This window comes from Ostrea edulis, chromosome 8 (assembly GCF_947568905.1).
Source record: "Ostrea edulis chromosome 8, xbOstEdul1.1, whole genome shotgun sequence".
NCBI classification, from domain to species: domain Eukaryota; kingdom Metazoa; phylum Mollusca; class Bivalvia; order Ostreida; family Ostreidae; genus Ostrea; species Ostrea edulis.
In genome coordinates this window covers 48,821,250-49,050,189 of record NC_079171.1, presented here as the reverse complement: position 1 = coordinate 49,050,189, position 228,940 = coordinate 48,821,250, and the positions used below count along the sequence as shown (strand labels likewise).

The 228,940-nt window shown below is 35.2% G+C and overlaps 8 protein-coding genes, 2 long non-coding RNA genes and 1 other non-coding gene across 27 annotated transcripts; 7 read left to right on the top strand and 4 right to left on the bottom strand.

Moving 5' to 3' along the window:
* The first annotated feature begins 2,252 nt into the window (after window positions 1-2,252).
* Window positions 2,253-5,319, top strand: LOC130049158 (uncharacterized). Its single transcript, XR_008797662.1, has 3 exons — window positions 2,253-2,484; window positions 3,955-4,103; window positions 4,989-5,319. It is a non-coding gene; the product is annotated as an uncharacterized LOC130049158 (long non-coding RNA).
* A 1,675-nt stretch (window positions 5,320-6,994) lies between these two features.
* Window positions 6,995-40,747, top strand: LOC130049154 (uncharacterized). 4 transcript variants are annotated; one of them, XM_056146365.1, is made up of 6 exons: window positions 6,995-7,075; window positions 12,599-12,687; window positions 16,081-16,339; window positions 17,081-17,332; window positions 17,443-17,580; window positions 40,638-40,747. In XM_056146365.1, exons 3-6 carry the CDS (start codon window positions 16,117-16,119, stop codon window positions 40,661-40,663), a joined length of 639 nt encoding a protein of 212 aa, XP_056002340.1. In that variant the 5' UTR covers window positions 6,995-7,075; window positions 12,599-12,687; window positions 16,081-16,116; the 3' UTR covers window positions 40,664-40,747. The 4 variants fall into 4 exon arrangements, 2 of the variants coding, with proteins under 2 accessions (XP_056002340.1, XP_056002341.1); XM_056146366.1 differs by lacking the exon at window positions 6,995-7,075 and adding an exon at window positions 10,084-12,458; XR_008797659.1 differs by lacking the exons at window positions 16,081-16,339; window positions 17,081-17,332; window positions 17,443-17,580; window positions 40,638-40,747 and adding an exon at window positions 13,695-14,124.
* Window positions 14,625-66,610, bottom strand: LOC130049150 (uncharacterized). 4 transcript variants are annotated; one of them, XM_056146358.1, is made up of 24 exons: window positions 66,395-66,573; window positions 64,508-64,574; window positions 54,691-54,853; window positions 50,643-50,896; window positions 45,992-46,028; window positions 45,088-45,235; window positions 41,021-41,132; window positions 40,619-40,730; window positions 37,158-37,423; window positions 36,808-36,915; window positions 36,383-36,448; window positions 35,566-35,791; window positions 35,001-35,330; window positions 34,815-34,914; window positions 33,424-33,655; window positions 33,280-33,342; window positions 32,695-32,847; window positions 31,785-32,051; window positions 31,313-31,505; window positions 29,253-29,418; window positions 24,423-24,595; window positions 21,792-21,886; window positions 16,649-16,771; window positions 14,625-15,069 (listed from the first exon to the last, which is right to left on the bottom strand). In XM_056146358.1, exons 3-23 carry the CDS (start codon window positions 54,851-54,853, stop codon window positions 16,730-16,732), a joined length of 3,306 nt encoding a protein of 1,101 aa, XP_056002333.1. In that variant the 5' UTR covers window positions 64,508-64,574; window positions 66,395-66,573; the 3' UTR covers window positions 14,625-15,069; window positions 16,649-16,729. The 4 variants fall into 4 exon arrangements, with proteins under 4 accessions (XP_056002333.1, XP_056002330.1, XP_056002331.1 ...); XM_056146355.1 differs by having other exon boundaries at window positions 14,626-15,069; window positions 45,902-46,028; window positions 66,395-66,610; XM_056146356.1 differs by lacking the exon at window positions 14,625-15,069 and having other exon boundaries at window positions 16,556-16,771; window positions 45,902-46,028; window positions 66,395-66,572.
* Trnaa-cgc (transfer RNA alanine (anticodon CGC)) lies at window positions 38,819-38,891 on the top strand. The gene has a single exon. It is a non-coding gene; the product is annotated as a tRNA-Ala (tRNA).
* Window positions 57,310-88,919, top strand: LOC130049153 (multiple epidermal growth factor-like domains protein 10). Of its 6 annotated transcripts, XM_056146362.1 has the most exons (15): window positions 70,450-70,466; window positions 72,582-72,828; window positions 73,875-73,967; window positions 77,248-77,478; window positions 78,081-78,332; window positions 78,460-78,597; window positions 78,714-78,851; window positions 79,676-79,816; window positions 83,106-83,243; window positions 84,061-84,204; window positions 85,782-85,910; window positions 86,236-86,254; window positions 86,355-86,401; window positions 87,310-87,331; window positions 87,490-88,919. In XM_056146362.1, exons 3-15 carry the CDS (start codon window positions 73,913-73,915, stop codon window positions 87,584-87,586), a joined length of 1,551 nt encoding a protein of 516 aa, XP_056002337.1. In that variant the 5' UTR covers window positions 70,450-70,466; window positions 72,582-72,828; window positions 73,875-73,912; the 3' UTR covers window positions 87,587-88,919. The 6 variants fall into 6 exon arrangements, 5 of the variants coding, with proteins under 5 accessions (XP_056002339.1, XP_056002335.1, XP_056002337.1 ...); XM_056146364.1 differs by lacking the exons at window positions 70,450-70,466; window positions 72,582-72,828 and adding an exon at window positions 57,310-57,528; XM_056146360.1 differs by lacking the exon at window positions 72,582-72,828 and having other exon boundaries at window positions 70,384-70,466.
* Window positions 88,920-90,362: 1,443 nt separating this feature from the next.
* On the top strand, window positions 90,363-119,402 carry LOC130049156 (coadhesin-like). Its single transcript, XM_056146367.1, has 12 exons — window positions 90,363-90,640; window positions 94,895-95,125; window positions 100,242-100,493; window positions 103,656-103,793; window positions 104,080-104,217; window positions 107,599-107,739; window positions 110,203-110,343; window positions 115,038-115,187; window positions 115,990-116,160; window positions 118,706-118,876; window positions 119,000-119,170; window positions 119,269-119,402. Exons 1-12 carry the CDS (start codon window positions 90,586-90,588, stop codon window positions 119,310-119,312), a joined length of 1,803 nt encoding a protein of 600 aa, XP_056002342.1. The 5' UTR covers window positions 90,363-90,585; the 3' UTR covers window positions 119,313-119,402.
* LOC130049157 (uncharacterized) lies at window positions 109,382-110,330 on the bottom strand. The gene is made up of 3 exons (XR_008797661.1): window positions 110,197-110,330; window positions 109,740-109,850; window positions 109,382-109,534 (listed from the first exon to the last, which is right to left on the bottom strand). It is a non-coding gene; the product is annotated as an uncharacterized LOC130049157 (long non-coding RNA).
* Window positions 119,403-133,141: 13,739 nt separating the features above from the next.
* On the top strand, window positions 133,142-152,571 carry LOC130049152 (multiple epidermal growth factor-like domains protein 11). The gene is made up of 13 exons (XM_056146359.1): window positions 133,142-133,301; window positions 134,732-134,822; window positions 135,729-135,959; window positions 139,334-139,585; window positions 141,596-141,733; window positions 143,202-143,339; window positions 145,284-145,424; window positions 146,188-146,328; window positions 147,826-147,975; window positions 149,011-149,181; window positions 151,721-151,891; window positions 152,018-152,188; window positions 152,275-152,571. Exons 2-13 carry the CDS (start codon window positions 134,768-134,770, stop codon window positions 152,316-152,318), a joined length of 1,803 nt encoding a protein of 600 aa, XP_056002334.1. The 5' UTR covers window positions 133,142-133,301; window positions 134,732-134,767; the 3' UTR covers window positions 152,319-152,571.
* A 1,681-nt stretch (window positions 152,572-154,252) lies between these two features.
* On the bottom strand, window positions 154,253-175,018 carry LOC130049149 (uncharacterized). Of its 4 annotated transcripts, none has more exons than XM_056146351.1 (13): window positions 174,245-175,018; window positions 173,244-173,311; window positions 172,612-172,880; window positions 168,910-169,035; window positions 166,869-167,081; window positions 166,689-166,759; window positions 166,374-166,561; window positions 165,170-165,459; window positions 163,425-163,565; window positions 162,690-162,938; window positions 162,273-162,370; window positions 159,799-159,925; window positions 154,253-155,391 (listed from the first exon to the last, which is right to left on the bottom strand). In XM_056146351.1, exons 1-13 carry the CDS (start codon window positions 174,271-174,273, stop codon window positions 154,669-154,671), a joined length of 2,592 nt encoding a protein of 863 aa, XP_056002326.1. In that variant the 5' UTR covers window positions 174,274-175,018; the 3' UTR covers window positions 154,253-154,668. The 4 variants fall into 4 exon arrangements, with proteins under 4 accessions (XP_056002326.1, XP_056002327.1, XP_056002328.1 ...); XM_056146352.1 differs by having other exon boundaries at window positions 162,705-162,938; window positions 174,245-174,662; XM_056146353.1 differs by lacking the exon at window positions 174,245-175,018 and adding an exon at window positions 173,505-174,124 and having other exon boundaries at window positions 154,254-155,391.
* Window positions 175,019-177,685: 2,667 nt separating this feature from the next.
* Window positions 177,686-193,109, top strand: LOC130049148 (transmembrane GTPase Marf-like). Of its 2 annotated transcripts, XM_056146349.1 has the most exons (8): window positions 177,686-177,824; window positions 179,896-180,087; window positions 180,286-180,548; window positions 181,626-181,766; window positions 183,672-183,881; window positions 186,542-186,657; window positions 188,123-188,249; window positions 191,175-193,109. In XM_056146349.1, exons 2-8 carry the CDS (start codon window positions 179,907-179,909, stop codon window positions 191,886-191,888), a joined length of 1,752 nt encoding a protein of 583 aa, XP_056002324.1. In that variant the 5' UTR covers window positions 177,686-177,824; window positions 179,896-179,906; the 3' UTR covers window positions 191,889-193,109. The 2 variants fall into 2 exon arrangements, with proteins under 2 accessions (XP_056002324.1, XP_056002325.1); XM_056146350.1 differs by lacking the exon at window positions 180,286-180,548 and having other exon boundaries at window positions 191,175-193,105.
* A 5,475-nt stretch (window positions 193,110-198,584) lies between these two features.
* On the bottom strand, window positions 198,585-218,485 carry LOC125662339 (tudor and KH domain-containing protein homolog). 2 transcript variants are annotated; one of them, XM_056146347.1, is made up of 11 exons: window positions 218,432-218,485; window positions 216,267-216,392; window positions 215,196-215,323; window positions 214,352-214,556; window positions 214,002-214,141; window positions 212,291-212,438; window positions 209,211-209,398; window positions 207,360-207,541; window positions 205,433-205,497; window positions 203,508-203,665; window positions 198,585-201,462 (listed from the first exon to the last, which is right to left on the bottom strand). In XM_056146347.1, exons 2-11 carry the CDS (start codon window positions 216,358-216,360, stop codon window positions 201,388-201,390), a joined length of 1,383 nt encoding a protein of 460 aa, XP_056002322.1. In that variant the 5' UTR covers window positions 216,361-216,392; window positions 218,432-218,485; the 3' UTR covers window positions 198,585-201,387. The 2 variants fall into 2 exon arrangements, with proteins under 2 accessions (XP_056002322.1, XP_056002323.1); XM_056146348.1 differs by having other exon boundaries at window positions 215,196-215,320.
* Between the last annotated feature and the right edge of the window lie 10,455 nt (window positions 218,486-228,940).

Sequence of the window (228,940 nt, the reverse complement as noted above, 5' to 3'; positions counted from 1 at the left end):
AATGAATACTTGTTTGCAAATATTAGAGGCATAAGAAAATTAACATCTTGTTAAAGAAAATTTCAGTAACTCAACTTTAAAATTACCGTCCTGCCTGTCAAAATCTTCTCCTATTTGAACAGGAAAATTTACACCTTCGGAATAAATTGCTGCGTGCCCATGTTGGGAGAAATAACTTTTTGTGGACAATATGTTATTCTCTGCTGGGCTTTAGGTTTTCTTTAGTCCCAATGTATAATCAGACAAGACATATTGATGAATTTTAATTGCTTTTATCTTACAATCAGCTATGTATTAAATTACTTATTTTTTTGTTTTCCGTTATTTAAATCTCCACAATACATTGTTTTGATAATACACCACAGATTCACTGGGGGAAAAAACCCAGTCCGGGTTGTAACATGCTCTTACAAATACATCTGACTAGGGGGTACAGGGTATTTGATCTACCATTTATGCACACACTCACTGGAATATGCACTCATTCAAAAATAGAAATAAGAGTGACAGGGTCAAAAAAAAAAAGAATGAAATACTCTGGCTTATTATATTTTAAACATTATGTCTACACTAAAAAATAATATATCAAATGCATGAAAGGTGAAGATCATCAACAATGTTCACCTCATAACTCCCGCAGGGAATACCAAACAAAGAGTTGGCAAACATTCTAATTGTACGGATGTGATATAGATAATGAATTGAAGGATATATATTACTATTGTAATAATAAATCAATACATTATATTATGAAATTGTTCAATTGTAAATGTATTGTAGATTATTTAAGACAATACATCTTTGGATTTGCGAAACACATTCCATTTCTTCTCAAAACATTAACATAATTGATTTTAACTGTCTTTGTACCGTGTGCATAAATGTTCAGATGGTAATACAGTTATTCAACGAAAGCGAATTACCCCTGTATTTACAACAATATGCAGATACTTTAAATAATAATTGAATTCAATATATCATTTTCTGAACAACCATGATAAATGTTTTATCATCAACAATGCCAATAGATTAATATTTTTTTCATAACCATACAGGAGATGCAGTACTGATTCCTTTTCTTTCATGCGAAATATACATACTGGTAGAAAGTTGGTCAAAGACGGACCCCTGGACATACCAGAGTTGGGATCCAGGTACCCAGGAGGAGTAAGCGCACCCCCTGTCGAAAGGTCACACCTGCCGTGAGTCCTATATCTTGATCAGGCAAACAGGGGTATGTAAAGGAATAGTAGGTTCTTGAACTTTTATGAACTGGTTTATTCCATTAATTCACACTGGGTATTTTAAATACCTGTCTTACTAAAAAAAAATAGAGAGAGAGATAGATAGATATTTCATCCATACACTTCCATGAATTGATAATAACTCATATTACCATTCTCATATGATAATGAGTTTGTCACTCACATGTATATATTCATATATATCGTAATTTACGATATATATGAATATTCGTAATGTTGGAATTGGGTAGAATTTCAACCTCGAAGTGAGCTTGTAGATTGCAGTGATTAGCAGACTCTTATGCTACCGAATGCAAGGTATTGTGTGATATTCTTAGATTGCAGGGCAAATGGGTATGGAGTTGAACTCTAATCCCCGACAATTTTCCCCATAATTTTGTTATAGAACGTCCACAAATCAAAACGTACAAGATAAAAATATCCGGTAAATCCGAAATTTTCTGCATTGATCTAGCTAAGTGAAACCATGATGTATGCACCGGTGTTTAACAGACGGGTATATCAAGAGAAAAAACATAACAATATTGAAATTAATGATCTACATGTATTGTACATGAGAGAACCATTGATAGAAGTTAAGGCGTTATAGTATGAAAAGAAACCTCTAATGTTTTCTGTATTACTTGCATCCACGTATGTGTGTTTTAAACAATTCGTAAGTATATTTGATGTCAATAAGGACTTCTAAATTAATTTTTGTTAACTAACATCGCCACAATAAACATTTGTTGAGTGACCAAACAATTAAATTTAAGCCAGGAATATAGTTCTTTTAAACACACAAATATACATTACTATCAATCTGAGTCCTTGTTATACGTCAGCAATTAAAGATGCAGCACATCACCAAAAAACTTGTTATGTAATCTTGTAAAACTGTAAATGTTTTATAATAGCTGTGTTTCGAGTTCCTCCGGAACACGGTTTTTATTCTGGGTTTAGTCACGCCGCTTCAAAAATGTTCAGCAGGGTTACTTCCGGTTTCTCGTTGTTTACCAACACTTCGTGTATTACTGTATTAGTTTGGAATGTATGGGGGTATTGGTCAAATTCAACGGAAAACTTAGACAAGACGACGATGTTGCAGTGCAGTGTAACTTGCAGATCTATGCAAGAGGTCTAGCTGTCTAGGAACCCTAGGCTCTATCTGCTTAGTACAGTAGTAGCCATAGTGGGACATGAAAAGAACGTATTAGACTCGGCGAAACCTACCAAATAGGTAAATCAAAATAGTTACTACTTTTTTGTTGAACGTTGTATATGATTAAACAAAACACAGTGTCTTCAAGTGATTCATAAAGCCGACATCGTGCCCAGTACTGCCTTATGTGGAAGAGAGGGGGTTAGGCTATTCATACAATGTATTCGTTCATTCCTTAGTAGTGCGGGTGTGAAGTCTCACAAATATTTCGGTGCATTTTTCTGAGTGCAAAACTAGACCTGGACAGCTTTTTGTTTTGTTTTTTTCTATAAACAAATTTAACAATGTCATAATTTGTGGAAAGCCTTTTGAATTTTTACTGATTTTGATTTTCTGTAACAATTTTATAAAAAATAATTTGTTTTCATATATGATATAAAAGAAACCAAATATAAATAACCCCCCTCGTTTCACAGATATTAGACTATGTAAAATCAGATTGCCTAATATCCATTATTTTGTTGATCGTCATTCATAATTAAATCATTGCATGCTGATTTGAGAAACTCTTTCTAAGGTGTAGTGAGGCATTTTTGAAAAGTAACATTTGTGAATCCAAATTATCTTTCTGAGAAATGTAGTTTACAATATATTATTTGTTAAAAACATTTTGTATGTACAACATGTACATGGGTGGAATTTTATCATTCACTGAAATTTGATTTTTATACACTTTTCAAAGTTAATTTCATAAAAGATTTGAAATAGCTAAATCAAGCTCTATAGCTTAAGATAGAGATCGTACTGGACCTGTTCATGTACCTAAAGATTTCACAAGATAAGTGAAGCAATTTTGAACTTAAATTTTTTTGTTCGATACATGCATGCTTGTAAAACCAGATATCTTGTAGGTGATGTGATGGTATACATATATATTTATATTGCAAATCGCATTTTCCTCTATGAACCAACCAATTTCAGTGCTCGACACAATCCGTTCACATTGACTATCAACGGATTATGAACTAGCTTAAAGCACGCGACTGAGAGAGCGTAATGGTTTGAATAAATACAACGTCTTACAAAGGTCTCGCAAGTCACACCTTTGGATTAAGATTGTAAACTTACGTGGATTATCACCCCAATCTTGTGGTATCCTACCTCCAAAATACAGTGCACCTTGCAATGTCGATAAAAGACAGGGTGAGACGAAATGTGACGTCATGTCTATGTGTTGACGTACGTCACAATGACTACTGTGACAGAGGCTAGGAGTTCGTTTTATGCAACAAAATAGAAGCAATGTAAACAAACGGTGTTTTAGTAAATGAATATAAATATAAGACATGAACATCACTTTTGAGCTGTTCATGGTCAATATGAACGGATTTGGATTTGAAGCAAATTCTCTGTGAATCGCTAGCGCGATTCACAGAATTTGCCTCAAATCCAAATCCGTTTATACTGACCATGAGCAGCTCAAAAGTGATGTTCATTTCTTAAATGACCTGCTTTGGTCTGAATCGTTTGCTATTAAACTATGAACAGGACAGTGATATCATCTGTGAATGACTGACCATGCTGATTATGTCAAAGCTGTGGAATATTTCTATATGATCATCGTACTCATCAAAGACAGAACAGAATGCAATATATGCGACCAAAAATGACCAAGACAAAAGAAAAATGTTATATAGGTGAGAATAATTTAATCATATCTACTAAGTTATAAATGATATCCTCCCTAATTTAAACATTGATATTTGAAAATAATTATTTATCAACTAATACTTGCGTCACAAGTCTTTCATTTATAAGTGACTCATTTAATAAGAAGAATTTTTAGTATGAAGGTGACTCTAGTAGATACATGCATTCCAATGACTTTTCATAATTCCAATGTCATGAGTATTTGTGATAATTGCTCAAATTGTTATCATTGAACAGAATATATCTGCTCATGATTAAGGTATATTCCTGTTAGTGACATCATTTTCCTTCTTTGTAGCAGTACAGAGAAAGTACATTATATGCATCAAAAGTTTGGGAAAAGTCAATTGACTTGTATATATTAACAAAATTGAAAAAAAAAAGAATTAATGCTGTTTAATGCCATATATTGCAGAGAAAAAAAGAGAGTATCTAAGACCGTTTGTGTTCATTCAAATATTATGATGCTAGATGTTGTTTGAGTGTGCTTTATACATGTATATACATATATATATTGAGTGTGCTTTAGTGCCCAGGTGGACTCTTGTGATGAAATATGCACATTTTCGGATTCATGTCAGAACATTGAATGTAAGCAAACTCACATGAGTACAATGTATTTGGGAAATTAGATACATGTAAAATAAATATAGTAAACTTTATTGATAAAAGTTCTGAAAATTCATAGATTCAGTTTTAATATGAATGACTACATCTGATGTATTCCTGAATAAGTTCAAGAAATATATATGCAGTTAATGCTATTTTTCTAACAAATATATTAATTATTATTTTTTGCATTTTCACAACTTTGCTTCTTGAATTGACAATAATTTGTCGTCAATATCGTGGTATCCTTCCTCTTTTTACAGGGATTTAGGAAGTGGATCATCCATTTTCCTTGCCTTTCCCTCGAGGTCTTCAGACAGTGTCTCTATACATCATTAACCATGTTGATTAGCTCTCATGATGTCATGCCATTACTGCAAGGGTACCTATAATACTGCCAGACTACCTACAATGATACCAAAATATCAGAATTAAAATTTCAAATACACAAAATGTGAAGCAGCAAAAGAAAAGAATTGCAGATGTATAATACACAAAAGGATATTGATTCTTACTGGGCTGAAATGAATTAATAGTTCAACTTTCATTCAACTGTTTTACTGCATACCAGTCAATAATTCCAGTCAACATAAGGAGTACAGTCATTGTTATCAACCTGTATATATATATATGTTGAATAGATTATGAAGAAAGAAAATCGTGCTCATTTTTCTTACTAAATGAAAGAAGTGGGAGAGCACATAAATATGAGTGGAAGTGTACATACATGTAATTCCTGATGTATACAAAGCACGCTGCTTGGTCAAGTTGGAGCAAAGATAAATGAGAGTTCTTTGATATGAATTGAAATTTATTTGGAAGTAAATGAACTATCTGTATGGAGCTTGAATGAATGATTATTGCAAATCCTAATTTATATCTGTAAGAATAGATCCCCCAATATTATAATTATATGCCCCCCCCCCCCCCCCCCGAAATTGCTTATGAGCCTAAACCATGAGTTCGAAGTGTAAATTCTCTGATATATGATAATCTGCTATCAATTTAGTGCCATATGATCACCATTGTAAAATACATACATTGCTCAGATCTATGTGGATGAGGGTATCAACTAGGCCTATTTCAATATGTCGCGCAGTATCTATTTGTAAAGGGTAGTACAAACCTCTTGGCTTTCTTAAAACTTGATCACTGTTTGTTATCTTCGCCTTTCATATGGTGAAATGGCTAGAACAGGGATTCTTCTGTGTTGGTTCAGCTTTTACGGAATGTAGTATTATCGCTCTAATTTTCTGCACTGTCCTGCTGCTCGTGGTTTTCTAAACAAATGACGCCATCGTTTCCTCTGCGTGGACATTTTTTCCAGGGTTGGGAAAGGGTGAACTTTAACATCATCCAAAGTAGATATACACCCCTTTCTTTCCATTATCTGAATTGCGACCTTTCGTGCCACAAAATGCATATTTTGTTAAAGACAGTTTTGTTACCAGAGTAAACAACATTAACCGGAAATACCCCTGCTGAACATTTTGTTCATGTCACGTGATCGGTGTGGCTAAATGCGAAAAATCCCGGGTGTTCCATATGAACTCGAAACGTGCCTATTTTGAAAAGAAATGATATTTACCACCAAATTATCTTAAGCCCTATCCCAATCTGAAATTCTAGAAAAAAAAATTTTTGAATTCTTACGTGTATTTTTTTTCCCATTGATACTTAAAAGATTTGCGAATAATGCATAACAGGTTTCATTTGAAAATGTGGTAGATATGGGATTTTAACAGTAATAAAACAATGACAAATATTTTACAATATCTTTGAGGGAGTGCACTATGCCCTTAATATTGAGTAGCGGGAACCCTATCTTCTATATATAATGGTAATCATGGTTTTGCAATCTGCAAAATGTACGAAGACATGAAATGATTGTAGAAACGATACGAAGTACTCGTATGAAAGGCGACAAATCTCATAACTCCTGAAAGCAATACAAAATAGAGAGTTGGACAAACACGGACCCCTGGGTATACCAGAGATGGGATTGGGTGCCTAGGAGGACTGCCGACCAGTCACACCCACCGTGAGTCCTATATCTTGATCTTGTAAACGGAGTTATCCGTAGTCAAAATTAGTGTGCCAAGAACGGTGTAACAATCAGTATGAAACATCAGACAGCAGAAGTACTCGTATAATGCATTCATTTATAATCCTCAGAACATCTCACGTCACAAAATATAATAAGCATTGAAATTTCTACAGGTGTATTGCTAAAGTATATTGAGCCCAGTGAAGCGAAAATAAACTTCCTGGTATAAGATGTACCCAAGACAGCCCACTCCGTGCTATACATTGAGATAATGCATCTTGTGTACTCATTCACCGTCTTAAGGTAAGAATAAAAAAAAACGTATACATGTAAGATAAACTTAATTTTGGTCTGAGAGTATTTGAAGTCAATAGTACAAAGTATATACATGTGTATTATTATTTTGCTGTGTATGATACTTGAGTTTCAACCAAGGAAGTAAATCGGTTGTGGACTATTGAATCAAATATCGTATTTGTAAACAAAATACCCTTCATATTATCTTCTCCCCCAGAAAAGAACACCCACAATTTATATAAATTAGTGGAGGGTTTTGTTACTCATTCCATGGTGAAACCATACTTCATATGTGTGTTAACGAGCCAAAAAGTGGTGTAATGAGCTAGCTTTAAAAAGGTTAAGAAATAATTACCTCACAATTTACCGACAATGTCTGCGTCTTTGGCATTTAAATAACGACAATATCAAATGGTATCGACCTTGATCACTGTTCGTTATATTCGCCTTTCATAGGCCTTACTCGTAAAATACGCAGACCTTCAAAGCCCGTGTAATTGAACACGAAACATAAACAATCAACATGCTTTCATTCGTCCTTTGTTTTAATTAAGAAGAAATACATGCATACAGGAAACAACGGATGTCGGAGAATATGTAAGGGATACAAGACGAAGATGGTCTATTATGTCAGATACGGAACTGGCACGAGCCGCGTAGCGGCGAGTGATCAGTCCCGTATCTGACACAATTGACCATCGGAGTTTTGTATCTTACTTAAAACATTGTTCTATCTAAAAACAAATGCATTTAAATGCAAAAAACCCACGTACAAATATACATTGGTATAGACAGATATATTTACACCTTTCGTTTCTGATTTGTTTTTAATATTTTTTAAATATATTAGGAATTCATAAACTTTAATGGCACATAAGGTCAACTTTTGTCTTAAATTCACAAAAAACTGTTACCTCATCATTTCAATTGTCATAATACGATACTCCTCAAAACAGGGTTTTGTTCTTCATGGAAAGCGATTCGAATGCTTCTATTGTCTGAAGACTGTACTCAACAAAACTGGTTTTCTTTTTTGGGTGAATGAGGCTACGTAAAGGGTGTTCGGAAAGATTCTTTTAGAAAAAACAAAACATTGGTTTCCCACATTCCTTTCTGGGAACCCTGATATGATACTGATACGTAGGTCTATAACTGGTATAAAAACAGAAGCCGCAGCCTTCTTTTAGCATTTAGTCCGGGTGCCTTGAAGAAATGGATTCAAATGATTGAAAAGTACATGAGTTTGCGGTAAGATTATTCATTATTTCTAAAGATTCTCCTAAATATATTTACAACTTTTTTGCACATTATTTATTTTGCTTGTTTCATTTTTGTTGTATACAAATTTCTTTTTAATCATTTGTAGCCTCAGAAGTGGAAAATGCAATGCATTTTATCTCAGATCAAAAATCGCTCCTAAGGGGAATGTATGGTACGACGTCCCAGTCGGGGTACATCAACTGCAATAGATTGTGGCCAAAATGTTAAAGAGGCAGGATTACAAATCTCTCTTCGGGCTACTGCCGCTACACGCCTATATGCTGCGAGTGTTGACGAGCAACTTATAGCGGAAAAAAAGTGGTTACAGGTCATCTGTGATTCGCAACTACAAACGCACCTCCGAGGAACAATTACAGAGTGTAAGTGATTTGATTCAGAAACCGTCCAGTGTCCCCACCGGAGCCGAAGAAAGAAATAAACATCACTGCCGGGGATGTAACAGTGAATTTGCGATTTTAATGTGCATGTGTTTAAATGAATGATTGTGACATGGATTTATAACTGTGGTGCCTAAGCGATTTCATATACGGGGAAATTGGATTATACATGAAACACTCATTTCGTATAATTTACTGGAATATTTCACGCCTTGAATATTGTATTTGATGTATAATAAATATGTTTTCTCGCAGAACGAAGAGTGGTCTTTTTTCCTGGTTTTTACTGTCAGTCCAGTAATTCTCATAATATTGGCCTGCTCTTAATAATACTGGACTATGTTCAGTACAGTATGAAAAATAAAGCACTGTCATGACAAAGAACTGACGTCACAACAATGTTTTAAACATGAAGACAGTCACTGCCGTTACAATGTTCTAATTGTGTAGTACTTTTTTATGACACTTAGCGGTTAAGTCGTTTGCTCTTTAACGGGGTGCTCCCTGGTTCTATTGTCAAATCCGGCGTCGGGCCGTACATGTTCTTCGGACGCTCATTATAAAGCACCAGCTTGGAGTGTTATGAATAGCTAGAAGTTTGTGAAACTTCATGTACAACTAGTATTTTCTCAATTATATATCAGTATAAAACAGCCTTGTAACGACCGTGAAAGCCAACACCACATAATGTACGTAATAATACGCTATAGATGAAAGATTGAAACATTGACATATATTTCTCTATAATACAAAAATATACATTACGTCATGTACCCGTCATTTATTTTTGTATTATAGGGAAATATATAAGTATATAATGTAATATGAGATAACTTATATCTTTTGATAAGCTGACAGCTCATTCTAATTGAAGCAACACAGCTCAACTTTAGAGTCATCAGATCTCGGTTTTTCTTTTCAAGAGTGGCACAGGAGAAGGACATTCTTATCTTATATTCAATACATATATTTACATATGTGGGACACAAGGAGACTTGTGAATTTCTATCCTTTTGACGAAAACGTTTTGTGGACATAAATGCATGAGTGCAACATGAAACCCCCTGGTTCGATATATGTCCTAGGTCAATGAAATTTGAAGACATAATTTATAGGATCTATACTACAGCTGCACTACAGAGAATGTTAGTGTTACACATGCCCCCCCCCCCTTCCGGTTTTCATCACCCATACCATTATATAGTAAATGTATATTTCTTTTCTTACCTTGATTCAATTAGTTCAAATTAAACTATTTTCATAAGAAACAATAGTTTTCTATTCCCCCCCCCACCCATTTTTCTTTTTTACAAAGGTCTTATATAGACTACATTCATTAACATGTGGAAGTTGTACTTTTGGGTGCATTGGAATACAATGGAATACATTGATATGTACAAATTCATAACCGGTGGGCAGGGGATGCTTACTCCTCTTAGGCACTTAATCCTACCCGTGGTGTGTCCAACTCTCCATTTTATATTGCTTATAAGAGTTATGAGATTAATCACCGTTCGTTAACTTCGCCTTTCATAATGCACTTAAAGCCGTGTGTTTGAGCTTATAGATGATATCATAATTCGAGTTGTGAAATAGACGAGGAAATATGAGTTGAATACATATTCGATTTATGACTTTTTTCACATACCAAACAAAATTATGATTTCATTATCCAAGTTCACTGCATCCACCGAGTCCCTCTTCTCAGAAGAAGTTTGGTTCAAACTTTCAATGACTATTTAAACCGTATTTAATCACGCAGTACTCTGATTTTATGATGTATTGGTATCTTTGTTTTCGTAGCGCAACTATGTATGGTATGGTGGAGGTTTACATTTCGATTGGTAAAAAGTACCACACTGACGAAACATCTGATCTACTATTACTTCTATATTGACGTATACTATTCCTGATGTAAATTAATCTTCTCTAACTACCGTTGCGTCAATCTCAACACTTTCGGAGACCCTTTTTGTTTTTCCATTATTCTACGACAATGTAAGGAATTCCGAGAAATAAATTCACATGCAAATGCACAATTATACTAATTGCGTAGCTGCTATCCGTATCTACCTTAAATATGTACGCGCTGTTAAAATGAAGAAAATAATATTGCCGTTATACAGCCAATAACAAGTATTGCTCCGTGTAAGAATTTCTGATTCCGATATGGTCATGCCAATTTGTAATCTAGTTCGTCGGATTCGCCGCTTCTATTTGTAATAAATCCAAATTATAATATTATCTAAAAATAATATCCGCCCGCGTGTTAAAAAATATCCATAAAATATTTTCGACTTTTTACAACAAGCGCACAAATGACCTTGATGCATGTGCTGACAAATAACAGAAGCGCGGGCTCTCGAGAAATTTCCTAACAGTGCAATACGGTTAAATTATTCAGGATGTCTATCTTTGATATGTACGATACTTCATAACACTGGATTGGAAGTTCTTCATTATGCTGTAATCGAACTGGAAGCCGATGAAACGTTTGAAGTGCTATTCGATGCTACTATTTAGAGAACATCGACAGGGTACGATTGATTGATTGATTATATATTGTATAAAGTCTCTCTTGAGAATATTTCACTCACATGAAGATGTTATCATTGCTGGTGAAGGGCTGCAAAATTTAGGCCTATGCTCAGCGCTTATGGCAGGGGGGATCTTTATCGGTCCACACCTGTTGTGACACGGATCTGAGTTTTTGCAGTCCTGTCTGAAGGACCGCCCCATTTTTTCGCCTCTTACGACAAGCAAGGGGTACTGAGGACTACTTTAAACCGGACCGAGAGTTAGCGACAAATTCACAAAAGGTTTGGTGATGTTCTATCAAAATGCAAGAAAATGTTCAAAGTGATGCAATGGAGATTTAAAATCTGGACATTTCCCTAGCAATATGCATATCTCTGAATCGAAAGTTTGTAGAAATGTTAAATAAAATTCATCAGTTAGTGTTGCAAAGTACATGTATTAGGTACAAAGAAAATAAGTCTTTGAAACCTGAAATACTTATTATTTATTGTAAACTATATCAACAAAGTTGAAAAAATATTAAGTTTATGTGGAGTAAACAAATGATATCTGATGATTTTAAATCTTTATTTTTAAGCGCCCCCTTTTCAAAATCACACTGAATTCAATTAAAAATATTTTTATTTCTTGTATTCGCTCGCATCATAATTTTTATCTCCAAAATTAAAAATAATATTTGTAAAATAATTTCGCCCTCTCGCCTCACCTTTTTTGTTTGAAAATCCGAAGAACTATTTTACAAATTGATGTAGCCTATGTTGATAATTTCTTTTTTCTCAACTTGTATAGCTTTGTTTTACTGCTAGTTTGCTTATCTTTAAAATTCATTTTCTTTTTAGATGCCTTTCTTTTATGTAAATATCATATCGTCCTGAAAAAGAGACCGACCGTTCCTAAAATTTGATTGATTGATTTATTGATTGATTGTTTCCGCCACACTCAACAATTTTTCAGTTATATGGTGGCGCCCAGTTTTTATTGGTGGAAGAGAGAACCCAGATACAATGTACCTGGGAAGAGACCACCGATATTCCGAAAGTAAACTGGGAAACTTTCTCACTTACCGGCGCGAGCGGGATTCGAACCCGCGCCGACAGAAGTGATAAGCCGTGTGATTTTGAGCGCGAAGCTCTAACCACTCGGCCACGGAGGCATTGTTAGTGCCATTGGTCATATTTATTGAAGTCTTGGTGGTAAATATTGGCAGCTATGAGGGAGATTTTTGAGTGTTTGTCAATATTTCACAATGTTTATCTAACATTCTTATGAAATTTATCAGTGTTTGTTATTTTCATCTTTCTTATAATATACTATGTATGCACTATACTTCCAGGAGAAAACATTTTCCCGATTGTCGAAATGTCACAGTGATACCCACCGTGTCCCTCTGTATGTTATTTGTGATACACACGGAAACTTATGGTAAGATACTCTCTCTCTCTCTCTCTCTCTCTCTCTCTCTCTCTCTCTCTCTCTCTCTCACTGTCATGATCGTGTGCAGGATTGGACAAAACAAGATGGCAGACGGCATTCCCAAATAAAGGTAGGTTCTTAAAACTTTTCATTTTACCGACTTATTAGACGACGAATTTATGAATTTAAAACACTTCCTGGCCAGAGAGGCATCATTAAGTTGATTGGTTGTTGGAATTCTTACTCATGTACACGTACAACTCTAAATTCATTGATCGAAGTTGACGATGTTGCCTCGATATAATTCGAAGCGGGCGAAGACGTTTCAAGTTATATTTTCATGCATTTTAAGAAAGATACTTTAGGTAAAATAGACTCTGCACATATCTTTTGATGAAAACTTGAACCAGTGTATGCGATTTGTCCCATAAATTGCCTTGGTTAGATAGATATCTTGACTTGAACATTTGCTAATGTGCAGGATTGGACTATGGTCGTTTCCACGATAAACGTGCCGGATTGGACCTCGATTTTGGTTCAGGATTGTACCCTCTTTTTATCTTTATTTTCAAAATCCTTTATATTTTCGAATCTCGACATCACTTTATCATATTTTAGTTTGATTAACATAGCTTATTACATTTTCAGACATTTCCAACATGATCATGGTGTATTTTGAATTATATTATTTTTACTGTTTTCAAATTACATCGTCGTTTAAGTTCCCAACGACGACAATTGCTACTGTAAAAATATCCATTCGCTATCTCCTTGAAATTGAACCAATATAGCAGATTTATACATGAATCATCAATCTTTGCTTACGACAGATGTAACGTTGACTGTTCGTATCCAGGATATATAAGGCCATTTTGACCTATAAAACACGCGAGAAATTGTCATCATTTTATAATCCTCTGTAACAATATAAATTCGACGTTTCCTAAATTCAATTAACCCGCTTACATATTCCCTAATTCCAAACTTTGTTATTTAGATTCTCTCCTTTGTTTCAGGTATCAAGCCCTAGAACTTCATTCCATGAGATTGGTACACTTCGAATGTGCGAAATTTGTGGTGAGGAATTCAAGACCAATTCTGAATTGCGTAGGCATGTAAAAAGGAAACATCAATCAGAGAAATTGTCTTCGTTTGTGACCAGTGTAACACACGCGTTTGCACATTATATAAGAAACACGAAGTAAAAAAAAATTACATTGTTTTCTGAATAAACGAGGTGCATACATATACCATGGCAGCCGTTTTATATATCCGTTTGTTCTATATGTACATTATGAAACGATTATTTTTACGGTATTATGTTTTGTTTTACAGAGATACTACTAATCTTTTACATTGCATTTTACACATGCTGATTTGTTATTTCATTGAACCAGAAGTGTTCTTAAGTTTTACTTAATTGTTATTAAATATATTTCAATGTTATTGCGTTTGTATTGAACTAATAACAACTGGTGAAAGAATTGTATTGAAGAGTAACCTCTCATCTGAGCAGCAAATATTGAAGAAGAAGAAACACCATGGACAAAACTGCTTTTCATTTAGGTTCATGTTTCAGCTACAGAAGTGATATTGCGAATTTCTGAGAAAATATCCTTTTTATTTTCTTCATCAGTATATGCACTCTAAGGTTGAATTCAATGTAATTACAAGAAACGAAGGGTTTTAAAATACAAAAATGCTGATATTTACTACATTCCAACAAACGCTTTTGCCGTAAGTAATTATTCTTGTAAGTGAGTTGGCCTCGATATCTTGCACGACATATGCACTCAATATTATTAGAATTAAAATGATAGGGAAATTTTTTAAAAGATAATAAATCCCGCTTTAACAATCAAAACTGGTTCCAGCAGAAGCATACATATGAAAGGCACAAGTGCATGTGGACATATGATTAAGTATTGAAAACATGAAGACCTCAACATCTTATTGTCTTTATTGCCATTGAATAGCTTTGTGAAATGTAAACCATCATGCCTGAAGAGATTATTATACGTCAAACCATGCTCAGTTTTAATAATTCCATGCAGATATCACAAATGTTAAGTGGTTGGGAATCGAACATGGTCTACATGTGTATATACAATATAAATGTATTTGCTTCTGCAAAATGAAGACTTTTCAACATGTTGATCTTCGAGAACAAGGCTCCTTCTAACGTGTGGCAGAAGTTTAGATTCATGTGCGCGGTGAAATTCTCAAACACTTAAAGATTTTCGAGCTGGCTCTTCCGGCTTACTGATGGTTCCTTGCTCCACGTGCTCTTTTAGGTTTGTCAAAATCATGGTTTTAGTAGGAGACATAAAATAGAACACACGTCATTCACTTGCAACTTTTAAGCTTAAGGAAGTCCGCTCCTGACTGGATCTGCAAGAAAAAAATGCATGTATTTAAGAAAGGGTCCAATCCTGAACCAAAATCGAGGTCCAATCCGGCACGTTTATCGTGGAAACGACCACAGTCCAATCCTGCACATTAGCAAATGTTCAAGTCAAGATATCTATCTAACCAAGGCAATTTAAGGGACAAATCACATACACTGGTTTAAGTTTTCATCAAAAGATATGTGCAGAGTCTATTTTACCTAAAGTATCTTTCTTAAAATGCATCAAAACATGACTAGAAACATCTTCGCCCGCTTCGAATTCTATCGAGGCAACATCGTTAACTTCGATCAATGAATTTAGAGTTGTACGTGTACATGAGTAAGAATTTCAACAACCAATCAACTTAATGATGCGTCCCTGGCCAGGAAGTGTTTTAAATTCATAAATTCGTCGTCTAATAAGTCGGTAAAATGAATAGTTTTAAGAGCCTACTTTTATTTGGAAATGCTGTTTACCATCTTGTTTTGTCCAATCCTGCACACGATTATGACAGTCTCTCTCTCTCTCTCTCTCTCTCTCTCTCTCTCTCTCTCTCTCATCCATTCTCAACGTTAGTTATTTCCCTAAAATCTATACCAATATACCTTATTTTTCACTCTGATATATATCTATTTAAACATAGTACTATCGACTGAAGCATTTTATATCCACTGCATATTTACTGTCAAATATTTTGTAAATCTAACAGAATGGTGTCCAAGAAAATAATGTAAGTGATCGGGGTTTTTTCAACAAAAAACAAACTACGTAGCTACTGTGTGAAAGGTATTACAGTGTGTATAATGAAATTGTCGTCATAATTTTGATATTTTTCAAATATTAATAACACGATATTAATTTATAATATAAAAACGTACATCTACAGTGTATATATTTGTTTGTCTGCTCATTTTTGCTATTTGCTATATATGAATTTTATAAATTTTATTAAGACAACCTTAACGAATTGATCGTATGTTGAATTATGTTGGTCAAAGTGGATCCATTGTAGAAAACCTGACATTCAGAAAACCAGCATGGTAGCAACATGAATGGCCTGAAGAACCTTTCACTGTTCGTTATCTTCACCTTGCATGTGAACTGGTGCACAGCGAAGGTTGTGGACGGAAAATATACTGACCGTTCAGAATCAGGAAACCAATGTGCTATATCAGATCCAGGTCAAATAACAGCGACGTGGAGAGTGGACATGGAGAGTGTGATCAGCATCAGTCATATTGACATCTACTATAGGACGGATAATCTTCCGAGTGAGTGTTTAATATTTAAACCATGTTTTTTTCTGAAATTTCAAAGTTCTTTTTTTTTTTTTTTTACAAATTAGGATTAATAATGGCCAGTAAGAAACAGTACACAAGTCAAATTGAAAATACCATCAGACTCATGAATGATAACATATATACTACCTATGCTCTCTCTCTCTCTCTCTCTCTCTCTCTCTCTCTCTCTCTCTCTCTCTCTCTCTCTCTCTCTCTCTCTTGAAAATTCTCGCTCCTGAAAATTCAATTATAAGTATATTCTATTTACATGAATAGCGTCCAACTACAAAAAGCTGTCACCTGACTCTGTGTTCATCTTATTTTAAACTTTAATGGATACTGTTATCCGTCGTAACTCTCCATTTTCCGCGCTATCGTTCATTATAACGCTTGCTTGAGAAAGGATGGATGGCTTGTTATCACCTTTGAAAAAATGTAAAAATGGTATTGTAATAATAATTCAAAAATCCAATACAGCTATATGTCTGCTATGTGTATGCATCTCTCTCTCTCTCTCTCTCTCTCTCTCTCTCTCTCTCTCTCTCTCTTGAAAATTCTCGTATGTATGTATATATGTATGTATATATATATATATATATATATATATATATATATATATATGTATGTATATATGCATCTATCTATCTATCTATCTATTCATCCAACCATCCATCCATCCAACTATCTATTTATCCGTCTGACTTCTCCAATTTCAAGAGTATGTTTTACAAGGTCCTTGGCGGTACTTCAGTCGATTTGCTGGATTCTTCTTTTACGTTTCCACCACCACGTCAAAGGATGAAGTCCATCTTTGTTTCCATGAAATACAGAATGTGAACGGTATACCAGTAGAGAACCAGACACTAAGATGTTCTGTTCACGGACGATATGTGATATACTACAACGAACGGAGACCGGATGTCACCCATCCTAGCTATTACTGGCATGAAGCATACAATGAACTGTGTGAAGTGGAAGTTTATGGTGAGTTTGAAACATCCAGAAGTTTGATTGAATTGCATTATCATGATTTATGTTTTTGAATTTATGTGAAAATAAATGTCTTGGTTTAGAGAGATAGTTTTAATAAATAGGATGCCCTGACCCGAAATATTATGGAGATAATTGTGATCAACCGTGTTTTGACAAATGTCAAGGGAAAGCATGTGACGTCAGTATGGGATACTGCCTGGACTGTATACCGGGATATCAAGGTCTCCGCTGTAGTCAGGGTATGTGGATATTTGTTTTTAGCAATCTCCTATTGATGTTGTCTCGAGTAGTTTATATCTTCGGGTTTAAGCTCTCAAAGACATTGACATACCAAACTCACATTGAGTTTTCTCGGGGCATATCACTGTGTTGTGTTGTTACAACCACGTACTTGAACTGAGTGACGTTTTAACTATCTTAGCAATTGGAAGATCTGCACCATTATTTAAAACTTTCGAATATCTTTCATATAGATACGGATCAACCAATTCATCGCTTTTATGTCGTTTTCAGTAATGTCTCGAGGTCAAAAGGTTATTAAGAATGAGGATGGTCAACTCCAAAATACATATGCATTGTCTTCAAGAATATGACGGATGCAATTTATTTTTTTCACTCAACCCCAAAAATGGTAAATGAGATATACAAATCATATCTACATATCAATTTTCATACAGGAGATAAATGCAAATAAAAAGAGATAATTTATTGAGGGCAACAAGCACACTGATTATTATAACAAGTTAATGCTTATAAAGGCCCGATTAATCAAAACGTATCAAGACTATCTTTAATGCACGAAAGCCAAGAATTATCATATTTAATACAAAAGTGCTCTTAAAAATATTAAACACAAACAATCTTTGTGTTTCAGAATTAACAAGTATGGTTCCCAAATGGGATATCATTCTTGGAACACTGAGTTATATAAAGGGATTACCCAAGAGTAGCCATTTTCAAATGTTTTTATATATATCTGAAATTCCAATTGCGTACATTCAATGATGTTAGTATTCCAAACACCCAATCTTACAACCATTGTAGTTTATACACTATATTTAGATGTACAACCTTGCCAAATAAATCAATGCGACATTCTATCGCCAATTTAAATTGCCAATTTTTTATATTGCCCAAGAAATTAATTTAAACGTGGCTTAGTGATTAGCGCGTATACTTCGAGACCGAGAGGGGAGGTGGGTCATGAATTCAAAACATGGTTTTGATTTCTCGAAAAAAATCGCAAGCTGAAGTTAGTGTTTTCTGCTATTTGAGCTGTCTAAAATTTAGCACAAAATCCTAATCCAGTAGAAGTTTCAGTTCTTTCCACGTGACCCAAGCACCATAAGAAGGTGTGTGAGACTTCACCTATAACCTGTGATGTTTCGATGTCAGCAAAAGTTTTCGGATTTTTTTTTTCTTCTGGATTCCACGCTGCTACGAGTTGTTGATTTAATGCACAAGTACCCTACTCTAATGTGTATCTGGTTAAATTTCCGGGGTCATAATGGAAGTTTAAACTTGGGATTGTGTGTGTTATATGTGTATTTATTTTCGCCAATCTAATTAAAGTCAAACTTCTCAGATCCGCAACATATACTCTCTTTCTGATTTTTTACATCAGAACATCTGTATAGATAGATATGTAGATAAACAGATAAATACATAGCAAGAAATATAGCTAGATAGATAGATACATGTATATATATATATATATATATATATATAGAGTGAGATAAGATCCTTTAACCCTTTAACTACCAGAAATTTTCGAGTTTTCCTTCAAAACTGATACAAATATTTCAAATTGAAATTAAAGCACTTTCTAGTCACATTTTTGTAATATAACCTTTACATATTCTGAAAGGAAAAATCTTGAAGATTTTAATTATGCACTAAAATGTGGTGTAACTGTTGGCATGACAACAAAAATACCCCACAAATCCCCAAAAATGTGTTTTTCACCATTTTCGTCACCTAAAACATACAAATTAAATGTCTATCAGCCATCATTTAAATAAATTTTAGGAATAGTTGTATTCATATACATGTATTACATGCATTCATGAAATTGAGTGTCATTTATTGTAAATATAATTATACATGTACATTAACATTGAAGTACAAGATGCACATAAGTTACAGTAGACTACCTGTAATTATTGTAAAATGTTCCTTAAAACTTGAAGACAATTTTTAATGGAAATTAAAACTATTTCTACGCATAATTTTAGAATATAATTCATAAAAATTTCAAAATGTAAAAAAATAAGTTTCTAATTATGCAGTGTCACAAATTTTTATAGTTACCATGGCAACTAAATGAGTCCATGAATCACAAAAATATGTTGTTGGGTTTTTTTCCGGTACATTTTTGTTGTTGAGTTTTCATTCATTCCTTCACATGAAAATACAAATTGACCAGTAAACTGCTACACTAAGTTTTGAATTATGTAGTATGATCTGATGTTATGGTTGCCATGGCAACACAATAACCCATAACTCGCTAAAATGAGTTTTTCATCCTTTTATTCCCTTGAAATAGAAAAATTGTTCAATAAACTATCACAATATTTACGTCATGTACGTAATGATATCATGAAAACTAGCAGTACAAGTTCAAATATACATGTAAGGTTTATAAACCTACAATACATACAACCATATGCCTATAGAAATTAAATACCTTTACTCTCCAAATTCTAATATAATATTGTTCAGTAGATCATAAATGCGTCAATAGCTTAGTTCGTTTATAATACAATAAGCCAAACACATGTACATTGCATCCGCGCTAGTCACGCTTACTAAGTCCTGGAGTACCGTACGTATGTACATTAGGCGGGGTACCTGTAAAGTGCGAAACGAAATCGAACCGAAACGAAACGAAATCTACCGAAACGAAACGAAATATACTGAAACGAAACGAACCCTACCGAAACGAAACCTACCGAAACGAAACGAAACAGATTGTATAATCGCAATCTTTTAATTATAATAATTAAAAATGGTATCTTAGGCCCTTGTTAAAGTTTACACATATAAATAAAATTCGCCTCCCCTTTGATGTAGGCTTTCGGCTTGACTGATACAAAGTTTTAAAGGTTGGAAGGGGGGGGGGGTAAGCACAAAGCACATAAATATCACGTGCAATTAGCTTCGGATCCATCAATTTCAAAACCGTTTGTTTGCATTGTTTTTGTTTTGTTGCATTTTAAAAACGAACTCTAACCCCTGTCACAGTCGTATTGTGACGTACGTCAACACATATACATGACGTTACACATCGTCTAAATCTGCCTTTTATCAACATTGCACAATGTACTGTATTTTGGAGGTAGGAGGCCGTGGTATTGGGATGATAATCCACATAAGTTCACAATCTTAATCGAGGTGTGACCTGCGAGATCTTTGTAACACTTGTATTTTTTTCCAAATCATAGTACGCTCTCTCAGTCGCGTGCTTTAAACTATTTCATAATCCGTTCATAGTCAATATGAACAGATTGTTTTACACGCTGAAATTGGTTGGTCCATAGAGGAAAATATGATTTGGAATACAAATATAATCGTATATTTTTACCGGTTAATCGATTATGTTCAACATTCACCATATTTAGTTTTAAGGGGGGGGGATGAAAATTATGCGAAGTTAGTTTTTTGTCAGACATTGAATTTTTGATCTCGCCTTTTAGTACGTTGATCCACGTTCCCTATCCTATAAACTGTAATGGAAATACAAAACTATAAAACTACAGCGCAAACTTATATAATCTAATGAATGAAATATAATTAACTAGTTACACGCACATTGTTGTTAGAATTGTCCGTTATGAAAACAAAGAAAACTTTAGAACGTTACCGTAACACGCTGAAATGTATTTAAATGTTTGATAATAATTTTTTTCTAAAAGCGGTAAAATTCTAGCGGCACTTTTGGTGAACTGTGGGTATCTTGCCGTTATTATCGTCAGCTAGGTTAACGTTAATTTACAGTACATGTATAATCTATCAATAAAACTCATGTAATGACGTTATACCGATTGATTGATTGAATATTGTTTAACGTCCCTCTCGAGAATATTTCACTCATACAGAGACGTTGTACCAAAGCGGATATTCATCATGGTATCATGGTACAAACTATTCTAATGTGAACATTCAAAATAGTTTTAAAAATTCAGTATCTCCTCCCGATGGCGTAGTACATATGTAAAAGACTGCAACGTAGGTTCCTCAATGGAGTGTATTTTTGTCTTAACATACCCGCGTATTGTTTCCTGAATGTAATGGAATTTACGCTCGAAATATGTCATATTTTGCATACCCCCCCCCCCCCCCCTAAATCGTCAAAGGTAAAGGTTTCAAATTTCCGAAGCTTAGTTTGTCTCTGATATTCCATGATAACTTCCCACAATTATTCGGTTCCTCATTACAATTTATTGCGTACTACGAATGCTGTTATCCGTTGGAAATCTCTACGGAATTCCTTGGCTTCTTTGTTTTTCTTTTTTCTCTTCTTGACTTTGCCGGGACGGCAACACTCTATAAAGATATTGAAAAAGAAATCGTATACATCCACTCTATTTAACAATTCAGATTTCACTAAAGACTAACATGTACGACGCATTAATAATTTCCATCCATATACCGATTCGATATATCTCGGCGAACTCGAAATAAAAGACACAGAGTCGTATACTTCTGCTTCATACTTAGCTATTTTAGTGAAAGTAGACATTAACGGCAAACTGACAACTCAACTGTATGACAAACGGGATGATTTAAACTTCTCCATCCTCAACTTCCCATATTTATGTAGCAATATTCCATTATCACCTGCATATAGTATCTATATCTCTCAACCTATTCGATGCGCAAGAGCTTATTATGCATATGGCCAGTTGTTAAGTGGAGACATGCTACTGACAAACAAGTTGATGGTACAGAGGTTTCAACGGTCCCGTTTAAAGTCAGAATTTTGCAAATTCTATGGTTGTTATAACGATCTAGTTTGCCAATACAACGTATCATTGGGTTAAATGCTGCCTGACGTGTTTGATACCCATTGTTATGCCGTTTGTGGGACACTGATTTTGACTACGGATAACTCTGTTTACCTGATCAAGATATAGGGTTCACAGCGGGTGTGACCGGTCGACAGGGGATGCCTATTCATCATAGGGACCTGGTTCCACCTATTGTGTGCCCAGGAGTTCGCGTTTGTCCAACTCTCCATTTTGTATTGCTTATAGGAGCTATGATATGTATCACTGTTCGTTATCGTCACCTTTCATGTACAGTAATGTTAGAAGTACAATGATAGGTCAGAGACCTATACAGATGAACGACGTCCAGGTATGAATCAAGTAATGCTTTTTTCATAAAGCTGATTTTATCTTTTCGTCAGTAGACATACACGTATTGGATGATAAGCAATTGTCTTTAGATTATATGAATTTAATAACTTGATTGTTTTTCTACCATATTAAAAGCAATTTTGTAAATTATTGGGGTTTGATCTAAAATAAACGTAAGCATTTTGATGTGTTTACTGAACAGTTAATGTATTTCTATCTATGCTCAGAGAAATATATTTCCGCATGTTATTGATAACAGTATCGTACCTAAACCGCGGAGAGAAATATCGAATAATTAATGCTTTAGGATATTATATCCCATCGAACCATGCGAGAGAAGAACAATGTGAATGAATATATTGCTGATTTTAGACCTTTTTAATATAATATTTCAAAAGTATTTTGTTCGTTCTATCATATTGTGTGGCAAAATCGATGAGTATTTCTCGAAATCACAAATAATGGGTCTATCTATACTTAGCAAACTATTCATGATGGGATATCTTCAGTTAATCGTTAAAATCCTAAATACAGAATAACCACATACTCCGATAGCCTTTGAGGACAGTATATTTGAATTAGTGAACATAACCTTTACGTTCATTCTCCAGATTTATTAGGGCATTGCGCACCATTTTGACGTTATGAAATATGACTATCGTCGCCATTATTCTCACTAATGAATGAAAAATGTGTTTGTATTCAAATACCCATGTTAGGTTTAACATGAACAGGTGAAGATAACGAACATTGATCAATCTCATAACTCCCATAAGAAATAGAAAGTAGAGAGTTGGGCAAACACGGATCCCTGGATATACCAGAGGTGGGAACAGATGCCTAGGAGGAGTAAGTATCCCCTGTCGACTGGTCACACATACCTTCTTTATAATCATACATTTAATGTATGATTAAATCTAGAAATAACTTTTTGATAGGATAAGGTTGATTGTTGTCTGGTGTGTTTCATATCAATTGTTAGGTCATTCTCAACGGATTAACCTTCTTATCTGATTAATGTATATGATTCAAGACGGACATAGCCGGTCAACATGAGATGCTTAGTCCTCCTAGGTACTAATTTCACTCCTGCTGTGTCCTTGTGTACATTAGTGTCCTATGTTTAATACTGAATTCGTTATGAGAAATATGAGATTGATCATTGCTTATTTTCTTCATCTTTTCATCTTTCTCTAGTCGAACATCAACATATATGTGAATTATAATATACGTAGGGCTGCATATATTTGGGATTGTGGTGTTGTATTGGATGTAAAACTTATACGGTACCAATTTTGATGCACCAGATGCGCATTTCGACAAATAATGTCTCTTCAGTGATGCTCAACCGAAATGTTTGAAATCCGAAATAACTATGAAGTTTTAGAGCTAAATATAGCCAAAAAAGCGTGCCAAAAACGTGGAGCCAAATTCGTACAAGGATAAGAGCTATGCATGAGGGATATAATCCTTAATTTTGAAATGAATTTCTAAATTTTATAACAGCAATTAAATATACATCCGTATTTTCAAGCTAGTAACGAAGTACTTAGCTACTGGGCTGTAGAGACCCTCGGGGACTAACAGTCCACCAGCAGAGGCCTCGACCCAGTAGTCATAATGTAAATCTTATCTAAGTTCACAGTTTACAACGTTACTTATGTCAACATGTGGCTGATGAATATATGTAGCTGGCATTTTAATTCACAATCAGATCTTACTTTCGCACTTGTCGAGGCAGCATCCTTTCCGGCCTGGACAGCAACAAAAGCGATACGGAAGGAATATAATGTTGATAGGAGAAGGAATTCTCCATTCGTAGTCATTGATGACGGTGTACCTCTCAAATCTCCATAATTTTTCAGAGTTTTCTTGCACCCTTTCAAATGTGTAGCTGCAAAAACATTTAAAATCCCAAAATAAAGGGCATTGAAAGAAATGAAAAAAGGATATAGTTGTTCGTATGTATATTGTTTTGTGCTCAATTCGTGAATTTCATTCTCGTATCAGGACCTCACTATATTTAAGTAAAGTGTCAAAAATGTTAACCTTTGAGTAAAGCACAATGCCATCACAATGAAGGTTCTTTACCGTTACCACTTTAAGCATTACAGTCGTATCCGCAAGACCTATGACTTTCACTGCTAATGACGAATGCTTGATGACAAAACTGTATCCACTTACATTAAATTTTTATAGCTTGACGTGACACCGGGATTGAGAATCGAACTCGAGCCAACCGGTTGCAAAGCGGGTGTTCAACGCACTAGAATATCAAATCTGAGAGAAAGTCTGTACATCTATACATGTATAGATATGACAGATTTAGATATTCAGACACTTTTGAACCTACTTCCAAATGGAAAACAATTCTTATCCCACAAAAAAACCATTTTAGTAAGTGGTCGATAGGGATGCTTACTCCTGATCCTACTTCTGAGTTATGAGATTGATCACTGTTCCTTATATCCGTCTTTTCATGGTAATGATACTGCTTGACAACGTGCATACTTTAAGTTTGAAATAAATGGCAAAATGTAAACATTTTGCCTCATTGAGAAGTGCGGGTATGTTAAGGCATACTCCATTTATCCATATACATTGAGCAACCTTCAAAATATATCCTTTGCAAAATGGGGGAACTAACATTTTAAAACAATTTTGGGTATTTAGATTGGAATGTTTATAGGATAACAACATAACGAAATCGCTCCTTGGGATAAGGTAATCAAATGGCCTATATGAATAAATAAAAAATGTTCTTTAATAGAAAATGAACGTGTATCATACTACGATAAGCGATAATAACGGTAAAACACTGAACGTTTAATATAAGCGCTGCTAAAATCACCTCGTTTTCAATAAGAAATGATTATCAAACATATAAGCACGAAATCATCTATGTTTTACATTTTTCACCAATGTTCTACAGTTTTCCATTTCTTGCTGCAGTTGCCGTGTACTTTAGTGTAAAACTTCACACAGTGCATATAAGGCTATAAAATTATAGGGGGTTGTGTGACACTGATGCGGCTTTTTTCAATAGACCTATATCTATAAACCACCACGGTGGTCGAGAAGTTAAAACGTTCGCCTCTCATGCGAAAGGTCGGGATTCAAATCCCGGCCGCGACAAACCTAAGTCGTTAAAAACAGGTAAAGAAAGTTCCATCGCCAAACGATCGGCATAAGGTGTGAATACCACGGTCCTCGAAGATAACCTTAACAAAATTACCGTAAACGGTACATAATACGCCCGTGAAATGCTTACATATAGTGTTTTTCTTGTGCTATAATTTGTATAACTTTGCTTCAGGTATTATCAGCCATCATGAGGCTGTGAAAAACTTTCATAAGACCAAAGGGTCTTAGCTTAAAATTCTAGATTTCCTCAAAATGGATGAAGTTCAACAACCTGTATTTTTTTCAAAAATGGAAGAAAATCAAAATCCTTCCCAGATGCACATCTTCAATACCCATTCAAACACTCCACAAAATAAGATGGTCCTCACTGGAAAACTGTGGGAGGGTTTGGGCGGACAAATTATGTACCCTCCATAGAATATTAATTTCCAAATAGACTAAGTTCAACAACCTGTAATTTTCTCAAAAATTGTAGAAAATCAAAATCCATCCCGCATGCACATCTTCAGTACCTATACAAACACTCCACAAAAAAGGTCCTCACTTGAAAACTATTGGAGGAGTTGGGCGGACAAATTATGTACCCTCCATAGAATATTAATTTCCAAATAGACTAAGTTCAACAACTTGCAATTTTCTCAAAAATTGTAGAAAATCAAAATCCATCCCACATGCACAACTTCAATACCCATACAAACACTCCACAAAACACATATACCCCCATGGTGCAAAACTGAAAAGGGTTATACAAACACATCATTTAATTGATAGTAGTATCATCAATTCAAAATATTGAGCAGATTCCTATGTCAAGAGTGAATTAACCATGTGACCTAAAAATCAATAGGGGTCATCTACTCCTTATGCTGTACCAGTGTACGAAGTTTGGTGTCAATTAAGAAAATAATTCTTAGAATATAGGAGACAATATATTACTCTGTCCAGTTCAACAATTGACTTTTGACCTCAAAATCAATATAGGTCATCATCTCCTGAAGATGTACCAGTGTACTAAGTTTGATTTCTGTCAAGCAAAGAAGGGTTATCAATATATTGAGTGGACAGTATATTACTATGTTAAGTTTGATCTTTGACCATGTGACCTCAAAATCAATAGGAGTCATCTCCTCCTGAATATACACCACTATACCAAGTTTGATGTCTGTCAAGCAAAGGGTTCTCAAGATATTGAGCAGATAGTAGATTCCAATGTCCAGTTTGAAAATGTGACCTCAAAATGAATAGGGCTTATCTTCTCCTGAAGATGTACCAGTGTACCAAGTTTGATATCTGTCAAGCAAAGGGTTCTCAAGATATTGAGCAGACAGTATATTCCAATGTCCAGTTTGACCCTTGACCTTTAACAATGCGACATCAAAATCAATAGGGGTCATTTTCTCCTGAAGATGTACCAGTGTACCAAGTTTGATGTCTGTTAAACAAAGAGTTCTCAAGATATTGAACGGACAGTAAATTCCTATGTCCAGTTTGACCCTTGACCTTTGACCATGTGATCTCAAAATCAATAGTGGTCATCTTCTCCTGAAGACGTAACAGTGTACAAAGATTGATGTCTGTCAAGAAAAGGGTTCTCATGATACTGAGCAGATAGTATATTTCCATGTCTAGTTTGACCCTTGATCATGTGACCTCAAAATCAATAGGAGTCATCTCCTGAAGATATACCCATGTACTAAGTTTTAATGTCTGTCAAGCAAAGGGTTCTCAAGATATTGAACGGTCATTATATTGCTATGTCAAGTTTGACCCTTAACCTTTGACAATGTGACCTCAAAATCAATAAGGGTATTTTTCTTCTGAAGACGTACCAGTGTATCAAGTTTGATGTCTGTCAAGGAAAGGATTCTCAAGATATTGAGCAGACAGTATATTCCAATGTTCAGGTTGACCCTTGACATTTAAATACGTGACCTCAAAATCAACAGGGATCATCTTCTTCTCAAGATATACCAGTGTACCAAGTTTGATGTCTGTCAAGCAAAGGGTTCTAAAGATATTGAGCGGACATTATATTCTTATATCCAGTTTGACCCTTGACCTTGTGACCTCAAAATCAATAGGGGTCATCTTCTTCTGAAGATGTACCAGTGTATTATGTTTGATGTCTGTCAAGCAAGGGGTTTTCAAGATATTGAGTGGACGGTATATTCTAATGTCCTGTTTGACCGTTGACCTTTGGCCATATGACCTCAAAATCAATAGGGGTCATCTTCTCCTGAAGACGTGCCAGTGTACCAAGTTTGATGTCTGTCAAGCTAAAGGTTCTCAAGGTATTGAACGGACAGTACATTCCTATGTCTAGTTTAACCCTTGACCATGTTATCTGAAAATCAATGGGGGTCATCTTCTTCTGAAGATGTACTGGTGTACAAGGTTTGATGTCTGTCAAGCAAAGGGTTCTCTAGACATTGAATAGTTAGTATATTGCCATGCCCAGTTTGACACTTGACCTTTGATCATATGACCTAAAAATCAATAGGGGTCTTTACTTTTTAGGACGTACCATTGTGCTAAGTTTCATGTTTTTCAAGCAAATGGTTCTCAAGATATTGAGCGGACATTATATTCCTATGTCCAGAGTAGATTGACCCTTGACCTTTTGACTTGAAAAACAATAGGTGTTCTCTTTCGGTCGATCTTGGTAGTTGCATGGCTTATTTTATGCATGGAAACAAATGTACGTAAAATAGAATCTGAAGTATAAACTAATACTTAAAAATGTAGTGATATATTTATTAAATTATGTTATACCTGTTTTTGCTATATAAATGTTAGGTGAATAAATTTGCTATTTCTTCTGGATAACGCTGGTCGTAAAGTAGCTTCTGAACTATCTGCCCTAGGGGAATAATGTCGAAACTATTTACCGGATGTTATATTTTTCTTTTTTGTGACGTCAAAATCTGATAACTCTAATTAGTTTGCCACTCTAATCACCTTGGTCGATTCTATCTAGGCTAATGCCGAATGTTAGTTTACTTCACTTTGGCATATCTGACACAAGTAAAGTCTACTTTTATATAATAAAACACCTTTTTTCTGACTATTCGGACAAGTAAAAATAGCAAACACAATAACAAGCTCGGCTGCACCTCGCGAAATAGTTGCTGTCTTGGGAGACAATAAACCTCGCTATTGTCATCATAGTCAGTAAATAGGTGTATAATATAACATTGTTTTGTGGATTTCAATACAGCAATGATTTTGGACCTGTTTTAAAGTACTCGCTTGGTGCAATGTTATTGTCATCATAGCTAGTAAATAGGTGTATGCTATCACATTGTTTCGTGGATTTCAATACAGCAATGATTTTGGACCTGTTTTAAAGTACTCGCTTGGTGCAAATGATAAGATTAACTGACATTTTTATACAAAATATGACATACCTAAACATGGCAATGACCAGGTTGACCAACAGAAGATTAGAAAATAACATGTACAATGCTGAAATAGCCAACACTGTCCAGTCTTCTTGAGGACAGCGCTCAATGGAAGGGTCGGACTGCCACACCGAAGTGATGTTAGAACAGTCTAATAGGTCGATGTCTTTACCTATAATTGTCAAGTACATGTATAGTTATTGAATATGACACAATTCACAAGATATTTCTTATTCTGGAACGTGATAAAACAAAACAAAGGGGATACGAATTTAATTTATCTCATGAAATTTGATTATATACAAGCGGGGGAAAAAAAAGAAACTACATTATACAATTCAATATAAGTTTTCTATATTTATTATTTATATTTATTAAATCTAAACAATCGATAAAGGTGATGATTTTGAACAATATCGGATAGTACCCGACTCAGATGCACGAACGTTTTCATGGTTAGTGAAAAAATGTTGTTTATTGAAGTGTTCGTATGCGCGAGTTTTACAGGTCAATACTGTTTGGAGTAAGAAGTGTAAAAGGTTTGTTTGGACACTATCCGTTAAGGGAAGCACTTTAGTTTTGACAAAATCGACCCTTCTGTCATGCCACGACTCAGCGAAAACCAACGTAATCGTGGGATGCTTCAAGCTGGAATGCACAAAATATTGTAGCAAGACACTTTGGAGTTCATCGAAACACCATCCAATCATTATGGATACGTTTCCAACAATCTGGTAACACCCGGGATCGACCACGTTTTGGGCGTCCTCGTGTGACGTCGCGTCGACAGGACAACCACATTAGACTTGTGCACCTGAGAAATCGTTTCCAGACAGCAAGTATGACTGCTCGTAGCATTCCTGGACTTCGACCAATCAGTCCAAGAACTGCACAATCGTCTGCGCGAGCACAACATCTAACCAAGACGTCCAGCGGTGCGCCCAATACTGCTTCAACGTCATCATATCGCTAGACTAGCGTGGTGCAGACGACATCTGCGATTCAGAATACATGACTGGGCCAACATTTTGTTCACTGATGAATCCATATTTCATTTGGATAGCAGTGACGTCCTTTGTAGGGTGTATCGTCGCGTTGGGAAGCGGTACCAGGACGCTTGTGTTGTGCAACGTCGACGATTCGGTGGAGGTAGCGTTATGATGTGTGGTGGAATAACAACACGTGAAAGGACCTCTCTACAAATTGTCAATGGAAATCTCACCGGCGTACGCTATCGAGACGAAACTAGTCAGCGCCATGTGATACCCTTCACACAGAGACAGCAAAATCACATCACTCTGCAGCAAGACAACGAAAGGCCACATGTTGCAAGTGTAGTCAGGGATTTCTTTGTTCGACAGAATGTCAATGTCTTGCCTTGGCCAGCTGTTTCCCCCGGTTTATCAACGATCGAGCGCGTCTGGGATAAAATGGAACGGCGTCTACGTCGTTTACCAAATCAGCCACTGATATTGGCTGATTTAGGCCAGGCTTTAACCAATATTTGGAACAATATCCCTCAAGCATTTCTGAACACTTTAGTGGCATCAATGAGGCGCCGTTGTCAAGCATGCGTGAATGCGAATGGGGGTCACATGCGTTATTAACTTTGTTAATTCAAGTTCGAATACCAGTGTTTCTCGAGTGTGCTGAAATTGACGTTATTCAACGTTAACATTAATGGATTATGAAATGTTCTAACAAATACATTTGTCAACAGAATTATAAAAAAAAAAATGTTCATTGTGATTTTCTATTATTTTTTCATATATTAGATAATGCAGTTTCTTTGCTCCGCTAGTATAGATTTAACAAAAAATGATTCTATTGATTTAATTGAATGCATAAACCCGTTGAGTTTTATACAATCAAGCACGGCACTAGATCCCCACATACACGGCATTCAAAACGTATAAAAACAAAACCCTACAAAAATTACGCTTCCGTAGTTCTGGTTTAAATTGCTTCTTGAAAAAAGAATGAAAAAAAAAACCATGAATTTAACATCTTATCAATCATCACTACTGCATCAATTAATTGCGCTTTGGAAAATGACAGTTTGTTACCTTCCAAAAAGTCATTGAATAACTCTCCATAAAGTTGAAAATAGGGGTAATATATGATTTTCCAAATTCTCCACTGCGTCCAGTTACCGTCCCAGATGCCCTGATGATCCGGCCAGAGGTTTGTGTGGTAGTAAATCCCAACTGCTATCACAATGAAGAACGCCACGAACAGGAAACCAAACAAATCCTTCAACTATGTAAAGGAAGATTTATTACGAAGTAAATTTGAATGAGAATAAGCCATGTTTCTAAATACATGTAACAATTTTCTAAGAAAAGAGTATTCTGTTGGTTCATTCTTGAATCCCAATCCGTGATGTTTGAAACTTATGATTGGTGGTTTACAAAAAGAAGTATTGTAAACTAGTTAAGAGAAATGGGGTTTATATATTACATTCATTGCAACTTAAATAAACAGAGTTAATTTCAAACAAAACATGTATGTTTAATTGCATGTTTGGTATTGACGTACCATTTCCTTGATCATAATCAGAGTGGGTCCTAATCGTCTATGGATGAGAAATACTTCCAGAAATCTGAGATACATAACCAGCAGTGATAAGGAAAACATTCTTCTGGCGATGGTAAAGTTTTCGGAGGGGTGCATGTGACGCACAAACAAGGCGGTAATCAGCAAGGCGTACGACAAAAGATCCACCACATTCCAGAAGTCATACAGGTATCTCTTCATCCGGGAGTAGTATCCACGATGTGAACGACCCTTTGATTCTAAGCATCCCTAGATGATGTTCAAATATTTCATAGTCTTGTTTCAAGAAAGTCGAATTGAAGCAGAGAATCAGATCGTAGATTTGAGAATAAGTAATTTTGTTTAAGAATTGAGACTATTAATAATCTTTAGATCTATGGAATGATAATATCATGACGGTCATAAATTTTGTAACACCCTCACTTTTAATTGCCGAATAATTGACAATGGGTTATTCAATGTTTATTTTATGCCCTATGCTTTACGTAGTCATGACACATAAGGAGTTTTTCACCAATACTTCAATCAGAAATGGAATACTTTAATTAAAAAGCTATCTATTGATAAACCACGACAGCTTAACTCCCCAAATTTAAATAATACCGCAATATGTGTTTGTTCATAAAACTAGAGATTTACTCTTTAAAATGTGTGTAATGTGTTTGTCTAATGCAAGATGATGTTTACAAAATAGCATCAAATGAATCGCAAGTTTGAGTGAGGGTCGAACTTGTTACCTCCTATTTACGACACAGACGCTCTACCCATCGCGACAGTTTAAATATCGTCAGTCCACAAGCATTTGACTCACGGATTCTAATATTCATTTGTTCGTAATATTTATTTTCTTTCACACTTGTATGGTGTATCTTCATTGTTAAATAATACTTACAAAACAGCTGATGAGTTCTTCAATGCAGTCACCCGCACCCCAGATATACACATAGTATTCAAATATTCTTGCAATGTCTTGAACGTAATACTCAGTACTTATGCTGGTTAGCACAAACGCACTGTACATCACCAACATAGAAAAGAACATCATCTGCCAAACAGAAACAAAATGTTTGACTGTATATTATTTCACGTCCCGCTTGATAATTGTTCATTCATATAGAGACGTCACCACTGCCAGCAAAGGCCTACACAACGTAGACCTATGCTTTGTGTTGACAACCTTTTAGCTGGGAATATTTTTATCGTGCCACACCTGTTGTGACACGGACCTCGGTTTTTGCAGTCTCATCCGAAGAACCGCATCAGTAAGTCGCCTCTTACGACAACCAAGGGATGCCAAGGTTCTATTCTAACCTGAACCCCCATGCGATAAACAAAATGAGCATGCATTTGATTGTCATAGTACACGAAATACATTGTATGAACATTATAGAATTGCCATTGTATATAATTAGGAATAATACTATCTTGGTATATTCAGTAATTCGAATATAAGTACTCTATTTGATTTAATACGTACGTAGTTGTAAATGTATTTTGTCAGTGGTGCTGTAAAGAACTTCGTAGGTTTTCGAAACGCAGACTAAAAATAGAATTATAGCTGTTGTAATATAGTTCGCTTTGACAAAAAAAATTCATGAAGAAGTTTCGCTCATATTTTTACTTTTAAGAATGGCACTAAGTCCGGGGCTAGATTGTTGTACCACTGTTTATTCATATTCTTCTGAGAACACGTGTGCGCCACTACGTCATACATGAAGTTTTCATACGCAAAGGTCAAAGGACTGGATCTTATCCCCCATATTATGACATCGTCGTCCATGAGCTCAATGGCGTGCATTGTGTTTTCTTCGTACATGCGGTCCATGATTGCAATGCAACGTTGTTCAAAAAGTCTGTGAAGAGAATTGAAATACAAAGAAACATTGCATATGAGGGGTATGTTTTCATTGAGTGAAAAGGCGAAAAAAAAATACAAAACAGGGATCTCATAATTTTTTTAAAGAATGCAAAATAAGTACAGGGCAATCACAGACTCCTGCACATACCAGACGTGAGATCAGGTGCCTAGGAGGAGCAATCATTACTTATCGACCGAACATACCGACTTCAGTTTTGTATGAGTTATATGAAATAATTCGTTCCAAAAATAGGAACGGTGTAACAAATGTAAAACGTATACGGTACCAACTTTGATGCACCAGATGCACATTTCGACAATTAATGTCTCTTCAGTGGTGCTCAACCGAAATGTTTGAAATCGGAAATAACAATAAAGTGTTAGAGCTATTATAGCCAAAATCAGCGAGCCAAAAAAAAAGGGGGGGTGGAGTCAAATGTTATGAAGTACTTGATCACTGTGCGTTATATTCACTTTTTCAAACAGTATTTCACCCAATGACAGGTTATATTGGTAAATTAGAACGTTATATGGAGCATAAAGATTTGAAAGGCTGACTATTGAAACCCATATAAGATAGACTTATTTGTCAGTAGCTTGCCTCGATTTAAAATGAAACGTAGGTTTTTTTAAAAACTGGCCATACGCAACACATGCTGTTGCATATCGAAATTTTTGAGCAACATAAATACCACATACAGGTGAGTACACTAGTCCTTGGGGAAACCTGTTTACATTTCTTAATTAAAATAATTTATAGATATATGTCATAGATGAATATATTTTCAGTTTCCTGTTATCCCAAATTGTCTTATAAAGAAAATATACTACATTTCTGTATTTTCATGTTGAACTGTACCAATATAAAGCAGTACTCTATTTGATAAAAGGCAATTCTTACGTATTCATGATTTGCTTTGGCATGGTAAAACCATGCATTATATACAATTTTGTACAATGTATAAATAACGAAATATGAACTATCATTATGATAATGCAAATTGATAATACAAGTATCTTTATTCATATTTATATATTTCTTTTTCATTTCTCCAACTGAACATTTGGTTTAACAAAGAAGAAGTGTTGAATCATCTAAATATATATACACAAGACAATATTCCAGTTTTCAGTTATTGTATTTAAATATTCACTTTGAATGTTCCTCCAATTCGCTTGACAGGATCTGTTCTTTCACATTGTTTGCCTTGTTAGCTAACTTCTGTAGCAGAGCTGAGCATACTAAACCTGTCACTGAATCAAGAAATATATGAATACATTTATTTATGATATCAAATGCCTTAAAAAGATATTGATTGGGTAAATGGACATAAACTCACATAGATGATCTGCGCTTCGAAGCCAACAAATTTCAGCTAGTTCCCTTCTGTTGGCAAATACCGCCCAGAGTAAGAGATCATGAATGTTAGCATCTTCCACTCCCTGTTGATTGCTTTCTGAGTCGTTCTTTTGTTTGTTTTCTGGGTCGTTTGAGTGTTTGATTTCTGAGTCGTTCTTTTGTTTGTTTTCTGGGTCGTTTGAGTGTTTGATTTCTGAGTGGTTTGTTTGTTTGTTTTCTGGGGCGTTTGAGTGTTTGATTTCTGAGTGGTTGGCTTTGTCGGTCTCGTCGTCTGTTTTTTCTTCGTCTGAATCTGATTCATCTTCCGCCTCTAAAATGAATAATGAAAATGAAAAACAATTTTTGTCAGATTATGACTCGATGTTGTTAATCATCCCGTTAAACTGTCACTAGGCAAACCCTCTGGTACTCAAAGACTTGCACCCCATCATGTACTATTTTTATACACAGACTGATGTCAAAAATATCTTATCAATATGTAAATACCACACACGAACCCAGAATTTGTAAGTTTTTGTCGACAGCCTTCTACGAAAGAATTTTACCTTTATATCTTAAAATTTTGCGGCATAAATCTTTAGCTGCTTCTGCGACGGAATTGTTTAGTTCTAATTTCTTTTGCTCATAATCTTCCGCACTTTTCTTTGGCTTCTTGCGTTTATTATCCTTTTCTTTTTTGTCATCATTGCTCTTTTCCTTTGCCTTTTTTAGTTTCTTCATAAGTGATCTGTATTTATAACACAATTTCTTAGCGTCTTTTTCTTGGATTTGCTGCAAAAAGAGAAATGCACAACTTTAACTACAATAATGTTCATGATTATATGACGGTAAGAAATGACGAATTAAACTAGATTTTTTATATCATGTGGACTACTAGGCATATGTCAGTCATACTTTATCTACAATAAAGGTGCCTAATATTTGGAGGGTTTTATTGGGGGAGGGGGTTAGAAACTGAAGTCCGAAATGTAAGCACGCATTTCTTGAAATTACAAGGTATACATACTTGATAGATATGAATACCTTAGCAGTAAAGTTTCAAAAGTTATAGCCACCAATATTGTGTTCGAAAGTAGATCAAACCCTTAAGTCAAAGTCACTAGGTCGAAAGTCTTGCTTGTTACAAGAAATACAACTGTGAAATATGATAGTCCTATTACTTACAATTTAAACGCTATTATGAAGGTTAACATTTATCTGGACAGACAGAGAGACGGAACAAAATATATTTGCCCTCATGCAAATATGCGAATACTAGGATTTTAACAAAAATTAAATGTTATTTGAAAATTTTCATTTTGAATATCAATATACATGTATATTGATTATCGCTTTTCTCTGGAAAAGTCAACTTTAATTCACCTTCAATATCCACTGCATGTGGAGGCAGTCATCTTTTTTGAATTTACAGTCCTTACAAGAGACAGTCTACAATATGAAAGGTGAATATAACGAACAGTGATTATTCTGGTATATGTAACTCCTATAAGCAATACAAATTCGAGAGTTGGGCAGACATGAAACCATGGACACACCAGCGGTGAAAATGGGATTTAAAAGTTAGAATATTGTCTAAAAACCAAATCTAACCCCTGTCCATTCAAAATCACATTATTTATACTGCATTTGATTTAATCGTTAGAAACGGAATACGCAATGCTGCGTATCATTCTTTTGGAAATATGTCCTGGGTACCCAATTTTTGCTTTTAATAAGGAAACTTTACAATCAATTCAGAGTATAACGTACTCTATTTTTTTCATACAATGTGAATATTCGTACATTACCTGTTCATACAATTCTGGCAAGTCCTCGTGTTTCAATTGTACACCTTGATCCAATAAAACCCTCACATAATCACAACGATTGGCTTTCATTGCTTCAAGAAGAAGTATCTATAACAATGTAAGAGGATATGCTAATCTACAAAATAAGGTTATGTACCCTACTAAATTACATATCATTAGCAATCGATAACTCCTGATAAAATGGTGTTTAGATAAGGAATTCAGATTCTGAATCACAAAAGCATTACTTTTCTGCTGTAAAATGGTTAATTGCCTTTGATAAGCATCTTAAGATATCCATTAGGAAATGAACAATATGAATAAAAAGGGTATTACTTTCATTTACTTACACGACCGTTGTCCATTAATGTTCTAGATTCCTGAAGAAGCTGATATCCAAAATAGAAATAAAGTGGAAGTGACGTAGGAGAAGCGTACTTCGGATTTAGTACATAAGCTCTAGATTCCATCTTGTAGTCCTTCAACAGTTGTTCCATCGTATTCCCCTCAGGGCTCACCGAATTTCTCTTCACTAGTTTCTGGGCCACAGAGGAGCACGTCATTGCAAGATCATTAATTTTATGATGTGAAGATCCAGTCTTTGATGTGTCTTCATCTGAAATTTTTTCAAGATCCCAAGTTGATTTTAAAGATGAAACAGTGATAGCGAACACAGAAACTGGCATAAAGTGACTTGTGTTTACCAATATCTTATTGATGGGTAATGGAAACATGAATAGTAAAAACCGTTCTTTGCTCACCGTATGCATATACGTGAACAAGAAATTATTGAAACGAGCAGTGATAGGTGAAAATAACGAACAGTAATCAATCTCATAATACAAAATAGACAGTTGGACAAAAATGGACCCCTTGGTATATCAGAGGTGGGATCAGGTGCCTAAGAAGAGTTAGTATCCCTTGTCGACTGGTCACACCCGCCATGAGTCCTATATCTTGTTCAGGTAGACGGAGTTATCCGTAGTCAAAACCAGTGAACCAAGAACGGTTTAACAGTCGGTATGAAACATGTCAGACAGTATTTGATCTAATGATAAGTTGTATTAGATCGTTATAACGTACATTGAATTTGCGAAATGATGAGTTTAAAAGAGACTGTTGGAATCCCTGCATCATCAACTTGTTTGTCATTAGTCTGCTTCGATTTAACAAGCTCTTGCGAATCTAATCAGTTGAGAAATATAAACAACATATACAGGTGATAAATGAAATATTGCTACATGTAGTGCCAACCTGACAGAAAGCAGTCCCGGAGACTGTTTTCTGGGACTGTCCCAGTAAAAACACACCGAAAAGCAGTTCCAGTAGGCGGGGTTAAAAGAACTAGTGGGAGGAGCTAAGCATACAGTGATATTATCAATAAGCATTGTCGATGATCGCTGGAGCGCATCAATACGGTAATCGATATCGAAGATAAATAACTTACGACATTTTTTCATGAATTTATAGAAAAATGATAGTTTATGAATACGAGTGGAAAAAAAGATACATACAGAATTTATAAGTCTGATAACCACAATTGCACAACGTAAAATCAATTGACGTCCATGTCCAGTCAGACAATTTCGCTGTTGTTATTCATTATTTACTTTTTTAAATATTTTATACATGTACAGTGTATCTTGGTTCTGAAATTATGTAGCATACTCATATTTATTTCTTGACTGGGTTATTGAAATAAATATGTTTAAAGTGGCCTAAATTCACTTATGGTCTATATTAAACTTGCAAAAACTGTTTTATGCATACATGAAAACGTATTCTTAATTTGTAAATGATTTGTAAGATATGGGTTACTTATTGTCAACATTGTAAAATTGTTTAGATTCACTACAACATTTAGACAGATTTAAATGCTTACGATGATTCCAATCAAAGTGTATATGTACATTGTTTAAACCTAAATTCGAAGGTAAAGTGTTTGTAAAGTGCATGTTCCGAATAGAAGTGTTCAAAGCGTCACTAATAGAAGTGTTCAAAGCGTCACGCCGCCGCGGTGGCCGAGAGGTTAGAGCGTTCGCCCCGCATGCGGAAGGCCCGGGGTTCGAATCCCGGCCGCGACACACCTAACTCGTTAAAACAGTGACAGTTCCATCGTCAAACGCTCGGCATCAGGTGTGAATGTCACGGGTCTTCGGAGATGACCTCAACATCGGATGACCAGTGTCACAGTGGGTGTGGCACGTTAAAGAACCCTCACTGCTCAATGGCCGTAAGCGCCGAGCATAGGCCTAAATTTGAAGTCCTTCACCGGTCTTGGTGACGTCTCCATATGAGTGAAAAACTCTCGAGTGAGACGTTAAGCAAGAATCAATCAATCAATCAAAGTGTCACCATTTAACAATAATTGCTCTTTTGCTACTCATGATAGCCCTGTTTTGACACCTGTAAACACACGAGACGGCATTCCGTGTCTCCCGTCTCCATGGACACAGTAAACCTAAGTAGCTTTCCCCTCGATCGAAGCTGCCGACCCCATCTCCCTTCAAGAATCATCTATAAACTCGTCTGTCTAATAAATGGTCCAATGAGTTTCATTTTTCAAATGTAATTGACGATAAAATTAACAAAGAAAATTCTAACTGAATCCGAAAAGAGTGATTTTTCTTTATGGGTTAGAAAAGACCGAGAATGTCACAAAGACCAAAGTGGGCGCTGACTGATAATTTTTTGGGGTTTATTTTTGCATGACAATGTCACAAAAGTACACATGCTTTAGTGGAAAAAGAACAAGGAGTAAATTGTTCACATTCATGTAAAATCTGCTTCTTTAAAAAATATATAAAAAATTGTACATATATGTGCGTACACATGTACAGTAAACATGAAGGAAATCATTCTGGTTAAGACACTAAGACTAAGTTACACAGTAGAAAAAGTATAGAGGCACAGTGTACTTTCTTGTCAACCATAACATCACGTGATCCATTCACACGTGACTGAACAAAGAAGTCCCGGGGACTGCTTTCTCGAGCAGTCCCAGGGCAATCCCACTTTTTGAGAGAGCAGTTCCAGAGCGTTCCCCGAGACTATTTTCTGGGACTGCTTGGGTGTCAGGTTGGGTCTGGTTGGTACTGTAGATATGGAAAGTTCACGGTGGAGAAGCTGAAATCATCCCGTTTGTCTTAAATTTGACATTTTAGTTTGCCGTTAATATCTACATTCAATGAAATATTTAGGTATGAAGCAGAAGTGGACGACTCTGTGGTGGGGCGGTCCTTCGGATGAGACCGCAAACACCGAGTTCCCGTGTCACAGCAGGTGTGGCACGATAAAGATTCCTCCCTGCTCAAAGGACATAAGCGTCGAGCATAGGCCTCAATTTTGCAGCCCTTCACCGGCAGTGGTGACGTCTCAATATGAGTGAAATATTATCGAGAGGGACGTTAAACAGTATTTAATAAATCAATCAATTTCGAGTTCTTGGTGATATATCGGTTCCACATATGAATGAAACGCATCTTTGGTAGTAGATAATGCGTTTTCGATATATTTAAATGTCGAATTAAATGTCACAGCAAGTAGCTTTTCTTTCAGGTTTTTGAATAAATTCTGCTTCATGGGAATATAAATCCCACAAGGAATACAACATAGGCAGTTGGGCAAACACGGACCCCTGAATATGGTGGGGTCAATGTCCAAATACTAGGTTATGCAATACCATAATACTTTTAAATCCCTCCCTGAGCATGGAAATATATTTTCTCCAGCCATAAGCTGCTCGTTCTCATATGCCATAATTTAGATGTATAAAATACAGAAGGATGACTTAAGTTGGTCGACATTATACTTTTGGTTTTTCTCGGCAGAATTTTCTCCATGGCCCAGCAGCTGACGACAGCTTCCCCAACAATGTTTGACAGCATCAAGGGATCATCACTGTCCACATCGAAAACACCAACCTTAAACGATATTGAAGTCATTATTATATTGGATGATGATATCAATATTGACATTTCCACTACACCATTCATGTAAATTGTATATAATTCATGTTAAATCTATCAGTATGCAATGTTAGAGTAATTGACCTGTAGGGCTTCGCTACAATAATATTTCACAAAATAATTATATCGTACGGTAAAGGATAGAAGGAAGTTCATGTACATTAGTCAGTTGTACAAGGTGACCAAACAGTATTTGAGTGTGCACTTATAGTTTAAAACATATCTAATACGAATAACAAACTAACCAAATTTTCTTTGTTTTTTATTTGTATCAGATACCCTTCCAGTGCTTCGTAGCTGTTGTCATCAAAACGTATCCCAAACAACAGACTGGCTTTCTTCATCAAGATGTCTTTGCTATACAAGAAAAGAAATATCTTGTTCTGTATACTTAAATTACATTGCGTCGTATATCTCTACGCATTTAACCCATGAAAAGTGAATATAACGAACAGTGATAAATCTTAAACCTCATTGAAACTGATACAAAGGACATAGTTTAGCAAATACGGATCTCTGCATATACCAGATGTGGGTAAGGTGCCTAGGAGACGTAAAAACGCTCTGTAAACCGGCCACATACGCCAAAAGTCGTATATGGTGACCACTTAAACAAAGCAGTTTATAATTAACATCAGTGTACCAAGAATGACTTAACATGTCGTATGCCATGTCCGGCATCATTTGAACCCAGGACAGCTTGTATTAGTACACTAGATCAGCATAACGGCCATATAGTCTACGAAATGCACCATGTAAAACCAGCTTGTTTGTATGTAACCTGTCTCGATTAAAAAAAAATACATTAAAAAGGCTATAGTGTTTCGAATCAGTTGAGATATTTTAACACCATATATAGCTGATAATGGAATCATTTTGAACAACGATGCTAATAGGATAAAACAAATTGCTTGATTTCTGTCTCCAAAATAATCGTCCGGAGTTCATCTGCTTTAAACACGCGGGACTACTTTTCTCTGGAATGCGTCTTCCCCGTTAACTGCTATTTTAATTTTAGCGGGAATTTCCACACATGCATCGTAAACGAAATGTATTCTTTTGATGTTACCAAAAATAAACACAACCAAAGATGTGAATAAAATACAAATTATTTTAAAGAAAAAAAAACCACATAAATGACATAGGCCTAGCGATGGCGTGACAGAATAGTCAACTTGAAGACGTAGTATTGACTGGTATAAGTAGAGAGATTACGGTAGACCTATGTATCATCTGCTTCTACAAGTGCGATAACATAACGGAACAAGCAGCGAATTTTGATCTGGTAAATATTGATTAAATTGAACTGCGTTATATTGGGCTCAGTCAATGAGAGTAATTTAGATGAAGAGGTGTTGAACTTTTTACTTCCTACTGAAATGGAGCCGTGTCGCATTCCACCGTTCCTACGATACAATCAGTGCTCAACAGTTCGAATGCAATGCAGCATACATCCAGTCACAACTTGTTCTCTTCCTTTATATCTATTTCATCTTTTAACCATTGCACTTTTAATTTGGCGTATAATCCATTTAATTCTACACAGTAACTTTACCTCACCCGAACGCACAGCCAGTTTTCTTGGGTTTTTTTTCTTCCATTGTTACGTATAGGTATTCCTACGCGCCATTTCAGAAACGTTTATTCAAGCTTTTTGATGAGAGGAACTAATTGTTTTTCTATTTCAAAAATATAATGAATAGATAAGAAATAAAACTTATAATTCTTTATTGGATGCATGTGTGAAACGACAAATTGGTCGGACAACTTTTTGTATGAAGTTTTCTGGCCAATGTTTCGTTTGATACATGCATCAAATAAAGAATTATCAGTTTGATTTCTTAAATATTGATACATAAATATGCGAAACCTAACGATTGAGAAGATGAAAACATCGCGTTTGTTATAAAGTTTAGGCTTTAGTTTGTCGTTTATATTTATTTTAAATAAAATGGCTAAACACGGTACAGGTATGGAGGAATATGTGGTGTCTTATTTCGAGGTAACAGGGATATCAAATCGACATATGAATGATAGATAGTACGTACTTTTGTTTTCATGTCAGGTGAGGATAACGAACAGATAACGAATACATTTCATCCCAACACTTTTCATGTAAAGTTTTTTTTTCTTTTTGAGTATATCAATACAAATTCACCTGCTTACCGACATGAAGCTGATTTTTTTTCACAAGTAGGACCTCTTGCTGTTTTCCAAAAATAAAGTGTTACGTGATATTCAACTGACGTCGTGGGAATTTACCATGGGGAGAATTTACGGTATCTCAGTCACAGTCAACATATAGGTAATATCATTTCGGTGTTTAGCCGTAACAAGTGTAATGATATCTGTGTAATTTCACCCAATAATTACAGTGCATTTTACTATGGAAGCTCTTAACCTAGTTGCGATGAGTTGGAAGGAATATCATTTAATACTCGCGATGGTTTAAAGGTATGATAAAACATGTACTTCAAATGTTATTCTTCATTTATAACACATTTTTAATGAAAAATCTTAGAAACAAAATAGTACTTCATTCATTAAAGAAGAGTAACACTTTTTTTTTTTCTATATAGGAATTCTGAAATTTCCTGAACTTGTATTTAATGATTAATTGATTGTATCAAAGGTGACGATAACGAACAGTGATCAATCTCATTACTCCCACAAGCAAGACACAATGAATAGTTGGGCAAACACGAACCCCTGGATATACCAGAGATGGAATCAGGTGCCCAGGAGGAGTAAGCATTCCCTGTCGACCGGCCACCCCCGTCGTGAGCCCTATATTCTGTTCAGGTAAACGAAGTTATCTGTATATTGTTTAACGTCTCTCTCGAAAATGTTTCACTCATATGGAGACATCACCACTGCCGGTGAATGGCTGCAAAATTTAACCCTATGCTAGGCGCTTATGGCCACTGAGTAGGGATTAATCTTTATAGTGTCACTCCTGTTGTGACACGGGACCTCAGTTTTTGCGGTCTCATCCGAAGGATCACCCCATTTATTTGCCTCTTATGACAAGGGAGGGGTAATGAGGACCTATTCTAAACCGTATCATCATGGCATTGTATTGAATGTACATGTAAATGAATATACATGTATATGTAAATGAATATACATGTTTAGGTAATACGGGGTACATGTGTATTCACTCTGAGACATGAGTAATAAAGAATTATCATTCCTCAGTGTATTTTCTCTATATCAAAATATGACGATGAACCGACTATTTTCGCCAAAATATATGCACCTCTGCCGTGTGATATATTCTGTGCTAGAATATGTAGGGAAAATATTCTTCAAACTATTCAACGATAGCATCGGTTTCCCGCTTAATTTGGCATTTTGACGTCAAATACAATATTCAGCGGCGTATTCAACGTACCAAGTATGTCCTTTTTCCAAGAAACATTAACTCTTGTTTTCATTACTTCAATGATTGTGTTATTGATTTGAATAATAAAAAATACACAATATCCTGAAATTTTTTTTGGCGTCAATGCATGTTCAAAGATTATAATTGGAACTCTCATATGTCCGGTAATCCCTCATTTAAATGAAGACCGATTTATAGAAAACTAAATAATTTAATTATACCCCCGCATCCCGAACAACTCATACATGAGGCAAACACTTTTTGGAAATTATTATTCTATTACCTGAATCTTGATATCTGAAAATATATAGATTGACATTTCATCCATAAAGACCGTGAAAAGTAGGTCGATAGACTTTTCGTTGCACAATATCTAGTTTGTGACTATGAATGGCATAGCTATGAAAGGCTAGATAGTAAATTTCTTAAAATTGAGCCATTGCTAACGAATAATGGTCAAAACTGTCGAGAATTTTACAATTTTAAATTTCCCCTACCTTTGACCCAACATCGGTCCTGCACCCCTTGCTCATGGGTAAACCCTTTAACAATTTCGAATCTATTTCATATAAGCAGCCGATTTTGCAAGTGTTTCTTGAAATTTGTTAGCAACTGCTTTCTAATGAGCTTATCTTCTTTAGTAATAACACCCATGACATTAAAAGAGAAATACCACGGTGCAAAATTGACCAAAGAAATTGGGCAAAGCATTTTGTGATAGAGGATACAGTCTAAACTGTTTACATACACAACATGCTAATCATGATTCATATAATAAGCTCACTTAAACTTTGAGCTTCAGTGACCTAAAAGGAAATAAAAATAAGTCACCTGGTTGACTAAAATGGTATAGAATTGAAATAAAAATATTTCCTATTTCAAACAGAAGAAATGAGCTTTTAAAGGATTAAGACAAAGTGTTCGTACTTTTCCAGGTAGTCCAATATCAAATCTGCAGCTTTTCCCGAGCCTTTGATTATAATAACCGGGAGTTTCATTTCCAGTGCATCGGATATGTGCGCTATGGTTTCGATATCACCCTCACATACAATGATTGCTATTGGAACCGGCATTCCTGGAATACATATTATAAATTACTACGTTCAATGTCAGACAACTCGTTACATCAATCAAACATCCAAAAAACTTAACACATTAAGGAAATTCCACATTTCTCTGACGTCACAAGATTTTGCGAAATCAATTATTAATTTAGATTTAATATTCGATGTTGCCAGATGTTTTCTTGGAGTATCTCCCCAGTGCTTATTGGAAGAATAATCTTGTTAAACATAAAATATTTCAAAAGTTTAAGTCATGCATAGATTATGAATTATATGCTTCATATTATAAAATCCAAGCAAATAACTCCGTTTTCATTGAATCCTTTCAAGTTCACTACGGGATATATTTCTTCTTCAACGGCAATTTTCAATAGTTTGGTAAAGAAATACTTTCATGAAATGAATCTGAGCAATAGTTTATCGTTTTAACGAGCTTTTGTGAATTTTTTATAATGATGTTGCAATTTTCTGACTATGATTTTGTATGTGCTTGTCTTGAATCTTACAAATTGTAATGGAGTATATATTTTATTTTATAATTTATTAGTTTTAAATCTAGTGAATTAAAATACACATTTTAAACTTTTATCAGATAAAAATTTGAGTATGGCGTTTCCTTAAACCTGACATGTTTAAAGCTTATAGTCCTTGTATGTGCTATGTAAAACGATACTCACTGAAATCCATTTTTTGACTGAAGAAAGAGACTTCTTGCTCAGAAATAAACTTTTCGAATTTTAACAAAAAACCATCTCCAGCGTCTGTACCTTCTCTGTATTCCGGTGGCGATTTCTTCTTGATCGTCTAAAATGTTATATGAAGTTTTAAAAGTACATCTGTAATAAGGGTAACGAACAGTGATCAATCTCACAACTCCTAAATGCAATACAGAATACAAAGTTGGGCAAATACTACACCACTACACCAGACGTGGGATCAGGTGCCTAAGAGGAGTAAGCATTCCCTGCCCATCAGTCACATCCACCGCAAACCCTATATCTTGATCAGTTAAACATTACACGTGGTCAAAATCAGTGTGTTAAGAGCGGCATAACAATCGATGTGAAAGAAGTCAGACAGCATTTGATCTAATACCCAGTTGTATTAGCAAACTAGATTGTTATAACAATAACATAATTTGAAAATGTCGACTTTAAACGAGACTGTTGAAACCCATGCACTATCAACTTGTTTGACAGTAGTGGTTGGCTCTGTGGTCTGTTTTATTTCGAGTTCACGGGGATATATCGAATAGATATATGAATGAAAGTTAGTATTGTTAATCGATAAAACGTCAATATATCTAAATGTCGAATTGAATGCGACAGCAAGATATTTGTTTTCTCACTTATAAGTTTTTTAATAAATTATGATTCATATGAATATAGAAACAGGTCAGCTAACAAAGGAGCACAGTTCGTGTCGATGGAAATTCCAAGAGACTGTTGGAAATCTGGTCACCAATGACGATCAACATTTTGTCAATGTGGGACTCCAACATATTTTTTAATTTCAGCTGTAGAGTAATTGTGCGTGGAATCAGAATGATGTTTAGCAATGTAATTTTTGGATGACTGATCACTAGATATGAATGTTTACATTTTCCATTTTGTCGATGAAGCAACGGTATATGATGTCAAAACATCTAGCCTTTAATTTATTGTGATAAATGGTCGTTTTTGCACACCGAACTCGTTCGCTTTGAAATTTTATGTGATACATAAATGTATATTGTACCAGGTGTAGACCTAAATTCATATTCAAATTCAGTTATCTGAAAATCTCTAGTTCGATTAAAAGCACTTTCAACTCAAAAAGGTTATGTTTGGGGAAAATTGTTCAAAAATTATTTTATCTTTTGCAATGTTGTTTTCAGGGGGTGGAGGTGGATGTTACCTTTAATTTATTGGATAGGCTCATAAAATATTTTCTTAAGGTAGCAGCCAGAATAAAGTAATACAATTGGAAAGGGGTTTAATTATAGTTCATGTCTTTTTCGGGATATCTGATTTTTCTTCTTCATTTGTGAAACAACACAGTTACAATTGGGGGGGGAGGTATGACAATGCCGGGGAAACGGATGGTACCAACAGGCGCTTGCATAATATTTTTATCAAAACTTACTATGCAAAATATTAAGCAAGCACCTGTTGGTACATTCATCCACAACATCCACCGTTTTAAAATACATGATGATGCATTAGTATGAGGTATTGATATGAAATGATGGATTCCGAGGATGACATCCTGTTGTCTCTGTAATTTCTGCTTCCCTTGTTCATAATAGGCCTTTTGATTTTACAAAATGCGGGCATCCTCATAACATTATTGCATAAAATATGTTCCGTTTACCATTCCTTTTCGTTCCGCGTTTTAGCAACACACAGGAAAGTAGACATCCCCTGGAGACCGGTCATATTGGACGTGAAACATATCTTGATGAGGAAAACGGAACCAAATTAGTACAAACCTTGAAGCGTACTACTACACGATGGAAAGGTCAATGAACTCAGACCTACAGTCATTTGATATAAATATTCGTAACGGACGTTAGAATGTTTCAGTTGTTGAAATTTTGTTGCTGCTATTCCCCACGGTGCTATTCATAGAAAACGTGTCGGGCTCGGAAATTTCATATCAGAAAAAAAAGTCACAAAATTCCAATGACGCCAAGATTTCACAATTACATGTATATACTGCTGTCATTATAATTTCATAAATAAAGCTCAGAAACACGCCCCCTAGCAACTCAGGGGAAATTCCAGTTGCCGTAAAAAATAAAAAGAAGCCATAGACGCTTACCAAACGCAGAAAATAAATCAGAATTTGGGAGGTTATTGGGAATACTTATGAAAACTACTGTCAGTATAATTTACTTATGTAAGACAGTTGTTTATGTACCAATACAGTAAATAAAAACACTTAAACAATTTTCTCTTTTACTGTATTTTTTAAAAAAATTTTTTTTACAATTGCACCTATTATTTTACACAAATATTTTACATCTTGATGCGAACTCTTTAGAATTAAATGATGTAATGAATAAATTCAATATCCATACAACCTGTCTTGACAGATAGTAAATTAATAGTAAATAAAATTGGACGCATATCTATTGGAGAACACTTGTTTCTCATTGAAAAACAAACCAACAAATATAGGTCTAACAGAAATATCGAAATCATTCTACACTATAGTATCAATGCTGACGTCACACTTTGACCTCATGTTGCGTCATACTCAACATGCATTGTGAGACAGTTTTTGTGTAGACCTATTTCCACTGAAATAAGTTATAGTCTACCAAATTGTCAATGTAATTTCTATCATAATGCAATTTGTATTTTGAAATATTGTATACATAGCGATGTGGATTGTTGTCTGATGAGAGAAAAGGGTGGTAAAGTTTTTTTGTGTACTGTATATTTTCTAGGTAGATCCTCTAACAAGTATCCAATTTCTATATAATCAGGCTATGAGTGTGGCACACACGTTTTTAAATTACAAATCAAAATAAAGAAATACTTGGGCATATATATCCAAACATACATGTATGATACCACCCCCACCCCCGAATAGTAAACTTAACGATTTGGTGATTTTAATTATGTTCTATAATCTTCATATGTTTATTTTTACATAGTCGGGATATGTATGGAGTCATACATCAATATGTAATATTTTTAGATACACAGGTTAGTTAGTAGATTAAGATATATGCATGTCAACTTTAGTATGTGTTAACTGATTAAATATGAAGGTCACAAGTTAATGTGTGTGACCTTGACATTGTAGGACAAGGACATTTACAAGTTTCAATCCCCTTGCTTGTCGTAAGAGGCGACTAAATGGGGCGGTTCTTCGGATGAGACCGCAAAAACCGAGGTCCCGTGTCACAGCAGGTGTGGCACGATAAAGACCCCTCCCTGCTAAATTACCATAAGCGCCAAGCATAGGCCTAAATTCTGCAGTCTTTCACCGGGAATGGTAACGTCTCCATATGAGTGGAATATTCTCGAGAGGACAATATACAATCAATAAAAATGAAATGAAAAGGAACTTGTTAAAGAATTTATTATGTTCTATTGCTCACACATTTAGTAACTGACAATTTTGGCCTCACCGTAGTAACAAAACCCCTACCCCTGCAATCATCAACTTTGTGATTTTAGTAAGGAACTACCTGTTCTTTCTAATTATTCATTTTGTTTCAATTTACATTTTTGATTGAAACTCTTCTGCTCTACACTACTATGCATTTAGTTTATTTCATATAAATTAATAATGTATGTCCCCTTAGCTCCAAAGATGCTTCATATCAAATTTGAAAAGAATTGAAATGGTAGTTATCAAAAAAGTTTACACTGAGTTTACTAAGGTAACCTAAGTAGAGGTCAGCTTCTACATGCATTCGTTTATTTGTTGGGAATTCGATCGTGGTTGGCTTGTGTACGATATATACTATGTTAAACCATTTTAAAGTTTTATTTATCGGCCTTAAATTATACAGGTATATTTCTTGAAATAAAAATCTTCGGTACTCGCAATGTTACACCTATCGAATGAATCGTGTAAGTCGAGTGGAAGCGAATGAAACGATCGATATCTTAAATTATTTCGTGCGTGTTGTGGTCAGAAAATTTTCGCTTTGCTCTATGAATATTAGATTTAAAGGATGTTCTAAACATCTTTGATATGAAATGTTTCTAGTAAATAATATAATATGCGATTACGATATAAGGCTCAACACGGTTGTGACCGGTTGACAGGCGATGTTTACTTCTTCCTAGCACCTGCTCCCATTTGCCAAACCCTTTATTTTGTATTCATTGTGGGATTTATGAGATTGATCATTGTTCGTTATCTTCACCTTTCACACAAGATGTACTTATAACATGGATTACGGTACAAAGCAATGTATTCAAGCTGATTTGAAATACAGAGAAATTTGTATTTTTCAATGGACAACTTCTAAACGACAGGATTAGGGTGCGAATCGCCGCTTCAATCTAGAATTGCGACATTTGTAGACAATTTTTAAATCACTGATTCAAACCCCACAACGAGACTATAATGGAAAAACAGATGTACATCAGCTCATCAAGTCAGCGAACTTGGATCCCCCAAATGTTAATGCTCAGTTAAAGGTCAGAACAAGCTCTTTTTTTCAGGTAAAACCTTTCTTGGTTACGGTTTGTCTTATATCCAACAAAAGCAGCATTTCAATTTAAAGCATTTACAGCGCTTTTGGTAACGTTAAAAGCGATCTCCTAAATCCGATGCCATTTCTTACATCAGTGACATTTTTAATGGGACATGAAATAGAGAATATAGAACCAAACACAAATTTACAGTTCTCGCATAAAATGACAAACATGTTGCCCCCATCCACTTTCAGTTTCTCATTTCGTAGATTACCTGATCTCCCGAAATACTGACGAGTTTCACATGTCGTTCAACACTGCTGATGTTTTCTCTTTTTTCCTTGTTTTTATCACCACTCTCCTCATTGTTCTTTTTTCCATGAGAAATCTTTCCTTTATCACCCTTCTTCTTAGTCTTCTTTTTGTCATCAGCAGCTACACTGAATTCCATGCACCCATAATTTCTATAAGCATCCCGTACTATATCGGAAACTCCATTGGCATGACCTCGGTACAATATCCAAGACTCTGTAACATATACCTTATATATATATAAGAATGAGAGAGAGAGAGAGAGAGAGATAGAGAGAGAGAGAATTATTACATTCTTTCCATATTAAGACATCTCACATTATTTTTTTATATTGTACAGATACTCATTTAGACTACTATTATGATATAGTGCAAGGAGTTATACAACTTTTGTGAAGGTATTATCAATCATCATCAAACTCTGTCATACTTTCATACTTCGGAATTTAAAACATGAATTTTGTAATCGGCTTGTGCACAAGGAATTAGAGGAGCGAATCTTAAACGGGAGAAACTATATCAAACAACGTATGTTCACATTATAGTGGGTTCAAAGTAAGAAATAGAAATTGATCTCATTTTCTGAGGCATATAATTGTAAAATTTGCTAACGCTTACGGACGGTTTTTAATATCAGACACTTCTGACGATGATAATACGTGATTACTTTTTAACAAGTTTTGGAGCGATGATTATCAGGTCTGGGAGTTTTAAAACTTTCCGGAGCACGTTTTCATAATCAAACTCAAACTCAATGTTCTAAATCGTACTCATACTCAACAGTGAAGGTTAGAACATTTCCTAAAATTATTCATACTAAAATGGAGTACATGCTCAACATTTTTTAACATGATCCGAGCTTGCTCAGAGTTGCACTAAAAGCAAATATGGCTGAGTTTGAGTATGAGTGTGGTAGACGTTTTATAACCTCTAGATCTAGGACAGATCTACCCTGTTCAGATAGGAGGGGGTATTTTTTTGTAAACTTAAGCAAACGATCTATAAATGCAGTCGATATCATATTTTTACGAAAATATTCATTCTATTAAAGTTGAACACATCAAATCTTAATATCAAAGGATAGCTAATTAAAACATAAACTAAACTAAACATTGATTCGTCATGTTTAACGCCTTATACAGTACACAGCAATTGGAATCACCATATAGTTAACAATACCATCTTCTACATTTATTCAAATAAGGCATTACACTCCGATGTCTAAGTTTTATTTCCAAATTCACAATAATTTTCTTACGAAGGATATTTGAAAAAAGGTATGAATATTGCTGTACCATTAAAAGTGTAACGTCTGTACGTACATTTACATCAATCCGAAACCTTGAATACTTTTTTCTGATTATTATATCAATGTAGAAAAACAGATATGTGTTCCTCTTAAGGTATACCCTTTGGACCCTAGAAAATAGTACTTCCGACAACATAACGACTTTCAAATCGCCGACTGCGTATGAATTTGTTAAGTTAACATTGCATGGAGCTAAGTGAAGACTATAGGGTGGGTGTGGCGAAACACCACTTCCATTGTCCTTCAAATAGCTTGTTACGATGAATGATTTGTGCGCCGTTGCATTGCCATGCATCTCCATCGACTAAAATTTAAAACCAAAAGAAATTCACACAGCAAGAAGTTTTTCTTTTCAAGCATTTTCAGATATTTTCTTCTTCAGTAAGTTGATATCAGTTCACAATCTTGATGAACGTAAATTTATTTTTTTTACCCCAAAACAAAAATGCAGACTCTGTCGTGTCATGGTCATCTGGTTAAACTTTTACGGATTTAAACTGCAGAACACTTTACTCTTGTACAAACTTAACATCATAAAAACTCAATACTGTCGGATCTCTCTACGGTTTAACGGTCAGAGAAAATTATTTAAAGCGAAGCTTTGTACCAATCGATCAGGCAAATATAAACTGTGTATAGCCTGCTATTAACATTTGTATCGATAATTCAGTTATAATCTAGCTGCATCATTAGTCTTGTCTTGTATTATTGTCAGTCTTGACAAACTGACAACTCAACTGTATGACAAACGGGGTGATTTCAGCTTCTCCATCGTCAACTTCCCATATTTGTGTAGCAATATTCCATTATCACCTGTATATGGTGTTTATATATCTTAAAGGGACTGGTTCACGAGTGTTGATAAAAACATTTTTCATTTTTGATGTTAAACATTAGAAATATAGCTCATTTAATGTTGACAGCCAAAATTTTGACCTTCTGAATGCAAGAATAAAAGTAATATTTTAACCTTAAATATGTATTATGTAAACAAAGACTCGAGTCTTTTTATGTAAACAAACAAACAAGTGAAATATTGATTTTGCAATATAATGCATCTTAATTTTGCATAGTAACAAATTTTAACTTTTAGATGACACATTTCACCCCCAAAATGCTTGAAATGTGAAAGATATAATAATACTTAGATCGATATCCATTTCTTTTGAAAATTTCGTAAACAATAGCATACCGCAACTTTGTTTACAGAACAAATAATAAACTCTCTAAATTGAGCTTCTGTGATGATGTATAACCTTAATTTTCATGTAAAATCTTTCAAACACATGAGACAGTAGATTTTGATCATTAATAGTGAAAAACAAAATTTTGGGTAAAATCGTGAGTCAGTCCCTTTAACTGATTCGATATGCAAAAGCTTTTTTCTGCGTATAGTAAGTTTTTAAATCGAGGTAAGCTACTGACAAACAAGTTGATGGTACAGGGGCTTCAACAGTCTTGATTGAAGGCAGCATTTCGCAAATTATATGGTCGTTATAACGATCTAGTTCGTCAATACAACCTCGCATTGGGTCAAATGCTGTCTGACGTGTTTCATACCGATTGTTAAGCCGTTCTTGGCACATTGATTTTGACTGCGGATAACTCCGTTTATCTGATCAGGATATAGGACTCATGGCGGGTGTGACAGGTCAACAGGGGGTGCTTACTCCTCCTAGGCATCTGATCCGACCTCTGGTGGGTCCAGGGCTCCGTGTTTGCCCAGATATCTATTTTGTATTGCTTATAGGAGTTATGACATTAATCACTGTTCGTTATCTTCACCTTACATTGCTCGACAGCACAGGGATAAACGATTTATTGCATTCAGTTCGTTCAGCTCTGCATTCGATCGAAATTTCTCTAAATTCCACAATAATTCGCATTGCCTGGTTCCCAAGGCCTTTCGATTAGAAAATGAGAATGTTCGTGAAGATACATTGTGGAAAACATATATATATAGTATGTACCAACCCACCCCATGCGAATTAAAAATGGACCAAAGCGTTTGACCCGAATTCAAATACTTTGGAAGATTTATAGTTGAGCAATAACCGAGTATTTCACAGAGTACTTCGGAGATGTTCAGGAATTTCACAAGACTGCTTTATAAAACGTTGCTGACTTCTTTTGCAAGTGGGGGGTTAGATTTCTTTCTAAAATTATTAAAGCATATCTCGATATATTATGTTATTTTAACATTGGTTGTATGCGATTTCAATGTTCAGAATAGTAGTATGTCTCTGGTCGACAGGGGATGCTCACTACTTCTCGACATCTGATACCACATCTGGTATGTCCCGGGATCTGTGTTTACCCGACTCTTTATTTTATCTTCCTTATACATGTAGGAGTTATGAGATTGACCAGTGGTCTTTATCTTCAAATTTCATCTCAATATGTTTGGAAAATTCTAGAACGGACTCTAATTACCGCTCCCCCAAAAATGCAGAACATAGTATCGTCCTATACACAACTGTACATAATACTTCCTTATTATGATTTCACAGGCTCTAGTAATTTGAAATATACATGACAGTGGAAAGAAGCATTACAGTGCGACGAAACGTATACTTGATATAGCTGTATTATTCGGGAGGCATGGGAATATTGTCAGAAGTGGACCAAATTTTTAATTTCCCTCAGTCCTTGTTTATCAATGATCCGATTATAATTTTTTACCTAAAATTGTTTTACCTACCCCCTCCACTTTTAGCCGCCTCAATCAATGCGGTCTTGAATACCGTTTTGGCCCAGGGTCTGGGGACAAAACTGTTTGAATCACCAATGACGGAGAACACCATGGTAGGGGTACTGTTGACATTTTCCTTAATCCTCTCCCAGGATATTTCCACGTCCGTCATCTACAATGTAACGATAGTTGACAGTACATCGTTTATCAAGGTACTCTGTCCCTGAGGTGACAAAAAAGCGTGTCCCCTATATTGTGAAGTTTTTCATTATCATATTTGATCATGACAAAAATCAACTTTATACATCATTGTATTCAGGTTATATTATGAAATAATTGACTCATTACCTAAGATGTGAATAATACGAAGGAAAATGAAGTTTCATGTATTTAGATCACATACTCCATCAACTTTCCATATTTATATAGCGAAATTCCATTATCACCTGAATAACGTGTTTATGTCATTCAAAAAGAAAATCGATATGCCAAAGTATGTTCTACGTGTGATCAGTTTCTAAATCCAGGTAAGCTACTGACAAATACGTTGGTCTTCAAAGGGCGTTTCACAAATTTTATTATGATAGTCTTTCTAACAGTATACATGTAGTTTGCCAATACAACCTGTCGTTGGGTCATATGTTGTCTGGTGTGTCTTTTTAATAACTGTTAGATCGATCTTTGCACTCTGATTTTGACTACAGATTACTCAGTTCACCTGTTTTAGATAAAGGGCTTCTCGCGGATGTTACCAATCTACGAGGGGTTGTTTACTTGTTTTAGACACCCTGTCTCATCTCTAGTATGCCAAGGGGTCCCTGTTTATCCTACACTTAATATTGTATTCGTTATAGGAATTATGATATTGATCACTGTTCGTTATATCCACCTTTCCATACAGGGTTGTTTACCTATTTACAATAAACCAAAGTGTTCATATGGTTCAAATTATTATCCAGAAATACATGCAAGGTGAAGATAATGAACAGTGATCAATCTCATAACTCCTACAAGCAATAGAAAATAGATAGTTGGGCAAACACGGACCCCTGGATACACCAGAGGTGGGATCAGGTGCCTAGGAGGAGTAAGCATCCCATGTTGACCGGTCACACCCGCCGTGAGCCCCATATCCTGATCAGGTAAACATCTAAGATGATGAACGGGTTTTTTAAAATATAAATTTCAATATTATGAGTTATCGTTCTTCAAAAAAAAATGGAAACAACAGCAGTTAATTATGTTTGCCTTATAACCCATGTACATGTATCGTCTTGAAAAATCTCAATAAAAAAGTCATATTGTTGTATGTGTAAACAATATGACTTTGTTTCAAATACAAACAAGTGATACATCGTAAAAGGGGAACTGATGGTATTTATGACTTTTTATTGAGATTTCGTGTAAGCATTCTCTGCCGACCATTCGGTATGAAACACGTCTGACAGCATGTCAGTGAGAATTTAACCCAATGGTAGGTTGCACTGACAAACTACATTGTTATACCAACCATGCAATTTGCGAAATGATGATTTTAATCGAGACATTTAATACCCCTGTAACATTAACTTGTTGTTAGCGCCCTCGGGCGATATCATATACGTTAGTGTTTCTGCATGTTTGTGTTTCATAGTGCAGCATGTCGGGAGTTGTATAGAACAGTAGTCTCGAATTTTATGTTACATTTAAATCCCTGTTAATGAAACTTTTACACAAGTGATATAAATGTTCTAAAACAAGAATTTACAGGTACACATCTCATTTTTACTTTGCTGGCTAATTTGTAAACGTGTTTAACGTAGTGGTATTTTTACAAGTAACATAAAATACCTTTATGTGTTTTAGATGAGGATATCATTGATAAAGGTAGTACTCGTATTATCTAAAATGCAAGATTAGCAATAGTTAATGTAACTAGTCTTCAAAATCTAAAGTCATTAGCAGAACAACCAGAGGAATAAACACAATTCATGTTTGTCCGAGCAATCGATATAGCCTCGGCTAAAATAAATACAGCAGGCTATATACAATATACATGTGTTAGCCTCGACTAATGATAGCTTGTATTCCAAGACGATAAGCAAGAAAGGTTGTTATCAGCAGTTTCCTTAAAGTCACGAGGTAGAAATTCTTCTAAGTATTTTAAAGTACTATGACATAATTTGTTTAATTGATTAAATATTGCCGATAACCTTTACTTACAGAGTAAATAATAGATATAGCGCTAGCACTGTCATTTTTTTTAAAAGATAAGTTTTGTTGTCAGTAGCCTGCCACGATTTAAAAACTGATCATACGCAGATCAAATTCCTGCGTATTAAATCAGTTGAGAGATTAAAACGCCATATACAGGTGATGATGAAATGCGACTGTATAAATAAGAAACATTCTGGAAGTGTTGCATGATCAATAATTGTTCTCCACCGGTGTCCCCATTAATTGAAGAGGAAATGTACATTTCATGCTGTTTGACCTTGAACTGTGATTCGATCTATTGGTACCAAGTCACTATGTTTACCAGTGTCGAATGGATTTCATGTTTTGGTGTTCCTATAGTTGACACACAAAGTTTGCACAAACATATTTGCGCGATTAACAGATTTGATATGCGAGGGCTGTTCGATGTAAAACTTATACGGTACCAATTTTGATGCACCAGATGCGCATTTCGACAAATAATGTCTCTTCAGTGATGCTATCGCGGGTGCATTTCATTTTGAAGCGTATTGTGAATGAACGAAAGATTTCTGCCAGAGGAATACCGCAGATATTGACAGATGACCAAAAACGGATATGAGTACAAACCGCTAAGCTATTGCTCAGTATGTTTCCCAAATTCAATCAAAGGTAATTTGCAAACATAGTTACTGGTGACGAAACATGGATTCACTATTTCGAACCAGTAAGAAAAACTAGAAACAAAATGTGGTAGAAGGTCTGTAGTTGCCAAAAAAGAAAAAAAAGAACCATAATCACAAAGAAGGTTCTTTATTGCATATTCTTCTCATGTGATGATATATTAGTAAAAAATCCCCGGCGCCGAAGGGCAAAAGTGTTATAGGTCGGTATTTACCGATATGATATACTAAAAACACTCAAGAAATATTATCATAAACAACGCCCTGTGTCAGGATTTAGGCATGTTCATCTACTTCATGATATTGCCCCATCTGATTTTGTGCAGCAATTTTAAAGTCAGAGAAGGTGACCGTCTTCCCACAACCTCTCCAGGGCCCGTATTTACTAAAGTTCGTAGACGTAAATGTAGCGTAAATCTAGACGCAGTGTACGTTTACGTGTGGGACGGTATTCACTAACAGTCGTAGATGTAGATTTACGTCAGAAATAAGCGTAACTCTACGTGTGCTATACTAGTACACGTAAGCTGATCGCAACCTTAAGAATAGACAAAGCAAATGGTGACTTGTCATTTTTATCGATAATATCTAGCGTAAAGACCTTACAAACCCTCTAGATGCATATAAGCTGGTTAGTAATACACAAATTAATTGTATTTATTCAAATTATCGTTTTCTTTGAGATCATCTGCAATTGTGTGACAATTTTCAAAATTTTGAGCCCGATCTAATTTACCTTGTGGCGGATCTCCGCCTGATTTAAAATCAAACCTCTCACTTTGCGAAATTTGATTGTAATCAGACTGGGTAGATCTAACCTTGCCTTTAGAAATAATTGAGAAGCTTTTTATCTTAGTCATGCAGGTTATTTAAAAAAAAAAGAATATTTGCCATTTATCTTATTATATAGGGTAGGTCTAGCATCTTTCAGGGAAATTCATTTTTTTTAATTTTCCAAACATGGTGGAATTAATGTATATATATATATGCAATCAAACACGCAATGTTTTAGATTTGAAAAGAAGAGAGTCACTGTGTGTACAAGAATACATGGTGATCGACATATATAGAAAAAACTATTTCTACTTATAGATATGTGATCTTTACTTTGTGGTTATTAGCAAATATTGGTAGTCCAATAACTATTTGTTACATTGTAACTTACACAACAGGGAAATGAGCCTCTAAATAAATATTTCTTTAAAACAAAAAAGATATGCATTTCATTCCAAGAATACAATTTTGTGTAATTTGTTTCAGAAAGCAATTGTGATGCCTACTAGTGTAGTCATGTGTAGACTTTCAATCTTTCAGAGTGCCATTTCCTTTAACTATAATCCTACAGGAGTCAAACCTTCATTGATAATGCATATATATGAATCTTTCTACCATGATTTGTATGTAATTGACCTCTATATGTGATCAGCTGGGTAAAAGTCTTTGCAGTGCATATTACTAAACTCCAAGGATGATGCCTTCAACATACATATTATTTTGTTGAAGCCCACCCCCCCCCCCCAATTTACAAAAAATATCACTGATAAAAGTTCATTCTGAAGGCTTCTCACATTAAACCGACATGTACTAATGCTCCTCTTTACAAATTTTAACCCACCAGACACCTTTGTTGACAAATATTTAAGATTTATTTATTATGTCATCTTTTTAATATCAAGATGTTAAAATCATTCTAGAAATGGAAGTAATACATGTACATGTTAATATCAATAACAACATGAAAATTCATCTAAAAATTTATCTATTAATAAATATAATTACATGTACATAATTGTATGCATAACAATGCATGTACATGCACTTAATTTCTTAAACATGTATTGTAACAAATTCTATTTTGCTGAATATCAATTTTTTTTATTTTACTGTCAATTTTTAATTGTCCATATGATATAAATGAATAAATAAATATATAAGATGACATCAATGTAGCAGATGAACCATCAGCATGGATCGATCAATGGGTAGAGTACCAGACTACGGGTCATGAGTTAGATTCTCAATCCTGCCATATATTTTTTAATCATTCCTCTGCTCGTCCTTTTACACAATCATGGCAATGGAAGATGAACATTTCTCGGTTTCGCAAAAGATTTTTCAGGCCATTACAGCAATGTACCCATAGACCTAGAAAATAATAGTATTACATTGATTTAAATAAACAGCTGTCATTACACTGCAATAAAATGTCACAAGGCTTGAAAAATACATGCAACATAATTGTTAGTTAAATAAACTGTAAAATTGTGATAATACTGATTTTATTTACAGATATTCATCTACCGTACACCATATCTGGGAAGATATCATTAAGTATCACCTACAATATCTAGTTTTAATGATTTATAACCCAAGAGCCCATATTAAGAAAAAAATTTCAAATGACCCCAAGGTCAACTTTAGTATTTTTTCATTAACCATTCCCCTTGTAATGAAATTGGCTTCTTTCCAAACCAGAAAAAATACTTTTTAACCAAGAATGGTAAGCTTCAGTTAAGGTCATTCACGTTTATAAATAAAAAAATAATTTTTGGTGACATTTCAGGTACAATTCACTTGCATTCTATTTTCTTTCTACAAAATTCCCAGGTTTAATTAGTCTAGAGTTAACATATTTTGATAGTTCCTGGTTGTGGCAAGTAAAGATGTAAAATCAGCTGATATGTACTGCAGTAAGGTATATGAATGGGATTTCACTGTAGTAAAAAAGGTGAGAAAAATCTTTAGCACAATTGAGTATTGAGCCTGGTACCTTTGCACTGAGCTACTCAGGCTGACATATAATAGGCCTACATGGTAGTAAAACATTATAAATTTAAATGGGCATATTTGCTGTGAAAGTGATGACAACCATTTTTAACTCTGAAAATCTCCCAATACCAAAGGAATATGTATTACTGACTAATAAAAATATGTCTCTAGTAAAAAAAACAACAACAACAAAACCAGAAACCTAACAAGAGGCCCACAGGCCTTATTGGTCACCTGAATACTAGTGGAAAAGTATCATTACTTCCATGGACTATGAAATCTAGAAAAAAAATTCTGTTCTAAATATCTAAGCTAATTATATTCTAATGTTCAGCAAAAATATAAAACAAGATGTGTTCTTAAAACTTCACATCCCTCAAAGTGCATACACTGATGAAAGGCTTTAAATAGGTGTATTCACATGAAAACATCAAAAGATATGACTAATTTGTACTCATCTTAAAGTCATAACCCTGGGTTGTGAAATTCACCATTTTTTGTACATCCTTTTCTGTATTTATATTTTATACAGTATCAGCAAACTTATACATAAATACGATATACTAAGTTTGGCCCCACCCTGGGGTCAAAACCCTTACTCTGGGGGAAATCAAATTTACAATTTTGGTAAAAGACTACCTGCTCTATTTATTTAGTTTCAATTTAGTATCAATAGCATTAAAGAAGATATAATTTAAGTGTTTTATACACAAACACTATATAACAAGATTTGCCCCACCCTAGGGTCAAAACCCCTACCCCGGGGATCATGAAATTTACAATTTTGGTAGAGGCCTGTCTGCTCTACATCACTATGCATTTAGTTTTTCTTATATGTGTGTGTTTCTTGATAAGAATATATTTGAAAATTGGTCCCCCCTTGTCCCAATGATGCTTCATACCAAATTTGAAAAGAATTGGACTGATAGTTATTAAGAAGTTAAAAATGTTCAATTGTTAACTCACGACGAATGAAAACTAATTGCAATAGGTTACTGAGTAAACCCAGGTGACCTAATAAAAGTACATTTGATAACCACTTTTAGTGTAAAGAAATATATACAGAAGAATTATTGGCTTGCAAGATAATAATTATTTAATCACCAAAATTACATATATTCATTTGCTTGCTTTGAGATTAAAAGGTGTTTTAAATAACTGAATACATGTGTTATTACTGATCAGAAATATATAATATAGAGCAATTGTTATTGAGTGTTGATTTCAAATTTTGGTGACAAAATTACAGATATTATTTTGGAAATCATGCAAGAATTTTTAATATCGAGGAGATAAAAAATAATTTCAAAGAAACACAGTGTATGTCCTTAGATTGGTTAAATTTCTATTTGTCAAAAAGGTGAAGCTATGCTTAGACAGACAGGTACAAAACATGCAAAATGGACAAACTTTGATCATAAAAACTCATAAATTTATGTTCTTAAATCTTTTCTTAAGGATTTAATCACCAATGCATTGCAAAAATCATTACATCATGTACCATAATTTGTTTTGGATTTTTAAAACTTTGTAAGTACATAATTGATTAAATGTGTACAAACAGTGGATATACTTACATCATATATATGTACTGTACATCTTGCATCCCAATCCTAACCCTGAGGCATCATGGAAAATCTTTCAGGAGAGGGCATGAAGAGAAATGCATCTAAATCAAGGAATGCTACTGTCTGTTGGCAATTTATTTCTTGACCACCTTTATGACCCTTAGAAAAATAACAGAGGTCAGCTAACTTGATATATATCTAGTGCATGTTACATGTATATCACACCTAATATCTCCAATTAATATATAGTCAATGTTATTCTACATTAAATAAAATAACACTGACTTCACACAGTTGTACAACTGTATTTGAATGCGATATTTTCTGAAAGTTTTGCACATGGATGTGCACAAGCAATAATTGAAATGATGCTAAAAGAGACTGTAACTGTTCTCATCTGGTACAGAGTCCATTCACCCTATCTACCTGTTCGCCCAGAGTATATATTGTTAAAGCAATAATAGTTTTCATATTTTATAACCATGCAATAGAGGGGCACGTACAAATCACACATTTTAGAATTAGTGCCTGTATATATAATGTATATTTTAGATTCATTTTTCACCAATATTCTTGTTTTTCTTTTTGCGAAATGATGTGAAAGCATGTGCTTTGATGTTGTCCCAGTCATGAAATAAAAAAAAAATGGGATAAATAATTTTGAATTTCAATTGTGGTATTGTCAAAAGTTTGAGGTTACCATGTACACAAATGAGCTTGTGTCTTAATGTGTTAATAGTGGGCACATATAAAATTGTAAATAACTAACACATATGTATATGTGCTCACTATTTAGAAATTAAGATCCAGGCATTATAGCAGCTACATAGGTTGATAACAAAATGAATAAGGGACTGTGATTTTGCGATGTGTGTCATGTACTGAATCCCCTTGAAGTCAATTTAACATTATGTAGAGGCCTAGTGACGAGTAGTCAATGGTAAAACATTTAAGGTTATTACTACACAAACAACTTAACTTACTTGTCAGTCCATGCCGACTTCTTTTTGAACACCTACAGCATCGCAGATCCATGCACAAGTCAAATGCGTTAAATTTGATATAGCCTCCATTTGGATTTGTAAACAATACTGAATAACGGTACAGCTGATCGACATGCCGTTGGCAGGCATACGTATACGTTGAAATTCGTTGTTTTCTCACAAAGATCTGTGTTCTTTTTCGTCGTCATAATGCGGCGGTAGCGCAGGGAATTCAAAGTAAATGAGCAAATTCACACTTTTACACTTCGAATTGAAAATAGCCATTGCGCACGCGTAAGTGCAATAGTACATCGTAAGTTACGTTTGCGACTACGAAGGGTTTTGTGAATACCATTTTATGAGTACGTAACTCTAATCTTAAGTCAGGCGTAAATCCCACGTTTACGTTTACGTCTACAAACTTTAGTAAATATGGGTCCAGATCTAGCCCCATGCGACGTTTTCCTATTTCCAAAACTTGAAAATTTCTGATCTGGTCATCGTTACAAGTCCCGACAACACCTTGGTTCAGCCATTAGTCAGTGTCTCAGAGGTCTACCTAAATTAGCGTACCGTAACGCATTTCAGAAATGGATTCAGAGATTGAAATTATGTATTTTCAACGGCGAAGAATACATTGAAGGGATGCAATGTTCATTTCACAATTTGAATCGAATGCTTTTGAGATATCGTACAATACACATTACATATCGAACAACCATCGTATATTTTCATTGATATATTTTTTTTGTGATTAATGAACTTTAAATCTCTAATTTATGAAGCTTTTTTTCAAAATTATTGACTGCCTCTATTCAGACGTTCTACTTTTACCGCATTTCCATCGGAACACAATTTCAGTCCCGAGAATAAATAACGTAAAGTATCAAAATTAATTGCTTTAAAACTTGTCCATTTAGAACTTGATCTGTAGGTTACCATTCTCAAAGTAAGCTGCAAGTTTCAAATGAATACACGCAAGCCTAACGAAAAAAAAAAACGTTTGGAAAACCAAAACAGGACAGACTGAGAGTCGGACAGACGGATAGACATAGAATAAAGCTATACTTTCCTCCGGTTTTACAAACAAGTATGGGACTTAAAACTGTAAATGCAATATTCTTCAACTACTTAGAAAAATGTGAGAACAATTTTTTATTATAATTGTCATAATATATATTTGAAAATATTAGAAATTAATTTAATATATTTTTTTGCAAGAACAAAATCATTAATTTCCTTTAACCCTAGACGACACTTTGGAGTGGCGTACGTGTACGTTTTGATTAATACATTGTTGGATAACCTTTATGGAATAACTCATTTACAGCCACAATAGCTCGCACAGTAACTTTATAGTTATAGGATGGCATGTCGTTGCATTAGACAGGAGACAATAAACACCGAAGATTGACTACAGATATTGTTTAAAGGTATCGAGTCAAAAATTAAGTCGCCAAGTGTATATCTAACACTACCCTGCTCTCTAAAAACATGATTATCATTGATAATACAAATCAAACATGTTTTTAAGGCTACATTAATTGACAAACGCCCTGTTTTGCTTTATTGTACATATTTCTTTCATAGTTTGTTAGCAATTACAATTGAAAATATTTAAATTTAGATATTGACAATGTTCACCTACCTTTTGGGAGAGGGGGGGGGGGTCTTTTCCCTTCACTATTTACTTCATGGATTCCTTGCGTCGTGTCCTAGTGCAAAAAAAAAAGCCAAAAGTCTGAAATTCACCCATTTATAAAATCAAAATTCCTCAGCGTATACATAATATGGATTGTATATATATGTCAATTGCATCTCTTTTTGCCTTGTATTTAGTTCATGGACAGAAGTTTCAAATTCTCTATCCATATCCCAGATTTTATAAACAGCGTATGTCTACTAAATAATTGAAAATTCAACATAATTCCTGCAATATACCAAAGTGAAATATATAATCTTAAAAATATTGCCTCTCTCTTGATATCCAGCATTTGAAGTTCCTTGGGGTCCGTGTTTGTTCCGTTTTCAATTTATTTTGTTTGTTTCACGCTGTCTCGGATTATTCACTCATACTCAGTCTTCATTGTTTAAGGTCATATCCGAGAATGTTCTAAATGCCTAGGGCCATACGACAAATCACAATCTATGTTTTACGCCTAAGGTTTTGCGAGGCCGTGACATGAGCTGGGTTCGAACTCATGGTTTTCAGATCATGAAGGGAACGGGAAAACCCTAATTACATACATAAATATTGCATTATAGATACGTGTTTGCAGCAATACTTAACACGCTTTTTTTCCATATGGACAAGGTACAAAAATATAAACACCTAGCTCATCGAACCCACAGATAAACATACACAATATTTCATTTTATAACGTAATCTACACTGTAGTCCTACTTGCAACGGAATCGAAAGTCATGCTTTTGTTAAAAAATTAAGTATATCTAAATATATGTTGAACACAAAGTTATTTTATAGAACATATTTTCCACAAAAAAAAATGATTGCAAAGAATATACGCCGATCCTAAAAAAAAAGAAATATAATTAAAAAGAATAAAATAAGAACAGTAAAAAAGACCTGAATTGGTACAAATGAATGCTGTAATATATATTTTTTAAAATTAGTTTTGAAAGCATTACACGAACTCGTGCTTCCTTTCTTTATATTGGGCTTGTATTCCGTGATGGACACATGGACAGGAAAAAGGACAAGTAAAAAAAGAATATAAATTACTGTAAATAACTACATGTATAAAATCATTTTGTATAATATGAAGTTTAGATAACTTGCTTTATCATATCCGTCATCCTAGTAATATTTGGAACGAGAACATATAGGTTTTGAATAGAAGATAGTTTTATACTAGAGTGGTACAGGCAAGATTGATTGATTGTCTGTTTTACATCCCATCGAAATCTTATGTTCTCGCATACTGAAACATCACCAATCTCACAGGTTTAAACCTATGCTTAGCGCTTAAGGTCGTATAAGTCAGGTTTAAACGTGAATCATGTGTTCTGCAATTTGCACATAGTATGATAGCAGTGTAAACTATTCCTGCATATTTTATGCATGCATTATTTCGTGTTTTCAAATTTCCTTTCTGCAATGTATTCAGTATATATCGGTTCGATATCCGCATAAGATATTTCCATGAAAAAACGATTAATCTAAAAAGTAAAGACAATCAAGCTCATTTGAGAGTCTATTACCCCGACATATTCTACTGGAAAACATTGACCATGAATGACCCGCGGGAACGCCGAATATAACTAGCTGATGATAATAGTTTATATTATAAGAGGGTCAAATAAGTCAATATTATTCTATATATTGTAGTGAATTTCATAGCAATTAAGTAAGGCAATATTTCTGGATCATAATCAGCACCGAAAAATGTTTTGAATTAGCAAAGTTTATATCCCTACTATTATTTATGCTAGCCTATTATACAGATATTGTATGTATACGAAATTAAATATCTTTTCAAGGAAATCTGAAGTAAATCGCAACTCAGAATCTTACCTGTCCACAAAGTTCTCTTGTCAAAACAGGCAAATCTACACCTCCGAGGTAAATTGCTGCGTGCCCTTGTGGGGAAGAAATAGCTTGTCTGGACAAAACGCTTTATCCTGTGCACTGTATTTGGCGTTAAGTATAAAATTACTATTTTCTGCGATTTAAATCTCCTTAAGTGGAATATTTTGAATTACCAGATCAATTGACTCGAGAAACTGTATTGATTATGTTTATGCTTCGTGTCATAAGTGATTTAAACGATTTTCGGAAAATGCTGTTTTGAATAAATGGTATGCAAGGCTATTGATGAGAAGTTTCGTATCAAACTAAGGAGGTTCAAGGACAAACGAAGGTTACGTTGAGGATCAGTACTTTGAATAATTCATGGACATGCTGTGTAGATATAAGATAGGAATACGGATGCTACCTTCTGTATTATTAGAAGGAGTGGTTATAATAAATGTAAATCAGCATAAAACATGTATTTAAGACTTTCTCATTTTGCTTTGATATCCGAGTCCTTATCAATTCCTTAAAAGTAATGGAGGTGAAACTGGGAGGTCCATTGGTACATGGATATTGCCTAGTTTTAATTTAGATATAATGTAGTGATATTGTGATTCAATCGCTCTTTTATCCTAAAATGTATTATCCAGTAGTAAAAAAATGGTAATAACTGATATCTACCTAGACCTAAGTATTATTTTGAGCGATACAAATTATGTGACAAGATTAGTTTCAAATTCATTAACTGACACATTCATATAGATATCAATGAAAGTACTGATAGTACTAAAAGACAGTGGTCTGGGTTGAGGAAAGCTTAACTAAGGTGAACTTCAAACAGTAAAAATATAGTAATTGCCTGAATGAGGAATTAATAATGGAATTTCATTGTGTCAGAATGATATTTAATGATGGTAAAAGAGTTCCAAGATAGTGTATTCAATCCAAAAGAAGAAACTTGTACACATAGCTTAAAATTAAATGAAAATAATGCCTTGTATATGCTCAAAAGACATGTAATTCATATTCAGTCACCGTTTTTCTTGACATTATAAAGGATATTTCATAATTTTGAGAATGATCACCTTGTAAAATGGAGAATAGCATTTTGAAATGCCCATATAATTTTAGCATGCTGTGGCAATCAAAATTTAAATAATTATGTAACCCAGAAGAGGCATAGACAGGTTAAAGGAATACACTTTTGTTTCATGATCTAATTACCTGTTTAGTAGCATGGAATGGACAAATGTATCATTCATCACGTGTGAAAATATTCTTACAAAGATTTTTAATCTGCAGATTGTTCTCGCCCTCTGTCATGTTATTCCAAACTGAATTATAATAAATTCGTGAAGTTCTCAAACTATATCTCAAATATACCTCATATGTTTGAAATAGTTCTCAAAGTTTGATTAATGCCATACACTATAATATTTCTCGTATATTATAATTGCATTACTCACAAGAATATTGGACATATTGCAAATATATATGGAGTAAACTCAATCAGAATATAGGCTCCCGTGGGGTAAGAATAGGTCCTCCGTACCCCTTGCGTGTCGTTAGAGGCGACTAAATGGGGCGGTCCTTCGGATGAAACCACAAAAACCGAGATCCCATGTCATAGCAGGAGGGGCATTATCTTCTGACAAATTGATTCATCGATTTATCAAAAGTCCTAACCAAGCTTGCCAAATCCTGCACAATCAATCACTTTATCCATTTTGTAGGTTTTACAAGGACTGTTGGTGACATTAATGAATTCATACACAAACTATTGTCCGCAATGTCAATGCCTATGTAAATAGACACCATTTTTATAACATTAATATTCAAGTTCTGTAAATCACTATTTTAGGATTTCACTTCCGCTCTTACTCGGAGTTGAACTCAGGACCCGCGGAACTAAATATCCTTGTGACGTGTGACCATCCCGCAAGGTAACCTCGCAGCTTTCAATGGCGATATAATTCTCACCTCGCTGTCACACGGTACACGGTCATTAAGGATGGAAATGTGTTACAGTTATTTGACATAAATTTAATTTTGATGCACCAGATGCGCATTTCGACAAATAATGTCTCTTCAGTGATGGTCAACCGAAATGTTTGAAATCCGAAATAACAATGAAATTTTAGATCATTTCGGTTGAGCATCACTGAAGCGACATTATTTGTGGAAATGCACATGCAAGGTGAAGATAACGGACAGTGACCAATCTCACAACTCCTACAAGCAATACAAAATAGATAGCCGGGCAAACACGGACCCCTGGACACACCAAAGGTGGGATCAGGTGCCTAGGAGGAGTAAGCATCTCCTGTTGACCGGTCACACCCGCTGTGAGCCCCATATCCTGATCAGGTAAACGGAGTTATCCACAGTCATCTGGTGGATCAAAATTGGCACCGTATAAGTTTTACATAGTAGACATACCCCCGTTAATTCTGCCTGTATCTTCCAAGTAGTCTACGAACAGCTTCACCCTTCGTCTACATATCCTGAAAAAAAACAACAACAACAACATAGAAATATATTGTACAGTTGTGAATTAACATATTTTAGAATGCATTTTTCAAAGTATTTTTTTTTTGTTCCTGTCATTTAAATTGTATGGCACTGTATTGTAATTATTTTTGTGGACGTTTGTGGAACCCCATCCACCCCAATAAAAACCGCATACACATTTTGTGTAGCAGTTATGATTCTATAACGCGGGTATGGTAAGGCAGGTTATGCTCCATTTGTGCACGTGAATTGCATAATTTTTCAAATCTGTCCTACACAGAGAAAGGGAACTACTAACTTTTAAAAACTATTCTGGTTGTTCAACAACATGACAAAAATGTGCTTCTGTATGATTCATTGAATGACTGTTATTTATAAATAGATCAAGGGTGTATCTCAATAGAAAATGTAAAAGTAGCACACAACCCAATGATTTAAATATTGGTCTAACAGGCGATAATGACGGTAAAACACCCACAGTATATCCGAATTACTGATGGAGTCCTACCACTTTCAGTAGGTAGTGATTGTTACACATTTCAACACGAAACCATCGAGGTCGTGTTTTACATTTTGCACTGATACTATGCAGTTTTCTTAACAGAAAATTATATCAGTAATTGCCGTGTACATTAGTCAATGTCCTTTCACACGGTGTATCTAAAGTCTCTAAAAGTATGAGGTGTAGTGTGCTACTTTTGTAGTTTTATTTCAGTGTGTGATAGTGGGAAATCGGAACGAATACTAAATGAAATGTTTCCCCTTGAAACGAATTTGTTAATCAATAAGAGCGACATCCTTTCATAACATCAATAAATTCTCAGCGTTTCACATATACATTTATGTATCCCATGTCATATATTTCAAATGTTCCCCATTTTGTCAATAATTGCATGACACACATTCACAAATTTCTTGCATGTGTCAACGTCACTCGATGTATAGTCATGACGTCATCAGTCTTCTTTCATCCTGATCAGACAGCAGTATAACATTCCATATTTCTTTGGATCTCATTAGCTGCATGGTTTATTTCATGCATAGATCAAACTTGCATAAAAATAAAATCAGAATTTAATATATACTTAGTGATATACTTATTTCAAGTGTGGCCTCACATTGTTTCGTGGATTTCATCCCAGTAAAACTTTTCATAATCTGCCTTAACGTACCCCCAAATCTACTTATTTCAATTCTGACGTCACATTGTTTCGCAGATTTTATCCCAGTAAAGATTTCCGTAACCTGATTTAAGGTACCCGCTAATCTGACAAATGTACCCTGGATAGTCATTGTGGATATGAAATCAAGTATTCGTATAATGCATTTATAGAAATTTACATAGCATCCCACTTTGCAAAATCTAGACTGAGTATGTGTTCATGAATAGAATATTTCTAGAATAATAAGCTGTAGAAAATATCCCATAACATCAGGACACTTCAAACGGTATATTGATAGAAGGAAATAAAACCGGTTTTCAATTCAGTCAACCACAAAAAAACTTCCCGGCTGTTCTGACAACAATGCATCATTTGTGTTTAAATCTGACTGCCTTAAGGTAAGAATACAAAATGGCATACATGCTAGAAAACATAATTTCAATTTGAGATACAAAGTATTCAATACGATTTGTATATATCACTGTTCTTGCTGGATATGATTCTGAAGTTCGAAACACGAAAGTCAACCACCCACACTTATGTTGCTATCTGCCTCATAGATGTATGCCTTGTCAATCGTCTAATCACCATTATTTATTAATTCGTACGTCTCATCAAATAAAGAAAGAAACGATTGCCTCACAATTATTGATATAATCTTAACAAATACCATTTAGCATATGTTTGACCTCATATACCAGTTGAAATGTTCATAAAATACATCTTTCGGAAACTGTGAGTTGTATATTGTTTAATATCTTGTTCGATTATTTTTCACTCATATGGAGACGTTGTAAATACCCATGAGAGGCTGGAAAACGTTGGCTTATGCTTGTCGCTTATGAACTTTAAGCAGGCGGGTGTCTTTATCGTGCCACACCTGCTGCGGCACACGACCTCATTTAGTGCGGTTTTATCCGAAGGATCGACCCCCATTTAGTCACCTCTTACGATAAACAAGGGGTACTGAGGAGCTATTCTAATTCTATTCCCAATCTGTTACATACCTGACTAATTCAAAATCAAAAGCAAATTCAAATTGTCTCGTAAAATCAAAGGGAAATACATAGCCACAACAAACAAGGAACAATAAAGAATATAGATTGCTGTGTTCATTGTTCCATTAGTTTCGTGTCACTTTTAGTGGCAAACCGCAGATATTTTATACCAGTTGATGATTACGAAACAAGGGTTGTATACATCTAACCCCTCATCTAATAATATATAAATAATTCCTCAGTGTACCCCTTGCAATGACTTGTGAAATGACGTATAGTTTAAGATCAAGGATTCGACATTACCCGTACGATCGATATTACCGTGGTGCTTAATCTCGGTTGAGATTCCGCTCGTCAGGGTATCTGGACTGACGATTTCATCGAAACTCAAAACAGTCCAACATAATTCATATCTGAATTTTTACATTCATATTCGGTCGATTCTAGTTCGGAGACGAGCACTGTAGAATACAGCTAAAAAAAAAACACTGAAGAGTGACAATCAGAGTAAAATAGACTGTATGAAAAAATATGACGGTATAAGATGACAAATATGCATGCATTTCAGAATGCATGTAAACATTAATCGACACGTTATTTATCAGTTACCGACTGGGAAATCGAGAAGTGTCATTCGTACTTACACAATCAATACCTTATCAGATATAAAACGTGCGCACTAATTAATGAAGCGGAAAAGCGAACACAAATGCAAATAACATAAGGAAATGTTATTTAAACTGAAATATAAAAAAACATGCACGGATCAGCGTATCCTAATGAATACCCAATTTGCCATTTAAAATCCACTCCCATAACAAAGCACACAAAAACATGGAACACTGGTAGAAACAGACGGAAATTATGCTGAACAGCGAAAAGAAGGAAAACTCGACCTCGCTCGGAAACTCAGCTTCATATCATAACAAGATAATACTCAGCTTAATATACAGAATAAATACAGCAATGACCTACATGGAAAGTTCAAGGAATGAAATCGGTACAGAGTCTACAGGGAATGCGGACGGCTGTATTCAGATGAAATCGCTATTAGCTAAAACATTTTGCTGATGCAGGATGGGAATATATTTGATGTCCTCGCCCTGACAACCAGAAAACAAAAAATCTGCTATTCCTGCAAAAATAAAAAAAACAACAACCCCAAAACCAGACAATAAAAATGGAAATACACCGACGGTCGCTGGCAGCAAACGTGCACTGAAAAGATCAATTAACAAGTTAAAAAGGAACCAAATTGTGGAAACCATTGGTGGTTTTTTATTTATTTATTTTTTTCATTTTTTTTAGACAACAGTAAGATAATCCAATATTTACAGCTTACCCAATTATGGCCAAAGCGAGGTGTTAAATAGAACACGATGTAGACATTATGTTTCTTTCTCATGTACCCCCAAAATTATTTCGTTTGATATCATTACCATGTGACGTATGGTGTCAATTGACTCCTCTTCTGTGCATTCGTCGTTTCAGTACATTTTGTATTTTACATTCCAGTGAGGATCCGGGTTACAATTATTTTAGTTCCTTAGTAAACCTTGTTTGACGTAAAAGGCGACTAAATGGAGCGGTTCGTCACACGATACTGCAAAAAACCGAGGTCCCGATAAAGATTTCCACAACTCGTCCCTGGATTTATTAACATGCCAGACTCCTGCTTCCCTGAATGGGATACCAATAGTCAGCCACCCTTACGTAGACGAGTATAACTTTGGAGAAGCATTTCTGAGTTTATTGGCACAATGTATTGATAATTTATAAGTATTAGATATCTTCTAAAATGCTGTTGTATCTGTATGTTCGACTAATAGTGATGCAGATTATATCGTGGTAGGCTACTAACAAACAAGTTAATGTTAAGCGTTGTCAACAGTCTCGATTAAAGTTAGCATTTCCATAAATTATATGGTAATTATAACGATCTAGTTCGTCAATACAACCTATCATTGGGTAAAATGCTGTCTGACGTGTTTTATACTGATTGTTAGGCCATTCTTAGCACACTGATTTTAACTACGGATATCTCCGTTTACCTGTTCCAGATATATGGCCCACTATGGGTGTGACTGGTCCACAGCAGATGCTTACTCCTCCTAAACACCCGATTCCACCTCTGATATATCCAGGGATGATTGTATACCCAATTCTCTATATTACATACCGATTTTGGCCGTTCTTGGCGCATGGATTTGACTGCGGATAATTTCGTTTACCTGACCAAGACATTAAGCCCATGGCGAGTGTGACCGGTCAACAGTGGATGCCAGTGTGCATGCGTTTTTAGATTGAGTGTTGATTTAGTGTTAGTTTTTGGTCTTCTAATCATCTTATGTAAATAATTTCGTTTGTCTCGATGAAAGGATGGGTTCTCTCGAAAACATTATCAATCTAATCGTTCTCGTTATTGTTAATGTTAGTGGGTTTTTTTTTAATTCTTATGTATCACGTACCTTGTATCCAGGTTGTGAATTCGTCACGGACAGGTATCAGGTGTTGGTGGGGATGTGCAGATTTGCAAGTGCACTTTATGTTCATAGCCAGTGATTGTCAATAATTAACAACGGTTATAGATTTCAAAACCCCTTTATCAGATGGGCGAAGCACATTTCGGCTTTTAATAAATGATTTATTATTCCCATCGTCAAGTTTGCAAATTGAACGTCACTGCTATGAATCCATGTTAATTGACAGTTTCATATTTTTGCAATTACTTCGAGGATGCTACACATCAATTGTATCGTTAATACTTTAAATATTTCTAAATTATCTATGTATGCACTGTATTTTCAGAATAAAGGAATTAATTTTTCCGGCTGAAAAATACTGCGATGATGCTTCTCATTTTCCAGTGTATTTTGTTTGTAATACAAACAGCAGCATATGGTAAAATATTTATCTCCAGCATTTCATCTCACATCTTCTCTATCTCTCTAACACACACATACTCTCTCTCTCTCTCTCTCTCTCTCTCTCTCTCTCTCTCTCTCTCTCTCTGTGTGTGTGTCTCTCATTCTGTCGGTCTTTCTCTCTCTTTCTCTCTCTCTTTCTCTCTCTCTCTCTCTCTCTCTCTCTCTCTCTCTCTCTCTCTCTCTCTCTCTCTCTCATCCCTTCCCAAAAATAGTTATTGTCCAAAAGACATTTGATTTAAAATATAGTATCACCAATTCGACAAAACAGGATTGGGATCCGTTTCAAAACTGAGATAATCTTCTACTTTAAATGATATACAATGTATGGCACATTTACCGGTCAACAGGGGATGCTTACTCCTCCTAGGCACCTGATCCAACCTCTGGTGTGTCCAGAGGTCCGTGTTTGCCCAACTATCTATTTTGTATTGATTATAGGAGTTATGAGATTGATCACTGTTCCTTATGTTCACCTTCCATGACATACAATGTATAAGTGATTATTTAAATTGTCATAAGTGTGAGGAGAGACAGGAAGCTTGATAACGCTTGATTGCATGTTAGTATTAGGCAAATTGAAAACGACGAGTATCACGTGTATACTTCTGAACAGTGGCATAAAAGCTGAAAATATCTCTCTCCACAGATGCATCACCTTACAATAACAAATGAACATACTTAAAGTTTGCATCATGAAATATATTGTATTTATTACCAACAAAAATAAATGCTAGGTGTTTTTGAAGACCACATTCTCAATTTGGACAATGAATGATATTGCATCTATACTAGTCATGATTCAAAATACAAAAATTCCCTAATTTCGTATGAATTATAGTTGGAAGTCCCCCCCCCCCCCCGCACCAAAATAATGGGTACCTTCTTGTTGCAATGAAAAGTTATTTTTCAAACTACTAATTGATGCTGTTTCCCTCATTGGGCTACTTATAGAATTCCATCAACAGGCAGATAAGGTATATGCATCGATAATTAAACTAATATTTCTAATATCAAATGTGACATTTTTATCGTTTGGAACTCTATTTTACTGATAAACTGAATAATTTTGAATCATATAAAAGGTTACGAGAATACCCCTATCACGTCTTTTGTTGAGTGCATGGTTGATACCCTGTTTCTGTGTACACATAATTTCTTGGAGCTATTATAGGAAGATCCGGAATAATTATTGATGATGTTATTTGCACTTGTTTTAATTTGTCAGCATATTTCACAGTACAATCAGGCCTGTGTTGAAGTGAATATTTTAGTTGTTGTCTTATAAAAGCTATATATAATGTAGAAAAGTGGTTTCGTGTTATAGAAAACTTATAGGATATATCATATATTTCCAAAGTATACAAAATTATATATAGCAATTCTAATACATTGTTCGCCGATAATTAGTTATGGAGTTAAATATAAATCCCGATTGTCAAAGATTTCGTTCATTAGCCAGGTAGTGTCGTGGTACATTGACGTCACATACCATCTTCTTGGATTAGCTGATTGTTAATACGTGTTAAATATATTCTTTTATAAAACTAACCTTCTATCACCATGGACAGCATGTATTTCGATGATGACTTGTCAAACCGTGTATGTGCATAAAAACGTTGCAAATATCCCAAAATATAGCCAGGAAAGCGGGAATAAAATCAGCAACTGTGAGTAAACGTTTACATTTATCGCTGTCTAGACAATAATTGGTACGGTTATTCTATTAAACATCGGTAATTTTGGCGTTGTTAATATGAGAAGCTGTGCAATTATTGTTTATGTTTTGATAAGAAAAATTGCAATGAATGTCGTTGACAACTATGTCTACTAGCATGGATGAATTTCGAAAGGAAAGACCGTTGAAATCTCAGTAGCAATAGTAAATCTGTCAGTATTTTGCTTCCATATAAAAACTGATCATACGCAGAACAGGATCTTGCATATCGAATCAACGAAGGGACACAAACATCATTTCCTGGTAATGATGGAATATTGTTGAATAATTATCAGAAGTTGACGATAGAGAAGCTGAAAGCACTCTGTCTTACAAATCAGTTTGTAGTTTTCTGTCCACACCAATGTTTCATAAAAAGAATATGAGAAGGTATGACGCAGATGTTGAAGACTTTGTGGTGTATTTTACATCGAGTTCACTGGGATATATCGAATCGACATGTGGATGAAAATGGTTATCGTTAAGATATAAAACGGCATCGATATATGTATAAATATGGGTTAAAAATTTTTTTTTACATTATTTTTAACATTTTGTGACAGGAAAAATCTTTTAATAATGCTTTATTAACTGCGGATACTGAAAAGCTATTCAGAAGTTAATTTTCCTTAATGACTAATTCAGTGAAAAGTGAAGAGAACGAACAGTGATCAATCTCATGAATCCTATAAGCAATACAAAATAGAGTTGGGCAAGCACGTACCCTTGGATATATCAGAGGTGGGAGCAGGTGCCTAGGAGGAGTGAGCATCCATTGTGAGGTTTTTAACCAATTAACATAAGGAATATAAGATTGGTGTTCTCTATATTCATACCAATGTATAATAAACCTGATATCTTACACTCCGTGTTTCTCCTGCTATGAATTTTGCATTCTTTATAAGAGTTAGTGTATAACATATATTGTCTGCGACTGGAAATTTTTGCGATATGATCCGTAAATTATAGCAAATTATGTTCTGCATTTAAGATTTCTGCAGTTGCAATATACATATAAGTTTTTGTATCTATATTCATATATATATATATATATATATATATATATATATATATATATATATATATATATTTCTAACTACAAACCCCCAGGAAATATCCTTTATACAGTGTGAGATTAATGCGGTTGATTATTTTCACATCTCCATGTCACTCAGATATATGCAATACATTGCAGAACATTTAACTTGATCTATTTCTATACGCACTGCTTATTAACAGTCAATTAATCTGTTATGTAAGACAATATCTTAAGTATATGTAACAATTATTTCAAGGGGAAAGAAACCCTGCCTACATGTTGTATGTATACCAAAATTATATTCGTAATATATAATATGATGTCATCTATTAGCCACACATTGTTTACAATACATATCTTATATGTACAATATGTATACTGCTTTTAGTATTGGTAACATTTAAATTCCGCAAATAGTGCCAGAGTAAATCAAACATTTGTCAAATCATATTGAAAAAGCCTTTAAAATGTTTCTTTGTTGTTTTGTTTTTTTTTTGGTAGAAAACTTGGCAATCAGGAAACCAGCATGGCAGCAACATGACTGGCCTTATACACCCAATGACTGGGGAGCAGCGAAAGCGGTGGATGGACGGTACACTAACCGTTCAGCATCGGCAAACCAATGTACTATTTCATCCCTGGGACAAACAACAGCGACGTGGAGAGTGGACCTTGGGAGTGCGCTCAGCATCAGTCACATTGACATCTACTATAGGACGGATAGTATTCCGAGTACGTGTTCAGTATACAAAGCTTGTTCACTTGAGGTTTTAACTGCAAGTATTTGTAAGCTATAAACAGCGGGATTTCAAAGATAAAGGTTAAAATGAATGTCACGTGATTCTGTGTTAATCTATTAAACACCCACTATGCTTCTTTGGATAATCGCTTTCCTGCTGTCGATCCACATAGTGTATGCTTGTATGTTTTCATTGCATCACGCTATGTCATATTTTGATACAGGATAGAGAGTTTATGATCGCTCCTTTATGTCGTACTTTTGTAATTACAATTTGAAAATCAGTCACATTGAAATAACCCTTCTATCTATTATTATCGTAATTACTCGCTCCCCACCTACGTGTTTATTTAACATTTGGAAAGTTGTAATTATAGTTTCTGGACAGATCGACAGCTAATATGCAGAAGAGTTACGTTGTTGTAAATATCTAGGTTCCGTAGAACATCCACATATAAACTGGGATATCAAATCCACGTATGAATGAAAATTCATATTCTAAATAAATACAAATTCATCAATGTACATGTATATAATAATTTCAATGCAAAATCATTGATTATTTGAACTTAATAACTGTATTATATCTATGTAGGCCCTGGTGCGTTTTATGGTCGATTTGCTGGATTTTTCCTCTATGTATCCAACACCACGTCAAAGGATGACGGCCATCTTTGTTTCCATGAAATACAGAATGTGAACGGTACACCAGTAGAGAACCAGACAATAAGCTGTTCTGTTCATGGACGTTATGTGATATACTACAACGAGCGAAGGCTGGGTGTTACCTATCCTGATTATTACTGGCACGAAGCATACAATGAACTGTGTGAAGTGGAAGTTTATGGTGAGTTTCAAACATTCTATAGATGTGGCATTCGTGAGTTTCATTATGATTTGTGTTGAAGAAGAATTGATTTTAGAATATATTTCCTGAACTAGAGCGGTTTTTTTTTTTTTTTTTTGATACGAAGGATGTGCTGACTCAAAGTATTATGGAGAGAATTGTGATAAATTATGCCCTGACAAATGTCAAGGAAAACGATGTGACGTCATCACCGGTCGCTGTCTAGGATGTACACCGGGATATCAAGGTCCTGACTGTAATCAAGGTGTGTGTGTATATCTGTTTTTTGGTGTGTTTTTTTTTTTTTTGTTGCATTGGGTTATATTTCTTAATACACTTTTTACCATAATCTGGTTACAAATACCATGGGTATTTGTTCAGAATGTGATGTACAGACATATGGATCCGAGTGTTCTCTGCCATGTGGTAACTGTAGTGATGGAGGGGTTTGTCACCATGTCAGCGGCACGTGTCCTAGGGGATGTGATGAAGGAGTATACGGGGAAAAATGCCAGACACGTGAGTTTCCATAGATTCTTCTAGCAAAACATATTATTGTATAGAGGAGTAGTTCGTGAATGCGTCATGCTGTAGTTGATTTATATGCAAGGTGAAGATAACGAACAGTGATCAATCTCATAACTCCTACAAGCAATACAAAATAGATAGTTGGGCAATTACGGACCCCTGGACACACCAGAGGTGGGATCAGGTGCCTAGGAGGAGTAAGCATCCCCTGTTGTATTTAATCTGTGAAGTAATCATGAGCATTGCTGTTTCGAAAAACAAATATACAAATTATTCAAATCTACTTTCATAGTAGAGACATCAATAGCTCAAGTAAGACTTGTCGTGGATACTTTGGAGCAATGTGGATTACCCTCGTTTAATTGTCCAAGTTACAGGTTTCACGGTGGGTATGAACGGTCAACAGGGGATGCTAACTCCCTTTAAACACCTGATACAACCTAACGTCTGGGATATACCCACGTTAATACTGTGGTATTGTCCAGCACAGTTGTCTGCATCGCGTCTTCTCAACATAGAATACTCAATGAACACAATAACACTGTCTGGATTCAACCTGAATTAAATGTTAACAGAAAGGGAATCAAAGAGTTGTGTTTTGCAGCTCCAAAATAAAACGGCTGAAATAAAAAAAAAGTGTTTTCCTGGTCATGGATGATCTCGCATATATTTAGAATGAATGTATTCGCAAATTCCCATGTTTCAAGAAATATCTCCATATTCAAACAACTGTCAACTCTATAGAAATCTGCTAAAGTTTAAGATGTTTAATTGACAAACTCATTGTTGTACAATTTATCTTTTACATGAAATAGAATGTCAGCCTGGCTTTTATGGGAAAAATTGTGGACACAGATGCAGTGAGAACTGTAACGTGACAAACCGCTGTAACAGATTTACAGGGGAGTGTGGCGGGGGCTGTGAACCGGGATGGACGTTGCCAACATGTCAGCACGGTAACTAGGAAATCTAGTTTTAAAACGATAGTTCTAGTTAGTGTTTGTACAATATCCTTCATTGGGAAAAAGTGAAACATATACAGTTGAACGATTGCTTGGCTTTTAAGTAGCGGATATGTCTCTAATACAGAAAAAAATTTATTCTGAAGGCTTGATTTAGTCCTGCAGTTACGTTTGTAAACTTTTAAATAACCTCCAAAGTCATCCAACCTTCAGCCAACCTTAAGATAGAAAGTTCGTAGACGGAGATTATGTTTTTGACAGAGTTTCCCTGCAGAAAAGCATGGAAGTTGTATTATTTTTGTTTTCATTCTGTCTAAAGGAAGGGGTCACATGGGTAATTGAAAATGATTTTTTTTAAACGTTTACATTGGCTGTAATTGATAGTAATTGAAACATTAAGAAAGTAGCACATACGGTTCCCCACAGTAATTATTATGCTACTGTTGTCATAAAAATATTATCAAACTTTCGTAATAATTGGTATAGATGTTTCTGATTGTGTTTAGAATTGATACAAAGAATGAGTGCTATTAATTTTACATCTAATGCAATCTAAGACATTACATAATATGGTTTACATCACGATCTCCATTTGAACTAGTAGCACGACTGCTTGTGAGCAGTTTAGCTCTTTTCAGAAGCCAATTATTCACCACAGCAGGCATACGTTCGGCCCCTTGCAAATAAATGGCCAATTATTCTTTTAGATTTATATATGTTAGTAGCAATGTTTCTTGAAAATACCTATATTGGATTTGCAGGATTACTATCATCAATGGAGATATGAGCAATGTAGTTAATATCCTTCAATAGAATAATCATTTTTAAACTCACCATTAAAACTGTAGATCATGAAGGGATGATCAATAATGAATTTATTCCACTTAGAATAACAACAATGTTGCTTTAAATATGTATTTAGTATTTTTCTGTTTGAAATTAACTATATTCATGCTCCTGTAAATGTATGCCAAATACAATATTTTCATTTCTGAAAGATGAACTTCTATGACATTAATGTATAATATCGTTGCATATAATGAATGACTCTCTGCATATGATAAAACCATTAACAGATGTAATGTTACATGAAAAGGGAATGTAATGACACAGTATATTTGACAGAATAGCAAAGCGGCAAAGATGAATCGGGTAGTGAAACTACTGAAAGAGCCAAATAATGCCAAATAACATTAAACATCTCTTTGTGAAATACGCATAAGAAGTAAAGATAACGAACAGTGATCAATCTCAAAAATCCCATAAGCAATACAAAATAGATAATCAGGCAAATAAATTAGAATAATATCGTAATTCAAAAACTGACTTCCATTGCGAACAATGCATGCATTTTAAACCATACTTGATAGATATCATCATTTATTATCTTAATATATTAGGGACAAGTTTATTCACATGCAAGTTCAGTTAACATCATAAATTGCTGTTTGTAGCGCAAATACTGTATAAATCAAACATAGATACATAGATATATTGCTGAACATCATCGATTACTCATAATATGGAATTAAGACAGGTCCAGTGAATTTGAGGTGTCCACAGGTTTGTGGACTGACTTAGAACCCCCACCTCAATTTTACAGCGATTTGATATGTATTGTTAGGCGCCTGTTTGCTCTTCAGACATTTGCATCACTCCTTTCCATCGGATACATCCTTTTTAATGTGAATAATTGGTTTTTTATCTTCAATAATAAAATGATCAACAAAAAATGCGCATTGGTATTACTACTGCTATTTTCAATCTACACACAATTGGTCTCCTACTTTCTGGTAACAGGCAAATAACTCTTATCATCCATGTAAGACTGTGTATTCCACTGGATTTCTTGTTAACTAACGATCTCGAAGTATACAATGTGTATGTTTAGCCATATATATTTTATATATATATATATATATATATATATATTAATAATGATAAAAGTAAGTTTCCACTTATAAAATTTATGTATTGTGTATAGTGTGCTTAGGTGAGAACAAAAATATTGATTTCTTTCTCAAAACATCGTATTCAAGTAATCCTCATTTCCTCTGCTTAAGGCTGCTCTTGTATATTATCATATCATTGATATTATATATCTAGTCTATTAAACTAATTAGATTGATTAAATCAGTTTAAAATGCTGTATTGTGCATCAGTACTATATACATTCCACGAGATATATAAGATTTTATATTCTGAATATCACAAATATTAGATACACGTGTTGCAAGGCTGTAAAGTACTCATTATACGCTTCATGACCCTTGTCCCTAATCTTTTTGTCTTCATCATGACTTTTGTTTAAAACCGTTTAGAATGATAACGAGCTATTTCAAAATTATATTTTTGAAAACATGTGACATCTACCCCCTAATTGGGGCGCATAGAGATTTAAATTTTAAAAATATTGCCATTTAGTCTTTAAAATCCTCTAAGATGTGTCGGTATAGATGGACTTATATCCTCCCGAAAGCACTGCGCTACGACATTTACAAGATGTGAGTGATGTAAATCAAAGGTAAAATATCCAAAGACCAATTAGTAAATATGAAATTGTAAAAACGTTCCCAAACCAACACCATTCACACAAAACGACTTATGAACGTCTTGCAATAAATTTGCGCGTTAAATGAACTTCTACGTTTTTGATATCATAGACAGTTTCTCGTTCAATAGAAATCATACTCACAAACACTCACATCTGTTTCATATCTGGATGTTTTTCAAAACACAGATGCTGACGGCAACAACAACTGAACTCTATAACGCACGGGATGATTTAGCTTATAAATCCTCAGTTTCCCATCTTTATTTAAAAACAACCCATTATCACTTATTTCATACTCGAGAACATATTCTGCGATTTTATCAACTTTGGAAAGAGGCTATTGATAAACATGGTGTAGGTACACGGTGTTTGAAATGTTTCATTCGAACCAGCATTTCACAAATTATATGTTTGGTAGACTGATCTTATTTTGAAATACAAACTGTCATTGGATCGAATGTTGTCTAAGGTGTTCTTATCAATTGTAATACCACTCTTCACACACTAATTTTGATTACGGATTACTCCGTTTTACATCAATTACCTATGATCTTACGTCTCTCAACTGATTTAATACGCAAGATATATATGATAGCATACTTTTGGAAAAATGAATTACTTTCATTCTAATGAATTACTTTGATATTGTTTTCTTCCTGCAAAACAAACTTTTGGGGAATATCCTTGTTGTATACATGCTGGCATTAACTTGATATTGGTGTCTTCCAGAATGTGATGGTGGGATGTACGGCCCAGCCTGCACACAGAGGTGCGGCCCCTGTCTAGACAACGAACAGTGTCACCATATTAACGGCACGTGTTTGAATGGCTGTTCTTCCGGATATCAGGGAGGGAACTGTGAAGAAAGTGAGTTTTACATACTCGTATAATACACATGATTGCATGTATACATATATTCGGTATCAAATAGACACGTTAAAAGCATGCAGTGCATTTATTTTAGTGATCAATTTTTTCGACAGTATATTGGAACTCACATAAACACGAATTTTGCTCATTTTTACCCGACCTGTTTCTATAATCTCATGAAATAGAGTTTATTACAAAGCTTCTATATCAATAGAAACTATTTTACAGTGGCATTCAGCTCGATATTTAGATACATCGACAACGTGTTTTCTATTAACAATCATGATTTTCATCCATATATAGATTCAACACATCCCAATGTACTCGAAATAAAAGACACCACATAGCTTTCTACATTTGCTTCGTACTTAGATATTATATTAAACATAGCATCATGTATACCACAAATTAAAGACAAAGTAAATACAACACATATACCGTAAACTTGAAACTAAAATAGCTATAACGCTACACCATAATGTCGCCAAATTAAACCTAAAGTGAGTATAATTTTACACCATATACACCTCAAAGTTAGAGCTAAAGTTATGCCATGCATAACTTTAACTGCGAGAGAACGAACTTTGACAAGAAACCATGAAAATAACTAGAAGTAAATTACACAATTTGGAATAATTGAGAAAATACAGTTAGTTCCCTTTTATTGCACAATCTGCTATGTATAACAATTTATTGGGGGCAATATACACTACATTGAAGTGTTAAATGAAAGATACTTTCAAAAGAAATTCAAGACTGAGATAGTATACCTTGGGAGTAATTACACTGAAACGTATATAATTCAATTCACCAGACTGTCCTAGTGGATATTTCGGTATCAATTGTGAGAACAGCTGTACGGTGTACTGTGGTAGAAATGGTAGTTGTGACCGGACCACCGGGATATGTGATGGAGGATGTAGGGAGGGTTGGAGCGGACCTCTCTGTGGTACTGAAGGTAACAACTATTTGTATATTTGTAGTCATTTCATGTGAACAAGAAAACAAAGTCTATTTTCTCACCTTTGGAGAAGCAAGCATGAATAAAACAAGGGATGATGAGTTTTAACATACATTCTTGGATACATTCAGGTGGTGATAGTTTGTGGTTAAAAGCATTTGCTGAGTCATGTTCTTACCACGATCGCATCAAAGCTTTACGACCTCACAATAATGTCGATCACCAAATCAAGATGCGGTCAGAAGAAAAAATTGGATCGGAACATGATGGAGTTAGAGAACAGGGAATTTTGCAAATGATAGTCTTCATTACGACCGCGCTACCATTTTTCCACATTTAAAGCGCTCCTGACACGTTTTCACAACGATCAAACGCTAACCAGCTAATGATCATACTAGTTTCTGCTACGGCATAAAATCGTATTATAATGTTACGTAGACTAAGAAAATTACCCGACAATATTCATACGCTGTTACTTATCATATCACGCTTGCACTCCGCTTCTTGTATAGCATAAACGTAACAAAGGATTTGTTGTGGGCGTGGTAAAAGCGTAGCTAAATTTACGGCGTTCCTGACCGTATTGCGCTTTTACGTCGACCATAAAAATATCACTACGATCCAGGTTTGTTGTATTATCATGACTTTTCTACCCAACCTTCAATAAATATGACATTACCCCGCTTAGCAACAATCCTGTTCTGCTTCATGAGATATGAAGATAGCGAACAGTGATAAATGAAAGCCGAAGATAACCAATAGTGATCAATCTCATAACCCCTATAAGCAATTCACAATAGAGAGTTGGGCAAACACGGACCCCTGAATATGTCAGAGGTGGGATCGGGTGTCTAGGAGAAATAAGCACCTCCTGTCGACAGGTCACATCCACATTGAACCCCATATCTTGATCTTGATCAGGCAAACGGAGTAGTCAGTAGTCAAAATCAATCTGCCCAAAACGGTATATCAATCGATATGAAACACGTCAGACAACATTTGACCCATTTTTAATGTATACATGCTCAAAATGATGTGGTGGTGTGGTGGGAGCATAGAATTTCCCGATCATGAAAATCCTTTTAAAAACCACGTTTCTCTCAAGATGTGTCACATTTCGGTGACGATTTGATCGTAATAGAAGCTGTGTCTATTTGTGAACAGGGGGAGAGGGCTAGACGTAAATACAGACATAAGCTGTTCCTTTACCAATCACTCGATGTTTGTAATTGATTGTCTGGTAGCAGAAAAACCTGAGTTTGTTGGACGTTGTTACGATAGACAACATTCCCCCCCCCCCCCCCCCGTGGTTCTAAGCGTCGTGTATAGGTCCAGTAGCACTTTGTTTACAGTTGGTGAGGTATCCTGGCCGAAAATCGATCGAAGACATGCAATGCCAACAAGAACCAATAAGACTTGTATTGTTTAAATTGTTTTCCCGGTTTTTGTGTTTGGGTGAGATTAGTGTTTGTTATTATTACATCATCTCGGCCTTTTCCGGTACACTAATTGATAAAACATATGAATTATATCCTTATATTAGCTCTTGATGTTCAATTTAATTATCTTTATAGAAAAGCCAATATCGAGAGCCACATGTACTGCAGACGATAACACCGTCTTCATAGTAGGCCTGGTAATATCCGTTTTCGTTGTGATCGCCGGAAGTGCCGTGAATTTCCTGATATGGAAGAGAAATCAGAGTGAGTATATAAAGTGCATGGAATTCATTGAGATGGTTGTTTTCATTTTAAGGAATGTAAATGTGTAAAAAAAAAAAAAAAAAAAAAAAGTAAACGTAAAATCGCAAAAGAAAAAGAACTGAAGATATATCTCAAAGCGCTGTTAAAAGTATAGCAAAAAATGATTTTAATACAAAGCCACACTATAGTCTAATTTATTTCTTCATCGTTACTATTGTAAATAATAATAAAAAAAAGTCAAAATGTCCGCATGCATTGGGGTTTCTATCTTTTATATGTCTGTATAATACACATGATTTATTTTTTTATTTTGTTGCTGTTTTAGCCAAGTATAAACAGAGAGGGTAATTATATTTAATTATGTATTTATATCGGTATTGTGTAACTGTATAATAAACTGACAATTTTCCGGATATATAATGGAACGTCTATTACCAATTCCAGATTAAAAGAAAACTTCGAAAGTCAACCTGGAGCAGTTCATGTCTCAGGTAGAAATCTTCTTTATCAGCAGAATACAACACATGTATATTGATTCGACTTTTAACATACCGTTTAAATATCTTCACGACGTTTTAGCAAAACCATATATTGATAACTCGCAATGAAAGACATCACAGCATCTTTCAACCTGCTTCATTTTAGGATACTTTCATAAATTCAATTTTATGACAAACGTCTCCATCGTCAGTTTCTCATATTATTGTAGAAATATTCCATTCAAACTTACATGTAGTGTTAATGCTTATCAACTGATTTGATACGCGATGACATGTTCCACGTATGATCATTTCTTAAACGGAGCAGGCTACCGACCTGTGAGTTCGTGTTACATGGGTTTCGTTTAAAGTCTGTATTTCATAAATTCTAAGGTATTATCTCATTTGCAAATTCAACCTCTCATTGCTTAAAAAGTTCTCTGACGTGTTTCAGTTACTAGCAGGGTGTGTCAGTCAATAGGGGACGCTTAATCCATCTAAGCACATGGTCCCACTTCTGGTGTTTCTTGGAATCTATGTTTCCCCAACTCTTGATTTTTATTCTTTATAGGATTTGTGAAATAAGAAAGACAATCAATGATCATGATGTTTGTAAATTCTGCACTTTCTTATCTAAATGACATAAACTGATACACTGAAAAATAGAGACTTTCTTCTTCACCAACTTGCATATTATCCTTAATTTGGAATTTTAAACAAAAACACGACTTTGATGCCTTAGTCGCTGAAGATAGCTATATCTGATGAAAATGGTTGACAATCTGATTTCCGGTTTCTTGAAACTTCAACTCTAGAAGATATTTTACCCGCAGCCCATTGGTTTTTTCCAGTCGTCTCCAAATACTATATATTCATTCCTTATATGTTTCACATTACATATGAAATCACTTTTTTTTCAGATATAACAAGCAGTGCAGATCGGTATGTATGCATTAATTCTTGTAAGCACAGAAATCAATATTCAAGAGCTGAATGAATAAGCAGGAATTGTATTAAACTACATGTCCTAGTACATGACCCATATAGCATGACTTGCAATTCATTCAGCATCGTGTGTCACGTGTATTATTATATAACAGGGTTGGATCCCCGTATGCAGAACTCGGAGACAAAGACAAGTCGAACATGTACGATGAACTTCACCATTATACCGAAGCTGCTGGAAAAATTAATTGAACTCTATTATTATTTATGTAGACACTTAGAGGGGTAATACGGATATATAGGGGTCCTTAAAAATCACATTGGGCGAGGCGTAAGCATATATAACGATTTTATTATGCCGATGATTTTACGTATATATCAATTAAAGGCATATTTACAATATTCCTTCTTCGTGTTTTCTAATGTACATGTACAACTGTCATAATAAATGATTGTAATGTATGTATTCTTGAGATAATTTATAAAAAGTACAACAATGAAAATGTGGCTGCAACATTTAAACCATCAACAGCGCGATAAAAATAAGTTTTTCAACAAACTGTAAATTCAAAAATGAATTCATTTCTTTTCGTATACCTATATATATGGAGATATTGGTCATACCTATGGGCCTCAACCACTGACCCATGAGCCATGAATTTCATAATTTGAGTATAAAGCTTGATGATCATCATATTCATGCATTTAGTTTTTCTCAAATATATATGGGAACAGAGAAGATTTTCTCTGATTTAATACATTTCTCTCTATACGGCCATGTTGACCCCACCCTGGGTCTGAACCCCTGACCCAGAGGGCATGAATTTTACAATCGATGCAGAGGGCTTTATGGACATCCTAATTATGTATTTAGTTTGTCTGGAATATATATTGGAGTAGAGAAGATTTTCTAAAATCTAATACATTTCCACTATATGGCCGCATTGGCCCTGCCCTGGGGTCTTAACCCCTGATACGGGAGCTATGAATTTCACAATTGTGATAGAGGGCTTCATGGACATCATAACCATGCATCTAGTTGTTCTGCCACATTTATGGGATTAAAGAAGAATACCTTTGAAAATATGTCCATTTTAGCATATTTTGCCCCATCCACGAGACCTGCCATTAATTTCAGAATATATATTCTATTCTTCTTATCCTAGAGATGCATCATACCAAAAATGATAAAAACAATATTTTATATTACTTTGAAATTATAAGAAATTAGGTTAAATGTGAAACTGTTTTATGAATTGTCGATATGCTTATAAATGTTTTTCTTCCAACTACAAGGAGGAGACCTGTCCTCCTGTAGTACTGCCATGGGGGTTGTGAATGGACTGTATTCTACGTGAGGCGTTTTATATATATATATATATATTCCATTCTGTATACATGTATGTGTGTTGTCCATCAATATATAACTTTTAATTTGAAGACTGATAATCTATAATATGCATGACAGTTCGAATTTTCTTATGAATATATGTATCAAATGATATGTCAGAACAATCAATTTGCTATTATTGTACGTACATGTATATTCTTTCATATTGTTGTTGTTGTGTGATAATAAAAGATTATCAAATTGGAAAAAAAATACAAAAAAAATGGTAACAATTGGCAGAGTAGATTTTAAGAAATTAAAAAGTTAAAATTGTTAACGGACGACGCACGACAACGGACGAAGGTAATCGACATTAGGTCTCCTGAATGACTCTGTTGACCTAAAACATTTGTGTAAACATTAAGATATGCAATGTAAAAAGAGAATCTTTAAAAATCCCAAATAGGACTTCAATCCGAAGGGTATATAAAGTGTACAATATACACTAGCACCAAAAACAGAAGTACTGATTAATGTTTACACTTATTATTAAAATGTAATTAATCATTTTTGGCAAAATGATACTTGATACATTCATAACCCTGTCATCTCTGGAGATGTCACATTTGAAATAGAAAATCAACGCATTTTTTATTAACGAATTGCAGATTAAACATCTCTTACAAGCAAATAACCAGAGGACCTTTTCCATCTTACGAAGCATGATGATTATTTAAGGGAAAAAAAGTAGCGTTTTCGTGTATTGTGTAAGTTAACCTCCAAGGTCGAGAAATGTTGTTTTAAAAAAATAAACGCTGAGGCGTTAATTTTAATGATTCCACCCGCATGAATCTAGGATAAACCGTTAGTTTAATACGTTTCCACAGCCTAATAGAAATGAGAGAAAGAAGGAACAGCATGATAACGGATAGATCTTCCGTTGTAGGAATCGAAAGGAGGCCAAGTGTATTGCTGAAATAAATTGACCTCTATGTTATCGGTCACTCTTAGTGTCAGGTATACCCGAGACGTGCGTTTTGTATTACGTATTCGATCGATAAAGGGGTCACTGTCTTATCATATCAGACATGTGCCAAATTAAACTTCCTAGTTGAAGGTGTACCGGACGGAGCGGATCTTGCGCTTTGATAAATTCCCCGTCATCAGGTAAGGCTACTGAATGAGATCTGTATAAAGCATTAGTTGCACGGTCTGAAATACTTTCAGCTGAATAACATATACACAACTGTATCTATAGCTGTTGTGAAAAATGCATCATTAAGTAAAGCCCTTTTTAAACATGTACGGATGAGGCGCCGGATTGTCAATCCGTGAAAGTCCGTGACAATCCGTACTCACCATGTACAAATCGAATATGCATCAAGCATGATAAGCATATATCGCAAGATTTTGAATTTAATCGCCTTCAAACTCGAAAACCACGCAAACTGTTTCATTTAAAACACATGTAAAGTACTTTTAGGCATGAAATGAATTAATTTTGCTGAATAGATTAAAAAGTTTAGAAACATGCGATGTGTCCTTTAATATGAACGTAAATCGCAAACAAACTTTTTGTTTATGCTAAGTAAGTATTTACATTAATTATCTGTATGGTAGTGTCAATCAAAATATCTGATTAACTCTCTTGTATTTGTTACTCCAAATCATAGACTTAAAATCTGTCCCTCACAATTTTCTGACAATGTTTGGCTTGGTGAAAATGATATTGACCTTCCTTAGACATTTGAATTATTAATGATAAATGCATTATGTTTAAGGTTTGAATGCCCGATTTAAGGGAACAAACGCTTTGAATTAGTGTCCAACGTGATCATGTTTTGCCTCCCTTGCGACTCATTGAGCTATTTTGAATTTCAGGAAGAAGACAGATAATTTTCCCGAGTGAGGAAATGTGACAATGATACTTATCATTTTCCAGTGTATGCTGTTTTTAATACGCACAAGGGCATATGGTAAACTACACACTGTATCTCACTTTCTCCAATTCTTTATCAAGTACATGTATTTGCTTTCCAGGAAAAAAACCCAAACACTTCAATATGAGTAAATTTACATGTCAATCATAAACACACTATTGTGTAGATCTTAAAAGATAACTTTTGTTTCGGCAATTCACTGTAAAATAAAACCAATAAAGTATTGCAAGACATAAGCGATGTTTTAAGGAAAACAATCTTTGTGCGGGCACTTATTATATAACAAAATCATTTATGGTGATATATTATTCTAAAGCAATACTAGATGTCATGTTGATGTCGAAAAATGTTGCTGTAAAATTGCGATTTACTATTTCAATGACTGAAATAAATAAGGTTATAATATACAATACAACTAGCCGACCTATATCAAGGTAATGACTTTATCAGTTATGAAATCAAGCAGCATAGAAAATGAGGACATAATCACCGTATTCAAACTGTTGAATAAGCGTGTTTTCAGAAATGATTCTAAGTAAATCACAAATATTTATACACCCCTATCTTGAACAATAGGCTATGCGGGATACTTCATATCCGTGCCTTACGCAACTTTGCATGGAAGAAACGGCTACATCTACTATCAGCAAAAAGTAGCTTAGGAGACATTTTATCTTGAACCAGTGACAAATTTTCACTTTAAAACATATACCGTAAATCTGGATATTTTTGCGTCGATTTATTTGCGCGATTTTTTAATAAAAAGCCTATATATTCATTTTTGTGTTTTTTTATTTTTGCGAATTTATGCTCGAGCTAAAAATAAATCGACAAATAAATTCCATCGTACGAATTTATGTCATTAATTCAGTTCTGTCAACCCAGCAGACATTTGTTTACATACTGTTAAAGACCCTCGCTAGGCGTGGGTGCATTGAAAACTAAATTACAAAATTTAATTATGTCTTTTTGTAGTTTTTAAAAGTAATGCCGAGCGTTACAATATAACAAACTATCTACGGTATAGGACAGTCGAAACAACGTGAACGTGTATATTTCATAAAATCAACTTGTTCTATTTCAAATGTCTAATACAAATGACTCATTGAATTGGTGGATCTAGAATATTTTTTTTACGGTAGAGTTATTTTTGAGTACAACATTTTTGCGAATCCAACTGACTCGCAGAAACGGTAAATATTAATCGACAGCAACCCCCCCCCCCCCCCCAGATTTACAGTATTTCTTTTTTGGAGCGGTAACTTTGTAATGATTCTGATGCAGTTTGATTGTGTCCCATACAAGTGGTAGTTCCTTCTAGGAAGCGATATGCTTAATGTGCAGTGTATTTAGTAAAAAAAATAATTAGTCAATTATATCATATAACTAATGAATCCAATTTACAGGGTTCAGTCATATTGTCTAAGTGTATAATCAACATTGTTTATGTTAACTACTAATATCTACAAGTAGGAAATGGAGAGAGAGAGAGAGAGAGAGAGAGAGAGAGAGAGAGAGAGAGAGAGAGAGATGGACAATTACACTGTAAAGTAAAGTTGACCACGTTTGACTTTCTTGATCAATGAAAAACAAAACCAAAATATTTCCTTTTGTTCAAACTTCAAAATTGTTCAAGGGAGGGGTTCAGGGGTTCGTCCTTCGCTACTGGGCTCATTTCAATCTTATATCATAACCGTTTTATTATAAGATGTGGGAACAATCAAGCAATTTATTTTATCAAATTAACGAAACTTATAGCTTGTCAAGAAAGCTTCACCGCCGTGTTCGTACGTGTATATGTGCCTAAGCTCGTGATAATGAAAACGCTTAGATGATATGTCACACAGTATATTATGTCTGAAATGGTTTTCACGATAGCGAAAGAGGGGGGGGGGGTTGACTAGCATGGTGGTTTATTATTTATTTATTTTTTTTTTGGTTTCGACTTATTTCTTTAATATCTGACCATTGCATGTCCCCAAAATCACTTTAGAATAATACGGGGGAGATTTTGTTTTACAAAAAAAAAACATACATGCAGTTGAACTGTGTCCTTTTTAAGCATGTCTTGGCTTTCTGTATTTTACATCCTGCAGACCTTGCACAGCTGTTTAAGTTGAAGTTTGTCATTTTAAGCATGACACCCACTTTTTGCAACCAGCTCCTCTCACAGCTTTTACTTGACATTTTTCAGAACTTCTACATCACACATGTAGATGTCATCAAAGCATTTAATATATAGATGTGACATTTTAAAAGTGCTTCTGTTTAATATACCATATGTCCAGTATGTTTTGTACCGTGGTCTCTATCATAAGACAATATGAGATATTTCAAAGCAACCCGGCCATTTCTGTTCTTGAATCGTGTTTTGGTTGAATCTTTTGATTATAGATTTATTCAGAGAAAAAACTGCGAATAGAATTAATCTAGAATGTTATGGAACTTGTTCAAAAATCTTAGAAATGCAAAATAACATAATGGACACCTTTCGTCCAAACTATAAAATCATTCAGTTCAACTTCCATTAAATAAATTGGTTTATCTATACCATTTTTTCGCAAGGCAAGGCCTGACAACCATATGGATTTCATGAATGAAATCCAAATATGGACTGAAAATACATGGAATTCTAGAAATCAAATCTATTTTCGGTATTTACTATACCGCTAGTGAGGATTCCTCAACTATGATTATGATTTCAAAACTAAGTACATAAAGTTTCATTGGGCAAAATTAAGATGATCAGTATTGAATTTTGATCATTTTTCATGATCGAGAGATCCGCATTCGGTACTTTCTGACTGTGGTCCATTGTTGTATGATATCTGATTATTGAATTATGTTCAAATTATCTAATATATATGCCCCGGAATCGACGATTCGGGGGCCATTTGATTTTTGGCTTACCCGTCTGTCTGTGGCAAAACCCTTAACCTTGGTCATATCTTTTACACCTTAAGAAGTAGAACCTTCATATGCGATATGTGTACATGTATATATCATGGCAAGATCTTTCCAATTACAGCTTTGACTTTAGCATTGACCCTTCACTACTTTTAGATTGATTGTGTTACGTCTCGTTGAGAATTTTCCACTCCTATTAATAATAATAATAATCATTGGTTTTATATAGCGCCTTATCCAGCGTATGCTGCTCAAAGCGCTTTACAATAAGCAATGTACATTATTACCCCGGCAGACCTTATATCAATCTAGAACTTTCTCAGCGTCCTAGGAAGCATATAGTGCAAGCTGCCATTACAATCGCTAGAGCACTAACATTCTAACAATATCTAACAAGGACTCGAACCCACGACCTTTCGGTCGAGAGTCTGACGGCCTAACCACTCGGCCACCTATTGAAACGTCACCAGCTGTAGGCGAAGAACCACATATTTAGGCCTATGCTTATCGCTCGGGGCCGTAGTAGTAAGGGTTCTTGGTCGTGTTAATGCTTGGTCCCGACACGAGACCTCCGTTGATAAGGTCATATCTGAGAGACTCGTGGTTCTCACTTCTAAATGCTGTAAAATTTGCGAAGGGGTACATGTAACCACTATATATTTTAATGTCTTAGGTTTGACGCGGCAGTGGCACGAGTAGGGCTCGAACTCATGACCTCCCGGTTACGAAGTGAACGCTTTACCGCTGAGACATCTTCGCAAATATGCCACTGAGTTATCGAATACATTTTATATATTTCAAATTGTAAAAGGTGCTATTTTATATTAAGCGTGTGCATTTATGTGATAAGATATTTACAACGATACGAAATTTGGTGACATTGACCTAATTTTTGAAATTTTCCAAAAAAAAAAAAATAATAATAACCTTTGTCATAGATTTCATATTTGGTATGTTCATTCCTTGTAGCAAGACCATTCCATGGGTGCTAACATTTTTGACCTCGTGACATTTGATTTATCATTTGACCTAATTTAGACAATCCTATTTAACGCCTTTTCTTTTAAACCGCAAGGTACTGTTTTCATATATAGCAGTTGCATTTCCTGTGAGAAGACCTCTCCATTGGTACCATTTATTAATCCTCTGACCTTGGAATTGATATATGACCTACTATGAAAGTAATTCACGGAAATGTTAATACGTTATGATTTGATCACGATTGGATTTTTGTGAAGTAATCTGATTGAATGGTGGACAAAGTAAAATTATTTCATATTCTCAGTATCGTTACAAAATTTTCAACTACAATGCCTTACAGTTCCATTATTGTAATGTAAGGACATCAGTGTTTTCACAAACACATCTTGTTATTATCTAAAGAAAATCTAGCACTACAAAGACCAGCATGGCAGTCACATGATTATCATGGTAAAGAAACGGAGTGGGGAGCTGCGAAGGCGGTTGACGGAAAATACATTGACCGCTCATCAGGAGGAAACCAATGTACCATATCTGCGAATGATGAACCAACGGCGACGTGGAGAGTGGACCTGGGGGGCGTGGTCAGCATCAGCGTCATCAGCATCTATTACAGGACTGACAATAGTCCAAGTAAGGGCATAACATAATGATTCACAAGAAGCTGTCTTTTTACAGTGGATTTACTCTTTTAATGCGATCAACATTGGTCAAGTAGGGACAGGTACATGTTAATACGTGTAATACAGGTAATTTCTTTATTCTCCATATGTCGCCAAGTGAAATACCACAATTATATTAACACGTATAATTGTTTAAGTCGGATGATTTATAATGTTAAGGACACCTTATCTAAAAGTATATATTTAGCTTTGAAATATTCCAGAAACCTACGAATCTTTCTTTTTCGTTTTTCATTTACTTCCATTCCAGATTTCTTCACCGATATCGATTTGTTACTTAGCTGTAGGTAAACATGCTTATTCAAGAAGGATTGCCCGTTTTGTTCAACACTACGGGGTGCTTACTCCTCCCAGGCACTCCAGCCCACCTATCCTAAATCCAGGGGTCTGTGGCTATTTTGAATGGGTGTTGCTAAAACGGGGAGCGGAAAACGAAACGGTATTTAAATATTAGATAGATTAATGTATCTTTGATAACACAAACTATCGGGGAAATGCTTTATGTTGATTGGAAACAAAACTTTTCGGAATTTGTTTACAAGCGGTATAACAATTTTATCTTAATATTCTGTATTATAAATTGATTAAGCGAGGTTAAACGTCTGTATAAGAATTTATGATTGATGGTATATTGTTTAACGTACCTCTCGAGAATTTTTCGCTCAGACGTCAGCATTGCATTGCTATTCGTAAGAGGTGGCAACATGGGGGCGGTCCTTCGGAGGAGACCACAAAACAGGCCCCGCTTCACAGCAGGCGTGGCACGATAAATATCCCTCCCTACTCAATGGCCATGGGCCATAATTATGCAGCCCTTCACCAGCAGTGGTGGCGTCTCTCCATATGAGTGAAAAATTCTGGAGCGTGAAGTTAAACACTATACAACAAACCAATTTTTTACTATGGATCGTAAAAATCATCTTAGTTTTCATTGATTCTGTTTCAGTCTTTCTTTCCCGCTGTATCTCTTCGGGTTTAACACTAATATGCAGGATATCGGTAAATGTACGAACTTTCTCATCAATTCATACCAATTGAAGCAAACCCTTTAAACACATCGGACTCTTTCGCTTTAAAATTTGATGTGGCACATAATTTAAATGTATGTAATACCACGTGTAGAGCTAAATTCAAATTCAATGATCTTTAAAATATCTAGTTTGATTAAAAGCAAATTACATTTAAAAAGGCAATGTTTGGGAATAATTATTCAAAACATTATTTAATTTTTCACAATTTTGTTTTCGCGGGGGGCGGGGTGGGGGGGGGAACAGTCAGAATAAAGTAATAAAATTTGAAAGGGGTTAAATTGTAAGTCAATTCTTTTTCAGTATGTTTACTTTTCTTCTTGATTCTGAAACAACAGACTGTAATAATCGGGGGGGGGGGGGGGGGGGGGGGGGCAGAACATGACAAACCCGAGAAAGATGGATGGTACTCAATGCTTAAAACATTTTTGTTACGCAATTCTTTGTCTTTTTAGGCTTGTATATAGAAGAAAGTCCTCTTGTAGTGCAAAGGTTACCTGTAGGTGTTCAATAAGTTGACAGTTGCTGTCCATTATTTTTAAGAATGGACAGATACTGTCCGTTGTTAAAAATAATGGACAGTAATTGTCAACTTATTGGACAGTGTCAGGTAAACCCAATAACTTATTAAACATCTACAGGTAGGCTGAAAATAAGAGAAAGACAATGCATTTGTCAAAGAGATACAAATTTAATTTTAAATTCCCCACAAGAAAGAATCAAAACAGATATTGGAAAAATCACTGAAACACTAAAAGAAAAACGATATTTTCCTTTAGTAAAATTATCTGCTTCATCTCGTAAGATTCACAATTTTTTAATTCCATTGGCCATTACTATATCGCATCAAAACTTGAATTTGAAAGTCATACATGTATTTCCATACTGTATTTGAATTTCGATGGATTCAGAGGCACATTCCGAAACTTCTTCACAACGCTTTTTTATGTTTTCTTAATTAGCATATCCTAATTCTGAATTATTATTTTCGCTTTCATCAATAATTTCATTTCACGAGATAGGTGTATTTGGGTTCTTTTGGCTGGCGTTAATTATTTCCTCATCCAAATATTCGAAAAACACAATGTTTTTCAGATAAATATCTGGCCCCATAACTTTCTCACCCTCCATATCCAGAGTATTTGCAGTACTTTCACTGGAATCCTTAAATTTTGATTGTGCAATGAAAATGCTTTCCCATCAGATGAGACATGTTGATATGGTTCAGTACTATAGAAAGAGTGAATATAAAACCTGCAGTAGAAGACACTGTCTAACAAGTGAACAAAAGAAACAGAATTCTACACAAGACTGGTTATATTGTCAGACTATTCGAAATAGCTTTAATCATAATTATCATTGCGAATGGGTTTACCTGAGTCTGTCCATTCTTAGAACAAAAGATGTAATGTTTTAAGTAGGATATAAGCCTCAAAATGTCTATTCTGTGAGAAAACGAACTGATCTCGGCCCTACGGGCCTCGATCAGTTCTTTCTCTCACAGAATGGACGGTTTCTGGCTTAAATCCTTTACTTAATACTTTGCATAGTAAGTTAATGGTTTTGAAATACACATGCATTAATATGAAGAATATGAACGGTGGATTCTTTGGATGGCTTTCCGTTTTCTCTGTAAATGTTGCTTCCCTTGTCTATAATAAGCTTTTTGGTTTTACAAAATGCTGACCTTCTCATAACATTATTGCATACAATATTTTCCGTTGGTTGCCGTTCCGTTGTCCGGTCCGAGGTTTAGCAACAACCATTTTGTATTCCGTGTAGGCGTTATGAGATTAATACGTGAAATAACTGTTCGTTATCTTCACCTTCTCATTGAATCACTGTGGGGTTATGGTTAAAATTACGCAAGTGTTTTGATAGTTTTTGATGTATCTGTAGTTTTTGCTTATTGAATAATAGTTCGATGTCTTTTGTATAGAAATTAAACCACTTTTACATATCAGAAGAGCACCTCTCCCGTTACAGAAAACACCGTCCAATATATTTAGAATTGTATTAGAAATCAAAGAAAAACATTCATCGGTTAAAATCTGCCCTGTCGGTGTTCTTGTGGTACTTTTTGTAATACCATAATACATTTTAGGTGACTTTGGTGAATATCAAACTAAAGATTTTTAACACACCAATATCTGAAAGACAAAAGTATTTCTTTGAAAATATATACTTGATACAAACACCATGGTAACGGAATATGTAAATGTATATTAGGTCGGACGATCATAGACTTATGGTACTGTTTTCCTTCATAATTATCCATGGGAATATGACATAAATCTCTGAGCAAGCAAACTGATTGATTGATTATATCTTGTTTGCATGCGGGTCAAACGCTCTATCTCTAGCCAGCCGCGGCGGTTCCAAATGAGGTATATTTCTTTCACAATATATCATTATCACATTCACCTGCATATGATGTTTATATCTCTCAACTGATTCTATACGAAAGAGCTTGCTCTGCGTATGGTCAGTTTTAAATCGAGGCAAGCTACTGACAAACGAGTTGATTATACAGGGGTTTCATTAATCTCATCTAGAGTCAGCATTTCTCTAATTCTATCTCGTTATAATGATTTGCTCATGCAACCTATCATTTGGGTTAAATTCTGTCTGACGTGCTTCTTATCGACTGGGAGACCGTTCTTGACACGTTCACCGATTTTGACTACGGGTTACTCAGTTTACCTGATCAAGATATAGGGCTCACAGCTGCTGTGCCCGTGGGTGCGTGCTCCTTTTAGGCACATGATCCCACTTTTGGTGTATCAGGGGGTCCCTGTTTGCCCAACTATTTATTTAGTATTCCTGAAAGGAGGTATTCAGGATATGGGGCTCACGGCGGGTGTGACAGGTCAACAGGGGATGCTTACTCCTCCTAGGCACCTGATCCCACCTCTGGTGTGTCCAGGGGTCCGTGTTTGCCCAATTATCTATTTTGTATTGCTTGTAGGAGTTATGAGATTGATCACTGTTCATTATCTTCACCTTGCATCGATCACTGTTCATATCTTCACCTTTCATTATGAACATATGTACCACACTTGATTATCCTAGTCATATTCTTACTATTTTTATCTTTCCCATAATGTGGTGAAGGATGAACAGACAAACACACAACACCATGTCATTATACAAATACTGCAGTGGTGGTTGAATATGTTAATGAAAAATAATCATCCTAGCCTGGTTAGTTGTGTTTCATCTGGGTATGTGGCTCTAAATCTACTCACACAACTATGGCCCGTGTCCTTAAAAAAACCAACCTTCTCCTAAATAACCGGGAACATGTTTGTCAATTTTCACTTAATTCTATCGTTTCGTTTTTATCAGTATACATATGTATATACCGTTCCAGGAATATCTTGTAATCGGTTCGTTCGTTTGTTTAAAATATTACATCGTTTCATGAATGACAAGAAGTACTATAAGTGTAAGAAAGTAATAACTATGCAAATGTGCCACCGAAATGAAGTTTTGAAAGTGAATTATCTATAAAATTGGCATTTTAAATTGTTTACAGATCTGACACGTGCCCAGTGCCTCGTTTTCGCTTTTTTTTTTCGAACTGGTGACCTCCGAGGTCAATGGACATCGGAAATTACCAGCAGGAATTACTGACAGGATGACAATGATTCATGAATCGATATATTCTGGTGATTTGACGGATTTATTGCTACAGATTCACTACGATTTTATAAAGTTATATAAATTCAACCACATATATGTTGAATAGTTGTTATCTTATTTTTCCAATTTATTTACAACTTATATTGCTTTAAATATATTGGCGGATCAAATGTCTGAGGTTGTTGTTTCAAGATGTAAGGGGTATTCGCTCAACTCAACGGTCAAACCGAAAAAGATAATATTACAAACTGGCATCACCCGGGAAAGAACCTTGAACCAGATCGCTACATTTATCTTCATATTTTTTTCTTCGTCGTGGTGACCCTTCGGGTGATGTTTTTGCGTTAACGGATACATTGAATATTGTTTTAACAAAACTTAATGTGATTTTAGATCCCGGTTCCTTTTCAAGTCGGTTTGTTGGATTTTTCCTTTACGTGTCCAACACTACGTCAAAGGATGATGGCCATCTTTGTTTCCATGAGATACAGAATGTGACCGGCACACCGATAGAGAATCAGTTAATAAGCTGTTCTGTTCATGGACGATATGTTATCTACTACAACGAGCGGAAGCCGGGCGTTAACTATCCTAGTTATTACTCACAACACGCATATAATGAACTGTGTGAAGTGGAAGTTTATGGTGAGTCAATCCAGTTTATACTGCTTTAAGTTTTTTTCCCCACACATACATTCCAATGAATTGTATTCAGAGATGCTTGAACCCGAGTTTTGTATTAATCATACGAATACAAATTATAGATATTTTTTTTTCATTATAGACTCGTGGGAATCCGGGTTAGAATAGGTCCTCAATACTCCTTCCTTGTCGTAAGCAGGGAGGAATCTTCATCGTGCTACACCTGCTGTGTGACACTGGACCTCGGTTTTAGCAGTCTCATCCCCATTTAGTCGCCTCTTACGACAAGCAAAGGGTACTGCGGGTACTGTTTTTGCACTTGGTCGTAGAAAAAAATCATGATATCAAATATGAGAGTTTCAAAAATTAGGAGTAATGTCAATTTCTAAAACTTCACATAATTTTAAGGTATTGTCTTAAAATTTAAAATGGAACTTAAAAGCAGTGGAGGTTAGATTCTAACCTTGTTCCCTATGGGATTAAAATTTAAGAACGTAATCTCTTACCATTAAAAAGTTGCGGTTAGGGGGTGTAATTTTTTATGAGGCATGGTGCTTGTGCCTCCCAGTGGATCCAGGACAAAGCCCTGGTGGATTTCCAGGGAGCGAAGGCCCCGGACGCTCCTAGATTTTACAGAATTCATAAAGCTTGAAATATGTAATTTTTAGTGTTTTCTGTCCTTTTTGATAAGGTGAAATTAATAAAATGGTTTTCAAATACGGATATAAAAAGTTTGATACAAGTGATGGAAATAAATAATATTCTTTTTGCACTTGGTCGTACGAAAAAAAAAATCATGATATCAAATTTGAGAGTTTCAAAAATTAGGAGTGATGTCAATTTCTAAAACTTTACATAATTTTAAGGTCTTGTCTTAAAATTTAAAATGGAACTTAAAAACGGTGGAGGTTAGAGACCAAATTTTTTAATTATTGGCGAAAATATTGAATTTTTATACAAAATTTCGAGTAAATTAAATTAAACTTCTTTAAGAATCGGTGTTCTCTTTCGAAAGATATCAACCAAATCAATAAATTACAATATTTAATATATAGTTCCAAGTCTTAACTTCATGTATCATGAATTATAAAAGTGAAATACACTATAAAAATTGGAGACAGTAGGTGAACCAGAAACTGTAATATCACGCAGATTTAGAACTTTTCGATTAATAAATCCTTCCACCTACAATACAATCCCTGCAACACCCTTTTAAAATTTGAATTGACACTTTTTTTCAACTGGATAGGATTCAGTAATAGATGTGTAATACATTTGAACCAATGGCATCAGTATTGAACCAGTAAAATTGCTCCTTCTCCAACCGCTCGGTATTTAAAAGTGAGAATCACGTTTTTTTGGACATGACCTTTATACTGTCGTGGCTGACTTTGTCACGTTAAAAACCCCAGTGTTACGGCCCTGGGTGTAGGTCTAAATTGATGGTACTTCACCTACAGCTGATGACGTCTCAATATGAGTGAAAAAATTATCGACGGTATGTTAAACAAACAACTAACAATATGGTCAGAAAGTTGGGTCACTCATTTCTTTAAAACATCAAAGAAGTGTCGGAGCTTTGTCATTTGTGCATAGGAATTTAGTATTTTACATTCTTGAATATCAGTTATTGTCTCACGATTGAAAGATTATATACATTACATAAATTAAAACGAATTCAAATCAGGTCTATGGAAATAAATTTGCCTGAAAACAGAAAATTAAACTGAATTCTTATAAATTTAATTTGTTTAGTGCTAAATATAATTTAAAATACGACAGTAATTTATTGCGACTTATCATTTCAGGAGAAAAAAGGAAACATTATAACACTTGATTTTGCCTATGAAAATTGCTTTGAATGTTTACGTCACTGCATTTCCATACTTCAAAATGTCATACATGTACAATGTTATAAGTCCCAGTACATACTACATCTGTATATACTTTGAAAAAAGTACATGTATCAGTTTTATTCATTTTTTTAAACAAATTAGTACGTCTGTGAAATATTGGTCAACCTATTAATTGCGATGAAAAATGCAACTTGCATTGAATGGATTCAATTATACATTGACAACATTGACTGGTCAAAGTTGCACAAAGTTAACTTGTTACTTGTACATTATAATGCTAATCATGATTAAATGATCATAGTTATAATAAAATATGTTACAACAATTTTCAGACCTGTATGCTATCATTCTTACTTGTTTTAAAATAGATCATGATAAGTTGGTTTTAGAATACAAAATTAGCATGCTAGCCGTAGAAGCAAATAAGAATAATTATCAAATTGTAAGAGAGAATTCTCTACATTTACATCTAATGTGATAGTAGGCCGCCATATTTCACCGTATTATTTATAGATATTGTATAACCTTGATAGAATGATGGAGTTTGAGTGCATGGATATTGGTAGTTATTATCTATTGAGTTGAAATATATTGCAAAATAGCGCTGCATGTAATTAATATTTTTCTACCTGTACATAATTTTACCTACTGAGAAAGTTCAAGAAACATAAGTTTACATTTATAATTATATAATTGTAATGGTTGCTATGGTGACAGTATTGTACTGGGAATGTTTCTTATGGTAACTGTTAGTTAAGATAAGGTCTGTATGATATACTTAAGAGAAAATATTGTTAAACGTGTTTGTTCTTAATAAATACCATAACATTGTTTAGAATTGATTACCATGTGTGTATCATTGAGTTTCAAGTGTTACTTCTAAATGAATGAAATTATACACCACAATATATATCATATTCGTGACGTCATATATCCGGAACCATGCAAGATAAGACCATAAAATGTTCAATGCGCAATTAGGCATACATGTATGTCATTTTAAAGTGAAAATCTCATTTTTAATAAATTCTTCATTTGGAATCAAAATCTCATGGCTGGTCACAAATACTTAGTTGAAGCATCCTGCGCAGGTGTGCTAAAAAACTCAGGGGCTAACTTCCTTCAATCATCCTCTGCACATGATATATGGAAATCACTCAACATTCAAAAGTTTTAAGTAAAGTTGAACTTTAATCCTACAGACAAACAAGAAACCTGTCTCTTCCCGACTTAAGTCGAGGGGGGGGGGGGATAAAAAGGAAGCCACTAATGCTCTGTGTATATTATACATTCGCTTTGGTTATAACAGGGTGTCATGACCCAAAATACTATGGCGATAATTGTGACCAACTGTGCTCTGAGGGTTGTCTAGAGAAAACGTGTGACGCCATGACGGGCCACTGTCTGAACTGTTTACCGGGATATCAAGGTCTTCGCTGTGATGAGCGTATGTATATATTCATATAAGATATAAGCCATTGAGAATCTTAATTTTGGTCGAGTTTGTGTCATGGTTGTGTATGGCCAGAGCAGGAATATTATGGATTGCGTGGAACAATGGCTTATGCTGGCATGAAGCGTTGCAATCCATCACCTCGTGATTTTTTTTTTTTTTAAATGTAACTCATTTCTTTAAGAAGTGTGTACCATTTATATAATTGCACCCTGCTTTCTAGATTTCATTGGTATTATAACAATTATGTTAACTTGACATGAGGTATGTTTTGTTTTAGTATGTACTGATCAGAAGTACGGACAGCAGTGCTCGTTACAGTGCGGTAACTGTAGCGATGGAGAAGCATGCAACCATGTCAACGGCACGTGTCCATGGGGATGTGATGAGGGGGTAGACGGGGATGAATGTCAGACACGTGAGTACTTTATTGTCATAGTAATTCACTCATTTCGTTACTAACTTGAAAATACGGATGTATATGTAATTGCTGTGGTAAAAGTTAGAAATTCATTTCAAAATTAAGGATTATTTCCCTCATACATAGCTCTTATCCTTAGACGAATTTGACTCCAGTTTTTGGCACTCTGTTTTCCCCTAAAATAACTCTTACAAGCTCATTATTATTTCGGATTTCAAACACTTCGGTTGAGCATCACTGAAGAGATATTACTTGTCGAACTGCGCAAAATTAGTACCGTATAAGTTTTACATTACGTATGAAGGCTATTGAAACAAATGTCTATCTCAGATTTTGTGTATCTCGCTAAACAACATTTATACTACCGGGTATTCGTTATACAGGTCATATCGTAATGTTATATGATAAATTCATTTATTTCTATTATGTCATTGGTATTCTCGTCATTAAAGGTATGTTTTGGTACAATTATATATAGAACAAGTAGCAAACTAATAAAGAAAATATAGACAACGATGAGTAGATTGGTACTGCAGATCCAGAGAGTCCGGAAGGGACCCTGTTACACTTCCTGTGTTGTGGTGAGGTGTCCAGAGAGTCCGGTAGGGGCCCTTCTACACTTCGTGTACTGTGGTGAAGTGTCTGCTACACTTCGTGTATTGTGGTGAGGTATCCAGAGAGTCCGGTAGGGACCCTGCTACACTTCGTTTGTTGTGGTGAGGTTTGCAAAGAGTCCGGTAGGGACCATACTACAATTCTTGCGTTGTGGTGAGGTATCCAGAGAGTACGGTAGGGACCCTGCTACACTTCGTTTGTTTTGGTGAGGTGTGCAGAGTGTCCGGTAGGGACCATACTACAATTCTTGCGTTGTGGTGAGGTGCGCAGAGAGTCCGGTAGGGACTCTGCTACACTTCGTTTGTTGTGGTGAGGTATCCAGAGAGTCCGGTAGGGACCCTGCAACACTTCGTTTGTTGTGGTGAGGTATCCAGAGAGTACGGTAGGGACTCTGCTACACTTCGTTTGTTGTGGTGAGGTGTGCAGAGTGTCCGGTAGGGACCATACTACAATTCTTGCGTTGTGGTGAGGTGTGCAGAGAGTCCGATAGGGACTCTGCTACACTTCGTTTGTTGTGGTGAGGTGTGCAGAGAGTCCGGTAGGGACCCTGCTACACTTCGTTTGTTGTGGTGAGGTTTGCAAAGAGTCCGGTAGGGACCATACTACAATTCTTGCGTTGTGGTGAGGTATCCAGAGAGTACGGTAGGGACCCTGCTACACTTCGTTTGTTTTGGTGAGGTGTGCAGAGTGTCCGGTAGGGACCATACTACAATTCTTGCGTTGTGGTGAGGTGCGCAGAGAGTCCGGTAGGGACTCTGCTACACTTCGTTTGTTGTGGTGAGGTATCCAGAGAGTCCGGTAGGGACCCTGCAACACTTCGTTTGTTGTGGTGAGGTATCCAGAGAGTACGGTAGGGACTCTGCTACACTTCGTTTGTTGTGGTGAGGTGTGCAGAGTGTCCGGTAGGGACCATACTACAATTCTTGCGTTGTGGTGAGGTGTGCAGAGAGTCCGATAGGGACTCTGCTACACTTCGTTTGTTGTGGTGAGGTGTGCAGAGAGTCCGGTAGGGACCATGCTACAATTCTTGCGTTGTGGTGAGGTGTTTACAGAGTCCGGTAGGGACTCTGCTTCACTTCGTTTGAAGTGCGCAGAGAGTCCGGTAGGGACCATGCTACAATATTGCGTTGTGGTGAGGTGTTTAGAGAGTCCGGTAGAGACTCTGCTACACTTCGTTTGTTGTGGTGAGGTGTGCAGAGAGTCCGGTAAGGACTATGCTACAATTCTTGCGTTGTGGTGAGGTGTACAGAGAGTCCGGTGGGGACTCTGCTACACTTCGTTTGTTGTAGTGAGGTGTGCAGAGAGTCCGGTAGGGACCATGCTACAATTCTTGCGTTGTGGCGAGGTATCCGTTACGGTCAACCCTCAGGGCGGGGAGAAGATCAGGGGTGGATGAGTCCAGCAGAAGGTTGTGGATAGGTCCATCTTCACGTCATCGTTTCGATCGCCCACAGTTATCCACAGTATAATCGGGGGAAATTATTCTTGAAAGCTAACGCAATTCTTCATATGTTATCAATCAACCATCAGATCTCCTATAATTGTCTTCTTAAACTGTGTTAAGGACGCAGCAAAGGAAGCATCTCCGATTTAGAGGCCGTTAGTGATACTGATGGCGGGTCCACCAACTTTCTGCCTTAATTTGCCTACTTACTAGTATTTTCATGACCGCCTAGAGATCCTTATTTATTGGACGGAAGAGGGATCAGTTATTATAGTTGCCGGATAACAACATAATTGTCAGTTGACCACTCAGTCTCTATTTACCAATATAGGTGGTAATTTTTAATTTTGGTTTACGTTTGTATGTGATCTCGTTAATTATTTTGTTTATTATCGTTGCTTTAGTATCCATATAGGATTAAAAAAGACCTTTCATGTGTTTAGCAGCATATGTCCCAATAAGGTTACGTTGTTGCATTAGTTGGGGTCGTTCAGATGTTGCCTGCTGATCGAAATCATAAGTTTTGGTGTGATTTTGTTCGATTCTTTGGATGAAATCTAAACTTTCCAATTAGTAACTTAAATTCATTTAGTTGATTTAGTTAAATATGAAATCTGCTACACAAACATTCAATGACGCTATTCAGTTAAGGATACTACTCGTTGTTTGAAATAGTTTCTTTATGAATATTTAGTGCAAATTTTTTTTATTTGTTATCTTTTTTCTCTGCTAGTGGACAGTCTGTCCCTGAGAATAATTGCCACTCGATATATGCTATTTCATGAATATACTTTTACTGCTTATAGGAGTTAGGAGATTGATCAATGTTCGTCATCTTTACCTTTCTTTTAAACAAAACTGATACAAATGTTTATACTAACTCACTGTATATACACTATGTACAACGTATTTATAGATTCTTGTGATAATTCATCAGTGGCATGAGATGCTAAGCTTCTTAAATTTCAATTGTTACAACTTCAGAGCACGAGTTCTTTGACTTGTTGCATTTCTTGTAATATAAATGTAATATGCATTTACTGCACAGGAATCCATGGGTGATTTTCGTAAAGAGAAATGAGAAATGTCATTTTCTCTATAAGGTTTTTCTTATAACGATATACGTGTAATACTTATTTCAAACTAATGTTCATGGTTGATTATGTATTGTAGACACGTTGTAAGAACTTAATTGGCAGTTAGATGTGATCATACTATACTAAAATAGTTTAATAAAAACCCAAATACAATACTTTTGTTTTGATTAGATATTTGATGGGAAACACTGTGAATCTGTTCTTTGTATTCCCAATTAATAGCATGTCTGCCTGGCTTTCATGGAAAGAACTGTGGACAGAATTGCAGTGAGAACTGTAAAGTGACAAACCGCTGTAACAGATTTACAGGGGAGTGTGACGGGGGCTGTAAACCAGGATGGAGGATACCAACATGTCAGGAAGGTATATGGGATTAAAAAAATACAGAAGCATATATAAAAAAAGGTGATGATTAGTTTTATTGGGCGATGATTAGTTTTATTGTTGGAAAACATTAATGAACAGTGATAGTATGTTTGATAATAAGGGAATATTAGGTGTCTTCTCCGTATATGGTCCCTCTGTCTGTCAGGCAGTCTGTCTGGTTTCCCAAACTTTTCTCCATTTTCCTTCGATAATTCGGGAGAGGTTCTCTAAGTTGCTAGAACGTATAACCAATCTCTTTGTATATTTATACAATGAAGTATGTTCAAATCTCAGATTATCATACTTGCGAGGATCCATTTGAAACTTGCAGTGTCGTTTGAGAGTGGCAAATTACAGATTAATTTCGAATTTCGTAACATTTGATCGGCATGTGTGAAAAACAATTAATTACCATTTGTTACGTTGCGTAATTAGTAACACAAACAGGGTTCGGTGATCCTTTGTAAGTAACTAAATTTTAGATAAGAATGTTATATCGGTGTGTTGTTTTGTGTTGCATCTGCATGATTATTTTTTCTACACATTTTTTCTGGAAAAACCGTGACCCAAATCAAACACATATGTCTTCCAAAAGTTGATGCTTTTTTAACTCCATCGACACTAGGCAAACGGAACGTCGCACGATGACGGGGTTCAGAAGCCCTTGGTTGTTTTCATACTGATATTAATCAACCCCCAAATTTACTTTGTGACATCTGAATAAGACTATTTCATTTCTGATAAAAATCTACATGTGTCAACTGAATGAACAACAAAACGTCAAGCTTATTCGATACTGGTGAACATGCACCATTGGTAACAATACTTTAGGTCATAGTTCAAGGTCAAAAATATTAAATGTACATTCTCTAGAAGTACATCCGTCAATTGATGGGGCGCCGGTATGGAACGAATAATTAATACCCCAATATACATTTTTTTAATATAATTATAGTATGTATGTGATATTCAGGATATATTACATGTTTATGGGTTAAATTTCAACGTTATAGAGTTCTGTATAAGACTATTTAATCCCTGATAAAAAAAAAAATAGATGTGTCAATTTTATCAACAGTGAATCCTAAGGTTGCTCCGATACTGGTAAATCCTGACAATTAATGGGGAGTCGGGTTAGTCTCCAACTTCAGTTCGCGTAATTAATATCCAAAGAGCTACTGTACATGTATTATTATGTGCCAGGTGTTGGTGTCACACTTTAAGGTAAAACTAAAATCCTGGCTATATCTATTGAGCAAGGGGGTGTGTAGGGTTTTGACACATCTTAAATAGATTCCTTTTTACAAGGCCTTTCATTTGGTATTTTGCCCTAGTGACGTTAAGTTATGAACAACGAATTTTCAAACGCTTGGCTATATATTTTGAACCAAAGGTAAAACTTTTGTATTTATCATGTAGATTCATCATGACCAAATCTGTCATTTGGTATCAAGGTTTTTTAATTTGTGCTATGCATTTTGAATCATTTAGGATCCCAATCTGTGACCATGTTTGTGAAAAAATCAATATCTATTTAATTCCATTCGTGTTATCTATCTTATACCCAAAATGGTGCCGCATTGTACATGCTTGTTTACTATGGTCTCAAACGAGGACAATTCGCCTTCAGAAGCCCATGTGTTAATTTTCAGATTTTATTACGATGGCAACCAATTTTCAAAAATAATGTATATAGTTCTTCAAAGTACACATGTGAAAGATTTTAAAGGTTCATCATGACATCTGCTGCTAGCCTGGAAATGGGTCGAGATACACCCAGGCACTTGCCATCCTGGAATTAAAATATCAGCAAAAGTGAGGAAAATATATCAATTTTCAACCCCTCCTAATTAAAAAAAAAAATCCCAGAATAATGACAGATATCAACTTTCAGCAAAAATCCTAACCTTTCCAACAAAGCCAAATTTGCAATAGGGTCCTTGATTCCTTTTCGAGATGTTTTACATCAAAGATGCAGCATGCTCTTTTCAACTTACCGTTTCAAGTGAAAGTAGAATTGTCCGCCTAGAAGTCAAACTCTCAGACATCTCAGTCACAGTTTCAAATCCCATAAAAAGGCACTGGATCAATGTAGAATTATCACCTCCCTATATTAATACAGATATCAATAACAATGAAACTATTTAAATTCTATAAAATACTATTTTAACATATTTACATTTTAACCCTGGTCACTTTAGCTTCGTATTGGCAATTCAACAGGTATATTGAGACTTATACTGACTGAGTAGAACTGATAATCAATTGATAATAAATTTCCTTTCAGTGAACAAAAAAAAAGGGAAATTCATTAAGATATGGCTAGTGGAAGTAATCTTACAAAAACACACGCATTCAGATTTATAACATTGATTATAATCCTTGATGTAAAACATATTTTCAACAATATATTCTACCCACACGAGAACCATGGATATTTTAACGATGAATTACCTTCAGTATGCCCCAGAGGATATTTCGGTATCAACTGTCAGGACAGCTGTACCTTGTACTGTGGTAGAAATGGTAGTTGTGACCGGATCACTGGTATATGTGACGATGGCTGTATGGAAGATTGGAGCGGGCCTCTCTGTGGCACAGGTAACAAAATATACAAAACTCTCTTATAATCCCATCTTAAATCTATGGTATGTGACGACAGCTGTACGGAAGGGGACAGCTGGTACAGGTTTTTAAAGTTGGCGATTTTTTTCACCTTGCTATGAGGTGTTGTAGAAGGTTTTAACGCATCTAATCCTCTTGTCAGTGTGGAAATGTTCCTAAAGTTGATCTCTGCATTTATGTGTGAATTCTGGGGAAAAATCGAAATGATGGATAATAACCCTTCAAAATCAAGCCGTCAGTTCCTTAAACTTAAATTTGCTATAACAAAGGAATAGATGCCGTCAACATAATCAAACTTATTCGTCATATAAAGTTCAGTCTTGTATTCAAGCAGAAGTTAAAGTCTACACTTTGTAAATCCTACAATTCTAATTTAGCACCCAGATTGTATTTGAACTAAAATCTCGGTACATTGATATAGACCACCATATTGTACTGAATCAACCAACGTGTTCTTGTTCTTCTTTCCCGGTAGTCCCGCTAGACGTGTCAGTACTGGTGATGTTGATACATAGTCCCGCTAGACGTGTCATTACTGGTGATGTTGATACATAGTCCCGCTAGACGTGTCATCACTGGTGATGTTGATACATAGTCCCGCTAGACGTGTCATCACTGGTGATGTTGATACATAGTCCCGCTAGACGTGTCATCACTGGTGATGTTGATACATAGTCCCGCTAGACGTGTCATTACTGGTGATGTTGATACATAGTCCCGCTAGACGTGTCATTACTGGTGATGTTGATACATAGTCCTGCTAGACGTATCAGTACTGGTGATGTTGATACATAGTCCCGCTAGACGTGTCATCACTGGTGATGTTGATACATAGTCCCGCTAGACGTGTCAGTACTGGTGATGTTGATACATAGTCCCGCTAGACGTGTCATTACTGGTGATGTTGATACATAGTCCCGCTAGACGTGTCATCACTGGTGATGTTGATACATAGTCCCGCTAGACGTGTCATTGCTGGTGATGTTGATACATAGTTCCGCTAGACGTGTCATTGCTGGTGATGTTGATACATAGTTCCGCTAGACGTGTCAGTACTGGTGATGTTGATACATAGTCCCGCTAGACGTGTCATTACTGGTGATGTTGATGCATAGTCCCGCTAGACGTGTCAGTACTGGTGATGTTGATACATAGTCCCGCTAGACGTGTCAGTACTGGTGATGTTGATACATAGCCCCGCCAGACGTGTCATTACTGGTGATATTGATACATAGTCCCGCTAGACGTGTCAGTACTGGTGATGTTGATACATATCCCGCTAGACGTGTCATTACTGGTGATGTTGATACATAGTCCCGCTAGACGTGTCATTACTGGTGATGTTGATACATAGTCCCGCTAGACGTGTCATTGCTGGTGATGTTGATACATAGTCCCGCTAGACGTGTCATTGCTGGTGATGTTGATACATAGTCCCGCTAGACGTGTCATTGCTGGTGATGTTGATACATAGTCCCGCTAGACGTGTCATTACTGGTGATGTTGATACATAGTCCCGCTAGACGTGTCATTGCTGGTGATGTTGATACATAGTCCCGCTAGACGTGTCATTACTGGTGATGTTGATACATAGTCCCGCTAGACGTGTCATTGCTGGTGATGTTGATACATAGTCCCGCTAGACCTGTCATTGCTGGTGATGTTGATACATAGTCCCGCTAGACGTGTCATTGCTGGTGATGTTGATACATAGTCCCGCTAGACGTGTCATTGCTGGTGATGTTGATACATAGTCCCGCTAGACGTGTCATTACTGGTGATGTTGATACATAGTCCCGCTAGACGTGTCATTGCTGGTGATGTTGATACATAGTCCCGCTAGACGTGTCATTACTGGTGATGTTGATACATAGTCCCGCTAGACGTGTCATTGCTGGTGGTGTTGATACATAGTCCCACTAGACCTGTCATTGCTGGTGATGTTGATACATAGTCCCGCTAGACGTGTCATTGCTGGTGATGTTGATACATAGTCCCGCTAGACGTGTCATTACTGGTGATGTTGATACATAGTCCCGCTAGACGTGTCATTGCTGGTGATGTTGATACATAGTCCCGCTAGACGTGTCGGTACTGATGATGTTAATACATAGTCCCGCTAGACGTGTCATTACTGGTGATGTTGATACATAGTCCCGCTAGACGTGTCATTGCTGGTGATGTTGATTCATAGTCCCGCTAGACGTGTCATTGCTGGTGATGTTGATACATAGTCCCGCTAGACGTGTCATTACTGGTGATGTTGATACATAGTCCCGCTAGACGTGTCATCACTGGTGATGTTGATGCATAGTCCCGCTAGACGTGTCAGTACTGGTGATGTTGATACATAGTCCCGCTAGACGTGTCAGTACTGGTGATGTTGATACATAGCCCCGCCAGACGTGTCATTACTGGTGATATTGATACATAGTCCCGCTAGACGTGTCAGTACTGGTGATGTTGATACATATCCCGCTAGACGTGTCATTACTGGTGATGTTGATACATAGTCCCGCTAGACGTGTCATTACTGGTGATGTTGATACATAGTCCCGCTAGACGTGTCATTGCTGGTGATGTTGATACATAGTCCCGCTAGACGTGTCATTGCTGGTGATGTTGATACATAGTCCCGCTAGACGTGTCATTGCTGGTGATGTTGATACATAGTCCCGCTAGACGTGTCATTACTGGTGATGTTGATACATAGTCCCGCTAGACGTGTCATTGCTGGTGATGTTGATACATAGTCCCGCTAGACGTGTCATTACTGGTGATGTTGATACATAGTCCCGCTAGACGTGTCATTGCTGGTGATGTTGATACATAGTCCCGCTAGACCTGTCATTGCTGGTGATGTTGATACATAGTCCCGCTAGACGTGTCATTGCTGGTGATGTTGATACATAGTCCCGCTAGACGTGTCATTGCTGGTGATGTTGATACATAGTCCCGCTAGACGTGTCATTACTGGTGATGTTGATACATAGTCCCGCTAGACGTGTCATTGCTGGTGATGTTGATACATAGTCCCGCTAGACGTGTCATTACTGGTGATGTTGATACATAGTCCCGCTAGACGTGTCATTGCTGGTGGTGTTGATACATAGTCCCACTAGACCTGTCATTGCTGGTGATGTTGATACATAGTCCCGCTAGACGTGTCATTGCTGGTGATGTTGATACATAGTCCCGCTAGACGTGTCATTACTGGTGATGTTGATACATAGTCCCGCTAGACGTGTCATTGCTGGTGATGTTGATACATAGTCCCGCTAGACGTGTCGGTACTGATGATGTTAATACATAGTCCCGCTAGACGTGTCATTACTGGTGATGTTGATACATAGTCCCGCTAGACGTGTCATTGCTGGTGATGTTGATTCATAGTCCCGCTAGACGTGTCATTGCTGGTGATGTTGATACATAGTCCCGCTAGACGTGTCATTACTGGTGATGTTGATACATAGTCCCGCTAGACGTGTCATTGCTGGTGATGTTGATACATAGTCCTGCTAGACGTGTCATTACTGGTGATGTGATACATAGTCCCGCTAGACGTGTCAGTACTGGTGATGTTGATACATAGTCCCGCTAGACGTGTCAGTACTGGTGATGTTGATCCATAGTCCCGCTAGACGTGTCATTACTGGTGATGTTGATATGGTTGAAAATGAAAACCTGCTATGACTTATTTTAGAAAGTCCTAATTTCATACAATCTCGATGATTCAATTAGATGATGGGCTACATATAAAAAGAACTCGATACCTTATCAGTAAGGATAATAAGCATAAGGGGAATATCAAGAATATAAAACATGTCAGCTAGCAAATGAGCAAGGGGGCACAATTCGTGCCTAAGGAAATTCTAACAGACTATTGGAAGACCTGATCACCGAAGACTATGAATATAGCCATGCAAACTCCAGCATCCTTTGAATATCAACTTCAGAGTACTTCTGCATAGAGTCAGTGGTGTTGAGCAAAGTAATCTTTTGAATGACTGATCACTTGATATGAACACTTCTGTGTTCCAGTTTAATTGAAAAGCAACTGTCCATCGCGTTGAAAAGTCTAGTATGTAATATATCGTGAGGAAAGGTCGTATAAAATGTTGAAAAGTCATACGTTTTGATATTGTTGATTTGGAAAAGGTTCCTCAATTTTATCTTAGAATCCACTTTTGATTTACAACATTTCTGCCATACATGATATGATACAATACGTTTTAAGTTCCTCCTTCAAAACTCTTTAATGTTTTCATGAAGATGAAATACAAGGACTTGGTAAACACTGACTGAATCCAGCATTGTATCTTTGTAAGAGATTTGATGGAGTTAAGGAATCCAAAGTAGGTACAGTATATCATATGTGTTCGTCCCATTGACTGAGATAGTGAATGTGTTTAAATCTCAAACAGACTCCACATCAGTTCAAAATGATATTGTTACGAGGTGTTCGAGTAAATGGACTACAGGTGCAGTACTGGTAAAGCAGAAACTGTTTTGCTATTTACACAACGGTTGTGTAAGATGAAATTCAACAAACGGTTTTCAAGGGTAGTGCATATACCATCGACAATACATATTCTTGTTCCAATGACGCAATTCATTCATTAAATTCATCTTGTTTCAGCTTTATATTGGCTTAAGTTCTTTTATTACAGCACCTAAAATTTCTGATTGGAGTCACTGGACAGGATGTAGCGCCACATGTGGGGGTAATGGCGTTCGACACAGATTTAGGACCTGTACAGGCGTCTGCACACATATTGCTTTGAATCAATCAGGGAATTGTGGTGTTCAACAATGCCCTAGTATGTACGGGTTGATCAATTTCTCACTTTCTGCTTCTTCCTTGCAACGTCATCAATTTTACATTGGAGTTTAAAACGTTGGTTGGTTGCATATTGTTAAACATCAGGCTGGCAATATACGTGTTGAAATATTCCACATATTGTGTGAATTTAAGTTTGGTTATATCGTGACCCTTTGGTGCTAGATTGGGGCCACAGTCCGGGGTCAACATTTTTCCTCAGAATAAAGATTGAAAAAATAGAATCTTTAAAAAATCATAAAAGCTGATCCTATGGGGATCCAGGTTAGAGTGAATCTTCAGTATCCCTTACTTGTCGAAAGAGATGACTTAATGGGGCGGATCTTTTGAATGATACCGCAAAAAATGCTGAGGCTCCGTGTCACAGCAGGTATGTCGCCATCACGATTCCTCCCTGCTGAAAGGCTATGAACACCGAACCATGACATATCCATATGAGTGAAAGATGCTCGAACGGGATGTTAAACAATATTCAACCAAGCAAAACAGCTGAGCAGCCACAAGATCAAGGCGACCCTGATGAGCGATGTGGTCCATCGGCTTCTTGTTTACACTATGGCATTTCATTAATTTGAAAATACTCTTTTAATTTGACCCTTTTCAGTTTTGATTTGTAATATTTTGACATCTCGAATATAAAGAAATTGATAAAACAAGTCATACAAAATATTACACATTTGAATAAATATCTTCTTTTTACAGTATTCAAATCTCGCAAATAAATCTCCATCTCATCCAATATTATATATTAACATTGCAGTTGTGTGTGTCAATAATTTCAGTTGACGGATCATGGGGCGCGTGGGGAGGATACAGCTCATGCGACAAGTCCTGTGGAGGCGGCTGGAAACTAAGATTCAGGAAGTGTAACAGACGCTCCCCTTCCCACGGAGGTCAGCCTTGTTATGGTGATTCGATGCAGGCTACAGGATGCGCGATGATCCATTGTCCAAGTAAGAGTCTACCATTGTAATTTTATATTTGAATTGCAGGAAGTCGAAGTGCTAAATCTCCTCACCACCCACCCCCTAAAGTCAAAACACGCATTTTCCTATACCCTGCCAATTCTACTGTCATTCTTCCTTGAAATCAGTCTTATAGTACATTGCATTCACAATCTAATGTGTGATTACATACATACGTCAATTCCCCTTATACATACATGCATTTCACCGAAATTACTAAGAATCACGTAAATCGCAAATCACTAATCAATGTCTATTTTTCTCTTATCCATCCCCTATTGGAGCAATATGTTGCAGATCAGTTAAAACTGCATTCCAAAACATCACTCATACAAACTTAGAAACGTGATCTCGTGACCATGAACTGGAAGTTTGACCTACTTTTAATAAAGAATCAGATCACCTTTGACGTGGTGACTTTGAACTCGGATGCTGATCTATTTTTATGAAAACGTAACACATTAAACAAATTCGGAACTATGTTATAGATTTTTTAAATTCAAAACCTTGTGACACAATGTGTGATCTTTTGACGTTAGGATTTGATCTACTTTTTAAAAATATCGACCTATTAAAAATTAAAAATGTAAAGCATTCAAGGTAAGACGTTTATATTTTGTATATTTATTTTTTATTATAGGATTAAAAATTCTTTTGGAAGAATTTATCGATGTGTAAACTCCGGACATTTTACTCAGAAACTGAATAAAAGTGCGAAGCACTTTTATGTTAAGTTTGTGAGTAAAATGTCCGGAGTTTACACATCGATAAATTCTTCAAAAAGAATGTTTGATTCTTATAATTCCAATTCATTCACTCTATTAACAATTGCAAAAATTTGAATAGTTTCCCCGCACTATGTTGTTTGTTTTCAGGCGTGTATGAATACATCGCATTTTCGGATTTATTGACGTGTAAACTCTTGTTCAGCTTTATTTTTGTCCAATCAAAACAATTGTAATAAATAAGATTGGAATTATATCAGGATATCATTATTCTGTGAAGTTTAACCTTGTAACCTTAACTTGGAGTTGGACTAACTTTTTAAAAAAAATGACCTAAGCTGCCACAGGTAGATATTTTATATTTATAATGTAGATTGCTGGTGGCAAGACATTTCATTTTATAATATCATGAGTTTTAACCTTAGAATTTACCCTAAACATAAATTGTTAAATAATCTTTGAAATTAATCAAGATAACCTTTCATATTTTGTATGTATGTTCTTTATTACAAGATCCTGTAATGCAATCATGTTTTAAATATCGACTATGACCCTGACCTAATCCACATCTCCTACACTAATTACGGTAAAGTTTTCATATTTTGAATCTATATTCTTCATGGCACGATCGTGTTAAATCTGGTGTTTGACCATGAAGTACGACCCACAAGGGCGGGTGATTTTCACCTATGACAGGAGAGAAATTCAGACCAGTGTGGAAGATTTCTGACCTATGAATTTAAATTCCACATCAAATATACATTACTTACCTCCTCATATTTTAATAAAATTATATATGTTCACCGTATCTGGGTTGCTTATTTTACAAAACGTCACCTCCTAACTCTAACTGCCATTTTGAGAAACGCACTAAAGACCCGGAATACTTGAAACTTTAAAGAAGTTGATAATGGGTAAAAATAATCAAAATGAAATAAATAAAAAAAATAAAACAAGGAAGACAAAAAATAATGTTAAATTTCCTTCTCCAGGTGCAATATCACAGAGGTAATGTTTTGATGCATTTTAAGTTATTTTAGATTTTAATTCATCGGGTATTTAGTGCATTCATTAAAATGACAGATTTTGTCAACATTTGATGCTACTGAGGAAAAAATTAGCCGTGTAACGTTTACGCGCGAAGAACATTATTCAAGAATGAGGAAATAAGTAGCGTGTATTTGATGTTAAATTTTAATTTAAATCTTTCACACTAAATGTCATAGTAAATCAAATAGTTGAAATTGGGAGAATGTTATGTTTAGAACCTGTGGGATGTAAGTAGTTAAAACATTAATATATGCAAAGAGACCGGTGAATTACGCATACTACACTTAGTTTCTGATTCTTAAGGAATTTTAAGCGAGTGAGTAGTTGTGTTTTTATTTAGGGTCAGAGTTAGCCCCCCTTCCATATTTATGGTATGCCATAGTTCGGGCCCAAACGGGCTTAGCCCCTGTGGTATGACCAGAATCTTATCCTGTAGAGGATATGTTAGCTATAGTGGTGTTGATGTATCTCTGTGTTACGTTAATTTGCTTTCAGTTACGTGTATGTTGTGATTCATTGAGCTAGGTGGGGTACACATTATGTGGTCGAAGTTTAATGGAAATTACGATCGATGCAATCTTTTAAAAATCACAAAAGCTGAACAATAGCAGGACTCGGATGAACGATGTGGCCCATGGGCCTGTTGGGTTTTTACCGTTCACTTGAATTTCTAAATATATTGAATAAATAATATTTATCCTTTGGTTTCATTAAATCAGTATCATAATTGTTACTATTCCTGAGTTATTTATATGTAGTTGACGGCGGTTGGTCGACATGGTCAGACTTCGGTCAATGTAGTGAAACTTGTGGCCAAGGCGTCCAGATCAAGTCGCGTACCTGCTCCAATCCACGCCCACGTTACGGAGGACGAGGTTGTGTTGGGCCGAATAATGCTTCAAAATCCTGTCAACGTGGAGAATGTCCAGGTTTAATTTATATCTACTAACAAATTACAACTTTCATGCAGAAGTTTATGAAAACTAGTAAATACAAACAAAATGCCATTTAGCTATGTAGACTCTATCAATCATCATGCAACTTTTATTCAGTGAATGGAAACTGGGGATCATGGGGTCACTTCCATCCATGTGACATGTCCTGTGGTGGTGGACTACAGTTACGACTGAGGGAATGTAATGATCCTCCGCCATCTCACGGGGGACTCCCCTGCCCAGGTCAATCTGTTCACGCCGTACCGTGTAACACTGACCAATGCCCAGGTAATTAATTCACATCGCACTAACATCATCTCTCGTTCGGTATATTTCAAGTTCGGTATTTATTTGCAAGTAATATTTTCACTTTTTTTAAATTTCAGATCAAATGAATGCTACTCTGTCATCAAATGATTTATTTGGTTGAAAGGAGCATTGATATATAAACAGATAAATAAAATGTATGTTGTAGATCAGGTAAACTATTGGAATTTTGAATGTAATAAAAGAGCCTGTTTAATCATTTTGCTGTATTTTACCTAACTATAAATACATTATACATGACCAGTAAGGTACGAGTGTTAACAGCTAACTTACCCGTTGTGAATTCTAAGAGAGCATTCAACCAAGCGGCAATGAAGTGTCAAAACACACTTAGATGAGATTAATGTATTACATGTTACATCTACATATGGCAACCTTACGTCTCTTCCAGAATTTTTTACTCGTATTGTGAACAGATATAGGTGAAGTACAAACAAATTTACACCAGTACTTTTTTGTAATTTTTGTAGCCGGCTGTAGAAATCTTAACGATAAATACAGAATATCGGAACCATTATTTCGTCTCAAATTCGGTCGCGGTTTTTATATTTAGATTACCCAACAAGATCACGTTTTCTGCGTTAACTTTGGGCAACTTGCAGTAGACAAGCACTTAGTTATTTATAATTAGTATCAGATATAGTGAGTTTAGCGTCTTTTTTGAAAGTTGAGGGGTGGAGAGCAAACGGAGAAAAAATGGGCAGTTAAATTGGTAGAACAAGAGGTACTGTGAGCAATGCTCACTAAGAATACCCCCCCCCCCCCGTTATCCCAATCTCTCAAAGGGTGTTGTTAATAGGCATAAAATACCTCTTTTTTGAGTGTAAAAATATAATATGCCTTTGTAGAAGAAAATGGAAGATATAGTCCGATTACAAATCCATGGTATAAACCTATAATTTTGACCTTGAGATCAAAGGTTAAGGTCATAAAGAGGTCATGAATGTACAGGACACATAGTCTTATGGTGATACATCCATGTCTTATGGTATGACTATGTCAAAACCCTATAATCAATTTTGACCTTGAGGTCAAAGTTCAAGGTCATATAGAAGTAATGAAGGTACCTGACACATCGTCTCATGGTGATACACGTATGTGTCAAATATAGTATGCCTATGTCAAAGAACAAAGAAGTCATGACCCTGACACGATTCCATTGTAAAAACGTTTAATTTTGATCTTGAGGTCAAGGTCATATGAAGGTCATGAAGGTACATGACACATCGTCTCATGGTGATACACTCATGTGTCAAATATGGTATGCCTATGTCAAAGAACAAAGAAGTTATGGCCCGGACACGAATCAATTGTAAAAAACATTTAATTTTGACCTTAAGGTCAAGTGTCAAGGTCAAATAAAGATCATGAAGGTACCCGACACATCTTCTCATGGTGATCCACCTGTCTACCAAATATGGTATGCATATGTCAAAGAACAAAGAAGTTATGGCCCGAACACGAATCTGGAAACAGACAGACGGACAGACAGACAGAGTGATTCCTATATAACCCCCCCCCCTCCCAGAATTTCGTTCTAGGGGTATAAAAATCTTAGCTCAAACCCCAAAATGGTAAACTGAAAAGGGGGAGGGTAAATGTTGTTGTAGGTACTCTCTGGAGATGAATGCATACATTAATTGTGATCATTTGCATCCTTTCATATTGGTTGGCTGTTTTAATGTCTCGAAAAAATAGATTTCATAAAGTAAATAGCCACATACATGCATAAATAAAATTCATTTTGTTTTTGTTTTCACTGTATCAACTTCTTTTTTATATCCGCTACCAAACTTCAGAGATTTAATCCAATAACTCATGCTTTTGGTACTAGGGTATTCACTTGCAACAATCTGAAAAATAACTTTCCAACCAGGCAGATATTTTGTATCAGAAACAAGTCGTCTTTAGCGATCATGAAGGACAAGGAACGTTATTGGCTATATACCGCCGATATTCTTTTTTCCATTTTTTCAACTTTCATACTATGCTTAAAGGCCGGGAGTAACCTAGAAAAATTTACACCCCTACAGCAATTAAGCATATATGACAAGATGGCAGGGCTTAGCAGTGTTATCAGAAGAAGCAGCAGTCGGATGCTTGACTCTATACGTGCTCTGTAGCAGACGATATTTTGAACAGAGAGACTGACATGATTTAGGTGGCAGGGGACAGTTTCTTTGGTTTTGAAACATGTGGATAGGGGGTATACACCAAAGTCAGATTATGACAGACTAATGAAAAATCATATTTCCCTTTTATGTCAATACTTGTATTTCATATTAGTGTAGTTAATAAATTATGACCCTAAATTACATGTAATCTATAAATACTGGTGCTGGTGCACAAAACATGATCTGAGCAGGTTCCCCTTTTTTGCTTTGATTTTCCCTCATTTGGGCTAATCCGCACCACCCCCACACCATCACAGTACCAAACATGGGGATTTAGACACTGTGCACAATCAAGAACCCTATCTGCCCTTCTCAAAAATCTACCTCTCATATGGGGCCATCCACCTTCCCTCACAGCTACAGACCTTTTGCTAGACCCTGCATGTTTTCACCGGAATTTCTTCAGCAACTGACCACGTGTCTTAGTTTCGTATTTGCACCCATCTATATGCTAGGAATCATGGTGACACCTACATGTTGTATATCAACATTTTTACTAAGCACTCAGCTACATTTGACATGCATCCTAAAATTATTGTATACATTTTTACACATGTAATATCACTTCAAATACGGGGTAATTCCATTTTTTGAAAAAGTTGACCGGGCCTATAGTGCGAAACTGTCCCCTGCTACCTTATCAAAATGAATTTTTCCTGCATTTGTCTTCCACTCTGCTCGATCTGTGAGGCACTGGAAGGACATGTTTTTACTTTAACAAAACTTCACCCTAGGAACTTCAAAATGAATTCATCATTGTTTTATCCATGTCTTTTAAAACATGTACTTTTTTATAATATACACAGATATTGGTATATATGATATACTAATACTTGTGATTTTCCTCATGGTACCTTTCAATTATGAGAAGAATTTGGGGGGAAATTGTAGCTGTACAATGGAGGACATGTGCATTGAAAGATTATTAAGAAACACTCTGTCCATTATGATATTTGGAGACCTACTATATGTGATTGTCTCTTTTGACATTGTAATATTCACACGTAAAAGTCCAGATTGAGAGTAATTTTAGAGTGATGGTTGATTAATTGAACATTTGTCATCATTGGTGAGAGACAATGGGAGTTACACAACTAGCCTAGGAGATTGTTGCTTAATCAGACAAACACCATGCTTGACATTATTCGAGAAAAGGTACCTGTAATCCTGCAAAACTCTGAAACAGCGATCAGACTGAACAGTCCTAATGAGTTATTTTTATAAAGTTAACCAATTTTTTAAAGGAATGTGATTATATATAATTAAAAAATAAAATCTGGATTTACCTATGATATATGAGTAAGTACTTTTTTTTCCCACGTAATACAGTGATTTGATTATATGTTTTCTTTGGTACAATCCCCCTTATCTAGAACTAGCCAAACATGCTCGTGTAATATGTGAGTCAACATCCGGTGTAAACAATAACAAATGATAATCACACCCGCAAACTGCCAATCTCTAGTTTGAAATACAAATGTAGCCCTGCTTCAGGTTTTTTATGCCAAAATTAAAACTTCATGAGAATTTATATCTAAAAAAGATAAGGCCAATATATGCATATTTATGAGGGGAACAAGCATATCCATTTTAAAATTTCACTACAACAGCTTAATCTTTATTTTTGCAAAATAAGTGCTGCAATCTGAATGTGACCAGAAAATTCATATATTCCACCTTTTTCACTGATTGGCTGCTTTATACCCAATTGCCGGCCTTTAATTATTCTTTTCATTTACACAACAAGGATGTTCTTCTAATCCCACTTCCATGAAAATGACGTAATATTTTATTATTACGTCATGAATATACGCTAAAGATGAGTTGTTTAGCGGAACCTGTTGATTTGAAATAAATTATGAATAAACTTTAGCAAAAACAAATACTTCTGCATGCAACAACCAGATTTATATTTTGCATGTTTAATTATCCATTAATATTCTTCTTTCATTATCGATATGGTATCGGTTGTTGGCTGCAAACAATATGAATTTTAAAAAAAAATGAATGCGAAATCGGCTGTTTTCGATACGCATAGTCAATATTTTGCATGTTATAGAACTGAAGAAAAGAAAAACTTTTTCATGTGTAGCAGGTCTGACGTTCGTATAGTCTGTACTTCGCGTTGTGTTTGTTTTATTTTATTTTGATAGTGGCGACTTCGAAACGACCCAACTACACTATGATTTTAAACATGAAAATAAATAGAAATGAAAATAAGAGAAATAACACTTTACGAATTTATTACCAGTATGAATGTGACAAAGACAAACTCCTTAAGCCTAGAACTTAGCCTAGAAACTATCAAGAAATCTCCCAACCCAAAGGTAATATAATAATTTAGTAAGTAAAAAGGGCAAAGTAGACGAACAAAACGTAATACCAAAATAGGAATAATGGAAGGAGAAGAGTAGCTAGCAAGGCCAGCTGTCTCGACGAATAGTAAGCTGCATGGCGTAATATAGCAAATTAAACAATAGAAGCTGTCATTAAAGTTATTGGCTAAAAGATAAAGTGGACGTGGTCAAATACAACGGGTGAATAATTTACATCGGGATCGAAATACAGAAATAAAAATAAAACCCAAACTACCACACATGCAACAACCAGATTTATATTTTACATGGTTAATTATCCATTGATATTCTTCTTTTATTATCATTATGGTGTCGGTTTTTGGTTGCAAACAATATGAATTTTAAAAAAGAATGAATGCAGATATCGGCTATTTTCGATACGCAAAGTCAATATTTTGCATGTTATAGAACTGAAAAATAATAATACTTTTGCATTCAAAAAACCAGATTTATATTTTGCGTGTTTAATTATCCATTAGTATTCTTCTTTCATTATCAATATGGTGTCGCTTGTTGACTGCAAACAATATGAATTTTAAAAAAAGAATGAATGCGGAAATCGGCCGTTTTCGTTACGCAAAGTCAATATTTTGCATGTTATAGAACTGAAGCAAACTGTTCCATCATTTAACCTCATAAACTTTTACTTACTTTGCGATTTAATAAATAAATGTACATGTATGTCCAGTCAAACAATTAATGCTTTACCTAGTTTGCCATGAAAATCTGCACCTAATAAATGCAGACGATATCTGCCTCTCGAGTCACGGAGGCGGATAAAAAATCCACCACATGATGAATGGATATTATTCTACTTTCGTTTTTAAAGGTCACGGGAATATATTTGGACGTCCTGTCTTTTCAAATAAGATTATTTAAGAATAAATTGATTTTTAAAAACAATAATAAAATCAAAGACACGCATAGACCTTTAATAACTCGAATTTATTTTCTTTTTACAAAATTCGGACCAAAATTCGTTCATTTTCGGCAAAAATGGGTACTGATACGTTATATCTCAAGAGCTAGATAGTTGGGATGTCTGTTACATTTTTCGATAAATTCTAAACTATCTTTAATACAAATATATCAAATATAATGCATAAAACTTGTTGCTAATGATATTGACGTGTTTGTGCGGTTTTTTTTTAAGCAGTTTTCTTACATCAATTTTAACGTACATGCATGTGTGTATATATGATGCATGTTGAAATTAGATACCTGTATGCTACATTAGTAATTAGATATTGATTCCAAATGTTCTTAAAACGGTTTAAATTAAAAATAAAATAACAGCAAATCATTATGTATGTCTTCCAGCGAGATGTGGTTTCTTTAAAACGTTGAAAACCTGTGATCGATTTGAAACTTCGACCATTGTTGTGGCAGATTTTTTTTCTATATCGCATATGATTGATTGATTGAATATTGTTTAACGCCCCTCTTGAGAATATTTCATTCCTGGAGACCTCACCACTGCCAGTGAAGGGCTACACAATTTAGGCCTATCTTCGGCGCTTGTGGCCATTGAGCAGGGAGGAATCTTTATCGTGTCACACCTGCTGTGACACGAGACCTCAGTTTTTGCGGTCTCATCCGAAGGACCGCCCCATTTAATCGCCTCAAACCCGGATCCCCACGGGATCATATATATATATATATATATATATATATATTTATATATATATATATATATATATATATATATATATATATATATATATATATATATAATAGGTGCATATTTACAGGTACACATATATAGCAAAGGTAATTGGGCAGGATGTACATGTGTATATATAATACATGTATAGATATAAATATTCAGACACCGTAGTATTGAGGAGGGGTTGCCCCTCCACTTTAGGGGTGGGTGGGTGGGGGTGATGTCGACCATTTCCTTGCTATGAGAACAACTTGACCAGCCTAATAATGATACTTCAACTTTTATCAATCTTATAAAATATATAATATATGTGTTGTGATGATTGTTACTAAAAGTTTATATTAGTATTGACGTATGCCCCCTCCATGATTAGGAAAACTGGAGTATAACCGTAAGTAGCTGCAATAATGTAGCCCTATCCAATTTTTTTTTTATTCTGACGTTTTCGGGATAGGGCTACAATTCCATAGGATCTCCGTAATGGTGCAAAATAATTTTAAAGATAACCGATAATAAACTCTGTGTATTAGTCCCAAATGTTGTTTACACCAAAAGGAGTACAAACTTTGTGCTCGGGCATGTCTAATAAAGGTGTTTTTCATTAAATATAATGTACAGCATGCAAAATTCTTCGTCTGCTCCGCCATGCTTGTTATCGCGAGATCTCGTAGGTGGATCTAATGAAAAGCCTAAACATTGACAATCAGCGCGAAAATGTAGTTACTCGAGCCACTTCGACAAAGAAAGGAAAATGATATTGTTGCAGAAAGAATTTACACTCTGCTGTTCGGCTTTTAACTTGATATTAAATTCAAACCTTTTCAATACCGACGAAATAGTTTTCGCCTCCATACTTGTCCATTGATGTAAATACTACCTTATATGGCATATGCAAATGACTTGACAACCGGAAGTTGAAACTTCAGTACATCAAACATGGCGCACAAATATGAATCGAGAAATTGGAATTTATCGAAATTGCTGAAAACGGTAGAATAGAGCCTCACAAATCTAAAGTTGCAGGTTGTAAATTTATATATTGACTAAGAAACTTAGAATATCATTTTATTTACGTAAAGAAAGTCAGGAAATGTTTAGAATGAGCGCAAATGTTGCGGGAGTGAATCACTCCCGCATTTGCACCATTACAGAGATCCTAAGGAGTTGTAGCCCTCTCCCTAAAAAAAAAAAAAAAAAAAAAAAATCAGAGAGGGCTACATTATTGCAGCTAAACCGTAAGGTGATGTAGATAACTCTCTCTCTCTCTCTCTCTCTCTCTCTCTCTCTCTCTCTCTCTCTCTCTCTCTCTCTCTCAAGGTGTTTTGGATAGGCCTGGCCCGCACATTGAAAAACGAAAATACATGCATGATAATTATTAAATTCATTTTTAAAAAAGGTATGTTGTAGTTACATATACTGTCCCTTGGAAACAGACACGTAGCATCATTTATCGGGGGGTGGTGGGGTGGTGGGGTGGTGGGGGGAGTCGAAGGATAAGTTGGTAGTTAATTAGCAAATGAAATAAAAAACCTTCTGCCTGATCTTCGAATTCTTAAATCGTCGGAGGGGAGGGGGTATCCTTCGCTACATGGCTTCAATTCATAATCTTAAGCCTATTTTTTTCTCATTCAACACTACTATCAAGAATATGGGGAGGGGGGGTAGGGGGGTCACTCAATATATCCTTATTCGCATATGAAAATAAGTGTCTGGGAAAAGCAGTTAAATATACCACATTGTCTATACATGTACTCAAACAACTTCCCAGAGTCCGCTCTAGATTTAGACTGAATACATACAATGACATGCCCACTGACTGATGTAATTTTCATTTATCAAAGATGAACACTATACGGAGAGAGAGAGAGAGAGAGAGAGAGAGAGAGAGAGAGAGAGAGATAGAGAGAGAGAGTTGGAACTACTCTTTGTTGACCATTTAGGGGAATGTAAAGATGTAAGCATGGACGCATTTTTGTGAGGTTTTTTAAATACATTTGCTATATGAAATATACCATCTGAAGTTACATGCATATTACTTGATGTGTTTTGCTGTACCCAAGAAAATGATATCCCATTCATGCAACATAAATACATGTATATTACAATTGTATTTTGTAAATACCCACAGCATATTTTATTCGTATGTACTGTAACATGTATATTACATACACATGTAAGTAGACCTGTTATATAGTCCTTAGTGTACATGATATAACAAGTAATTTTATCCGACTCAATCGACGTTTTTAATCGAAGTGTTTATATTTATGACCAAAAAAAAAAAAAAAAAAAAAAAAATACAGGAAAAAGAAAATTCAAGAGCCATTTTATTTTCCGTATTTCAATTGAATAGGAGGACATCAGTACCTTCGAAAATATGATTGCGTTCTACTGAACAATTTTTGACAAATACACGCATTATTTTCCTCACTCTAATTAACACAAGATGTTTCCGCAAAATATCTATGACCACGATAAAGTTACATGTAAATGAATAATGTATTTTCCATAGCATGTCAGTTTTCAATAGTCTTTGATCTCAATGAGTATTTTTATATAAAAAGTTAAAATTGTAACTTTTAGAAAAATATTCTAAAAGAATCAGGGGACTGTAAATCCTATAAGGTCGATGACGTCGTTCCGAAAAAGCGACCGTCGGAAGATAGCGTCAGAGTTAACAATGTAATATTGTAACGTTATTTTCTCAATAAATGGTACATGTTATATATGAATGAAACGAGAAAATTATCACCTTTCTACCTGCAAAATATGATCGGTTTTTGAAGCGCGGCCAATTTTGGTCAATAACGCTCCTAGTTCTTTGTATGTACAAGAGTTGCCCAAGTGATGCATAATTTTCGTAACTCTTTTTCTGAAGAGTTCCAAAATTTTCTAGTATTCCCCACCATATACATTACCATTTACGAAACTTCGGATGTGACACGAAGGGTTATGGAACTTCCAGTGTTGATTTTTCCTCAGCTGTATTTGTGAATGAATTCTTTCGTGTCAAGCTGAATGTGGCGTATCTCAACTTCAGTGGTGCGTGGAGAAGGGAAATATGTCAGAGGCGCCCCTGCTTTAATTGAATGTTGCTGTAAACGGACTGAATTTTTCTATGACCGGGCATCTTCATTATCTTATTTGAAGATTTTGGTTATTTTTGCTATTTTTTGTACTAAATGCTCCGTGCGCAGTTTGTGAGTTTTTTTGTTTTTTTTTGGTGAGACCAATATACCTGCTATATTTGCCATCTGGTTGTCTTTAAATCTGTTGATTTATGATTGACATTGCGTACTGCTGAGTATGCGTTGCAAAATAAAATAGGGCCTCCGGTTTGAATAGTTATGAGGTTGTTTTTGTCTTAATCGTTGTAAATACATGTAGCGACAGGAAATCGGTCGGGGGTGGGGGTGGTGGGCAGAGTGTTAGGTTTTAAGGCAAGAACATTTCTGGGATTTACTCATTGTTTTGTTTTTAATTGTCGTTCATTAAATGTTAAGTATTTAAACTGGTAGTATAAGTTTGTAACAAATTGTCTCCCTACGATCGTGTACATGTGTTCATTGGATCCCCTGTCTGGAATACATGGTAAAGATGAACAAATTACAAATGTTAATTAAGAATTATTGATTCGTGTTTTACGCAATATATAAGCTTCATGGTAGTAAGGAACAGTTTCGCTCGAAAGTATTGGTAATATTTAATTTAAGATAGATGAGTCCTATATTTGAAGTGCCATTTGGTAAAGGATTACATACATGTGTTAGAAATGAACGGAATATTTCATTATACATTGTGATTGTGGAAGAGTGCATATTGAAAAAAGAAAAGATATGCATCATGAAGGTGTTAACATTACGCCTAGCATATGCATGGGGACAAATACTGAAGAAATTCATGTTAAAACATATAGGGTCCAGCAAAAATACTGTAACTCTGAGGGGATTTGAATGGCCCCAGATTTAAAGTATAATTGAATTGGTTCTTCATTGTACACAGTGTATAAATCCCCTGGTATGGCACTCCAATGGGGTGTGGATTTAGTCGAGATTAGAGAAAATCTAGGCAAGAAGTGGGCACATGCCCACCAGCTCATAACACACCAGCATTTATGAATCACTTGTAATTTATAGTCATAACCTACCAAGTGTATATAAAATAAAAGAGACATGTATATGAATTTTCAATAGCCTGTCATAACCACACGTTGATTGATGCCCCCCCCCCCCCCCCCCCCCCCCCGACCTTTTGTTCCGAACACACATTTCGTTTTTATTTCTGTCACAATATGAAGAAAAAGCTGAAATTACGGTAATAAATTCTATTATTATGATAATACAATAATGTGATATGTGCTTTCCTAACAGATTGTGTTTTCTTTTCATATAGAAAGATAGTCTTTTTATAAACATAGACAAATCTTGGAAAATAGCCTCCGCACCAGCGGTCATGAATGCCCAGTCTGATTAAAACTACCCCACCCCTTCTCATCGTACACTAAATCTGACCTATTCTTACACTCGCGCGTCAGGTAAGGTCATACCAATAATGGAGGCGCGGGGGGGGGGGGGGGGGGTTATCAGACTGATTAGTGCCGGGGCAGGACGTATTAAATTATGTCAGATATGTTCAGCTCTTAATAAACAATTGGGTGTTATACACTTGGTTTAGATATCATAGAATATAAATATTTTCTTTTATGAAACGACAAATTATGGCATCAAATCGCGGTTAATATATCAATCGTGAATTTGTCATAACATGACATAACCACGAACGTTCTTTTTTTCTAGTCGGCCTATGTGGCTACATCAACTTACATGTTTATACTGAATGTATGATCGTTTGGGTCATCCTGCAACATGAGATCCAGTGCATCTTCTTCATCTGTCATCAGGTCGTTTGAAGATGTAAAATACATTACAAGCGTTCGCGTTGAAACGGAAACCCGTGTGTTGCCCGTTGACACTTTCAGAAAACCCCGTGGCCGCGATCCGGATCACAGAAAAAGTACCTGTATATAAAATAAGCAAACTGGTTTTTTGTTTTCTTTGTTTGGCAAAAAAAAAAAGACTACTATTCCGAACAAATATTACATAACGTTTATATCCGAATTATTATTTTTTAATTCACTCTACTGATGTCACATTCTCATTAGGTGTTTTATGGAGTTACAAGTAGGTGGTGTAACTGTTATTCACCAATAATGGTTTTATACTTTTTTTAAAAGCAGAGATTACCTGGCTGATTCTTCCATACATATGTGTATATTGTTTTAGTGTATCAAAAAGTATTGAATTACCAATATAGGGCATACAAATAGTTTTCATTACTTTATTGTGCGACGCGCGACGATCGCTTTCAGCGACGACGCTTTGTCTCTAATATCAAAGAAAACCATCAGCATGCCCGAATTTCATTTTATCGTAATATAAAAACTACCAAGAATTATAACACGAATAAGGGCCCATCAAAAAGAATATTTCCTCTATTTTTACAGACTGTATTTACTTTTCCCTATTTTCATACATGGATATCGGTAAAACGCCGATCTGTTTAAATATTGAGAAATAAAACCGTAAGCAAGCGTACATGTTCAAACAATGATATTTTCTTATAACTTTACCAGGCATTAAACTAATTTTATATGTTCTAAAGCAGGGAATAAATGCCTTTCAAAAATATACAAAAAATAATGCATTCATATGGAAAATTAAAAAAAATCGTATGAGAGGGAAAATGGCCTTGCGACAAAGCATTCCTTCATATTTAGACGATGCCATCTTTCACTTTAAACGCTTGTATAATTTAATTCCTTCATATACTTAACTGATTTTTACCTTGTTAAAAAATGGAGAAAATTTCCAAAAATATGATATATAGATCATATATCTTATGACCGTAGTTCCAAAGATTTAGAGGCAGTCCTTTTGCGTTGGCCTGTTTTCACGCGTCACCGGTCAAATTGACCGGTACAGTAGAGAAGGGGTAATCAAAATCATCAGCATATATCTTGATTGGTGCTATTTCGTATTTGCTAGATTTGATAATCTGTGCCCTCAGGGTGGGTTTGGCTGTATTCAACGACGAAGTGAAGGTGCAGAGTGGGTATTTATCAAGTATTATTAGTCTTTTTTGTACACATTTAATATATTTTAAGTCATGTTTCAAGAGTGTCTATCATGTCTTTTCAAATAGATTGAAGGTAAGAACTCACGGGCATTTTCGGGCATGATAGAAAATACTTCTATGTGTTTTCTAGATATCCTTTCTGAAAATGATCTTGAAAACAGACAATTTTGGAGACCAACAAAAATGGATCAGATATGCTGATAGAGTGATATAAAACTGTCGCTGTGTCTTTTTAATTTGTTTTAAAATGATGGATTGCTGGGTAATCAAACCGGAACACAAGATAGTGAGTACACATCTTATACTATTTTCGTGAAATGTTAGTGATGGAGCATAACAGATACCTCAGACATAGAGATATATAGAGAACGATAGCAAAAGTACACCTTTAATTGATTTATATCGTTCTATCAGCATGTCTGTTCTCTTGTTTCTATTGGTCGCCCAAGTCGCCCTTTTTGTGTTTTTGTTTTAATAATCAATGCTCCATAACTGACACACCGTATTCAGAAAGCGCAATGCCCTTCCTTTATTGTTACCAATGGTTGATAATTGTTGGTTTAATAATTATAAATACTATAACACGGTTACCAAACCATGACACTTGGGCTATGTTCTTTTGTTCTAAACATTGTTTTAACCAACAACATTTGATAAAGAAAATACATCATATTAATATTTCAGTTTCAATCATGGATTCCTGGTCCCTCAATAACCTCGCGATGGATATATGGGTCACAATTTGATATGGGCGCCCTATACATGGTGGCTCCGTTAACAAAATTGATTGAGAAATTACAATTTGAATTGCACATTTATCAGGACAGTGGTGTAATCAACAAATGTGATGACCAGGTTTCATGGAAATCATACTTTCTTCTTATGACCTTGATATTATCAAAATGACCTTGAGGTGAACTCAAAAGATTCAGTGCTTTCAAAGTTCAATGAATCAGTGATTACAACTCGGATCATTATATTCTCTAAATCCCGTGTGCTCTTACTCCATCATTATATCGTTATCGCCTTGTCAATAGCTAGTCACTGGTCGTGTTCCATTTGGCATAAATATAATTAAAATGAAAGAATCATATATTGTGTAAAAGATGCAATAGAAATATGGTGTTCGAAAATCGTTCAATTTGGAGTAAGGAGGATGAAAAATTCTAAATCGGGAAAGTGGCTTCTGAAAAGATATATATTAAACATATTTACAAACCTTTTCACTCTTTTTTCAATTCTGGAAAGTCTTGAAGCGATATCTTGATTCCCTTCGAAGAAAATTAATGGATAGAATAGTCCTTACATAATTAAACAGAAAAGAGAACTAGTCTGAACCTGAAGTAATTCTTGAGAAAAGTATGAAATAACCGCGTGGCATTTAGATATCAAAAATAAGAAAATCTATCCAGTCGTTTTGATATACACTAAGACATGATAAAGAGAAAAAGATTAACATCATAATCACCGATCCCTTTTTTAAAAGCGGAATACCTTAATCAAAATCATTGGTAAGGGTAGTGCATAGATACGAAATACCTCACCGAAATAAATTGACCTCTGTTTTATCGGATCAGCCTTGAGAAAATAAACTTCCCAGTGTGAGGTGTATCTGAGTGAAGGAATCTTACGTTTTGTATTGTGCATACGATTGATAAAATAACCTCTGTGTTATCGCATCAAAATCAACCGTCCCAGAAATAAACTGTGTGTACTGGAGACAAAGGATTTATTTTGTTTGTTGATTTTACCTTCTGCAGGTAAGAATATCATGCAATACCTGTGTAAAGTTCAGAATAATTTCAACTGAATACTATGTATACGTTATCACCAATGTGTTTAATGCAAAGTTTGTAACATGAACATTAGTCACAAAAACCTTATTACTTTTGTTTAGTACCAATAATTTCGGTTTGTTTTAATCTGAACATCTCGTCAACTCATCTATATTTTATTTCTTACTCCCTAGTATGTGCTTTAAAATAAATAAACACATTTTTCTAACAAAAACCTGCTTTACTTTTGAAAATAGGTGAACATGGTATTGACCTCTCTTATGAATATCAATTTTGATAATTAATATAGGTTTAGGATATCCAAGCAAGCGAAAGACGAAAAACCTTATTGCTTTCTGTTATTTCATTTCTCTTAGTGAGGAAAGCATACCTTCATACAACTTACACCAAATTTGATTTGTTTTCATTATACCAACACTTTCTAGAGAAAGTTCGTGTAAAGTTCGTGTATATGTTGTTGTTATCTTGATATGCCCATTCGTCCGTCCCTCCTTCGGTCTGACCGTCACACTTTCTTCTTCCTCAAATTCATACTTTATTTTAAGGAGTAACCAATTAATATTTTGGATTATGAAAATTTATGTCTTGGTGATATGCAATAAGTTTTCAGAATTTTAAATTTTACCATGGAGGTTAAATGGGGTTAACAAACGATGTTTTTTTTCTTTCAAAAAAACCCTCCAGATTCATGTTATGCAATAACAAAATCATCTTTTGGAAAATATATTATACTTACAAGATACATTCCTAAAATGGCAATACAATGTCATGTTGCATTTTATCTTATACCCACCTAAATTCATTTTACTAATTCGAAGGCCCAATTTGGGTTTGTTTATTTTAATCTTAGTTTATATTTATGCATGCATTATTACATAAAAAAGTGAAGATAAGGACAAAACAGTGATCAATGTCATGAATCCAAAAAAGAATGCCAAATTGATGCAAGGTGATAACGAACAGCGATCAATCTCATAACTCCTATAAGCAATACTAAAAAGATAGTTGGGTAAACACGGATCCCTGGACACACCAGAGGTGGGATCAGGTACCTAGGAGGATATTAGGGCAAAAATGAAACTCCTTTAAACGCCAAAGATGGGAGCAGGTACCTAAGTGTAAGTATACCCGGCTGACTGGTCATTCCCACCGCGAGCATGTCCCTTCTGGTCATGAATTCATATTCCATGATTTTTTATTAAGAAACATTTAATGTACAGTAGAGTACCTCATTTTCCTTTTTTTGTCGTTGATTGTTTATTTAATACCATTGGTGTATATTTTTATCTGATTGATACCTCATATTGATTTATCTGCTTCGACTTGGTGTGCAGTGTTATACCACCTGGCTTCTTGAAAGATTACTTGAAACTAAGCTCTGTTTTTACTTGCAGGTAGGAAAATTTTTTCCAAAGTGAGCAAATGTTACAATGATACTCATCCTCCTCCAGTTTATGCTGTTTGTAATATACACAGGAGCTTTTGGTAAAATATATCTCCCTCCCATTCTATATTATACATGCCGTGTTCTTTTGCGTAAAGCTCTTCAAGATATCGTGCAAGTAGATCAAAAACGGACTAATGTTTACTCATGTAGGTATTTCAAATAGAATTAAATCTCCATGTTTGCCAGTTCACAGTAAAGTTTTTAATTTGATTAAAACAATCTAAGATATAATCATTGCCAAAGGGATAACAATATTTACACTTCCACTATATGTGTAATGAAATTAGATATATTGTGATGAATTCCCTTTGGGGTACGAAATACCGCAATAATTCACAATATCTATTCAACATTTTCTTCATTGTTATGCTCCGTGAATAAAGTCGGGGGGGGGGGGGGGGGTACTTTTTTGTCTTGTTTGTGCAAAACTTTAACCTTGCTCATGACTTTAAAATGGTTAATGATAGAGTTTTCATTTTCCATTCTGTATTTTGTGTTTTCCCAACACATATCTTGTTTCCTTCACAAAATCTAGAGTACAGCTTTAAACAAAGAAATAAATTAGATCACATATTTGTGTAATGCAAAAGTTCCATAGTGAAACATTTGGCTAACCCTTGCTCGATGTATCTTTGAAGATAAACTACGTAAATATAACAATTAGATGTGATCATATCAACAATGACATATCAACATCAGGCTTATGTCATATCCCTGGATTTAGGTCATTGTTCTATATAAAATAAAGAATAATACATCGAGATTTATGCTCAAACATTTTAAAACTAGCAAAAAGATCAATTTTGATAGGCATACATTCATTATTCCATTATAATACTTCCGCAAATATTGTCATAGTAGAAGAAATGAATTACTCATCAGTTTATTTGAAAAATAATTATATAGTTTATGAAGTTTAGATCAGTTAAGCTTGTTTTCTATAGAAAATCTAGCACTGGGGAAACCAGCGTGGGAAGAAAATATCTGGCCTGGTAAAGAAACAGAATGGGGAGCAGCGAAGGCGGTGGACGGCCAGTACTCTGATCGTGAGGCATTAGGAAACCAATGCACTATATCTGTCGGGGACCAAACAACAGCGACGTTGAGGGTGGACTTAGAAAGTGTGGTCAGCATCAGCATGATCAACATCTACTACAGGACAGACAATTTTCCGAGTAGGTGTTCAGTATATAAAACATAGTTTTCTTTTAAGAAGATCAACACTATTTTTTTTGGAGTGAATAGGAGAAATTAGATGTCATCTAACTCAGTAATGAACTCAAAGATCACTCCATCCCGTCGCTCATTGGTCACAAAGTGTATTATTGCCTTAGGGTTCTTTTCTGGAACCTTGTCCATGACAAACCGCAGACGTAGCTACTACGCATGCTCATTAGGAAGAGACAACTTTCAGTTGAGACTTTCCACACAATCAAGCCCCACGGCGCATGACAAGGTAATACTTTTTGCCACTACTTAAAACATCTCGAGTTTTATGCAGTGACAGGATCAATAATTGAACGTAGACTATCAGTAATTAGGATACGAATTTCCATAGCAAAGAGTGTTATGATTTTGGTGTCAAATTATACCTCCAATTAAAAGGTATAATTAAAGCTCATCCGCGAAGCAAGGCTCTAATTGTAACACATTTGTGAGTTTTTTTGATAATTGTTTAAACAGCTAAGCTAAATATGATGTCAAAATGTCCTGTTTACATTAACTGCGTTATGTTACCCCTGTTCAATGAATAGGCGAATCAAATGTCAAAAGTCGTGTTGCAAAATGTTTTGAAATATGTTTTGACAGTTGTCCGTACACGTCCTGATACTTTCGGAATGGTCTTATTCCTTGTGTCGGAATACATTCATACATAAAAGTATACACTGGGTACGTTCGCGCCAGTGGTACAATGTAGTACCGTAAACATATCACCGTATAATCAGTTGTTGTTTTTTGCGTATCACAAATTTTGTTTGTGGTTTTCCAAGTGGAATTTTAGACTTACAAATCAATTGACGGGTTTAAATTTTATACAGAATATACATTACTGCTACTTGTGTTATCACTCAACAAGTTAACAGGTGCGTGTACAGTGATAACGCCCGACCACCGTTTAGGATAATTTTAAAATACCATACTAGAGGTGGTTAGTTTCCACTCATTGATGTATTCGTATTTTGTAAGATATGGTACATAATTGGTGTACATTTTATGCGAATTTGGGTGTTTGTGATTCAAACACACTCACAAAGACAGCGAAAATTGGATTTTCGCGAAATGAACCCGTTATAAGGTGCCAGTTGTTTAACTCAAAGTAGCACAATAAAACACTGCTGCCAAGGTAATAAAGTGTTAAGTGATTTAAAATTACTTCTTATTTAAACTTTAATTCAGTGTAACCATTCATATATCAAATGTAACAGAAGATATTCAACACTGAGTAATCCGACACGCTGTCTAAACCGACGTTGATAACATTTTGCACAGCACGTCAGATTAGAGAGGTTTCCCTATATGATCAAATGAATATGAGATTACCACTTGTCACTTGACAGCGGTACTAAATAACGACAAAATATGCCGATATTTCCACCACCTTATGCATGCATGAAAGGGTAAATATAACGAACGGTGACTAATCTCATTCGTTTTTCAGTAAGCTGTCTTGTTTAAAAAAACTTATCATACGCACATCATATGTATGTCGTGACTTCCATCTTAGCTCACCTTCAGTGATCTATTCTGATCGCATTTTTTTTTATCGTCTGTCTGTTCGTAAACATTTCACATTTTCATCTTCTTCTCCTGAACCACTGGACCAATTTCAATCAAACTTGGTGCAAATAATCCCTGAGGGAAATCTTTATGTACATTAACTCTTTATGTTCTATATATGAGGATGGGTATTAAACATGGGGAAAATACGATACTGTACTTTACTCATGACATCAAAATATAATTATTCGATGATCATAAAACTACTCCGTGTACTGAACACGACATGTTGACGCGCGCGGCGATCTGTCAAAGCAGTGGCGGATCTGCATAGTATACTTTGTTGATCATATGTTTACATACAGTCAAGTCGTTAGATGATGCTATCGTAAAGTTCGCGAATCGAATAACATGATTATGCATGTTTTTAGGAAATAAAATCTAATCACTTACCTAATAACCCTGGAATCTGGAAGAAAAACGTTTCTCGTTTGTTGTTTGGAAAAAATTCGTGCCGCTGAATCCGGCCCGTTTACACAATTTTGATTTTATAAATTGTTTCCATAATAACAACTATTTAATTAATTTTCGATATGAGCAAGATTACAAACCACGAAATTTTTTATACAGAAAAATATATTCACAACAGCTGAACAATGGCAGGGTCAATGTGATCCAGGTGTACGATGCGGCCCATTGGCCTCTTGTAATCATGCATAACGCCATATGTTGTGAAGATCCATGTGCAATGAGATAATTTAAGAAGCCTTAAAGCATCCCAGGGTCAATGAAATGGAGCATTGTATTTTTTAGTAAAACATCTCTAAAACACACAATGAAAATTTGGGTCTGCAAAATCTAGTTTTCTAGTCAAAAGGGGACATCAGTTACGTTCTGCTTCAATTTTCATTTAAACGCGTTCTGTTTCTGGCTGGTCAATACTTACGCTGAATGCTGTCTGTTTAATGACAATTGTTAGCCCGATTTTCTAATATTCATTGACTTTGCCTAACTATGTTTACCTGATAAAGAGAGAGTTCACGGCGTGTGTGATCGGCCAACGGGGATTTTACTCCTCCTAGACACTTGATCAAAAATAAAAAGATCATTAAATGACCATGGAATTTGAAAAGTACTCACTTTAAACGAGATTTCTAAAACTGGAGTAGCAACAAATTAAGCTTTCCATCGAATCAGCCATATGCAGGTGATAAGGCCGCTTTTAGAAAATTGTCTTTTTGTACTCTCCCAACCCACTGGCAAGAGCAACCAGACTGAAAACTTATTTAAGCCTCCGAAAACGGTCTTTTTATTTTCTTGAATCTTCTTATCCTATCGGCACCAGTTTAATGTTATATATGCAACTAATTGATTATTAAAACGCTTAGCTCTATATAGACCCCATAATGATTAGCGTCTTGGTGACCGCCACTGAATTCAAATGTGGTGATGTTTACCAGTCATGTGCCAGCAAAACAACGCTCTTTCGAATAAAATTCGAAAGTAAGGCATTATTAAAATGTCTTTCAAAAATCATCACTACTAATCTCCTCATATTTTAAATGCTGTATCGAGAGGGAGAGGGGGGGGGGGGGATCTAACTTCTTTTCACAATTGTAAATATGAAAAGTTGACGACGGAAAAACTCAAGTATTTCAGTTTGTCACAAAGTTGAGTTGTTAGTTTGCTGTTTACGTCTGTTGCAATGGGATCAACATATGCATGAAAACGTGTATATTGATAGGTAAACCGTCCCCTATGTATTTATGTACTGAAATGAAGAGGTATTTTATCTTTGTTAATAACTGTCTTATATTTCAATGACTTGTAGGCCCCGGAGCGTTTTATGATCGATTTGCTGGATTCTTCCTTTACGTTTCTAACACAACGTCAAAAGATGATGGTCATCTTTGTTTCCATGAAATACAAAATGTAAACGGTACACCATCAGAGGACCAGAGAATAAAATGTTATGTTCATGGACGATATGTCATATTCTACAACGAGCGGAGGCCGGGTGTTAACTATCCCAGTTATTATTCTCAATATGCATTTGCCGATGTGTGTGAATTGGAAGTATATGGTGAGTCAACCCAACTTTCTTTTAGCTAGAATTATTATATGCTTGTGTATACACCAGCCATAATTGTTTTGGTCTTAGATGAGTGTCTTAACAAATAGGTTTATCAGCTTCATTTAACTCCAGATAGAAATTTAAAAAACAAAATCTGCCATGACAAACCAAGCTTTTGTGGTAAAACCATGACACAAATGACTGTAGTGATTAACGTTTGCGGTCTTTGGAATATTGAGATCCATTAAAAGACATTTAATACCTAAGCATAATGTAGTTTTTTATGCAATTTAAATTGTACATGTTAACCAGAACATTCTACGAGATTTTTTGGGTCTGTTGCCATTGCATGTGGATTGATCCCATCGGAGTTTTCTTTTGCATATATAATTGTGAAAGGGGTCATCATGCAGATAACCGATCAATGAAAAGGTGAAGATAGCGAGCAGTGATCAATCTCATAACTCCTATAGGAAATACAAATTTAAGGGTTGGACAAACACGAAGTCCTGACTATATCATAGGTGGAGTCAGGTGCCTTGGAAGAGTAAGCATCGCCTGTCGACCGGTCACACCCGCCGTGGGTCATATTTCTTCATCGGGTAAAAAGAGAAAATCGCATTAGAAACCAATATGTAAAGAATGAATTAACAATTTGTATCAAACACCTCAGACAGCATTTGACACAATGACAGGTTATATTAGCAAACTAGATCGGTATAACGACCATACAATTTGCGATATGCTGACTTTAGGCGACACTCCTGAAACTCCTGTAGCATAAACTTGTTATTCAGTAGGCTACCTTGATTTAAAAGCTGATCAGAACAAGTTCCTGTTTATCGAATCATTTGAGAGACATAAACATAATATGCAGGTGATAATGGATTATTGCTAAATGAATATGGACAGATGGCGATGGAGAAGCTGAAATCGTCCCGTTTGTCATTAGTTTTGTTTCTTAGTTTGCCGTTATCAGATATGTTCAATAAAATATATAATACGGATATATGTAAAGGTTTTGTTTCAAAAACAAAAACCCCAGAGGTATCCGGGTTAGAATAGGTCATCAGTACCCCCTTGCTTGTCTTAAGAGGCGACTAAATGGGGCGGTCCTTCGGATGAGACCGAGGTCCCGTGTCGTAACAGGTATAGCATAATAAAGATCCCCCTGCTCAATAGCCGTAAGTTTCGAGCATAGGCCTAAATTTTGCAGCCCTTCACCGACAGTAGTGACGTCTCCATATGAGTGAATTATTATCGAGAGGGACGTAAAACAATTTTCAACTAATCAATCATAAACAAAAATGCTGTCCGGGGATGAAGACGAAGTGTGTAATTCTACACAATCTGATATGTAAACTCATAAAAACAAAAGTACGACGAAAGACGATACTGAGGAAATTCAAAAACACAAACACGACAATGAAGAACAATATTAGGAATTCGCATCGTGCAAATATGTACGATGGTTATAGCGAACAGTGTCAAGTAAATTCGAGGGAGAAACTGGATTTGAGCGTTAAAGTTTAAAAGACTTAGAAAACCTAATGCAAACTGATCACAGTCAAGAGAACATAATGGAGAACAAAGGGTAGATAGAGAGTGTGTGTTTTATTAATTATACATGATGGTTACGGTTGCAGCGGTGAAGGTCCCGCATCGTGTCAACGCCTATTGTTATTGATTTGCTAAGGTATTATTGGGAACTTGAAGCTGAACAACGTATGATCTTATTTGGATAAAGATAACTTTAAACATATGAACCATGGAAACAGTGGTCAAATACACTAGCATGCGCTGAAATCCCCAGTGGAAAATGAACTTTAACTGTCAGATTAACAAAAAAACTGCTGATCTCAAAGCATCACAACTTTTTCTCACTAAAAACATCATCATGATTATTATTAAAAATGATTTAGATGCTGATAAAATTTCGTTGGAAAATGTTATCAATTGTCGATATAAATCTGGCGAAAGAAAGCATACGATGATATTTTCTTGGTTTCATTGAAATAGGATGTCACAACCCAAATTATTATGGAGATAATTGTGACCAAGTTTGCTCAGAGGGTTGTCCAGAGAAAAAGTGTGACGCCATCACGGGTAACTGTCTGAACTGTTTACCAGGATATCAGGGTCTTCGGTGTGATCAAGGTGTGTAACATATATTCAATGTTTAAGGTATAGTCCATTTCAAATAACCTTACTATTGGTAGTGTATGACATACCCGTACAAAGTCGGGACAGGATTAATACGGATCGTGTAAATCAATCTTTGTTGGGAGGATCGCAAGCTGCAGTGATAAACCACACAACACCAAAACAGTTACATTGTGTAATACTTATAGTACAAAAACAAAGTTATATTCAAATTTGTTAACTGTAATTACTCTTCTGGTCGAAAATCTCAACTTTGAAATACCATACATATACCTTAAACCTACAGTTAATAAATATATTGTCTTTCTTTGACATGCTGAATGTGACTTTTTGGTGTAGCAAATACATTAGATACAATTAAACGTATCGGTACAAGCGTAAATTCGACCCCAATTCTTCATCATTATGAAAGGTATGTAAAATGAAAAATTGAAGATAAACAAACAAAGATCATTGTCAGTAATACTAAAAAAATGAAATTGAGAATAGGACAAATACGAACCCCCGGAATCATCAGAAGTGAACTTAGGTGCCTAAGAGTAAGACTTCCCTGTCAACTATCAAAACTATGACAACATGAATGACGGGTCGTTCAAAACACAATCAAAACTATGTGAAATAAATCTTTATGTTTTTCTATCGAAGCTTATTATTTCATGCATTAGTCCTTATGCATTATTGTTCATTCCGGCAAGCATTTTATATAATATTATATTATCTTAAATAGCTTTAATATCTAAAGAAATAAAAATACTCATGTGTAGATAATTATAGATTATGTATATCACTTTTTAATGCTTATTGTTTTAAAAACTAAACGTATGAATATAGATATAAAATGAAAATGTACAACAAATAGAAAACACAACAAACTCTAATTAGTTGAAACAAAAACATAGAGTTAAATTGTATCTTTCAGTGCGAAAATAAATTGTACGAATTCAGATTCGGTATACGGAAAGTCATATGTTTGTGATCAAAATTGGCATTCATCAAAATTGTGATTAAATGTATGTAAATACCCTATTTCAATTTAATAGAATGAAAATGAAGGTTTAGATATGTATGATGAAGTTTATAATATAGGCCTGTAGTAAAGCATAGTCGTCTTTCTAAAACTAAAACATATGATCGCCCTCCTTCTTGTTAATGATAATGATAGAAAGACAATTGAAGAAATTGACAAGAACATGCAAGTACTATTAGAATTCGCATCGGTCATTGAAAGTTGCTTAAATTCATTCATAATGTTAACATCTACATGTATCAAGATATGGAACATGTATTTTGAACCATGCTATTTTGTCTTTTTATACATACCCCAAGACAGCTCTTCTTTTATATATCACACAACGCTATTGTGTATGTTTTTGTAATTTGATCCCTATTACTAGTTTAATATTGATATATGTATTATACAATAAGATTATGAATGTAACTCACACTTGGATCGCTATTTCAGTATGTGATCAACACAAGTACGGGCAGCATTGTCCGTTACAGTGCGGCAACTGTAGCGATGGAGAAACCTGTCACCATGTCAACGGCACGTGTCTAAATGGATGCGATGTAGGAGTAGAGGGGGATAAATGTCAGACACGTGCGTCTTATGTTGTCATAAAAAAAAATTTTTATTATTGAATATAGTTACGTAGGAAGTCTACAACAATGTATTTGGTATTTTGTTTTCTTCATTTGCGTAATGTTCTGATATATATTAGACAAAATAATTAGATAATACATCAGATATATATTATGTAAAATATCAAATTGGTGGAAAAATTAGGTATTATATATAGAACATTGAGCAAAACCTTTTATTGCTACTCAATTTTCTTTATCCTGACTGCCTATGTGTGTTGAAGGTTCCTAATTTTGTCTTTGCAGACTTGCTCTTCTATAAGCAATTCGTTTTGGATTTCTGAACATCGGTTTCTTGCTTGAATATATTGCACTATATTTCAAGCAACATATAATTATTTGCTGACAATATCCTTAATCATTAATTTCATTTCAATATTCTGTCTGCCAAATATCAATCCTTCAACACAGAGATAACTAAATATCAATTCAATGGAACCTAAAGTTTTCGTCTTTGCCCAATTTTAAATTTTCTTCCCAAGAAATAAAACATTTACTGTAGGAAAGAATACTGCCTTTAATAATTCAAGGTAATGACATTTTTCTATAACGAAAATTGACTTCTTGATTTAGTTCATAAATCTTTAGTGGTTTGAATGCTGCATAATTGATCTTTATCGCAACAAGAGGCACATAGGTCACACATCACACCCAAGTCACCTTAACAAGAGGCACATTGGCCACATTTTACACCCGTCACCCTGCCCTGCTGCTGTTTAACTGTTGTGATTTTTAAAAAAGTTTTTATCTTTATTATTATGAAAACTTTTAATCCCATATTGCGACCCCAACTAAACTGTTAAGGATCACTGACGTCATAACCGACCTTGAATTAACTTAACATGGGGATGCCTTGATTCAGATATGACTAACACATGACCTTGTCGTTCTGGAGATTGAAACTTTTCTCAGGTTTTCTTTCCTTTGTACATGCATTTTAAATTTGATCCATCCTAACCCCATATTAATAATTATAATAAAAGAAAACATGAATCCACACAAATTAGGTTCAATTGTATTTTGGTATGATCTAATGTGGCACTTCTAGTTTTGAAAAGAATTAATTTTATATAATTTACTGTATATTCCCATTTTTCTATTTCTTTTTGACTTACCTTGCCCTTGGGGCCCTGGATGAATAAACATGACTATGAACTACCTGGATAGGCGTGCGTATTAATATTGCCTTTCATGCCTTCTTTTATTAAGCTAATGGTTTTTAAATGTTTCTTTATATATTCCTATGTAAAAGTTTGATTTCAAATTGGCACACCATCTTCATCCTAAGGACCACAATTTGAACAAACGTCAATTTGCAACAACTGGGGAAGTCTCTATATCAATATGACAAATCATGGCCTTGCTGTAGAACTTTGATTTTATATAGTGCCGTAACAATACCCAGATTTGAACTAAAACTCCGTTTTTACTTTGACTACTACACGCTTGAGAATTAATTTGACCAACGTCGTGTAGATCTAATGCTACTGGGTAACCGTATTGATAAGCTAAACTATGTGAGAAGTAAATTTTGCGAATATTTGGTGGAAATTGCTTTTTAAACTTTTTATTTAATTCAATTTTTAAGAAAGTGTATACTAACTCAACTAATGGAGATGCATGTTCTCAAAATTCTCGTAATAAATCATAAGTTTCAAACGAATAATTGTCATAACTAGGCAGCCTTGAAGTTTCAGAACTAAGAAACATAAGATGTTTTCAATCCTTGTATTTCCTTTGTTTGGCTGGGTTAATAATTTGATAAAACAGGCTAAGGAAGGAACTGGCAGAAGAATGTGATTACATAATTAATAAAGCTCAATTACAATAGTATTGTTTGTATAAGATATTTAATAGGGAAAGCACAGATATAAACGTCAACCCTATGTATTTCCAATAATAGACTGCCAACCTGGATTTTATGGAAAGAACTGTGGACAGAGATGTAGTCATAACTGTAACGTGACAAACCGCTGTGACAGATTTACAGGGGAGTGTGACGGGGGCTGTAAACCGGGATGGAAGCCACCAAACTGTCAGGAAGGTAACTGTTAACGGATTCTGTTAAACAAGAAAAATTATTGAAAACAAGCAAGAAAGAAACCTGTATAAGTTAGATATGATTTCCGTGCACAGACTGACCAACGACTTAATATTTTCACTTGTAATTTGCTAAGAATTTGCTATAGAAAGAATGTTTTTGTATGATGTTTATCACGTATTGAAATGGATCCATCACATTGGACTACCCATAACACTAATTAAAAGGGGATGTCTGGAAAGTGACTACGATAAAACTATCGTTACACTGCAATATTTAAAGTTATTGATCGATAAAATTAGTTTGTAACCACGGGCGTGATTTGTGTTGAATTATATAGCTATCTCAATATGTGAATCATCATATCGCAGCATGATAACTGCAATCTTATTAGGAATGATCCCAAAATACGCGTTGTATCAAAGATTGATACGTGCTATGAATCCATACAATTAGGAATCATGTCCACCGCACCCGTTTTCCAATTTCAGAGGTTCAGACAAGACACGTTTCTATCATGTATTGCACATAGGAGAATCACTCTACTCACTGAACAAAACCGTGTATCAACTGGTGGTAAATGTCATGTAAACGAACGAAATAGAATTTCATCAACAAGCGCTATCACACGTAATCTTACACAAATACGTGCACGCATTCAGTGATAATAACACATGCATTACGATCTTTGATGTCAAACATATTCACAAAATGTTGCATTCTCACAAGAATGATAGACGTTTTAATAATTAAGCTTCTTCATCAGTGTGTCCCAGAGGATATTTTGGAATAAACTGCGAGAACAGCTGTACTACTTACTGTGGGAGAAACGGTACCTGTGACCGGATCACCGGTGTATGTGACGGTGGCTGCGCGGAGGGGTGGAGCGGGCCTCTCTGTGGTACTGGTAAATAACTTTGTTACTTTAATTTCCAATTCAAGACACAGTAACTGTACCAAAGAGTTGAAGGGGCCTCTCCATGGTACATGTAACCAATATACATATAGGATATCCCATAGTTAGTCGTTTTATATGAGTTATATCCAACGAGTTGTGTGTTTTCTATCCCCGAGCCTTTGCGAGGCCACTGACCCTGGGGGATTCTTTTTATCACATGTTAACACTCTGTTATTCATTTGCGTCACTGTGTTGTTGGGAATTTTGCTTCCTGGCATATTGTAAATTGGCGTCTATTTTTTACATCACTAATGGCATAGAAAACCATATTGTAATAATTGAAATACATGTAACAATTGATATTCACTGGATAAAGCAGTAAATACGGGATAAATAATGTATACTATGGAGCGATTGTCGTACACAGGTACATGTAAACAATGTACGTACATGCATTTCATACAGTGTGGAGCAGAACTTGACAGTGCCTCGTACATGTATTACTGTTTTGAACAAAATTTATAATTAAAATAAATGTGGCGATGCTGATATTTCTAGGTGATCCAGAGTCCTTCATTAAGGTAATTTTGAGTGGATATAAATGAAATTTTCACATGCGTTAATGGTTCCTGAATTTAAACGAAACTGGAATTGCAGCAACACAGAAAATACCAAGGTATACAGTGTATAAAAATGATATTATTGAAGACAAGTCCTAGATGTCTGGATCAAAGTTATATAGAGAATATTGTAGACAATACGCACCGGCGATGAAATAGCTGAAGTCATCCCGTTTTTCATAAAGCTGAGCTAATTTGTCGTTAACATTTCTGTTCAATAACATACTCAAACATAAATCAGAAGTGGACAACTTTGTGTCTTTTTTGTAGAATCCACATGGATATATCGAATCGACGAACGAATAAGGCGTCGATGCAAGGTGAAGATAACGAACAGTGATCAATCTCATAACTCCTATAAGCAATACAAAATAAATATAATTATCTACATAAGTAATGAGTTCGATTAGAGTCACCGGGGATCTTGACAAAGTACGCGAAGCTCACCGCATATACAGACTTAATTTGAGGGAATCAAGATGGCGTCGCTCAAGATGGGTCGAAGAAAATTTGTATTGCTTTTCTTCTTTAATTATATCTAATGCATGCGTTACCATTAGAGTTCTCTCGCGCTAGATATTACACATTATATTGCCTAATACTTGTAATTTTCTCAAAACGAATGAACGTCGTATGGATAACTGTTCTCATATGAAGTGGATATTTGTAGTATTTTTCAAAGAGGTCATGTGTATGTACACTATAGCATGTTCAATAGAAACGGTTATTTGCACAATGGTTGTATATGTAGAAATTCACAAACACTTTACAACGGATATGCATATACCACAGACCACAAACGTTGGTTCCTTACTTCAATCACTCAATTCTTTCATAAAAGTTATGTTGTTTCAGCTTTATATTATCTTAATTCATATCGTTACAGTATCTAAAGTATCTGATTGGAGTGAATGGACGGCATGCAGCGCCACATGTGGGGATAACGGCGTTCGACACAGGTTCAGGACTTCTATGGGTGTCTGCATACATATTGCTATAAACGAGACTGGAAAATGTGGTGATCAACAATGCCCAAGTATGTACGGTGTGATATACATTAACAGCGTTCTCTTTAATTTTACGAAGGTTGGTTAGAAATGACATGTCTACACGTTTTGAAACAATATAAACATTCCTGGGCTGTGCTTAACATCGTAGCGGCTCGCCTAGGCGCTAGGTATGGTGACGGATTTGTACCAGTTTACAGTTTGTCATGTTTTCTTTATTTTGAGGTGAAAGGTAGCTAATATCATCATTTTGTCATCTTTTCGTTATTTGGGGAGGGAAAGTCGCTAAATAACGTTTTATTTATAATTTCGCCTCGAAATAATAAACGGACGATAAAGTGTAAAATGGCACACATCAGTCACCACACCTAGCCCCCAGACGAGCCGCTACGATCTTGAACGCAGTCCTGAAACTTTTATACCTTGATGTTCCACATGTTTGCCTTTTGTTCCGAGATAATCCTTTCGTGTACATCCTGTGTAGAACCCTAGCATTCAATGGTACGTCACAATATAATTTTTATGAACTGACGAGATATTTCATATATTCCATAATGTACATGTTTGTTTACAAAATTTACGCTCATTTAACTGGTATTATTTCAGAGCTAATAGATATATATGATAGCACTGCGGATTCTGTAATCGTCTATATAAATTGATGTCTTGTTTACGCAGAGTATGAAGGGTACTTCGTTTATTAATTGTGAAAAATACCAACAAATATGGTTACAATTTCGCTGTATATCAATATTTAACAAATATACGCATCTGTGCAATTCACAGAAATGTTTTGCGCAGGGTTTTCTATATCATGCTGTTTAAATGTTCTGACAGCGATGTTTTAATTTGACCATTGAAGCAGCAATTATTTGCGTTATTTTGATACAACTAATATAAATACCGGTAGATCATTTTGACCCGAAATCGTAAAATGCTATTTCACACAAAATATTTCAGATTGAAATCTACATTTCCATTGTACCCAAATTAATAATTACGTGTAAATTTCCATATCACACCATACATTTCCATTGTAGTTGACTGTGTGTCAATAATTTCAGTTGACGGATCATGGGGCGCGTGGGGAGGATACAGCACTTGTGACAAGTCCTGTGGAGGCGGCTGGAAACTACGGTTCAGGGCGTGTAGCAGTCCCCCTCCTTCCCACGGTGGTCAACCTTGTTATGGTGATTCGGTGCAGCCTACAGGATGCGCGATGGTCCATTGTCCCAGTAAGAGTCCGTTTAGGAGTTGTATTGTACTAATTCTATAGGAGGGATACACATGTTTACCCCTTCCCCATTAGCGCCCATTCTTATTGCGGAACCCGTATATTAGACACTATATCCATTCATCAACGATTCTTTTGGCACGTAATAACGTGATTTCTACAGAAGACTTTCTTAATTTAATGATAATGCTCAGACTTCTATAGTAATCGTTATCCGTCAGCGTTTTCTATTTTCATATTTTTTTAATATAATATTTGGATTAGAGAGGGAGTTTCCTGAATAATTTCAAATTTTTAGGCTTTTTCATCACGGAGTTGTGAGACTTGATTTCTTTTTAAATATTAAGACGATAATAACACTCTTTATTCTACGATATATTTGGTATTACATGAACAGATGTTAGTAAATTATTATGTAATACTCCTTTTGGGCAAGGGAAAGCTTCATTTCCCTTTCAGGTTTCTGTCCGATAAGGGCTTCTATGTCATAAGAAACTGAAGTGTCCTTTGGAAGATTTTCATGTGTCAGGCACCGTTACGAAGCCCTTTCTAACTTTATTTTTTCCCCACAGTGTTTTAACTAAGGAATCTGAAATTTGATGTTTGGTTAATGGTTAGTAGATACAGATCAGATTTTAACTTTTTGGTTGACCTTTTTAAACGAAAACTGTCAGACTGTGTTTCATGGTTGAATGAACTTTAATTTTCAATTTGAGATTCGGTATGTTATTTGACTGCGGATAACTCCGTTTACCTGATCAGGATATGGGGCTCACGGCGGGTGTGACCGGTCAACAGGGGATGCTTACGCCTCCTAGGCACCTGATCCCACCTCTGGTGTGTCAAGGAGTCCGTGTTTGCCCAACTGTCTATTTTGTATTGCTTGTAGGAGTTATGAGATTGATCACTTTTCGTTATTTTCACCTTGCATTTATTATTGTTTGTTGACATATCAAGTTTAAAATTCGTCTCAGTTGACTGATATACACGGCATTCATGAGACTTTGTGTTTGCCCCCCCCCCCCCCAACAAAATTCCAGACTTTGTCATGTATGTAACTTAGGAATCTGAAAATTAATATGTTGTTTCTTAATTAAACTTTACTTTTGCTATGGTTGACCTATTCTAACAAATATTGTTCCATGGTTGAGTGGTATTCATTTTCCACGGACCTTTTTTCACTATCGTAAGATTTAGGAAGCTGAAACTTTTGTTTACTACTACATGTTTATAGCGCAAGTTTATGTTTCGTAATAATTAAGTGAAATTTACGAGATATGTCAATCTTTGTGCTGAGTGTAGTTTTTAGGACTTTTTTTTTAGAAATCTGAAATTCAGTATGTGGTCATTAAATATGTAGATATGCATTATGGTTCAATTTCATTAGAGTTTAATTATTCTAACAAAAATGTAAAATTTAGTCTAATGGTTTGCTCAATTAATTGTTGTACTCTGTCTAGTTCTTTGTATTTCTGTATCATGCGAAATCTACCTAAGGCATTCAAATTTATCATCAACTTCACCTGATTCAAAGCATTTGTATTATAGGAGATCGATATCCTTATATTTCTGCTACGAAAAAATATTTGCACCCGGTTGTCCAAAAATATATGATTACATGATTACAAATATTTCAAATTGTATTTAAATACACATGATATCTAGACATTAGGTGTCGACTGAAACGCAAGTTGAAAGTTGTGATTGTTGCAGACGTCCCTTGGAAGCAAAAATGTAGATCTTTACACGCTTCATTGTACATAATACTGCAGGGCGATTTTATGCTGCTGAGGTTGTTTCTAACAGCAATAGAACTTGAAATAGAAGATCAAAACTTAAGAAAATGCAAAAGCAATACCATTGGAATTTCAAGGGAACCGAACATATAACATTACGTGAACGACTTAACTTATAACTGATATTTTTCGTAAGCAATAGCTACAGTATGTTTGGCAATGATGAGGTATACCCATGGCACCATAGGTGGATAAAAGATTTATTTAAAAAATATAAAACTTTCTTCCTAAAACACGCTTAGTTAATCAGAAAGAAATTCCAGGATTTGTTATGGACAGCATATTCGTGTGCAAAATTCACAGTAATTCCATGTATATTTCATAACAGTTGACTAAAGAAAATACATTATTTTGATTTGCATATTGTATTGGCATGATTAATCCACATTTATGGTGCTATTTTAAATGTGTGAGAATTTGATATAATTATATACTGATTTGACGACGGATAACTCCGTTTATCTGATCAAGATATAGGGTTCACGGCGGGTGTACTTGCTCGACAGGGGATGCTTACTCCCCCTTGGCACATCATTCCACCTCTGGTGTGTCCATGGTTCATTGTTTGCCCAACTCTCTATTTTGTATCTCCTATAGGAGTTATGAGATTGATCACTGTTCGTTATGTTCACCTTTCATACTTATATGCTTTAAATTACGGCATACATATTGTTTAAACTGAACGCTTTAATGCAATCAGCATTGACTTTATCATTATACTACATTCGAATTATGTATTTGTAGTTGACGGTGGTTGGTCGACCTGGTCAGACTTTGGTCAATGTAGTGAAACCTGTGGCCAGGGTGTCCAAATAAAATCGCGCACCTGCACCAAGCCAATCCCGCGTTATGGAGGGCAGGACTGTATAGGACTGGCCAATGCTTTCAAATCCTGTCAACGTGGAGAATGTCCAGGTTTATTTTAATTCAGCTAGAAAATTACAACAGTCTGTCACAATTTTGAAAACCGAAACTGAAAATTACAAATTGAACCACTTTAGATCTGTAAATTCAAACAATCAACATGCGGTTTTCATTTAGTGAATGGAAACTGGGGAGAATGGGGTCACACCCGCCCATGTGACATGTCCTGTGGTGGTGGACTACAGTTACGACTGAGGGAATGTAACAACCCTCCGCCATCTCACGGGGGAATTCCCTGTCCAGGTCAATCTGTTCACGCAGTATCGTGTAACACTGACCAATGCCCAGGTAATTAATTCATATATCATCAATATTATCAAGATTTATTTGCCTTTATTTGCAACTATTATTTATAATTTTGATTTTTTTTCCAGATCAAATCAAGGGTACCCAATCATCGAATCAATTGATTGGATGATAGGAAAATGGAAACCACAGTCTAGAAATATAGCAGATACATTTAGACATATATATATATATATATATATATATATATATATATATATATATATTGTAAATTAGGCAATTCAACTAATTAAACTCTTATGTACAAGAGACAAAGGCGAGTACAATATGTATTGAAACATGACTACTACTTTACTATAATAAATGCATAACAATATTGTTGTAATGGTTATGCTGACAGGCGAATAAACGCATTTTATTTTGTAGACGAATTGTTATTGTTGCATCTTTGTACAGTATGAGAAAAATGTTTCAATGGCGTCTAACTTGACCAACGAAATTACTTTTATTAAACACGATTAATTTTCAAATATATCATATCAGTATATGTTAAAGTATCATAATCTACAAGTCAATATTTTGAGCTACATCTCCCTTTTTGTAAATAATATATCTACTGTAAGATGTGAAATTTGATTTATGAAATGTATTTCATTTGAACTGCACTGAATATGTCTACGCAATATCATTTATATGGAATGAAACTAAATCCCGTGTCTTTAACACTTCTTCAAGATCCATTTAGACCAAAAACAAACCACGGAAAATAATCAGGAGCGAATTCAAACTTTGTTCCGACAATCGTTGTCTCTATCATGAAAGGCGAAGATAAGAAACGGCATAAATCTTCTCTCCTTAACATTCTCCTCACTATCACATTCCCGGCTGTGTCCCTCCTCTTTCGCCACGGTGTGACCGGTCGGCGGCCGATGTTTACTCCTCCTAGGCACCTTATTCCATTTCTGGTGTGTCCAGGGGTCCGTGTTTGCCCAACTATCTATTTTGTATTGTTTATAGGATTTATGAGATTCGTCATTTCGAAATTTCGTCAATACCACCTATCATTGGGTCAAATGTTGTCTGACGCATTTCATACCGATTGTTAGGCCATTGTTGGGACACTGATTTTGACTACGGATATCTCCGTTTACCTGATCGGGATATAGGGCTCACGGCGGGTGTGACCGGTCGACAGGTGATGCTTACTCCTCCTAGGCACCTGATCCCACCTCTGGTGTGTCCAGAGGTCCGTGTTTGCTCAACTATTTTGTATTGCTTGTTGGAGTTATGAGATTGATCACTGTTCGTTATATCCACCTTTCATTGATCACTGTTTGTTATCTTTACCTTTCACCATGTCATTGGAACCCTCCCCCACATTAAGAATCGATATATAAACTACATATAATTTTATATCGTTTTACACAGACTGATAAAGCATAAATGTATATGCAAGGGTAAAAAGAAGCTAAATAAGAATTGTTGTTTCTATATTTAAAAAAAATATATGTATGGAAGGAAAAACCTCCAAGTTGATCCATCCAAAATAATTTGCTTTTTAATTTTAAATTCGGGGGTCAAAATCCTGCTAAACTCAGACTAGTTAGCATGGAATGAAACCATACCATTCCGTCAACTGAAAGGCGACTGAATGGTTAGTGAAATGGTGGACTGAATGGTTACTATAAGAGGACTGAATGGTTACTGAAAGGTGATTGAATTACAGAGCTTTGTTATTAAGTCACCTTTCCAGACATGTCAGTAAACGTTCAGTCGACTTAGTTTCATCCCTTGTAGAGTGTCAACCATACTATATGTAAAGGGATACTGAATGCGCCACCCTTCCACATAACTTACTTAATTTCATAAATCTAAACGAACTTCCTTAAACTTTGTCCTCTTAAATATAGTTTCTGAATCGCCACATGCACAGCATGTTTGTCACACGCACACATTATATTACTGAAAGTTAATTTCACTTCTACAATTTTTGATTTTGTTCCGAAGCACATAATGTACCACATGTACTGCAACATTAAACAATTCACAGAAGTTTTGAAATTTTCCAATGTTGGTTCCAAGTGCTGTAGATAAAATAAAGAACACATTGAGATTTTTTTTTTCAATTTTTATGATTAATTATTTCTATGTACGTATTACACTTGTTAGAATAAGCAGTACAGACAAGAGAATATACAATTCAAGGTTTTATATATATATATATATATATATATATAGAGAGAGAGAGAGAGAGAGAGAGAGAGAGAGAGAGAGAGAGAGAGAGAGAGCAATGCTTCTCACATCACAAAAGGATCGATAATCGGTTATATGAAAAGTGGAAAACAATAAAACAATTTAAAAGTCCTCCCTAAACTGATATCTAATAGAGCCACAGTGCCACTATAAATGTAATATTGAAAAATGAATGGATGTTCTAACAGTGGAATGCTAAATCTTGAATAAACTGTACAAAGAAAAATCAAAGTAACATAAACTGTCTTTCAAAGAGATGTTATCCATGCTTACAAACGATCCCATCGTGCCATGTTCATTAGAAGAGGTCTGTAACTTCTTCGAATATCGCCGAGCTTCTTTGCCAGTTCTTTGCATGAATGTAACATCGTTGATCCCTCTAGATTTATGTTCTCCATTGTCTCTTGAATGCTTTTGCCTTTTCTCAAATATGCATCGTGGATTCGCTCGATGATACTATCGTATTTACGCTGAATGGACATTTCCAAACACTTTTCTATAGCATCTGTATCCAGCTTGTCTAGCAAAAATCCATAGATATTTTCTTTTAAACCTTCCATAACTGAATCACCCAATAGCAAGATAACCCTGTCTGTCAAATCCATGGATATAGTGCAAGGAAGAAGAGCTCTGTAAACTGCAGATATATTGGCATTGTGATCATTTAACCCAGTAAAGTAGGGTGTATTCACATCAAATATTTCGTGCTGCATCTTTAGTAACTCTTTCTCCAGATCGTGTACGTAGCTTCTAATCTTTTTGTTTATACCGCTAATCAAAGTTCTCATTTGGTCACCAGTTAGCCACAGCTGAACAGCATTCATCAAAAGTGAAGCTATTTCACTTTTTAGGGCATGGATTGTGGTAACTGATCGACTTGGCACTTTCAGCAAAATTTCTTCTTTTCCTCTTTCGCTTTGAAGATAGTTGTGACATCTTGTCGCAAAAGTTGATGTTACCCATTTGATCTCTAGCTGCAATTGTTCTTTCATCTGAAAAAGAGATAAAGGTTTTCTTTTCCTAGGAAACGATCATACCAAAATGAATAGTGCAGACTTATATAACTTAAAAAAAAAAAGATTAAAGACAGATATACATGGGACTTAGAGAGATTGGCTCCTGATTCTTATAACCAATACAAAACACAGAGTTGGGCAAACACGGAGCCCTGGAAATACCAGAGATGGGACCGGGTGCCTAGGAGGAATAAGCATCCCCTGTCGACCGGTCTCACCCGCTGTAAGCCCTATATCTTGGTCGGGTAAACAGAGTTATCCGTAGTCAAAAAATAGTGTGCCATGAACGGTCTAACATTCGATTTTCTTTGCTGTTTTGTCACCAATACAGAATTCGATAAGTTTGACATATCATAATCTAATACCCCCATGGTAAATTTCAAAATCCCAATGATAATGAAGAGTTTATAATAAAACAAACTACAAAGGATTTTCACCCGTAGATTGGAGTTCTTATTGTACAGTATTGAACACATTTCATAAGCACTTATCAAAGAACAAAACTATTTGTCATATTGTAAATTATACTGTTATAAATGCGAATCTAAAAGCATTTTGGCTAAAAACTATCAGTTTCAAAATCATTAGATTCTGTGTCTTATAGCATGTTTTAAAACTTAAATAAACCTAATTATGTCCGTACATAATTTTTCCACTTTGTTTTTACTGCAAGTTACTGTTGGATTCCTCACACTTTCTACCATTAACAAAGAATTGATTTTTTCCACTTCTGTAAAACTAGTATATGCATGATGGAAGTCGGTAAATAAATGACCCCAATTCCCGCAAATGTTTTAAATACTTATTAAGACAATGCTGTAGGAGTGGACTTTCAGTGAAAAGCTTTCAAGTAAATTTTACAGAACAAATATCGTTTGCCCCGTGACATTTTCTGTGCCATGTTTGTAGCAGCAATAAAACCTCCACGATTGATAATGATTTCGGAGCCTTTGACCGCATTCTATCTCTTTAAGAAAGAATTATAACAAGACGGCTCACACAGTTGTTTTGAGTTATCTTTAAGCCATCTTTGAAGAATGTCATTGCCTGCTATCTAAACGGGTTTTTTTTCTCATAGCGATTATTTCATGGAAGTTTAAGCGCTTAGCTAACTTAAATTGGTATGAATAGATAATTCGTACTTATGCCATCACAAGTAAGCATTACTTAAGTAGCGTAAAACAGATAGATATTGCTAATGCGTAATTGTATGCCTGAACTTCAAATTGATTGCTTATTTTGTCAAAATTAATGAGTATTTACGCTTATTTAGAGCTCCACTGATTTTGACTATGGATTGCTCCATTTACCTGATCAAGATATAGGGCTTATGATCGATGTAGCCCGTTGGCAGGGGATGCTTACTTTTTTCAGGTACCTGATCCCACCTCTGGTATATCGAGGGTTCCGTGTTTGCCCAAATCCCTATTTTGTATTCCGTAAAGGAATTATAAGATCGATCACTGTTTGTTATCTTCACTTTTTCATGAAAATATTTCGTTTTCTAATTTACTCTATTTAAAGATACGAAGATCAAAATAATGTTTTCAACGTTTTAATCGATTATAATTCAAATTTCATTAATATGAATGGTAAATTTCGGAAGGACCATAAGCACACAAATGCACAAACAAATCTTCGCAAAAGGTAAAAATAGCGAACGATGACCAATTTTTCAATCCCTATCAAGAATACATCATTAAGAGTAAGGCAAACACGGACCCCTTGACATACATGAACGGTGAACATAACGAACAGTGATCAATCTCATCACTCCTAAAAGCAATACAAATTAGAGAGTTGGGCAAACACTGACCCCTGAATATAATACGTGGGATCTGGTGCCTTACGAGAAGTAAGCATCCCATGTCGACCGGTCAGCCCTAACTCTTGATCAGGTAAACGGAGTTATCCGTAGTCAAAATCAGTGTACCAATAACGGCCTAACAAGTAGTATGAAACAAGTCAGGCAGCATTTGACCCAATGATAGCTTTTATTGACAACCTAGATGGAATTTACGAAGTAACGACTTTAAAAGAAACTGCTAAAACCCTTGCACCATTAACTTGTTTTGTCAATGGCCTGCTTCGATTAAGATAGTGATCATATGCAAAACAAGCCTTTGTGTATCGAATCAGTTGAGAGATATCAACACCATATGCAAGTGATCTGGAATTCAACTACATCAATATTGAAACTTGACAATGGAGAAGCTGAAATCTTTCCGTTTATCATAAAGTTGAGTTGTTAGTCTGCCGTCGATATGTATTGTTCATAGAATATTCAAGAATGAACCAGAAGTGGACGACTTTCTTGCGTCTTTTATTTCTAGTTCACATGGATATATCGAATAGACATATCAATGGACGTTATTGATGTTCATAGATAAAACGTCGTCAATAGATCTAAATGTATCATTGAAGGGCACAGCAAGATATAGTTTCTTCTCACGTAGAACTATTTCAATAAATTTTGTTTCATAAGAATATGAAAACAGGTCTGCTCTGAAAGGAGCATAATTCGTGTCCATAGTAACTCCATCAGACTGTTGGAAAACCTGATCATTAAAGACCACGAAGATATTTTACGTCGACTTCATAGTTTGTGTTCATGGAATCAAATTGGTGTTTAACAAAGTAATTTTTGAATGACTGATCACTAGATATGAATATTCCCGTTTTCCATTTTGTTGCAGAAGTAACTGTCAATAATGTCAATAAGTTTAGTATTTGATTGATAATTCTAGTACGTTTGAAGTTTCTCTTTCACAGCTGTTAATATTTTCGTGAGGAGCAAAGATAGTGGCTTGGTAGAACATTTACTGGATCCTGCTTTGTATGTTTGTTCGAAAGGAGTTTTATGTAGTTTAGGAATTCAGTACAGGTACAGTAACTCATATTTATCCGACCCATTGATTGGAATATTAATTGTGTTTAAAACTGAGGCATGGTTTTAAAGAATTTCGTCTTTTGAAGGGGCAGTTGGAGCAGAAGTACGATTACCAAAAGTGGAATTAATGTCACGTTCGTTTAAAATACATTTGTAACAATCAGGCTTTGAATGTCAGCTGGAACCAAAACATATTCCTGATGTGACCTATTTAATTATTTTATCACTTCTGGTTTACTAAAACAGAAGGTTCATTGCTGCGTACTTTTGTTTTGCTCTTCCTAATGAGGGATTTTAATATTCCTCTAACACTTTTAATCCATTCTGTATCAAGTTCTTCTTTTTCATATATAGCCCATCGTTTGGCATAATCTTTGACAGAATTTATTATAGAGATGAGGTTCTGCCTTCAGTTGAAAGACCGATTTTCTCTGTATATTATCGTATATTAAACCTTTTCGAATAGCTAATTTGAGGTCCTCATTTTCAAGTATATCAACATCATCCGTAGTCAAAATCAGTTTATCTAGATGAACAGAAAATGTCTCTGAAAATGTTTGAAATTGTGGCAGTTTTAGCAATACTCCAAATCCACGGGGGAATATACTGTATTTTTTTTTCAATTCAGACAACAACACCCCCCCCCCCCCCCCGCTAAAAAAAAAATGCGTCATACCAAATACGAAAATAATTGGAATGCTAATCATTTAGTAGTTAAAATATTCAGTTTTTAATGCACGACGGATGACGACACGGCGGTGGAAACAAAGCGATATCAATAGGTCACCTGAGTGATCAACGTGATATAAAAATTGGGACCTACTCCCGATGTGTCGTTACTGGATCCGCCTTTGCATATTACAACTTCAACGATAGCTAATAACATCTCTAAACAAATACAAAATTTTCGGATGGTAAAAATACAAAATTACAAACAAAGATGTGTTTTGGAAATACTATACTCCGGGTGGTAATAAAGAATGATAAAAAGAAGAATTTATTTTTGTAAAACAAAACAAAAAAGATTCAGGGTTGCTTAAAAGAAATTTGAGTTAAACTCCAATGTTAGGATGAAATTAAAGCCCTACCTTAAACAGTTGAGAGAATATTACCAATGTTCTTTTCTTTCTTAAAACTAGGTCAAACGTCGATGCCACAACATTTGAAAGTCCTACCTAAATAGTTCAGGAGATACGTGTAATATATATGTTGGAATTTTTAAAAGTATGTGAAAATTCAAGGTCACGGAGTTTGGGGATCACAAATATCTTGTCGCAAGGAATGATCAAAAGCCACACCATGGATCAAGTTTCTGACAGCCAACCAGACAAACCAGTCAAAAATATATACCCACCATATTGCTCACGAAGGCATATTATAAAACTATATCTTTGAATTGATACGCCCACTGGAATTGAAGCCCATGACTCTCGGTTGTGATGTGAATACCCTTCTACCACCGAAATAAAAGTTACGGAGGTTATACACTGTACCTCTGAGAACTTTGTTTGGAATTCAGGAGAGACGTTTCTCCTCTCTGGTTGTTTCTCGCCTTTTCTCTGCATATCAAGTCTTGCACATACTACTCTTTCAATGTTGGTAAATGCTTCCCAGACGAATCTAATGAAATAAATATAATGAATCGGGATTAATGATATTATGCATTTCCAATATTTTGGCTTGAGCTTCACTGAAGAGACTATTTGTCGAAATGCGCATCTGTTGCATCAAAATTGGTACCGTATAAGTTTTACATTACGACCCCTAGGTCAAGGCCTCTGCTGGTGGATTGTTAGTTCCCGAGGGTCTCTGCAGCCAAATAGCTAACTTAAATACTAGCTTGAAAATACGGATGTATATTTAATTGATGTGATAAAAATTTGAAATTAATTTGAAAATTAAGGATTATCTCCCTCATGCATATATCTGATCCTTAAACGAATTTGACTCCAGTCATTGACACTGTCTTTTTAGTTCTTACAAGTTTATTGAGGATCACTGACATAACAGCTACACACCCTGAAGCGTGCTATTTCACCTCCAAAGCGTTTCGTTTCGTTCAGTGCACCCATGCCGAAATGATTTTCACGGTATATACGTTTCTAAGGGCATGGTTGGAACGATCGGCACAATTCTTGGAGCATGGCTTAATCATGCATGGAACGATTCTTGCACGAAACGATTTGCACCGAACGGTGAACGGTTTCCACGAAACGCTGAACGGTCTGCACGGAACGGTAAATGGTTTGCACGGAACGAAACGAAACACTTTGGATTTAAAACTTATACGGTACCAATTTTGATACACCAGATGCGCATTTCGACAAATAATGTCTCTTCAGTGATGCTCAACCGAAATCTTTGAAATCCGGAATATCAATGAAGTTTTAGAGCTAAATATAGCCAAAAACAGCGTGCCAAAAAAGTGGAGCCAAATTCGTCCAAGGATAAGAGCTATGCATGAGGGAGATAATCCTTAATTTTGAAATGAATTTCTAAATTTTATAACAGCAATTAAATATACATCCGTATTTTCAAGCTAGTAACGAAGTACTTAGCTACTGGGCTGTAGAGACCCTCGGGGACTAACAGTCCACCAGCAGAGGCCTAAATCGCATAAAAAATACACAACCAAGATGTAAAAGCCTACATTTAAAGGACAGACAACAATTCGCACTATGTTTATTGTGTATTCCTTTAGGAGAGGTGAAGATGACGAACAGTGATCAATCTCATAACTCCTACAAGCAATACAAAATAGATATTCTAGCAAACACGGACCTCTGGAAACACCAGATAGTATATCAGATATGTAGGAGGAATAAGCATCCCCTGTCGACCGGTAATACCCTCAATCTTGCGGAGTTATCCGTAGTCAAAATCAGAGTGCCAAGAACGGTCTAACAATCGGTATGAAATACGTCAGACAGCTTTGACATAATGATAGGTTGTAACGACCATAAAATTGCGATTGATTGACCGACTGTATTTTGTTTAACACCTCTTTTTTCACTCATATGGAGACGTCATTATGACCGGTGAAGGGCTTCAAATTTAGATCTGTGCTCGGCGCTTACCGCCATTGTGCAGTGAGAGTTCTTTAGTGCTCCAAACCTACTGTGACATGGAACATCCATTTTAAGGTCCTTTTCATAACATTTACATCTAATGTCCAGCGTTTGGCGATGGAATGGCACTACCTGTTTTAACGACTTTGGTCTGTTGTGGCCGAGATACGCACCCCGGCCTTCCGCATGCGGGACGAACGTTCTAATCTCTAGACCACCGCGTTGGTTTAAAATTTGCGAAATGCTGACTTTAAACGAGACTGTTGAAATCCATGTGCCATCAACTTATTTGTCAGTAGCCTGCCTCAATTTATAAACTGCTATACGCAGAACAACCTCTTGTGTATCGAATCAGTTGAAAGTTATAAACACCATATGCAGGTGATAATGGAATATTGCTCCATAAATATGAGAAGTTGATGATGGAGAAGCTGAAATCATCCCGTTTGTCATAAAGTTGAGTTGTCACTTTGCCGTTCAAATCTACTTTCAAGAAAATATCTAAGTATGAAGCACAAGTGAACGACTCTGTGGTTTCTTTTATTTAGAGTTCACTTGGATATACGGAATCGACATATGAATGAAAATTATTATTGTTAATAAATAACACGTCGTCGATATATCTAAATGTCGAATTGAAGGCCATGGCAAAATATATTTTTCTTTTTACGTAGAAGTTAATTATGAGATTGCTGACTGCTTGTTATCTTACTTTTCAAGTGTTTTACTTTTTGCTACTTTGACAAAACGTGTTATGCTAATAAAAATAAAATAAAAACCTAGCGATACTTCGATTAATTAAAAAATTATACAAAATCATCTTATATATTGACTTACTGACAAATGTGTTAGTTAAAGAAACAACAGATTGACAAGCTCATTAAAAAACAGGTGTCTACCTGAAGTCATCACACATCCTAACAGACTTGTTTTTCTCCAGTACTTCGATGAATTTTCTTTGGAAACGCTTGAACTCAGACTTATATTCACTTTCATCCTACAAATATTGAGATATCACTGTTTTAATAATTGATTATGATACCTAACATTGGATCTTTGTAGGAAAGTTACAAGTTATTTGAAATAACTTGTTATGATACATTATAGTGTATGACCATTTATTTTGTTATTTGATCTAAAATGAAAACTATGGTTCTATTGGGAAAAATCGAAGAGATGATGCAAACATGATTCACAGTAGTAAATATGTCTACCACATTTTCCGTCAGATTTATAACAAAAAAACGCGTCTAATAGATTTTTAACATTTTCAGTTGAATTATGCAGAAAACTTTCAATTTTTATGACAAACCTACCTTTTTCAAACATACTTGAAAAACAGTATCTTTCGACACAGCAGGCCATTCCCGTGATAATGACCCTATGATAAAATCATACATCCTTGTTTTCTGATTATTTTCTCCTTCCCCCTCTGCTTCATCTTCAGAACTGTCGCTGTCGCTTTCCACGCTGTCCCATTTGTTTGTCAAAAACAGTACATCTTTTAAGTTGAAATATGGCATTTTCTCTTGTTTTTCCACCACGACTCTCATAATTTTCATCAACTAGGTTGAAAGAAAAGGACGTTTAAAGGAAAGGATCATAAACCAGAGCCTGGTTCTACATGATCAAAATACATAAAAACTTGTTAAAATGGCTAGTTAAAATTCACCACTATATAAACTCTACAATAAATGTAAATATTAGAGATGTCATTGTATGATTAACATATAATAGAGAAAGTACTAGCACATGAATTATTGTCCCTTGCAATTTTGTTTACATATATATTGATCAGTCACAGAAACATGAAAATTATGTTAAAGGCATGCATACATATAACTTAATTACAGAATTACAGAACTTTAAATTCGTAATCTTAAACTGATATATGAAAAGGTGAAGATAAACAAAACACAAACATCCTGACAATTAGGATGAAACATGTCAGCTATCACTTAACTTCACGACAGCTTTCATTTTAAAACAAGATCATTATAACGCTCAGAGTATTTGCAAAATGGCGATAGTTCTAATTAGAAAATACTTACTCTGTCCTCATGTGTTCCTCCTGCGTTTGCTGCATCGACCAGAAAAATGAAGGACGACGCATTGGGAAGGTAATCCAAAAGAACATCATCCAATATATGATCGTGTCCAATGCCAGGAGTATCCACAAGTACTGTGCGGTTCTGCAAGTAGATGGGTGGAAACTGTACATAATATGACTGGAAACTTCATTTTCAGCTGTTTTGTTGAATGGTATTAATGAAATATTTTTAATAATGTGATGATTTTCTGTAGATAACGTCACAATGAACTAGGTACGTTTGTTATCATAACTAGGCCATGAAAATACTTTACTAATGATTATTAGTACAAACCATTGATATATACGAAGTTGATGATCCTTAGTATGTATATATACAAACATATTGGCGGATCTAGGTCTCTTGTAATGTTGAGTACTATGCAAACCTATCCAGAATCCGGAAAATGGACGATTTTCTTACCTTTTTCTACCTTTTAGGAGAAAACCCCATGTGGCCACATGCATCGGCCACAAAAATCAGTAAACTAGAGATAGATTATCTTTAAAAGAAGTAACTGTGCCTGTTTCAATCTGGCCGTTGGCCATTTTTTTTTTTTGACGTTTGAGCACAGGCGTATCGTCATAGCACATAGCAACGAATATTGTACAGTGATATAAGAAAATGAATCACAACTTAATGTACTTGATATTGTTTTTGGAACCACAATGGTAAACTGTACTGATAGTTACATTCTAAATAATATCAGTTCATGAACAAATCCAGTTCGAGTCATTGAAATGCAGACAGCAACCGGGCCAAAAAAGATGTAGTAGGCCAGCTATGATGCACAGTTGTACACGAAATCTTCTTTTCTATAAATGTGTACAAATGAAATGTTCCTGTCGCTGATATAATCATAAATATGTAATAATAATGCCAATATTATAGGGTTATTTAACTTATATTGGTGAATATTGGCAAGTTGGCTGTGAAAATGCACGAGCTTGTGAGTATTTAGTTGTTAAATTATATCCCTTTTCACTCAAAATACTCCAAAATAGACGAGAATACATCAATATTGACACCAAAGGTTAAAGTGTGCAATATCAGCATGTGTTTCTTAACTGTTCAATATTAAACCCGTCATTAATGCATGAAGCAAACTGATTTTGTGAATGGGAACATCATAATTTATGTACAGTAAAACATTTTGTTTAAGTAAATGAATATGATTTCAAATACCGGCTCTGTCAGATTCGGAGGACTGTCGTCTGCCATCTTGGCTTGTTTACATCGTTATGTACGGTAAGGTCAATATTGAATGCTCATATTTGGAATGTTTTGGGCACACACAATTTACGCAATGCAAAGTTAGCGTTCAATAAATTCTCAGGATATTGAACACTAACATTCTCTGGAATTTACGCAGATTTTATAATAGACTATGTATTGGCTTTATAATAAAAATGTAATTGGTTAATCCAACATTTTAATACACATATTCTAAAATAGTACTGAGCCTTGTTTACATTGACAAGGTCATATCTGAAGACCCGTGACAGCCGAGCGTTTGGCGATGGATCTGTCACTACTTATTTTAACGACTTAGGTCTGTCGCGGCCGGGATTCGAATCCCGACCTTCCGCTTGCGGGGCAAACGCTCTACCTCTAGACCAATGCGGCGGTTTATAAGTATGAAAGTAGTAGTTTATTACAGGTACTGTAAGTAGTAGTATATTTTCGTCACCATGCAAAATAATTACCTGCAACGTTTCCGAAGGCAGGTTGATATCGACAAAATGTATGTTTCTGTCGTTGACTTTCTTCTTTTTATCCAGTTCTGTGTAGTTTCGAAGAGCATCATGCAATGATGAGACATCCTTAAAGCCCTTTCTTTCCAGCAATTCGTTTTCTTTGTTGTAGAGATTGATTTGCATTTTTTCTGATTTTCGAATTCTACACACAGCTGCTGTCGATGCAAGTGTTCTTGGAACCAAAATATGATGCCCAACTAATCGATTTATTAATGTTGTTTTTCCAGCGCTTGTGTCACCTGAAAGAAAGCAGAAGTTAGATACCGATAAGGACCGTATACGAGTATAAATAAAACGCAGTAATACAGATCGTGTATATCTCAAAAAGTATTAATTACAACGTACAGCGAAATCACACTAAGGTCAGAAAAATATGTCCTTTCCTCATGTCTGGTAAAACAGTTAACGTTTTATTATTACAAATAAATGTGATGCATATAGAATTAGCAGTTCCTAGCAGAAATAGAAAGGACCACAATGTAAACTAGTTTATACAACAAATTGTGCAATCCTGTATAAATAAAGGATATTATTATTATTATAGAAATGATTGCCCAACTATCTATTTTGTATTGCTTATGGGAATTATGAGATTGGTCACTGTTCTTTATCTCCACCTTTCATCTTATTTCACTTTTTTCCCTTCAAAATATGTCATAGTCAAAAACACGACATCATTCTTTGTATACTTGTAAAGAAAAAAGGTCACGGTTATCAATCACGAGTTGGTTGTTATCTTTGATTGACTGTAATATTTTAACGGCAATCAATATTACTCGAATATTTTGATGGCTTTTTCTCTATAGTTTAGCACTAAGATACTTAAGGACCTTTTTTGCTAGGAACATGATTTCAGAACTGTTTGAATGAAATATAGATTTAGTTTTAAATTAACCACCAATCAAACTAAAGATGAAAAAGAGGAAATAACGAAAGTAATGTTTTCTTCATCATTATTGTAAATATTAGTGACAAAATAGCAGATCTACAAATGCATTTTACATTTTAATCGAAACTGTTTAACATAGATGATTTTGTTCAGATACTATAAAACCATTGTTTAAAACCACATTGATTCCAACATATATATCTCGATACAGAAATATGATAACCAATTAAGGGAAACAGAAGTCATTTAAGGATTTTTTTTTACCTGCTACAACTATAAACCATTCAATTGTTTTCAGCTCCTCGCCTTTTGTCTTGAGATTTTCCAACAATTTTGGAGAAGAGTTTGAAAGCTCATCTTTTAAACGCCCTGGAAATTCCTCCATCTGTAGAAGCTTCAATAATTGTTGAGTGAGCGATATGGTTTTCTCGATCGCGTCGTCTGCTGTAAAGCTGAAAAACACGAAAAAAAAACAGCATGATCATATAACAAATGAAACATACATACAGTTAATTTGCAATAGGTATAACGATTTAGAATATACAACACTTTAAGATTAAATGATGAATAATGATTTACTGAAAGTATTTTGTTGCAGTATTCTCAACGTCCTCTATCAACATGTCTAGCCCCTTGCTGAATCTGGAAGTCTATTATTGAAAACAGTTATTAGTATATTAATTTAGAACATTTAGATATGCGTGCATTTGTAATTATTAATCGTTGTAAATAAATTAAAAGAAAGTATATGCAACATACCCGCCGTAAACTGATACAAAAAAAGTGGTCTTTCTTGATTGGTACTGGCCAGACATTTTTCACCGAAGATTCGAAAAGAGGTTTAATGTTATCCTCTTCATGTAGAACATTATCCTCGTCACCATTAAGGGTATCCCATTTGTTTGTGACAAAGTATGTCTTAGTTGTATCAAATACTAGTTTCTCATGATAGACTGATAACGTGCATTTCATCTGTAAAATGTTACAGAAAGCAAAATTCATATTTTCATGCAATATTCTTTTTTCATATAATCATTATTACAACTCTATTTCAAACAAATTTGGCATACATTCCACTTTTGGGAATCCTCCTTATACAAATTTCAAATCCCTTTTCAGGTGATGAAATTCTCCAAACTTATCCACATTATATACCAACAGTAGGAATGAATATGAGTTACCAATATTGGTTTCCGAAACTTCACAAACACCTTCATTGAACTTGGCATTACTTCCACTTTTGGTAATCGTACTTTTACTTTAACTGCCCTTTCAAAAGACGACATTCTTCAAAACCATGCTTCAGTTTTAGACACATTTGATATCCCAGTCAATGGATCAGATTAATATGAGATATTTTATTGAAAGTAGACATTAACGGCAAACTGACAACTCAACTTTATGACAAACGGGATGATTTCAGCTTCTCCATTGTCAACTTCCCATATTTATGTAGCAATATTCCATTATCACCATTATTTCGAACTTTGTAGGCCAACATTACGGTTGGTCGAGATGGAAGAAGAATATGGCATAGAATTCGACATAGTATCTTAAAGTTGTACAAAGGTGGAGCGTTCTACAGTTCAGAAGCGTGAAAAGTTTACTGACGTAATACCAGTTCATCACAACCTGACAGAGCATACTTTTATTTTGGTGCGAACCGCAAATTTACTTTCATCGACATTGTGAATGGATTTCATCCCACTGAAGGCGAAATTATGTGAAAAGGGATTATTCATCTTCAATCTAATCAATGAATACGCAAGTAACGACAATGTTACGGTTGATGATACCAAAAAATCGTGCAGTGTGAAGTTTTTGTCAATATTGGGTTTCGAAGTAAACAAAATGCCAAATTATGAGATCTGATTTAAGAATGCATAACCCTTACACTAATATGAATTTCACCTGTTTCAAAATGGTGAAATGTTGGAAAATTAAACTTAATTACTTGTTAGAATTCTAAGCAACGTGATGCGATTTTCGAAAGAAGGTAGGAAGTGCTAGAGTAGTGGTGTATATGTACTAGTATATGGGAGTGAGGACACGGAAATCCCCACTATAGGTCCCCGTATCAGGTGACAGTGGCTTCCTTGACATCCTTTTTTTCAAGTTTGGTATGTGTCTCCAATGCCTTTTTAATGTATGTGTATGGAATGGGTAACTTTAGGAGTACCATCATGATAAGTCACCATAATACTGAAACAATGCGGGTATCCCTTTATCAGGTTTAATCGCAAGCCAAATCATGTTTATTGAAAATAACTATTACCAGCTTTGAAATGACAATTCTTAATTTTTCTTAATTATTGAATTGCATGTACATGTATTGATCTATTCATTTTGGATACATATATTATGAATATGCATATAAATAAAAATTTGAAACGGTTTGACGTACTATTGACACTGCAATGAACATTTGTATATCTATATTAGCCCTTGATTAAAGGTTACAAAAATATCTGTAATACCTGTACAAAATGAATTTCTCTTTAACATTACCTGTGCATAAAGTAATCGAACAAAGTCAACATTTTAGTAAAGGATGACAATAGTAAAATGGATAACATCGAAATCGGATATAGCCATATAGCCTAAAATGACACAATTCGAATTTTTAAAGTGTGAAGTTGTTTCAAAATTTAGATCTTTATCATAGTCCAAGAACTCTAACTCTTGATGACATGTTGATAACAATCTATAGATCTAAGAATTATTTTTGATATAATACTAAGTCGCAGCACTAATAATGTCCTGACTACAGTCACTACCAAATACAGATATGTCTACTTACCGTTTCTGGTTGTGTTATCAAGCTATCAGTAATGCTAGCAAACACTATCAAAACATCTGTTGAGAAACCTGGTTCCCATTCCGTCTTAATAAGGTTCTCCGGAATTTCAATGAAAACGCATCCCATCTTTAAAAAGTAGGAAAATCAATCTGTATATATTGATGATAAATTATATGTACACAGTTTACGCTATATATCTTTGATAAAGGTATTATAAGAAACAATTGTAAATGACTTCTTGGTAAACTTTACTATAGAAAATCGTTATTATGTTTCCTGTACACAAAATATTAGTTGAAATACATAATTGGTTACGAAAAATCAATACATCTAGGTAGGTACGTTTACACTAATGTCCCATATAGGTGTTTCAATAACACTGGAAATCAACGAAACAAAATGTCTTTTTAAACCAGACTTATAAATAATGATCCGAGGGCAACTTGTCACGTCGGGCTGCAGAATTCTAATTTATGCTAAAAGAATCAAGCATAAAAACACGCTTGAGGAAATGTTTGACAAAGATAAAGTGGACTAGCATCTAATTTGAAATTAGTGCTACATAGTTTATACATGATGACTTTGTTCAACGAACAAGTGAAGATTACGAACAATGACCTATATATAGGGGTTTGTACGCTTTACCTAATGACAGGCCACACCCGCATTTAGTTATGCATCATGGTCAGATAAACTCGTAGTCAGTATGCATTCATAATGCAAAGAAAGGCCTAACAAGCTTAAAGTAAATGATGTAAATCAGTGTATTTTAATAACATATGTGAAATATTTTATTCGCTACTTAAGTAATGATATTTACAAAGCAATTACACGTTGGATTTAAAGTCATGCTTTTCTTATCTCAAATATGTTGTGCTTTGGTAGACTAAGGTATATTTTGCGCTGGATCCGAATTGATGATGCATGTAGTGTTATATTTCCTCTAAGGTATTAATTGTATCTTGTTTAATGTCCCTCTCGAGAATTGTTCACTCATGTGAAGACGTCATAAATACCGGCGAAAGGTTTCAAATTTTGGCCTATGTTCGACTCTTATGGCCATTGAGCAGGGAGGGTTCTTTAGCGTGTCACAAATACTAGGACACGGGACATCCGTTTTTAAGGTCATCTCCGAGGATCCGTGAAATTGACACCTGATTCTGAGCGTTTGCCGATGGAACTGTCACTACCTGTTTTAGCGACTAAATTATGTCGCGGCCTAGATTCAAACCCTGACCTTCCGCTTGCGGGGCGAACGCTCTACCCTAGACCATCGCAGCGGTTATCTCTAAAGGAAGCAATATTTGATGTCAAATTATGTCGTCATAAGGATCCCGACATATGGTGGATACCGTTTAATAAACATTATGTCCGTTCATTTGGCCGCCCGTAGCACTTCTTACGACACGTGAAAACTTGGATGGATTTTCATCAATGGTATCCATGATACTTTGATTAGCCCAAGAAAGATCCAATCGGTTTCGTCGTTACTGAGTCGGGGATTTTAAAGTGTTTTGATATCAACACGATGATAATTTGTTTGTAATGACAAACAGTAACTTGAAATTATTTTGGGAAAATTTGGCACTGGTGTGGTAACATATGCTAGGATTAAGACGAGGGAGACGCTATTGATTTTCAGGGAAACTTGATACATCTCCGTTCTCGGTAGTTGTTTTTTTTTCTTCTTTTGTATGTATGAATAATATGTCTTGTTATGTGTGTTTGATCACGTGGTTTTTTTTTAATAAAGCTATTATCATCAAATTTGTTTATCGCAAATGTTGGGATAAAGCAAACACCGATCTGTGTATAACTTGTATATTCTATGCGGATTCAAAGATGCGTTTTACTACAATATATGTCAGACAATTCGGGTATTTGAAATTAACAGCCATGCCTAGATGCACCCTTCCCACGACCGAGAATATGTTTTATTCTTGCCTAACGAGAAGTCTTTTTAATTGTTTAATCGGTTGTTATAAATGTATATAAGAAAGAATAGGCTGTTTGATATCTGTATTTGAATAGAGACCTAGAATTTGCATTTTAACGACATTTAGATTGATTGATTATGGCTTAACACCGTCTTGCAATATTTCCGCTATTTTACGGTGGAAAATGTGTTTGGCTGTAAGTGTTTTCGAGTTTTCAAGACGGCCCCAGTGAGTATACATTTTGTTTCAAAAATCTAGAAATTGATTCCTTGCATACCAAGGGGATTGTGATCCTTAACACGGGGCATCCTTTTACGTCTTCTATCACGGACAGAGATGGAATGTGCAAGAATAGCGAAACAGACATGACTACTGTAATTCATTTCCAGTTTGAATGAATTTAATACAGTAAAGGAATCACTGACAGTGTATGTCGAATAATTAATATTCCACAATAGAAAATCACATCTTTTTTTCTTTTATTTGTGATGTTTAAAAAAATCTTGTTTTTATTATCACAACGTGTTCATATCATTGAGCTAAGAAGTAAAAATGAAAATTTAGATTTATTCAATGATTTGTTTTCGTATAGTTATTGATGAATAAAAGGGGTTGATTTTACCACGTCAGGCATGATCGGTTTGACCTGTTGACAGGGAATGCTTACTCCTTCTAGGCACCTGATCCCACCTCTGGTGTACCCAGGAGTCCGTCTCTGTCCAATTAGCTATTTTATATTGCTTATACATTGTAGGAGTTATGAGATTGATCATTGTTCGTTATCGTCACCATTCTTTCTTAATCTTTTCTAATATCAAAAATATTTTCATTGCATTGAAATTAGTTTGTGTTTGAACTACCCTAGAACCGAATAATGCCGAACATCTCGAAGAGTGTCATTTGTACAGATCGATCACAAAGCGTGCAAGTTACACATAAAAGTGGTTGGCATTCCGTGCGAAGCGTTCCATGCTAATCGTTCAATGTATCGTGCAAACCATTCAGTGCAAGAATCATTTCATACCGTTATGTTTTCTCTTAGTATACATCTGGGTTTGTACAGAGTTATGGGCCTTATATTTCTTTTGATATGTAAGATCACACCACTTTATAACACGTGGTAATCTAAGAGTACAAACTTGTCGCGGTAGCTCAGTGGTAGAGCGTTTACTTCGTAAGCAGAAGGTCGTGAGTTTTCGCCCCGCTTGTGCCATGGCTGCAACATACCTAGAACGTCAAAATAAGAACGAATATCCCTTCGCTTAACGTTTGGCATTTAGATGTGAGAATAATGGGTCTTTCGGATATGACCTTAAAGCGAAGTTCTCGTGTCGAGGTAGGCGTTGGCACGATAAAGAACACTCACGATTGCGACCCTGAGCGCTAAGCATGAGTCTAATTGTGTGTACATGTACATACAGCTGGTGACGTGTCAATATGAGTGAACATTTCTTGATGGGACGTAAAACAATCAATTAATCAATCTGAGAGTACATGGAGATAATGTAATATTTTGTTTACAATAATTTATTCCGAAAACACATGAAGTTCTGTAACAACAAATTTATTTATCAGTATCGTACCTCGATTTAAAAATGATAATGCACCTTTCACAGAACATGCTTCCGGATTGAAACACCTTTACGGTACCGACTCCACTTTGAATTCCAAAAACTTATATGAAATAAAAATCATATAGTTTTGGATATTGAATTTCAACAATCAATCCCTACAATCAAATTATGGAGAAATATATTATACAAACCTGTCTCCTTTCAGTTTTGATATAAACATCTACAGAGAATGATAAATGGATTTCATCGCTGTGTGAATCCATGAAATCCTGTAACGCTTTTCTAGAGGTAAATAATTTTTTGTGACTTGTTCTTTTGTTATTGTTTACAATCTCAATACCGTCCTCCTTCCAGCAATGGGTTTTAATGACTGAAGTCGTTGCACACAACAGACCAGGTTTGTACAATGGAAACTGTACTAATTTGTTAATGAATGATGTCTTCCCAGATTTTGTTGGACCTAATTAAAATGATAAATTAGAAGTGGAAATGGTATTTGATAACACTACTATTAACAATGAGGGTATATTTGGTGTAATTTCTAGTGCTAGTACTTCTACTCAATCTTAAATGAAACTACATTATAGTCTCAAAGTCACGATTCAAATTAGCCGTCCTTAAACTGGACAATTTTACAGATTTATTGATTATAGACATGTGTACTGTATTGGCACTTTAAATAAATAAAGAAATCGATCGATACAAAACTTCAAATTTTAAAAGTGATTTACACTCCAATTATTACATTTAATATAGAAAAATGTTTTGTTTGAAAGTTTTAATTTATGATAAGAAATAAGTTTTGAATCAAAGAGATTTTCACCTATGATTACAATTTTGAACTCTTCGCCAACCATAAAGTCATATTCTGTAGGTTCCAATTCAGGTACGCTGTTGAAAAAAGAAACAAATAGATATTGACATAGGATATATATAGATATATATGATTAGGTTAAACACCCAATGTAGGTTCTTACTTTTAAAGATTTTTTTAATTCAGTGTTTGACAGAGGAAAATCGGATGGACATGGTAAATCAAATGTTTTTTCGTAAACAAAATTGTCAATGAATAAAAGCAACATACCTTCATAATATCAATACATTCTCGGTGTTTCATCATGAAATATATTTCAAACATCCACATTTTGTCGATATTTACATGGCACTGTTAATTTCTTTTTTATATGTGTCGCTCGATGTATACTTATGACGTCATCAGTTTATATTCATATTGGTTACACACAAATTACACGACAACAGTATCTTTAAATGGATATTGCTGGGAAAACTGGACTAGCTGAATGAAAAAGGTATTCAGCCTTGTAGCATCAATTTAGTGTCATTGAATTATGGTCTTTTGTTTCCATAGTAATATCATTGCATTAAGGTATGCACCTCAAACGTTCATGACTAGATCAAATTGAGATTCCTGATAAATCTGAACTTCGAAGTCCAAATAAAATCCAAGAATAACCCATAAATTAAATGAATACTAGATTCTCCAGTATACATTTCATATAACTACTACTCCTGCAATTTCATTTTAATGAATTATTTTCAAGTTTCAAAAATGTTTCATGTTCAGACAAAAGCTATTTTAAACAAATCCATATTTCAAAGTGCATTATCAGGTTTCTATAAGTAGTGTATGTCTATGGGCCATGGTTACCGTCTTTTCAAACGATAAAGATCTTTTTAAAAAGAAAAAAAGGAACAAACAACAATATTTCGAAACCTATCATCAATGATGATACGAAACGTTGTACAGACAAAGTATAAGTGCCTACTGAATATTATGTTATATCATAGCAATGTTTACAATACCTTGACGATTGGTAGACACTGGAATCCATTTCCAAATCTCTCTGAACAAATGATGGATCTATCCAAGTAGTAACAAATATTGAATACAGTCAACACGACTGTGCACAAGAGTGCGTAATTGAAATAGCAGAACGGGTTTAAATTACAGCAAACCATGTAGCATTCAGAAAATTGCCTTAAAGTTTACAATTACAGAGTGTTTTCGTCTATTATCAGTTGAATATATAAACCAAAATGCTCAAAGCCCACGACATTCGTCCGAGTCACTCTGGTCATGTTGTTGATTAGAAAAACATTTTTTTTAATCGGCTTTATTCCAGCGACAAACGTTTAATCCAATCCTAGCCGTTCGGGGTAACGACTTAATCGAATGTGATTCTACATAAGGTAGATAATTTAATATATTTCTTCTCATATAATTTAACTAGAATCTTGCCTTAGTAACACGTTTCGAATATGATTGTGCAGAAATATCGTATAACTTGATATAATCAGATAAAACTATCAAAATACTTTGGATATATCTTCAAAAAATCTCAAAATTTCTCAACATCTTTCATGATCGTGACAACTTTTTGATATTGCTCTGTGCAGAGGTTAAGCGTTAAACAAACAAATGAGAAATTTTTACAATTAAATAAAATTTGATTTAGATTAGATAACAATATAGCGTTCTCTAACAGTCTCTGAAAATTAAATTAAATAGGGTTATGTCAGGGTTTTTTTCTTCTAATTTTATCCCGGGACCTTAAAGACGTTATGTGATATCCTTTTAAAACATACTATTTTTTTTCATCTATTCATCTGGAATGATCGAAACAACACACGGCTAGAGTTTGTTCTTTTAAAAGGTCCTATTTCCTTTTAGAATGATATGTGTAAAGTGTTTCATATTTCATCAAAATATCTGCATTTAAAATCACTCTGATATTTCATTTGAAGAAGGGTGGGATATTGTTAAAGCTTGTTGTTGACACCCAGCAGTCTCAAGTGACCTGGGGTCAAACAAATATTTGATCTCTTGAAACAGCTTCTCGATAAAACGTTCTTCGATTTGTTAATATAGACATCTTAAATAAGTCCCAGTTTAAAATATCTTGTTTATGTATGCAGCATTTTATTTCTCACCTTGCGGACAGGATTTCATAATTAAAAAGATAATCATCGGAATGATATCTGCTTTACTGCATTTAAATCAACACTACACACGTCAAATTGTGCACATTCGGGTGCACTCGTCACAACAGAAATAGGTCAGGGTCAATGTTTTCTTCTCAAAATTAAAAAAAACAAGTGCGGTAAACAACAGTCTATACAATTTTAGCTTGTATTTATACTGTAGGTTTACAGCGTTGCCCAGCGAAAACATAATTATAACATGCCGTGGGTACCAGAATAACTTTTTTTCGGATTGTATCAGATGCATCTCTTGTCAGTCTAATCGATTCCATGTGTTCTATTTATAGAATGCATTTCTAAAAGGTATTTCTTGATTTTTCAATTCGCGGTCACACACACACACACACACACACACACACACACACACACACACACACACACACACACACACACATATATATATATATATATATATATATATATATATACAAAGCACTAAAATGACTAACGACACGAACAACGAGATTCAGGACAAACGAAAATAATTATACAATGTGGTCAATATCAACAGAGCATAATAACAAAAACTACATATAAATACATCTGGCACTAGAACTACACTAATCTACTAACGTATTTACAACGCAAACTACATGTTTTTGGTCTTTAGGCTTGCCAATCAATGTTAAAAGTGGAGCGAATTAGGACATGCCTTATTCGTCCAAAGAGCTGATCCAAAATGTCCGAAAAGAAAAACAATAAACTTCATTAATCTCAAGTGGAACGAGTTAACCCAATTACGTTGACAAATAGTAAAGCTAACTCGTACCCAGAGAGATTCTATTTTAACCATGCATAATTTATAAAAGTTATAATAAGTAACAAATACAAAAACAAAAATAAAAAATAAATAAATAAATGAAAATAAGCTATGTAAACGAAGTAAGAAATGAACAAAGTTTGAGAGAAAGATAATGTAAACAACAAGTTTGAATAAGTTAACAAAATGGACCAACTCCAAACAAAAACAAAGAATAAGCAGCCCAGGATATTGAATCAACATCAGACATTCCCGTGCTGATCATGTCTAGGGTAGATGTGCAAAAAACATAGAATCACGAAAACTGATAAATGGGTTTTACATGTAAGCAATCGGTTATAAAGTTCAAGGTAATTAAAAGGGATGGGCTGATTGTAAACAGAATTGAAAGGAAAAAAAATGTGTTCAAAAATGGTCATAGTACCACTGTTAGGGACATGATCAGACGAGTAGGTCTAGATGAAGCTTAAAATCTAGTAAGGGTTTAGCCCGTATTCATCCTGGTGAAGTCAGTAGGTTTGTTGATACCATGCAGTTCAAATGACTTCAACCTGTGCATCCAGAATTTTTCCTTCTGCTTTCTTGCGGTATCTCACCAACTAGGGTCAGGATCAATAACCACTACTGTTCAAATGACTTCAACCTGCCAAAAAAGATTTGCCAGTAGCAACACATTTCAATGGCAATAACCACCGATGGGAGGACATTACAGTAGTGTATGTGTGATATAAATAATGATGATATAACGTTCTTCCTTGAGTTTATATAGACATCTTACACAAGTTCCAGTTTAAATTATCTTGTTTACGCATACAACATTTTTATCCTCACCCAGGATTCAACATTTCACAATTAAAAAGATTATCATCTGAATGATACCTGATTTAGTGTGTTTAAATTAACACTGCACACGCCTTTGTGCACATCAAAGTTCCAGTTTAAAATGTCTTGTTTACGTATGCAACATTTTATTTCTCACGTAGGGGACAAAATTTCACAAATAAAAAGATAATTATCTGAATGATACCTGCTTTACTGTATTTGAAATTAACACTGCTATTTCAAAACACTGCATACACCTGTGTGCACATTCGGTTGCAGTCGTCACAACAGAAATAGGTCAGGGTCAATGTTTTCTTCTTAAAATCCAGGGGTCCTATTGTATAAGTGAGGTAAACAACAGGCTATGCCACTTTTGTCGAGTTGATTAAGAAAAGCTTCCAGACTTTACCAAAGCCATTGAAAGAAATAATAAAGAGGAACACTTTACATTGAATTATATGTATGTACATGTATGCTTGTGTAAGTTACCGCAAATATAGTGCATAGCATTTTTTTTCCAGACATATACAAAATTTCCATAAACTTCCCGTACACATGCGTGAATGTAAAATTTTAAGAATCGAGGTTCAGACCTGGAAATTGTCATGTAAAATACAAGTCATGTACTGTTCACAAGGTATGGTAAAGAATTTGGACCTTTAAATTTATACGACGGGGCTAAAACGGAAGGGGGTGATATGCCAATTTTAACAGCCATATGTGTTATGTCGTTCTTTACATACGTATTTTGACAACGGATTCTTCCATTTAGCTGATCAAGATATGTGGCTCACGCCGGGTGTGACCGGTGAACAGGAGGTACGTGTATTTACTTCTGCTAAGAACATGATCCCTCCTCAGATGTGTCTCGGGGTTCGTACTTGCCCTAATCGTCTTGATAGGAAATATGAGATTGATCACTGTTCGTTATCTTCACCTTTCTTGTGATACTTTGCGAGTTATGTAAACATTGATAATAAACCATGATGATTCAAATTCAAATGATGGATTACCTATTACTCAAAATAAGTTTTGCATTTATACTTTAAAAAAACACATTACACGCTGACACCGTAAATACTCGAATACGCATTTGTATTTAAACATTCAACAAAAAATACTCACCGAATTGACATTGTGCTAAATATAAGGACTGCAACGGTCAAATTACATTTAACATTTCTACATTTACATTTAACATTTCTACATTTACTTTTAGAAAATGATGCATTGCCAAGTTGCAAGTACATAATTACAGGGATAGAATTTAACCCCGTTGGTTTTCCATACACGATAAAGATAGTTCCATTTGACTGTGTTTATATTTAATCTCTTTTCTTTAAGGTATAACAAATGTGTTGAAAGTGCGAAATGAAAAAAAAATGTGCCTGAGCTGGATGACAAAATAATAACAGTATGTACTTCTAGCAGTGCATCTGACTGAAACAGATTTTCGAAAACAGTAGCCCTATGTTTGTCGGGTTTTCGAAAATGTCTATCCCAAGGCAAGAGTGTCCATAAAAAGTACTATTGTAAATTATTCATAGGATTTTAACATGTCAAGATATAAAACAAAATTAGCATCAGGCCTGCCTTGGAGGACTTCAGAACAAAACTTCATGTTAAAATGAGTGCATAAATAGAGAAAATGCTGTTTAGGCAACACTGAAGGTTAACTTCAACATTGTAGATACGTGTAATATATTAAAGGTTCGAAATGAAAAAAAAATCATAAATATGTACGACACAAAATTATTAAAGAAACGTGATAAAACTATGTGACAATATCTGGAAACTTGAAAAACAGTTGTTGTTTTTCTGTGGGTATCCTGAATTGATCCTTTAAGACCATAGGCGCTTGGGTCACGGATATTGCACTATAACCTATATGTAAACAATGAAGAAAATTCGAACCACGAATAAATATTTCTCTGTGATCTATGGTGTCTCTTTATACATTTTTTTTTTCATGTTCCAGGAAGCCTAAATACACTTGTCATTATCACAGAACACTGATTTATCCATGTTTTAAAAAAATATCTCATCCCACTGATTCATAATATATTACAAGGCTTGCAACTCAATCTACCCCTTTCCGTATCCCATGAGAGATATTTGTCGATTAAAAGTTATTTACACTGCTTACAAGCTAGTTTCAGGGCCCCATTCACTCCCGGTAATTTTTCTTTAATAATTAAAATCCTCTAATAACAACTGTCTATCCGTTGTATATTTTTAATAGTTTTTTTTCTGTCCAGAGTCATTTCATTCAAATCTCTAATCACGGAAGTGCGTAAACAGTTCAAAATTCGAAACGGAATAAGGGATATCCGAATTAATCTCGAGTTCCGAAAGACGCTATGGCTATGTAAACCCAAGAGGATATCGAGAGTATTGACGCTATTTGTTATTATGTAATGCAAATCATATTGCGTGATGTGAGTGCCCCCCCCCCCCCCCTCGCCCTATTTTCAACAGTACTTTCCAAGCGTTCAAGACAGTGCATGTGTAACGTATGATATGATTTTCTTACTTCAGTATCTATTATTACGCAAAATGAAAGGTTTAATAATAGTTGTTGTACACTCTTTGTGATAATCGATTCACATATCAGCATTGTGGGTTTACATGTACTCGATTTACAATATGATAGGCAATCCTCCAATCAAAATTTAAGTGAAATTGGGTTTGGCGAATTTAAATAATCCCATGGTAGCTGATCATTTGAAACTGTTGCCATCTTTAGCAACTGTGACATGCAGAAAAATCATAGATTGTATGCTTTACGTAATAACTAATGCAAATACATATACAATGTATAAGGTAATTTACTTTATAGACGAAATAAGGTACGAAATTGACATTTTGATATTTTGAATGTATTTTATAGAGTCATTTCCCATGGACACTCCAGAGAGATGCCGGGAGCTCCGGGAGTTATATGATAAATTCAGTAGAATAAGGAGGGACATTAATGCAGAACATTGTAAAAAGCTCGACATGTTACACCCTCACTTTGATGATCAGGTTAAATTTCGCACACTGGATCTTGAAAGGAAATACGAATCGGTTGTTATTGCAGGTGTCAATTTCTTTTTTTTTTCCTCTTTTCTCTCATACTCTGAAACATGAAATGACCAGTCTTCAAAATGTTTCATTATGAGACAATATTCTCGGTACAGAGTTCATAATGTTTTTGGTCACCCCATCAGAAGTGCAGATCCTTACATGAAATTTGTTCATATGGGTATGAAAACATCCTCTGTAAATTGTATTATAGGGGAGGCAAGTGCTGGCAAATCATCATTGATCAATGAACTGTTGGGGTTGAAACTAGTTAAAGTTTCTAAAAAGTCAACGTCTGACACAATATATAGGGTGCACAAAGGTGAAGAATTGAGATTGATATGCACAAGTAAAGAGGGAAAAGAACTCCAAAACTCCACGTTTGGGAGTGAGGAATCCTTGAAATCAGCCTTGAAGAAAGTAGACTTACCAGAGATGTTATATGTTGATATATTTCTTCCAAAATCTACACTTAAGGTAATTGTAAATAATCATATTTATCCCGCACTTCTAAAGAAATATCGGGTATATTGTTGTTACCCTGGTCCGTTCGTCACACTACCTTATTTCTTAAACTATTCTTTCATTTTGAGCACTAACCCATTAATCTTTTTGGAATATGATATATGGTGCCATGTAGATGTGCAATGAGGCGTAGCAATTTTCCGTTCACCCTAGGGCCGAAATGGGGTCAAAACTACATTTTTCATTTTAAAACCTGGTTCTTATACTCTTACAATTTACACTGTAGCCATATCATCTTTTGGAAGGTGATTGATTGTATCTTGTACACTGTAGATGTGCAATAAGTTTTCGGAATTTCTATTTTCATCCTGGAGGCCAAATGGAGATAAAAAGTTTTTCAACTAAAACAACCCTGGCTCCCAGAATTTTTCTTACATTATACGTAATAGCCAAATAATATTTAGGAAAATGACGTGTTTCATTTTTACCCTACGGGTCAATCGAGGGTTGAAAATCACGTTTTTGTATAGAAAAACCTGGTTCCCATAACATCTTTTTTATTTTATTCTGCAGCCAGAGACGATTGTGTCCTTTACATGTATAAGTTTTCAAAATTTCCCTTTTCACCTTGAAGGACAAATGAGATGGAAAATGACGTGAAAAAACTGGTGCTCAGTTGTGCGATGTGTAAAAGAATATATTTGCTTTAAGGTGGGATCTCAACCATTTTAAAGAAACTCAAACAATTAAAAATGACGGGTGTTGGGATGAACCCGGGGCACTTATCCAGTAGAATATTTAATGCATCTTGACAATGCGAAGCAGAAATACATATATCGTTTAGGCGTTATCAGCTCAATTGTTTTAAATATGTTAAAAATTATGAAATATGATTTTGGATGGCCCTAGTGTACTTGAACAACTCAATGCATTTTGACATATGCAGGAAGAATGTATATAGTATAGAATATATTTATAAAGACACTGTTGATACAGAACATTTCAGAATGAATTCCTTTATATGCACTACCATGCCACTATGGTGATTTTAATCATAATTTACATTCAGAATAATAATGTTTGCTGCAGGACAATGTTGTACTGGTTGACACGCCAGGTGTTGGAGTTTCCAAAGAACAAAATGAACCATTACTGTCTTACATTCCGCATGCTGTTGCTTTTGTCTTCGTCGTTAACGTCGCCAATGCTGGAGGTTTTCAAAGAGGGCGGGTAAAAATGATATTCTCATGCCTTTTGAAATTGAAAAAGATGAAGATAATGAAAAATTAATGCTTGATCTCAAAATACAAATGTTGGATCTTGTTTTTAAGGTAGCTCATTACACCAAAAGTTTGTTTAATAGCTTGTTAAACACCTCATATGAAGTATGATTTCACAATCGAAAGAGTGAACCGCCTTGGGGATCTAGAGGTAGAGCGTTCGCCCCGCATGCAGAAGGCCGGGGTTTGAATCCCGGCCGCGACATAACTAAATCATTAATACAGGTAGTGGCAGTTCCATCGTCAAACTCTCGGCATAATGTATGAATGGCACGGGTCCTCGAAGATGACCGGAGATGTCGCAGTAATTGTGGCAAGCTAAAGAACCCTCGATGCTCAATGGCTGAAATGATATACATATAGTGGAAAGATTGGGGAAGAGAGGGGATTTGGAAATGATCAATATACATTGTATTTTGATTTGTGGATAGACTATTACTATAATTGTACTAGAAATAACATGTTTAATTATCATGAATTTGACAGATTAAATAATTTAAAAAAATCCTATATGAATTGCTTCTGTACACCATCTACGATGTGATTGAAAAACCAGAAGACTCTTACAAAACGTATCGCAAAACATGAAAAGTATATAAGAATGAACCCATTCTATCATACATATAAGTAAAACTAGTTGTAGCACCTTTAAAGTGCCAGTTATGTTTTAAACAGATTCGACACGTATATGTATGTTTTATGCCATATCTGTTACGCCATAGGCCTATACATGAAAAGGTGAAGATATCGTACGGTGATGTCTTTCATTAAAAGTTAATGAGAATGGCTACCTTGGAGTTCAATTGTTAAAACTTTAATTAGAGCTAGTTAGTTAAACTTTAGTGAAAACTTTTGGTTTAATTGTTGTTTCAATTGTCAAAGATATTTTTGAATTGTAATTATATGCACCACATATGCTTTCCTGTGCTTGGTCACTGGTGTCATTTCACACACAAAACCTAGTTTGGAAAATTATCTTACTAAAATACTTGAATTAGTTCACTTTTTCAATAACATCCTCATTAAACTGATTGGTTACTGGAGCCCTTTCGTAAAAACTAAAAATTTTAAAGTGTTAACGTTAACTTTTAAGTTTCTGTTAAACACAAATAAAAAAAAATATACGTACAATACATTCTGTAAGTCATTGTCAGTTTCAGTCACAATAGTCCCGTTGGGATTCGAGTTAGTATAGTTCCACCATACCCCTTGCTTGTCGTAAGAGGCGACAAAATGGGGTGGTCCTTCGAATGAGACCGTAAAAACTGAGGTCCCGTGTTACAGCAGGTGTGGTACATTAAAGATCCCTCCCTGCTCAACGACCGAAAGAGTCGATAATAGGCCTCAATTTTGCAGCCCTTCATCGCCAATGGTGACGTCTCCATAATGAGAGTATGTAGGGGGGGGGGGTCCTCCCCCGGGAAAATTTGAAAAAGAATGATTTAAAATGGTGCATTTTAATGCATTTTTTACTGAAATTCTTCTTGTTCTGTCTTCCTTTCATTTATAGTCACCACATCGTTTAGGCCTATAGGTTTGTGTGTGGTAAACAAAAGGACCCCCCCCCCCCCCAAGCCCCCTAAACTCGCCACTGTATGAAGGAGAAACTTCAAACGTACTGTGTCACAACATATGCCAGATGTAGCGTATTACAAATGTGGATTATAAAAAAATCTAAAGAACTTTCAGTATCATTATAAGTAGTAGTAATAATAAATTTGAAATCGCAAAACTTTTCTCAAATCAACATGAGAGTATTAATTTGATTTTGAGAATATACATTCATCAAACGTATGCAAACCCGTGCTTAGATGAACTATGTAGTTGCGTACACATATTAACGATTTTATTTCAGCTGTTGGACGTTTTCAAATATATTAAGGAGAAGCTTGAAGAAATGCCATGTTTTGACCCAAAGGATGTCTTGTTTCTCATGAATAAATGGGACCGTATCGAAGAGCACGAACGCGATGAAATCATTCGAAATGCAACCAACATTCTTCTTGAGGAATGGTGTTTTGTTTCCATGGCACCAAGAAACACATTTCATGTAAGCCTTAAAGAGGTATGGATAACTAGCTTTCAAAATTTGCAGTTGAAACAATATATTGAAAAAGAAATCATTATCGGCCGCAGTCCAGGCGTCCGATCTATTTGTCTATTTGTGGTTGTGTTCGAAAATAATAACATGTACAGGTATAAAAATTCTGAATAAAATATTTTGAAAATATATATAAATATAAGTTTTGATTACTGTAATCAATACGTTTAAGTTTTATTGAGTGTGTGAAATATAGAATCAAATAATCATGTCTTCCCATATATTCATCAAACAAATGAATTAATATAACTAAAAATTCTTTTGGTTTGAATAACCTACAGCTGCAAATATTTGTACGTGCAAATCAGAATTCCAGACCTGCACAATATAGCCAATCCAGCAATAATATCATATGATGTAGATCCTGCGTATGCGATGTCATTGTATCATGTTTACAATCATTAAGTACATCTCTGAAACATGTTTGGATTATGCAATTTACTGAAACTCAAAACCAAATAACATTCATAACAAATTATAAATCAATCTCGGTTCTTTAATGCAGACTGCCTTTATTAGCATGGACGGATTTAGAATTTGAATTTTGAGGCGCAAGTGAAAGATAGGCGGATTCAGAAAGTTGTGAAAGGGGCGGTCTACAACTTAATCTTTTACATAATTTTACAACCTTCAACCCTACCTTATCTACACCCTTTGCTGGTGTACATAACATCTTAGGGAGATCGTAAGGCAGTTAAATGTTTAATTTTATTTACTACTTCTTTCTAAAGTTCTAATAATTCAAATCTCCATACTATGTAATATGTACTTGTTAAGAATTTTTTAAAAGTGATTCTTATATCTGACGAAAATATCGTGTATATTTAGAATTTATACGGTACCAAATTTCATGCACCAGATGCGCATTTCGACAAACAATGTCTCTTCAGTGATGCTCAACCGAAATTTTTGAAATCCGTATTATTAAACTTGAAAGAGCTATTTTAGGGAAAAACAAAGTGCCAAAAAAAAAAAAAAAAGATGAAAAGAATTCAAATTCGTCTAAGGATAAGAACTATGCATGAGGGAGATAATCCATAATTTTGAAATAAATTTCTAAATTTTATCACAGCATTTAATTATACATCCGTATTTTCAAGCTAGTAATGAAGTACTTAGCTACTAGGCTGTAGAGACCCTCGGGTACTAACAGTCAACCAACAGAGGCCTCGATCCAGGGGTCATAATGTAGAATTCATACAGTACCAATTTTCATGCACCAGATGCGCATTTCGACAAATAATGTCTCTTCAGTGATGCTCAACCGACATTTTTGAAATCCGAAATAATAAACTTATAAGAGCTATTTTGGGGAAAAACTAAGTGCCAGAAGAAAAAGAAAAACTGGAGTCAAATTCGTCTAAGGATAAGAGATGCATGAGGGAGATAATCCTTATTTTTGAAATGAATTTCTAAATTTTATCACAGCATTTAAATATACATATCAGTGACCTTATCTATCCATGAATTAAATGATATACAGGTATTGATAAATTGAATGATGTAAGTATCCACCTTTGACGTCATTTTTTCTTAAAGACTCATTAGAATTGAACAACTCTTAAACTTTTTGGTCCGCAAAACGGGGGCGGTGTCAGAACCCCTGGACCCTACCCCCACCCTCTGGATCCGCCCTTGGCGTCCGAAACATCTGAGATATACAGGGTCTGTTAGTGGCTTTTAGGTCCCCAGTTCGCCCAGATGTGCGCTAAAATGGGACAAAGCCCCTGCTAAGTTTAAGATCTTTGTGGCACACCTGTTGATTTTAATATTATACTAATTTTTAGTTCTGATATATATATATATATATATATATATATATATATATATATATATATATATATACAACCAGTTTGTCAAATTTTCGGGACGTCCTGTCCCATCTTCAGGACAAACGAAAAGAATTACATAATGTGGCCAATATCAACAGAGTATAATATCAAAAACTACATATAAATACATCTAGCACTACAACTACACTAATCTACAAAGGTATTTAAAACGCAGACTACATGTGTTTTGGTCTTTGGGCTTGCCAATCAATGATAAAAGAGGAGCGAATTAGGACAGGCTTTATTCGACCAAAGAGCTGATCCAAAAAACATGTAGTAATACGTTTGAAGTATCGGGTGTTGTTGGAACTTTAGTGCTTATATATATATATATATATATATATATATATATAACTCTCCAGACGTTTTACATTATGAAAACAAATTATGTTGTTATGACTACAATACAAAGGGAGTCATTTGGAGGGCATTATTGTGAGGTAAAACAAAGAATTTACATTAAACAATTTTAAAGCGTAGGTCTAAATGAGCGAATTAAATATTTTTTTCTTTTTCTCTCCTTTCCACTAAATTGTCCGTGAAAAGTTTATGAAAAGGAAAACCGTTTAAATGTCAATATTCACACGCGTCTAAATGTTCACTCAATTTCATTTTACGCTATTCCATTACTTGAAATTAGTTTGTTTTTTAATGTTGTTTCCCTTCTTGAATAAATTATTTCATATTACAATATTCGTGTGTTTCTTGGAAAAAGTGTAGAATATCTAAAGTTTTAGCGGCCGATAAGATGTTTTACATCAAATGTATCTTATGGAATACTGTCCTTTTCAGATAAAAGGGGAAGAGGATTCAACAAATTCTTTTAGGGTAGAATTGGACAGATTTAAGGAAACTCTCGATAAGATGATTGCCAAAAATTCTAATAAACGATTAAAGGCGCATTCAAGGTATGTGACGATTTCATCAAATGAAACAAAAGACGTTCAAAATACATGTAGTAACTATTCCTATGTCAAGTTCCTGGTGCTCTCTGTGGGATTTTTCGCAATGCTGACTTGAAAAATATTTTTCTGTAATGTAACGTAACGAAAACAACTAAAAATCATTCCGATGCAAATCATGAATTAAATCCAGTAAATACTTCGTTGAACATGTCTACCCCAGATTTACACAGCGAAGATATCCGCCCCATATTTACACAACACAAGAGCTATGAATTTATTTTTATCCAAGAATTGGGCATACAGTTCTCCATCTCGAGGATATCAACCTGGAACCGCATATTTGATGTGTTTTCTTTACACTTTAGGATATAAAGATGTACATTTCTTTAGATTCGGAACATATTTCAAGCTTTTAAAGAGAAAATCAATGTATGATATATATCAGCAATTCACTTGCAATATGATCAGAATTGACAGCGATAAGGTTGATTATCTTATATTCAAAAGTAGGTTTATTGTATATATATATATATATATATATATATATATATATGTGTGTGTGTGTGTGTGTGTGTGTGTGTGTGTGTGTGTGTGTAATTATAATATTTATTATAAATAGGTACTTAATCAAGTTGATTATAGAAAGTCCTATGTTTAAATCGTCTAGATGTTGAATAAACATTCAAATGAAATGTCATCTGGCGTTTCGATATGCACATAGACCCTCCTTCTTGCCTCCGATTGTATGATTTGTCGTATAGGTAAAATATGCTTTGCGAATGGGAAGGTCGAAATTTATTGCAAAATATTGTTACATTTTCAGAAGCTTGTGGAAGAAATAAACATATCAAATATACGTCTCAAATATCTGCATATACCTAAGTTAAGAGTTATTTAACATATATGAATCATTTTAGAATTTAAAAAAAACGATTATTTCTAAGATATGAAAACGTGGATATGACGTTAACTGAACTGGGATCAATCCCATTCCGTATAACAGGAACAATTAAAAGAAAAGGCGAAAGTAACGAAAATTTATCAATATTCAATGCCAGATATATATCATTCTCTCACGCTTTAGTTTCCAGAGTACAATACATGAAAATACCCAAGCTCTTGTCATGGAATTGTCAATAATAACTCATTACGACTTAAAGGATCACTTTTGATTTTAAGGCCAAATTTGAATGGCTAACGTAACACTTTATTTTTGGAAAACAGGAAGGTCCTACTTGTAAACAAAAGTTTAGGTTCATGCGGATAAACAGCTGAATTTTTATTGATATACTCAGAAATAAATAAAAATCATATACATGAATAGTGTTGAGAGCAAATGCATATCGGGGTACTCAAACTAAACATAAGAACAGATAAAATGTCTCAAATATTTAAAGATATTGTAATATATTCACATGAGAAACCACTGCATTTATTACAAATGATATATCATATATTTGTGTGTCAGATACCTGGAGGGATTATTGTTTGATGCAAAGTGCTCTATTGTCGCAGCTATGAACTACGAGCAATGGAAATGCGAAGCCAAGTCATTATTAGATGAAGTAAACACTGAACTGGAACTCGGAAATCAGGTAATACAAACCGTTCATATCTAGATAGTTCAGATGTGTTGATTATTCATTTAAACAAAATTATTATGTTTAGATTATATTTGTCTCTTTTGAAGAAATAGTAAGGATATTGAGGTTCTTTAGACAAAGTAAATTAGTTTTATGCCACATATAAACTTCTCAAAATACAACAAATCAACCTATTGCAACTAACTAAATTGCCAAATATTATCCTAGGTGAATGGTGAAGTAAGTTTCCACAGAGAAGATAATCAATTATTAAAAATCCTTCTCAAGAACGCCTTCCCTAGGGAAGCCAAACATTACACATTTAATGTTATTTGATTTTGTACCAAAATCCTCTGACGACAGAACGGTTTAATTTCTACATAGGAATATTCTTTAAGAATCTTCTCAAACATCACAAGGATGCAAGTTGGGACATGTGCATACTAATGTGCAATTTCCCGCATGAAAACAAGTGAACAGTGATAGGTCTCATAAATCCTGTAAAATATACAAAATCGAGAACATGTTACAACGAATTTAAATCCTCTCAAATAACAATGCCTGTACAAGACCTGCCTCTTGTTTTGATGTTCCCTCGGTGTGGGTCTCTCGTAAATGAAAATTGTCACAACCTAAAAGATATTTCAACAATATAGTGAGGTTAGGCAAAAATTTGTTCTGTTTTCCGGTTTGATGCACGGCGTACTTTCTATTGTCAATAAATATGTAGATTAATTTCATACATCTTGATTACTTTCGTTTGAAAATGAGGACCTCAAATCACTTATTCTTAAAGGTCCTAAATACAGAGAACCTCGGTCTTTTAATTGGCGACAGAACTTCATCTCTATTATGAGTTCTGTCGAAGATTATGCCAGACGATGGGCTAAATATGAAAAAGAAGAACTTGATACATTGTCAGAATGGGTTAAAAGCATAAGACGGATATCAAAATCCCGCATTAGACACATGAAAACAAAAGTACGTACCATCTATCCTTCTGTGTTTAGTAAACCAGAAGTGATAAAAGAATTAGATAGGTTACATGAGGAATATCTTTTGATTCCAGCTGACAAAGCTAGTAACAACATTGTCTTTGTTTGTAAGGCTCATTATTACAACTGTATTTTAAACGAACTTGGCATTAATTCCACTTTTGGTAATCATACTTATACTCCAACTGCCCTTTCAAAAGACGAAATTCTTCAAAACCATGCTTCAGTTTTAGACACATTTAATATTCCAGTCAATGGGTCGAATGAATATGAGTTACCGTACCTATACTGGATTCCTAAACTACATAAAAACCCTTCCAAACAAAGATACATTGCTGGATCCATTAAGTGCTCTACCAAGCCCCTATCTTTGCTCCTCACGAAAATGTTAACAGCTGTGAAGGAGAAACTTCAAACTTACTGTGCGACTACATATGCCAGAAGTGGTGTTAATCAAATGTGGATTCTAAAAAATTCTAAAGAACTTTTAGTAAACTTGAAATCACAGAATTTTCCCCAAATCAATACATTAAAACCTATGACTTTTCAACACTATACACGACCATTCCTCACGATAAATTAAAGACTAGACTTTTTGACATCATAGACAGTTGCTTCTTCAACAAAAGCGGAAAACGGAAATATTCATATCTAGTGATCAGTCATTCAAAAACTTACTTTGTTAAACACCACTCTGATTCCACGCACAAGTACTCTGAAGTTGAAATCAAAAATAGGCTAGAGTTCCTCATTGACAATATCTTCGTGGTCTTTGGTGATCAGGTCTTCCAACAGTCTGTTGGAATTCCCATGGGCACGAATTGTGCTCCTTCGTTAGCTGACCTGTTTTTATATTCATATGAAGCACAATTTATTCAAAAACTTCTACGTGAGAAGAAAAAATCTCTCGCTGTGACCTTCAATTCGACTTTTAGATATATCGATGACGTTTTGTCTATTAACAATGATAGCTTTCATTCATATGTCGATTTGATATATCCCTGTGAGCTGGAAATAAAGGACACCACAGAGTCGTCCACTTCTGCTTCATACTTACATATTTTATTGACAGTAGACATTAACGGCAAACTAACAACTCAACTGTATGACAAACGGGATGATTTCAGCTTCTCCATCGTCAACTTCCCACATTTATGTAGCAATATTCCATTATCACCTGCATATGGTGTTTATATATCTCAACTGATTCGATATGCAAGAGCTTGTTCTGGGTATAGTCAGTTTTTAAATCGAGGTAAGCTACTGACAAACAAGTTGATGGTACAGGGATTTCAAGAGTCTCGATTGAAGTCAGCATTTCGCAAATTCTATGGTCGTTATAACGATCTAGTTCGTCAATACAACCTCGCATTGGGTCAAATGCTGTCTGACGTGTTTCATACCGATTGTTAAGCCGTTCTTGGCACACTGATTTTGACTGCGGATAACTCCGTTTACCTGATCAGGATATGGGGCTCACGGCGGGTGTGACCGGTCAACAGGGGATGCTTACTTCTCCTAGGCACCTGATCCCACCTCTGGTGTGTCCAGGGGTCCGTGTTTGCCCAACTATCTATTTTGTATTGCTTGTAGGAGTTATGAGATTGATCACTGTTCGTTATCTTCACCTTGCATACAATCAACATATATAACTTCTATTAAAATCTTTTTTCTTGTACTTTATGTGCATAAGCTGTATGAGAGGAAATGTGTTACATATTATTCAATTTAGAAAAGATGGCAATCGCTTTTGCAATGAGAAAGGAAAATTTCATCTTATCATAAGTGGACATTTAATATTCAACAAGGATAGATAAGTTAACCGCGGTTTGAACATCAATATGTCGTTTAAAGAGTCTTACGACTATGTTAATAATTAGAAACACGAATGACTTTGTTTAGAATGAAGATATTTAAATAAAATGCGTTTAATTTATTTCAGAAGACAAATGAGTTCAGCATGTTGCTTAATGAGGAAGCAGAGAAACTTGCGCGCAAATGTAAAGCTTATATGTCTTCTGAAGTTCTCAAAAGGGAAATAGTGAAGTCGGTCACTGCCAAAGGATCATCGAATCCAAAGCAGACATTATACGATGAGTTCATCAATCAACTTGAACTCTGGTGTAAAAGTGAAGATGTAGCATCAACAGTAACAGAGATTGATCTCAAAATTGGTCAGTTATCAAAGAAATCCCAAGAAGAATTGAAAAGTTTTTTGGACCGGATTACAGGACTTTCTACAGAATTTCCAGATGCTCCATTTGATTTCAAAGGAATCGTTGATAAATTTATGCGCGATTTTCCAAAGGCAGTATCTTTTCATGTTATTGCAAAAGTGTTATGGTATTTTTCGACCACCTCAAGAAAAGAAGAAAAACTAAGATCTATACTCGATGTAATGTTAGAAAAATGTTCTCAGGAAATCTTAGTTCGAAGTTTCAAAAGAATATTTACTTTGTATTTCATCCCAAAGATAGATTACTTAATCAGAGCTAATTTGAAAAGATATGACGTTGTACACACGACACTCGAACAATTTGGCGTGGTATCAGAAATGAGCGACGAAGAACGGGGGAAGATGAACACCATCTTTGATGATCTGAAGAAGGTATCCATTGAATTGTCGAAATTGCAAAGCAGATGTACAGCGTTATAAACTTGAAATTGTATGTAATTCCGCGACACTGTTTGAGACACCTATCTTCAATATGAAGATACGACGAACTAATGCAATGTAATAATGTTTTGTTTTTTAAATGTCGGTTTGATAAACTTCGAATCCCGCTCGCGCCGATAAGTGAGAAAGTTTCCCAGTTTACTTTCGGAAGGTCGGTGGTCTATTCCCAGGTAAATTGTATCTGGGTTCTCTCTTCCACCAATAAAAACTGGGCGCCACCATATAACTGAAATTTTGTTGGGTGTGGCGGAAAAAAGCAAAACATTCAATCAATAAACTAATGATCATGTTAGATAAAATGTGAAGATAACTAACAGTGATCAATCTCATAACCCCTATAAGCAATACAAAATAGAAAGTTGGGTAAACACGGACCCTTGGACACACCAGAGGTGGGATCAGGTGCCTAGGAGGAGTAAGCATTCCCTGTCGACGGGTCACATCCGCCGTGAGCCCTAAATCTTATCAGGTAAACGGAGGTAACCATAGTCAAAATCAGTGTGCCAAGAACGGTCTAACAATCGGTATGAAACACATCAGACAGCATCTGACCAAATAATGGGTTTTATTGACGAACTAGATCGTTATAACGACCATATAATTTTTGAATTGCTGATTTCTATCGAGAATGTTGAAACCCTTGTACCATCTACTTGTTTGCCTCGATTTAAAAACTGACCATACTCAGACAAGATATTGCATATTGAATGGGTTAAGCTGGTGTCAGTGATCCAATTGTGTTTGATAAACAAGGAATTCATGTCCTATATTTAATGACACATACTTTGATTTAATCAGCATGTTTGATGACACGTGTGTTTTGAAGCCATGCCAATGCTTCCTTTACCAATTTAACATAGATGTACATGAATGTATACCAGACAAGATCTTTTTTGTAGACAGATCGCATTATTTATATATTTGTCAAGAATTGTTTGTATAAATTCTGAATGCAAGAAATTATTGGCATAACTGATGTATATAAAGAAAAAGATAATGGGAATAATTTGGACTCTTGGCCAGTGAAGTGCTGATGATTTCCTATCTATGTATGCTTTATTGAACATAAAATGTTATTACATCTAATTACTTCATGAATAATCCAATAATTGTGTTTGCTTTGTTCTGTATCGCTTCGATGTTGACTGCAGTTATAATAAAATCTGGAAAACCCAAAGATTTGTGTTGGTAAACACGATCCACTAAATAAATGTTAAAATAACCCCCACATCATGATTTCAATCAACTTCAATCTACACTATATAAGAAAGTTTTAGTATAAATTTCTTCTTTGGCCCAGCACTTCTTGAGATTTGTAATGACCCCACTCAGGTTTGCCTTTTCTTCCCTTTGAATGGAGCATGGTCCTTCATTTGAATAAACTTGAATCCCCTTCACTCAATTTGATTTATGTCGAGTTTGACTTAAACTGACCCAGTGATTCTGGAGAAGATAAAATTCGAAAAGTTGAGCAGAAAAGCTTGTATGTGCTTTCAGCTCAGGTGGGTAAAAAAGAAGTGTTGAGTGGTCTTTTATTGCCCCGATCTACTGGAAATATATATGTAGCGAAGCTTCCAGTTGCACTCGCAACAACCCACGGAATAAACAAACATACTAACGATAGTGACACACTTGTACAATCTCAAAATTATAACTTTAAGCCAGTTTTAAGCATAAAAAAAAAAAAACATTTATCAATTCAAGTGATTGAATCTTCCATTCATAAATATGCATTACCTGAACATGATTGACGATTATATCAATCAAGGTAATTGTACATTTCATAATTTGGAGCATATCTATGGGCTATATTGTTTCCATTACATCACGAGATTCCGTATGCTACATTCTATATACAACCTTAAAGGAAGTGAACATAAAAAAGTGACAAAGGGTTTAAATTTGTCATTTTGATGTATACAATGAATTCTGAAAGATGCAGCTTTCTTTAATAGGGAGATATTTCATAGAGATTAACTAATCTTTTCAATCCTTGGGAGTTGCCATATCGGAAAAAAAATGATTACCTCCCTGCTGGTTTATCTCTTAGCATTCACTAGAGGGCAGCACTGATGCTGATGTCAATAGGACACATTGTGTATTGTTGGCAACTTGTAAGCATCAACGTTAAAATGTCATCAGCAGAAAGTGAATTAAATATGGGATATCAGTTTGAACCTGATGTTACAGAGGAAGAAATTGCTTCTCAGAATATTTCAGCAATTGATTTTAATGAGAGAGGAATTATGTACATTCAAGGGGTGTCTTTGTTGTAATGAGTTTGAACATTTTGTGTCAAATTACATGGATATACACATAAAGTGCGGTTCTCTACACCCATATTTTAACATGGTGTGTCCAAGTCCTGTTATAATTGATACACCTTACATTTATCGATGGATTTATGTATCCAGAGAGGAAGGATATCAGAGGACTTGGAATTAACAACTTATTAAACAAGTAAGAAAAACACGAAAAGGAAAATACCTTCTGTATTCACATGTATTGATCTGGGTTAGAATAGATCTTCAGTACACCCTTGTCGTAAGAGGCGACAAAATGGGGTGGTCCTTCGGATGAGACCACAAAAACCGAGGTCCCGTGTCACAGCAAGTGTGGCACGATAAAGATTCCTCTCTGCTCAATGGCCATAAGCGCCGAGCATAGGCCGAAATTGTGCAGCCCTTCACCAGCAGTGGTGACGTCTCCATATGAGTGAAATATTCTCGAGAGGTACGTTAAACAATGCTCAACCAATCAATGTATTTAAATCTAAACATAGCATCTGTGTGTAAATATTTCCAATTACACACAAACGTGATAGAATACAATAACAATTATGTTGCAGGCATGCTATCGGCCTACAAACAGTTTATCAACTACATGTAGGTCAGACGCGGTCAGCCTCTTGGGGAAAATCAGAGTAGTTTTACCCTCATTTGTTATGACATAAAGAAAATGGGTGACTTTATCGAGCTGATAACCCACAAAAGGACAAATATGAAAGTCAAAATTGAAACTCTCCAGAAAAAGAAACAAGAGGCCCAAGGGCCTAGAATCGCTCTTCTGATAAATTGTACAACCCCACCATTTCTATTCTTAGCCTCTTAGTATTCTAAATCTTTAGTTAAATCCTTAGAATTCAAAAAAGTAGGTCAATGTGACCTACTTTTTGGTTTACACATTTTGAGAACCCAAGAAATATCAGCTGACAAAGTTTGATGATTTTAAGCCAATTAGTATCTGAATATTGAAATATAGCTGTCAAATTCCAATCGTAGGTCATGGTGACCTACTTTTTCGTCAACACCCTTCAAACATGCAAGACCCAACAACTTACAAAGTTTGATGACTGTAGGTCAAATAGTATCTGAATTATATAAATATAGCCGTCCAATTCCAAAAGTAGGTCAAGGTGACCTACTTTTTGGTCAACACCCTTTGAACATGCAAGACGCATCAACTGACAAAGTTTGATGACTGTAGGTCAAATAGTATCTGAAATATATAAATATAGCCGTCAAATTCCAAAAGTAGGTCAAGGTGACCTACTTTTTGGTCGACACACTCCATTGACTCAAGATGCATCAACTGTCAAAGTTTGATGATTGTAGGTCAATTAGTGACTGAAATATATAAATATAACTGTCAAATGCCAAAAGTAGGTCACAGTGACCTACTTTTTGGTCGATACACTCCGAAGACTCAAGATGCATCAACTGACAAAGTTTGATGATTGTAGGTCAAATAGTGTCTGAAATATAGTAATTTAGCTGTCAAATACCAAAAGTAGGTCACGGTGACCTACTTTTTGGTCGACACAAACCGAAGACTGAAGACGCATCAACTGACAAAGTTTGATGATCCTAGGTTTTACAGTGCCCAAAATATGCATCTAAAATTGAAAATGTGAAATTTGAATATCTGCAAAATTCAAAAAGTAGGTCACCGTGACCTACTTTTGAGACAACTTGACACAAGGTCCTAAGATGCATCAACTGTCAAAATTTCATGATCCTAGTCCTTATAATGACTAAAATATCTAAGATTTAAGGAATTTAAAAAAAATCTAAATTTAGGTCAACTTTGAAGTGACCTTGAGACCACGCCCTTTGCCCCAGGGTAATGCCTTGAACAATTTTTAATCTACAACATATCCTCATCCTTATGTGTAAGTTTGGTGATAATCTGCCCTGTGGTTCTTGAGAAGAAGATTTTTTAGCAACCACTACTTTTGTTTGTATTTTCCTGATTATCTCCCCTTGTTAAAGGGTCACATCCCTCTATTTAGTATGTATGAAAGCCCTTTGGCCAATGATACCCTGTAACAAATTTGAAAAAAATTGGCCAAGGGGTTCTCGAGTTATAGCCCTTTTTCTAAAAAGTTTACGCACACCGCACACCGCACAAATGGCCATAGCATTAGCTCTTTGAGCCTTTGGCTCAAAAGAGCTAAAAAGTTGCATTCTAGTTAGAAGAACCAATCCATAGTTTCCAAAAAATGTTTTTTCGATGTGCTCATTTCAAAGGAACATTGGGAAAAAAAAATCTATTTAAAATCACGTATACGCGAAAAACGCACAAAATAACAGTAAATTTGACTTTTTCAAGCAGATTTTCATAAGGAGTGGGCCAAATGTCCATTGTGAAATGAGTAAAATATGTTAGTCTATGTTCAGGTGTAAAATGATTTGTAAATAAAAGTATGGAGAATTGACCCACTCTATGAAAAAATCTTACTTCTTGTGTATAATTTTTGTCGTATTATCAAGAAAATTTTCTATGTCCACGACGGGTGACTTTACATAGCCAGAAATTCACACATCTTTCATGGGATGGATATAGCCGAGGTGGTATAGCAGCAGTCTCACTGAAGTTTTGTACAGGCCCAGATTGCATATCTGTGGTTCGAACACCAATTTTTCCTACCTATTATTTTTTTCTTATGAATTATTAGGCTTCCCATAATTATTTGTCTCTGGCATTTCATGCTAAGTTTTATTCACAGCATGCAGGTTAATGACGATCACGAGTAATTGATTCCAACATGCAGCTAGTAAATAAATGTAAGCATGAATGGGGCCTCCTGTGAAGCATGGATGTTAAAAGAAAACAATTTCAACAATGTTTAAGAAGTTACTTGAAGAGATCATGACAAAAGCCAAATATCCAACCAGTGCAGACTGTCTAAAAGACACAGTGAACTACAGTTTAGTACAAAAACAATCTAGTGTCTGTTTCTGTCCCATTTGTATTTGCTGGGAAATCTAATAGCAAATGTACGTTCTGTAAATGTAAAACCGGCCTCAGAGTTGTACAAAAAGAGGCGAGAACTGATGCCTTTATTGTATTTGGTATAGTAGTATCAGTAGGTTGTAAATGCTGTTCAAGAACATTAGTAGGGGGGAACTGAATCCAAATCAAAGCATTAATACTGCATTATATAGAAAACGCTATTCCACATTTGATTTACACTACAAAACATGTCAATGTAAATGTGGAGCATGTACTGTTGGAAGTTGCGTGCATACATGTATATGCAATGCCATTTGGTACCCTTGGTACTCAAGGTATCAGTGGAATTATGTGTGTTAAAACCGCTTAATGTCTGATATACATGATGCTGCCTGTGAAACAAATTCTGATGATGATTTTGATTAAATATCCTTCTTTGAAGTATGATCTATATATTTGTTTTTAATTCTAAATATTTTGGACAGCGTTTTAGTACGGTACTGTATCTATTGTAACTTCGGGTACCATCAATGCGCATTTTAAACTCCTGATTCGCAACCGTTAATTAATTGATTTGGAATCTTGAAATATAACAGTACTAGTGCTTCTGAGTAAGTTCAGAAGTTGGAGGAGCTGGAGATATTTTGTGGGAGTGTTTTCTTCTTCTTTTTTTAATGCATTGTAATTAAATTTGATTTCAATTCTTTTTGCTCCAAAACCTTATCCATCAATTCTAATATGAATCCATAAATTTCTGCTCTATAATAGTGACCCAGTCAACAACAGCAATGTGTCCCATCTACGTCAGAGCACAGATGCATACTGGGAAATAATGGATGACCTCAATAAACCTTTAACTTAAGAGTGTTTAATTGATCAAATCTCGTAATAGAAACAAGCAAATTAGATTCAGGCCACACATTTAGTTTCAGGAGGTCTTTAAAGTTTATTATGCAACAAATATTTTTTTCATGTTCACTTCCTTTAACGTTGGCTGTGTTCAAAATAGCCTAGCCTTGCTGCTAAGCTAGACACCCATTCTAGTTTATTATGTATTTTTTAGTTAATTTTACCAGTAATGAATTTTTAAATATTAATGCGATTAATTTACTACCATTATTGATTTTAATTATATTTAAATTAATTCCAAAATTATTATACTATTTATCCAGCTTTCTATATGAAATAGCTTGCACTTTTTGCTATATTTGCAACAAAAATTGCGAATTAGTTTAAATTCTAATGATTTTTATATACATCTACTCTTATATTTTCTTAACATTTTAACAAAACATTTCAGATTCATAAATATATAAAGACAATGCATAACAATGACAAAATAATCATCCTACATTCAGTTTTTCAACCTTCAGGAAGATCGCTAAGTACGTGTTTCTGCATAATATGATAAGAAAATGATGTACTGATTGGAATACTCGCTGTGTAGAAAAGCTTTTATTAACCTGGTTAACTTTATATACATAATAGTTTGGAATTAGACAATGCACATTGATGATCATACACAAAAACAGTGTAAACTACATATAAACATGTATCCATATTTATCTAGGGAGCTTCAATAAACAGGTCCATATATTTATATGCACCCCACTCCTATAAGACTGTCCTAAAGGATCATTACCTCCGGCAAAGCACATTGCATGGTAGGAAATGGTAAAATGGTCCTTATTGAAGAATAAATGCTTTTTAAGATATTTTGTATACTCTGAACAATGACAAAATAACACACTCGCCTTCAAAATGGGGGGAAAATATCTACAACATCCTTAAATGTTAAAACATTCTCAAGCAGAATAATTAGGTGCACAGTGTTATTATTCATTAACAGGATATGCAAAAAGTTTTAATCAAATCTGTTCATCAATGTTAAAGATATACTCGGGACAAATTATAACTACAGGCGGACAGACGGACGGACGGAGTGATTCCAGTGTATCACCTAATCCCTTAAATTTCTTTTGCAGGGGGTGGGGGTGGGGGTAAAAAAAAACATCATTATTCTGATGACAAATCACAAACAAAAGAAATTATCAAGTTTCCTGGACTTCGCCTGGATTTACATGTAATTAATGAAATTATATTAAGAGTACTACATTTCATCATACCATCTTTTCCAAAGACATACATGTAAAAGCAATAAAACTCATGTCATCAACCTGCAATGAAATCAATGCTAAGGGGCACAACTCTGTCATAACGTCAATCTACAATGAAATCAATGCTAAGGGGCACAACTCTGTCATGTCGTCAATCTACAATGAAATCAGTGCTAAGGGGCACAACTCTGTCATGTCGTCAATCTACAATGAAATCAGTGCTAAGGGGCACAACTCTGTCATGTCGTCAATCTACAATGAAATCAATGCTAAGGGGCACAACTCTGTCATGTTGTCAATCTACAATGAAATCAGTGCTAAGGGGCACAACTCTGTCATGTCGTCAATCTACAATGAAATCAATGCTAAGGGGCACAACTCTGACAAAAACCATATGGCAAGAAATGTTATCATACAGTACGTCTGAATAATCTTTCAGGAGCAAAATAAAAATCATCAGAAACGTTTAGTCTTAAAATAGACTGCGTGAACAAGGTATCTTTTTTTTATCACATTTTCCAACTTCTGTGGAAGTCGGTTTGTATAATCAAGCTGCACTGAACGAACCAGTAAAAAAATCCAGTTAAATCTGCACAATCCACTGTCTATGACTAAATGCAATTAACAACAATTCATTTCTAATGGAACACAAAATACGAGACAATGAATGAATATCACCACATATGCCCTATTCATATGTACCATATATAAAGCATTTCGAAATCGAGGTGTTTTACATGATACAGCTGTTCAAGATCAACGTCAAAATTTTCCACAACACTCACATGAAAATCTGTGTAGTAAGAAGACATCATACATCAATTTCAAATTATACAAACTTCGATTATGTGGTATGACTACAACATATACATGTGCATTTCAAATAGAGAGTGCTACGGTAAACATCTCTTCTGTATTCACGCATGTCGAACTTATCATGTATGTATGTCTTAGATAATAAAGTCATGAAACCAACAAAATCGAATACAACAATTCATGTACATGTAGTTTACATTCTTTCATTTCCTTGTAGGTTTGATAATATCGCCATGTTTTACTGTACTTTAAAAACGTCTCTCTCCGTATTTGAGAGTACACAAGATTTATATGTACTTCCAACCTCTTCACACCTGCATACTGAATGGAGCACTTGTGTGCACCATGTGTGTGCCAGTGGGGAGAGGTCTGAGGTATTTCATCTTATATATTAACGATACTTTCAAAACCTGAAAGACATTTGTTACATCTGAATTTTATTCATTTTCAAAATTCTGGAATATCTATATTTACTCTTTTACATGATACAAGTGTATCCATACACAGTGATTAGCCTATCTTAAAAGTTGAAAGCTTATGAGATATTAACTTTATAGAGTTTCAGCTAGTAGTAATATTGAGGGAAACACTGTAAATGTAAATAGTTACAGATAAACTTACATCTTTCCTGTCATTGCAATGAATAACAAGAGTATCGCAAACGATACAACATACATGTATGCCCATTAGACCTTCAGTGTAATATCTGTATCTATGATGACAAAAAATCATGAAAACTATCTGACCTACTTTTAGCCTTAAAGTAAGTCATAGAACACCAATCAAAATGAAATGTGAACTGAATATGGATTTCTCTGAGAGGGAGTTTCTGACAAAATTTCAGGTTTCTCTACTAAGTGATACTACGACCTTGATAGGCATTTTCCTCTGATCATGGTGATTAAATGTACGAAGTTGTGAGATCCTAGCTCCAATACTTTGGTCTGTATTCTGCCTACAATGTTTTCATATCAACTGATACTACGTTGATCTTTGACCTTGAAAAACAGTAGGCATCTTTCTTTTATCAAGATGATAAATTTACCAAGTTGTAAGATCCTGGTGCTTACAGTTCATTTTGCATTTTCTCTACAAGGTCCAGAGAGACGGACAGACTGACGGATGACGCTATACCATAATATGTCCAGTCTTTGACGCGCGAATAAAAATTGAATAAAAATGGCATGAGATTCTTTCACTAATCTAATTTAAAAATGGACCTGATAAATTGTGAAATTTGTAAACATGTTACCACACATATAAACCATATCAACCAGACAGGTTACTGTACAATATTCTCTCTCTCTACATCACGCATCACTCTTCTCTGTCCCACACCATTTGGCAAGTCCCTCTGCACATAACTTTGTGGCAATGTTCACATCCTGTAAAGAATAAAAAACAATGTAGAAAAACAGTTTGTATTTCTTGGAATCAATGTGGATGATACCGGTTGCAGCAACTCAGTGGATAGATCCTTCAGATCATGATGGGAAGATCATGGATTTGAATCCCAACCTGAATCACCACCTGTGCCTTGGTCACATCAAACTTAAGAAATAAAACCAGCTAGTGATTTCTCTATCTTCTAATGCTCAGCATTTAAAGGTAAGATTGATTGATTGATTGATTTGCTGTTTTCCGCCACACTGAACAATTTTTCAATTATCTGGTGGCACCCAGTTTTCTATTGGTGGAAGAGAGAACCCAAATACAATGTACCTGTGAAGAGACCTTCCGAAAGTAAACTAGGAAACTTTCTCACTTACCAGCGTGAGCAGGATTCGAACCCGCACAGACCAGAGGTGTTTAAAGGTAAGAGTCACACAACTTTCAGATGAGATCTTGAAAAGTAAGACCCCTGTGTCATGGAAGGTATTATTGACACAACGAAAGAGAACCCTTACTGCTACCACCTGAAACGTTGAACGCTCATGTCCTTGACACTCATGCCCATCTCTAAATTTGTAACACTTCAAATACAGCTGTGATGTCTTGATATGAGTGAAAAATTCTTGGGAAGATGTAAACTAAATAAACAAACTACTAGGAATTACAACTACTCTAGCAAACACTGTAAAGAATTGGGACTGTTCCAGTAAGACATACATGGGACGGGGGGGGGGGGGGGGGGGGGGGGGGGGCACTTGTTTATACACGTGAGCAGACAATATCTTCCTATGCCAAGAGTGGATTGACCAAGTGACCTAAAAATCAATAGGAGTCATCTACTCCTTATGTTGTACCAGTATACCAAGTTAGGTGTCAATCAAGCAAATAATTCTTGAAATATAGGAGACTGTGTCCAGTTTAACCCTGACCTTTGACCATGTGACCCCAAAATCAATAGGGGTCATCTTCTCTTCTTCTGAAGATGTATTAGTGTACCAAGTTTGATGTCTGTCAAGCAAAGGGTTCTCAAGATATGGAGCGGACAGTATATTCCTATGTCCAGTTTGACCCTTGACCATGTGACTTCAAAATCAATAGGGTCATCTTCTCCTAACGATATACCAGTGTGCCAAGTTTGATGTCTGTCAAGCAAAGGGTTCTCAAGATATTGAGTGGACAGTATATTCCTATGTCCAGAGTAGATTGACCCTTGACCTTTGGACCTGAAAAACAACAGGGGTAATTTTCTACTCATAACCAACCCAGATATGAAATATCATTACGATCAAGTAAATGGGTCTCAAGATATTGAGCGGACAACATGACGTCTACCGACCAACCGACTGACAGGTGCAAAGCAATATGCCCCTTTTCTTTGAAGGGAGGCATAATTACTAAGAATTTCTTGAAATTAACGCAGACAGCAATTATTACTGGGAATAAAAATTATCATGAAGCATACAGTGAAATGGCTGACACAATTTCATGTTATGATGCACCTTCACAAGTCAAGGGTTATTAATTCGTTACCTCACACTAACCCTTGACATCAATGACTATAAAAAAGTTGGGCTCGTTCTGATTGTTTCCACAAAAGAGTGGGAACCAATGAGAATGCAGTTCTATTTATAACAACGCTATGCAAGAGATTCAAATAAATGCATGTGCATTGATACCTACAGTTATGGCTATTACAATCATTTAGGCAATACTGTCTTAAGCAAAAAGGTTTCCAAACTTGATCTAGTATCAATAAACGTAATTAGCGGTGTAAATATTACAATTGCGCGTGTTTATCAATACAGCAGTATGAGATCGCGTCATTTGTATCCATGTACACCATAACAAGATGCAGCGATTTCATTGGATTTTTTATTTATAGTGGATTGCGTAATGGTCTAATAAGCCTAACTTTCATATAGCGACTGATGTAAAGGGTCAGTGAGAGGTAACGAATCAATAACCCTTGACTTGTGAAGATGGTTAAGTTGTCAAAATTCAATTCTGTTTGTTCCTTTAACAATAGACATCATCTTACCACTTTTTCATTGGTATCCACCAGCTCCACAATGTGGATTTTCTCCCCGGTGGATAAAGTCTTTATTTCCACTAGCTTGGCCATCAGGACTGTCCACATGGCGGTATGTGTCAGCTCCTCAAATCTATCCACCACAGCCTCCTCCCACGAATCTCCATCTACAGAGAGGAAAACAGTAAGCCTCACAGACAAAGAGGAAGACAACAAGCTTTATATATAGAGAGTAAGACACAAGCCTTATATATAGAGAGGAAGACAGTACGTGTCGACATGAACCTTTCATTGATTAGTCATGTGTTCAATGGAGAGAAATAAGACATTGTCTGCTTGAATAAGCTTAAGTCCATCTTCCCTATACTATGCAGTGATTCAGATTGGAATGCAAGTTGATAGGGCAGAGGAGGGCCTAAATGGTAAAAAACAATATTGCTACATGTAGCCATATCCCCCACTGCTGCAAAAAAAGTTGAAGCACAAAAGTCCCATAACTCCTGTAAAGTTGCCAAATCAAAATGACGGCGCAATATGATATTAAACTACATATGGTGACTAACAAATCCTACAAAATTTCAACAAAATCTGTTGAGCGGTTTCAGAGGAATTGCGTCCACAAATTGTCCCTATAGTGTAGCATGTACAAATTCAACAAAGTCCCATAACTCCTGTAAAATTTGTTGAATTAAAATGATGGCACAATATGATCAACTACATATGGTGACTAACAATCCTACAAAATTTGAACAAAATCCATTGAGCAGTTTCTGAGGAGTTGCATCCACAAAGTGTTCCTATAGTGTAGCATGTACAAATTCAACAAAGTCCCATAAGAACTGTAAAATTTGGCAGGATAATATGATCAACTATACATGGTGACTAACAATCCTACAAAATATGAATAAAATCCATTGAGCGGTTTCTGAGGTGTATCCACAAAGTGGTATGGACGGATGGACACCAGTATTTCTATGTCCCCTTTCGTGTAGTGGTGGGGGACACAAAATTTTAAGCCATTTTGGTCTAACTGCATGAAAACTCTAGGTCCTACATAAATATGAAGCAATGCTGCGATATAAACTCAAAACTATAAAGTTAGATATTGACTATTTATTTCTCAATTCTTCAGTTTAATTATCACGATTTCTAATTGCTTCGGAATTCTTCTTGGTTGCTTCCTGTGTTGCAGGGTGTTGTTTTATTTGTTTTACGTCCCTTGGATAATTTTTCACTCATATTGAGACGTCACGAGTTGCAGGTGAGGTACCACACTCAGGGCTGTAGCAGTGAAGGTTTTCTAATGCGCAACAATGCCTGCTGTGGCATGGGACCTCCTTTTTAAAGGTAATATCTGAAAGACCTGTGATTTTCACTTCTAAATACCTAGCCCTTGATGATGGAGCAATCACAGCCTACATCTACATCTTAGGTTTTACACGGCCATGACACGAGCAGGGCTCGAACTCCAGGTTATGAAGCACTGAGGTACAGCGGCCGGAACATCAGATGCTTAATAGGGTTTGTTGCCCATCATCAAATCAGACTCTCTTCGCAAGAGCCAATTTACTTCTAAACTGGTTCCCCGCAGATTGGTGCTTCACCCAAACAAGAGAAGCGAGATCAACAGTGGTACCATTTTATCCTATTTTTTCTCAAAGTCATTTTGATTGGATGGAAGTTTTTCGAAAACTAATCAAAATCTTCTTTACAAATGATCAACTGAGTACTTGTATTATGATGAACCAAGATGGATTGCGGTTATTTTCCCGTGGCTGGCAAACACTAAAAAAAACGATCGGCCATACTGACCGAAAAACGAAAATTTCATAGGCCAAAATGGCCTTTCTGGTGAATTTTAGTGAACTATTTTGAATTTATCTCAACCATTTGCCTATGGCCAATCTGAATTACTGCTGTGTGTCTTACTTTACCTTTTGGACAGATGTTGGCAAGTTCACACTCTACTGCTTGGAATGGAATACGCATGAACTCTGACCTAAAGCAAACACAATGTACACAATTAACAAATACTGACAAAATACAGGTAATAACACCCACTCAGTCACTGAAGAAACCATAACATGATGAAGTGTTAATGACAGGCAAATAATGATATCTAAAGTACAAGCCATCTATACTAAACACGTGATATCATGATATTTGTGATTACAGTCTGCTCCACTTACATTAAAGTCACTTATATCTAACTATCTCTTATAATGAAGTCACTTATATATATATCTAACTATCAGTTATAATGAAGTCACTTATATCTAACTATCAGTTATATTGGTCATTTCAATATATTTGTAGCAGACAATATATATATTCTGAAAATCCAAAATTGTAAAATAATATGGTCTTTGACATCTTTTTAACAAAGAAATTTCGAAAAATTACTCCGTTTTCATTGAAATACGAAGGCTGTTCGATATGTAATGTGTATTGTACGATATCTCAAAACATTCGACTCAAATAGTGAAATGAACATTACATCCCTTCTAAGTATTCTCCGCGGTTTGAAATACATAATTTCAATCTCTGAATCCATTTCTGAAATGTGTCACGGTACGCTGATTTAGTAGACCTCTGAGGCACTGACTGATGGCTGAGCCAAGGGCTTGTCGGGACTTGTAACGACGACTAGATAAAAACTTTTTCAGCTTTGGAAAAAAAGAAAAAGTCACATGGGGCTAGATCTGGAGAGTATGGTAGGTGTGGCAAGACAGTAACCTTTTCCGACTTCAAAAAGTGCTTCACAAGCTCAGATGTATGTGATGGAGCATTATCATGAAGTAGACGAACATGCCTAAATCCTGACACAGGGCGTCGTTTATGATAATATTTCTTGAGCCTTTATAGTATAACATCTCCGTAACACTTTTGCCCTTCGGCACCGAAATTTGTATGGCTATACCATCACATGAGAAGAATATGCAAAAAAGCACCTTCTTTGTGCTTATGGTTCTTTTGACAACTACAAGCCTTCTACAGTGTTTAGTTAGCCATATTTTGTTTCCAATTTTTTTTACTGGTTCAAAATAGTGAACCCATGTTTCATCACCAGTAACAATGTTTGCAAATTGTCTTTGATTGAATTTGGGAAACATTTTGAGCAATTGCTTAGCGGTTTGTACTCATACCCGTATTTGAGGGTATCCATCTGACAGAAATCTTTTGTACATTCAATATACGCTTCTAAATGACATGTAGCCATCACTTCCAATTATTTCCCTGACTTTTGAGACATTTGCCTTGCTTCTTATAGTCACAGGTCAGCCTGATTTTGCTGCGTCTTTGACGGATTCTGTACCAGTCAGAAATTTCTTTCTCCACCTATGAACCGTGTCATAAGATACCTTATCAGACCCATAAACTTCCCCCAATTCAGTAAAAATCTGCATTACCAAATGACCGAGTTTTGAGTGGACTTTTATATAAGCTCTAATCTCTTCAATATTCTCAACCCATTTCCCAACCATTTTTACAACAGTGGTCAATGACTGGCTCTAATGAAATGCCTATAAGTTTAAAACTATGTGGAGCTGAAGTCTCGTGTTTATACCATTGGAAAGGTATTGAATAGAGCTATTAAAGAGGATCATTATCCACGAAATTGTGAAAAGCGTTATCGTGCTGTGGTATAATACACATTACATATCGCAAACAGCTCTTGAAGTTCTTGTGTGCATCATTTATTCTGGTATCTCCTAAGACACTCACTACAGTGTTCTGTAAATAACACTCACTGTAAGATTCTGTAAATAACACTCACTATAGTGTTCTGTAAATAACACTCACAGTACTGTAAGATTCTGTAAATAACACTCACTGTAAGATTCTGTAAATAACACTCACTGTAAGATTCTGACTTTGCTTTTCTGTAAATAACAGCTGTCTCCGTAGTCAAGGTAGAACAGGTCTAGCTGGTCTGGGTCATCGCCTTGGAAACCAGACACCCGGGCTCGGTACCACGAGGAATCTTGGTCAAATGGTGCAGCTACCAGCTGTCCGAGTCCGATATCGTCCTCCACGTCACTCTGGAGAGAGGATGTGGGTATGGTATAATAACATATGGGTATGGTATAATAAGAAATGATGTGCATATGGGTGTGATACAACAACATTGCTTGATTTGATTGCTAATTCCATGCCCCTCAAAATCTAATCTCCATATCACTGTATATATTCACACTACAGTGGAACCCCGTTATTATGTTCCCCCTTTAATACGTTAGTCCGCATATTACGTTGGAATTTCAAAGCACAAAACCATTTCTTAACAAACCTATATAAAATAGACCTCGTTATTACGTTGTCCTAAGATGCCGGGACTCGGTATTACGTTGTAAAAATTCCGACGAAAACGTAATAAACCCCTAATTATTCAATAGTGATTCTCAAAATAATAAGCCATTCACACCTTGACTGCCTGAGGCAGTCACCACGTAAATTTCCTGGTCTGTTTGGGGATTAGAGACACTTGACTGATCACGCTTTGATAGATCTAGCGACATCAATACAGGTGAATACCCCGTATCGAAGCCAGTGATAAACAATTAAATAATGTTTATTTAGAAATTGTACTCTATGAAAGTTACTTCATTTTTCATATTTTGATAATCAAAGAAATAATTTCTCAACTACCTGCGTGTTCAGCATAGTGTGATTACCTTCGCTATTAAAACTCTATTCACGGACAGCTTTGGTACCAAACATGAAAGACAAGATTTATCGTAGCAATGTTAAAACCGCTTGGGTAACTTCTTGGACATAGGTGACTAAAGGTGTTCAATTAAAAAATTGTCCGTTGTTTGGACATGCAGCTTAGGTGTTCGTAAATCTCGTCCATACATGCACAAATTAAACTGTCCTGTGTTATCGGCCGATTCATGCACGGCATTTACCTCTGTGAATATTCTAAAATCCCCTGATACGCACGTGATTTTAGTGTCATCATTTAGCGTTGTAAATGAAATCTTCGTGCATTATTATATTTTTTTTATGTGGATTGCGCTTAAATTGTTCTCCGTGTTTATCGTTGGTGAGAAAAGTGTGTAAGTGTTGGGTATCGTGTGCGTTTTGTGTCTATAGTTTTGTTGTTTTTTGGATGGGATTTTTTTTTATTGCGTTGTGTATTGTGTAATTAGCGAACTTAATAAAAACGATGTTTTGTTATTTTTTTTAATACGAATGTTGAATACGAACCGGAACGAGTTATTGAGAGAAATTTACATGAACGCATTGTTTTAAAGTTGAACAAAATGGCGGTCCAAACGAATGCAGAAAAGCAACGTTTATCAAAACATCCTTATGAATCCTACACCAGAAATAAAGAAAAGGGATAAGAACATGAAGAATTACGGACATTAAAGATAAGATGTAAATAAAACAAAGTATCATAGTCTTTTAAACAAAGAAACAGTAAACATATATTCACACACCCCTTCACGGAGTACCAACGGACGATATACAATTTCCAAATGATATTTTTAACGATTTAACTGGGAACGTTTATTACGTTGCCCCTGTTATTACGTTATTTTATCGTGACAAAATGGAAAACGTAATAACGGGGTTCCACTGTACTTCTATAATAACCAGAATCAAAGAGTATTTGACTACAATAGGCTGTCTAACGACAGAGATTGGATTTAACACAGAGGAGTGCTGTCAATCACATTAAACAGCTAGTTTCACAATAGTTACCTCCCTCTCCTTAGAGTAATATTGAGACATGTCCTTGACAATTTCATCCAACTCCATGGACTTCGACGTCAGAATCTGTACAAAGAACGTTGACGGATTGGCGACCGATGAGACGTAGACTTCTACAAAACTCCGCCCACTTGGCCAGGATGCAACATTTTGTTGGTGCAGTGATGGATTTGTATGAACTGAATGACAGAGATTTTATAAACATCACATAACTTTGTAAATCTGTCAATACTGAAATCGAAGATGATAAATCCATAGAACACAGTTTTCCACTCAACAGTTCATTATTTTATTTACATTATGAAAATGAAATCATTCATAGTACTTAAAAGTGACCAAGTAGTGTTTAAATAAATTGTAATTGATATCATAATAGTTATATTTACATCTTAAGTAATTTTGGAGATTTTCATGCAAAGCAAACCTCTGAACTATTAGCATGACCTCATTCTTACCACAGATGTCCTAGTTATAACCTATGTAATGACATTGACCCACAATTTCGACTGATCATCACAGTAAGTAGAAGCTTTTTTTTTCTTCTCTTAGAGTAATACAATATTGTCTAGGGCATATTGAATTAAATTTCACTTGAATAACATTAATGCAATATGTTTAATTATTTCTGGAAAGCTCTGTTGGACTGGTAAATTTTTCTGCGGACTGGTTGAAATTATACCCCATCAGTCCAGCTGAACTGGTGACATAAAAAGTTAGCTTCAAACCCTGACCGGAGGGGGTTGGGGTTGGGGGTTGGGGGTTGGGGGGGGGGAGGGGTTTGGGGTTAACATGTGATTAAAACAATCTACCATGGTTTCTGGTTGGATATGATTTATATTCAATTTATTGTATTTTCTATACCCTCCCCAAGGCTCGGGATAGAAAACATACAACTCGTTGAATATAGATCATATCAAACCACAAGAGATCCTATATTTATCACACTAATTCCTGATGGAGAATGGGATTATATTTTTTATCTTGAAGATCAAATATCATCATTACCGTAAAGTATCGAGTATTGTGCGCACTTGTGTACAATGCGCACCCCCCACTTTGAAAAAAAAATGTCTGGAAAAACCTTAGTCCTATGTATTGTGCGCATTAAAAAAATTGATAGAATGAGTGTGCAAATTTCAGAAATTAAGGTTAAATTCCGCAGGATGAATTCAAAAATTTGTATTCACGCATTATTTGTGTCCGTAACTACCGATACTTCTGAGTATACGCATATACACTGTACCTACCGATTTTTCCAAGTTGCCTTTCTTCATAAATTAATCCAAAATAATACAGCTTCAACAGGAGCGTATATTAAATAAACAACAAATTACGAAGAAAAATGAATTTATTTCTTTTCTTTCAGTCCTACTTAGCGGCCATTCACTGCCGTACTGTCATATAGGTACTAGTTTATATTAGCCGGGCCGACCACAAGTTTACCCGGTAAACAAATATGGCGGCGGCAACCAAGAAAATACGAAGTTTGTTTTCAAAGACTTGTTTTCAAAATAATTTAGTATGTAAATGTTCAGTCTAGGTGCTTGTAATTGCTATACGTGCATTAGCATACAAATAACGCGATTAAAACCCGGCAGTATTTTGCATAGAGCAAACTGACAAGAGCTATGACAGCGAAAATCGTCACTGGTGACATGAACTAAAACCTGTAAAAAAAGGATTTTATATTTAGTCCCATGGATTGTGCGCACCCCCCACTTTCTGGGTAAGAAATTCTGGAAAAAACTGCGCACAATACTCGATACTTTACGGTAATCGCCAAGATAAGGATGCAATTTAGTCTATACAGATTTTGTACATATTGTATATTTCATTAAACTCTCAAATTCATAGTATAAAACCCATGAAATACACAAAAATTCAGCCCCTATCAGTGCTCCAAGTTGCGTGTAAAACAGTCGCATTTGCGACCAGAAAATTGATTTTGCGACTAGAGATTATATTTAAGTCGCATTTTTGCAAGGTGAAAAAAATTGGGCATCCAGTAAAATATTGTAATCGGGATCGGAAGTCTGAATAAATCTTTTTCAGTCTCGGTCAAAATAGCGTTTGAAAGCAATCAAGATGGTGGTAAAAGGAGGGTTGAAGCACTTTAGACTTGTTAAAATGTAGAAGCCTCAGCCTAGTACATGTAATGATGAAATTCAAGAATCACACGGAGAAAGTTCTGCATTTAAAGATGATGTAGCTGTGTCTAAAGGAAAATGCAAAAGTAAAGGAAGAACCCCAGTCTTGAGAAGGAATTTTCGTGGTTGATATAGAGAGATTGCAAAATGTTTTGCAGAATTTGTGAGGTCAATCAGCCAGCAACGTCCACCATTTCTGGACAACCATTGTCCGATTTCACCACGACCTGGTGTACATCTTTCAAATGTGGAAGTGTGACTATTCACGGTAACAGTAAGAGACACGTCTTTGTCCGTGACTGCATTAGCAGTAAGTCGAGCGGGGCAACTGTTGCTGCTAATTTTCACAGAAAATTACGAACTCGGGATGTAGTGTTCTTATTGATGCTGGTACTGATTGTTCAGCAAAAGATCCAACAAAAGTAGAAGCTCTTATTCGCATAAGCAGTAAAGGCCCACTTATTGAGAACTTTAAAGCAAATCCTTGTTTGGAACGCTGGGTTTTATTCCCCACAAGCGTACTGTAAAATATACAGGATGGCCCAATGCAATACAACTTTTGCTAGAGTAAATACTTGATTTGTTAGCATTCAGCATGTTTCACAGCACATTTCTTTTCAGTTTAAAAATAAAACAAACAAAACGCATACATGGGTGTAGATTTTTTTCTTGAAAGATATTCAAATTAAAAAAAAACTTGGTCTTATTTACAAAATCTTTTACCATGGCGAGTAGAAATTTTGAACATGGCGACTAGAAATTTGAAAATGGTGACCAGAAATATTTCTAGGTCGCCATTTTGCAAACTGATAGCAGATGTGACTTGGAGCACTGCCTATGAAACAATGACTTCATTCTATGATTCTGTATTTCATTAATGATATAAGTATAAGTGTTTAGATATAAATTCGAGATATATATAACCTGGTTCCTTTTCATCCAATGGGATCTCTTCCCTTTTTTCTTGTTTGGTGTTCATGTTGGACTTGTTACGCTTCTCACGATTGGCTTCCATTACTGACTTCTTGGCTCTGAACACCTTTTCCTCCTGCACCTTTTCTTGAATCAATGTCTGTCAAAATAAAGCAATTCATTACAGGGCACTGTTACAGGGCGCTATTTCACCAATGACTTAATACAGGGTGCTATCTCACAAATGACCAGTTACAGGGCGCTATTTCACTAATGACCTGTTACAGGGCGCTATTACACAAATGACCAGTTACAGGGCGCTATTTCACTAATGACCTGTTACAGGGCGCTATTACACAAATGACCAGTTACAGGGCGCTATTTCAGTAATGACCTGTTACAGGGCGCTATTTCACAAATGACCTGTTACAGGGCGCTATTTCACAAATGACCTGAAACAGGGCGCTATTTCACAAATGACCTGTTACAAGGCGCTCTTTCACAAATGACCTGTTACAGGGCGCTATTACACAAATGACTTGTTACAGGGCGCTATCTCACAAATTACATATTACTGGGCACTATTTTACAAATGACCTGTTACAGGGTGCTATTACACAAATGACTTGTTACAGGGCGTTATCTCACAAATTACATATTACTGGGCGCTATTTCACAAATGACCTGTTACAGGGTGCTATTACACAAATGACCTGTTACAGGGTGCTATTACACAAATGACTTGTTACAGGGCGCTATCTCACAAATTACATATTACTGGGCGCTATTTCACAAATGACCTGTTACAGGGTGCTATTACACAAATGACCTGTTACAGGGTGCTATTACACAAATGACCTGTTACAGGGCGCTATTACACAAATGACCTGTTACAGGGTGCTATTACACAAATGACCTGTTACAGGGCGCTATTACACAAATGACCTGTTACAGGGTGCTATTACACAAATGACCTGTTACAGGGCGCTATTACACAAATGACCTGTTACAGGGTGCTATTACACAAATGACCTGTTACAGGGTGCTATTACACAAATGACCTGTTACAGGGCGCTATTACACAAATGACTTATTACAGGACAGATGCAAGGCCTGCCATGACTTATGTATGTATGGCCATAAAGTCCCAAAATAAGACCAAGGCGTCCTGCTTTTCGTCAATGACCAATCCACCCCCCTCAATTCAATCCATCCCCCTCAAAAGGTTTCAACTAACTTTAATGGTCCTACAGGGATGTGACTGAATTCCTCAGAAATCAGAGGAAAACTTGTCAAAAAGAGAGGAAAACACCTCACCCTACCTGGAAAAATATCATTTTCTGCCACTTTAGATCAAATCCAGAGTGTTTCATTTTTTCAAAAATTGAGCAAATCAGAGGATTTCCTCTGAAAAGAGGAAAAATCACACCCTGGTCCTAGGACTTACAACGAGTAAGATAGATAAGCTTTAAGTATGTATAGCCATAAAATTCCAGAGTCTTCAGTGACCTATATTTGTGTTACGATAGTAATAAATATAAAATGTTGTCAAAGCAGGTCTGGTATATTTCTACAAAAATCTGTGTGTGTTAGTAATCCCCATGGCCATTGATGACTTGTGTTGATAATTAGCTTGAGCATTAATGACTTGTGTTGAGTAATAAACTTGGCAATACAGAACCTGTGCTATCAATGGCTATCTATTACCTGTATGAGTGACTACCTTAGCCAGGTCTATCTGCTCCCTGCTTCCCGTCAGCTGAACCTCTTGTTCTACCACCCTGTAATCATCCGGGGCGCGGTCCACGTACACCTTAGCTTTAGAGGATCGGGAGATGCTTTTAATGGTGTCGCCACCTCTACCTACAAACAAGGTTAAATTGAAACCAGAACACTGCAGAAGGGTAAGTTGCAATGCTGGAGATAACAAATATTTTAACATTTCAACTCTTTTTGGATTTAATGTCATTTTAAAAAATTCATTCTAAAATATATTGAAAAGTTGGTTTGAAAGACAACTTATGACTGATCCTATATGTAAAATATAAACACACATATATGAAAAGAACCTACCAATGATCCTGCCGAGAGCGCTAGATGGAACTGACATCACCTCCGTCAGGATGACCGGCATGTTGGCCACAAAATCGCGGATGACGAGTTCAGCTCTCTGTGCGGATTCAGCCGTTCCTCGGATGATCATGGTGCGGGTGCTATCATCTTCTTTTGACCTGCCGTCCTCTTTAAAATTGATACGGGTGCCTGTATTCTTTTGGATCTGCCACACAAACAAAGAAAATATCACCCCACAAGGGTGCAATTATTATACACTAGAAATTGTTTACTGTAACATTACAGAAATCTTTGTTAAATCAAACGACAATTTCACAGGAATATTTTCCATAAACTAGTAGCATGGTGTCCTTAAAGGTATTCTAGTTCCCAAGGCCTTGCTTTTTATGCAAATCTTAATTCAACAACTTCTTTCTGCAAGCTGCTGTCTGTCAAAAATTCACCCCTTAAATGTTTTAAAATATAGTCACTGCCTTTAGCAGCAATCTGTGATGTAATCATACTGTACAACCCTCCTTAATATTGACACCACATCCAGTAATGATGACCTCACTCTTTCTATTAGTGATCTCTGATGTAATCATATCGTACAAACCTCCTTAATATTGACACCACATCCAGTAATGATGACCTCACTCTTTCTATTAGTGATCTCTGATGTAATCATATCGTACAAACCTCCTTAATATTGACACACTATCCAGTAATGCTGACCTCACTCTTTCTATTAGTGATATCTGATGTAATCATATCGTACAAACCTCCTTAATATTGACACACTATCTAGTAATGATGACCTCACTCTTTCTATTAGTGATCTCTGATGTAATCATAATGTACGAACCTCCTTAATCTTGGTGCCCTGTCGGCCAATGATGGCTCCCGCCGCTTTGGATGGGACGTTCAGTTCTATCACGGTCTGTTTAGAGGTGGCACTTTGTCGCTTCTCCTCTTCCTCATCATCTTCATCTTCTAGAACAATATCATGAACACTACATACTGTGGAAATGTGATTAGGTTCAATCATTCCTAGGTGAAGTTGAATATTACTTAGAAGATAAAACAGACTTTCAATTAGTTTTACCAAAAAAATCTTTTATTTAGGTATCCCCCATATAAAAAAGGTACCGAAATATCATTGATTATTCGTTTTGTAATATCCTACTTAAAAATATTTTATGAAACACAAAAATTCATATTTTACAAAAATGGTGATGATGAGAAATTTGATACCCAATGGAACAGATGGAACCTAATCTTTCCATAACTCTCTCTCTCTCTCTCAGACAAGAAGTGTTGTCTAACAGATATACACTTATAGTACTCTCTCTCTCTCTCTCTCTCTCTCTCTGCATCCCTACAGGATTTGGTTGAGCATATTTGTAATGTGAAATATACAGATCGTTTAAAAAATAATCAATAAAAAACAAAAACAATATCTTGAACAAACTGCATGAAAATGATTAATGTAGAGTACCCAGCTGAGGTACATGATACATGTATGGCATACACTTCTCAGTACCACTCTGCTTTACGAATCAATGGTCCTGCTATGACCACCACATTTATACTTCTTTGTGGTTAGATCCTGATATAATTTTGGTATTACTCTGCCATATAAAAATAAGAATGTTTTTGACATGGTGGAAAAAAAAAACATGGGTTTCATTATGTTTCCATACTTAGCCACATCATTGATCAAAATAAAATAAAATAAAAATTCTACCGAGTCAGGACATATCTTTCTCACCATAGACAAAGTGCAGATGTAGCAAAATATCCAAGTTAATGTGTCCCAACCCAAATCCCAAGAAATCTGGTCAAGAATAACCAAGATGACTGGTCCAGTACAACAGATAGTTAATGAGCTAATTACGACAAACACCATTGATGCTGAGTGAGAGTTAATACTTACCCTCTGCATCTGACAGCAGTTTGTACAACATGTAGGCAGTGCTTGTCAGTCCTACAGCTCCAGCCACCACCAGAATCTTGTTCAGGGTCTTCATACTGGTGTCATACAAGTTTCACATTTCCTATTCTTGAAAATAAACGACAACCAAATCTGTAGTCACTGACTTTTTATGTCATCTACAAAATGCTGCAACAAGAAGCACAATTTAAACAACCGATTGTCATGAACACATTTAAATGATCCACAACTTTAAATTCTTATAGATTAACATTTAGCAATGCCTCTTTATGAAGATATGATTTTTGAAGAGAAATTAAGCTTTAAACAATTAACCGATCTTTAGTCAATAATAAATCAAATTTGATTCATGGTATCATATTTGCTGATGCAGATCTACTAGTGAACTGTGAACTTAAAAATAAAGCCTCTATTCATAAAAAACAAACATTACACTATGATACTTTAGTAGTGACATAGAGCCTCAGTTTTTAAGCTCCTACATATATCTGACAGACCCACGAATTTCACTTCCAATGTTAGGGGCTTAATGAAGGAAGAGCCCCTACCTCAGTCAAGTATCTAAGGCTTCACACAGCATCACAATGAACCATAGAATGTGGGCCAGTAACACAAGCACCATAACATGTACAAGTATAATTAAGAAATAACATGCTGGCTTAAAGCATAACAGCTTACACCCTGACTCGCGTATTTCCTATCTCACTCCTCGGAAAATCAAATAGGGTAGGTAGGTAAAACAGTTTATTCTATTAAAACATTTTATTCAAAATCTTAGTATTTGATAAATTTTGAATACATTACAAAATACTTCTCAAACATTGTGAAGATCAATAGTAGTCAATATGTAGATCAGAGAAACTCAAACACGAAAAGAAAAAAAAATCAGTTTGAAAATTGTGGATTTTTATCTTATTGATATATAGGTTGTCAATAAAATTTTCAGCAAAACTGTAGGTAGGGTCGGGAAACCGGAAACACACATATATATGTTATTTTGGCCCATTTTTAACTTTTATATTTGAATTCTATTTTCAGTTCTGTCAGAATTTTCATGTTAAAATTGGAGCACTATATTTTGTGCATAGTTCACAACTACATCACATTCATGAGGAATGGCTATCATTACAATTGGTAAATATATTGAAGGCACAAATATTGGATATGTAATTATTATGTAATGAATGTATACTTTACATTAGAAGAATGCAAGGAAGCATTTTTCTTCCCTACATAATTTTATATCGTAATTCCCTGACAATCAAGCATCCCATGTAAGCTACATATTCATTGTTTTTATACCACAATACTAGTCTACCCAAAGGCATCTGAAATTTTATCAATAATTTGTAAATTAAGATAACTAAAAATGGAACTATCTCGAGTAAAATTGCTTAGATATTTTTTTTTTTTTTGTATCTTATAAATGTCATTAAAAACATGTGCCTGTTATTAAGCTAAATGAAGAGAACCTTTTTTCGTAAAGGTACGCCTTGGACAGCTGTTGGACAGGTTGGGAACACTTCCCCTATAGCGAGATATTCTTGCTAAAACGTGATTATCCCTCTCTAGCGAGAGTAAATATATCCTGTACAACCGAGAAAAACACCCGTGGAATACATCTCTTCGTGTTTCACGTGAAAAGAAGAAAAAGTGCTAAAATGTGTGATGCTTCTGCAAATATATTAATCGAAACAAAAACACTCATGTTGTGTATTGGATTCCAGACTGCTTCTCTCTTACGCAGCAACTTTGATATGAAATTTCTTGACTATGTTGTCAATTTCATAGAAACAATTCACTTCATGTTGAGTGTGTGTCGCGCTTATTCAGCGTTGCACGGGATTTGCCATTATTTTCAATGAAGACGCAAAAACACCTGTTTGTTGAAATGTTTATTTCTCGCTAAAGAGGGATAATCGCGTTTTAGCGAGAATATCTCGCTATAGGGGAAGTGTTCCCAACCTGTTGGAGGCTAGAGTCAGAGCTAATCATGTTCTGTGGTTCAAACAGTTAAATTCACGCAGTGTATGAACTAATTTACAAATATTCCATTGCTTCCTGATGAGTCATGAATCAAGACTGAACGAGCTCCATGCGTGTATCCCAATACAAAGTTACAATTACAAACAAACCCATCAACTTACCCATGTTACCCATGCTTTCTATTTTCGCTTTTATCTTGTATTTCGATCCCGATTGAATTAAAAATTTGCCCTGGATAATCCTCTTCGGTTGTCCTGGAAAAATCGCTCTTTGATGAAAATGAAGAATTGGAAACTTCTTCAGGCATTATCTTCACATGACATGGAAATTATTCGTTAGGTCTTGAATTCATCTGGAAGTTTTAATATTTTTCGGGACTTTACTATTTGAAGGTGAAGGGGTTTCGACCGCACGTGTTACTTATTCGCCAAAAATAAAAGGCATGCAGAGCCCAGAACGACTATTTGTGTTGAATTTTTTCAATCAAAGGGTTTGCAACCCCTTTTGATCTCATCCAGATACTCCTTGTGCAGAAAGAAACTACGTAATATATTAGAGACAATCTCCGCTATCAATTTGTGTCATAGTATATGAATACACATCTAACCTTATACATATGTAAACTATTTACATATGTATAAGGTGAGATGTATATTCATATACATGTAATGTGACCCAAGCACCTGTGCTAAAGAAAATAAAACGCCGAAACCGCCCCCCCCCTTTTTTTTAAAAATATATAAATCCACTTTTTTGAAAATATAAATCCACTAATGTTTTCAAACTAGCTGTCTTCGACAAAAAGGACTGTACAATGTTTTGCTGTGTGAATCATGCCGCACTCCCAAAATAATTTTTAAAGTCAAATAGTGAAAATTACCAAATTTGAACATTTTTTGAAAATCCATGTACAGGACACTGGACTAATCAATGACCTTCATGAAGTCAGCAGTTTCAGTAGGAAATTCCGTGAAACGCTCCGTGCTTCGGAAGAAAAATAAAATAATAATAATAATTAAAAAAACCCAGCGAAACATGTCAAGTCGTGCCAGAGATGTGTAACATAGTGTGCTGACAACACATATACATATATGTACATATAGTACCCCAGTGGCGGTTCTACAGAGGTGATAATTTAACCCCCTTTGGTTGATTTTTTAAATGTCTTTTTGAAAAGGTTATCTCTCTCTCCAATTTAGGGGTCTTTAGCCCCTTTTTCTTGGGTGGAAAATGTACAAACTTGGGTCGCAACGTAACCACCCGCCCACACCTCTGCTTTTGAAATGTTCTTAATCCGCTCATGTAGACTATACTTGTCTATGCTAGTATTCCACCAGAACGATACCCACTAAGTCTATCGTTAAAATTATTTATAGGACAGTCAAGATCACAATTAGCGCTTAACACGTACATGCACATTGAATTTCAACCCATTCCTTTGTTTTGAAAGAATTCGAGTATATATAGAAATGCGCTCATACACATCGTGGTGTTTAAATTGACCAAAATTATACACCATACAAAACAGGTGCTTGGAAGTATGAAGACATATCAGCACTATGACTCCATTAGAAGTAAGATTAAAAGAATGAAGTCGGATAAAGATCGGCATGCAAACAAAAAAGAGGGGGGGGGGGGGGAGGGGTCCAAGATCGATTACGCGATATTGTTGGAAAGAAGTTGTATATTCTTTTGCAGGAGACATTTTAGATGCAATACACGCACACTCTAGACATTGAATAAAGATAACTAAACACATACAGTGTTACGTGTAAATGATAATCGATTGGGATCAACAATAATCACTGGCACGTAACAACGTTTGTTTTCTTTTTTTAAATCAAAATAAGGGGAGGGGGCGAAATAAACACAAATCCAATCAAATCGAAGACTTTTTGTCCGATTTACAAACTCTCAATGCATTTCGATGTGAATTTCTTCCCTTATAATTGGTTTAATTTTCATATATGTTTAGGGGGAGGGGGTGGGTGGGTTAGCTAAAATGTATCTTTCATTTTATCTATCTGGGGTGGGGTGGTAGTCTTTTATTATTAATATTCATACTTCGTTGTTTCAAATTTTCAAGTCTGCATTTTTTTTTTTTCATTCGCCCCCTCTATTAATTCTGGGTTGCTATGCGTGTAATTTGTTGTTGTTGTATGTTTCTTTTTTTTGTATTTTCTTTCCTTTTCTTTCTTTTTCTTCTTTTATTTGGGAGGGGGGTCTTCTCTTTGTTTTTTTTTTTTTTTTTTTTGTTTTTGTTTTTTTTATGTATCTATACTTTAGGGGGCACCCAATATATCTTGTATTTATAACACAAGATAACAAATAATGATCTTTGTCACACACCCCCCCCCCCCCCCCGATTCTACGAGACTGAATTATATTTAATTTAAAAGCGGAAAGTCTAAGATGAAAACTGCATGAAGTCAGGTTTTGTCGGACATTAAGTGTTTGATTTGACTCCTCATTGAATTAGTGAGAGCGAAGACAAGATTGTTTACACATTCAGAAAAAAAAAAAATTCTCAGCACCAAATAACTTTTATTTACTTGCATGTAAGATTTTCTAATAATTAAATAAACAAATAATTAATGACGAGACTGTAACGGTGACCCGTGGAAGACTTCAGACTGGAGGACACTAAATGATGCAGCCATCTGGAAGATAAAGATTGCGTGTACGAATTTACATCCACATGTTTACTGTTATAAAATAATATTGTACATGTATAATAATAAAGTACATTCATACTGTTATAATATATATTGTAAAGTTTATCAAATGCATGTACTATCTCGAAGATGATCATAAAATCCCAATCTAATTAAAACTAGATCCTTTGATCGGCTCCCACGGTTGTGTAGCGAAATACGTGAGCGGATAAAAGGATATAATTTAATTAGATTTGTAAAATCCGTTCATGTTTCCATAGATCTGTCCCTGCCCCCCCCCCCCCCCCCCCCCCCCCCCCCCCCCCCCCCCCGTTGTATACCTACCACCGGTACAGCACTTGACGTAACAACACATGACTAGCCCAGTACAGCAGATAATGAGTCCTACACCGCACATTACAGCCGTCACGATAACCGCCGTGATCTCATTGCTGCAAAATAAAACATTATAAAACTACAACAAATATACATCAAAAGACGGATCCACCCCCACCCACTCTGTTCTAGGAGTTAGAAATAATTTTGTTATATACAACCCATGACAAAAACACGCACAGTTCATAAGCTGTAGTACCCTCCTCGCCAGCTGTCAGCTTTGATCAAGGTTAGGATTTTGTAAGTGCACGAGAAAACCTTAAATACGGACAAATTATAACCCAAACTTGTGGCAAATTATAACATATTTGCATTTTCTACCATTCATAAGATCAAGGTGTGTGTTCTATTAGCATTGATAAATTGGCTATTGTTCCACAAAGGAGAAATTCACTTTTGTAAAAAAAAAAAAAAAAAAAAAAAAAAAAAAAAAAAAAAATATCTTGTGTAAAATTAAATTTCCTATAGGAAAATAATTTCATTTAGGAAATTTATGCCAACGGCAAGGGCATTTTACAAAGCCTCAGCTGGAATTTTACAATTCTTACAGATAATTATTTCATTTCAAATTTCAGAGGATTTTAAATTCTTCCCGAATAATTTTTCTATGGGAAATAAAATTTCGGACAGGAAAATAGGAAGATTTGATAATAACTTGTGCGTCTTTTCCTAAATGTTGCAGGTATGTAGATAATACCGTACAAATAAATGCTTGTACATGTAAGTGTAATGAAAAACGCGCACGTTCTCGCCCGTGTCAATCAGTCTATCCTGAAGAAAACCTCGGTGTTGTATTTACGAATGGTCTAGTATACACACTGTTAATGTAATGAATTACTTTAGGGAGGTCCGTCACGTCTAGATGGCGCTTTTCCTGTGCTACTTACTCATACTGGTCCTGTAGGGAGGAACCGTCTGTCACCTCCTTCTGTCCATCTGAAGCGGTAAAATATTGTACTTCATACAGGTAAAATAGAGATTACTTCATACAGTTAAAATAGAGTACTTCATGCAGGTAAAACAGACTACTTCATTCAGGTAAAATAGAGCACTTCATACAGTTGAAATAGAGTACTTCATACAGGTAAAATAGAGTACTTCATACAGGTAAAATAGAGTACTTCATACAGGTAAAATATGTGCATCCAGTGTATCATAGAAGCAAAAATAAGGTATTGGTACCGGTTAGGTACATTAAGTGTGTCATAGAAGTAAAAATAAGGTACATGTATTGGTACCGGTTAGGTACATTCAGTGTGTTATAGAAGTAAAAATAAGGTATTGGTACCGGTTAGGTACATTAAGTGTGTCATAGAAGTAAAAATAAGGTATTGGTACCGGTTAGGTACATTAAGTGTGTTATAGAAGTAAAAATAAGGTATTGGTACCGGTTATGTACATTCAGTGTGTTATAGAAGTAAAAATAAGGTATTGGTACCGGTTATGTGCATTCAGGGTGTGATAGAAGTAAAAATAAGGTATTGGTACCGGTTATGCGCATTCAGTGTGTTATAGAAGTAAAAATAAGGTATTGGTACCGGTTATGTACAGTCAGTGTATTATAGAAGTAAAAATAAGGTATTGGTACCGGTTATGTACATTAAGTGTGTTATAGAAGTAAAAATAAGGTATTAGTACCGCGGTTATGTGCATTCATTGTGTGATAGAAGTAAAAATAAGGTATTTGTACCGGTTATGTACATTAAGTGTGTGATAGAAGTAAAAATAAGATATTGGTACCGGTTATGTACATTAAGTGTGTGATAGAAGTAAAAATAAGGTATTGGTACCGGTTATGTACATTAAGTGTGTTATAGAAGTAAAAATAAGGTATTGGTACCGGTTATGTGCATTCATTGTGTGATAGAAGTAAAAATAAGGTATTGGTACCGTTTATGTGCATTCATTGTGTGATAGAAGTAAAAATAAGGTATTTGTACCGGTTATGCGCATTCAGTGTGTTATAGAAGTAAAAATAAGGTATTGGTACCGGTTATGTACATTCAGTGTGTTATAGAGGTAAAAATAAGGTATTGGTACCGGTTATGTACATTCAGTGTGTTATAGAGGTAAAAATAAGGTATTGGTACCGGTTATGTACATCCAGTGTGTTATAGAAGTAAAAATAAGGTATTAGTACCGGTTATGTGCATTCAGTGTGTTATAGAAGTACAAATAAGGTATTGGTACCGGTTATGTACATTCAGTGTGTTATAGAGGTAAACATAAGGTATTGGTACCGGTTATGTGCATTCAGTGTGTTATAGAAGTAAAAATAAGGTATTGGTACCGGTTATGTGCATTCAGTGTATTATAGAAGTAAAAATAAGGTATTGATACCGTTTATGTACATTCAGTGTGTTATAGAAGTAAAAATAAGGTATTGGTACCGGTTATGTAGATTCAGTGTATTATAGAAGTAAAAATAAGGTATTGATACCGGTTATGTACATTCATTGTGTTATAGAAGTAAAAATAAGGTATTAGTATCGGTTATGTACATTCAGTGTGTTATAGAAGTAAAAATAAGGTATTGGTACCGGTTATGTGCATTCAGTGTGTTATAGAAGTAAAAATAAGGTATTGGTACCGGTTATGTGCATGCTTAATGGAACATTATCAGTCATTTTGTCACCAAAATTGAATTCAATGAAAATTCATTGATGATGTTTGATAACAAAATAATATATTCAATACTACCTCTACAAAAATAATCTTCATTTATTTTTTTGATATTGAAACATTGGGAATATTTTTAATGTTCACCCAAATGATCGTGCCGTAGATTGAAGAAAGCTTCCTATGTATACGCGACAGTTCTAATCTGAGGAATCTTTAAAGAATTGATATCTCCAAGTACGCTTGTACATCTATTATATGCGTAACTTACACATTATTAAGAAATAAGTGTTTACATGCTAGCATTGCATAGGAGCTCAAACACTAGTGTTAACAAGTACTCACACACTAGTATTAAATAGGTACTTACATACTAGTATCAAATAGGTACTTACACACTAGTATTGAATAAGTACTTACACACTAGTATTAAATAGGTACTCAGGCACTAGTATTAAATAGGTACTTACACACTAGTATCAAATAGGTACTTACACACTAGTATTGAATAAGTACTTACACACTAGTATTAAATAGGTACTCAGGCACTAGTATTAAATAGGCACTTACACAATAAAAAGGTACATATACACTAGTATTAAATAGGTACTCATATGCTAGTATTGAATAGGTACTTACATACTAGTGTTAAATAAGTACTTACACACAAGTGATAAATAAATACTTACACACTAATATTAAATAGGTACGTACACAATAGTATGAAATAGGTACTTACACACTAGTATTGAATAAGTACTTACACACTAGTACTAAATAGGTACTTACACACTAGTATTGAATAAGTACTTACACACTAGTATTAAATGAATACATATGGTGAGACAGAAAATTACGGATGTACGAAGTCTCATTTCCTCTCAGTTACGTCATCGTCCTAAAATCAGAAAACAATTTTTAAAAGCCATTCTCTGTAATTAGTAAGCAAACACGTGTGTGAAATTTAAGTCATTTAATTCTAAGGGGAAAATATATGCATATTTTTCCACATTTGCATATAGATTTATAGTAGAAATACCCCTTAAAACTACACATTTAATAAAAGTTTTATAACAAATTTTGAATTTTATTTGAGGCTTAATTTATCGTAACAATATTAGTATTTCTAACGTCTGTTGAAAATGGGTTTGGTTGCACCAATTCATCAGCGGCTTAGTGGGTGTGTCTAAAAAGAAAGGCCGATTTATCAGATTTATCAAGATTTCTGACACCCGATACCGTATTTTAAGAATGTGTTCCTCTACAGTGCGTACATGTATAAGATATGAAGTCAGACTGAACTTTCCCAACTTTAAATGCCAGAGAAGCCTGGCATTTGTTTATTCTTAAATACATGTTTACCATTTAAACAAAATCTGTCTACCACTAAAAACGATTGATCCAAATTTTCTGTTGACATTTACGTTACCGCTCGCTGTACGAACTCGTAGTTTTAAAAGAATGAATTCTAATTCTATCTGAATGACGTTTATTAAGAATTTTGATATATTAGAAATGAGAGACAGATATTCATACATAAGAAATTAAACGAAACTTAACATGAATTAAAAAAAGACTTAATAACTCCTTCAACAACAAACTTTATAAATGACGCGTAGCCGCACAGAACACCCCAAAACCCGCCCTTAATTAAACCAGGAAGTAAAGTGTTGTTGAAATATGAAAGTAAATTAAAAGGTACTAAATTTAGAAGAAAGAATGCGTCGGATTTAGAGATACACCACAATTATTATATTTCAATCATAAGTAAATACAATAAAATCATACTACCTATTTTTGACTCTATTTAATTCTCCCGTGACGTGCTGGACTAAGAACGTGTCGTTATCTCTGAGTAAGTAAAGGGGCCGGGTATTGATCGATTGGTTTAAATCACCCCTGTGTGTTACAAATACTCGGAATAACTATCTATAACCAAGAATCAAGACTAGACTGCCCTCAAAATTTGCTAATTTAAATGACTTTTCCGATCTTTATTTGCTCTTCAATGAGCCGTGGGCAATGGAGTGCGAACACGCATACAAACATTACATTTATCAATAGTGATTTTCTTTCTTTCTCATTTCTCTCTTTCTCTCTATCTTATCTTTCGTCGTTATTGAACGTCACCATACTTTTCCGCAGACTTAGTGAGATTGTACAGTTTTAGAATAACTCGCTACTTTACGGAAGCCCATTTAGGACCTATCAAAAATATTTTTGAATTTCAAATAACGAAATCCAGAATTTTGTATTACAGATTTAATTTGTTATTTCAAACTTTTAAATTCGTTATAACGGATTAAATTTGTTATAACAAATTTGTTGAATTTGCTATAACAAATTTCGAAATTTATATTAAAGAATTCAATTTGAAAACACGAATTTTAAAAATGGTTATATCGAATTCTCAAATTCGATATAACGATTTATAAAATCGTTAGTATCAAATCAGTAAATAATTCATGATAACGAATTGAAGAATTAATAAAAACAGATGAAATAATTTGAAGTTATAGATTTTTCAATTCATTAAATCGGATTTTGATTCATTGAAATAAATTAATACAATTTGTTAAAACGAGTAGTTAATAAAATGTAGTTGGATCCGCCACTGCTGCATGACCACATAGCCGTGTGCATTTTTTTCGCATTTTCCTGAACAACGCTGATGATGGTTATTATGTTAGTTTAAACATGTGGATTGTCTCTTCTTTTTTATATTTCTCTGGGGGTTTTTTTTTCACGTTTACTTCAATCAAGTAATGTTAACGTCCACGGCCAAATCACGTAATTCAAAATGTTAAAGTACACAAACTGTTAAAAATGTCACGTAAATGTTTATTTGAATTTTGAATCAAAATGTAAAATTTACAAGATTCGAAATGAAATGAAATTTTGAGAAAGTTATATATTTATTCTAAGATATAAAAATTATGAACAATGAAATCAGATCATAAATATGAAAAGAGGGGCCTAAATCAAATGCCATTTCGAGATTAAACCTTTTTATACAAAGTTTTTGTTAATGCAGTGTGTAACCCACGGAAAATAAAATACTTTGTACTTGAAGCTTTTTCGATCTATCCATTTGTTAGCGTACAATGGTTTCAAATATGCATTTAATGATGAAGCTTTTTAGATCCTTGGTGCAGTCTTATGTGTAATTGTATGGAGCCCATCCGTTAATGCAGGATTCCGATGACAGCAGTTGATTGGATTGGTGTCCTATTGTTACAGGAATTGACAATGGTTTCATTCTGAAGTGTATTGGTAATGTTAATGAAAACTGTCACTTGAGGTCCGACAGTTGCTATAGTTGGTGTAAATACCTGGATGCTCGTCATAGCAATTAAGACAATTACAACCATCATATTCAGTGGCTATCGAAGACCGAACCTGCAAACGAAACATCGTTATCCTGCTAATGTTTCCCGGACCGTCATCTCAAATTTAAAGGCAAGTATTATTGCTTAATCTTAATTTTGAATTGTATAATTATATACATATGTAATTTCTTCTATTATACATGTATATTTCATATAAAACGATCAAACTTCAAGTGTATGTCTGGATCAAATATGGCGAAAATTTTAACATTGCATTCATTAACTTTTACCCATTAAATAATTCTAAAAATGTAGTTTAGTACATATATAACTACCACTTATCTCGTGTCTAAGATAATAAGAACGATTAGGAAATGATGAATTACATGAACAAGGATGAATGTTCACATCACGAATTTACTATATTATAATAGTGTCACCACAATTTACTAAATCGTTATAGCGACACCACAATTTTCTATATCATTATAGTGACACCACAATTTATTATATCATTATAGTGACACCACAATTTACTATATCATTATAGTGACACCACAATTTACTGTATTATAATAGCAACACCACAATTAACTAAATCGTTATAGTGACACCACAATTTACTAAAACCTTATAGCGACACCACAATTTATTAAAACATTAAAGTGGCACCACCATTTACTAAATCCTTATAGTGACACCACAATTTACTAAATCGTTATAGTTACACCATAATTTACTAAATCGTTATAGTGACACCACAATACTACTAAATCGTTATAGTGACACCACAATTTACTAAATCCTTATAGCGACACCACAGTTTACTAAATCGTTATAGTGACACTACAATTTACTGTTTTATAATAGCGACACCACAATTTACTAAATCGTTATAGTGACACCACAATTTACTGTTTTATAATAGCGACACCACAATTTACTAAATCGTTAGAGTGACACCACAGTTTACTGTTTTATAATAGTGACACCACAATTTCCTAAATCGTAATAGTGACACCACAATACTACTAAATCGTTATAGTGACACCACAATTTACTAAATCCTTATAGTGACACCATAATTTACTAAATCGTTATAGTGACACCACAATTTACTGTTTTATAATAGCGACACCACAATTTACTAAATCCTTATAGCGACACCGCAATTTACTAAATCGTTATAGTGACACCACAATTTACTGTATTATAATAGCAACACCGCTATTTACTAAATCTTTATAGTGACATCACAATTTACTGTATTATAATAGCGACACCACAATTTACTAAATCGTTGTAGTGACATCACAATTTACTGTATTATAATAGCAACACCACAATTTACTAAATCGTTGTAGTGACATCACAATTTACTGTATTATAATAACGACAACACAATTTACTAAATCGTTGTAGTGACATCACAATTTACTGTATTATAACAGCGACACCACAATTTACTAAATCGTTGTAGTGACATCACAATTTACTGTATTATAATAACGACACCACAATTTACTAAATCGTTGTAGTGACATCACAATTTACTGTATTATAATAACGACACCACAATTTACTAAATCGTTGTAGTGACATCACAATTTACTGTATTATAATAACGACACTACAATACTACTAAATCGTTATAGTGACACTGCAATTTACT

What these genes read in the sequence shown, in the direction of transcription:
- LOC130049154 (XM_056146365.1), top strand. Translation starts at nt 16,117, where the DNA reads ATGAATGGCCTGAAGAACCTTTCACTGTTCGTTATCTTCACCTTGCAT. An exon ending in GTGTGAAGTGGAAGTTTATG is followed by an intron (nt 17,333 to 17,442) that starts GTGAGTTTGAAA and finishes TTTAATAAATAG; the next exon opens with GATGCCCTGACCCGAAATAT. An exon ending in AGGTCTCCGCTGTAGTCAGG is followed by an intron (nt 17,581 to 40,637) that starts GTATGTGGATAT and finishes TTTTCTCGGCAG; the next exon opens with AATTTTCTCCATGGCCCAGC.
- LOC130049150 (XM_056146355.1), bottom strand. Translation starts at nt 54,853, where the DNA reads ATGACGGACGTGGAAATATCCTGGGAGAGGATTAAGGAAAATGTCAAC. An exon ending in TCAGTATTTCGGGAGATCAG is followed by an intron (nt 46,029 to 50,642) that starts GTAATCTACGAA and finishes ATAACATTTTAG; the next exon opens with ACGATCAAGAAGAAATCGCC. An exon ending in ACATGCAGTGGATATTGAAG is followed by an intron (nt 35,792 to 36,382) that starts GTGAATTAAAGT and finishes CTCTTTTTGCAG; the next exon opens with CAAATCCAAGAAAAAGACGC.
- LOC130049153 (XM_056146364.1), top strand. Translation starts at nt 73,913, where the DNA reads ATGATGCTTCTCATTTTCCAGTGTATTTTGTTTGTAATACAAACAGCA. An exon ending in ACCTCTCTGTGGTACTGAAG is followed by an intron (nt 84,205 to 85,781) that starts GTAACAACTATT and finishes TTATCTTTATAG; the next exon opens with AAAAGCCAATATCGAGAGCC. An exon ending in TGGAGCAGTTCATGTCTCAG is followed by an intron (nt 86,402 to 87,309) that starts GTAGAAATCTTC and finishes CTTTTTTTTCAG; the next exon opens with ATATAACAAGCAGTGCAGAT.
- LOC130049156 (XM_056146367.1), top strand. Translation starts at nt 90,586, where the DNA reads ATGATACTTATCATTTTCCAGTGTATGCTGTTTTTAATACGCACAAGG. An exon ending in GATACCAACATGTCAGGAAG is followed by an intron (nt 107,740 to 110,202) that starts GTATATGGGATT and finishes AATTACCTTCAG; the next exon opens with TATGCCCCAGAGGATATTTC. An exon ending in TCAACGTGGAGAATGTCCAG is followed by an intron (nt 118,877 to 118,999) that starts GTTTAATTTATA and finishes ACTTTTATTCAG; the next exon opens with TGAATGGAAACTGGGGATCA.
- LOC130049152 (XM_056146359.1), top strand. Translation starts at nt 134,768, where the DNA reads ATGATACTCATCCTCCTCCAGTTTATGCTGTTTGTAATATACACAGGA. An exon ending in AATATACACAGGAGCTTTTG is followed by an intron (nt 134,823 to 135,728) that starts GTAAAATATATC and finishes TGTTTTCTATAG; the next exon opens with AAAATCTAGCACTGGGGAAA. An exon ending in TAACACTGACCAATGCCCAG is followed by an intron (nt 152,189 to 152,274) that starts GTAATTAATTCA and finishes TTTTTTTTCCAG; the next exon opens with ATCAAATCAAGGGTACCCAA.
- LOC130049149 (XM_056146351.1), bottom strand. Translation starts at nt 174,273, where the DNA reads ATGGATTCCAGTGTCTACCAATCGTCAAG. An exon ending in TTTGTATCAGTTTACGGCGG is followed by an intron (nt 166,760 to 166,868) that starts GTATGTTGCATA and finishes TTTCAATAATAG; the next exon opens with ACTTCCAGATTCAGCAAGGG. An exon ending in TTCAAGTATGTTTGAAAAAG is followed by an intron (nt 162,371 to 162,689) that starts GTAGGTTTGTCA and finishes CAATATTTGTAG; the next exon opens with GATGAAAGTGAATATAAGTC.
- LOC130049148 (XM_056146349.1), top strand. Translation starts at nt 179,907, where the DNA reads ATGGACACTCCAGAGAGATGCCGGGAGCTCCGGGAGTTATATGATAAA. An exon ending in GAGGTTTTCAAAGAGGGCGG is followed by an intron (nt 181,767 to 183,671) that starts GTAAAAATGATA and finishes ATTTTATTTCAG; the next exon opens with CTGTTGGACGTTTTCAAATA. An exon ending in CGATTAAAGGCGCATTCAAG is followed by an intron (nt 186,658 to 188,122) that starts GTATGTGACGAT and finishes TTTGTGTGTCAG; the next exon opens with ATACCTGGAGGGATTATTGT.
- LOC125662339 (XM_056146347.1), bottom strand. Translation starts at nt 216,360, where the DNA reads ATGAAGACCCTGAACAAGATTCTGGTGGTGGCTGGAGCTGTAGGACTG. An exon ending in AGGGCACCAAGATTAAGGAG is followed by an intron (nt 214,557 to 215,195) that starts GTTCGTACATTA and finishes TTTGTGTGGCAG; the next exon opens with ATCCAAAAGAATACAGGCAC. An exon ending in AGCAGATAGACCTGGCTAAG is followed by an intron (nt 212,439 to 214,001) that starts GTAGTCACTCAT and finishes TTATTTTGACAG; the next exon opens with ACATTGATTCAAGAAAAGGT.